At 40.7% G+C, this 288,358-nt stretch overlaps 10 protein-coding genes across 24 annotated transcripts; 4 read left to right on the top strand and 6 right to left on the bottom strand.

Moving 5' to 3' along the window:
- Window positions 1–144: 144 nt before the first annotated feature.
- On the bottom strand, window positions 145–3,370 carry LOC147321861 (uncharacterized). The gene is made up of 2 exons (XM_086305027.1): window positions 2,923–3,370; window positions 145–2,547 (listed from the first exon to the last, which is right to left on the bottom strand). The coding sequence occupies exons 1-2, from the start codon at window positions 3,368–3,370 to the stop codon at window positions 983–985; spliced, it is 2,013 nt and encodes a 670-aa protein (XP_086161153.1). The 3' UTR covers window positions 145–982.
- A 76,014-nt stretch (window positions 3,371–79,384) lies between these two features.
- tpk1 (thiamin pyrophosphokinase 1) lies at window positions 79,385–179,225 on the top strand. Of its 2 annotated transcripts, XM_086306022.1 has the most exons (9): window positions 79,495–79,532; window positions 81,110–81,270; window positions 89,530–89,604; window positions 109,380–109,449; window positions 128,196–128,268; window positions 131,536–131,631; window positions 140,546–140,692; window positions 147,476–147,584; window positions 178,137–179,225. In XM_086306022.1, the coding sequence occupies exons 2-9, from the start codon at window positions 81,162–81,164 to the stop codon at window positions 178,280–178,282; spliced, it is 825 nt and encodes a 274-aa protein (XP_086162148.1). In that variant the 5' UTR covers window positions 79,495–79,532; window positions 81,110–81,161; the 3' UTR covers window positions 178,283–179,225. The 2 variants fall into 2 exon arrangements, with proteins under 2 accessions (XP_086162149.1, XP_086162148.1); XM_086306023.1 differs by having other exon boundaries at window positions 79,385–81,270.
- sec61g (SEC61 translocon subunit gamma) lies at window positions 178,877–180,669 on the bottom strand. 2 transcript variants are annotated; one of them, XM_086306024.1, is made up of 4 exons: window positions 180,545–180,669; window positions 180,065–180,168; window positions 179,784–179,886; window positions 178,877–179,034 (listed from the first exon to the last, which is right to left on the bottom strand). In XM_086306024.1, exons 2-4 carry the CDS (start codon window positions 180,156–180,158, stop codon window positions 179,025–179,027), a joined length of 207 nt encoding a protein of 68 aa, XP_086162150.1. In that variant the 5' UTR covers window positions 180,159–180,168; window positions 180,545–180,669; the 3' UTR covers window positions 178,877–179,024. The 2 variants fall into 2 exon arrangements, with proteins under 2 accessions (XP_086162150.1, XP_086162151.1); XM_086306025.1 differs by lacking the exon at window positions 178,877–179,034 and having other exon boundaries at window positions 179,780–179,886.
- A 181-nt stretch (window positions 180,670–180,850) lies between these two features.
- Window positions 180,851–189,901, bottom strand: LOC147321858 (retinol dehydrogenase 12). The gene is made up of 7 exons (XM_086306020.1): window positions 189,552–189,901; window positions 189,046–189,161; window positions 186,964–187,119; window positions 186,609–186,713; window positions 182,951–183,160; window positions 182,134–182,326; window positions 180,851–181,944 (listed from the first exon to the last, which is right to left on the bottom strand). The coding sequence occupies exons 1-7, from the start codon at window positions 189,560–189,562 to the stop codon at window positions 181,842–181,844; spliced, it is 894 nt and encodes a 297-aa protein (XP_086162146.1). The 5' UTR covers window positions 189,563–189,901; the 3' UTR covers window positions 180,851–181,841.
- A 101-nt stretch (window positions 189,902–190,002) lies between these two features.
- Window positions 190,003–192,893, bottom strand: LOC147321857 (retinol dehydrogenase 11). The gene is made up of 7 exons (XM_086306019.1): window positions 192,762–192,893; window positions 192,545–192,660; window positions 192,005–192,160; window positions 191,797–191,901; window positions 191,411–191,620; window positions 190,813–191,005; window positions 190,003–190,185 (listed from the first exon to the last, which is right to left on the bottom strand). The coding sequence occupies exons 1-7, from the start codon at window positions 192,773–192,775 to the stop codon at window positions 190,083–190,085; spliced, it is 897 nt and encodes a 298-aa protein (XP_086162145.1). The 5' UTR covers window positions 192,776–192,893; the 3' UTR covers window positions 190,003–190,082.
- Window positions 192,894–195,557: 2,664 nt separating this feature from the next.
- tnfrsf11a (tumor necrosis factor receptor superfamily, member 11a, NFKB activator) lies at window positions 195,558–208,494 on the bottom strand. Its single transcript, XM_086306018.1, has 10 exons — window positions 208,167–208,494; window positions 204,322–204,397; window positions 203,737–203,862; window positions 202,513–202,659; window positions 202,335–202,416; window positions 201,879–201,946; window positions 201,608–201,727; window positions 201,399–201,448; window positions 200,263–201,184; window positions 195,558–197,556 (listed from the first exon to the last, which is right to left on the bottom strand). Exons 1-10 carry the CDS (start codon window positions 208,239–208,241, stop codon window positions 197,273–197,275), a joined length of 1,950 nt encoding a protein of 649 aa, XP_086162144.1. The 5' UTR covers window positions 208,242–208,494; the 3' UTR covers window positions 195,558–197,272.
- A 3,613-nt stretch (window positions 208,495–212,107) lies between these two features.
- relch (RAB11 binding and LisH domain, coiled-coil and HEAT repeat containing) lies at window positions 212,108–249,892 on the bottom strand. 9 transcript variants are annotated; one of them, XM_086306004.1, is made up of 31 exons: window positions 249,338–249,889; window positions 244,360–244,449; window positions 241,655–241,726; window positions 241,463–241,518; window positions 241,225–241,338; window positions 240,800–240,994; window positions 240,503–240,597; window positions 239,878–240,007; window positions 239,525–239,694; window positions 236,103–236,178; window positions 235,918–236,013; window positions 235,078–235,101; window positions 229,381–229,493; window positions 229,202–229,292; window positions 228,398–228,469; window positions 227,390–227,530; window positions 227,070–227,234; window positions 226,833–226,980; window positions 226,470–226,626; window positions 225,879–226,002; window positions 225,470–225,518; window positions 224,882–224,961; window positions 224,258–224,364; window positions 223,976–224,075; window positions 221,692–221,774; window positions 219,804–219,867; window positions 219,561–219,699; window positions 218,887–219,003; window positions 217,229–217,317; window positions 214,550–214,620; window positions 212,108–213,457 (listed from the first exon to the last, which is right to left on the bottom strand). In XM_086306004.1, exons 1-31 carry the CDS (start codon window positions 249,789–249,791, stop codon window positions 213,337–213,339), a joined length of 3,603 nt encoding a protein of 1,200 aa, XP_086162130.1. In that variant the 5' UTR covers window positions 249,792–249,889; the 3' UTR covers window positions 212,108–213,336. The 9 variants fall into 9 exon arrangements, with proteins under 9 accessions (XP_086162130.1, XP_086162129.1, XP_086162131.1 ...); XM_086306003.1 differs by lacking the exon at window positions 221,692–221,774 and adding an exon at window positions 222,456–222,538 and having other exon boundaries at window positions 249,338–249,888; XM_086306005.1 differs by lacking the exon at window positions 221,692–221,774 and adding an exon at window positions 222,456–222,538 and having other exon boundaries at window positions 240,503–240,594; window positions 249,338–249,888.
- pign (phosphatidylinositol glycan anchor biosynthesis, class N) lies at window positions 249,062–264,452 on the top strand. 3 transcript variants are annotated; one of them, XM_086306012.1, is made up of 29 exons: window positions 249,065–250,542; window positions 250,850–251,168; window positions 251,314–251,435; window positions 251,584–251,682; window positions 251,780–251,886; window positions 252,123–252,247; window positions 252,414–252,544; window positions 252,641–252,760; window positions 252,865–252,905; window positions 253,010–253,069; window positions 253,161–253,253; window positions 253,383–253,438; window positions 255,234–255,312; window positions 255,566–255,748; window positions 255,851–255,990; window positions 256,362–256,461; window positions 256,591–256,683; window positions 257,037–257,128; window positions 257,589–257,694; window positions 257,778–257,886; window positions 258,038–258,140; window positions 258,239–258,341; window positions 259,969–260,055; window positions 260,293–260,348; window positions 260,584–260,659; window positions 261,017–261,090; window positions 261,381–261,423; window positions 261,533–261,585; window positions 261,689–264,452. In XM_086306012.1, the coding sequence occupies exons 2-29, from the start codon at window positions 250,942–250,944 to the stop codon at window positions 261,810–261,812; spliced, it is 2,802 nt and encodes a 933-aa protein (XP_086162138.1). In that variant the 5' UTR covers window positions 249,065–250,542; window positions 250,850–250,941; the 3' UTR covers window positions 261,813–264,452. The 3 variants fall into 3 exon arrangements, 1 of the variants encoding a protein (XP_086162138.1); XR_015131029.1 differs by lacking the exon at window positions 261,689–264,452 and having other exon boundaries at window positions 249,062–250,542; window positions 258,239–258,330; window positions 260,293–261,090; window positions 261,533–261,564; XR_015131030.1 differs by lacking the exons at window positions 261,017–261,090; window positions 261,381–261,423; window positions 261,533–261,585; window positions 261,689–264,452 and having other exon boundaries at window positions 249,062–250,542; window positions 258,239–258,330.
- A 14-nt stretch (window positions 264,453–264,466) lies between these two features.
- On the top strand, window positions 264,467–266,806 carry gpr141 (G protein-coupled receptor 141). Its single transcript, XM_086306017.1, has 2 exons — window positions 264,467–264,588; window positions 265,035–266,806. Exon 2 carries the CDS (start codon window positions 265,036–265,038, stop codon window positions 265,948–265,950), a length of 915 nt encoding a protein of 304 aa, XP_086162143.1. The 5' UTR covers window positions 264,467–264,588; window position 265,035; the 3' UTR covers window positions 265,951–266,806.
- Window positions 266,807–267,004: 198 nt separating this feature from the next.
- On the top strand, window positions 267,005–283,046 carry hnf4g (hepatocyte nuclear factor 4, gamma). 3 transcript variants are annotated; one of them, XM_086306016.1, is made up of 11 exons: window positions 267,005–267,220; window positions 272,057–272,218; window positions 272,464–272,558; window positions 273,935–274,041; window positions 274,167–274,316; window positions 276,667–276,754; window positions 277,127–277,279; window positions 277,756–277,805; window positions 278,091–278,277; window positions 280,212–280,331; window positions 280,587–283,046. In XM_086306016.1, exons 2-11 carry the CDS (start codon window positions 272,058–272,060, stop codon window positions 280,706–280,708), a joined length of 1,233 nt encoding a protein of 410 aa, XP_086162142.1. In that variant the 5' UTR covers window positions 267,005–267,220; window position 272,057; the 3' UTR covers window positions 280,709–283,046. The 3 variants fall into 3 exon arrangements, with proteins under 3 accessions (XP_086162142.1, XP_086162141.1, XP_086162140.1); XM_086306015.1 differs by having other exon boundaries at window positions 272,053–272,218; XM_086306014.1 differs by lacking the exon at window positions 267,005–267,220 and adding an exon at window positions 270,287–270,482 and having other exon boundaries at window positions 272,053–272,218.
- Window positions 283,047–288,358: the final 5,312 nt, after the last annotated feature.

Genomic DNA, 288,358 nt, shown 5'->3' with positions numbered 1-288,358 from the left:
TTCACTTTTTAAAATATCAGGATATAAAAATAATTATTTACTGAATAAAAAGTAATAAAAACTGCAGAAGCAGTGCATGAAAATTGAGTACATCCTTGATGCTTCCAGCAGAGATGAAGATAATTATGTGATCATCTTTGTCTTTGTAAGTGTCAAGGCTCGGCTGTGTGGCAGGCAGGAGGAGGACCCAAAATGCAGGACTCACAGGCACGAGGGAATGAACTCAAAAAGGCAGCTTTATTGCTGAAGAGGCAGGACATAGGAAATACAAAACTAAACTGGGAAAAGTAAACTAACACTCGGAGAGAGAGACACAGGGAAATCCACGCAGCATGAGGGACGACATCACGCTGAACAGAGGGAGACGCAGACAGAAATACACAGAGGGTTAACGAGGGGAGTGGGAACACACGGGGAACACAGGTGACACTGATAATCATAACGAGACAGGGCGGGGTGAACTGAACACTGACGGGAGAGGTGAAACAGGAAGTACAGAGGAGAGAGAGCACGAGTAGAACACCAACGTAACGGGCAGGGGAGACACGGAATAAACACGAAAGGGGACGAGGGCTCATAAATACATAGAGGGCACACAGGGGGAAGAGAGAGCACGGGGAGAACTTAGACATAATGGGCAGGGGAAGCATGGAATAAAACATAAGGAGAGACGAGGGCTCACAGATACACAGAGGGGCACACAGGGAGACATGAAGGGCAAGGGATCAAAACTAGAAGCCATAGAATAAATCACACACAAGTACAATAATACGAAAATCACAAAGAACTAAAAACGCTGGGTCAGGAGACCCAGGACCGTGACAGTACCCCCCCCTCAAGGGCTGGCTCCAGACAGCCCAAACACAGAAAAACAAAACCAAACAGAAAACAACCCAGGGCGGGCGGCGGGGGCCCAGGACGGAGGGCTCGGAACAGAAAACAAAAGAAGAGCACAGCAAACACCGGAGCCCAAGAAAATAACTCAAACACAGAGCAGTTCAGGGGGCCGACCATGCGCAAGGCAACGGCGGCGACGTGGAAACAGTTCAGGAGGCCGGCCGTGCGCAAGGCAACGGCGGCGACGTGGAAACAGTTCAGGAGGCCGGCCGTGCGCAAGGCAACGGCGGCGACGTGGAAACAGTTCAGGAGGCCGGCCGTGCGCAAGGCAACGGCGGCGACGAAGGAGACGACGGAGCAGTTCAGGAGGCCGACCGCGCGGGAGGCGGCGGCGACGATGACAGCGCTGGTCCGGGGGCCGACCGTGCGGAAGGCGACGGCGGCCACTCAGGCGATGACGGTGCAGTTCAGGGGGCCGGCCGCGCGGAAGGCAGCGGCGGCGGCTCTCCAGTGTCAGGCGTACTGGCCGAGGCCCGGTGGGCACAGGACCAGTCGAGACGGGACCAGGCGAAGCACAGGCTGAGGAGGCTGCAGCAGACGAAGGCTCTGAGGAGGCTGCAGCAGACGAAGGCTCTGAGGCCGGGCCAGGCGTAGCAGAAGCACAGGCAGATGTAGCCGGGCCAGGCGTAGCAGAAGCACAGGCAGATGTAGCCGGGCCAGGCGATGACGAGGCGGTCGCAGATGGCGGCTGGATAGGCTCCTCGGGCCCTCCAGCTGATGCGGCGTGAGGCTGAACGGGCCCCTCGGACCCTCCAGCGGAGACAGGAGGCTGAACGGGCCCCTCGGACCCTCCAGCGGAGACAGGAGGCTGAACGGGCCCCTCGGACCCTCCAGCGGAGACAGGAGGCTGAACGGGCCCCTCGGACCCTCCAGCGGAGACAGGGAGGTGCTGGCCGGGCTCACTGGAACCCCCAGCGGACGAGGTAGATGGCGGCGTGGAAGCCGCGGAGTCCTGGATGAGCTCATCCGAGCTTCCAGCAGGAGCCGATGTAGAGCCAGAGAGGATTAGGACCCCGGGCTCAATGTTAAGCTGGCTGGAAAACCGCACTGCTACGGGGAACTGGGCCAAAGGTTCAGGTGCGAGCTGAGCTGCTGGACACACGGGGACCTGAGCTGCTGGACACACGGGGACCTGAGCTGCTGGACACACGGGGACCTGAGCTGCTGGACACACGGGGACCTGAGCTGCTGGACACACGGGGACCTGAGCTGCTAACGGTGGAGAAGTAAATGACTGCACAGGGGACTGAACTGATGTCTGTAGTAACGGTGGTGGTGAGAGTGGAGTAGGTGGTGGAGTTAATGACTTCACAGGGGAATGAACTAGAGGTAGTGATGGTTGTGGTGCTGGTGGTTGAGTGGGTGACTGTGCTAAAGGAGACTGCACTGGAGACTGCACTGGAGACTGCACTGAGGGTGGCTGCGAGGGAGCTAACTGAGCTGTGAAGGGCTGCGAGGGAGCTAACTGAGCTGTCGATAAGGCTGATGATTCCTCTACCAACTGAGCTATTGACTGGGCTAAGGATTGAAATAAGGTTTGTAGTAAGTCAGGCTGTGGATGTGACTGTGCTATGGGAAGCGAGGCTGAATGTGGTGGAGGTGGCGACAGAGCTTCGGGCCGGGCGGCTAACAGAGCTTCGGGCCGGGCGGCTAACAGAGCTTCGGGCCGGGCGGCTAACAGAGCTTCGGGCCGGGCGGCTAACAGAGCTTCGGGCCGGGCGGCTAACAGAGCTTGGGGCGAAAATGGTGGTGGTGGAGTTGGTGTCTGGGCTACAGGCGGCTTCTGAGCAGGAAACACAGGACACTGAGCTACAGGTGGCTGCTGAGCAGGTGACACTGGAGACTGAGCTACAGACGGCTGCTGAGCAGGGGACTGAGCTGAAAGCGGACGGGCAGCTGACTGAATAAACATAGCTCCAGAATAAACAGTTCCAGATGAAACAGTCTTAACTCCTGGGTCCGAAGGAGCATCAGAAGCACAGTCTTTTGAACCAAAGTGGAAACGATCGCTCTCAAAATAAATACTGTCATTTTCTGGAACAGGAGGAACAGAAGATCTAGAGTTCATGAAGCCGACGTTAGCGGCCTTGGGGGAAACGGTACGTTTATCCCTCGACACAGAAGGCGAATGTAGGGGGACTTTGTCACTCACCCTAGGCGGTTGGTCGAGAAGAGTCCCAGGCTCCTGCTGTGAAGTGGAAACGCTGGGTGAGTCGGGCGGCACGATAATAATCCCTAACATCTTGTAGAAGGCTTGTGCAGGCGTGAGCTGATTGCTTGCAGGCTCGTAGTAATCCTCCCGGGACCGGCTGGAGCGTTTTCTGCGAGACCTGGGCGTCCGCGGAGAGGAAGCAGGTGAGTGGACCGAAGGGTAAGCAGCTAGTGAGGAGCGGCAGCACGGAGGCCCTCCAAGCGCTAGCCGAGTCCCGTCAAAACGGGAGCTGCGCTTCCACGGTGAGTCCGCTGGATCCATTACTGGTGACGTCGTACTGTCAAGGCTCGGCTGTGTGGCAGGCAGGAGGAGGACCCAAAATGCAGGACTCACAGGCACGAGGGAATGAACTCAAAAAGGCAGCTTTATTGCTGAAGAGGCAGGACATAGGAAATACAAAACTAAACTGGGAAAAGTAAACTAACACTCGGAGAGAGAGACACAGGGAAATCCACGCAGCATGAGGGACGACATCACGCTGAACAGAGGGAGACGCAGACAGAAATACACAGAGGGTTAACGAGGGGAGTGGGAACACACGGGGAACACAGGTGACACTGATAATCATAACGAGACAGGGCGGGGTGAACTGAACACTGACGGGAGAGGTGAAACAGGAAGTACAGAGGAGAGAGAGCACGAGTAGAACACCAACGTAACGGGCAGGGGAGACACGGAATAAACACGAAAGGGGACGAGGGCTCATAAATACATAGAGGGCACACAGGGGGAAGAGAGAGCACGGGGAGAACTTAGACATAATGGGCAGGGGAAGCATGGAATAAAACATAAGGAGAGACGAGGGCTCACAGATACACAGAGGGGCACACAGGGAGACATGAAGGGCAAGGGATCAAAACTAGAAGCCATAGAATAAATCACACACAAGTACAATAATACGAAAATCACAAAGAACTAAAAACGCTGGGTCAGGAGACCCAGGACCGTGACAGTAAGTTTGCTGGGTTGTTGTTCTGGAGCATTTCAGTGTTTGTTAACACAATGCCCGGTCTTAGAGAATCTGGGAAAAGATTATAAGGCCATTTTCTAATAATCTAAAGTCTGTGATTCCACTCTGGAGTGAGAAAGACTATTCAGCTGTGGAAAACATTCAAGACATTTGCAAATCAGAAGTGAACATGTCAGCAAATTCACCCCAAGGTCAGACAAGCAAAAAACCCAAGAGCAACATCCAGACTCTAAAGGCCTCAGCAGGTTAAAGTTCATGACAGCACATTTAGAAAAAAGATTGAACAAGTAAGACTTGACTGGAATGGTTGCCAGGAAAAGTCTTTTCTATCTTAAAATAACATGGCAGCACAGTTTGTGTTTGCAGAGTTGCATCTGAACAAATCACAACACTTCTGGAACAATATCCTTTGAATATATGAGACCAAAGTAGAGATGTGTGGCCTTAATGCAAGACACCATGTTTGAGCAAAACCAAAAACAGCAAATCAGCACAAACGCCTCATCAAGGCGATCCAGGGTTGACGATGGCGGACTTAATTTATCACAAGCTGCTTTTGCATTTTGCCTTAGTTGTTGTTGAATAAATGATGACACAATGCAGTGTGTTATGAGATTGTAGTCACCTAAATGTAAGGCCTGGTTCAGAGATCATTTTTAATTTGATTATTTAGGTCAGGATATGTAAAACCTTAGAAATGGAAGAGGACATAGTTTCTTTTTACCATGTGTGTATGATACGTCCGCCTGTGTGACATTAGGCTCTAGTCTTCTAGTGTGCAAAGAGTAAATACCGTCCCTTAATGTTAACCTGGTTCGATTAGAATAACAAACTGTGTACACCAAATCCTGGGAAGTTTAAATCCTATGGGGTGCCATACTATAGCCAAGTTGAAAAAACTGAGAGCAGAACTTCTTTAGGTCAGAGAAAGCACACGTAAAAATTTAAATAAGCCTTGCAATATCGCAAAGACTCCAGAACAAGAGGATGAGGGTGCATTTTTAACACTAGGAGTCCCAGGCTTCTACCTTTCTACCTTTAAAACCCGCCACCAGCCAAATGGCTGGTAGGCTTTTAGCTAAGCTTTAGCTTCAGCCAAGTGGAAGCTAAATTGGCTAGTCATTCATATGTAAATTGGGTTGTTACCTGGGAATTCTGGAGGGAGGGGAGTGGGGGTGTGTGGATGAGGAGGTGGGGGAGCTGCTAAAAGCTGTGAACTTCCTTTTGTGTTTCATCTTGATGCATTCTCAATCATCCAGGGAAATAAATCTCCAAAAGTCACCAACTTGGAGTGTTTCAGTTTGCCGTCTTAGGGAGAAATCAACACACATGGGTGTATGTCCTTTGTTGCTGAGATTTATTGATAAAAACAGTACAAAAAATCAACCATTTGTACACATTTTTACAAATAATTATAAAAAGTGAGTGAGTACATTTCAACATTTTCAGCAATCACTCACAATCCTGGCACTGCCATGGTATCTGTAGTCTGCATTTACCTTGGCTTGGCTTCCTGATCAATTGTCCACTACCAAAAGGAAGCCAAGCCCTGTGATCACACCTTGTTTTGTTGTAATGGGTGACAGGGCTAGGCTTCCTTTTGGTAGTGGAGCATTGATCAGTCGTCCATTGTGGCATCAATGTGATCACACCTTGTTTTGTTGTAATGGGTGACAGGGCTAGGCTTCCTTTTGGTAGTGGAGCATTGATCAGTCGTCCATTGTGGCATCAATGTGATCACACCTTGTTTTGTTGTAAAGGGTGGCAGGGCTTGGCTTCCTTTTGGTAGTGGAGCATTGATCAGTCGTCCATCCAGAAATTGGCGGGTCATTCCCCTCATCCCCAGACTCTGCTTCCTCCTCGGAAGACGTGTCAGTGGTATTAAGGAGGTCCTTGAAGTATTCCTTCCACCACCTGACAATTTTCTCAGTCGACGTCAGCAGCGCTCCGCCAGCACTATACACAGTACAGGTAGAGCACCGCTTTCCCCTCCCGAGACGCCTGACGGTTTGCCAGAATCTCTTTGAGGCCGTCCGAAAGTCTTTTTCCATGGCCTTTCCGAACTCCTCCCACACCCGAGTTTTTGCTTCAGCCACTGCCCGAGCCGCATTCCGCTTGGCCTGTCGATACCTGTCGGCTGCCTCCGGAGTCCCACAGGCTAACCAAGCCTGATAGGACTCCTTCTTCAGCCTGGTGGCTCCCTTCACCTCTGGTGTTACCTACCTACCACCACGGCAGGCACCAACCTCCTTGCGGCCGCAGCTCAATGCAGCAGCTTCGGCAATGGAGATGCTGGACATGGTCCATTCGGACTCAATGTCCCCAGTCTCCCTCGGAATGCTGGGCCTCCGGCACACAATGCACCCGAACCCTATGGCGCCTCCTGCGGGTGGTGGGCCTGCGGGAGGATGGGCCCATGTCCCCTTTTTGGGCTGTGCCCGGCCGTTCCATGGACTAAGGCCTGGCCACCAGACGTTCGCCCTCGGGCACCCTCCCCGGGCCTGGCTCCAGGGCAGGGCTCCGGTAACCCTATCCCGGGCAGGGTAAACTGTTGCCTCGATGTTTTCGTCATAAGGGTCTTCTGAATCGCTCTGTGTCTGGTCCCTCACCCAGGACCAATTTGCCATTGGAGACCCTACCTGGGGGCAAAAGCCCCCAGACAACATAGCCCCTGGGATCCCTGGGACACACAAACCCCTCCACCACAATAAGGTAGCGATTCACGGAGAGGATTCTAAAATGTATTTGAAAAAGTTTGTTCAAGTAAAACTGTCACTTTTCAGGGTGGACTTTAAAAAAAGCATTTTGTAAACTGAGATTAATCTAAAATAAACACTTAGCTAAACCAAGATGAACTTCATCATTTTAGAAAAATATTGTGTGTTTACCAGTTGAATTAAAATAGATTTTAATTATTACTTTCCCTCAAAGTTTTTCTAATTATCTTGGAAACATGCAGATAACACAGAGTTTTAACAGACAAATTTGATTTATTGTATTTATGACTAATAAAATAAATAACACTAAGGTGTTTCTTGATTTTTTTCCCCGCTGTTGCATAAATAAATAGATAGAATGCATTTTTTTTAAATTAGAACATCCAACCGTCTGTTCATACTCACATCTGTCATTTTCAATGGAACAGATGTCAGGTACCTAATAGATCATACACAAATACAACTTGCTTGTGAGCGTAACAGTAAAATGCACTGGTGCATGAATGACAACGAAAAACCTAAAGACAACGGGAGAAAAAGTAAAAGTGAAAATAAATTAGACAAGTCGATGTATGCAGAAAAGAAATCGGGCCAAAAAGAACAAAAGGTAGAAGCAAAAGACGGGAAATGGGAGGGAAGCGGGGGAAGGAACTGAGAGGACAATGAATGAATAATTATGGCCTTTCTCTGTGAGGAGCTGGAGTGAGTTCAGTCTAATGTGAACAACATTACTGTGATTTCTCTCATGAGTTCTTGCTGCACTATGATTAAAATAGTGCAAAATGGGTGCATGGACCAAGTCATTGACTGAAGAATACAAACCTGAATGCAAAGAGACCCAAGGTTTCTAGACTTCAGGCAGTCAGTTACTGCAAAGGATTTTCACTGAAGTCTGCAGAGTTAATGCAATTTTTTTTATTAAACCCTTTGAATGAAAGCTGAAATTCTCCACTTCAATCACAGTGGTTTAAAATCCACTGTGGTTGTGTACACAGACAAAACTACAAAAATCTGTGTCTTTGTCCAAATAATACTGGGTCGAACTGTACACTAAGAACTAAATAGGGATTAGATACTGATACAGGTTTATGTAACCAACACAGGTGAGACAATCAGAGGAAGCCTAAGCAAGTCACAAGAGGGGAGAAAAAAATCAAAGAAAAACCGAAAATGACCATTACTGAAGCTTTTAAGACAAATAGTAAACAAGAATAAACTGAGATGGGAAACAGCAGCATAATATTAGGGAAGGAAGGGGAAATACAAAGTAAGCCAGAGAAAGCTAGATTTATAATGAGGACTAAAACTCAAAATCTCACAAAACTGAAAGCTGGGATGGTAAATAAGATTAAAAGCAACCAGAAATGACACTCATTTCCAGGATAACCATAAAAACACAATGTAGTACAAGGTCCAGACCATAATTTAGATAGTTTCACCCCTGTTTAATCTCCATGCTGTTAGTATAATTACATTTGATCCAAAACAATGAAAAATGTGTTTACAACACTGCAGTCATCTCTCAGCTTTAACTGTATAAATTTTAAATTAATGCTGGACTAACTGAGAGTGAGACACTGTTCGGCACATTTTAACACACATTGTTCAAAGATCAGGAAGTACAGTATATGTCCAACAAGAATATTTTTACTCTTTATTTAATATTTTATGGGAACCCATTGTATTGGGCTTACAGGCAGGCCTTCAGTCTATTAGCATCAGCAGACACTCTATATGATCCCCGGTGATGCGTTATCAAGCTTCACTGCAGATATCTTCTGCTTCACCTTGTCTTCAGTCTGGTCTTCAGCAATTGGAATGCTGCTCAGTCACATGGAGATCTGTTTTTCCAGCCAAGGATATTCCACCTCTTCACCCTGAAAAGCTCTTTGGTTGCTTTGCTGAAGAAATTTGATGCATTTGGTTGACTCTGAGCACTACAAACGCTCCAGTACACCTCTGCAGTGAAATCATGGATAAATGCCAGCTCGCCAGTTCAACTGAGGACAGGATACTGAAACCATAACAGAAGCACCATCATCACTGATAAATGAGATAATAGATAATAAGCTTTGGCTGATCAGATCAACCCTTTTCTTCTTCTTCCATCATTTTCATAACTTTCTGTTGGTTTATTTAATCACCACATAAAACTTGGTTGCAAGGTGTTGAAAATCCTCCTGGCTTTGTGTATGATGTTGGTCATCATGTCTACTCTTTACATACGGTCATATATGTGTTTATGGTTTCTGTCTATTATCTTGCTGTGAATTGCCGGTTTTAGGAGATTAACAACAAATCTCTCTAACTTTTTTCATTGTCATTTTCTTCTGTACTTCTATCACCTCTCCTCTTCATATCACATCCCAAGAATTACACAACTACACAATTCACTTTCACTCTCATGTGCTACAAGTACTCTCCAACCAAAAAAAAGTGGTATTTCAATTCTACTTCATTAACTATTCCTTCTGGTAAGAATGATCTTTTATTAGAGGTTAAAAACCCCTGAAAAAACAATGTATTCAGCTTAATAATAGCAAGTTGTTATATGTAACAGCAAAGATAGAACAAGACATATTTCACAGCTATTTTTTTACCAAACACAAGGCATGTGTAGAAATATTTTGGGGGAAAAACATACTGGGACCAACCAGAAGTCATACTAGCTGTATTACTTTATGCACATTCAAATTGTACAACCTTTAAGACAACATGATTACATGTATGACTGTAACATTGGATGCCAATGAAACTTATGTGAACACTGTCCACAAAAAAAATGTTGAGTTGAAAAGCAAAGGTTTACCAATACACTGATCAGAAAAAACATGAAAACTACCTACCTACACATATTTTTGTCCCGTCTATGCTGAGTGCCGGGATGTGCGGTGGGATCAGTCGTGCTCCGGTTCATCACAGAGGCTCAATCCGATTGGGATCATGGGAGCGTGGAGGACAGGCCTTGTTTGTCTGTCATTTCCTCAAGATTTTTTTTAAGTGTATATGGTGTGAAGGTGCTTCTGGGGTCCTGCTGGGGGAGGTGTGTGCATGTGTCTAGAGCAGTGGTTCTTAACCTGGGTTCGATCGAACCCTAGGGGTTCGGTGAGTCAGTCTCAGGGGTTCGGCAGAGCCTCCGCCTTGACATGCACGGCTCATTTTGTGCACCAGTAAAAAACATATCTATGTCTTGAATTTGAAAAAAAATCATATTTTATTTTTCACTAAAGAGGGGTTCAGTGACTGCACATATGAAACTGGTGGGGTTCTGTACCTCCAACAAGGTTAAGAACCACTGGTATAGAGGAACTGAGCGGCATGCTGAAACACAATGTAATTATTTACACCTTTAAGTTAAAGCCACCCTCAACCCCTCACCTCCACCCATCCATCCAAAACTATTTCAAATTTGGATGAATAAAAAAATCACATTAGCTGTTAGAGTGAAGAGCAATCGTTATGCTGTGAGCAATCATAGCCTGTAATCTAATTGTAATAATCTTAGGTGAAAAATTTTTTGAGAGCGAGAAAGTTCAAAAGTGGCAGTGAAGTCTGAATAAAATTTACTTTTGTACTCAAGCACTCCAACTATTAAAGGCTTTGTTGTTCTCCAGCATAACATTAAAGTGTTTTTTTTCCTTACAAAAAAGAAAAAAAAAAACAGGGCCCTGCTTCTTTTTCTGCAGTAGTCGTATCAGTAAATCTGACAGTTTGCCGCGCAGCTTGTATTTATCATCAATTAATGATGAGCACACTTGAGACAAAAGCGTTTCAACAATACTGGGAAAAATGTTTAGAAAATAAACAAAATTAATCATAAATAAGAAACGTTGTAATCAACTGGTCACCTCACGGTCACTTACAATCAGTCTACAGGACATACCTATATATTATTTCAAGCCTATAATTTACAAAAAGCAGAACATTTTGTCCCTACCACTTTCAACACAAAGCCTGTGCTTTAGAGTGCATCTGTCTCCCTTCATTTGCACTGTACATGTACTAAGGGAGAAGGCAGAATGCTGCTTTCACTCCCAGAAGAACCACACTGAAATTGACTTATGTTAATTAACGACCTTTGGTGTCAATCGTTCCAGGGATTATTTGCATAGTCTCAAAATAGCACTAGAAGAAAGAAATCAGCATCTGCACTTCTGAGAAACTCTCCTTGCATCTCTCCCTTCATAAACACCGTAGCACTGCAATACAAATCACCATGCATGTACTACAAATCACAGCAGCTTTATGCAGTATGTTGATTAGCATTAGCAAATTCCCTTAGTCATTCCTGCCTTCCCCTGGCATGCTTGTATTTCTTTGTGCAGCAAAAAAGGTAATAATGTACTAACGAAATAATAATAATAATAATGATAATAATAATTATGATGATGTTTAGAGTTTTTAGGATTGTACTCAATCAACATGTTTCATATTTAATTTTCATGGTCACAGTGCATGTCCATGTTGGCAGAAATGCAAAGGGTAACATCGAGGAATGCTGTCACGTGTAAAAAGTAATGCCAATAACACAATTTCTCTGTCTTCTGATATGATATTATGAAGAGAAAGTCTAAATCCAAAATTTCAATTTGTAGCCCTAAATCAACAAGAGATTGTATCAGTGGGCATGCATTGTCTGTTATCAGATGTCAGGCTCTGCTTATCCCTTATTAGAAAACGTGGACAGGAAGACTGTTGAGGTCCACCGTTGCTCCGTAAGAGTTAAGTAATAAAGTAATAAAAGAAAATGTGGAGAATAAATTAGACAAAAGAAACTGGAAGATGCTGATGCTGCGTTTCTCTCGATAAAGCCAAACCCCTCTTTTCAACAGCCGCTTAGCTCAGACAAGTTTTCTTTCTCTTGGAAGACAAGAAACAGACACAATCTGCACTTACAAGGAAGGCTGGTCTTTTAATAATGTCACAGCATAATTGGTTTCTGAAACATTCTGTGGCCTTAATTAACTAAATGAGCCTAAAGGAATCAGTGAGAGGCAGGAAAAGAGAGGACGAAGGGGAAAGAAAGAGGGAGCGCAATGAGTAATACAAGTGATAGAGATCAGATACCTTATCTCTTCAGTTCACAAGTCTGCTATTCATTGGCGGCCCTCCTCTCCACCCTTCACCCACACTCTCAATAGGTTTCCTTCTCTCAACTCAAATTAATCTGTTTCGCATTCACAGGCTGTCTCCAACACATGCTGAGTAAAAACTGCAGCTGAGTCTTTTGCACTAGTGTTTAACATTTTAAATGCTCTTCGCACACTGTATTTTACAGCAGCTGAGCCTTTGCCAAAAAGTAACATGTGGAGACAATGTAATTTCATGTCTCTGATGGATTGCCAAAGAGAGTACCTCAAGGGCTGATTTATGTTTAGTTTCACTTCAGCCTGGTCTCCAGTGAATTCTACTCATATTCAGCTATTCTGCAATATTGATGCTGAAAGAGCCCCATAGACCAGTTTTCTGTTTTGGGAGAAACCAAATTAAAATTCTTTGCTGAGAACATTAAGGAGCTTTCGCGATAGGAAAAAAAAAAAAAAAAAAAAAAAAAAAAATATATATATATATATATATATATATATATATAAATTCCTCTGAGTGTTCCGATGATTAAAAAGATTTGTTTTTATAAGCAGATGATTTCTCCTTTGGGGTCAGTGCTACTCTTACTGGACTTTTGGGTATTTTTTATGTGATTACAAGGCTGGGTGCTGGGGAAATTAATGGCATTGCTTCTGTTATATCGATGTTTCCTTTTATAATAGGTGCCATGGTCATGGTTTTTTGTATTTAATGTAACTTAATTGTTGTAGGGTCTTGGATGGATGGATGGATGGATGATGGATGGATGGATGGATGATGGATGGATCTTTTTCAGGTTCAAAATGTTCACATTTTCTTAGTGTCTCCTGTGCTTGCTTGTGTTTTACTTCCTCTGTCTTAGACATGTGTTCATTAGTTTCTTTGTGTTTCCTTTCTGTATCCTTTTGTGATTATCTGCCCTCACCTCATTAGTTTTACATCCATTCAACTGTTTGTTACCTTTGTCCAGTCAGCCTTTGTTTCTCATCGTACAACTTGGAAAGAGTTAAGATGAAAGATAATATTGTCACATAAATGGTGTTTTCTCTTCCTAAAGATCTTTGCTCAGGTTTTGTGATCAAACCTTCATTGAAGCATTATAGAAAGAAGCTATTGTGGAAAATACCAAAAAACTGCAATTACAACATGTTTACTGCCTGGCACAAAAAAGTGGTATTTGTTTTTATAAATAATTTCCCAGTTTATAGATGACTATACTGGGTTTTGTGTTCAGTTTTACTAAAAGTCAGTTCTGCGCTCACTTTTTGATGTTCAAAGCATGGATCCCTGCATCATCAGTTCAGGTGGTCACAATTACCATCTCTCAACTCACTGTGAAAGGCAGCACTGCGGTGTCTCATCCAGATGATTTCAATCATGTCTCTCACTGCGGTGTGTCTGGTTTGTCGTGCATATATTCACCTTTTCATCTGTTGTTCCCCCCCTCAGACACAGCTCTTCTGAGAAGTACCTGCCTGGGAGAACTGCAGGTAATTACTGAAATGCTACAGCTCCTAGGAAAATTATTTTTCATTTGTACCATGTGCATTTGCATTCCCATTTAGCGTCTCTTTTATAGTTGTGTATTTGTAGGAGTATTCAAGAAGTGAAGGAAACGCAGTCCCACTTCAGTCTTTACCTAGATCTGAAATTAGTCAATAATTACACATGCTGCAGTGCTGTAACATAATGGGCTACAAGACTTCCCTACTTTCTCAAGCAGACTTAGTGCTCTGGTTCTCTGCAGGTTCTCAAAAACATCTCTTGAACACGACAATGACTTAATTATACACAGACCTCCACAGTGACTAGTTCTGAGTCTAGCACAGCACCTGTGGGATGTTGTGGACGTTGTATCTATTTATAAACAAAAGGTAACATTACTTGCTGTTCCCTGCAAGAATTTTGTGGCACACTTTCTGTGCAAGAGATGCAGTGATTTCAAGACAGTGACCTAAGGGTAGTTGTGAGGCCATCACATTTATTTTGTCATGAAAAACATGGGTGGTGGTGGATGTATGAGACACAACCCATCTTTATCCATTGGTTGCAAGGTGGTATGCTGATACGGGAGGCTTTTAACCTTGCATTAGATAGGTGTTTGTTGCATGGTTGGACAGGCTTGTGCATAGAGGTGAATTTATTCAGCACGCAAAAGTAGCAAAAAGACAGTAAAAACAAAATCAGCTGGGATGCTCTTCCTGCAGGCAGGAACAGGGTCAAACAGGGTCGTGTGATGGGTAGGTAGAAAGTTATAGTCAGTCAGTGAAGTTTACTGTACTGCACACTCACCTACTCTTGCAACTTGTAAAACTAAAGGGCTACAAGGACAAAAATGGGTATTAAAAACTGTCTTATCTTCTAATGCTCATTTAAGTAATTAAATGGTATTATGAGTCATTCAGCTCATTCATGCCCATTCAGCATACCGCATAATTTTCAGGATCAGCTCTACTTGAAGTAGTGGATTTTAAACAATTTCCATTAAGATTAAGCACGTCACACTTTATAAGTGAAAGCAGTCATTCTATTACATTTACGAAGCAATATTTTTGAACATTACCTGACTGCGCTTTATGACTGAGTGGAGAAGAAAATTGAAAACACAAATTGCTTTTTTGGGGTGTCATTAAAAGAAGGACAACTGCTTGAACCAAAGACCTGTAAAGAACATTTATATATGCAAAGGAGATGAAATAATAATAAATAATGAATAATGAAAAATCAGCTCATTACATTTTTGCTTTCTCTCCTGATTTTATCTTACATTTCAGTTCTGTTCTTTCTCCCCTCCATTTTAAATGTCTTCGAGTGCATGACTTTGCATATTTAAATTGTCTAACGTTTCCTTCTTCTGTCATAAGATGGTAAAAAAAAGTCATGTTTCATGTGAGTTCCTTACTGTTAAATGCTAATGACTGATAACATTAGCCATATCCTTTATCATCTCAAGTGCCACAGCGATCCCAAACTCCTCCAGCCCCATCGCCTTATAATTAATGAGCATTTCGTAAACGATCTTATGCACATGCTCTACTGACTGATGGAATGTTTTGGGAACGTGCTGCCGGGTCACTGTGCTTATTGGGTGTCTCGTTAATGATGGAATGTTCCCCCCTAACGAGGGGGCGGGGCAGTGGTGCATGTCCAAGCAGGTGTGGTAGAAGCACCAAGAGATGGCTAATAAAAATGGAATTAGGAGGCTGGTCACCACCAGATTTGTATGAGGATATTCCTCATTGACTTTTCTCATTTAAATGCTAAAGTAATGTGAAAATTAATGCATAGAATTAAGTTGACAATAGGGTAACAAAGAGAGGTTCTGTTTTTACCATAAAAACAGAGTTTTTACAATTGAATATCAATGTTTGCCATGACCATTTTTTTATTATTTGACAAAATAAGAACTCTTGGGCAAGCTTTCTTGTAATTTCTTTAAGTAGTCCTCAGGAATATCCAGGTTTCCTGAAGGACATTAAAGACTCTTCTCTTTGGCTGCCTTTTGTTCCATTCTCTGTCACGATGATCCCACATTGCTTCAATAATGTAAAAGTCCAGGCTCATGGGATGCCAGTTCATGACTGGCAGTGGTCTATTGTCTGTTTTCCTACCCAGGTATAATTTCACTGCATTGTCAGTGTGTTTGGGATCATTGTCCTGCTGAAAAATGAAGCTGTTGCCAATCAGACGGTTCCAGATGGTACTGCATTGTGGATCAACATCTGGCGATGTCATGATGTGTGGTGATGGAAACGTGGGGCCAAATGCAGACTAAGAGAGTTTTGCAGATTAAACGAAAGCTGACCTTTATTTGATGTTTCACAACAGTCCAATAGCACAATGCAGCTGGGGTGAGCAGAGTCAAACTAATGAGAAAGAGGGGAAGCACAACAAATCAAAATTCACACAAGACAAGAGACTAGCAAAATAAAATAGGAAGTAACTAAACACCGGATACAGAGACTCGACAAGATACAGGGGAGGCAGGAATAACCAACAACCAAGATTGGAATATAAAGAATTTCAAAGAGCAGAACCCAGATACCTAAAACTAAGAAAGCCTGAGAATAAAAATACTAAACATGTGCTTCATTGAACAGTAAAATGATCAACTGAAGTACCTGAAGCATTTCTCAGGGTTTATTTTCTTTTTATATACTTTTTACTCCTGCCACTTTTCTTGTTTGCTTGTTTTTATGTTTGAATGATTTATGGGTCAATTTAAAGTGGCTTAATTGAGCATTCCAATCAAAATGGACAAGTATAAAAGATTTAAAATGAGTGAAAAAACCAGCAGTGTCCAAAGAAAAGTTTCAAAAGACCTGCAGAAAGCCTGGAAAATATTACTCAAGATAACCTTAAAAAATTACAAAATACTCCTTTTACAAAAAGTCCTTTGAAGCAAATTATAAAATAATGAGCTTGGGCTGATTAATAAGTGAAATCTTCAGAAACAAATTTAATAAGACTTTTACTCTAAGAGTGCGTCTTTCTCCAGTGACCCCAATTCTTATGAAAAAGGAAATTTTCTTTCTTTGATATTTAATTGTCACTTCACCATCTTTGGTTTTATATTTGGGGTGGTAGTTTTTGTGTGTTCTTGATGTCAGACAGGCACACCACCGCACTGAGCACATACCTCTCCTTGACCTTGTTAGATAAATAAAATTAACATATTTAGTTGAATCCATGTTTTAGAGTCCTACTGTCCTTTTGAAAAGTTGGCTCTACAATTAACATGACAGCTGCAGCTGTTGATGCCATTTTTTACCAGTCAGTGAGCCTGCTTCTAGTGACCATGTGATAAATTAAAACGATAATTAAGTCTATGGTAGTAAAAGCTGAATTACTACAAACCATCCTGTATTGTTATTATTCAAACAAACAATTGTAACTTATTTAAATATATAATATATATAAATATATAATATTATTGCTGATTTATTTTAAATCAAAGTAACTCAAATTAATCATCTGAAATCATTTTAAGTTTAATTATAATTCCACCATTCACAGCCTTCACATTTCCATAATCATTTCCACAGCTTCAGACAGCCTACATTCATAGAGTAGCTATTCAAAGACTCAGCAAGCTTCTAAGTTTTCTTGGTGTAAATATAATGTAAGTTGTGTTCTTTTTTATTGACAAATGACTGAACTTACCAGTACTGTGCAGTAAATATATTATACGACATTGTGCAAAAGTTTTGGAATGAAAAAGTGGGAAATAGTTGCAGAAATTTATTAAAATATGTTCAAACATACAAAGAAAAACAGTATATAAGGCAAAAAGTTTTTGTACAATTCTAATGAGTTTGAAAGTTAGTTTTTGGTAACACAGCATGCAGCACACTCTCTCAGGTAAGATGTCTTATAATTTATTTAAGCAGTCTTCAAGAATCATTCTCCAGGCCTCTTGAAGGGCATTCGAGTGCTCTTCTTTGGATGTTGGATGTTGTGGGTAGACACAACACTGATTCTTCATTTTAGTTAAGGTAATGGTGAATGGACTCATTCTTATATAGCATTTTTCTACTCTCCCCAAACACTTAAAGTACTTTATACAATTTGCCTCTTTCACTCATTCACACACACTAAGTGCAATCTAACATTCATGCACATTCCCACTCTAATGGCTGCATTGGAGAGCAGCTTGGGGTCAGTATCTTGCCCAAGGATATTTGCCATGCAGACTTGAGCAGCAAGGGATAGAACCACCAAGCTTCCAATTAGTAGATGACCCATTTCAGGAGGGTTGGTACCTTCAGAAGCCTGGAGAATATTCTTTAAGTCTCGCTTTAAAAAATTATACCAAGGTCTGGGTTCTTGTTGGTGTGGTTCAAGACATTTGCACGATACCATTTAGGGATAGGGAAAAATATGACTATCAACATATGACAAAGCTACTGCATAAATAGGCTCACAGTGTTAAATACCTCATCGGCTTCCAAATCATCCATTAACCATTTTGAATTTGCAGGGTGGCTGGACCCTATCGAGCTGCCATAGAGTGAGCAGCAGGGTACACACTGGACAGGTCCCCAATATGTTGCAAGGTTAACACACACAGGACTAACCATTCACATTAACTCTTAGGGCCAATTTAGAATCACCAATTAACCTAAGCCCACTAACTGCATGCCTTTGGGCTGTGCAAAAAAGCCACAGCACGAGGCATGAGGAGAACATGCAAACTCCATACTTCGCAGCCCAGCATTAAAACCAAGGACATTTCTACTCATATAATTATATAATGTGGTCTATTTTACTGTCTTATAATGCTATGACATTACCACTAGGAGTTAACGTTTTTGTTCTGATGTGATAGTATTTTCACTGTTTCGGGTAGCTGTGTGTTTATAAACCGGATGTATAGTAAAAAAAAAAAGAAAAGCTTTCTTTATCTTTTCTTCAGCTTGCCCACACTCTCAACTAATGTGAGTATGTGAGATGTTACACACCGGCCCGAAGCCGGGGTGCAACACAACAAAAAGATAAACCCGATACATAATAACGACAAAAAAAAACACACCACGGCAGAATGACGAGAGTTGGTTAATTTATTCACTGAACAGGTAGCGAGCTTCAGGGTGGGTGATGCCAAAACAACAAACAAAACACACTAGAAAGAAAAACAGAGCTAACTTACCTCCCACGATTCCAAAACAAAATACAATTCTCTAACCTGTCTCCCTACCCGAAACAGGAAAAAAGAGGGGAATAAAAGAAAACGGCTTCCCACCCCTACAGCTACCAAGCCCAGGTACAACCCTTTTCCAACATTAATATTGCAGCCCCGTGCAGTCACACACCACGACGGTCCCCAGTCACACAGCTCACGGGGAACCAGGAAAAGTCTCCTCACCGGCCCAGTCCAACCCCTTTTGTAGCTGGCCTCTTTCCTTCCTCCACCAATGGGCGGCCTCCACCTGGAAACAAGCATCGCTGAATACAAATACAAACAATAACAACCCCGTACCACAAATAATGACCCTGGGTCATAACAGAGAAAGAAAGTCTGCATGGCTGTGTGCACTTTGCAGGATTTCACTCTTGGCTGTGATGCCCCTCTAATCCATAATAATTGGCTGGCTGCTGGCTGCTTCCAAATATGGACAGCTACCCTTTTGACCTTGTGCTGCTGCAGTCTTCAGGTCTAAAAATCCCTTATCCTTCCTGTAACCTCACCCCTACCTCCAAGCTCTCATACCTATACACATCGTCTTTCTTCCTACAGACTCCTGCCAAATTTCTTCAAAAGATATTGAAAGCATGAAGTGTGCTGCATGCTTTCAATATGTAAACATATAAACACAAGTACGTAATTCTTCTAAATGCAGACAGCATTCATTCACAGCATAACATTCGGATACATTTGTAGTTTCTGTTTTAGCTTTGAAGTTAGCAAATACAGGTTTAAACAAAAATACATGTTTTTATTGATTACTGTAACTCACCTTGACTGAGAATTACTATAAAACAAAATATATTAAAGAGGCAATATTGCTTTTATCTTCTCCTTTTTTTAATAATAAGGCACTGCACTCGAAAGAGAGAGAAGTTCTGCAAAATTATCTAATTTAATTCGACATTTTGACAGCATAATATTTTTTTCTAAAGACAGTGTGGTGCTCGGTTTGTTGGAATTAAACCTGAACCCTTTTAAAGACTAACTTTCACAATGGCTACATTACTCAGCAGCATAAAAAATGTAATATTACAGCAGTATTTTTCTCTGAAACTAAGCCAAGCCATCTCATATTCTAACATATGCATAGATTTGGTGGATAGTCAGAATTACCTTTCACATTCATGTATTCACATGCCCCACCTGAAAATATTAATTCCCCTAACACCCTCATTATTTCAACCATGAACTCAAGCTCACCTCACAGCATAACTTTCAATATCATACTCTGTCCTCTCACCACCCTGCTAACACCTTTCCTGCACACCATTTTATTATTACAGTGATGACAATGTAATATTTCCACCAATGATGCTAATGTCTTGTCCCAGGTAATTCCATTCCAATGACTCATTTTAATGTGGGGCTAATGGGAAAGTGACCAGGGCTGAAGAAAGATGGAGACCTTTTCAATGACTTTGTAATGTACATATCTGCCAATCAAAAGAGGCAACAAGTCAGTACATTTAACATGTACACAAGGTTACAAAAAGAGCATCATTAAATGCGTAATGCATTAAAGTAGATGACCCTTAGCACTACTGGAGCATTGGCCTCCACAGTCAACAGTTTAATCAAATAGAGCAGTTTTGGGTTGTGGTGGAAAGAGATTTGAGAGATTTGCATCACAGTGTGCTGCCAAAAGATGATAGATAGATAAATAGATTACAGCATCTTGTTGAATTTGAATGAAATTGCCACATAATCACCACTAACCACTATATACAGTGGGGCAAAAAAGTATTTAGTCAGCCACCGATTGTGCAAGTTCCCCCACCTAAAATGATGACAGAGGTCAGTAATTTGCACCAGAGGTACACTTCAACTGTGAGAGACAGAATGTGGAAAAAAAATCCATGAATCCACATGGTAGGATTTGTAAAGAATTTTTCGTAAATCAGGGTGGAAAATAAGTATTCGGTCAATAACAAAAATACAACTCAATACTTTGAAACATAACCTTTGTTGGCAATAACAGAGGTCAAACGTTTACTATAGGTCTTTACCAGGTTTGCACACACAGTAGCTGGCATTTTGGCCCATTCCTCCATGCAGATCTTCTCGAGAGCAGTGATGTTTTGGGGCTGTCGCCGAGCAACACGGACTTTCAACTCCCGCCACAGATTTTCTATGGGGTTGAGGTCTGGAGACTGGCTAGGCCACTCCAGGACTTTCAAATGCTTCTTATGAAGCCACTCCTTTGTTGCCCGGGCGGTGTGTTTTGGATCATTGTCATGTTGGAAGACCCAGCCTCGTTTCATCTTCAAAGTTCTCACTGATGGAAGGAGGTTTTGGCTCAAAATCTCACGATACATGGCCCCATTCATTCTGTCCTTAACACGGATCAGTCGTCCTGTCCCCTTGGCAGAAAAACAGCCCCATAGCATGATGTTTCCACCCCCATGCTTCACAGTAGGTATGGTGTTCTTGGGATGCAACTCAGTATTCTTCTTCCTCCAAACACGACGAGTTGAGTTTATACCAAAAAGTTCTACTTTGGTTTCATCTGACCACATGACATTCTCCCAATCCTCTGCTGTATCATCCATGTGCTCTCTGGCAAACTTCAGACGGGCCTGGACATGCACTGGCTTCAGCAGCGGAACACGTCTGGCACTGCGGGATTTGATTCCCTGCCGTTGTAGTGTGTTACTGATGGTGACCTTTGTTACTTTGGTCCCAGCTCTCTGCAGGTCATTCACCAGGTCCCCCCGTGTGGTTCTGGGATCTTTGCTCACCGTTCTCATGCTCATTTTGACCCCACGGGATGAGATCTTGCGTGGAGCCCCAGATCGAGGGAGATTATCAGTGGTCTTGTATGTCTTCCATTTTCTGATGATTGCTCCCACAGTTGATTTTTTCACACCAAGCTGCTTGCCTATTGTAGATTCACTCTTCCCAGTCTGGTGCAGGTCTACAATACTTTTCCTGGTGTCCTTCGAAAGCTCTTTGGTCTTGGCCATGGCGGAGTTTGGAGTCTGACTGTTTGAGGCTGTGGACAGGTGTCTTTTGTACAGATGATGAGTTCAAACAGGCGTCATTCATAACGGGAAACGAGTGGGGGACAGAAAAGCTTCCTTACAGAAGACGTTACAGGTCTGTGAGAGCCAGAGATTTTCCTTGTTTGAGGTGACCAAATACTTATTTTCCACCCTGATTTACGAATAAACTCTTTACAAATCCTACCATGTGAATTCATGGATTTTTTTTTCACATTCTGTCTCTCACAGTTGAAGTGTACCTCTGGTGCAAATTACTGACCTCTGTCATCATTTTAGGTGGGGGAACTTGCACAATCGGTGGCTGACTAAATACTTTTTTGCCCCACTGTACTACTGTATGCATTAATATAAATGCTAAGCGGTAAAGCTGCGGAGATTGAATCCCCTATTGCAGGAGAATATTCATGTGTGTTTTGTACTTGAAATAGTCTTAAAAAGTGATTGGACAAAGGTCATTAAATAGAATAGATATATTTTAAATATTGTTTTATAAATATAATGCTGTGTAGACTTTTCTTTAGCATTTTTCTAATGTCAGATCATCAGTTACTGTGTAAGGTGTTGGTTTTTCAAGCTGTTGACTTCTCGTTTTAGAACAGATTTCCTCAGTTGGACTCAGCGTAGGTGGTAGCTCACTGTTGCGTAATGCTATATGATGCTTTGCTGATACCAAATCACTTTTCCACTCCAGATGTGCCTGCAGATGTCACTTGCTAGCAATTTAATGGCAGGTGGCAATGTTTTTCATGGCAACTGCGCTGAACTGATGAACCGAGGCTCCATTATTATCCCCCATGAGAATTAATACCCTTTATCCGTGTGCTGAGATTGCCATTAGTGATTAGGACAGGGAACTATTACAGGATAAGCCCAGCCAAAATTCAGCAATTTGTTTTGTGTACAAATACAGGTTAAAGGAGCAAAGTTTTACTGCTCACATATTGCTGCTCAGCATCAGTCTATTTCACATTATTCAGTTACAGACACACACTCATACATACTCAAACCTGGGAGAAAAATTTGTTCTTTACTGTCAACGACCGAACAGAAATGTTAGGGTAATATAATCAGTAAGTATCTTGTTCAAGGGATACCAGGTTATAAATACGAAAACCCACCTCAGAAACAGGTGAAAATACAGTGCAATTGGACTGAATCGTTATACTATGTAAGTTTAATAAAGAATAAATGGCACCGTCCAAATGCTTGATGAATTAGGTGCAGGAGTGAGCAGAAATACCAACAAACAAAGGTGTTATCTCAGGTCAGATAGCTCTGTTTCTGTCTGAGCCTGCTTGCCCCAATATGGCTCCATTAGCAAATACAATTTCAGCTGTTACAGACGACTGAAACCCTATCAGAAGGAATCACACATTGTGGGCAAACTGAGAAACACACACAGACACACACACATATACAGCACTGCCCAGGGCAGGTGAGTATTCAACTTCACAAAATGTACAAAGACATGGACACACACACACACACACACACACACACACACACACACACGCACACACACACACACACACACACACACACACACACACACACACACACACACACACACACACAGAGGTAGTATTCAACAGTATTGTTTTTCTCTTAAACAACTTGATCTAGTGCTAGATCTTAAAAGCTGCCTATTGAACACAACAGAAAAAGGACAAGAATGCGTTATATGAAGATTCTGCTGAAAACTATCAGGCAAGAAAAATACTTCCTAAACACTTACCTGCTTATTTTCTCCTATATATGAGGTGCTTTTGTGATTGTAAAGCAGAAATACAGGAAAAGAATGGAAATAAGGGGGAACGAGGAGTTGGAGAGAGAGCAAAAGTTAGAGAAACGTGAATATGAAAGGGTAAAAAAATCATGAGAGGAAATTGGAAAAGATAAAGAGGGGCCGATAAAGAGGGAGAGATTATGTACCTTTGGCGGATCCTGTTTCTCTACCCTCTGTTGGGCGAAATGTGTTGTGTTAGCTAAAATTCATCCCTGGCTAAGCAGAAAAGTATTTGTCTCAGTTGCTGGCAGAGGATTTGTGGTGTGGTGTGGCAGAGGCTTAAAGAAACAACCGCTATTATCATCGTGTGTTTACGGTTCACTCTTAAATATTGGCTGCAAAAATCCAAAAAAGAGAAACCTATAATTGATTTTTGACAAAAATGTCCCTTTTTTTGCTTGTGGATAATACATATATAAGAGTTCCAACTATTTGTGCACTCGAAGTAGTCAGGATGGCTTTTGGTGTGTTGACAACCGTCCCATAACAGCAAGCTACATTTTCAGTAATTGTAACTGCACTGAGTCAGCAAATACTGACCACAATCGTGCTGTTCAGTCTGCATTAACTGAGAATTTGTCCATCGATATTCGCACAAGCCGCATTAAGCAGTATTGCCAATGACAACACTGGTTGATGAACACTGAGAAAATCAGTCCTCATAGGTTTTATTTTATGCTAAAGCAACATTAACCCACTGCAGCAAAACTGGATGCCAGTGGTGTCAGCTCTGAGTGTGCTGGTGATTTAGGGATAAGGAAAACCAGTGCTAATAAACTTCAAGAAATTATCAGTGCCAGCAGAGATTAAAAAGCACTTTCAAGATTAGTGTACATTAAATGTGAGTGTACCGAGCATTGACCACATCACCAATTTTCTAAGTAAGAGAGTTTCCTTAGTTGTGCGTTTGGGATTATTTGTCTTGCTGAAACATCCATCTTTGTTTCATTTTCATCACCCTATACAGGGAGTGCAGAATTATTAGGCAAGTTGTATTTCTGAGGAATAATTTTATTATTGAACAACAACCATGTTCTCAGTGAACCCAAAAAACTCATTAATATCAAAGCTGAATGTTTTTGGAAGTAGTTTTTCGTTTGTTTTTCGTTTTAGCTATTTTAGGGGGATATCTGTGTGTGCGGGTGACTATTACTGTGCATAATTATTAGGCAACTTAACAAAAAACAAATATATACCCATTTCAATTATTTATTTTTACCAGTGAAACCAATATAACATCTCCACATTCACAAATATACATTTCTGACATTCAAAAACAAAACAAAAACAAATCAGCGACCAATATAGCCACCTTTCTTTGCAAGGACACTCAAAAGCCTGCCATTCATGGATTCTGTCAGTGTTTTGATCTGTTCACCATCAACATTGCGTGCAGCAGCAACCACAGCCTCCCAGACACTGTTCAGAGAGGTGTACTGTTTTCCCTCCTTGTAAATCTCACATTTGATGATGGACCACAGGTTCTCAATGGGGTTCAGATCAGGTGAACAAGGTGGCCATGTCATTAGTTTTTCTTCTTTTATACCCTTTCTTGCCAGCCACGCTGTGGAGTACTTGGACGCGTGTGATGGAGCATTGTCCTGCATGAAAATCATGTTTTTCTTGAAGGATGCAGACTTCTTCCTGTACCACTGCTTGAAGAAGGTGTCTTCCAGAAACTGGCAGTAGGACTGGGAGTTGAGCTTGACTCCATCCTCAACCCGAAAAGGCCCCACAAGCTCATCTTTGATGATACCAGCCCAAACCAGTACTCCACCTCCACCTTGCTGGCGTCTGAGTCGGACTGGAGCTCTCTGCCCTTTACCAATCCAGCCACGGGCCCATCCATCTGGCCCATCAAGACTCACTCTCATTTCATCAGTCCATAAAACCTTAGAAAAACCAGTCTTGAGATATTTCTTGGCCCAGTCTTGACGTTTCAGCTTGTGTGTCTTGTTCAGTGGTGGTCGTCTTTCAGCCTTTCTTACCTTGGCCATGTCTCTGAGTATTGCACACCTTGTGCTTTTGGGCACTCCAGTGATGTTGCAGCTCTGAAATATGGCCAAACTGGTGGCAAGTGGCATCTTGGCAGCTGCACGCTTGACTTTTCTCAGTTCATGGGCAGTTATTTTGCGCCTTGGTTTTTCCACACGCTTCTTGCGACCCTGTTGACTATTTTGAATCAAACGCTTGATTGTTCGATGATCACGCTTCAGAAGCTTTGCAATTTTGAGACTGCTGCATCCCTCTGCAAGATATCTCACTATTTTTGACTTTTCTGAGCCTGTCAAGTCCTTCTTTTGACCCTTTTTGCCAAAGGAAAGGATGTTGCCTAATAATTATGCACACCTGATATAGGGTGTTGATGTCATTAGACCACACCCCTTCTCATTACAGAGATGCACATCACCTAATAAGCTTAATTGGTAGTAGGCTTTCGAGCCTATACAGCTTGGAGTAAGACAACATGCATGAAGAGGATGATGTGGACAAAATACTCATTTGCCTAATAATTCTGCACTCCCTGTAGAGGTCAGCAGATTTTTATCAAGAATGTCTCGATACTTTTTTCTATTCATCCTTGCTTCAATTCAAGCCTAGTGTAGAATGCTGAAAAACAGCCCCGCATCATGATGTTCCCATCTCCAAACCACACAGTTGGTATGGTGTTTTGGGGATGATATGCTATGATGTGCCTTTTGACCTCCAAACATGGTGCCTATTATGGCACTTCTTTCCACTTCCGGGTTATGGCACCAGGCACCTTCTGTAACCAAATCCATTGCAATGTTTTTGTCTTACGAGAGTTCATTGATTTTACCCATCATGAGATGTTGTATACGAGTATTAGGGCCACATTCAGAAAAAAACTAATTATTATTCATTTTGAGGAAAAACAAAAAACTATTTTGAGAAAAAAGTCAAGATTGCATTTCAAGAAAAAAGTTGAGTGAAAGTGAAATCCTACTTCAGAATTGGTTTTAGTACCAAGGAAAGGTATGATTTCTCTTTTAGTACATGTGGTGATAAGTATAAGGACATCGAAAGAATGGTGTAGAAAGCTGCACCTTGTCAGATGGAAAAACACAAGCTTGGAAGAATGAATTTGTACAAAACGACATGGCTGGTAGTGGACAGATTCAAGGTTTCCAGTGTTTACAGCCTCATAAAGAGGATGTATCACTACATGGCTGATCGATTTATTTCATTAAGTCATGTACACAAGGCGTGTTGTAGAGGGTATCTTCAATCAACAACTAGCATCTGCACATTTCAACATAGATTTACGACTTTATTCTTGAAATTTCAATTTTATTCTCAAATTGATCAATAATATTTTATTTTCTTTATGTGGTCCTAATACTCCTTCATGACACTTGAGAATTTCATATCAATAACAAATTTAGAAATATATTTACTTGGAAAACTGATGACATGCTCAATACTTATTTTACTCACTTTGTGTTATACATGCACATAAATCCATGTTTCCCTTTTCATCCTTTCTGATTGTTTCAGTAATTTTGCATTTGGCTAAAGTTAGTGTTACTGCTGGTAGCATGAGGCAATACCTGGATGTTACCAAAGTTCCACAGGTAGTCCCACCCTTCCATGATGGCACATCAATACATGACATTGTCAGAAAGTTTGTTGTGTTTTCAGCACAGTCTCAAGAGCATTGGGGAGATTCTAGGAGACAGGTTACTCAAGGAGAGCTGAACAGGGCTGTAGAAGGTCCTTAACCCATCAGCATCTGCTCCTTTGTGCCAAGAGGAACAGGATGAGCACTGCGAGAGCCTTACAAAATTCAGCAAGCTACTGGTGTGAATAAAACAGACTTCATGAGAGTGGCCTGAGGGCTCAACTTTCTCTAATGGGCCCCATGTTCACTGCCTGGAAATGTGGAGCCCGACTGGCATTCGCCACAGAATACCAGAATTGGCGGGTTTACTACAGTCAGCTTTTGCTTTTCACAGATGCGAGCAGGCTCAATCTGAACACATGTGACCAGAGAAGCCATGGATAATGTTATGCTGCCTTTAACACTGTTCAGCATAACCGTTTGTTGGTGGGTCAGTGATGGTGTGGTAAGTAATACCCATGGCTGGGTGCACAGATCTCTAAAGGGTAGGCAATGGCACCCAGACTGCCATTAGGTTTCGGCCTGACCTGAATCCAGTAGGACACATCTGGAAGATGTTTCAGGCCATTTGATGCTACCAAGTTGGACCTCAGACTGTCGGGGAGCTTAGTGATTCCCATCTGTCATCTCATACAAACACACAGGGGCCATACAAACTACTAAATACCATTTTAAGCTGCTGCAATGACATTTTGGCAAAATAGACTATGCTGCTGCATAATTTTTTCACGTTGATATTTTTGTCTTTGATTCAGCCCTCTGCGAGATGATTCTTTTTATTTCTATCAAATGATGCGACATCCTTTCATTCCCATCACTCAGTCCATATCTGTATAGATATCCAGCAGATTCTTTTTCATTGAGATTTGATGTGTTTTCAAAGTGTCCCTGTGTACCCTTTTTTAATATACAGGGAGTGCAGAATTATTAGGCAAATGAGTATTTTGTCCACATCATCCTCTTCATGCATGTTGTCTTAATCCAAGCTGTATAGGCTCGAAAGCCTAATATCAATTAAGCATATTAGGTGATGTGCATCTCTGTAATGAGAAGGGGTGTGGTCTAATGACATCAACACCCTATATCAGGTGTGCATAATTATTAGGCAACGTCCTTTCCTTTGGCAAAATGGGTCAAAAGAAGGACTTGGCAGGCTCAGAAAAGTCAAAAATAGTGAGATATCTTGCAGAGGGATGCAGCAGTCTCAAAATTGCAAAGCTTCTGAAGCGTGATCATCGAACAATCAAGCGTTTGATTCAAAATAGTCAACAGGGTCGCAAGAAGCGTGTGGAAAAACCAAGGCACAAAATAACTGCCCATGAACTGAGAAAAGTCAAGCGTGCAGCTGCCAAGATGCCACTTGCCACCAGTTTGGCCATATTTCAGAGCTGCAACATCACTGGAGTGCCCAAAAGCACAAGGTGTGCAATACTCAGAGACATGGCCAAGGTAAGAAAGGCTGAAAGACGACCACCACTGAACAAGACACACAAGCTGAAACGTCAAGACTGGGCCAAGAAATATCTCAAGACTGGTTTTTCTAAGGTTTTATGGACTGATGAAATGAGAGTGAGTCTTGATGGGCCAGATGGATGGGCCCGTGGCTGGATTGGTAAAGGGCAGAGAGCTCCAGTCCGACTCAGACGTCAGCAAGGTGGAGGTGGAGTACTGGTTTGGGCTGGTACCATCAAAGATGAGCTTGTGGGGCCTTTTCGGGTTGAGGATGGAGTCAAGCTCAACTCCCAGTCCTACTGCCAGTTTCTGGAAGACACCTTCTTCAAGCAGGGGTACAGGAAGAAGTCTGCATCCTTCAAGAAAAACATGATTTTCATGCAGGACAATGCTCCATCACACGCGTCCAAGTACTCCACAGCGTGGCTGGCAAGAAAGGGTATAAAAGAAGGAAAACTAATGACATGGCCACCTTGTTCACCTGATCTGAACCCCATTGAGAACCTGTGGTCCATCATCAAATGTGAGATTTACAAGGAGGGAAAACAGTACACCTCTCTGAACAGTGTCTGGGAGGCTGTGGTTGCTGCTGCACGCAATGTTGATGGTGAACAGATCAAAACACTGACAGAATCCATGGATGGCAGGCTTTTGAGTGTCCTTGCAAAGAAAGGTGGCTATATTGGTCGCTGATTTGTTTTTGTTTTGTTTTTGAATGTCAGAAACGTATATTTGTGAATGTGGAGATGTTATATTGGTTTCACTGGTAAAAATAAATGATTGAAATGGGTATATATTTGTTTTTTGTTAAGTTGCCTAATAATTATGCACAGTAATAGTCACCTGCACACACAGATATCCCCCTAAAATAGCTAAAACGAAAAACAAACGAAAAACTACTTCCAAAAACATTCAGCTTTGATATTAATGAGTTTTTTGGGTTCATTGAGAACATGGTTGTTGTTCAATAATAAAATTATTCCTCAAAAATACAACTTGCCTAATAATTCTGCACTCCCTGTAGATTCCTTTAATTTGACAGTGTTGTTTTGGTTTATTTGATGGCTATTTTTGTTCACTCATTAGATGGCTGGATGTCATCATTTATTCAATTTTCAGTGAGCTATCACGAAGCCAGAAGAACATTACATTCATGGGCAGATGGAAGAAGGGAAATTTCATTAGCCTAGAAAAGTCACAAAGGAAAAGCATGAAAAAGAGGAACTGTGTTTTCTCCTTGGTTTGTTCTTGAAACTTCCTCCTCTACCAGCATCCTATCTCCAAATTAGCTTTTCCTGAGGCATTGTACATATGGTGTAATGGAGTGCTTCTGGTGGATTTGTATAGCTTATCTGTGCAGGATATACTCTGTTACAAAATGATTTGTCCCGCAGTGATGAAACACAGAAAGTCAATTCCTTTTCACTGTTGATTGTGTGCGTGCTTTCTTTGTTATTATTAATTGTGTTTGACAGCTTATATTTTACTAATTCACTCTCTAAGTGGAGACATCTGTTTTTCGTTTAAACCTCACCGCCATAGGGAACCCCTCTCAAGATACATGCACATCTGCTTACATATAAAAACACGTACACTCATAAACTCACAAACATAAGCAAATGAACAAGGAACCCATATGTTTTCTGACTTTCCATTCGGTGACATTTTCTGTCCCAAGCATGAGATTTGAAATTATCCACATACAAAATGCCATAATAGCTTTTCTAGTGTAGAAAATGTATTGCTCAAAATAATTAACCCTCTGTACCCCACAAGGGTTGGCCCTAGCCCTAGTGGGGTTTATTTTTGCACGCAATATATTTGAAAGTATCCTAACAATATTGACAGTTATCAAGAAATCAAGAATTAAAAAAGTGTCAGAATAAGTTAAAATCTTGACTCACAGAAAAAAAATATTGTTAAGCAAAACGCACAATGCTTAAACTAATGAAAATTTACCGTTTTCAGCCATGATAGTATCTCACTTCATCAGAATCAGCTACTCAAAAAATTGTTGTTGCTTAATAGCTACGTTTGTTATGTAATTGCATTTTAATAGTGTCTGAGCAGTATAATGTCGTAGTCTGCAATATTATCAGCTTTGTTATTAATATGTCAGTGATGCATTAGAGCAGCAGTCCTCAACCCCCGGGCCTCGGTACCGGTAACAGTCCGTGAGTCGTTTGGTACCGGGCCGTGAGAGTTGAGGCTCAGGTGTGAAATGTATAGTTTTCAGGGTTTTATCGGTTTTCAGCGTTATTTTGTTATCGTTTTTATCATTTACTCGGTTTCCCTTGGTCTTTTCACGTGTGTTATGAATAAATTTTCTTTTTTTCGGTACCGGTACTAGTTTTATTTTGTTGTATTTATCCGCGACACCTTAAAGGCCGGTCCGTGGCGCAAAAAAGGTTGGGGACCGCTGCATTAGAGGGCTAGTTAGCTTGGCTTAAACCAGGTAGCATGAAATGATGCACAAAAAACATAAAGACAAACATGAAAAACCTTTTTGAAAAAACGTGGTAATGCAAATTGATATTGGGGATTTGCATAGTTTTTATCAGTATACTGTTAAATTCCCTAATTCTGGAATGTACCTTTGTCACTAATAGTAGGATGGGGAGTTTTTCCAAATATTGAGGAGGTTGCATTACAATCTAATCATGAAGGCCAACAATAAAACAGTTTCTGCTCTAAGTTGCTGATGCTGGTGTTCTGGCCTGTTCCTAGATAATTAGGAGCTAATCATCAGCTCAACCGGGTCAGTACACGGGCAAATTAAAATTAGGAATACCTCCATGGCTACAGCATGTTATCTGCGATAATGGAGGTATGAATGCTGAGAATACAAAAAGCCCCACCTAACTTAACCACAGAGGGACACACACGCACCTCCTCACCGGAATACAAAATATCCCATATTCTTTATATAAAGAAAGGAAGTTGGTTTCCTCTGCCCCCTGAGAGTAGCCAAGAAAATGGGAACAATGCCACCAGATACATCCAGGTACTATTTGTGTGCTGACAAGAAAGATATCAACTTTGACGCCTGGATTTTGTTGGTATCTTCATTAGGCTCTATATTATATTAGACCCACAGTGTGGTACTTCTGGTGTCCTGGTATTTTGCATACTGGTCCATTTGTATGGTTTGTTAACAAAGTGGAACGCAGTTTGTTTCATTGATGCTTTTCCTGCTGTGACAAGGCAGAATATCTGAAAAGGATCTATTTCAGATGCATTTCAGAGTGTCACTGAATACATTACAAGGGCATAGCGTTTGCTTGCCAAAGTAAATTTCAAGCATGTGGATGTCGCTGAATTCAGTTGAAGGCAGCAGCTGCACAGATGGCCAGAAGTTTAACTAAAACACCTGGATAAACAACTTCTCAGAAATGGACACGTTTGATCATTCACTGTATGGTTTCATTGGTTAATAACTAAACATTCACAAGTGCATTTTTAATTTCTTTTGCCGATAAGGCCAGTGTCACAGAGGTAGTATGTATGCTTTTAAAAATGCAACAATATCACAGTTAAATTACAGACTTGGTGAATAATTAACTTATCTCATGTAAGGAAAACAAAACCACTAATTTTTTTTTATTTTTTTTTGGAAGTTATGCTTTCAAAGCAAATCTTACTTAAGGTTAAATAGCAAAGCAGAGTAAAACCCAAAGGCAAGTGAAAAGAAAATGGATACTTGACGTATCTCAGTTAATGGTACAGCAGGGGAAGAAAAGTCCATTATGTGATCCAGACAAACACAAACTATTTTGTCTTCGTTATTTGATTTTTAATAACGTTCGACCAAACTGTTACTGATTTCAGCATTTTTGTGTGGTTACAAATATCCTGCGAGATACAATTTTCCATACATGAGTGTGCAAAAACAGGGACCATATTAACTCAGTGTCAGAGTTTTGGGCTGAACACTTTTTGCTGTTAAATCAAGCAGCTGAGTAAGCAGTTCCAGTTTTCTCAAGCCTCGATTCAGGGTTTCCCTCTCTCGCTCTTTTCCCTCCACATAATCTCTATGCAGCATCTCTTTTATCATCCCCACACACCTCTGTTTCTTGTGCACCTCATCCTACACTCTGAACTCTTCTCTCTAATATTCAAATTCACTCTCTTGTTCCAGCTCTACAGCTCTCCTTGTTTTCTTTATTACTTCCTTTCTTCTGCTGGTACAGACAGCAAATGAATACCGTCTCAGTGGATTTAAGTTTTCAGTACTCTCAGAGAAGAAGGGGAAACATTTTGATTTGACGATAACTGAAGCTTGCTGTACATGAGCCCAACCGAGCCTTCATTATTACAATTGATAAAAACACATGGGAAGTAGAGACAATACCTAAAGCTATAGCTATACAAAATACAAATCTGATTATGAAGCTTTTACTTATTATTAGTATTATTATTATTAAGGTTTTATAAGATAAAAAATCTTTGTTAGGAAAAATTGGATTAATAGTAATACTAATATTACATTTTCTTTGATGATCTGAAACATTTAAGTGTGACCCCAATAGGCAAAAAATAAAAAATTAGGAAGGGGGCAAATATTTTTTCTAAAAAATTTTCATTTTGGTCTAAAATATTTCTAAATATAACTTTAAATATGCATAAAGCCATTTAATAGATATAGTAATGATATCTAATATGGCTCTTCAAGGTTTCTGCAAGTTTATTAATTGCCCACTACCTCATCAGACCTAGGAGTTTACAGATTTTGGTTAACAAAGTTTAAGTGAAAGTTGCAACCGTTAGTTAACGAATATGTGTTATAATATGTGTTGAGGAGTTGTATGCTGAGAGAAAGTCTTACCTGTTTTGAATGATACTGAATGACCCTGGATGTCCCTTTGAACTTGTTCTGTTATATTATGTGATGGTGTATTATCAAATTACTCCTATCACCCTCAGTTGCATTTTTCTGGCAAATGCTGGCATGTCAACAAGCATATCACAAATATTATATCTGCCATAACATTAACATATTATCATCAGTCTTGTGAGCATGTTGTTAGGCAGATTTTAGAACCGAGTCCACATCACTGCTATACCAAAGAATGGGTTGGTTTAGCTCGCATTGCAGTAGTGTATACCTTATGTTGTGTTTATTTTCGTAGGGAAAATTACTTATAAAACATTCTCGGTCAAATAGTCGTATTTGTTTTAACCTGGTATTCTTGAACCTCAAAAAGTGCTAAAAGTACCAACGGTATGAAACAGTTGTTTCAATAAATTTTTGGTTAAAATATAAAATATTTACAAACAACAATACCCGCTGGCCTACAATTTTGTTGCATCTTTAATCCCTTAACTTGAAGGTCACATCATCATTATCCACAAAGAAATAAAATTATGAAAACTGGAAAACTGACCCCACATTTTTATTAAAGGCATCTTTTAAAAGAAATTAAATTAAAAAACAGAAAAATGGATGAAAGCGACTGTCTTCACTGTGTTAAAGCTGTTTATGAAAAAAAAAATCTAGCAGCAGATTTGACACTAACATGAATAGATGGTTACAAGACATGCAAATACACAACTACCCACATTTAACAGCTTAAAGCAATGTTGGATAAGACAGATCTTTAGTGGAATGAGCGCGCACGATCGCACTGCACACACACTTTAATGATTCTTGACTTCTGCAAAGGGTGGAAGTTGCGCGTACAGAGAAATATTTTCTCCCATTATAGATCAACTAAAATTAGTTTAGAGGAAATTACTGTTGCTTATCAAAGGTACTCATATGCCTGCTGATTTGCAATAAAGCACAATAAGAGCTAGAGTGAGGATTTGGGTGGGAAAATATGGTAATAATTAGATTTGTTTGCAATAACTTCAGAAATGCCAATACAAACGTGGTTTAAAAGTGAAAAGAATATTTCATTTCACGCCAAGTTAACTATCACAGGAAAAAATAAAACGAGGTTCTTTATGTTAATCAGAATCAGAATTGGCTGACCATGTCAAGCTTTTGCAATAAAGTACTTTATAATAAGCGCTCCAAATTACATATGCTTTATTACTAATTCTGTAGTTGACAGTCCCTCATAAACTGGGAAAACTTGAAGCATTTCAAAATGACATTATAAGATTAAAACAGGGCCTTATTTTGTTTGGGACTTTCTTTGGTCTTTGAAGTTGGTTATCTTCTTAGCAGTGTTTGCAGCTGTCGCAGCTAGCTGCAAACTGTACTTAAAATTAATCCATATATTAAAAATGTCAAAGTTCTGTCTCTGTGTCTGTTGCCTGGGATGTGATATCGGAAATATTAGAGAAGAGAAGTTTTAATCCATGCGCAAATGATTAGAGAGTTTTGTTACAGAGGGATTATAATGTCTGTTCCTTCTGCACAAGTACCTTTGATCCTGTCTCACACACACACACACACACACAGTCACAAATAATACACAAAGATTTTTGACCAGCAGGCTTCTTGTGTTGACATCCAGACAGAATCCTGCAGCTCAGTGCACACCCAGAAAGGTGTCATGTCCATGTCTACACGTGCCTCTGTGCGATGGCGTTATATGTGATACGATCAAAGATACTTGTGCAGGAGGAATAAAAATTATAATCTGTTTGTAACAAAAAGCTGCAATCATTTATGCATGCATTGATACTTTGCCACAGAAGAAACAGAATACTCTAGGTACAGACAAAGAGGAAGGTAGCAGATGCAAAAACAAGAGATAAAGGCTGGAAAATCTTCATGGTGAGAAAATATTCATGTTTCTAAATATACATAACTGTGCATAAATCTTGAACCACCCATCATTTCCAGGAAAATAAGAAATGAGTGCAATAATTTATAGAAACATGCAAACATTCACAGAATTACAGTGTAGTATTAATTATTTTTACATATGTAGGGCAAAAGTTGTGCTTGCACAACTATAATGAGGGTGAAAGTCAATATTTGGTATGACCAACTATATTCTTCAACAAGCCTGAACTCTGTTAAGCAAAAAAATTTTAAGCAGTGCTCAGGAATGATTCTCCAGATTTCTTGAAAGATGTTCAAAGCTTTTCTTTGGATGTTGGCCGCCTTTTTTTTTAGTCTCTGTCTCTCATAAAAGGCTTCAATAAAGTCAAGAGCCGGGCTCTGGGGAGGCCAGTCCATGACTCATAGTGTTCCTCTGTGTGTTTTTCTATCCAGGTGTACTTTTACTGAACGCTTAAAGTGTAAAGATACAATATTTTCTTTGTCAAGTTGTTTGTTTGGTAAGAGTTGTCTGATTCATCCTTTGAGTAAGTTGCTTTTACATGTTTGAACAATTTATAGGTCAATGTTAAGTGGTTTAATGTGTTATATTAGTTTTCATAACATTCTATTACTCATACAAGAATTTATAAATCTTCTCCATATAGATTGAAACTAGTTGTTCCAAAGCTCAGCAACTTTGTTACCTGAAGCTAACATACACAATGCGTCAGCCAAGCGATCACCAAAAATTTGACAAATGATCGAGTTCAGTTCAGAGGCAGCATTTGACCCGATAGGTCTTCGAATCATTTTTTAAAATAAATTCAAAGAGTTTTACGTTTGGCTACGGTAGCTCCTTAAATCTCCTAGCAACTGCAGATTTTTCCCCCTGTTTTTCATTTTGCTTTTCCTTTCTTGCTTGGCATCTTTTTGATAATTGCCTCCATGGTGAACAACTTCAGTGTGAAGACTGTAAAGTGATCAGCAAAGAGCAGGAAAGGATAATTATGGGTCAATTTATTCTCCAAATAAGCTCCACCATGGATTTCAGTTTTTATTGGCATCCTAATAAAAGATATTTTACTGTTTTTTTCCCCCTACTGGAAGTCTGAATAGGCTCCACTGATGTCTTTGCTGAGGCAAATGTTCCACTATTACGATGTGATTGTGTTCATCAGCAGCCTTTTCAATATGATTTGGCTGCTGGACAATAAAAAGCCCAGAAATACATGACTGACATTGAGTGAATGCTTTATTCCCTTAAGAACATTTTTTACTATGATTTTAGATCAAATGTCATAATGGCACTAAACTATGTGTTACATACTTAATTAAACCTATACTGATTGTATCAAAGAAAAAAAAAAAGGAACTAGAAAAACAAACCAATAAAAGCTCTCTACCATCAAAAAGGGACTTTCATTAGTCATTGCAATAGTACAGGATACATGTAGCTTACATTTCAAATGTGCTAATTTAGACAAAACTTTCCATTTATCAGTATTAACATCTGTTTGTGTAATTACTTTAGTCAAAAGGCTAATTTCACTAACTTGTAACAGACTGGTTTGTGTATATTTGTGTGTGATCAGTAAATGTTTAAGGCAACAGCTTGTTCAGAGCTGGCATACCTCTGTTTTCGCTGAAATGGAAAAACATTATTCTGCAGTCAATATCTAATTTTCCTGTTTTGCCAGGTAGAACAAATACGAGAAAATACTCTTTTAGGCTTCCTCACAATCTACCTCTTCCTTCCTCTGTTTTTTTTTCTGTCTCGCTCTTTTTCTCTTACTTTCTTGTCTTCCGCTGTTTCCTCATGGCTAAAAACCAGCAGACAGTCCCCTCTTCCTGAGCATATTAAATGCAGCTTAGAGCTAGCAATAAATCCCTCTGGTTTCTAATTGATAAGTTGTCCTGCACTCACTAATCTTGCACTACACTTAGCAGACTCTGCTTAGGGCCACGATACGGTCGTACCAAACATGCTCTTAAGCAGGTCACACTGGCCGGGGGTTTATATAAAAAAGACAGACAAGTCAGACATTTGTACACGCACATGTACTAAAAAAGAGTGGGAGTGAAAAAAAAAATCTAAAATCAATTTTAAACTGTGTTTACTCCTTAGGCTACTGGCATTAACTTTACTAAAACAAAACTGGAAAAATGGAAGAAAAATAAAGGTATCGTAGCGACATTTTCCCAACCTGTCTCTTAATGTGCATTTGATGTCATACTCGTGCCGTGCACAGTGTTATACTGGTGTGCATGTATACGTGTGTGATGTGTCCAGACAGAGCATCCACTTATGAATTATAGAGCGCCAAAGAAAATGCGTATTGAGGTGGAATGGATCAGTGAGGCAAGACATTAGTATTTTTGCCCTACTTTCCCTCCAGCTTGTTAAAAGCAATTGTCTGAACAATCTGTCACCCTGCCTGTAACACCTCTCCGAGTGAAGCTCGGGATGCACACACACCGTGACACATTTTACTGAACAAATGATAAAGTGGAACCGATCCTTAAAGTTTTGCAAGGATAGGAGACGAACATCTTAAAGCGACGACCAAAGCAAGACGGAAAAACAACACTGTGCGTCTGCCTAAGTGTTGGGGAGAGTCTGTAAATTTGCGTGCATGTGTTTCAGCTGTTCACATTCTGCATTTGTGTGGTGTCTTTTGCTGCCATATTCCAAACACCGTAAAGGAAAAATCAAACAAGAACTGATATTCTTCTTTTTTTTCTGCCAGACAGAAAAGGAATTTCTATCAGACTGCAAGCTCCCACTTTCTCTGTCTTTCCTTTAGCTTTTAAAGAAAAATCCCACAGACAACATATCCACAGCAGAAATAAAGCCTCTTACAGAGTCCCCTTTAGCCGTCAACTGCACTGACAGGATCAGATTTAACACCCCACTTGATTTTCTCAGCCCTCCAAGAAAGGTACGAAATGACTGTCTAGCATTTCTCTGCCACCTCTTTGTCTTACTTGAGATCAAAAGTGAACAGGACAGATACTGTGTAGTTAAAAGACACCTAAAGGGCTCAGTGCTGGTAGCTACTGCTGTTCTTGAGACCCGTGTGAAGAGAGAGCAGAGAGTTGGGCTTTATGTGGCTCAGTGATATTTCTTAACTAGAGATGTGATAAGTAGAAGGCAGGTATCCTCAGTGGAGCAGGTCATTCATGGTCAATAGAAGTCTGCTCCGTCACTCCCTTTTATCTGATTAATTTAATATAACGAAATGTGAACTATTTACCGTACATGCGCCACAGGGGGACACTAAATGATTTTCCTGGTTCCACACAAACCACATATAAATATTAGACAAGACTGATGTATCCGTGTCAGAATCAGAATCCGTTACACCAAATGTGAGATTTCAAAGTCTTTATTTTAACAAAACGGCAAGAATGAAGGTTAGAAATGCTCAGAAGGTAAGGCGTTTACCATATAGGAACCAAACAGCAGGACATTGGAGAGCTGTCAGGGAGGAGACAACAGGTTAGTGCAACACTGATGGAGTTTTTGGCCAGAATAGCTTGCTCAGAGTTTGCTTGAATCCTTCCTTGTATTTCCTTGTAGGATGGATGGTGGTGAAGGCAGGCGAAGGTTCCACAAAACAGAAATGGTGGAGAGTGGTCAGGTGAGGTTGAGGAGCAGCCAGCTTAGGGTCACAGATAAGCCCTTGCATTTATAGGTGAACAACTAAGAGTATTTATTTGTACATAGGGGATTTGAAGCTTAGATTGTGATAGGACAGTGGAGAGAAGACATGAAAGATGGGAGTAAGTACAGGCGAAGACATAAAGCAAGTGGCCTTGAGGCAGATTTGAACTCTTTGCATTAGCCCTATAGCATATGACTCAGCTGCTCTACTGAGTGAACTAAACTGGCACCCCAGTCAGAGTCTTTCTTAATTTGCAGGTTTGTTTGGGCACACACCCGAGAGAGCATGATGAGATAACAGAATGCACAAGAGTGACAACAACCTGGCAAGAGTGGAGGTCTCTCCCGGTCTTTTCCTTTAGAGTTTGATGAGTTAATGGCAAGCAGATGTGCAGGCTGGCTCGAGGTCAGGGGTGGCAAGGATGAAGGCACCGAGGCCTGCCCAGCTCCACCTGAGATGGGAGAACACATTCGTGAGAGAGAGAGAGATAAAAAGGAAACAAAAAAGAGCTAGTGTACCAGGACCATGACAAAATGATTAATCTGGAAACTTGGGTAATAATAAGAACAATAAGAACAACAACATGAAATTCTTGCCAACAGCATCTATCAATTATTGATGAATTCATTTTAGCATTTTTCACAAATTTTCTCAGCTTGTTTCTATACCTTACACAAGATGAAAAGCTCAACATGTGGAATGATGTCGACAGCAGAAAAAATTATATTCTGGAATAGACGCGGTATCAGACACTGCTGCCATAACTTACACTAATACTGAGGAAAAAATGTCAGTTATGCTCTTTTCCACACAAGCTGTCTGTCATACCATGCCAGATTGCTCAGCTAAGTTTGAGATGCTAGCAATGGAGGACAACCCTTCACCCCCACACCCCAGCAGCAAGCAAGGTCAAGCTAATGAGTGCTCTTATATGCCTGAGGTGATTGGTGAAGGGGGGGGTGGCATTTGCTGATTATTGAGCTTCTCTGATGAAAACAGCCTCTGGAAAGAAGAGCTGAGTGAATCAGGGAATGGTGTGATAAAAAATGAAGATGGAAAAAGCAGGGAAAGACTGTCAATGATATTAAAGGCCTCTTCTGGTCCACTGATGAAAGACTAATCATGATAAATGCTTCTTGAGTATCTTTCATTTTGTAACGGTTGGCACGGGTGCACACACAGACACACACACACTCACGCAAGCTCGTATAGACATACAATTCGCAAACCAATCCTTCTACTCTTTTTTTTTTGAATAAAACCAAGTTAGGCCTATAGCATATGGGAAAAGTGTACATGGGAGAGATGGAAAGTGGAAACAAGTTTTGAAAGATGGCACCGCTGGGTGTTTTATTCTCCTATAAATCATTCATAATTCTACAAATCACTAATGGGACCATGTAATGAAATACATGCATCAAAACAGGGGTTACAGCAAACACAGTGACACAAATCTCATGTTATATTTTGCGAGATGTTGTTTACGCTGCTGTTTTTCTCCAATAATGCAATATCATCGGGGAGCAGATTTGAATATGAAAGTGAATGCAAATTTTTTTTGGCAAGTGTTGACATTTGCAGATTTAACCACGGTTGTGTTTATTTTATTTATTTTAAGTGCAATGGACAGACACTTGTCACGTAGATTGGGAGCCTGCGTGTCTTTATGCGCTCATCACAGTTTTGCATCGTATCACAGCGCGAAAAGAATACACCATGGCATTTAAGGTTTGAGTCACGGATTCGGTTTACCGATGCAAAATAAAGTCATTGTCTACTTCTCTTTAATGCACAAACACTCACATAGAGGCTTCTGCATATGCAGGCACTCGGAGACATTAACACACACACACACACAGTGGCGTGTGTTAATGTCACAAAAATCTGCTCACGCGCCAGCACCTTCTTATTTCGCACATTCAGCTCAGTGAGTGAGTTGAATTCTCTAACCATCTCTCCTTGTCTCTGCTGTAGTTAATGACTTCTACCTAATGTCTCCATAAGCTCTATTGGGAGGAATGAATGCCAGGTAAGACTGCAGGCCACATCACAATTTTGCCTCTCAGCTAAACCACACGACCTGCCTACAGTAATTATCCCAGCGCAGGGAAGACATTCAGCATCAGCAAGTATGTGTTTGTGTGGGGGGCAATAGCTAGAAGGCTGATATGTATGAGATTGTTCAAATTCATCTTTCCACTGTTTGTGGATGTGATTGAGCTATTCTGGATTCAGAGCCAATATGAAGGCAAGAACAACAATTGCCAGGAGGTAAGAATTAAAATCCAACACATTGCTGAAAGGAGTGATTTTCCTCCCTTATTGGCTCTCAGGAGGTAGAATATGTTAATATCTGCTATCAAATGATTGATTTTAGTATCTGAACATGTTATTCGGCTACTTATTGATTTTTTTTTCTTGTTTAACATTAAGTACATAAATATATAGGCTGAGTGGAAAGGCATAATTTATCGCTAAATATGGAGCTAGAGGCGGCAAACTTTTTATGCAAAAGGTGCAATCTGAAAGAGCTGAAAGGTGGTGTCAGGGGGAGAGTGTAGCTAGGCAGCATTGTATCGTAGTCCCTAGGATGAAGTTGTTAATCAAGAGTAAGAAGCGAATAAAGGCAGAGACAAGGATTAAATAGTGAAAGCTGAAAAAGGACCAGAGCTGAGACAGGCTCTGGGTGGAGAGACTGGGAAAGTACAGCTGTAGTGCTGAACTTACTGAGAAGGTGTTTGGTGTGCCTTCTGGACAGAGGAAAGAGAACAAGGAGACATTGTGGTGGAATGAAAAAGGAAAGAAACGTACTTAAAGGAAGAGACTGGCAAAAAAGGTGTGAGATACTCAGGGGAACGAAGAAAGCAGGCAGGAGTAATGGGAGGCTGGGTGTAAGGCAAAGGAAAAGGCTTTCAGTGGGTTGTATGTGAAGCTGGACAGCTTCGCATACAGCTTTAGTGACTTCAGAGGGATAAAGTTAATAAGCTGTACCATGAAGCTATAGGAAAGAGTTGTTGAAGCTAGGTTAAGAAGAGATGTGACCATCATTGAGCAGCACTATGGCTTCATGCTGAGAAAGTGATGTGGTGTATGTTCAACGGAGAAGTCAAGAGAAGGTCAAAAGGAGTTACACCGTGTCTTTGTGGATCTAGAGGAAGCATATGATAGGGTGCCAAGTGGGAAACTGGTACTGCATGAGGAAGTTAGGGGTGGCAGAGATGTATGTGAGGTTGGTGTAGGACATATAGGAGTGACACAGGATTCAAGGTGGGGGTCTGGATTACAGCGATCTCCCCTCAGCCCCTTTTTGCCTGCATTGATATTGGATAGATTGACAGATGAGGTCAAGCAGGAGTCTCCTTGGACTATGATGTATGCAAATGATACTGGGATCTGTAATAACAGTAGGGATTAGGTGGGGGTATGCTCTGGAGAGAGGAGGAACTAAAGTCACTAGAAGCAAGACAGAATACATCTATATACATGTATACATGAATGAGAGGGAGACAGTTATAACACTGAATAACACTGAAGCTGCAAGGAGTAGAGATAGTGAAGGCAAATGAGGTTAAATGCCTGGGGTCAAGCATCCAAGCAAAGGACAGTGCACAAGAGAGGTGAAGAAGAGAGTGCAGGACAGGTGGCGTGGTTAGAGATGAGTTTCAGGGGTGATTTGTGACAGAAGGATAGCAGCGAGAGTGAAAGAGAAGGTTTACAAGATGGCAGCAAGACCTGCTATGATGTCTGGTTTGGAGACGGTGGCACTGACAAAAAGTCAAGCTATAGGTGGCTGAGAGGCTGAGATTTTCTGGACAATTGATGTTTGATATGGAACTGTCAAGCATGAGGAAAAGAGCTAAACCACACAGAAGACTCATCAGAGCTGAAAGAAGAAGAAGAAAAAGCCAGCCAACTTAAAGTATTTCAAAGTTCAAAGACTACTGTGCAGCACCCCTGAGTTCACAATTAATCAACCACTGATTTGCACCAATATTTCACTGTATTTATTTCAAATTAAACTAATTGCCCGGTATTCTCGCAGTAGCCTCATGTTTTTTTCCTTTTCTCTCACAGACACAGAAGATTCTATTTTAACATGCCAGAGAAAAATCACTGTTTCACATAACATTACTGATTCAGATTCCGAATGCAACAGCGCAGCTTGCTGTCAGCCTACACTGTTCCAAAAAATAGTAATGTCAAAGTACCTCACTGTACATTTTACAGTTTTGTACTGTCTTTCTAGAATATCATGAAATTTACATAAGTAGACTGTGATTTTACATGTCAAAGGTAAAATAACATAACATCACTGTACATAAAACACAATATACTTGTTTTTTAAATATATTTTTTTGTACATATGCATATTTAGATTGTAAAAATACATTCACAAATGTATCATGATTTCACAAATATCTGTCCGTTATTTGAAGGATTGAACTGTTGAATTCAAATGTAATGCTATGGAAAAGTATATAACATGATTCCCATAAGCTTGTGTTACATCACATAAGTATTATTATCATTGCTACTGAGGGTGATCGTGGCTCAAGAGTTGGCAGTTCGCCTTGTGATCAGAAGGTTGCCGGTTCGAGCCCCGGCTCGGACACTCTCAGTTTTGTGTCCGTGGTTAAGACTCTTCACCTACCGCCTACTGGTAATGGCCAGAGGGGCCGATGGTGCGATATGGTAGCCTCGCCTCTGTCAGTCTGTCCCAGGGCATGCAATCCATTATTATTTAAACCAACTGTTAACTGTATATTTCTGTACATTTCCGTATTATGATTCATATTGCCGCATTCATTGACCTTGTTTATAGGTAATTTCATTGTTTGATCACGTTAAAATGTTCCTAATTTAATGTCTAAAAGCACCTGGAAAAGGCAGAATCCCATGTCAAATTAGCGCAACAAACTGTATTGTCATTACTGGAAATAACCGTATTTTTATGGCACAGTTATTTTCTGTTATTTTACGGTAGTATTTTGGCGCCCCAGCTGCCGGAATATTACCGTTTTTTTAAGATGTTTTTTGTAACAGTGTAGTAAATGAATAATTAAAGGACTATCTAGTACTTTAGTAAAGGGAATGTTAAGTTCAGAATCTGTTCAGTTTTACTGAAGTATAAATAGACAAAGAAAACAGTCTGCTTTGATGATGGACTTTTGCCTTTTGCCCCTGTTTTACGGCATTATGGACCAAACGTTGTAACTTTTGGACTGAATGACGGCCCGGTAAGAACTGAGGACTAAATAAGCCTTTTAATGATCTAAAGTTGGGCATTTAAACATGAGCGTCTGTGGTTACTGGTTCGGTTTTTGAGCCAGCTTCCACACTTCCCCATTGGCTTCATTATCACCAAACATGATCATGCCTTCATTCATGCATCCCTTCATTTATTTTATTTTATTTTATTTTATTTTTGTGGAGGGGGTGGAGTGGTTGATGGCAGCATCTCCCTCACCATTTAACCAGCAGCAAGCGTATTAATTTCCCTCAGAATGACAGGTTTAGCCAAACTAAAAGCAAGCTGTTGCCATTTCCAAGCTGCAGCTATGGCATCATTTCCTCTTAATGGGCCACCAGTATTGTAGAGCTGTGTTCACCTAACAGGTGCTTATTCAAATTCTGTTTGCTGGTGACAAACACTTATTATTACTCAGGAAAAAATTTGCATTTCACTGCGATATTGTTCTTGTCCTTTTCACCTACAAATACAACATGAGCTACATCTATTCACTGATATTAATAAGCGGCTACCGCGCAAGGACTGGAACAAAAACAAAGACCTTCACAGCCTTAGCAACTATTAACTGGTACACCATGTTTAAGTCACAACAGAAGCCTATAAGCGATATCAGTGTTTAAATGCATCGGTAATTCAGCTTTGCAGTGTGCTAAGGAACGACTCTCACTAGAATCATTTGTTTGTTTCTGTTTAAATGGATGGTTGCAAAGAAGCTGTACTGGAGGCAGTGGACAGCTTTTAAACAGAATCCGTTGTGTATTTCTCTGTGTACACATGTTTAACTGCGTGTGACAGAGAAAAAGCAAGATCTGTATCAAATCACATTTAACCTCTGCATTCATTCATCCATCTACCCACCTACTGATCCAGAGAAACGGTAACAGAGAGCACAAAACTGAGTCAGTGTGGGTTATTCGCGTGTGATTTACCGCTCATATTAAAACGGGAATATATTATATTTCAAATTCAATTTGTGAATATGGCAGTGTCAGCATTTTGCCTGTCATCTTCAGCTATGGGAAGAGACTGGGATGGATGTGAATGCCTTCTCTTATATAACTTTGTCTGATCCTCCAGTGGCATGAGCAACCACACAAAGCCACACATTCATAGAAGCAAATACATCCTTTTGACTTGACACTGACAGGAAGGTTCTCAACTTAATCCTGCTTAACATTTGGGAAATAAACTGCCCTCAAGCCTATAGTGTGGAGTGAAACGATTGGATGACGTGCAGGAGACAACACACCTGTCATGACCCTTCATTTACTCTTTAGTCTTGGTTTCATATGCAGAAATTTGCCTGGCACTATCAGGAACACACATAGAGGAAATACATACAGCATGTACAACAGGTACTCTGGATAAAATAAAGGTCAAGATACTCTATATCCTGAATCATCTATAACGTGATTCAAAACTGCTCATGAGGTAAAATAATGTTTTTTTTTCTAGGTCAGATTTAGCTGTAAATTGAAAAGGAAAAGTGAGGGTGGACATAGTCTGTAAGGGAGGAGCAGCCTGAAGTTTTCATTATACAATAAATGATAAGGAATGATTCTGCTGTGTCGTAGCTGACAGGTGGATCATTTCCCCACTGAGGACCCAGGAGGGAGAATAGTCCAAACACAGCTCAGTGATAGCCTGAACGCCACAGGGAAGCAAATACTGAACACCTATTAACTACAGAGTGCAAAGCTGGAATATAAGGTTGAACCATCGCTTGGAGGTATAGGATACAGTTCCTGTCGGATCCTTTATATTGTTGTCAACAGTAAAGGTGACTGGGAGGAAGGTGGGACTGTGAATTGCATGACACAGAAAAAAGGTGCAGAGAAAGCTGAACCAGCAGGGATTCTAGTCAGAAAATGACTGTGGCTTGGACAAGGATCGGAGCTGAATCCCTGGTGAGAAAAGGCTGGATTTGGCAGATGTTGTAAATCTTCTGAATTGTGTCGTAGCAATGTGAGGTTTAAAAGGTCGCTGGTGGTCAAACTGGAAACAGAAACAGACTGGAGTCAGCAGAGGTGTGGACTCGAGTCACATGACTTGGACTCGAGTCAGACTCGAGTCATTAATTTTATGACTTTAGACTTGACTTGAAAAAATGTTCTAAGACTTGTGACTTGACTTGGACTTTTACACCAATGACTTGGGACGTGAATTGGACTTGAACCGGTTTACTTGAAAAGACTTGATATTTTACCCCAAATATAAAATTTAACATGCATATTATATAGAGATTGAAAATGTGACGTCATTCACGGGTAGAACCGCAAAGGATTCTGGGAACTCGTGGCAAGCGGTACTAGCGCACGCAGGCTTTCAATTAAAATCAGTTATACAGCGATAAAAAGAAACACAAAAATGGCAAGAAGCTGTTGTATTATTAACTGCAATAGCCGGTCGCATGACAGCCACGGGAAGCCGACGGGTAAAGAGATCGGTTGTTATCGGATTACATCGTTGAAGAGAAATTGTTCGAGCCATGTTTCCGAAGTAACAAAGAGGCGACGGGTGGCCTGGATTGCAGCCATTCAAAGACCAAATATAACGTCCCAGAACCCTCCAGCTCACAGGTTAGTCTGCTCCAAGCATTTACACAAAGGTCAGTGTTTTTTAGTAGTTAATACGTCATTTTCATAACATAATTAGTGATATAGGTTACAAGCAAGTCTGGCGCTGAACAGAAATTGTCGCGCTATGCTCCTTTATTTATTGTGCATAAATAGTGAATTGTCCTGACACAATATTGTGTTTCGCTTCTGTTATTATGGTACATTGACAAAAACATATACTTTTATTCACAGGATAAAACAGGTTTTTTGTATCACTAATTGCCCAGTGCGATTACAGCATACAATATTATTGTCACTGCTACATTTCTGTGATGCTACCAGAAATTATTTCCACTACTAATTAATTACCGTTGAGCTCAAAGGTCCTATTAATAAACGGTTAACGAATGTGTATTTATGACGACGATTTGTGAGACTGGTAAACTTATGATACGTACGATGGTCTTTCGTTCTACACGGTGCATTTCAAGGTCCTGTACCCATCCGTCGGTAAACTGTACCTGGGCTTGTTGCAGTGACCGGAAGTTACTAAACTTCATGAGTGTATGCACTCACTCCAAGAACCGTATGATTATAAATATGCATATAAATATGCTAAGATGAGATAGCTGACTTCATCTAACTAGCAAATGTTTTCCAGGCTACGTTGGTGATGCAGTTTTTTTTAATGTGTATGATATTTTTGTCATGCGATTTTAAAGCCGGTCCTACAACCGCATCCAAGAATAACATGCAGCTTATCTCAGAACTGTCGGTGAAAATTATTCTTGGAGCTAAGTTTAATTGAGCTGCATTTTAAAGAGGTGCAATTTCACAATTTGTGTATATTTTCTACGTTCACTATTTTGTATGTGTTGAGAAAAACACAGATTTTAAAATTACATGGTCTAATATTTACATTTAGCATATAACTGCAACATTATTTTTTCGTTTGTTTTTTTTAAAGACTCGAAAGGACTTGAAATTCAAAGTTTCAGACTTGTGACTTGACTCGGACTTTTACACCAGTGACTTGAGACTCGACTCTGACTTGCCTGACATTACTTGAGACTTGACTTGAGGATAAAGACTTGAGACTTACTTGAGACTTGCAAAACAATGACTTGGTCCCACCTCTGGGAGTCAGCCTAGAGTTATTACTGAGGTTGCTGAAGTCCTGCAAAGGCCAGGGTTTGACACACACAAAAATGTACAGTCAAAGCTTACATGAAGAAATGAAACATAATAGCTGTTTTATCAAATGTGGTGGTAAAAATGTGATTCTCATGCTAATTTGATAAATGGATACTGGACCTCTGGGGATTTCAGTTGGTATCTGGAACCGATCTATTCACCAGTCACCTTTCAGTTGTTTAATGTTGTGTATGGTCGACGTATACTGGATCGCTTCCCGTCGCAATATGTTACTGAAACCGTTTTATCCAAACCTATAGGCACCAATTTGACTTATGGAGAAATGCTCACTGAGTAAATACATGAAGTAACCAATTAATTAACTTGGAGAAGAAGAAGAAAGTCGTAGAAGAGAAAGGCACACATACGCACATACGCACACACCACAATCCATATATTTTCTGAACGGCTTATCTAACACAGAGAGGAAAACAGCCACACATCTTCACATCCACAACTACAGCCCATTTATAATCACCAGTTAACCTAGCAATCACAGTTATGGACTTTGGAAGAAAAAGCCACACAGGCTATGGGAGAACATGCAAATTCCACAGTAAAAAGCTGCAGACACACTTTATCTTGTGAGGCGACACTCTGGTATCGTGCCATGCATGATGTCACCACATTGCAATGAATACATACCTGCTTTTAGCTTTTTAAAGAATATTCTTTCGTTTTCAGATGCACAGATATCATCATGTATATTATTGTCTTGCAATGTATCTATCATATCAGAATCGATGCGTTATGCTGTCATTGTTGTCTGGGCAACATGCTGTGCTGTGATAACATTGTAATCTTAGTTACTGTGTGATTCCCATCTGTATTGTACAGTGAAAATGAACCTGAGAGAGGGAGAGCTGAATCAAAAGGACAACAGATAAACTGTCGTACAGAGAAACTCTAACCTTAAAGTGTGTTAACAGCTCAAAGAAAGGCATTTACAATATGTAGACTGGCTGACTGGCTTACAAAGTAATAAGCACTATTGTGATATCAAAGAATGTTAGCAGGCAGAGGGTGTAAAAAGCCTACCTTTTTATAGAGACCACTGAGAATTCACTAAATAAATTTCAACTAGTGTGGTAGCTTTGAAGGTGATTGAGTCCTTGTCCTAAAAATGTGTCATTCTAAGTATGGGTAAAGGGCTCAGCAGGATTTGTTTGTAACTCCTTTTCATAAGCATATGCTTACTGTACAAACTTGATGATTCATCATTCTCTACCAGATTTCTGTCCGAAAACTTTGAAGTGGCTGAACTTTGTCAAACTGAAGAATATGTTATGTTGTCCTTGTTATTGCAGGATCCAAACATTAGTAGGGTAAGTTGATTTCCAAAATAAACCAAAAGGTACTGAATGTGTAGCCATAGATTGTAAAGGACAAACCTTTAGTCTAGTCCCCATTTACAAAAAATACCTGTGCACACGGGACTTCATACATAAACACTACCTAAGAAATTAACCCATCAAATTCAGGAAACCTTGTCACACATAATGGCTGTTCTAGCAGTGGTTGGTAAATCACTTTCTAAATAGTATCACCCACTCCTAACAAACTTGCATGTTCTGTGTTTCTTTCAAATGTGCTTGCAGCAAAAAGCACAGCAAAAATCACGAAAACAGCTTAGATCCATTGGTAATTAACAATTATCCTGGTAATTAGACAAACATTTAAAAAAAATGTTAAACAGCTCAATGAATACCTAACAGCGCAGTATTTGTGATAATTACCAATCCGGTTTCAGAACACATCATAGCTCTTACTTAAGTCATCAATAACCTGAAGATGAACAGTTGTGTCACAATGAGTTTCAGTCTTGGTTTCTGCTTGATCTCACTGCTGAATTTAAGACGATTGATCATGACATTTTAATTCAAAGGCCTCATGACTCATTTGGTTTGACAGGTTGGAGTCTTGATTGATCTGCATCATAGCCAAAAGTTTGAAGGTTTCAGTTAGCTGTTTTAGATCTGCACAAATAAAAAATAAATCGGGAGTTCCTCAAGGACCAGTACTTGGGCCATTACTCTTTAACCTACTTCTTGGTACTACTCTAAAGAAATATTATTATATCATATCACTCTTGTGAAAATGATACACACTTGTACTCTTTTTCCCTCTGATCTAACCTCTGTTCAGAAATTTTGATGTCTCAAAATGTTTTAGCACACAGTAACCACAGTTTTTGGTCCAAAAAAAGAAATTTTGCTCATATTTATCATCCCTTTATCTGAAATACAATGAGCTAGCCAGAAACCTTGGCATTATTTTTGGACTTTTTTGGGTTATTTTAATAAAGTCACCAGAACTGTTTTCTATCACTTATCATTTCTATCACAGATTTCAAAATTTTGAAAATTAGTATCTCTGAGACATTTTTCCACACACTCATCTCAAGCAGAGATGGGGTTAGACTACAACACTGCTCTGTGCTCTTCAAACAAATTATCAGTAAGATGACTTCAGCTTGTAAAGAGTGGGACAGCCTTACATGCACAAAGAAACATGAACATATTGTCATACTGAAGCCACTTCATTGGCTCCCGATTCAATACAGAATTAACTTTAAAATCCTTCTGTTAGTTCATAAAACTCTCAATGGTTTGCCCCCCACCCTGTACATCTCAGATTTGCTCTGTGTCTATAACCCAATTATGTCACGGTTCGGGGCAGCGGCCGTGTGAAGAGTGGAAGGAGGACTCAAATGCAGCACTTATTCAGACGTAAAGGGTGATTTATTAACAATACCAGACATAAAGTGGAGATGGCAAACAGAACTAAGGACGAACTAAACTGGGATAAACTACACAAAGGAGTGGCAAACCTGAACATGAAGGGTGAACAGCAGGGAGAGCACGCAGGGGATTTCACAAGGTATGAATACAGACGACGCGACAAGGAACAGAGGCAAACACACACTATAAGTACACAGAGAGACACTGGGAAATCACACACAGGTGGGAGACACAGCTGGACCTGATTAACCTGACGAGACAGGGGAACACTAACACCAGGGACCAATAGAGGGAGCACAAACTCAGAACCCAGTACCTAAAATCCCAAAACACAAACCATCCCAAAACAGCCCATGAATAATAAAGAGAATAACAACAATAAAGAACATAAACACAAAGTCACTGAGTCATGGCCGCAGGACCATGACAAATTACAGCTTTCAAGTCTTCAGGTGCAGAACTTTTAACTATTCTGAGAATTAGATCTGAGTGTGCTGAGGGTGCTTCAGCTACTGTGGTCCTGTTCTTTGGAAAACACTGCGTGCTGACCTATAGTCATTTAAAATTGTGCCTACATTCAGAAACAAACTCAAAGCCATTTTTATTCTTACAGGCGTGTGTGTGTGTGTGTGTGTGTGTGTGTGTGTGTGTGTGTGTGTGTGTGTGTGTGTGTGTGTGTGTAACCTTGTATTTTAATTCTTTGTATAAAGGGTGTTTTGTTGCTTTTATTGAGGCCTTATTAAGGCCTAGTAGACCTACAGAGATTTTTATATTTTTATCTGTTAGGTTAAGCACATTGAGTTTACGTTCAATCTGCTGTGGAAGTGAAACTACCTTCACCTTTGCTATTATGATGATGTCATAGACAACACCTAACATTTTATCTGACCTTATCTTTATCTTTCAGTAAAAATGAATGTTGGGGGTTGTCACTTAAGTTTATTTTTTGGCACTAGCCAACAGATGCTTGAAAACATAAGCACTTTTCCAGTAATTGCCTTGAGTCCTTCGTCTCTGTTTCACAGATCAGGTGCTCTTGAGCTTCCACTTGTTTTTTGTTTTTTGTTTGCTTTTTTCTTATTTTCTTTTGATTTTGTCTGGGATTCTTTTTTTTTCATATCAACTTTCATGTCAGGATTACCCCTTTTTTCCCCACATAGTTTCACGTAGTTTCCCTTGAGAGACTTACTCTCTCAAGGGAAACTATATTCAGTGCCTACATCATTCCCCCCAACTTTCTTTTTAAACCATTGTTACTGCTGTGGGAACACTTTGGAGAAGTGTATCTTTTCTGGATTTATCTTTAAATGTTATTATTATAATTTCAGTTTCTACGCTTGGACTTTCTGCTTGTTTTTCTTTCTTTCTTGAAAGATTTAGAATTTTCTCTTACAACATAATCAATGTGAGGTGAACAGAAACTGATCACTTTTCATGAATATGACAGTATTTTTCTTTTTTGATAAAGCTTATACTTAGGGCTAAATTAGGTAACCACAAACTCTTCCTTTGTTGTGCCACTATAAGGCTACTTTACATTTAATCATTAGTTATGATTAATCTCTTCCACACTGTGTCTTTGTCCTGTCTTCATCCACTCACTCCAAACCGCTCGCGGCAGATGGCTGCCCCTCCTTGAGTCTGGTTCTGCTGGTGGTTTCTTCCTCTTAAATGAGAGTTTTTCCTTCCCACTGTTGCCAAGTGCTTGCTCATAAGGAGCCGTCTAATTGTTGGGGTTTTCTCTGTATTATACTAGGCTCTTTACTTTACAATATAAAGCATCTTGAGGCGCGGGTTGTGATTTACTGCTACATAAACTTTGTTTTTTCAACATTATTTATTCAAATGGCTTTGTTGCTCTAAAGTGCTATAAAAGCTTCCTAGTTTGTGTTAATCCACCAAAATGCTTTGTCGGTGATGTTAGTAATGGTAGTTTAGTTTGGTTCAGTTTTCCAAGGCACAGTGGATTTTGTATTTATTTATTTATTTTTTGGTATAATACTTTCTGGATACATTTTCTTTCCCCTGACCTGCAGGAACAGCATCCTCCCTGTGTTATCATCCATCCTAGTGCTTAATTAGCCAGCATATTAAGCACTAGGTTTTCCTCTCCTGCTCAGTCAAACACACTCTTTGGCAGCATTGACCAAAAATATTACTTCTCCACGGGGGAGGTGTGAGGCAGGGACCAATTTCGTATTCATAGATCCCTGGTTATACAAATGAGGCAGAAGTATGGGTTAGCATCTAAGACGTTTTACAGCTCTGTCCATGACCTTTTTGTTCTGGCAACTAGGTATTAATTTTAAATATCTAATGAAATTAATTTTAAATCGTCTCTTTCAAAGGCTGCCTGGCATTGCCTGTTTAAAATGACATAAAAATCCATCATTTTAAAACTTTTGCAAAGTGAAACACATTTTACAAGTTTTACTTGAATGACAAAAACTCTAACTTTGCTGACAACAAGAGTGATCACCCCTATCTGAAGTTTACTAGGAAACATCTTCAATGCTCCACTTGCAACACCTCTACTGCTGATTTTAGATTTGACGTGTCCCAATTGCCATTCACTGAGGCGAGTCATAACTCTGCCTAAGAGCACTCATTGAGGGCTGAGGGATGGAAATGGGCTCATATATATGCAAAAGTTAAAGGTGTGAATAGCATTTAAATTACCAAACACATCAGATTTTGGCCTTGTAAACACAACAATCACGGGTGATTGCTAATAGAGTGAGTTTGTGGTCAGTGCTGGGAGGAGGAAGAGGCGATTTGTGGCTAAGCAGGTGTTAATCTCAGCTCTGCTCATGTTATCTGGCCCTGATTACTCAATTACAGCGGACACGGGTGCAGAAGTAACCTTTTGATGTATGTGAGGATAATCTGTTCCAAATGAGTTTGTGGGAGCGAGCACATAGCATGTAGCATCAAGATATGGCACATGCCACCTTGGTAAGTTTACAGGGCACCTCACTTCTGCTGCACTGCCTGTGTTTCCCATCATTTGATGGCAGAAGACTGCATCCTTAACTAAAGTTCAACTTCAACTCTGCTGGAAATTCCATTTTAAGCCTCACACACTTCTATGAATTTATTTTTCGTGATTAAACGCAATAATCCTAATTTGTGGTAATCAAAACTCTGCATGTTCTGTATTAGACTATTTTATCTTCATAACAATTTTGATACATGTCCACCTCCATCATGCCAGCCCCACTTTCACTAATCCCTTTCTCAGTGAAAAGCCTCAAAGATAGCTGTGCTGTATGTAAACCTTCATTTCTTATCACCTACTATTCCCCCTCTCGCTTAATACTTTTTAATACGCTGCCATTTCCTCGTGGAGGGCTACATGCTGTCTCAGCAGCGGACAGACAAAAGCATCAAGAAACATGGAAAGACATTCAAGGGCTTAGTGTCTATGGAAGGATGACCCTATATTGTTCCAAATGCATAAGGGACTAAAACAAAAACCCTTAGACTTAGTGCGTAATGCATAAAATGAATTTCTAACCCACCTCTATCAGTTTGCCATTCAGTTTAATTCCTCTGTTTTCATTGCCTCCCTCACTTCCATATGTTGTCCCTCTTCGTTTTGATTGTGCCGCTCAAAGAAAGATGAATGTCATAGCAAGATCACACGCATATGATCAAAGTAGTGATAAATTAAAAAAGGAAAAAAACTTGATTGTGAAAAAAGAGTCTAAGAGTAGAAAGAACAAATTTATAAGTGTGCATGATAGAGAGTAGGTAATTGTGTGTGTAAGGTCTTTGTGTGTGACAGAAAGAGATGGTGTCCCAGGTTTTAAAGGCAGGTATGGATGCAGAACGCTGAGCGCAGTTAGCTTTTCTCTCGGTAATTGCTCCTCGCTGTAAATGCTAATTTGGTGTCATGACTGCTTGACTGAGTCCCAGATGGGATTTTAAAAGTACCCAGCCTCTGTCTAATTTCATTCTGTTTAACCCGCCCATCCACAGGCTCTTTGTGCATACAATTTAATGTGTGTATGAGCTTCAGCTTAAACCATCCTTTCTGTTTGTGATTTAACGGTTTGTAAAACGCCCGTGGTCCCCCTAACTTTTCTCTGTTTAAATGACTCTATTGTTGTTCTTTAAAGCCAAAACTCCCCAGAGTGTACAATCTGGAATTGAAAAATAAAATCTGAAATATAAGCAATGCAGGACACCATATTTTTTCTGTAAGGCCTAAAGGCTTAAAAGAGTCTGTGTGAATGTTGGAATTATAGGGAATCTGTTGGATATCTATTTCCCCCCAGTTCTTACAGTAAAAAAGAATGTGAAGATGTGAAGCACTGTATGATTGATGCCATGTTGCTGTACTGCTACTGAGTGCCTCAAAGCCAAGCAATTTAAATGAGTTATAAGTTTGAGTTGAAAAGAGAAATAGTTTTTCTTTGCTAATACAAGAGACTGAAAGAGGTTAAAGTAGAAACTGTTATTACTGGCTTAACCTGCAAATCAGGAGTTATCATTTTTTAGATTTGTTTTGGGTGCAGTGTGCGTGTGTGTGTGTATGTGTGTGTGTGTGTGTGTGTGTGTGTGTGTGTGTGTGTGTGTGTGTGTGTGCATGATCAGACAACTTTGGAACTTTGAGTGTGTCAGAGAGATGTTTTCTTCGTTTTTTTTCTTTCATAAAGTCAGCCTAACGGCTTTACTTTTTGCTCTTTCTCTCTCTCTCTCTCGCACTCTCTGTCTTTACTCATTCATTTGCATTAAATGTGTAGGCTTGTGCATGTCTGTGGATTTTCCTACATGTTTTCCTAGCTTGAACCTATTTTCACTGGCTGGGTTTCCACCCTTAGGGCACATGCTGAGCACAGCCATGTTGTTTTGCAAATACACACCTTTGCGGTAACGGGGAAGTAATGGCATTAAGCCTAAAGAACTCCGTATGGATTAGGTTTGAAAAAACTGACAAGTGACTGGTTCATACACATCCTCTTCCCGTATCTGTTGATGTCATAAAGAGGTTATTAACACACTCATCCAATGTTATAAAAAAAAAGCAGGGTTTAAACACTCTCCCTAGATGTTAAAAGTTGTGGTGCGAAACATATTTAAGGATGTAAAGTTTGCCCCTCTTCTAAACTGTTGTTGAAAAGTCCTCATCAAATATGAATATTAGTTTTTGCCTAAATCTGAATAACTGGAGAGTTGTGTGTTTATTTTGCAAACTGTAACAAGCTCCCTCCCACCAGAATATAACTGACACATAAAAAGAAAAGGGAAACATGTTTTTATGCAAAACTAAAATCATCTAAATTACTACTGAAATGTATATGAGCACAAATTCACAAAATGACTCTGTTTCAACAACTATTTACAGTGTACTAAAATCAATTCTCAACATTAGGTTTCTACTGTCACGTGATAAATATTGTATGAATTTTCTCCTTTTTCGGATATAATAAAACATCTACACAGTAAATCTACTTAAAGAAGTCTCAATGCAGATAATCTAAATAATGATTTTAAACCCTTTAGATCTCATTTGAATCAGATTGTCTAAAGAACTGCAACATGTTCCAGTTTGAGCTTCTTTCTATATTCAACTATAACAGGCCTGTGGTTAAGGAAATGCTTGTTAACAAACAAGAGATCAGCTAACCACCTGATCACCTGAAAAACAGTCAGTCAGCAGGTGGTTATTTAAAACATCGAGTGCAATCGTGGCCTCTGAAAAACCCGAACATGAAGATGAACTTGTTTCAGATCATGCTGAATGTCAGATGGCAAAAGAGAAGAGTCCTCTGACAAAAAAGGAATCAACTGTTCTGATTCTTTCTTTTTCCATTTTCCAGAAAAATGCAGGAGGCTGTAACGCATCATTAGTTCACGGATGTACATGGATGACCCAAGTAAGCAAGTGGACTACAGAAAAGATGGAAGACTTCCCAGAGAGAGAGAGATGGTGGATTGAAAGATTAGGTTTCGGTGCATCAGTGCAGGGGGGTTTGTTGGTTTCATGTCATATACATGGTTTCTTCCTGAAACTATAGAAAACATATTGCCATAGATCTGAACATGAAGGTCAATCAAGGACACATTTTTGGATTGAAATTGCACTTTTGGAAATTGTCTTCTGATATCTATCTATCTATCTATCTATCTATCTATCTATCTATCTATCTATCTATCTATCTATCTATCTATCTATCTATCTATCTATCTATCTATCTATCTATCTATCTATCTATCTGTCTATCTGTCTGTCACCACCTTGTGTGCCACCTTGCAGGTAGACATTGTAGACTTTTCTGCAATCCTTCTGACTTCTGTCTTTGCAGTGAAGGGTATGGGTTCATATATATGTCATTCAGCAGGATGGGCTATTTTATTAAGATTGGCATTAGAGGTTTTCTATGACAAGATTTGTTTCCAGGGAGAAGGAACTGTGCACTCTGAGGGAGACTTCTCAGATCAGCTACTACTATTATCCCCGGGATCATATGCACATAGTCTGCTGAATATCACCATATCAAGTCTTGTCATTTCAGTTTTTTCTCCCTGCTTACTTACTTTCCATCTTCACTTTCTCCCACATCTCTTTTACGTCTGATAAATGGAAATCTGGCAACTGTTATCTCGTGAGTGCTTTCAAATGTTTTCTGGGGCCAATTTTTAGAGGGGAAAAAAGTCATGAAATGGTTTTGAAAAGGGCTTAAATAACTGTTGTCAGTGTTAAACATTTATATTTATACGAGAATACATTAACTTGTAGCAAGATATAGGTTTAGCGTATCCTAAATGGGGCAATGCTTTGTATTTTAAACTCTCTAAATCATGCATGCATATTGTACATTTTGCTCTATAATTGCATATTGAATTCTCCATATGTGAAGTCAGAGGAGAGCAACCATCCCGTGCTTTTATCTTTCATCTTCCAAGTATTCTAATGATCTCCCACTATTCTCGCTACTGGGCAACGATGATGATGCATATCAAGTTTAGAGCTTTGCAGAAATGCAAAAACCCCAAGTAAATTATAAGGCGCTGCAGAAATGATCATTTTGTGTGTGGGGAGTCAATATCTCAGCAGTAGGCAATGAGAAACTATACAGTTGCTGAGAGACTAGAATGATGTAGCTTCTCATGCAGAGATATTGTTCTTTTGAATTGAACCCATGGAATCTCACTATCGCTTTTTTCTGCATAATTCCCATCCCACAGCAATGATTTGTGTGCACACTAAAACAAACAGATTAACATTTACTTGCTCTCACTTACTTGTATTACGCTGTGCTGCTGCTGCCTTGCTCCTTAGCTGGAAAGAATCAATAAATGTGTTGGCTGGCAGGCAGACTTTCAGGCAGACTAGCTGAGGAATTCAGCATGATAAGGCCAAGATGTTCCACCCCAAAGGTCTTCAATAATATTTATTGACCACATGAGAGCAAGGCAGCAGCGACTTTGCACGATCAACCTGAAAAACCTCCTACATTGTTCATTTCCCTTTTCAAAAATAGATAAATGTATTTTCTTGTGAACTTTTTACAACCGCCTGTGCAAAGTTTGTGGCTCTTGGCATCCGGGTCAGGAGAAGAACAGAGTTTTTTGAGTTCTCACAGTTGATCATCAAATGACTTCTTCTTTCTGACATTTCAGATGCTCGTCTTTCTAACAGCTAGCCAGCCTTCAAACTAAACAATGATTTAACCAGCGCAGGTTGTCCAAACCTGTGTATCCCATTGGCATGTTCAGTTATTCTTTTTACACCTGCTGGCTGACTCCCATCATTCTTTTTATTCCAAAAGACTGTTGGAAGAAAAAAAATCTACCTCTACTTCATTAATGCTGGCACAGGCATCTCAGTCTCAGTACCATCTAATCCAAAGCACTGGCAAATTCTTCTCATATTTGTGGGGGGAAAGGAGCTTTTCTCTAAGAATAACCAAATAAAACAAAAACAAAAAAGAGGTGATGTTTTTAATCACATTGCAGCCACATATCAAGTTTAATAGTAGTTCTAAAATATATTCTTTATCATTAAAGTGAGCAGGGCTGTATAGCTAACGGTGCAGGTGACTGACAGATCAAACCATATCAACCTGAAACCCTGCACAGGGATGCTAGAAGGAAGATTTTAATATTTAACAAGATATCATCTGATATCTGCGCTTTCAATACAACATCAACTAATAAATTGGTTAAAGTGACATTTCTTTCTCCCACAAACAAACATGGATATGCGTCCGTGTGATTAAAACTTGACTTAATCAGATGTTACGTTTACACAAAGTGAACTAGAAATTGAAAAACAAGAGGTACTGCAATAATTCTAAAAGCAGTTACCCTCAAAATTACAGCAGGTCAGGTAATCTCACTAGCTCTGAATTCCTTCTGAATCCATATAAATGACTCTATTTTTGTTATGTCTGATACAGACTGCTGATGCAACCCCCGAAAACTGACTATTAGCCTCCGAGCTAAAGAGTACCTTAGATGGCACAGTGGTAGCTTCATAGCTTTGGGTGCCCAAGGTCATAGTTTTATGTCTGATCCCTGCTAAGTCCTTCTCTTTGACATTGCATCACTACTTTGTCATGGTGCCTCTTTTCAGGAAGATCTTTTCATTATCGCTCTCATAGTTTTTATGTTTAATTATTCTTGTAAGTGTAACATGACTCAAGAGAAGAAAGAGAAAAAAACAAATCCATACCTGTTATAATACTTTAAAACCTACCTTTTATTCACACCTCTCCATAGCTATTGATTTTTCTCCCAGTAGAGGCCATTGTAATTCTTTTGCTGCTGGCACATCGCCTCAGCAGTCAGTCGGTCAGCAATGCAGGCAAGCCTGTCAATCAAGACGATCTGCCAGCCAACGAAGCTTCCCACCTGCAAATCAGTCAATCACCAGCTATGCCATGAGTCTGAAAACCAAGCAGCCATCCGCTCAAACGCTTTCTCGCATCATTGTTTTTCTAATTAATATCATATAGCAGACATTCGACGGCATCTGTTGCACTACAGGAAAGAAAATCCGGTGTGATCTGGTGTGTTTATGTGCGCGTGTGAGAGTGTGTGATGTTGTTCTAAACACCTTCAGAGTGAAGTCATGAAATACGTACTGAAAGGATGCTGAAACAAGTAACTGTAATGCAGCATGGCATTACATTTAACTAAAAATGCCAGTTTTTCCAATTTATTTTCACAACCTGAGAGCAAATAGGAAGAAAAGAAAAACACTTTTGACATATTCCAATAGTAAGTCCAAAAAAAATGTAAATTAAATGTTGTATAAATCCTGAGTGTCCTTAGAATTCCACAGTGGACAACAAAGCAGCTGTTCGTAGCAGCCATATATTTCTCTCTAAGAAAGGACTGCAACATTATACTAACAAGGGCAAAAAGCAAAATGCAGGTGAAAAATCAATAGCTGAATATGGGGTTCAACAACATTAACAAAAAATCCATAGGTATTACATTTCCTTTATGTACAGTAGAAAAAAGATGTCAAGATGGGCTGAAAAATAGGTAAGATTTATGTGTCTTATTTGACTTGGACCAAGCTTTAGTTGGAAGCCTCTTGGGAAAATGCTTACTGACAGGGGGAATCATGGTCCTAAAATGATAGTCTTATCATGTTTGGTGCTTCAGTTTCTATTCATTCTCACAGAAAGTGCCCAGATATCACCACTGTGTTACAGTGTCAGAATTCATCCCAGTATTACTATGTTTTCAGCTCCAACAAGACAGCGATAAGCACATGTAATCATGCTGTAAACATTCGAACAGCTAAGAATGTGTTTTAACCCATAAAAACCAGCAGTGACACAACTGTCACCGCTCCTTTACACATGGAAAAAAGTTCCTGTTCAAGTTTTAAAACTGACTCCCCCAAAGATTTCCAAATGCTATTAGACAACTTTAGGCGTAAAATCCAGCAAAATGACATAGTACCAACATCTGCAAAGGCTGATTAGTCTAAATAAGTTTTTTAAAATGTTTTTTTAACTGTTTTACAAAACATCTGTCCAGTGACGTTCCTTCTAATGTAGGAACTGAAAGAGGGCAGTTCATATTATAAGATCAGAAAATAATATGTGAGCCCTAAGGTCTTATTCCACAAGATGTACTGTCTTTAAGAGAGAATGTGAGAATATGTGTAAGTGTAATATGAGAAGTTGGAAGGCAGCCGAGTGAATGAGGGTGTATGTGTGAGTTTTTGCATTTGTGAGATAGAAAGCATACAAGAGAGAAGCGAAAGACCGAGAGCAGAGACTGTGTGTGGTATGTTGTTCTGAGGGATGAAAGGCTTGCCCCAAGAGACTGCAGAGCAGCATACCACACACACACACAGAATGCAGACACTCTCCAGGAAGATTGCTTGTAGGTTAAATCTAGCCCCAACAGCAGCTCTTGAGGGATAATGTATTCCACTCTGTATCTGACAAAAGAAATCTTTTTTCTTCTCTCCTCCTGTTCCTTCCTCCCATTCTTCCATCATTTCTTAATCTCTATTTTTCCCCTCTTATCTGCTACAAAAACATGAATTAAACTAAAAGAAAATTCCAATTTTAGCTCTGAACTTCAGTGTAAAGTTCAGGACAAGCAAAACAACATCACTTCAGCTATCTTGGTTGTGTCCTTTTGCGTCTTTTCTGCATCTTTTCTACCATCTGTTTTATGCTTGACTCTTTAAACTGCCCCGATGCTTGTCTGAAAAAAGCTGATTAGTCTGAATATTGCTAGTTTTCAAATTTACTCCCCCGAGCTTTTCAAACCAGATCTTTTTTTAAAAACCTTGGATATCAACAAATCCAAGAAAATTCCTTGCGTGTTATTTCCTTTGTGCTTTACCCTGTAAATACCTGTTATTACCAGGTTAAGCGTGGATCTCGAACCAGCACAGCCAACTAAAAAGCAAATCTGAATTGCCTCCCCTACCGATGCTGACAAAGCACTGCTGAGGTGAACACACTGAATAAACCCAAGTAATCCTTTGCTCTCTGTAATGATGTCATCAAGAGTCCCGATTTAAGCCAGAGGGTCTTATTGAGTAGAGGAAGAAATAACCTTTATATCCTTTTCAAACAACGGCAGATTAAAATTTTCAGTATGTGGCTCTGTGCATCTTCCAGCTTGCACAAATGCTTTCTCTAGAGTATATGCACATCACCAAAAAGAGGCAAGCAGTTATTTAATGAGTGCATGACGGTGAAATAAATACTTTTTTCTTTTTTTTGCTTTATCATAAATACCATAGACATTGCAGACGTACTTTTTTTCCGAAAAGACAAATGTTCATTGCCTGCATCTTAAACTCTTTAAATTTAGGCTCAAAACACTTTTTTCTCTCTCTGACAGTATATTTAGTTTGCAGCAAAAGCCACATCCAACATACCACTAGTATAATATTTTACCAGCAAGAGGTGGGGTGTAGGTAAATTCGATTTAAGGCTCCATAGAAGTTGAGATTCAAACCGACGTAATCACAGGCACCTCCTACACTTAAACTAGAAAGTCTTCAAATTATACTTTGCTGAGTTTGGAGCTGAAGCTGTGTGTCCACATGCCAATTGAAGATTTAAGCCATAGCTGGAGGACATATTTTATGATGAGAAGTTATTCCATTGCTGTTCTGTCGCAAGTTCTTCCTTGCTGGGATGGCAAGAGGATTTCTCAGGTCCCCGCTCTTTTACCCTGACACTTTCTCCACATAAATTCAGGCAGCGCTAACCAAAAGATTAGAGACCTGAGCTCAGGACCACAAGATTACCCGTTCGAATCCCTGAACAAGCTGTGAAAATCTGGACAGGGAAGAGGAGAAGCATTTCTTTATTCTACCTTGAAAAATGTGTAATTTAAAGAGTCTCCTTGGGCAAGGTACTTGATCCTCATCTGTTCCACTCAGGTTTGAATAGTAAAAGTCTGTTCTAAGATAAGATAAGATAAGATAAGATAAGATAAGATAGAACTTTATTAATCCCTCGGGTGGGTTCCTCTGGGAAATTCGACTTCCAAAAAAAGCACAGCAACGACCAAAGTTACAGTTACAGAACTGTTATATATATATATACACACACACACACACACACATATATAAATACAGAGACAAATATAAATAAAATATACAAAGGGGATAAATAGAATAAATAGGAATAAAAAATAAAAAATACAAGTGAATTGCACATTTCAAGTATTGAGTCTATTGCACTGTTGACTATTTACAAAAAGTATTGCACAAGGTATTGTACAGTGAGGTGCAGAGGCACTACAGCTTAGTTGTTCCCCCCTCCTTTGTCCTCCTGTTTCCCCTCCCTCTCCCCTCCAGAGAGGAGTTAAACAGTCTGATGGCGTGTGGGACAAAGGAGTTTTTAAGTCTGTTAGTTCTTGTCTTGGGGAGAAGCAACCTGTCACTGAACAGACTCTTCTGGTTGTTTATGGCCGTGTGCAGAGGATGCCCAGCATTGTCCATAATGTCCATCAGTTTCTTTAATGTCCTTTTCTCTGCCACTGTCACCAGAGTGTCCAGCTTCATGCCGACCACAGAGCTAGCCCTCCTGATCAGTTTCTCCAGCCTGGATGAGTCCCTCTTTGCTGTGCTGCTCCCCCAGCACACCACAGCATAGAAAAGTACTCCAGCAACCACCGACTGGTAAAACATCCTCAGGAGCTTCCTGCAGATGTTAAAAGACCTCAGCCTCCTGAGGAAGTACAGTCAGCTTTGGGCTTTTTTATACAGGTGATCTGTGTTGCATGACCAGTCCAGTTTATTGTCCACCCACAGCCCGAGGTACTTGTACTTGTTGACCACCTCCACCTCCTCCCCCTCTATCTGAACTGGCAGTGGACCTTCTCTGGACCTCCCGAAGTCCACAACCAGTTCCTTAGTCTTTGAGGTGTTGAGTTGCAGGTGGTTTGTGTGACTCCATGCGACAAAGTTCCTCACCAGACTTCTGTACTCCTCTTCTTGATCATCCCAGATACACCCCATGATGGCCGTGTCATCTGCAAACTTCTGAATATGGCATAATTCAGAGTTGTAGCAGAAGTCAGAGGTGTACAGGGTGAAGAGAAGAGGGGACAGCACAGTTCCCTGTGGTGCTCCTGTGCTGCTGACCACTGTGTCAGACGTGATGTGTGTATACTTAACACCCTCTTGTATGCAAAGTTTCACACACTGTGAAAACCTTCTATCAGGTAATAAAGCCTTGAAAAAGTAGGATTTTCAGAGTTTCAGCGAACAGACTCAGAGATCTGTCTATCCCGTGCTCTGAAATGTAATCCAGACCTGCTGTTGGAAAATCTTTTAATTAACTTTTACTTAAGGTTTCCTGGTGCGCAACTGTGACTGAGGATTTGGTTTTAGGGAAATCAAATGGTTCCATTATGCCACAGAAAATCATCTTGCTTTGGGAACCCAGCTAATAAGAACAGTGTAACCCAGATCCAACCCAGAATAGATACCAATATGAGAGTGAAGAACGCAACATCTCAGTAAACTGAGACAAAAAGTTGATAGGTCAGCGTTTTATTTTATGTGTCTCGCTTTCACACGAGGTCTACATTTCTTTAGTCCTCTCTTTCTTTTGTCTTTTTAGTGATTTTATTGTACATCTACAGCGACTATGTTATGAGATCTGAAAGGGAAGCAACATGTAAGTGTCTTTTTTCTCTCTCTCTCTCAAATACTTGTGAATTTCCCACAGAGCATTAATACAAACGCATACAAATAACAAAAAAGCAGCCTCTCCTGAGATTATAGTGCTTCACTCAGTGTGACAGGAAAGAAATAATGATCTTTTATGCTCCCTTCACCCATGAAAGAGGGCGGAAAAGTTAAGAAAAATAAGAAACTCATCCTCCCTGGAGGACAGAAGCATGGTGTCCGGAGGTTTGTTGTCACAGTTTTGTTTGATTATTTGAATACTTGATAACGAAGATGCCAAAGCGATACACTCCACGGTGATTATCCATCACTCAAGGTTTGACTAAGATGACAAATTTAGTTCAATAGTCATAAGCAGACAGGCAACAGTGAGTAATTTCATGGCTTTGAAAGTAAAAACTTTTTTCCTTTTCCAGGCTGCCGGGGAAATAGAGCCGTCAAAGATGGGCCAAACCATGTGTTGTTGATGAAGTCAATTGTTGCTAATAACCAAATAATGTTGATGGCTAAATTTAACCAGACAGTCAGTGACAAGAAAACATCAGTCAGTGTGTAAAAATAATGGTCCAGCGATGAACCGGGCTTGCATCGCTGCCACCTCCTCCTCCTCCTAGGGTGGACTCTGTGACTCAAACTAGAAGCCCTACAGTTCGTGTCCATGAACACAACTAGATTTAACTTTACGAATATTTAACAAACTGCCATGAGGTTGTATTGCAGATGCATTTTGTGACTGTGTAAATAAAAAAAGGAAAACTAGTCTCCCTAGAGATCAATCAGTTTATTAAATGTCCTCAGAATTTCACGAACTTTGTTGACTCTGTTGGCATTCACTTCAAATGTTGTCATCTAACCTCCAGCTGAGTTTGTGCTGTCAGCAACAATCTCTAATGTCAGGGTATACCCTTTATGTGTATGTTCACCATCCCACAAATGCACCCTCCTACGGGGACACAAACTGTATAGTTTCCCATAGTCTTCCTCGATACCTTGCTGTGGTACACTCAGTGCTTTCCAGTGAAATCACTGAGGATTTCTAAAGTGGATCTTTCTCACACTTTTAGACATGACCTCCATCTGAAGTCTGGGCTTATAGTTTGCATTTTGTATTTCTTATTTGTTTTACATGACCATACTAGAGCTCCCGAGTATAAATGCAGTAAAGAACTGCTTAACATCCTCTAATAACTAGTAAATCATCAGAATTCACACAAATCTTTAAATAACTTTATACATTTACATTTATACATGAAAAACAAACAATGTGGTCTTCTTCTTTTTTTCCTGCATGGCAGCTCCATCTTTAGCATCCTTTTCCTAGTATATCCGCTAACCCTTTTCTGTCATGGTCGGACGGTCCTTCCCGGAGCGACCTGTCTGTGTGTGTATGTGTGTGCTTCTCTCTCTCTCCTCCTCCACCCAGTGGCTGACACACCTGCACCTAATTTGCCATCCAGCTGTCACTGATCATCCTCGTTGTGGACTGAGGTACTTAACTATGTGTCTGGATGGCAGTCGACGCTGGATTGTACTGGAGGCTCGGTAGTAAAGAGTGTTTTCTTACTTTTAACATAGCCTTAGCCGGCTACCCTTCTCACCTGTAGCTGTCGTCACTTGTTTATAGGAGGAAGTGATACGGAGCAGAAGGTTGGAGAGAAGGAGTCCGCTGGATTAAGCCCTCGGAGGAGAAACACACTCAGATAATCACTTGGGAGACTCACCTGCACACCACTGGGAATTTGGAGATGATCACCGTTGGATTTTTGTACTTCGCTTTGTGACTGTTTTGAGCACTGTAAATAAACGCACTGTTTGCTTCGCATCCAGAGCTCCGCGACTGAGTCTGTATTTCCCCCATTACCCGTGACAGAACAATCCAGCCAGCTATGGACTCAGCGGACTCAACCCCCGTCCAGCGCGAGCTCGCGCTTCAAGCTGAATGGTTGGAGCGGCATGAACAGATGCTGCAGCATGTTGCCAAGGAGCAGTCCGCGCTACTACAGGTGGTATCTGAACTGAAAGGTATGTTGCTTGCTACACCTAGGGCACCCATTCAACCACCAGAGCCCAGTACACCACCACAACCACCAGTGGAGCTTCTAAATATAGCGGCGGCCTGTCCCCTTCCCCCATCTCCGCCTCCGCCTCAGCGAGAACACACGTTCCCTATACCTGAAAAATTCAGTGGAGAGTTGGACAAGAGCCGGGGGTTTTTGGCTCAATGCTCTCTGATTTTTAGGCAGCAGACTCGAGCTTATGCCTCTGATATCGCCAAGATCACCCTCATGGTGGAGCTCATGACTGGACGAGCGCTACTCTGGGCTCAAGCAGTCCTGAGCGCCCAATCCTCCATCTCATATAGTGATTTTTTGAGCAAATTTCGGTGTGTGTTTGACAAAGGCTCTAACCCTGACAGTGCTGCTCATCGCATGTTTACTTTAAAGCAGGGCCGGCGAAGCGTGGCAGACTTCTCCGTGGACTTTTGGATCCTGGCCGAGGAGACGGGTTGGGAGGAAAAGGCGCTCCGAGGAGCATTCCTAAACAGCTTAAACGAGAATGTCAAACGTGAGTTGGCCACTAAAGAGCTTCCTAAATCGTTAAGTGCCCTGGTTAACATGTGTATCAGTCTAGACGACCATATGCGGGAGTTTGGCAGGCGGACTGGAGATGGGCGACGGTCAGTAGGGGTCGTAGGAGTTTCGACTGGACTCCCCTCTCTCGAGTGGAGAGAGGAGGGAACGGACTCACCTGCTGACGAGGAGCAACCCATGCAGCTCGGACGGACTAAATTCACCCGGAGCAGAAGACAACTGGTGGGTGAGTGTTTTGTGTGCGGGAAGAAGGGGCATTTCGCGGACTCCTGTCCCTCACGGCTAAAAGACTCAGCCCGTCAGTAAAGGTGGGGATACTGACGGGTGCGCCGGTGAATACATTCCTCCACCTCAGCTGCCCTGCTAAATTATGGTTTCTTTCCCGCACCCATTCTTGTGATGCACTAATAGACTCAGGAGCTGAACAAAGTTTTTTGGATGAGGCTTTGGCCCACAAGATGGGTTTGCCTGTTGTTCCTCTCCCGGAAACACTCCAGGTGTCAGCGCTTAATGGCAGGCCTTTAGCCGCTGTCACTCACCGCACTCAAGAAATCACACTCACTCTCTCCGGCAACCACACTGAACAGATGTTCCTGTTTCTCTTCAAGGCACCTGACACACCCTTAGTTTTGGGATTCCCCTGGCTCCAGCGACACAATCCACAGATTGATTGGGCCAAGGGATGTATCGTAGGGTGGAGCACCCGTTGCCATGAGCAGTGTTTACGCTCTGCTGTGCCGGGTTGCATGTCAGACGATCTTGCGGGGCCGCCCTCTCGCCTCGACTTGTCAACCGTGCCAGCCGAATATCATGATCTAGGTCGAGTCTTTAGCAAAGACAGGGCCCAATCGCTGCCCCCCCATCGTCCGTACGACTGCGGGATTGATTTGCTCTCAGGCGCCCCCTTGCCCACTAGCCGACTCTACAGTATCTCGAAACCTGAGCGCGAGTCTATGGAGCGCTACATCACAGACTCCCTGGCAGCAGGCATCATCCGTCCCTCCACCTCTCCCTTGGGTGCAGGCTTCTTTTTTGTTAAAAAGAAAGATGCGTCCCTACGCCCCTGCATTGACTATCGGGGACTGAACAAGATCACTATCAAAAACAAATATCCTCTACCTCTGCTCACCTCAGCTTTTGAACTCCTTCAAGGAGCCACCCATTTCACCAAACTTGATCTCCGCAATGCTTATCACCTGGTCCGCATCCGCGAGGGGGACGAGTGGAAGACGGCCTTCAACACCCATCTGGGCCACTTCGAGTACCTGGTAATGCCGTTCGGACTCACTAACACCCCTGCCATTTTCCAAGCCCTGGTAAATGACGTCCTACGAGATTTTTTAAACCACTTCGTGTTCGTCTACCTTGATGACATTCTGATTTTCTCCAGGTCCGGAGCTGAGCATGTTAAGCATGTGAGACTGGTGTTGCACCGCCTGCTGGAGAATCGGCTGTTTTGTAAAGCGGAGAAATGTGAGTTTCATGCCTCAACTGTCTCTTTTCTGGGTTTCATCATTGAACAGGGCCGGTTGCGAGCAAGGTCAAAGCTGTGTTGGAGTGGCCTGTGCCCGGCACTCGGAAGAAGTTGCAAAGTTTTCTGGGATTCAGCAACTTCTACAGACTCTTCATCCGGGACTTCGGTAAGGTGGCATTGCCTCTTACCCAACTCACGTCGCCCAAACAGCCGTACCAGTGGTCTCCAGCGGCTCAGCAAGCATTCGACCGTCTCAAGAGCTTGTTTGCCTCGGCCCCCATCCTGGCCCAGGCTGACCTCGCCCTGCCGTTTGTGGTGGAGGTGGACGCTTCTGATTCTGGAGTTGGGGCGGTTCTCTCTCAGCGCAAGGCAGGTAAATTACACCCCTGTGCCTTTTTCTCCCGTCGGCTCACTCAGGCTGAAAGGAATTATGACGTGGGCGACCGGGAGCTTCTTGCCATCAAGTTGGCGCTGGAGGAGTGGCGGCACTGGTTGGAGGGGAGCGAACATCCTGTTATCGTGTGGACGGACCACAAGAACCTCGCCTACCTCCAAGCGGCTAAGCGCCTGAATGCCCGACAGGCCAGGTGGGCACTGTTTTTTGCACGGTTTAACCTAACCATCACCTACAGGCCCGGGTCCCGGAATACGAAGCCAGACGCCTTGTCGCGCCAGTTCGCGCCAGACACGGACCCTGAGGAGAAGGAGAAACCCATTCTGCCAGCCTCATGCATCGTGGGGACCCTCACCTGGGAGATAGAAAGGGTGGTCCAAGATGCTCAGCGACAAGAACCCGACCCCGGCACCGGTCCAGCAGGTAGATTGTACGTTCCCTCAGCGGTCAGGGGTAAGGTCATCCACTGGGCACACACCGCACGGTTTACCTGCCATCCGGGCAGGAACCGAACTGTCACCTTCTTACAAAGGCTGTTTTGGTGGCCCTCTCTCTCTCAGGACGTCCGGGAGTATGTGGCCGCATGTCCTGTGTGCGCCCGAAATAAGACGTCCAACTCCCCTCCATCGGGACTCCTCAGACCACTGCCTGTCCCCAGCCGGCCGTGGTCGCACGTCGCTCTGGACTTCATCACTGGCCTCCCTCCGTCCTCTGGTAAAACTGTTATACTCACCATCGTTGACCGTTTTTCTAAGGCTGCCCATTTTGTTGCCCTTACCAAACTTCCCACCGCTCTAGAGACTGCCCAGCTCTTGACCCAACATGTTTTCCGCCTTCACGGCATTCCTCTGGACATTGTTTCTGACCGTGGGCCCCAGTTCACCTCGCGGGTATGGAAGATGTTTTGTACCGAGCTGGGGGTCCAGGTCAGCCTGTCCTCTGGGTTCCACCCGCAGACTAATGGGCAGACTGAGCGAGCGAACCAGGAGCTGGAGGCCATGCTGCGCTGCGTCGTTTCCTCCAACCAGTCGTCATGGAGTGAGCAGTTGGCGTGGGCCGAATACGCCCATAACTCTAGCACGTCGGCCGCTACGGGTGTCTCTCCCTTCGAGGCGTCCCTGGGGTATCAACTCCCGCTCCTCTGCATCACGGAGGGAGAGGTGGCCGTGCCTTCCGTGCAACATCACATGAGGCGCTGTCGACGGATCTGGCGGGCAACTCGAGCGGCACTGCTGCGTACGAGCGCTCAAAACAAGAGACTGGCTGACCGCCGCCGCGTCCCTACACCGGCCTATCGGGTGGGCCAGCAGGTGTGGCTTTCCTCTAAGAACATCACTCTGCGGACTGAGTCCAAGAAGCTGGCTCCCCGGTTCCTTGGACCCTTTTCTGTGCAAGCCATCCTGAATCCAGTGACTGTCCGACTGGTCCTCCCGCGCAACATGAAGGTACACGACGTGTTTCATGTTTCTCAAATTAGGCCGGTCCGGACCAGCCCGTTGTGCCCGCCTCCCGGGCCCCCGCCACCCGCCCTGGATATCGCTGGCGCTCCGGCGTATTCCATTACTCGCATAATGGATGCCAGGCGCCGTGGTAGGGGCTTCCAGTTTTTTGGTGGATTGGGCGGGGTACGGTCCGGAAGAGCGTTCCTGGGTGCCGCGGTCTGCGGTTCTCGACCACGCTATGGTGAGAGAGTTCCGCCGTCGGCACCCTGACAAGTTTCGTGGGTCGCCCGGGGGCTCCCGTTAGAGGGGGGGTACTGTCATGGTCGGACGGTCCTTCCCGGAGCGACCTGTCTGTGTGTGTATGTGTGTGCTTCTCTCTCTCTCCTCCTCCACCCAGTGGCTGACACACCTGCACCTAATTTGCCATCCAGCTGTCACTGATCATCCTCGTTGTGGACTGAGGTACTTAACTATGTGTCTGGATGGCAGTCGACGCTGGATTGTACTGGAGGCTCGGTAGTAAAGAGTGTTTTCTTACTTTTAACATAGCCTTAGCCGGCTACCCTTCTCACCTGTAGCTGTCGTCACTTGTTTATAGGAGGAAGTGATACGGAGCAGAAGGTTGGAGAGAAGGAGTCCGCTGGATTAAGCCCTCGGAGGAGAAACACACTCAGATAATCACTTGGGAGACTCACCTGCACACCACTGGGAATTTGGAGATGATCACCGTTGGATTTTTGTACTTCGCTTTGTGACTGTTTTGAGCACTGTAAATAAACGCACTGTTTGCTTCGCATCCAGAGCTCCGCGACTGAGTCTGTATTTCCCCCATTACCCGTGACATTTTCTGCACATGTCCAAACTGTTTCATCCCTGCCTCTCTGACTTTGTCTCCAAACCGCTCAACCTGTCCGTCTAATATACACATTTCAAATCCTGTCCCTCCTGGCACTCCCAAAGAAAACCTTAGATTCTTCAACTCTGCCACCTCCAGCTCAGCCTCCTGTCAATTTGTAACTGCCACTGTCTTCAATTTATAAATTACAGCAGGTCTTGCTACCATGCTGTATACCTTCCTTTTCACTCTTGCTGCTATCCTTCTGTTGGAAATCACCCAACACTTGTCTCCATCCACTCATTTGTGCACTGATCATTGCTTTGGATAGGCGGCCCAAGGTTTTTGAACTCATCCACCTTCATTACCTCTGCTCCTCGCATCTTCATCTTTCCACTTGCCCCCTCTAATTCACTCACATGTAATCTTTCTTGCTTCTACTGACTTTCTTCTTTCCTCCCTCCAACTCTCCAGGGTTTCTGTTACCTTCTCCCTACTCTCAATACAGATCACAGTGTCATCTGCAAATATTGTTCATAGAGATTCCTGCCTGACTTCAACCATTTGCCAGTGCACCAAAAAACATTTCCTATGATTGCTGATGATTGCAACTAGCAGGTTGCCATGGCCACACATAATTTGCATGAAGGATGCTGACTTCTTTGAAAAGACTGTGGAGAATGGCCGTGTTCAAAGTAAAAATTGTGTCTGGTCAACACACATTTTGAAGGATGTAACTTTTACTTTGAAAGAAAACAATCTCCTTTCCCACTGCTAGCAGAGTAGCTGGCAAAAGTCTGCAAACAAGTCAGCATCTTTCATACAGACTACAAGTAGCTGTAGGAATCGGCTAGCAACCAAAGCAATCACGAGGTTTTCAGTCCAGAAATGTATATCTTTTTGTGACCAGTTTCACTGGCAATATTCTTAAGCAACCACTTGGCAAACACTCAGGAAATGCATGATTTGTTCCCTAGAGACCGGTGGTTGCCGACTGCTCTTGATGGCCTAATTTTCTACCTTCACTTACTGAACCCATAAGGTAAGTGGGCATTAGCAGTAAAAAAAAAAAAATACTGTAGACCTACTTCAATATTTTCGTACCACTTGTGGAGGTTAGTGTTGGTGAGAAATGTGCTCAAGGACAGGTGGTCTTTTCTCCTTAAAAATTGCATTTGTCTGAGGTAGTTTTGGATCGGTTTGAAGAGAAGGTTGAAAATTAAGAAGGACAATGCCAGAGCAAGAAGGGTTGTGCAAATAGTCCTTCAGAAGAATGGCAAGAGAGAGACGAGGACAGTTCATTCATTAAACTGATTGATTCATTGTCAGAGTTTAAGTTGGTCTGTGTGTTTAGACAACACAGAACCCAAGAGACTGGGCAGGCAAGAGAGAGAAAGATCAATTGTGCTTTAGAGAAAGAATGAAGTAGGAAGGGGAAAAGAGAAAGCACTACGGACATAAGATAAATAGAGTGTGTGAGGGAAAGTGATATGGGTGGAAGCTTTTGGTGAAATATACAGCAAGAAGACAATGAAACGAGTACACTTTGCATCAACTCAAAAATGCCTGTACAAATGTAAATCACACGGAGGGAAAAAACAGTTTAACCAGATTAATCAAGCAAAATGCAAACACACACACAGAAAATGCCACAAATCCACAATGTTAGAGGAAGCAGCACTGGCAATGAAATGTAGAAATGTTGGACCTTGTCTCGGTATATATTATACATGAATTCATTTCACAACCTGCAAAAGTATTCTCCCTGTGACAGTATAATTTTAAGTGTAAAAAATATATCTTCACCCTTAGGCAAGCTGAGACCATCTCTTTGAGCACAGCCCCAGACCTAAACACTCATCCTTATCGTGTGCATCACCCAAGGGGGCAACTTGGCCTAGCAACAGAAAATTCAATAGAAGATTTTGGTCTTTTTACATGGAGAACACAGTACATGTGCCTGATGACGCCTACAAAGTTTACCTCCAGCCTATCACACTAAGCACTGAGCAAGTACAAATACATGTAACCTGTAGGCAGTCAAGCTACACAGTTAAACTGTGCAACACTTTTCAGCTATTTTCTGAAATTACAGCCATGTGCAGGTTTTTTGACCTCCGAAGGAGAGCTGGTGCCCTCCTGCCACTGGTGGTCCATGCAAGGTGTTTAACTTATGACATATTGACAAACATTAACTTTACTTTCAGTAAATAGGGAAAATAATAAAGAAATGTCAATATTAGATATTTTGTATGTGTAGCAATTTTGACACAGTACTAAAAGGTGTTTGTTGCAAATACAGGTTATGCTATGAACTTTTCATCAACACCAATGTGCCTTCACGACCCTAACACATGCTGTGGAGAAACCCTGTCCTCGGCATCTGTCTAAAATAACCCATACACTCAGAGTTTGCCTCCATTACCCTGTGCCAAACCCCAGTTTCAACTGGTATTTGCACTGCAGGGAAATTAGAAATCTCCTCCCCCGTGGCATCGCCAGGCACCATCTGCATCATTTCTCACAGCACCTGGCAAAGCCCTCAGAAGCTCCCCTGTGAGCACCTCCAGAAGTTTCTGGGAGGTCAGTCCAAACGTGGTCATCTCTGTTTTTTGTTTGTTTTCTAACCCTTAGGCGACAGATGATGTGCTCTGACTGTGATACCGACCTTTGCAGAAGTCTGTCTCAGTCTGTATAAGTGAAAATATAAATTTTTCAGATGATAGACTTCTACTGCCCTTTTCCTCTTTAAACCTCACTGTACATATTACACCACGAGCTAATGTATACCTCGGTGGGTACCAGCCCCTCAGGGCAGATGTGTAGAATCAGAGGCATGAGTTATTAATAACTCAGGGCGGTCATTTTTGGCTTTACATGTGGAAAAGAAAATGTCCACACTCAGACGTCAGTCCCAGTACTCACTAAGAGCACACATATTGGCTTGCTCAAAACATATGAGTTTATAGCTGCTGGAATGATGCCACCTCATGCTTGGTCTTTATCCGTGCTGCTTCTGAACAGGCAGGTGAGAGACACCAGCCCTTAGGCAATGATATTGTGACAAAAAAGGGGGAAAAAAGTCCTCCTCTGGATATATGAGAGGAAGCCTCTGTGGGATGAAGTACAGCAAGGTGATGCCAGAGGGAAGAAGCTGCCAAGTAGTCGATAATACCCACCCTGCCCATGTAAGAGCAGCCAGTCACCTGTAATATGCCCTCCTTGTTCTCAGTGACCCATTCCTCAGAGCTCGGGTGTACCTCAAGTAATTTAGACTCAGTCTTTTTCCACTAGGGGATATTTATTAGCTTTAGGAGAGTAATTCATCCAAGAGAGATGCAGTGAACTGTGTTGTTTTTTCACCTTTGTTGACCATGGCATCAGATTCCACAATAGGCACAAGCGGAAGAAAAAGTCTGTCCTGCATCACTCTCCTATCTTGTTCATTTCTAACAAAAAAAAATGGGTCATCATAATTGGCAGATAAAGATGAAATATGGCCTACTTAGCCCTAATTCAGATGCACATTTCTCCTACCACTTCATCAACAGTAGCCAGTATGTGAGGAGTTGACCCCAAACTGAGCAAAGCTGTAATATCCCTTGAGTAACCCGAACTTTCTTGTTTGAGTTGTTATCTGCCATAAAAAAGAAATCATTATAGGTGAAGTAAAATGTCGCACGAGTACAAAACCCCACAGCAAGACAGAAAAGGAGCAGATAGGCACAATGAAGGGAAGTAAAGCTGAAAGCAAAGGAAGAGACAAAAGAGAGCCGGCAAAGGAAAAAGGCAGCTGGGATATGAGGTTAAGACAGATAAAAAGGAATAAAAGAGAGACAAAGAGAAAGCATATTACTGAAGAAAAAAGAACAAGCGAAAGAAAAATGACAGAAAGAAGTAAAGGTAATGATAGGGAATATTAAAGGAAGAGAGAGTGCCTGCAAGGGGGAGAGAGTCTGGATTTGCATGTCAGTTAGTGTCTCTCCTTTTCAGTTTCATTATCTGCTAGAATAACAGGTGTTTTCTGCCGAGGGGCAAAGGGGCATTATTATGACCCATGTATCCACTGATAAGAGATATTAAATTGAACTAAAGACAAACACAGTCTCTTCAGCATGATGTGACCTCGAGGAGAAAATGAAATCAGAAAGTCCACAGCAGTTCCTCACCATAATATCTGAAAGCAGGTAATAATTTGAGAAAAGAATGACAGAGCATGCTTGTTTCTGCTTCGGCAGCCATCACGGGCGTTTTACAACCAAACGTTGCCTCGCTCGGTTTTGCAGGTGAGAAACTGTCAACAGCGCTCTTTGGAAGAAAACCATTATCTTGTAAAAAGAAACGTGATGATTAAAATGCATGTGACACAAGATTTTGATATTCGCCTGCCTTGCAAAGTAGCAGAAAGAAAATCACAGGGATTCTTAGAAAAGGTGTTTTTTTTCTGAGGTTACATGATGTGCCAGCTGTGAGCTTCATGCTGTAAATGAATCAGTTATATCTTCATCTACAGCTAAAGGACTCTGTGATGTCACATGTCAACATATAGAAAACTACAGATTACTTAATCTGCATCCTTCTCCTGTTTCCTACCCCTCCCCAGAAATGGTGTAACATTTTGCTAAATTCATTCAGAAATCATTCATGTAATTTAAGTAAATAAATAAGATGTCCTCACATTTGATAATAATGATACTCAGAGGAGTTCATTGTTGACTCAATCACTATAAAGGTCCAAAACATGTTCAGATAATCAGCCCTCCACCAGCCTGCTTGACACTTGGCACATGGTGTTTATGCTGATATGAAGTTTTTGGTCTCTAAGTGTGGGACTGTGCATTACATCCAAACATCTCCACTATATGGTCTCATTTGTCCAAAAGACATTGCTCCACAAGTCTTGTGGTTTGTTCGGATGCAAATTTGCCATCTTCCTTTAGAGCGAAGAGGCTTCTTGGCAACAGTCCCAAAAACACCATACTTGTTCAGTCTTTTCCTAATTTTACTGTCATGAACTTTAACATTTAACACGCTAACTGAGGCCTTTAGAGAGTGAAATGTAGCTCTTGGGTTTTTTTACTAATTCTCTGAGCATTGCTCAGAGAAAAGTCTGACTTTGGTGTGAATGTGCTGGGGCATCCACTCCTGAGAAGATTAGCAACTGTCTTGAATGTTGTCCATTTGCGAATAAACTTTCCTACTATAGAATGATGAACTTCAAATGTGTGGACATGGTCTTATAACACTCCCCAGACTGATGGAGAGTAACAATCGCTTCTCTACGATCTGTCTTTCCTCCTAAACACATTCAAACAAGCAATATAGTTAATCTGCGATTGTATTAACCTAACTTCAAGATCTGTGAAGGACTGGGTTATTATTATTTTTGAGTGATGTTTTGATGTGTAAAATCTCAGAATAGCAGGGACATCGGTCGGGAGCTGCATGTGAAATCTGTCTTACTCAAGTCATTCTCTTAAGTATTGAAAATTGGTTGCCATCATGCCAAGAGCTAAATAACCCTCTGGGACAAGTAAGAGATTTCAAAAGATATTTTTCTACAATAAAAAAAAAAAGATCTACAAGAGCTCTCAATTTTAAGCAAATGCCAATTTGCCAAAGAATGGCTGTCCCAGCAAATTAACTCAAAGAGCTTCCTGTCAGACGCAACATAATTCTCCAAGAAACCCAAATTTTCATTACAGGATCTTTAGGTCAGTTGTGCAGCTGTAGCCATTAAACTACTGGGGAATGGTAAATGGCCTGTATTTGTATAGCGCCTTACTAGTCCCTAAGGACCCCAAAGCGCTTTACACATCCAGTCATCCACCCATTCACACACTGGTGATGGCAAGCTATTGTAGCCACAGCCACCCTGGGGCGAACTGACAGAGGCGAGGCTGCTGGACACTGGCGCCACTGGGCCCTCTGACCACCACCAGTAGGCAACAGGTGAAGTGTCTTGCCCAAGGACACAACGACCGAGACTGCAACCTTCCGATTACAAGGCGAACTCCCAACTCTTGAGCCACGATCGCCCAATGCAGTTAGCTTGCTAATGAACAAAAGCAGGGTCTTTGGAATAATGTGCTCTAAACAGTGTGTTTAGCCACACTAACAACAGAAAAGTGTGTTGCAAGCCAAATATAGCTTACACCAACTGTTAAGCATGGTGGTGGAAATTTTATGTTTCAGGGTTGCATTACTGCCTCGGGGACTGGGCAGCTTGCTGTTATTGGCTCAATAAGGAATTTTTCATTGTATCAAAAAGTGTCTGAAGATAATGTGAGGCCATCTGTCCAAGAGCTGATGCTGAGCTGGAAGGAGACCTACAAGCGTTGGCACATTTACCAAGGAATGCTTTAAAAAGAAGAAATTGAGGGTTACAGAATGGACTGGTCGAAGTCTAGATTAAAAATCGTATTAAATATTGTATATGAAACAAGACGTGCAAGGAAACCAAGAGATAAAATAATGAGGGTACTCAGAAGAATAGATCTGTTCATATTTCTGTTGTATAAATTATAGATGGAGCTAATTTTCTTTGTGCTTTTTAAATATGTCGTTTTAAACTGTAGTCACTGACTGGTGTGTTTGCTCATTTAAAAATGTTTCATGAATTTTCTTACAATGCAGGTGGAGCTTCTCAATATATATGTACAATATAAAGGAGGCCATTGCATTAAACGTTTCTTCCAAATCCAGAAAAAAACAGATTTATTTGCCATCACTGGAAATCCTGAGATTGGCAGTCAACTCTGAAATAAACTTTAAAGAATGCAATCCCTGCCTTCTTTACAACCTGAGCTAAGAGTGCCGGGTTGGTGACATGCTGAGTTTCTAATGACTGACAGAAAAGTTGTCAGTGTAGCGTCAGCTGTTAAATATTCAGCGTCCATCAATCACCTGTTTCATTATAGCCGCACACCTCAACTGCTCATGAGAAAGTGGCTCCATTGTCATCTTTATCTAGTTCACCACTGACCCACTTTTTGTTACTACCTACAAATAGTCAAGCTTAAAAAAATATCAGGGAATTCTAAGCAGTAAAAGTGTTTCAGAGGGGGAAGTGTAGGGTAAAAAAAAAGTTTAAACAGGAAAAAAAAATGCTAAACGAGGAAGGAAGGGAAATAGTAGTAAATATTGGAAAGACTGATGTCCAAGAACGAGGCGGATTGGTTGGATGGATGCACTGTGAAAGAGAAATCTGATCAAACATTCAGTGGGTGTAGGCTTGTAAAAGAAATCCTTTCCAATGAAGAATGCACTGAGCCAGGAATTTATTCATAGATGCATTTATAATGCATGCCCACAGAATGAATGACTTCCCGTAGCACATGTGTGCACGTGCGTGTGACTTACACATACATGTTTGTGCAAAACTGCGAGTGTGTACATTGCATGTGCGGTGTGTCAGGGAGACAGAACAACTGCTGATTGATGAGACAACGTTTGTTTTAACGAGCCTCTGGAGTGGCTTCACCTTGAGAAAGATTTGGTTGCTCACTTTACAGTGCTTCTACTGCTGTCTGGAGATATCTGAGGCATACACCATCAGTCTATTGCTCGCATTCGTGTGTGTATGTGTGCTTGTTTTGTGTGTTTACCTTTCTGTGTTTTGCTTGTGCATTTTTCTTTTTGTATAGCAAGTGTGAGATTTGGTGCCCCTGTCTACGAGAACAGCAGAGGGAAAGCTAAGTGATAGGGTGTGGGTGTAACTGGTTGCTATAAATTAATGTTGAAGCATTATTTCAATTATCCTGACCTACTTAACCACTAAACCAATAAATCTACATGTCTAAGAAACCTTAACAGCCAGAAAAACAACCGAAAAAACAGAAATGTTTTATCATATCTTGCTATACATCTCATACAGACATGAGAACTGATGTAGATGTTTCAAATTTTCAAAATCATTCATGTCTACCTTTGAATGGCAGCATGATAAAGACACTGGGATACGGGTTAATCCACCACAATTCTGTACTTTCTTAAAGCAGGACTACACCTGCTAAATCAATGAAGCATGTAAATGTCAGACTATTAATGCTTCATTAAACTAAAGCACGGGTCGTTGACAATAGTGCAGATTTGCTTCAGGGGTCCCCGACATTTTAACATTTTTAAATTTTACATATAACGCCACATGTAAACACAATATGACAGCACAGCAAGCTTTTGAATGTGATTTGTTTTGCCATCTTTAATGAAAAACACAGCTGTTCTGTTGCGTAGTTATTAAATTTGACATCTTTTCGCTGTCCTTATAGCATGGATAGTGCAGGTAAACTTAAAGGAGAGAGAACAGCAGTTATTTCCTCTTATATAGTAAAAAAAATGAAAAAAGAAATAAATCAAACTGTCAGGTTAAATTATTTATAATTGTTCAGGTTTCCTTAAGAAACCCTGGGACTACCTTGGAGAATTCCCATTTGAGAGCACAAAGAAGCGCCATTTCCACGCTTGGCCTCTAGGGGTCACCATAACAATCACGAGCCGCTGTTCATTCCCCTCTCTGCACGCATCCTTCCCTCTCGTTGACTGTTTACTCCATCAATGGCGGAAGCGGATTAAGTCTGTGAGTGTATAAAGGATTTCTTTTAAAGTAAAGCACTGATAGCTTCACAGTGTGAAGTCAGAGTGTTTATGTGTCGCTTTTGTTGAAGTCGGACTGTTGTGTCTGTGACGGGAGGACTTCTCTTCGTCACGTGTTGCACGTGAAGTGGGAGAAATGCTTGTGGAAATGAATGAACGATCTTTAGGTCGAGCACTTAAGAGAAGGGCTGTGTTAATATGTGACAAGAGCTAATTTTCTTTGTCGGTTAGTATTAAAGAGGTAACGAGACGATGCAATGTACTTTCATTGAGTCCAGAGTGTGTATGGAGTATTAAAGAGAGAGAGAAATGAGGGAGAAAGACAGGAAAACTGCCCACTATTAAACAATAAATCCATTTTAGAAAGAGAAAATAAAAAACTGCCTGCACTATATCTTTGAGAGTCCACCGTGAGGGGAGGGTCTGATCGTTATCGAGGGCTAGCTGTTAAAGGTTCAGCTGAGTTCAGAGTACTATAATGATCATTAAACCCTGCTGCACTTGGTTTTCTTTCGTAGTTTGCTCTGCTTTGGTTGCTAAAGCTGGAAGGTGAGCAGATCCAGGTGAAGTATACATTTGTTTTAGTGCTGTCATCAGCTGGTTCGTGAGGTTTTAGGCGTATTTAGCCTTTTTGGTCGTTTATATGCCCTGGTTATCTACAGGGTTGTTGCTTTCTTTTTTCATATAAAGTACAGTTTACAGAGTCACAGCTTTTAATTTTCCTTTAATGAATCTGTCATATATTATGACCTTCAAACATTCCAACCTGCCCAAAAGATATTCAGTTTGCTGTCACATCAGATATGCAAGAGCCACACATTTGAGAAAAAGGGTTGGGTGTTAAGATTTCTGTTAATAGATTAGTCAATCATTAACTACCTGGGCTCCATTTTTAACTTTAGTTCCTCTTTAGTATACAGATGGTGTTATATTTTTCACAGGTATTGTGTTTGATTCATTGATTAATTTAATCAGCAAGAAAATTTAAAAAAAAATCATCACATCAGTTTGTCATTGTTGTTAAACCAGAAGATTATTGACATGAACAAGAAGACTGAGGCAAATTTGCTGACAATTTTGACAGTAGGTTTTTACATTTTCAGCCAAGTCCACATGACCCATCAGTCAAAGAAGACAGATATATTAGCAAAGAAAAATAGTTATTAGTTGCAACCCTGTTGTGTCGGTATTGTGTCTTGAAACATGCATGTAAACCTTGAAGTTGCATAGCTTGTGGTGGTCAGAGGGCCCGGTGGCGCCAGTGTCCGGCAGCCTCGCCTCTGTCAGTGCGCCCCAGGGCAGCTGTGGCTACAATGTAGCTAGCCATCGCCAGTGTGTGAATGGGTGAATGACTGAATGTAGTGTGAAGCGCTTTGGGGTCCTTAGGGACTAGAAAAGCGCTACACAAATGCAGGCCATTTACCATTTTACAAATGCAGCTTCCATGTGGATGTTTGTATTTTTAATCAGTTTTCTTGTTTTAGGGAGAATTAATAGTTCAGTACAAGCCCGGTCAGAGGTAGACATTTAAATGACTTTCTTTCTTTGTCGGCTTACAAGCAAAGAATAAAAGTAGAAAACAGACGGACAAAAGGAAGAATAGCAGCAACATATGCCCTGTTCTCCTCAAGTCCAAGTGAGTCGACTGATTGAAGACAGGCTGCTGTGGATCCTAGCCATGGATGAAAAGATGACACCTTTGGACTGCCTGCTGCCCTCAGGTACTGCCTTTCAAACTCACATTCCCTCACCAGAAAAACACATGCACACAATCAATCAAATCTGAAGGTTCATGCACAGATGCATATGTCTTCTTTTTTTCAGTTGTTGTTGTTGTTTTGTCATACACAAACTATACTCTTGCGTGGGGCACCCACCCACACACAGACGATCTCAATGCATCTGATCAAAATTCACGCTTACTCGCATCACTGTCACGCTTGTCTTCCTCCCTCTGCTTCTCCCACTCACTCCGACACACGGTCTTTGGGGAATTAGAACTCAAAAACAAATCACTTGCACTTTCATGACAACAGTGTACATATGTATGAGACATGCCTTCCCTTCTCTTTTGCTGAAAGGGGTTTTTGATGTTTTTGCTTTAAAGGGGTGGTTTAATTAAGTTTGATCTTTCTAAAATCTAATCATCTTTTTTGCATCTGAATGAAATGCCTGACATCACATAAATTCTCCTTGTTCCAACAAAACATTTTAGATCCATATTAAATGTGTCTAAGTTCAGTACATAGCACATTTATTATCTCATTTCCAAAGGCAAGCTAACACGTTACAATAGAATTCATTACCCTAACGATAATCTGACATGTCCTGTACCCAGTGATGCTCCTAAAAAAGAAACTCTCCAGATGGCTGGCTGCCCTACAGACCTGAGAAGGAAGCTGGTTATATCTGCCTTTAGCCACTGCTCTCAGGTCAAGGTTTATGTGAGCTCTCTGGTGGTATGAGCTTCGAGGAAGGAAAGCTGATGTGAGCCGAAGGGCAGGTTATTACCAGACCTGTAAAGGTCAACGGGATCGTACAACAGTTTGGCCTGTAGAACAGACAGCAGACACTTGTACTTTCCTCAGGCTCGAGTTACATTTATTAGTTCCATGTAATTCCTGACAACTGTACTCATTTTATTAGCTAAAATCTAATGCAGTCAGCTGCAACAGCTCTTCTGTGAATTCCACTATTAATACCGTGCTTTGACCTAACCAGGAACACAAAGTAGAATAATCCACCTTACTGACCACATGAACAGAAATGGAAAAGAAGCTTTGCAAAAGTTGGGTACTGTGCAAAAGTCTCGAGGGTTCCCCTCATTTCTTCATGTTTTGCATCCAAGGAGCCAGCCATTTTTTTTTACCTACCTAAAGAATGAATCAGTGTTGTGTCTACACATAACACACACATTTGTTTCCATTTGTTTAGTTCAGTCCATGGAAAATGCCAAAGATAACTCAGTTTGACAGACATAAAATAATATTTTTGCCTTAACAAGGTGAATTCCAAAAAGCTATTATACATAAACTTGGCATATTACAGCATGGTGTGCGGTTTGCTCTTAAAAAGTTTAAGGAAACTCAACAACTGAAAGCCAAAATTAAGAATTGTCATGGCTCTGTCATGGTTTGAGCTGCCTTTCATTCAGTAGTGTTTAAGATCTTGTCGAAACTGATGGAAATAGGGATGTACAGTCAGATAACATACAATACCCAATGGAAAATATGTTATGTAGAAGCCGGGACCTCAAAATTATTGGAGCAGTGTGGGATCACCTTGACAAAGCAGAATAAAAGCCTTTTGAAACGACCTTCAAGAAGCCGGGAGAAAGATTCACGAAGACTACTTAAAGAAGAAAGCTTGCCTAAGAGAGTTCAGGCTGTTTTGAAGAATAAAAGTCATCATGGCAAATATCAACTTTCAAGTTAGTTTGAGTTGTATTCACCTTATACTGTGTTTCGATAAATGTTTGCTGCATCTGTTTCAGTGAACCACGGATTACTTTATAAAGCAACGTATAACATAATGGAGTAGAAGAGTATATTTCGGGTCATTGGTGGTGAGTTAATACATTTTATGAAAATTTGACCCAGGTTAGAAATATTATTCTTCCACAGAAAGATATGAAAGATATGATAAAATGTTATATCCACGGTATGCTGAGCACTGTCTGAGGTCTGGCTTTTCTCATTCTTTCTGGATTCCTTGGCATCTAACTATCACAGGCACACACTGTGTGTAGTTTTACTGATAAGATGAATCTGAGGTCTGAGTCCTAGAAAAATCGTCCTTTTAATCAGTCTTGGTGCTCTGTGGCATTTGTTGCATTCTTGGAGTCATTTCTTGAAATGTTGTCTTTTTTTTTTTTAACCACTCTACTCCAACCTGCTACTGTTTGGATAGCTATACTGCTGGTCTCTCTTCTTGTGTATGCCTCACAGTTCATAGAGTGGAATGTAAAAAATGCATTACCAAATAAGAACGTGGACTAAGAAAAACAAGCTGGGATGTCAAGAACTGTTTTCAAAAAAGCGCTACTGGGTTTATTTTGTATGAACGTGAAATTCTTAGCAATAAGGTAAGAAACAGAAGGAAATGAAGGTTTAACTGAACATGGGAACATTTTGGGAACAGTTTGCTATAAATGAGTTGATATTAATTGAATAAAGCAACAACAACAACAAAAACCTGTTTGCTTGCCTCTGTTCATCAGTTACTGTGTTGGCTCTAGGCTGAGCATTTATTAATGCTAATGTTACGATTAAGCTGCATGCTTATAGTTTGTCTCGCAGTTATATTGAGAGTGGGCTAAATATAGGGATTTAAATCAGATCATAAAATATAATCACAATCTCAAGCTTGTACTCAATTGAGCTAAAGTAATTAGTAAGTTAACTTTAATTGACTTGCGTATGACTGAAAACAACAATTATGATATTTACAGAAGTTGTTTTAAAAGTGTCTTATGATAAAGAGCTGTGCACTCACAAGCCACTTCATTAGGTACACCTCACTAGTACCAGATTGGACCCCCGTTTGGATTCAGAAATGCTTTAATTTTTCAGATTTGTCATCCATGATGTCAATCTCCCGTTCCACCACATCCCTTCGGTGCTCTATTCGACTGAGATCTGATGATTGTGGAGGCCATTTGAGTAGAGTTGAGTTTTGTGACAGGATGTCTTATTCTGTTGGAAGCATCCATCAGAAGATTGGTATACACTGGTTATTAAGGGATGGACTTGGTTGGCAACAATACGAGTCTGTGGTGTTTAAACAATGTTCGCTTGATACTAAGTAGTGATCAGGCGTCTCATCAGACCCAGACCAGGCAGTGTTTTTATGAACTTCTACTGTCTAAACTCCCTTCAGTCACATTTCTTCTTCATTCTGATGTTCAGTTTGAACTTCAGCAGGTCATCTCGAATGCCTGACTTGATTAGCTGATTCGATATTCATGTTAAGAAGCTAATATAGTGGGCAATGAGTGCATATTCGCAGCTTTCTGCCTTTCAGCACGTACTCGCTGTTTCTCTCCATTAAACTGACCCAGTTTGTAGTTTTGCCATTGACATACGAAATAAATAATTTGAAGGCACTCTTTCAACTTGCGATGGTCTCCAATGAATTATCTAGCATATTTGATCAAAATATTTATTACATTAAAGCACATTTGAGTCACATCTCATTTATTGTTGTCTAAAGCACTACAATCATCTTGTTCAACTGCAGAGGCGTACTTTTGCTGCATGCTTGTGTGCACAGGGTATGTTTGTATATACTTGACATTCTCACACACGTGCATTATTTGTGCAACGCAGGAAGACGGAACTGCTGTTGATTTTCTATTTGTGTACAGCTTGAAAATCAGTACCACACGGAGACCGACATCAGTCAAGAGACACTCACTCATGTCAGGAAGCTATCAGCAGTTTTGAAGCATTCATTGAAACAAATGTTTACTCAAGCATGTTAGATAAGCGTTACAGGCTGCAATGTTGCATTTGCTCACTGTACAAATCCAAGATTTAGGCTAGAGATTTCTCTGGGTGTGCAAATAATCCGCAGAATGATGCAGAAGCAACAAATCACATACACCCCCGGTGTTATAATTTTGTGGATAAATTTGTCACTTGCTATTAAAGGTGAAAGATGTGCCTGAGATTCCCAGCATCATACATTTTTTTTATTTATTTATTTATTTTTTACCCAAGTGCACAGTATAGCGATACACTTTTAGGATATATTTATATGGCTTCCTTAGTTTAATCTCTTGGAGGAAATGCTTATCTAGACTCTCTGAGGAGGATATAAGAACAGCCCCTGGATGTCTGCATTTTAAAATCCCTAGTGTGCACAGTTAGCCTTTTAAATTTCATCATTTTAATTATAAATACTTATTTCTGGAATATCTTTGTGCTAGCTTATGTGTTTTGGATACTCTGTACGTGTGCGCGCGCGTGTGCACGCGTGTTTGTAGTATTTATGCTGTCTGGCACTTTTAAGAGAATCCCAAGGTGACATTTCTTTGAAACGGAGTGCAGGAAAGGCCACGCGCCTCCTCTTGTGTGTGTCTGTTTGTGTGTGGGGGGTGGGGTGGGAAGGTGAGTGTTTGTGTGTCGAAGGTAGGGTTGCCAACCGTCCCTTAAAAAAACGGAATCGTCCCGTATTTCGAAACAAAAGTACACGTCCCGTATTGAGCTAATAAGGGACGCACTTTGTCCCGTAATACAGTGAGAATCAAAAGTAGTCTATAAATGTTAATGGAATTAACGCTTTGTTTGAAAACATAATTCCCAGCCCCTCTCCTGCTTTGTGACCAATGAGCTGACAGCACACTTATGACAATTCGAGTATGACAATTCAGATTACCGCTCATCTCATTGGTCGAGGAAAGGTCGCTTACGGAGAAAATACCGGAAGACAACAGATGACCACAACAAGAAGCATGACCAACAGGGAAACAAACGCCGACACTGCGGTGCAAGTCTCGGACGACAGTACACCTAAAGCTGGGCAGACACTGTGTGATTTTTTTCAGTCACGTTATTCAGCTCCTGCTCAAACTGCACAATTGACTCGCAGGGGTTAAAAGTTGGTAGGTCACGATGCAGGTCTCACACTATACGGCCCGATGCTCTGATGCGACCTGAGTACTCACACTGTGCCTCCATAAAATGAAGGTTATAACAGAAAATCTGTCGCGCTCTCCCTCTGTCTTTCACTCACACAGACACACACCACCACCATCAACTTTGCTAAATTGCTAATGAAAAACATTGATCAGGCAGCTGTGATTGAGCAGCAATGTAAATCCAACTATTTTCATGGTTGTTGTGGTCGTGATAATTTTGTGAGGCCACATCGAAAGGGCTCGGATGGTTCTACAGGTTGTGCCTCCATCGCTTGTGTCCAGATCACACGCTGCACAGCCGTGCTGCTCCGTCTTTTTCGCTGACATTTGTGTTTGCGCGTGCGCAGTGTGACAAACTGCGGTGACACCCTCACGACCAAGCGATTGATGATCGGGAGCTGGTCGTGAGGTGTTAATCGCGTCTCGTTACCCCACGTATACTACACGACGCACGATGAAGGCCAAAATCGGGCCGATCGCCAAATCGGTCGCACGACTCAAAAATCGGCTCAAAATGGGCCAAAAATCGCACAGTGTAAGCCCAGCATTACACTCACACAGACACACACACCACCACCATCAACTTTGCTAAATTGCTAATGAAAAACATTGATCGGGCAGCTGTGACTGAGCAGCAATGTAAATCCCACTATTTTCACGGTTGTTGTGGTCGTGATAATTTTGTGATGCCACATCGAAAAGGCTCGGATGAGCTTTGAAAAGTTCTACAAGTTGTGCCTCCATCGCTTGTGTCCAGATCACACGCTGCACAGCCGCGCTGCTCCGTCTTTTACACCAACGTTTACGTGTTTGCGCGCGAGCAGTGTGAGCGGCTGTGATGAGACCCTCACGAGCGATTGATGATCGGGAGCTGGTCGTGAGGTGTTAATCGCTTCTCGTTACCCCACGTATACTACACGATGCACGATGAAGATCACTCAAAAATCGGCTCAAAATGGGCCTAAAACCGCACAGTGTAAGCCCAGCATTAGAGCAGCAATGTTTGTTCCCCTCAGAGAAAGGGAAGAATGGGAAAAGGAAAACACCTGGCTGGAAAAAGTTAATATGGGCATGTGCAGTGAATATCAGCGCTATGTGGCCAGAAGTGTGATAATATAATTTATTTTGTGTAATAAACAACTGCAAGGATAGATGATTACAAATAGATGACTAATACATAAAAGTAATACATAGATGAATAATGATGATGAGTTAAGATGCGTAATCATGGGAACAAGCGGGTTTACAAACAGGAGCAGCTGATTAGCATTAGAAAAGCTGAAATAATACCTCAACTGAAGCCAATTGTACTAAATGCACTAAATGTGCACTGTTACAAGAATGTTTTTCTTTCTATTGTTTTCTATTATTTTAAGTTAAGCAGGACAGAGTTCTTTTAAAGAAAGATTTACTTATATTCTCAAAAGTTAAGCATGACAGGCTTCTGTTTAAGAAGGAGACCTGTTTTATTGTGTTAATGTTGTCATTTTGAGCTAAAAATAAATGGCTAAATGATCATTTGTTTCACATGTGTTCATATCACAAAGAATACACATCTACTTAAATCAAATTCAAGTCAAAGGGTTAAAAAAATAATTTCACACACAAAAAAAGAGCTAGAAAATTCACCACACTGGGAAGGGTGAAGACAACTGGGTCGCCCGGCCCTGGCCACGAGGTGTCCCTTATTTATTTTTCAGGGAGTTGGCAACCCTAGTCGAAGGGTTATCTGAAAAGTCACGGCTGGTTGAGTTTGCCTTTTGTTCTCTGTATACCTCCAGCCAATTAAGAGACAAGACTGACAAATCTTCTCCTCCTCTTTCTCCCCCTCACCTACCCCCGCCCGTGCATCGTCCTCTCTTTCCCCCCTCCTTTGTGTCGCCTCTTTATCCTCTCTTCCTTTCCTCGACTTTTTACCATAGCCGGCTGGGGTTTGGCTTTTGGATTGGAAATGACCTTCTAGTGATGTGAACTTTTTAACAACATCAAGCCCACTGCTGCAACAAAGTCACAAACCCAAAGGACGTTTTATTTCTCCACACTTTCTCAGCCAAGCCTAAATGCACTTTTTACACCTGAGGGTCCAAAATCCCCCCCAAAAAAGAGCTTTTTTTCCCAGGTGATGCACATTTTGCTGTGAGAAATTGATGATGAAACCTGAAGTGTATATATATATATTTTCTTTCTATGCTTTTGCATTTTTCCTCCATACTGGGGAAACTGGGGATACAGGCTTTACTGGATATTTCTTGTTTTGCAGTTATGGAATTTACATAAATTCGCTTTAGGAGAGAGTAATCATAAGGTGGTGTTTCAAGTTGCAGATAGCATTTTGGCTTTGTTATAAAAGAAAGCCTTAAACATTGATGGGAAAGCATTTATAAGAGCAGACATGAGAGCGAAAGATAAATGAGCATGAAAAGTGCGATGGTGAGGAGAAGAAAGGTTGTGCTTTAGTCTTTGGTCCATTAAAGCTTTTCTAGCAGCTCTGTTTTTACTTTGTCAATGAATGTTTCCATTTTTTCCCCATTTCCTGCAGATAGATAAATGACAATTCTAAAGTATTAGTCAGGGGATCTGCATTAGCAGCAGAGCAAAGAAAAGCTAAAAGCGAGATTGATGGGAGCTTCAGGGAAGAAATGGGTTTATGAAAAGCAACACCACGAGAGAGACTTTAACAAAGAAACGTAGAGGTACACTGATAAGAAAGAGAGATGAGGATGACAGAAAAGGTTTAGCTTTGTTTTCATGTATGATATGCAACTAAGGTTAAAGATTTTAAATGGCAAAAAATGAAATGCGTGCAAGTGTGGGTACTGATTTTCTTTATTTTTCTTTAACAAATGGTAGGTATCCAGACATTGATTGTGACCCTGATTAAAGAGATTAAAGGCAGTATAATCAAGGGAAATCACTGTCTGAGCTGGATGCACACTGTCCGTAGTGGTGTTAGGTTTTGTTATCTTCTGCTGTTGCAAACAAACCCTTTGCAGCTTAATTGGATCGAGTGGGAACCAATTTTGATCTCTCAAGAAACCAAGACTTGCTTGAAATGAATTCATTTTTTAATCTTCTCTCTTATTTTCTTCTTTCCTTTGTGGAGCCTTATAATAACCTTGTTATTGCTGCTTTATTATTATTTTTAAATATATTCAATAACACAAACAGTATTCTCCAGTCTGGATTTAAAGGTATTAATTTGAACATGCAAGTAATGACATGTTCTAGCGTTGCCATTTTGCTACGTGTTACTGATTATGCTCCATCAGTCGTCTGTGTTTTCTATCTGATTGTTTATTATTTACACATTTCCCCTTTTCCTTGTGTCTGTTCTTTTCAGGCAAACAGAGGATCTGTCTGATCATACTGAACCAGCCGCTGGATAAGGACCACCTACATATCCTCTGGAGTAAAGGTACATTTCTCACACATCACAAATATAGATCAGACAACAGACAAGACCCTTTTACAGCACTTATATCACATTTGCATTGATTTGCACCGAACATGTATTCCCCAGTTGTTTTTTGTCATACTGTGCTCTCTAGTCTGTGTAGCCTTCACTCTGCCATGTCACTGAAAGTGTTCCTTCCCCACTCTCTGCCTTTTCCTTTTCCTTTCTGCTTTCTGCATTGGTACCGTTTTATTTATTTTTTTGATTACTTCTTTAGCTGAATTAGTTAAACAGTTATTACAATCAAAACAAAATTTGCTTTTTAAAAAGGGCATTTCCATTATGAATGAACTGGTGGACAGTAAATTATTCAAAAATAAATTAAACTATTGTTAATTTCAGTAATGGAATTTCTGGCAGTAATTATGTCTGATAGTAAGGAGCACGGATACAGGCAAGGGATGTCACTTGTAACCCAGTTGTGAGTGTTGATTTGTGTCTGACTGCTTTTCTGTTCCGTTCTCTCCTCTCTTTGTCACTGTCTGTTTGCATGAGAGTGGGGCTGTGCTCTTCAGACACACAGAGGGTAACTTGAGAGCAGAAAAGCAATACAGACTTTAGTGCAAAACTTAGTTGAGCTGAAGACTATTATGCTCACTATCGCTAAGTAATACAATGGCTGTCATTTCTTAAATACCTGTGATCAAACAAGAACATATGCACATCAGCCACAACACCTGCCTAACCTTGTGAAGGTGTCTAGCTTGGTCTGGTGGAGCCCTCACATTTGGTGGCTGGTTTGATAGTGCCTTGGATTCTGGCATGGATGTTTGTCTGGCGCTCCATGCAGGATCTTGCATGAGGTTTGATCAAGTGAGGTTGATTTAAGAGAAAGGTGGTGGATCAGCCCAAAACTACACAGGCCAAGCTTGTTAATGACCTGAAAGCAGTTGGGACCAGAGTCACCAAGAACATTACTGATGATACACTATGCTAATGGATTGAAACTTACAGTGCCTGCAAGTCCCCCCTGCTCAAGAAGCCTTTGGAGCACTAGAAATGCCAAGTATGACCCAAAGAGCACCATCCCCAAAGTCAAGCATGGAGGAGGAAACACTATGCATCTGGGCTTTTGGCTTAATTGGATCGAGTGACCAATGGATAAAAACATCTTTTCCTCAGCCAGAAAATGAATGTTGTAATTTACAGCATAACCGGAATCCAACTGCATGCTCCAACCTTCTACGTAACCTGAAGTGCACCTGCGATAAAATGTAACTACATGTCAGGTCAACGGATACCTTGTCTTGAATGGGGTGGAAGATTGCAGTGTAGGGATGGCAGGAGTTTCTCGTTACTATGCAAGTCTGGATGTATATTTCCCTTAGAAGTCTAAATCAAGCTTTACAATGACCCAAAAGCAATTCCTTTGTTGCCAAGCCAGCAAAGGAGTGACTAAAGAAGAAGTGCAATTAGATCATAGAGTGGCCTAGCCAGTCTCGAGACATCAGTCCTATAGAAAACCTGTGGAGATACCAGGATCTTCAAATTGCCAAGCAGCAGCCAAGAAACCTAAAAGATTTAGAGAAATTCTGCAAAGTGCCTAAATCCATCGTGAGATTGAGACAGTGACCAACTGCAAGAAACATCTCATATCTGTTTGCCAACAAAGGCTTTTCCACCAAGTACTAAGTCTTGTTTTTCTTGAGGATAAAATGCTTTTTTCATAAAAAATCAATGTATAACTTATATGTAATGTATTTTTTCCCCTGGATTCTCGATTGATATTCCATATGTCTCCATTAAAATTAAACTACAATAAAAATTAGAGATTGTGTCTTTGGAAGTGAGCAAACATGCAAAGTCAGCAGAGGAATAAATAAGTATTTCTCAATTACACTCAACAAAAATATAAACGCAACACCTTTGTTACTGCTCCCATTCCCCATGGGATGGACGTAGAGACCTAAAATTCATTCCAGATACACAATATAACCATCCCTCCCAAACAGTGGTCACAAATCAGTCCAAATGTGTGGTAGTGGGCACATCTGCTATATTGAGATAATCCATCCCACCTCACAGGTGTGCCACATCAGGATGCTGATCTGACATCATGAGTAGTGCACAGGTGTACCTCAGACTGCCCACAACAAAAGGCCACCCTGGAATGTGCAGTTTTGTCTCACAGCAAAATGCCACAGATGCCACAAGCAATGAGGGAGCGTGCAATTGGCATGCTGACAGCAGGAATGTCAACCAGATCTGTCGCCCGTGCATTGAATGTTCATTTCTCAACCATAAGCTGTCTCCACAGGCGTTTCAGAGAATATGGCAGCACATCCAACCGGCCTCACAACCGCAGACCTCGTGTAACCACACCAGCCCAGGACCTCCACATCCAGCAGGTTCACCTCCAAGATCGTCTGAGACCAGCCACCCAGACAGCTGCTGGAACAATTGGTTTGCACAACCAAACAATTTCTGCACAAACTGTCAGAAACTCAGGGACGCTCAACTGCATGCCCGTCGTCCTCATCGGGGTCTTGACCTGACTCCAGCTCGTCGCCGTAACAGACTTGTGTGGGCAAATGCTCACATTCGATGGCGTCTGGCACGTTGGAGAGGTGTGCACTTCACGGATGAATCATGGTTCACATTGTTCAGGGCAGATGGCAGCTGAGAATGTCCCAGTTCTTGCATGGCCAGCATACTCACCGGACATGTCACCCATTGAGCATGTTCGGGATGTGCTTGACCGGCGTATACGACAGCGTGTACCAGTTCCCACGAATATCCAACAACCTCGCACAGCCATTGAAGTGGAGTGGACCAACATTCCACAGGCCACAATTGACAATTTGATAGACTCCATGCGACGATGTGTTGCACTGCATGAGGCAAATGGTGGTCACACCAGATACTGACCGGTTCTGGGTCCCCAGACCCCCAATAGCGCAAAAAACTGCACATTCCAGGGTGGCCTTTTGTTGTGGGCAGTCTGAGGTACACCTGTGCACTACTCATGATGTCAGATCAGCATCCTGATGTGGCACACCTGTGAGGTGGGATGGATTATCTCAATATAGCAAATGTGCCCACTACCACACATTTGGACTGATTTGTGACCACTGTTTGGGAGGGATGGTTATATTGTGTATCTGGAATGAATTTTAGGTCTCTACGTCCATCCCATGGGGAATGGGAGCAGTAACAAAGGTGTTGCGTTTACATTTTTGTTGAGTGTATATACTCATAACCAAAGACCAGGATACCACTTGGAGATTCCAAGTAGGCTAGATACTCTGAAGTGTTGCTTGGTGCATGCGTGCACACAAAGTCAGAGCCTTACCCTGTAGGATATATATGCTTATTAAAAGGCAAGTAAGGTCTGGTTATTTGTCTGTACAGTCCAGACTGTAAATTACAAAGAAATGGGTGAAAGGCAGGTACACCCTGGACTGGTCGCCAGTCTATCACTAGGCCTGCAATGTGAGTACGTGAATCCTGTGGTGTTTTTCATCAATGACAAGATGTTAGTATGAGTACAGAGCATTGTCAAATGTGAAATTCTAAAAGGCCATTCATTTAGGGAACTGCCATTCTATATCACCCTAAAGGTTTTCTCACTCCTGTGAAAATCTTGCTTACACATATAATATTTGCAAATAACTCAAACTTCTGTGAAAAGGGCAGAAAATTTAATGCAGAATGGGCTGTACAATCCTATTCAAACACAGAGTAGTTGCACAGTACAAGCTCACTGAATGGCTCCACTTTAGCACACTCAGAAAAGCAGTTATGGCCAAGGGCATTTTGATCGTTGTTGTTGAAGATGAGTAGAATTGTGCTCAGTCACTTTCACATCAGCAACCTGCTGGTCACAAGTTTGCTGGTAGTTTATGGACCAAGGAAATCTCTTAGATTCCAGCCACTTCCTTGTGGTAACTAGGGGACATGCGAGGACTCCATGAATAGTCTGAGTCACTTTATCAGAGTATAAAACAAAAAGAAACTCAGAAAATATGTGTGTAAGACTAGTCGTTAAAAGATTAAAAATAGATTAAAAATAGATTTTTGAACAAAAGTAGAGCTTCAGACTCCCTAAGGTGTTGTTTATTAGATGCATTGATGCATAGAGTTATGCTAGCTGACTGTGATGTATTAAATATATAAACCAGGCAGTGTCATGATAACCTACATCCTATAGCTTTGTTTATTTATTTTTCTTTTTAATCACTGATCAAAAACAGCACCGCTCTGAACTAGAATAACTTTAAAATTCTCATTTATTTGAGCTGGATCACTAGTTTTCCCTCAGTTTTGATGATCACCTGAAAATACAATAAAACTGTACGCTAATATATGAAATAATGTAATTAGCAAACTTACGCAGTCATGGAGGAATGTTAGTAAACAAAATAACTTTGAAGGCAAACGTGTGATTGAAACCACTTCAGGTGGAATTTTAATGAACGTGGCTTTGATATTCTTATCAACTTAGCAAAAACCCAAGAGGCACCTCCGCTTTATCCATCGCACAGCAGCTGTATAGTAAGAAATATGTTGCTCGCTTGATTTTTGCTTTTGCATAAGAGAACCTGTGAAAAGTGTTTAATAACACAAGACAAACCAATCTTCCTGATGAGATTTCACACCAAAACCTGCCTGCTACCCAACATGATGAAGATTGCTTTTCTTTTCTTTTTGTTTCTTTTTTTTTTTTGGGTGGGTGGGGGTCTTGAGGGAGAAGATAAGATGATTAGGTAAATGCATAACAAAACAACATTAGAAACAATATTTGTATATGTCTATAGTTCTATATAATTGTATAAAGAAAAAATATACATATGAGTGCATATATACCCAAAAAGCTGTCTATCCCATTAAATTTTCATTAATCTGTTGAATGTCTTGAGAGAATTTTCTTCACACTTCTGATTACATTTTGATGGCCAGAGATTTTTAATTACTTGAAAATGTAACACAAATAGAGGGATTAAAAGCATAGCAATGAAAGCATCTTCACTGCACTCTGTTTTCCTGTAACCTAGGAGAACATGCTGACACTAATCTTTGGTGTCCATCTAATAGGTAGGTTCAGGGTCTTGACTATGTAAGTCATTAGACTGACTGACATGTGTTTAAACTGCAGCCTCACCTGGTGGGGCACACAGCTGCAAGGTGACAATTTTGTTAGTTATCACGTTCAATTCTCTGCTGTATGACGGGCGCAAGAATCATAAAAATCATCAAACAGAGCAAGTGCACCATTTGGCAGCAGCTGAAAACATGATGCGGCTTGATTGTGTCATGCAATGATTTGTGCATTTGGTTGTGCTAAGACAATGTTACTTTGATGAAAAAAGTGATTTTGGGTGCTTTCTGAAGTGCCAAAACCAATGCTGTGGTTTTGATGTCAAATTGTGAGGCTCTCTTGAACACAAAAGGAGTTTTGATCAGTTTTGGTCTTGGCAGCAGTGCACACTGGGACTTCAAGAAGTTTTGACAAGATGATGATTGTGTGTGAGTGGCGTTTCTCAGATCTCTCATGGTTCAATGGTAAACACAGTTGTGGCAAGTTTATCATTCCCATGCTTGATGTGCGATGCATTTTTAATTTTGTTTTTGGCTAAGCAGATGCCTGCGTGTGCATGAGCGTGTCTGAGTGTGAGCCACTCTCCAAATGGTTGTTCACCTAGAGGCATCATAGCCAAGTCTCCACCCTTACATACACAAACATCTGGTGTATCTCACAAACATGTACACACTTTCAGGTCCTCTGATCTGGTGCCCCTGGGCCCCCCCACCCCTCATTACCTGTGGGAGAGGTAGAGCAGCAGGGAGCACAGCGGCAATGGAGGCTACAAGAGCGCAAAGCTGATCAAAGGGGAAACTCATTTACTGGTGCCAAGTGTAATGTTGTGAAGTGAGATCAACCTGCTTATCTCACCAACCCAACCTTTCACTCATCATCAGTCACCCGCTCACTCATTCACTCAGTCACGCATTTACTTGCTTTGAGATCCCTCACTTGCTCATTGAACAGCAACACAAATAAGCAGTTTAGCAAATCAAGGTGATTCAGTGAAGGTGACCCTGTCTGCAAAACAAAACTGACCTGAGTTGGCTACAAGTGCATCAATCAATCATTTGATGACATTGAGCAGCTTGCTAAAGTTGAAGGTTGCAAACATCACCCATCAGGAATATCAGCCTTGCCAGTAAGAAGCATTTATGAACACATCAGATGGAGCTAATAGGTATGTGGAGAATTCAAAGAGAGAAGCCATTAGCAAGGTTGGAGCTCCAAATATTCCAACAAGACTTTCAAAGACGGATGGGCATAAAAAGATTTGAAAATTTACCACCTAGAGTAATAAAGGGAAGGCTAGAGTAGTGTAAGAAGTATCAGAGTTGAGTTATAGAAAATGAGATGGTTGTGCAGGGAATCAATCATATTTGAGGAAAGGTGTGGGGTGCGTACTGGATCTGAGGACAGGGTGAAATATGGAGGGGGGAGGTGGTATGATAGATGAAGTGAGGGTGTCGAGGCATCATAATAAGGATAATAATCTTTTCACCACTCGTCGTGACCGTTTGCCCTCTCCTGTACAGAGCTAAAGTCCCAACCTGACAGGTATTAATCTTCCTAGCAAAAACCCATCAATACAGGCTTGCTGTATGTACAATATAACAATATATAAATATACATTTATAGCACAGTCACACATGAGCGTATGTGGGTGTTTCCACATCATACCTAAAGCAGCATCACAGTTTGTCAAAAACCTAGTAAAATTACAGGTTTAGTTATGTGTGTGTGGAAGTGCAGAGTGAATGACAAGTCAGGATGGCTTGGAAGCCTGCAGGGAGGGATTAGAGTCAGTAGTTTATTTACAAGGTCATCTCCTCTTCATTTCTTCTGCTGTCCCCACTCAGCTCACATCATATTGCCATCAGGAATGATGAGAGATCTACAGTGGCATCCAGACGTTTGGGTCCCTAGCATTTTTCTTACTGTGAGTCTGAGCGAGTCAAAGGTGGCCTGATTTCCAAATTGAATTCTTTAATATTTTAATTGTTCTTATTTTTTTCTCCATATTTTTTTTTATTTCTGGCTTTCACAGTTTGAAAAAAAAAATACAAAGACCCCCCCCCCCCCCCCCCCCCAAAAAAAAAAAACAAAAACAAAAAACAAACAAACCTTAAGGCAAACGTTTTTTCACAGCACATTGCGAGTATACAATAACTTCCTTTTTGGTAAGCTTGTAAGCACTTTTTGTAGAGATAAGAGTCTTTTGATTCCTTTTTGAAGGATTTTCTATTATTATTCACTACAAAGGGCTTCTAGTTGTGTGTCATGCTTGTTCCCCGGATGCCCTGCTTTTTGGATGTCTATCCACAGACTTTCAGTCATGTCTTACCTAAAGAGTCGCTATACTTTAGATAGTCGATTGGAGGGCTTTAGAGGATGATTTTCCTGTTATAGAAGCCATCCTCTTCATCCTTTTTTCAGCATTTTTAGACAATATGAAGTTTGATTACAAAATTTGCTGATTTTGAATGAATCCATTCTTCGCTCTGCCAATAAATTCTTTCCTGTGCCACTGACTGGACTAAACACAAGCTCAAAGGATGATGGATGAATTTATCCATATGTCTGTGAAGGTTCTCAGTCATCCAGGTCATCGTAGTCTAGGGAGCTTGGAAAGAAAAGCGTCTGGACTTGTTTAAGTTGCTTGAAGACGTTTCACCTCTCATCAAGGAAGCTTCAGTTCTAAGGGTCAAATGGTGGAGAGTCCCAGATTTAAACCCAGTGGGAGTTTCCCCCCAAAGAGGGACAAAGGACCCCCTGATGATCCTCTACCTAATCACATGAGCCAAGGTGTAAAAATGGGTGTGGGTCACAATCAGCCAGGGTGAGCTCATTGTGAAACCTGGCCCCTCCCTATCATGTGATTTCCTGAGGTCAGGTGGCCCAGTATGTGAGTGGGTGTTAAGGGGTCTGGGAAGGGTTCTCAAAACTGGATTATAGATGGCAGACAGTTGGTGTCGTAAACCACCAACTCTGTTTAAAGATGGTCGCTCACACTGGACATAAATGGCTTCTTTCACTCCTCTTTCAAACCATCTGTCCTCTCTGTCCAAAATGTGAACACTCACTCCTTGGTCTGAACCTACACAACTCGGAGAAGAACACACACCTGAGGACAGTCAGTAAAAATGGGTGAAGAACCTTTCAGACCGGAATCTCACTGAACCTGAAAAGAGAGTATTAGCCAAAGGACTCAATTTTGCCATTTCTTCACAACAGTTTCCTATAGTGGACCTCATCACAGCCACAGAAACCGCCATACAGATTAATAAATTATCACTGACAGAAGCAGAGCAAATCAGGATGAAAGTCTCAGCCACCCTCTCCAGTGCAAAAGTTTCGCCGTCTAACCTCGCATTACAAGAAAAGAAGGCCGTCGCTTCCCTTACAAAAAGACCACAACATCACTATTTTACCAGCTGATAAGGGAAGGTGCGCCGTGGTCCTGAGCATAACGGATTACCACAAAGATCACTACTCTCCTCAGTGACAACAATACATACGAAGCGAGACCCCACAAGCAGCTACAAGAAGAAAGCTATAGCTTGCCTTCAAGACCTTGAAAAGGACAAAATCATTGACCGCCTCACATATCACCGGCTTTACCCAGGGAATGCCATACCGTGCATTTACGGACTTCCTAAGATCGACAAAGAAGGTGTCCCACTCAGACCCATTGTCAGTAACATAAACTCAGCCACTTACAACATTTCGAAACACCTTGCTACCATCCTGGCACCTCTTGTGGGAAACACCCCACATTACATCAAGAACTCCACCAACTTCACTGATAAGGTCCAGAAACTTACCCTGGATCCAGATGAAACCATGGTGTCCTTTGATGTAGTCTCTCTTCACTTGCATACCCACCACGGAGGCAGTGGAGACTGTCAGAAAACGACTACAAGAAGACAGCTCCTTGGAAGACAGGACAGACTTCACACCCGATCAGATTTGCACACTGTTAGACCTCTGCCTCACCACTACATATTTCAAATACAACGAGGGCTTCTACAGACAAAAACATGGCTGTGCCATGGGCTCCCCCGTGTCACCTATTGTAGCCAACCTTTACATGGAAGAAGTGGAAAGGGAAGGCTCTTGGCTCTTTCAAAGGGAGAGTACCCAGCCACTGGTACAGATATGTAGACGACACCTGGGTCAAAATCAAAACACAAGTGGAATCCTTAATTGCGCACATTAACGCCGTGGATAAAAACATCAAGTTCACCAGGGAAGACACAAAGGACAACTGTTTGCCTTTCCTGGACTGCGCTGTGCACATTGAAGAGAATGGCAACCTCAACATTGAAGTTTACCGGAAGCCCACACACACAGACCAGTTTCTCCTCTTTGACTCCCATCACCCTCTGGAACACAAACTTGGAGTAATTAGGACCCTACACCACCGGGCAGAACATGTTCCCTCTAAGCCTGAAGGGAAAAAGAAGGAACACACACATGTAAAGTGTTACGGCCCTAGCAGGGCCTCTCTCTCTCCTGAGGGTGCCTGTGTGGGCGTGTCCCACTACCTCCTGCCTGAGGTGCCACCTTTCCCTCCTGTACAGCTGACTCCCATCAGCAATTAAGGTATTTAAGCCCAGAGCAGGGTGAGCTCTGGGCCAGAGTACCATTTTGTGTGGGTACAGCTAGTGAGCTGAGTGTTTGCGGTGGTTTCCAGCTAGTGAGCTGTGTATTGTGGTTTCCAGCTAGTGAGCTGTGTATTGTGGTTTCCAGCTAGTGAGCTGTGTATTGTGGTGCAGGGACAGTCCTATCTTGACTTCGTCAGGGAGAAGGCGAGGCTCTTTGATAGGTGGAGTGCGGCAAGCCAGGTTAATGATGTGGGGTCCATACGTGAGCTTATGCTGGTGGAGGATTTTAAAAACTCTGTTCCTAAGTCTGTGGCCCTTTATTTAAGTGAACAGAGGGTTACAACTCTACAGCAAGCTGCCACCCTGGCAGATGAGTTTAAGCTGACTCATACAGCAAGTGCGGTAGGACAGGATATCCCTCTGCACTATAGCGCAGCCTGGACAGGTAAAAGTGGGCCAGCTAAGATGGAAAATGCAGTTATGGTGTTAAGACCTAGGCCCAAACTGTGTTTTTTCTGTCACAAGCCTGGCCATGTGGTTGCCAATTGTGTCAGACTGGCACTCAAACAGAAAGCCCACTCAACACGAAAGGGGCCTGTTTTGAGTAAAGTCAGTCGTGGCTCTCAAACTGACAAGCCTGCCAGGCCTACTAAAAGGCTAAACCTGGAGCACAGTTGCTCAGTAGCACCCCGTAATCAGTGTACGAGGCCAACTAACCCTGAGCTGCCGCTGGTTGACCCTTTCTCCAGTTCATGTTTAAAACCACCATTCAGACCTGCACCCCTTGCTAACAGTCATGTCTGTGTTTCAGTGAAGCCTGCTAGCTGCCTGCTGGGTTCTCCACACGTGAAGGTTCGAAGCCCTGGCTATCCCATGGGACACTGTTTCGAGGGTCTGGGGCCACTCTCTGGCAATGTTGTGAACCCACTGAGATGGGATTGGCAGTTTCCGCAGGAAATGCCTAACCGTTGTTATGGGGTTTGGTAGGTGGAAAGCCTGCAATATTCGTCATGAAACAGTTATGGACTCATTTTTGGTTATGGTAATTTGACAAACCATGGGTTTGCATTTATGGGAGGGGGTGTTACGGCCCTAGCAGGGCCTCTCTCTCTCCTGAGGGTGCCTGTGTGGGCGTGTCCCACTACCTCCTGCCTGAGGTCCCCTCACCGCCTAGACCCCCCCCCCCCCCCCCCCCCCCAGGGGAACGTAACAAAAGGAAGCACTCAAAACATGCGGTTATCCTAATTGGGCGTTTATAAAGTCAGCAAAGATGCACAGAAAAGAAGACCAGACACCAGCGAGGGAGGATAAGAAAGACAGACGCAACAAAATTGTTATCCCCTATGTAGCCGGTGTATCAGAGAAACTCAGGAGAGTTTTCTCCAAGCACGACATCCCGGTGCATTTCAGACCCAGCAACATGCTCAGACAAAAACTGGTTCATCCCAAAGACAAAACTCCAAAACACAGACTTAACAATGTGGTGTATGCTGTGTAGTGCAGCGAGGAATGCCCAGAACTCTACATCGGAGAGACCAAACAGCCACTTCACAAGCGTATGGCAAAACATAGAAGAGCCACCTCCACAGGACAAGACTCAGCAGTCCATCTGCATCTTAAGGATAAAGGACACTCTTTCGAGGATGTCAATGTTCACATTTTGGACAGAGAGTACAGATGGTTTGAAAGAGGAGTGAAAGAAGCCATTCATGTCCACTGTGAGATCTTTGAACAGAGGTGGTGGTTTACAACACCAACTGTCTGCCATCTATAATCCAGTTTTGAGAACCCTTCCCAGACGCCTTAACACCCACTCACATCCTGGGCCATCTGACCTCAGGAAATCACATGATAGGGACGGGCCAGGTTTCACAATGAGCTCACCCGAAACCCTGGCTGATTGTGACCCACACCCAGTTTCACACCTCGGCTCATGTGATTAGGTAGAGGATCATCAGGGGGTCCTTTGTCCCTCTTTGGGGGGAAACTCCCACTGGGTTTAAATCTGGGACTCTCCACCATTTGACCCTCAGAACTGAAGAAGCTTCTCGGATGAGAGATGAAACATCTTCAAGCAACTTAAACAAGTCCAGTCGCTTTTCTTTCCAAGCTCCTTAGACAATTTATCCATATGCTTCCACCAAACTTATTCAGCCTTTTTTTAAAATCCAAATGGGTTTCTGCTTCAAAAATATAGAAAAAACACAACTGTTATAACTTTATCAGTCCACAGACCCTGTTTCCAAGATACATTAGGATTGTTACACCACCACTACAGAGGCTTCAAAATCTTCTTCAAGGCCTCTTTTGGAGAAATAAGTGATTTGCCATTCTGCTCACCCTGTGAACAATTTTCTTGGAAAGTTCTCTTATAGATCTTAGCATGACCTCCACATACTTGTTAATTTCTATTTCTTAACTGGATTATTAAATGAGCAAGTGGCTACCCCAAAACCATTTTTCGTCTGTTCTCTATGGGCATCAATTATTTTCAGAATGCTAGGCAGCTGCTTAGAGGAACCCATGACTGCTGATTGATAGGACAAGGTCTAAGCACTATGTATAACTTTGAAATTTGCATCCTATGTCCTTTTAGCTTTTGAACAAGGTAAAAGGACACTCTGTTAAGCCATAGCCTTAACAGAGTAATAAAGGTCTGAGACCTTGGTAAAAGTTATGAAAGCTTGAACTCTGCCCGAACTTTAGCATAGCACTCCTTCACTCTTTCCTTTGAAATTATACAAAATAAAAATAATAATGTAGAAAGTAATATTTAATATTTAACATCATGCCTTTTGGACATCAGTTTAACAGTGACATAAATTCTGGGTTCCCAAAACCTTTATGCTGCTGTGTTTGTATGTATGTGAATGAGCTTGTTAGGCTCAAATGCCCTGATGTGAAGGAGAAGATGAGTTAATTGTTGTATTTGTGGTCTTCTTCAAACAACAGAATAACAGTAATTAGATTTTACTGCCTGCGGATAGAGTACAGATGGAGAGATAATCTTTCTCAAGTTCGGTTTACCCACTTGAGCCATTTACTGTGATGAAGACAAATGGGACATTGAGAAATCTGTTGTATGCACATTTCTGACTCTAAAGGATTTGTGTCAAGAATAGCAGTGTTAAAACGGGAGAACTCACTTTCTGAGTATTTGACATGCAGAAATGAATCAAAGGCCTTCACAGTGACAATTTAGAGGGAAAAAAATACAAGTAACCATAGAAAATTAGCCAGTGAGTCACAGGCATTTGGTCCAACCTGGTCCTAAGGGCTGATGCTAATTCAGTTTACTTCAGCATGGCCACACCGTATCATGTATAAAATGTCTTTAAATGGGGATTATCAGGCACGTGTCAGCTGACTGTCTGACCAAATAAATGCTTCTCAAGCAATTTTCTGACCACTGGCAAAGCTATGGAGGAATATATTTCAGGCCTCTACATCAGTTGATGTTACGCCCCACTTAAAAACGAAGTGTTGACTGGAGTGAGGGGTAACACAAAGTGAAAGAGAACACATGAACTACTGGAGAATAGAGGTCATTTAAACGTGATTTATTGCCCAAAACTACTACAGTAAAAATGAACACAGGGAAGCTCTTTTCTTCAGGGTCTCCAAGGCCAAAACAACAAACAAAACACCCCCTTTAGCTAAAAATCAAACAAAGTACTCACTAACCAAAACAAAATACAATGGCTGAGCTCCCTGTCTAACCAAAAACAGGAGAAAACAGTTGAAACAAAAATGGCAGAGAACCCCTACCTGCTTCCACAAGGATGAACTAATTAACACAATAAGGGCACACCTTTGCTTACAATAAAAGAAAGAAAACCAAAGTTCACAGAGTTTAAGTTCTCACACCCATACACACTAAGGCCCGCTGCCCAAAACACTACAGCTCACAGCTCTGGCAAAAATGGGGAAAGTGGCAGGGCTGTGGCAGTTTAGGATGGCAGACTATATGCCGTGGCTGACGAGCTGGAACACACCTCAGCTGTGGCTCATGAGGCAGACCTGCAACACAAGAAAAGGACCGTAACAGTTGACATTTAACATGCAAAAATTCTCACTATAATACACCAAATCACTGTCTGTGTGTCTGCAAACACCTCTTGCAAGATGATCATTCACCAAGAAATCATTGTATTTGCAGCAAAATGTTAATTCTTAACCCATTTACTCGAAATAAACTGTAAATATAACAAATTAATTGGTCGCCTATTGAGCAGAGTCATGCTAACACTTGTTAAGAACAGGTAGTTTCTTGCTTGCTTAACAAATACATAGCTTTTGGTTTTGTGCTGTTACACCACTGCTCAATTATTATTATTTTATGAGATTGCTTTTTTTTTTTAACTCATCGCTGTAAACTGTCCTTATTTTAAGTCAGGCAGGAGGTTGTAAAAACAATCTTTTATAAGATTTTCTATTTGCATTTTAAAGTCATGTAAAGCCCCTCCTTGAATCGCTACCTTATCGTGGTGGAGGGGTTTGTGTGTCACAGGGATCCCAGGGGCTATGTTGTCTGGGGGCTTTTGCCCCCTGGTAGGGTCTCCCATGGCAAATTGGCCCTGGGTGAGGGACCAGACAAAGAGCGATTCATAAGACCCTTATGAAAAGCACACCGAGGGAACAGTTTACCCTGCCCGGGATAGGGTTACCGGGGCCCCGCCCTGGAGCCAGGCCCGGGGAGGGTGCCCGAGGGCGAGCGTCTGGTGGCTGGGCCTTAGTCCATGGGGCCTGGCTGGGCACAGCCCGAAGAGGAGACATGGGCCCATCCTCCTGCAGGCCCACCACCCGCAGGAGGCGCCATAGGGGTCGGGTGCATTGTGTGCCGGGTGGCGGCCAGGAGCGGAGGCCCTGGAGGACTGACCCCCGGCTGCCAAGACTAGCAATAGGGACATGGAATGTCACCTCTCTGGTGGGGAAGGAGCCTGAGTTAGTGCGTGAGGTTGAGAGGTACCGGCTAGATATAGTCGGGCTCACCTCTACACATGGCTTGGGCTCTGGAACCAGTCTCCTGGAGAGGGGCTGGACTCTGTCTCAGTCTGGAGTTGCCCCTGGTGAGAGGCGGCGGGCTGGGGTGGGTATCCTAATATCCCCTCGGCTTGCTGCCGGTACGTTGGGGTTTTTCCCGGTGGACGAGAGGGTTTGTTCCCTGCGCCTTAGGGTCGGGGAACGGGTCCTGACTGTCATCTGCGCTTATGCGCCGAGTGGCAGTTCAGAGTACCCAGCCTTCTTAGAGTCCCTGGGGGGGTGCTGGAGGGTGCTCCACCTGGAGACTCTGTTGTCCTGCTGGGAGACTTCAATGCTCACGTGGGTAACGACAGCGAGACCTGGAGGGGCGTGATTGGGAGGAACGGCCTCCCTGATCTGAACCCGAGCGGTGCTCTGTTATTGGACTTCTGTGCTAATCACAGTTTGGCCATAACGAACACCCTGTTCGAACATAAGAGTGTCCATAAGTGCACGTGGCACCAGGACGCTCTAGGCCGTAGGTCGATGATCGATTTTGTAATCGTATCAGCAGATCTGCGACCATATGTTCTGGACACTCGGGTAAAGAGAGGGGCTGAGCTGTCAACTGATCACCACCTGGTGGTGAGTTGGATCAGGTGGCGGGGGAAGACGCTGGACAGACCTGGTGCACCTAAACGCGTAGTGAGGGTGTGCTGGGAACGTCTAGCAGAGGCCCCAGTCCGCGAGATCTTCAACGCACACCTCTGGCAGAGCTTCAACAGCATTCCGAGGGAGACTGGGGACATTGAGTCCGAATGGACCATGTTCAGCGTCTCCATTGCCGAAGCTGCTGCATTGAGCTGCGGCCGCAAGGTGGTTGGTGCCTGCCGTGGTGGTAATCCCCGAACCAAATGGTGGACACCAGAGGTGAAGGGAGCCACCAGGCTGAAGAAGGAGTCCTATCGGGCTTGGTTAGCCTGTGGGACTCCGGAGGCAGCCGACAGGTATTGACAGGCCAAGCGGAATGCGGCTCGGGCAGTGGCTGAAGCAAAAACTCGGGTGTGGGAGGAGTTCGGAGAGGCCATGGAAAAAGACTTTCGGACTGCCTCGAAGAGATTCTGGCAAACCGTCAGACGTCTCAGGAGGGGAAAGCGGTGCTCTACCTGCACTGTGTATAGTGCTGGCGGAGCGCTGCTGACGTCGACTGAGAAAATTGTCAGGCGGTGGAAGGAATACTTCGAGGACCTCCTTAATCCCACTGACACGTCTTCCGAGGAGGAAGCAGAGTCTGGGGATGAGGGGAATGACCCGCCAATTTCCGGGGGCGAGGTCACTGAGGCAGTTAAACAACTCCTTGGTGGCAGAGCCCCTGGTGTTGATGAGGTCCGCCCCGAGATCCTGAAGGCTCTGGACGTTGTAGGGCTGTCCTGGTTGACACGCCTCTGCAATGTTGCGTGGAGATCAGGGGCAGTACCTGTGGACTGGCAGACCGGGGTGGTGGTCCCCATCTTTAAGAAAGGGGACCGGAGGGGGTGTTCCAACTACAGGGGGATCACACTCCTCAGCCTCCCTGGGAAAGTCTATGCCAGGGTGCTGGAAAGGAGAGTGCGTCCGTTAGTCGAACCTCGGATACAGGAGGAACAATGCGGTTTTCGTCCTGGTCGCGGAACACTGGACCAGCTCTTTATCCTCTCCAGGATACTTGAGGGTGCATGGGAGTTTGCCCAACCAGTCTACATGTGTTTTGTGGACTTGGAGAAGGCATTCGACCGTGTCCCTCGGGGTGTCCTGTGGGAGGTGTTGCGGGAATATGGGGTGTCTGGCCCATTGCTACGGGCCATTCGATCCCTATACAACCGTTGCAAGAGCTTGGTTCGCATTGCCGGCAATAAGTCGGACTCGTTCCTGGTGGGTGATGGGCTCCGCCAGGGCTGCCCTTTGTCTCCGGTTCTGTTCATAATTTTTATGGACAGGATTTCTAGGCGCAGCCAAGTGGCGGAGGGCTTTCGCTTTGGTGGCCTCAGAATCTCATCTCTGATTTTTGCAGATGATGTGGTTCTGTTGGCTTCATCGGGTGAGGGCCTCCAGCTCGCACTGGAACGGTTCGCAGCCGAGTGTGAAGCAGCGGGAATGAGGATCAGCACCTCCAAATCTGAGGCCATGGTTCTCAGCCGGAAAAGGGTGGAGTGCCCACTCCGGGTCGGGGATGAGTTCCTGCCCCAAGTGGAGGAGTTCAAGTATCTCGGGGTCTTGTTCGCGAGTGATGGGAGAAGGGAGCCGGAGATCGACAGACGGATTGGGGCTGCAGCTGCAGTAATGCGGACGCTGCACCGGTCCGTCGTGGTGAAGGGGGAGCTGAGTGTAAAAGCGAAGCTCTCAATTTACCAGTCGATCTACATCCCTACCCTCACCTATGGCCACGAGCTGTGGGTAGTGACCGAAAGAATGAGATCGCGGATACAAGCGGCAGAAATGAGCTTCCTCCGAAGGGTGGCTGGCCTCTCCCTTAGAGATAGGGTGAGAAGTTCGGCCATCCGGGAGGGGCTCAGAGTAGAGCAGCTGCTGCTCCACATCGAAAGGAGCCAGCTGAGGTGGTTCGGGCATCTGACAAGGATGCCCCCTGGGTGCCTCCTGGGTGAGGTGTTCCAGGCATGTCCCACCGGGAGGAGGCCCCTGGGCAGACCCAGGACACGCTGGAGAGATTATATCTCTCGGCTGGCCTGGGAACGCCTTGGTATTCCCCCGGATAAGCTGGAGGAGGTGGCTGGGGAGAGGGAGGTCTGGGCCTCTTTGCTTAGGCTGCTGCCCCCGCGACCCGGCCCTGGACAAAGCGGATGAAGATGGATGGATGGAAGTCATGTAAAGTTAAAATGGACTTTTAGACAGTACTGGAAGTACTGCACATCTAAACAAGCATTGTCTAGGAGAAGTCTCCGGCTCTAAAGTGTTACTGAGTGACTACTGGCAGCTCTTTTTCTTACAACTTAGAAAGAATGTGTCGAGATTACCGGATCACTACAAGTAAAATAAATATAGCCACGCTATTGCATGTAATAATCATTGCTACAAATGACAATACATCATTTTGAAACATTTTTCTGCTGTTGGTAAGGCTTTTAGATTTATTGTAACCACATGTGTTTGTACGCTTAAATGGAGCGCAATATAGACAGAGCTGCAAAAAAAAAACAACTGACAGACAGAAGTTACTGTTCTCAAATTTGTGTGAAGTCTGAAAATTATTCAGTGTCTGTGTGTGTATGCACACACTTATACACAGATAATGACTGATAGCTTTACAGTCTGTCACCGGTCTTAAAGGAAAGTTTCTGTTTTTCAAGGAGTTGTCATTTGAAAAGTTTCTCAGCCTTTGCTCTCTGTCAGAGATAATGAGTCATTTACATTCCAATCATTTCTTGACGTGAAACATCGGCAGCAGGTGGTGGAGGTTATGAATAAAAGCAGTACCTTCAGTATAAGCGTCTTATTTACATCAGTGCAAATGCATCTGCGTTGTCGCTTTTTAAGAGCTAAGGGTGAGGAGAGTTAGACTCAGAATGTGAGAATAATCATTCTTCTCCTTTTTTCTCGCTAATTGCGTCCAATTTAGCATACGTTTAAATGTGATTTACAGTATGTAGGTGTGATGTACATTGTTAAGTCCTTCACGTATTTTTAGAGGCCACGGTGCTGCTGATGTGTTAAAAGTTGTGCCATATGTAAAAGTAATGGAAGTCGGTTTTAGCACCTATTTCAAGTTGACACTGTTGCACATCTGTTGTATTTCTTGTCACAGTTCACTCAGTATGTGCATGTATGATGTGTGAAAATCAGTGCGTCTTTCCCCAGGAGTGTGAGTTTTTTTCCTTTTTTTTTTATACCACAGCCAAACATCTTTTCAGCATTATTTAGTTAATAATGAAACACCTAGGAATGCAAAGTAATATTCAAACGCTAAATACCACTTTATTTAGACTAATGTCTTCTTTTCTAAGTTCACATTAAATGAGAAGTAAACTTTGGGGGGGTTCCGTGTTCCAAACACAACACAGAGTTATATCAAGCGTATGAAAAGTACTGGGTTGGGGGAATGGACACAGTTCTTGAAAAGAAAGCTTTAGAGACATAAAAATGCACGAGTGTTGCCCGTCTCTGTGGTGCAGGCTTTAGTTAGTTTTAAACAAGGTGAAAGTAAAACTTTGGCTGATCCTTTGAAGTTTTCCCTTGTGTGAACACGGCAGCCCTAAACAGAAAAGGGCTCTTAAAAAATAGGTTGCGTGTTAAATTTGAATAGAATAGAAGCAGAGAGAGAGAGAGCATACATTTGCAAATGGTTTGCATCTAATTTAGTGCAACTTGAATAATATTTTAAGAATGGCAAATAATCCCATCATTTGAGTGTTACTTAAAGCTAAAAAGATAAGTGCTCTTTCGCTGCCTTTCCCTTTTAAAGGGTCAAATAGCTTTAACCATAATGCTTTGCTGGCACTGTGGAATGCGCCGCTTGTAATGTTTTCATTGGGAGAAAGTGGTTTCTTTCTAAAAAATTTGGACCTTATTCAAACTTTGTACATTTCTGCAATGATTGAAGTAAATCCATTTATCAAAAAACCTTGGGAATGCTGATGTTGGCGTTCAAAGTACTTTCTTAAAAATAACACATTGTTAATGTTATATAAGTCCCTTTTTGTATAAATGTGTTTTTTGAAAAAAAAAACAAAACACTTGACACGTTTTGAAAGGAAACTTTTCGGGGATAAAAAGAGCGAGTGTGAATTACATTTATTAGAAGTGACAGTGGAAAGATGTCGCGTGTGAGCTGGTTCCTAATGATAGCGTATCTAAATATACAAGCTCCTTAATTATTTTATTTTTCGCACTCATAATGGCACATTTCTTAATTATGGTAATGAGGCGTATGGAAAAAAATTAAAGTTATGGTATATGGTAAAATAAAAATTGACTCAAGAAATCCTGAAGTGACTGTATCCAGGTTACTGATCCATAAGAGACTTTACGAACACACATGTAGTGTTGATCAAGGTTTGAAGAGAATCTTGTTTCACCTTTAGAGGAAATTTTAGAAATATGCACCATATATTTCAAACAAACTGGATAAATATGCATCTTTCTTTCTATAGCTCTCTTGAGGGCATGTGCTGATGGAGCTGCTAATCACCTTCATAACATCACAGCTGGGGATCGCGACAGGTGAGGCGACCTCGTGTCACATTTGCATTAGTTAATATGTGCTTTCTCTAAAGTGCCTTTGTTTTTGTGCTTACTTGTATGATTTGGAGAATTTTAATTACACAAAGGAATTGTTTAGATATTTTTCTCCAAGTGCTATGTTTTGGGTTCAGCAGCTGTACGTCTGGTTTCTGTGACTTCTGTGCATGACTTTACCCCTACTCTCCAGCTCAGATGTATCCTGTATGTGTGCCACATGTGTGTTTCTGACAGAGTATTTTAGGAGTGCATTCTGTTGCGGCATTTGTGTGCGCGTGTGCGTGTGAGGCTAATGGAGGACTGCTGTCAGGTCAGAGATGGATCTGGGGATCACTGGGTCCCTGAAGTGTTCAGGCTTTCACATTAACACCCAGCATGTGAGCACGAGCCTGTGTTTTGTAAGGGTGTGAATGGGATGTTGTGTGTGTTTGTCTGTCGACGTGCATGTTCTTTCTCTTCTTTCAATGTAACAAACTTTCAAGTTGTAGACATCTCTTTAATGTCTTTGAGGCCCATTAACTTCCTCACAAGAAAAACTTATATTAGTCCTTAAAAAGAGAAAATACATCAATCTTTTTTTTTTTTTTTTAATTTTCAAGCTAAAATATTATTGCCTGAAAGTATGTAGTTATGCTGGGCATATTGTTTATTTATCTTTATTTACTTTTGTTCGATCAAATATGAGTTAAAGCATGAGCTCATGAATTGTACACTTTTCAGCCACCTTATTAGTTACACGTTATTAGTACCAGTTTGGATTATTTTTTGCTTTCAGAGCTGAATGTTTCATCAGAAATTGAGACTCATGAGACCAGGAGATGTTTTTTCAATGTTCTGTTTATCTTTTTTGGTGAACCCATACAAGTTTTAGCCACCCAAAACACAAGTGCAACACACTATCACACACACACTCACACTAATAAACTAAACAAGGCAGGTGTGTACACTCAAGGGATCCCACCACCAAGGCACCCTAGTCTCCTCCACGTCGGCACTCCGCATCTGAATAAAAAGAAACAAAGAAAATTTTAATATATTACAACAAACTAATGTGTAGCACCGGGGGATAACCCAACTGCAAGACCACACTGGTGATCCACAGCTAGAAAAAGGGCCTCCCACCAGTGGTGTAACAGAGAATCCAAACTACAAATCAAAAAGCAATAAAACAACATACAATCTGAATAAAACTCTAAAATCTGGAGCAAACGGAATCGCCGTACTGCTCCAACTTGCCGTCCACACGACGATAAGTTAACAGTCAATCAATATGCATGCCAGCTGACTCCGATAACCGGCATGCATATGGCCGTTGTCCACGCCGACGTCCACTGTAAAAGCTGACAGCAGCAGGGAAAGAATTCTCACAACGGGAACAGACGATAAAAGCACAGCAAGGCAAAACAGCAGCACTTCAGTTCACGTAGCTTGGCGCAAAAGGCCCACACTTCCTGCGAAACATAATAAATAATTACTATAAAAGAACAATAGAAGGCAGAGAGCGTAACAAAAGTTGATTACGTACCAAGTAAGCCGTGTCACAGAACGTAAGCAGAATAGCTCAGAGGAGGCTTCTATAGCTACGACCAGCCGCGATGGAGACTTTAGAGGAGTAACCCACAAACGATCTCCACCACACCGAGGAAGTCAGGTGACCAAAAAGGAGATCACAGGCAAGCAATGCAGAGACACTCAAATGGCCACTATTTATACCAGCGCCCCCTAATGGGCCAGGCTGAAAGTGGGTTGGACCGAGGGATAACATTCATCCTGCCACATTCTACCCCTCCTTCTTGCATCGTCGCCCCGACGATGAATTACAAAGACACCCAGATTAGTCCCAAGGCCTAAAAAATGCAGAGACAGCATGTACCCTAGGCTCAGAAATAGAGTTAGCAGCCCCTTGTGCCACCTCCCCTGTTGGTCTTGGGAGATGATGGATGTTTGAATGCTGGCCAGCTGTGGACCGGGTTGTTTTTCGCACCACCACATTTCTTGTATCAGAACTCGTAGAGGGAGCAGGAAGAGAGCTAGATGGAACTGGTGCTACACTCGGAGTAACTGTACAAGTGGCTGGAACATCGGAAGTTCGGTCTTCTGGTGGAAGCAACAACTCAGGGCTACTTGGAATCACTGCCACTGGGCTGTAAGATGGTGAAACATTTACTTGAGGAGCTCCTATGCTCAGGAATAACAGGTCACTGTCACGTGATGAGTCATGTCCTGGTTCTGGGGAGGATATTTCTGGGCCATGTGAGCTACTGCTTGGAGCAGGCCCTTCTGATGGTGTAGCTGCCGTTACCACAGCCTTCAACAAGGTACGATGAACATGCTTCACACTGCTGGGATCATCTGCAGGTGCAATGGTATATACTGCCCCACCTCCTTTAGGTGCCTTCAGGATTCTATATACCACGGGTTTCCATCGATCTTGGATTTTACATCTCCCTCTTCCACTCAGATCGCGCAGGAACACCAACTGGCCATTGTTCAATGGTGCCTCTTTCACCTTTTTATCGTGGTGCCTCTTTCTGCGGTCGGCAGCCAATTGCAATCGTTCCTTGGCTCCTTCATGTACAACCTGTAGCCGGGCTTGATGCTCCTGAATCCACTCGTGCACATCTCCACTGATGGGGTCCGGTACTCTGCCCAACAGAAAGTCCACTGGCAACCTGGGTTCTTGCCCAAACATCAATAAGAATGGGGTTTCCCCAGTAGCCTGATGGGGAGTGGTATTATAACAGTAGAGTAACTGGGGCAAACATACATTCCAGTCTCTTTTTCTGGATACTGGCAGGGTCCGCAACAAATTGTGCAAAGTCCTATTAAAACGTTCACACTGACCATTTCCAGCCGGATGATAAGGAGTAGTGTGGGACTTCTCGATACCATAAAACCTGCAGAGCTGCTGGATCAGGGAGCTTTCAAAGTTACGACCCTGATCGGAATGGATACGCGCTGGTACACCAAACTTCGAAAACCACTCAGTCACGAGAACCTGGGCCACTGTAGCAGCACATTGGTCACGAGTGGGGACAGCCAATGTATACTTGCTGAAAACATCAGTCATCACCAAAACGTTCTCCAGCCCATTCCGGGAAGGTTCGAGCAAGGTGTAATCAATGGCCAAGATTTCATTTGGTCGAGAAGCCAACAAATGTCCCATGAAACTTTGAGCTGCTGGTTGGGTGTCTTTTGCAACTTGGCAACGTTCGCATCTCTGACACCAACGAGCTACCTCAGCAGACATACCTGGCCAATAGCACCGTGAGCGGAGAAGCGCTAGGGTCCTTTCCACACCTTGATGGCCGTGCTCCTGATGAACATGAGTCAACACCTGCTCAATTAGTGCACTAGGCAGCAAAAGCTGAAGTACCACCTCGGCACCGTCAGGGCGATGAACCTGACGATACAGAACTCCTTCCCTTTCAATCAGACGATCCCATTGTCGTAGCAGCACCAGAGCAAGTGGAGCAAGCTGCTGCCGCTCCTCAAAGCTGGGTCGCTGCTTCCGTCTCCAGAACACCAAGATCTCCTTTATCACTGGGTCGACCTGTTGGAGGGCATGAAGATCAGGAGTAGTGAGATGGGGCAAAACCGTAATGGCAGCTTGTGATACCTCAGCTGGTCCCAGCCGCAAGGCTTGTTGAAGAGGTCCAGGCAAGGCTGTACCAGGAACCATGGCTTTAATCTCCTGAGGATCAGGTGGATGCTGGCGAGATAAAGCGTCTGCGTTCTTATTACTCCTTCCTGACCTGTACTTTAAGTCGAAGTCGAACGAAGCGAGCTGAGCTGCCCAGCGCTGTTCAGTAGCCCCAAGTTTAGCAGAAGACAAGTGACTAAGAGGATTGTTGTCGGTGTAAACAATACACTTATGGCCCAACAAGTACTCTCTAAATTTCTCAGTCATGGCCCACTTAAGTGCCAAAAACTCCAGCTTCATTGAGCTATAATTTAGCATATTGCGCTCAGTGGGCCTCAAACCCCGACTGGCATAGGCTATTGGCCTCACCTTACCTCCCTGCTCCTGGGAAAGCACTGCCCCTAGGCCGGCATGGCTGGCATCCACTTCTAAAATAAAAGGCAAAGAGAAATCTGCATAAGCGAGCACTGGTGCTGTTGTCAGTTTAGTCTTTAATGCCTCAAAACTTTGAGCACACTCTGCAGTCCAGTTCTCCACGACACCATGCTCTGACCTCTTCTTTGATTTTCTGCCTCCCCACTCTGCCACCAGTCTATGCAGAGGTGCCGCCAACTTGGCAAAACCCTCCACAAAACGGCGATAATAGCTGGCAAACCCAAGGAAGGAGCGTAGTTCCGAAACAGTCTTAGGAGGCTGCCAGTTAGCCACCACTTCCACCTTGCTAGGGTCCGTAGAGACACCTTGATCGGAGATGACATGGCCTAGGTAGCGAACCTCCCGCTGGAAAAAGGCACATTTGGCAAGCTTGGCTTTTAAACCTTCCTGCTGAAGCCGACCTAGCACCACATCCAGCCGCTCAAGATGTTGCGATACTGTTGATGAAAAGATTACAATGTCATCAAGATAGAGAAGCAGAGACTGGCACTGTTGATCACCGAAAAGGCGTTGCATTAGTCTCTGGAAGGTGCTAGGGGCATTACAGAGCCCAAATGGCATTCGGTTCCATTCAAATAGGCCGAAAGGAGTACAGAAGGCAGTCTTGGGCCTATCCTCTTCCGTAACTGGGACCTGATTATAGCCACTTGCTAAATCCATGGTGGAAAACCAACGGGCACCAGTCAGCGCATCTAAGGATTCTTCAATGCGTGGCAGGGGGAATGCATCTTTCCTTGTCTTGTTGTTCAGTTGCCGATAATCAACACACATGCGCGGGCTGCCATCCTTCTTCTTAACGAGCACAATGGGAGAAGCATAGGGGCTGCTACTCTCTCTAATCACCTTGGCCCCTAACAACTGGTTAATATGCTCTTTCACAACCTCGTACTCTGAAGGGGGGATGCGCCTGTAACGCTGCCGCACGGGGATATCGTCTAAGAGTGGAATGTCATGGGAGATCAAGTTAGTGCAACCCAAATCAGTGTCATGAGCAGAAAAGACCGAGCTGTATTTCTTAAGGAGAGACCTCACCTGTCCCTGTTCCTCTGCTGACAGTTTAGACAAATCAATCCCTTCCATCTGACCCTGCACAGTAGGAGTGGCGGTGTGAGATGCCATTGTGGCTACGTTAGGGGGTATTTCTGTCACACCAGCGGGCAAACTGACCACATGAACATCTTCCAGGGTCCCTATAACGGTCCTAGGGTAAAGCAAGACCGCCGTAGTCCCTACATTAACAACTGGTATGTATGCAGTACCTCTAACCACTCGAACCAATGCAGGGGACGCTAAAAGTCCAGCAGGCAAGTTAACATCAGTAGGTTCAAATAACACAGTGGCACCTGAATATTGCTCCGAACAGGTGGCGGCCACTACTTTCATTACACCACCCGGAATGCAACATGCTCGCTTACCCCTCACTCTCACATGGCCAGACAAATCCAGTGGGGCTCTTATACTAACGTCATGGCACTTTTGCAGCGCCTGCACAAGGGGTTTAGGGGCCTCTGTGACAAAGCCCAAACTAAACAATGCTTCACCGTGTTGCCCAAAAAGCTCGTGGTAACACTTCCGAATGACATTCATCCCCAATACACCCGGAACCGTGGAAGGTCCTGCACCTGGAGGATCTTTAACGACCAACACGCCACACTGTGGAAGAAACTTGTCACAGAGCTCTACACTTAGCTCGATATAGCCAAGGTAAGGAATGGACAACCCATTAGCCGCTTTAAGCTGCAACCAATGACAAGCTTGGAGACGCTCTTGACCCCAGGACTCAAAATACTGGCGGAAAAAACTTTCAGTAATGGTAGAGACCATGGACCCTGTATCAACCAAACAAGGTACTTTTATACCGCCCATGTCCACATCTATATGAGGACAGGATGAAATTAATTTCGAGACTGCCTCTGGACCATTAGAAACAACCCTTGAGCCAATAGACACCCCACCCGAACTGTGGCTCGGCAATACGGAGGGTGCTAGTTTTCCGAAGCCGTATTTAAAGGAGAGTGCCTGCGATTATGCAGAGGGGCCTGCGAAGGAGGCCGGGAACGAGGAACGCGTTCCCCATCACACTCCCGAGCAAAATGTCCAGGTTGCTGACAACGACGGCATATAATGGAATCGCCCCGTCCTGAGCGAGGCATTCGATGGGGGCCCTGCAATCGAGCAATGCTCTGAGTGAGCTGATTAAGTTGCTCCTGCTGGCACTTTAACAATTCCTTCATCTCGCTCATCTCAGACAATTGGGTAGACTGGGCTATTCCTGAAGGACCGCTATGGACCCCATACTGAATGCCATAAACGGAAGGGACAGAACTGCTTCTATGCCTAACGCCACTAGGCAACCCTTCACGTTCCCACCTAATAGCTTCCCCTCTAATCTCCAGCAATGTCAGTGTTGGCTGCCTCCTTACTAGCTGCTTTAACTCCCGCCGCAAGGTACTATCTAAGACCTGTTCAACAAATTGATCTCTTAATAAAACGTCAGCATTGGGCATGCCATTGGGGGCACTCGATTTAACTTTTTCCATAAGACCCAAGAGAGCGAGGGAAAACTCTTGCAGTGTCTCACTTTCCTGCTGTTTTCTAGAGAAGAAAGCTTCCTGCAATGCTACATAGGATTCTGAACAGCCATAAAGTTCTTGCAATATAGTGATTATCTTAGCAGGATCAGTCCTCTCTGCACTAGAGCGATATTTAATCTCCTCACGTGCTTCTCCTTCTAGGTGGTCAAACAGGAAAAATGCTTTATCAGCCAAAGACAAATGACGTGCTCTAGCACAACCTTCTATTTCCTCCAACCATTCATTCAACCCTATACCTGATTTTCCTCTAAACATAGGGCACTTTCTGTCACGGGGCACAAAAACTAGTCTCTCTGCTACAGAGACACCAGCCGTTGGGGGGTTAACAGATGATGCAGTTGAAGTAGAAGGTGTAGCACTAGTACCTGACCCAACAGCCCTCTCCTGACGCAGCCTCTCATTGTCTGCTTTCAGCTGCGCGATCAAGTCCCTGAGTTCCTGTAACTCTTCCTCCATCTCTGTAACACAGCTGTGAAATCCCACACCAAAGTAGCTGCTGCTTTGCCTTTATTCTGTACAAAATAATATAAAAAAAACAATTTACGTTACACCAAACAAAAAAAGAAGAACACACGTCTCTGTTTTAAAGAGTATATCCTGTCGACAACAACGCCAAGTTTGTGGCGAGACGAGGATGGGATATAAAGTAAATACTCTTTGCAGTTTTAAAAAGACAACGCCACCCTGGGAATTTCACCCAGAGAATACTGAAAGTAACACTAAATCACCAGAAAGGCACTTAGGTTCGCTATACTCAGTCCAGAGACGAGGTTCAATGATCAACAAATTCACAATTTATTAATAATTATCTAAAACACCATATAAAAGCACAATCATAAATATTCAAGTACAAATATGCTTAAAAAGGTATTCAGAGCTGAGGCTTACCAGTGGAGGGGCAGGGATGCCACACACAAACTAAAGAAAGAAAACACACCCAAAACACAAGTGCAACACACTATCACACACACACTCACACTAATAAACTAAACAAGGCAGGTGTGTACACTCAAGGGATCCCACCACCAAGGCACCCTAGTCTCCTCCACGTCGGCACTCCGCATCTGAATAAAAAGAAACAAAGAAAATTTTAATATATTACAACAAACTAATGTGTAGCACCGGGGGATAACCCAACTGCAAGACCACACTGGTGATCCACAGCTAGAAAAAGGGCCTCCCACCAGTGGTGTAACAGAGAATCCAAACTACAAATCAAAAAGCAATAAAACAACATACAATCTGAATAAAACTCTAAAATCTGGAGCAAACGGAATCGCCGTACTGCTCCAACTTGCCGTCCACACGACGATAAGTTAACAGTCAATCAATATGCATGCCAGCTGACTCCGATAACCGGCATGCATATGGCCGTTGTCCACGCCGACGTCCACTGTAAAAGCTGACAGCAGCAGGGAAAGAATTCTCACAACGGGAACAGACGATAAAAGCACAGCAAGGCAAAACAGCAGCACTTCAGTTCACGTAGCTTGGCGCAAAAGGCCCACACTTCCTGCGAAACATAATAAATAATTACTATAAAAGAACAATAGAAGGCAGAGAGCGTAACAAAAGTTGATTACGTACCAAGTAAGCCGTGTCACAGAACGTAAGCAGAATAGCTCAGAGGAGGCTTCTATAGCTACGACCAGCCGCGATGGAGACTTTAGAGGAGTAACCCACAAACGATCTCCACCACACCGAGGAAGTCAGGTGACCAAAAAGGAGATCACAGGCAAGCAATGCAGAGACACTCAAATGGCCACTATTTATACCAGCGCCCCCTAATGGGCCAGGCTGAAAGTGGGTTGGACCGAGGGATAACATTCATCCTGCCACATAATGAAGTGGCTGTGTGTAGTGTTGTAAATTTTAGCAATTTTTTCAAAAATAACAGCTTACCTGTATTATCTGTAACTCTGCAAAACAGACTAAGAACAAGAAAAATATGAGTGAAATAAAAGAAGAGTAAAAGTATAATTGGATTGATTAAAAATGTTAATTTATGGCCAGTGCACTGTTGCATGATCAGGACAAATGTAAGCAGAAAACCAATAAAATGTTATTTTCCAGCCACAGTAATAGCTAAAAAATTATAGTTACAAATGACTGCTGCAAATATGAAACAACAAAACTGCCATTTCAGTTCAGTGTTATAACAAAGTGTTTTGAGTAAGACAGTTTCATCTGATCAATACTATAAACATGGTGAGTTAAGACCTGCATGCTGCAGGTTGACTGCAGTGCATTTTACCATATATTATGACAATGCTCAAACAGCAACTATCATTTCTAATAAGCTAGTAAGACTGTCTTTTGTGTGTTTTTTGCTCTGCTTTAGAAATAAAGCAAGCTATATATATAGATATATAGATCTATGTTGTGTGTCTGTCACATACGCCATGTGAGTCTTGATGGCAGAAGCATTGCACTTAGTTCTGTGTAGTTGTGTGACACAGCAGATTCATCATCTGACCCCTCAGCTCGAGCTCTGTCAGCAGGCTGTACAGTGGAGCTGTCAGCTATGCCCGCCTTTTAGCCTGAGTGCTCCAAACACCAACACCATCTGTCCTCAAAAGTTATGCATTACAGTGCTGGGAGGGTGCCGGAAAGGAGGGAAGAAAGGGAGGGATGCTTATGGGTGTGGAAGTGTAAATCAATCACCAGCAAGTTAAGATGTATTTAACCCAACATTACCATAACTAATGGACTACAGAGAGGGATAGAAAAGGAGGAAGGGATAAAGAAATGCAGGTAATCAATCAAAGCCAAATTTTATGAGAGCATAACGGTGCTGGAACACAGACAAGAGCAGCAACTTTCCCATGAATCAAATAAGATTCAGCAGTGTGAGGTATGAGGGAGATAAATAGGAAGAGAAAAGCAGAAGAAATGTATTGAAAACAAAGAGAAGTTGAAGATAAAGATGTAGTACATACAGTGGGCATGCTCGTCTATAGTAATGTGGGAGTGCACGTTGAGCTTTCCCCAAATTATGTGTAAACACATTACAGAATTTCTTTTCTTTTCTTTTTTTAATATTCATTTACATACAGAGCAAATTGCACTCAAAAATAAAAAAAGCTGTTAGTTCAGTGTTATAAACTCTCACTTGGAGATCAGCAGACTCATAAAACGATTAATCCCTTCAAATTCCTGCAAGTAATCCAGAAAAATTGCACTGCTTCACTATGGGGGCACATTCATACTCGTGCCCCCATAGTGAAGAACGATAGGACTAGGACTGCACAGTCGAATTTGAATCTTGATCATAATTTTGTTTTCCTACAATTAAATGAACATTATTAAGTAATATTAAAAAAAATGCCTGCTGAGCCAATTAAAATGCAAAGCAAAAGAAACCCTAAAACTATGCCTGATGATGTGCCTGCATGTGCCAGTCAAAACTGTGCACTGTAACTATGCTGCTTGATGTTTCCTGGATGAGTAACACTATATCATAAGACAAATCCATCCATTCATCAATCCATCCTCTTCCACTTATGCATTTCACAGTCGGGCATACAACAATCATCGATTCCAATGTCTGTAACAGCAGAAGGTAAAGAGCTTTTTTCTCAAAGCAAATACTTCCGATCAACCAAAGATATGTTATCCCCTCACGCAATGATTTACTCTAACTGGCAATACCTCCACTGTACAATATGCAAAACATCACATGGAAGGGAAAAACGGATCTCACAGATGTTGAATACTTTTCTCTGGATTTTTTCTTCACATCCATAATTATGCAGGTACGAAGTGAAACACTTTCTATTTTGTGAGGGACTTAATAAACGGGAATGTAGAACAAGGTTAATGGGAAAGCTGAGCGATTTTTCTTTTTCTTTATTTTTTAGAGATGCACTGAATTTAGGTGAATTTGGAGGACCAATTTTATTTTGCTGTAGTAAGAATGTAGAACAACATGGATGTGAAAGCAGCAGTCAAATGACAGTCCATTAAAAACAGTTTTGTCACTAAAATCAAGGTAAGGTTGTGAGAAACAGTAGTGATCTCAATATTGATTAAAATAATTGTGAGTATCCTTTTGGCCATAATTAGTGTCTGGTGGTGGGATGTGGGGGGTAAATCTTTGAGTTGCAGAATGGGGTTTTCATGGATTTTCTTGTCCTTCAGTTTGACCATATTTTCTGCTTTGTTTGCCAGTGAAGACAAGAGACATTCGAAATTGAAATTTTCCAGCAATGCGATTTTATTAATGCCTTCTTCAAAATGTGGACGATGTCAAACCATAAAAAGTGAAGTGAGACTTTGCAGGGTTTTTTCCACATATGTGGCTGTGACTATGATTTCCATCAAAGAATAATGAGAATAATGTTTCTGGTCAACCTTCACATTCTTCTGTACTGCCACAAGAGCAGAGTGGGTGGACGGCCTCCTACAGTTAAAAGAAAGGCGCCACGTAATCTTCTGTCAAAACAGGCTTAATGGTAGACATTAGGGATGTAGAGAGGAGGGGGTGCTTCAGGCTAAGGCTCTCTGCCTCTCATGATGAGTCAAACGACAATGATTCTACTCGGTGAGAGAAGGCAAACGGTGCATATTTTTGATTTCTCCATGAAGCATGCATCTATATATATATATATTTTTCAATCTTATTTTAAAGTGTTCACTCCAAGCTTATGTAAGACATAGAAACATTCTAATATCATGCATTATTGAGTTTCTATTAGCTAGTTTCCAGCTGAAGTTTATATATTTCTCGAACTCTGTTTTCAAACCTAAATACATTTCTTTCTGATGTGCACGCCCTGAATCATACTATTTAACCAACTGCTAATTTCTTAGAAATTTGGGTCAGCTGTTTGTTCTTTTCTTGGTATTGCATCTCCAATTCTCCTTTTACATATTTAAGTGCAGCATGCTTAGATCTCCTAAATATTCCCGACAGTGTTGTTTATGCATATGTGCTTTTTACTCTGTCCATGTTACGTTTTTAAGTTGTCCTCTATCTTGCTCCACCTTAGGTTGGGATTATACTCTCCAAGTCTCTTAGTCTGTTGGGGCCACTCCTGAGAATGTAAATAATCTTGTTTATTGTAACAACAAGTTGTGGATTACTGCTATGCGCTCAGCCCTGCTCTGCTTAAATCAAAAGAACCTTTTGTATTAGTACCTAGTTGGATCAACTCACCATGGATCACCACGACTTAACAGGGTTTACTACCTAATGTACATTGTTGTTGTCCCGTGATGTAATTAGTATGTAAAACAAACCCTACAACAAAGGTAGATGTCAAGGCAACGCGATACCTGCTGCTATGTCTCTGGTTGAAAAATGGCAATTCTGAATTTTATAAACGAGATGCTCTCATGACTCATCGAGTAACCTTACTGACCAGCCAATTGGTGGCGTGCAGTCTGACAACGTCATATTTTAGTACCTGCTTGGATCACTTGGAACACTGGGCAAGTAGGTACTGAAAAAGTACCTGGTACCAGGTTCTATTACCTAAGGGAAAACCCTGAAAACTATGGCTACTTAAATATATGCATACTATGTATAAGAAATATATATTCATATATATAACAAAACACTGCACTTACTTATAAGGCAGTGCTGTTTAGACAGCTGTAATGAGTTATAATCCCAATTCCCAAAAAGCTAGGACAGTGTGTATAATGTGAATAAAAACAGAATGCAATGATTTGCAAATCTCATACACCTGTATTTTATTCACAGTACAGTGGAAAAAACTCAATGTAAAGCAAAGGCGGAGAAACAGGAAAAAAGGTCATTTTCTACTATGAAGCCATGCTATTGTAATAGATGCAGGTATCTACTGTATGTATGTGGTCATGTGTTTGGTTGTTTGCGTATTTGCGTATTCTGAAAGTTTTTTCAGGCAAGAATTTGCCTCAAAAAACACGTCATCTAGTATATGTTGCTATATGTACCTTTCAGCATTGATGGTGCCAATTTCATAGGCAGTAATGCACCCAGATACCATCAGAGATGCATGCTTTTTTAACTGAGGACTGATATTGTAAAAAACCTGGTCCCTCTCCTCTTTCATCTGGTGGATGCAGTTTTCCAAAAGAAAGAAAACTAATTTTTATTAATCTGATCACAGAACAGTTTCTGCTTTGCCTCAGTCCATTTTACATGAGCTTTCTCCAAGTGAAGCTAGAACTTTAGGCTACACTTGTAGATGTCATGGCAAACAGTGATTCACAGACAATGACTTCTGAGCCCATGCAGTTATTTCCAGGACATAACTATGCCTGTTTTTTTTATATTATTATCCTATTGATTATTGGTCTTGTCCACTGCACAGAGATTTCTCCAGATTCTTTTAATTCTGTACTGTAGATGAAATATTCACTTCACAATTTTACAGTGACCAACAATTTTTATTTTTTCCTGCGATTTTTCTTTCTAAGAAGCTCTGCCTCTCTACTGGGTATAAAAAGAGCATTTTAATGTTACTCACCTGTTGCCAATTAATCTAATTAGATGCTAAATGTTCAAAGTGTCCCTCCAGCCGTTTCTTTTTAGTACCACTTACTTTTCCAGCCTTCCACAGATGTGCTGCAGCCATCAAATTCAAAATGAGATAATATTTTTCCCTCCAGTTTAGAATTGGGATTGTGCAATTAAAATATCGATCACAATAATTATAATATTTGAGGCTTTAGTTATATCATCCTGCATTATGATATTGTGTACTATAATATTGTTAATGATATTGTTAATTGTCTTTGGGCACTAACACTAACTATTAAGCATCTGACTTCATATAAATAAACTTCATGGGTATTCATGGGTTTTTTGCCTTTCCATCAGGTCTGACACTGATGGTTGGATTTTCTTGCATAATAATAAATAATAAATAAATAAATTGCCTCTTTCAAATAAATTGACTTTGTTTATAATGTCTGCATCAAATCTAACACTGTGAGACAGGATGATGCCAAGAGCTGTATGAACAGCTTGAGGAGTATGGCTAAATGTGGATGGAGGTAATTGAACACAAGCAGTTTATAACATTTGCAGCTAGTGGTGTATGTGATGTTAATAAAATATGAGAACATATGCTTGTGTTATTGTGTCTCTGTTTGACTAGTCTGTATGTAAAAGTGAATTTTATAGCGTAGTTATATCACCATATCAAGGTCTATTCATTTTGGTTTGTTGAAGATAATGCTGTCCGCCTCAGCAAATGAAGTTGTCAAAAGCAGAAGTACTTTTTTATAAGCCTGAGTGTTGGATAGATATCTTTGACAGCCTTTCATTTTATTTCTCTCATTTTCATATATTCTACATTCCACTGACGCCTCACGATTTTTATTCTTTATGTGTGCCTGACAGGAAAGTACCTGCATGTGTGATGTAGACAAAACCACATGTTGGTTGAATTCTAATACAGATGTGATCAGAAAGGATTTAAAAGACAAATATGTTGATATTATATAGTCCCTTTACTGTTTTTTTTAATGTAGGTTGTATTCATACATTTGGAAACTGTTTAGTTGAGTTTCAGGTATTCTTTGACCAAATCAGGGTCAAATACCAGCAATTTATTTAGCAGGACTACGTATAACTCGTAACGCAAAACTGGCTCTGTCTTCACCTGCGATTCTGCTACACTCCTGATGGAGTTTGTCTATTACAGACTGATTGAAAATCCTCCCCAGTGTTTATTGCTCTGTGTTGGAAATTGACATGCTGAGTCGAGTTGATGAGCACAGGGAACTGGGCTTTGCCTTTTAATATGAGAGCTTTGCACTTCTGTTTCTACATAATGCGGTGTGCTACATTTTGTTAAGTTTATTGTATTAGAATTGTAGCAATTAAGGATAATTAAAATTACAACTGTCCTTTTTTATACTACAGCTAGTAGCCCTAAGAGTAATACAGAGAGTTAATAAACCTAGAAGATGTGGTTTGGGTATGACAGGTATGTGGTTATTAGAAGCCTGCAGATATTTAACTTATTAACTTTGGGATCAGACACAATTGAATCACATAAAGAAATCTAATTTTTCAGATGTACACATGTATGCTTTCAGCATCATGCCACGTCGAGACAGGAGGGTTTGCGGTGTGTCGATATAGACATGCGTAGACGTGTTAGACACACACGTATACCAACATGCAAGTAAGATCACACTCGCGTGCTTTGAGGTTTTGATAATTAGAATCTTTGCTGCAGTGGGATAATAAGAACTCTATTAACACTGATTGATTTTTTTTAAGGCCTGTGCTTGCATAACTACCCATTATGAAACCAGATAGTTATCGACCACATAAAGATGAATTATGTAACTGGTCTTTACTAACTAATAATTTATATCTTCACAATTAACCCATCTTTGTTTATGCACTTAGGTATATACACAAAAAACTAGTTCATGATGATTTAAACTTTGTGACATGGTGCATTATCCTGCCGGAAGCAGCCAATCAAATATGTGGTCATAAAGGGATGAACGTAGTCAGCATCAGTACTATTGTAGGTAGTATAATGTATTTATAGGTAGGTTGTGGTATTTAAAAGATGCTCAGCTATATTCAGTTGATATTAGGAGGCCCAACTGTGCCAAGAAAATTTTCCACCATGCCATTATACCACCAGCACCCTGAGCCTTTGGTACAAGGCAGGATGGATCCATGCTTTATGTTGTTTACATCAAATTCTGACCCAGCAATCCAAATGTTGCAATAGAGACAGTCTCATCAGATCAGGCAACATTTTTATGATCTTCTATTTTCCAGTTTCCAATTTTGAGCTCATGCAAACTGTAAGGTGCCCCTCCTGCTAGCTTTTAGCTGACAGGCGTGGCACCTGGTGTGGTCTTCTGCTGCTATCACCCATCTACTTCAAGGTTTAACATGTGTTCAGAGATGCTCTTCTGTATACCTTGCCTTTCCTAGGTTGTTGCTTTTCTGTCGCCACAAGGCAGTGCATCTTAACAAATATTATAAGATATTATATCATATCATAGTAAAAATAGCCTTTTAGCAGTCTGGTTAAGGTAATTAAAACAATACAAAAAACCTGTTGTCATATTTAAAAGCACCGTGCCTATATCGTCCACTATCTGTCCCTCCTATCTTCTAAGCAAAGAGTCATTTTTGAGGTTCCATTTTAACACTTGACCAAAAAATGTCATGTGATTTGTTGTCAAATGTTTTTTGTCATGTGTCCACATTTGTATGCAAGTGTGTGTGTGTAAGAGAGTGTACTGATCACATCAGCTATTGTGAGTCTATCTAGTGCTATGCATGTCATACCGCTTTGGTTTTGGTTGTTTATGTATACGGCATGTAATGATGTCATCCAAAGCAATTCCTCCACCTCTTCATCATCTCTTCTACTCTGATTGGGAGATGCGATAGATGAGAGGAGTAATCAGAGCCACATCTCCTCAAGTGATGAAAAGGACCTGAAAAAGGGAGAAGAGTGTTTATCATGTTGTGATTCACGAGAGGGTGAAAGCTACAAGAAAATAAAATAACATATACAACATTTGGTTGTAATTAAGTGGTCATATGGAAGCAGTGAGACCCAATTTGAAGAAAACAAAGACAGAAAAAGAAAGGTGGAAAATATAACACATCTATCCAAAAAGAAGGTGTTTCTTCTGTCCTTAGATGTTGATTCTAAGGACAGTGTTTAGATTGAAGAGTCGCTTTAATTATGCAGAAAAGTTAGAACTGCAGTGCAAAAGTGTGAGATGATTTGAAGAGACCGTGAAGAGAAGAGCATTATGTGAGAACTTGTTCATGATAAAAAAAAAAAAACAGGCAGACGATGCAGAGAGAGAGGGACGCACAAGCTGCCTGACAGACAAAGAGATACACACAAACACAGGCAAAGGTCACACAGCCAGTCCTGCCACTCGGTGCTCAGACAAACTGGTGGTAAAATGCTCTATTTCCCATCCAAATTAAAGTGTCAGTTAACATTAATGTGGAAGTGAAGACTGTCAGGCGCACAACATGCAGACACACAAACACGCAAACAGCATTTACCCTCATGTGCACAGACACAAATACAGAATTTAGAATCTTGGCTGGTCAATTACTCTCCGCCGATGGTGTCATGCACACAGGTCACAAAGGAATGTGCGTGTGGTTGTGTGTGCATGTGTGTGTATGCGTTTGTGTAAAGCTCTGATCAGACCCAGTGTCACAGCTCATTCCATCTGTCACATGAAGGTTATTTCTGAATGAAGATGCAATTGTGGCGTTCTGTATAATAAGAAGGAGGCGAAATAGCCTTTGGTTGTGTGTACCTGCATATTTGCTGCTATTTATGCATATTTTGTGTGTTTATCTCAAGATGAAAAATTTGTTCCTTGATCATATTTTTTTTTGTCTTATTCAGTTGGAATTGTGCTTGTTTGTCTTTAAACCTGTGTGTGTGTGTGTGTGTGTGTGTGTGTGTGTGTGTGTGTGTGTGTGTGTGTGTGTGTGTGTGTGTGTGTGTGTGTGTGCGCGCACATGTATGTGGCAGCAGATTGCAAACATTTCCTGTGTTTGTCTTCCTGTATCTTGTTGGTGTAAATGGGAATCCTGAGGAGGGAGGGAATAATCCTTATGTATCTCTTTCTTCAACCAACTGGAACATCGCTCTCGCCTCTTGCTAGAGGAGCACATGCACACAAACAAACACAAACACGCTACCCAACCAACCATGAAATCGTAATGTCAGACCTGTTAATGCCTCTAGATAGCAGCCACTGCATCCCTGCGTGGTTTTGCCCGATACACATAAACACACACATACACACAAATGAATAAACAGAGAGCTATCTGTTACTCTCCGGCAGGAATCTTCTATTCAGCAGTGGCTGGTTGTTAATTCCTACACTCTGGGGATTGCAGGTTGCCTCAGAAAACAGTTCAATTCATATGAATGAAATACATATAAAAGTTTACTTTGAGCACGCTCGTATTTCCCCAAAACTCCTGACCAGTTTTATTTGCACTAATCATTTTAATTGCATGCATCAACATGCTATTTCTGCATCCTGTTAGTTCAGAGTTATTGTGCCTGTTTGTGCATTTGTGACATGTATCCACATTTATAAGCGGCTATATAGAAAGTGCTCTTCTTTAACCAAACCATAAACTTTCAAGAATAAAATTGACAAAAGTAGCTCAGGTTTATTTTCATTCTTTTTACATTTGTTTCATGCATAATAATAAGCTGTCAGCATTAATACAAGTTGGAAGTCGAGGTGATTATTCTTCAAGCTTAATTGAAAAATTTTAAAACGAAGCTTAACTTATGGTTCAATTCATTCATTCAGTGCTTTTTTTGTTGATACTTTCCTTTAAAGATAGAAACTCAACTAGACTTAAATGATTTACAAGGGAAGTTTAGTTGAAAGCAACTATCGTGCAATTTATTTGTGTGCTCTGTCAGATTCCTATCATTATTCCACATACCTTTCTAAAACATAACTGATGTCAGTTCAGAGCAACATAGTCTTTACTTGATCCTATGCGTCAAAACATCCAATCACACTGTGACCTCTGTTTATTAAAACTGATGCACAGTTCTAATGGAGAATCTACTCATCCCGTGTGCTGGAATATTTCAAGATCTGAACACCATGTACATGATGCTCTGTTTGCTTGCGCGTGTGAGAAGGACACCAACTCAGTGATCTGTTTATTAGATGTGACTAATGAGTAATTTGCATCCAATCTGTTGTTGATGCGTTTGCATTTATGCACCTAACTATCACAGTATCAACATGAACTTTTGCTTCTGTATTCTGCCACGTTTGTTTGGGTGTACTTTCCCATCAATCTATGTATATCTTCTGTCAGCCGTGTGTGTGTGTGACAGGGCCAGGCTCGGTGCCACAGAGATTCACCCTGTCAGTTTCCATGTCTCTTCGTCTGTCCCGGTGGCGTCACTCTTCTCCCTCGCTGCACAGATCAAAGAGCTGACACATGCCCCAGTGTCCTTTCTCTTTTCCATCTCTAACTCTCACTTCTTGGCTCTGTCATTCTTGCAATCTTAACCCGCTGTCTTTTTCACTAACCCCCATCTTTCTGTCCTTATATCCAGCTTTCTCCCCGACTATATCAGTGGGGATTTTGATTCCATTACAGCAGAGGTCAAAGCTTTCTATGCAGACAAGGTAAGTGGAACAAAACTTGCACGCACTCTTATACCTACAGGTGTTCATACAGAAGAAGTAGGATTGTAGGGAGAGTCCATAACACATGTTGTAGCATCTGGATGTACAAAGAAAAAAAGGTAGTTGCTTAGAAATTATAGTGGATTAGTCCAAGAAACAAAGGGTAGCCTAGTTCAACATCTGGAGCAGCTGGTTTGTCTAAAAAGCCTAGTACGGTAATTTGTATATGGTAAATGTTAAATGCATTTTTCTTCTTACTGACCACTCAAATCACCACACCCAGCCATTAACACACAGGGAGACATTCAGCAGTTTATTCTGTATTTTAAGCATTGTATCTGTCACTTCTGAAAAGAGGCTTGTAGAAGTGAAGATAGAAAGAAATTTATCACTCTGTGAAAAAAACTAATGTTCTTAAGAGTAAGAAAAAGAGAAACAAAATCATTTTTCAAGAGTAATGCAAAATTACATAGGCTGTGAAGATGCTCAGCTTAACTACATGATAGTAATCTATTCAGAGAATCTTGAGATCATGCAGGAGACGAGGTCACTGAATGGCTGCGCTTTTGGGCCTGGCATTAGATGTGACAGACGTGATTCTGTAGTGAAAATATCCGATAGGGTTCAGGAACAGCTTCAAAGCCAATTTTCACTGAACACAGTTCGTGCCTGCATCAGATAAACTGAGGCAAAGTGGAAAACCATCCTGTCACCTGGCAAGTCAAAATTTAGAATTCTGCTTGTGCCCCCTGGGCTAAAGAGAGGATCAACCTCCTGGCTTAGTGCACAGCTGAAAGTCTACTCTCTGTGATGATATAGGTGTGCACGACACAGGTGACCTATATTTGAAGGAAAATGTAATCATTTCTATGAGCACTTGCCTCTTAGCATTTATAAATACAAATTTATCTTTGGGTTGAATCTCACACACTCGCATTTACTAAATATTTTCGGAGTCATACATCACATCCCACACAAATGTTTTCAAAATTAACCAGTAGGTGTTCCACACCTCTTGCCCAGTCTCAGTAGCGATAGTCTCCAGTCCCTTCACGACCCTGAATTTGATAACGTTTGGGTCACACAAGCTTGGAGAATGATTTCAGCAATGTCCTGTCTCATGGGAAAAATGTGTATTCCCTGAATGCTTGGAAAGTGACTCTTGGAGATTGTCGACTGTTGCTAGTTGAAATCAGTTGCAAATAGGGTGCTTGTATTTGTTTGGGTCGCTAGCACAATGCCACGGTTAGCCGTAGTCTGCATGGAAAATGCCAACTTATCTGCAAATACTTAAAAACTTAGCACTGAGCAATAGTGAAACTCGAAGAAATGCAACACAAACGTGAAATAGAGCCCGTTTGCCTTCAGAGTAAATATTAGATCTTTTGAAACATGTTGGTTTCAGCAGTAAAAAAAACAATCTAAACTACCAGTTTTCAGTCTTCACTGTTTCACAACCACCTAGCAAATAGTTGCCAAATGTTTGCAGACACATTGGCATCTTTCCAACAGGCTACAGCTGTGCAGGTTTTTAGTGCAGCACCGTACACCTCTTTGTTATTAATTCCACGTAGTGACAGCAAACAACTTACTCACCATCCAGTCAGGTAATATACATTTTTCCCTAGCAACCGGTGGTTACCAGGGTCACTGACTGGCCTTTGAGCCTGGATGTGTGGGGCTTATCAAGTGATTTCACTGCAACTACCAGCAACCACTCACAACCATTCAGGGGAACACTCAAGTAACCGGTGATTGCAAGGCAGCCAATCAGTCCTAACTGAGGCCTTAACAGTTAAGAGGATGGATTCTTAGATGGAGGAGCATCTTCTTCACTTTTTCAAATTAATCATTGCTAAAAATCAACACTATATTTTAAAAAGTCTTCATTAATCAGTGATCATGAAATATTATAATACTAATGATAAAAAAATCCATACAAAACTACTAGAAACGGGATAAATGCACAAAAATAACATTTGAAAAGGGTTAGCTACACATAAAGATTAAACTTTGGATGAGGATATTGGAAATGGACAAAGCAATCTGCATTTTTTGTAGGTGACTAAGTTTGCAGATTTAACATAACACGGTCCAGGTACAAGAAAGTGCTTCTCCAGAGTCCCCCTTTGACATTCTTCGTTGTAGCCTTTACTCCCTGTGTACCTCACTGTGCAAGAAATTTGTACATGTAGATTCAACTATTCAAGGTCATAAAAATAAAATGCAAATGATTTCATGAAGGGGACTTTCCATTGTTTATAGCAAGCAAAATGTCAACCCACAAGCGCTGTTCAATAAATAATTAATACAGGGCAAGTCAGACATGCATACACACACCCACACCTTAGAGAAAACAAAATACAGTGCCTGTGCGATCTTTGTGCTGTGTCACTTTGATCAGATGCTACTGATGCACACTGTTTACAGTTTGAAATGCAGATTCGGTATCATCACACGTACACACATGATTAGGCACCCATCACAGATTATTTGATGTCTTCAGCTGTTTCTCTCTCCTTTTTTCTCTTCTCACGATTCCCCCGGCTCTCTCTGTAGCTATCTGTAATATTAGACCCTTTTCACAAAAATCACACAGGTTGTCTGGAAAAAAAAGAGAGAAATGCCTTTTTTTGAGGGGGGTGAGAGAAAAACAGTCTGTTATGGTAATGCCTTTGAAGCAGAAATATGGGAAAATGCGAGCTGTTCCTTCAGAGATTTCTGGCAAACGGTGAATAATTCTGCATAAATGGGAGGGAGAAAACAGAAAAGCATCAGCAAGGGAGGGAGGGAGAGATGGGGGGTGGAGGGTTGGTGGAAGAGGAGGGGAGGAGAGGGAGGATGGATGGGATCAAACAGAGCACAGCGAACAAGTTTGATATGACTGCGTGTGTGTGTGTGTGTGTGTGTGTGTGTGTCAGTGAAGTAGCAAAGTCGCTGTGTTTTGGAGGAAAGTGACACTGTGGAGAGAGAGAAAGAGACAGAAGGAAAGTAAGCCGGAGCATGGTTGTTGTAGTTTAGGGCCACTGACTGGAACCTCTACATTATTCAGCAACACAAGCCAAAGACAGCCAGACAACAGTAAAACACTGATTTATACCTCTCTCCATCTCCCTATCGCTTTCAGTTTTTCTGTTATCCCCCTATCCCTTATCTTAGGTATTTGTTACACTATCTATGTTTATGTACATCTGTTGGATTGTGTTTTGTTGCCTGCTTGTTTTTTTGTGATTTGTTTTTAATATATTGATATTTGTGCGTGTGTAGGGGTGCAAGCTGATAGAAACAGCTGACCAGGATCTTACGGACTACACCAAATGTCTTGCAATCATGGTGGAGGAGATTCAGAAGCGACAGCTACAGGTAAATGCCACACAGCTCATATATGGTTCTGACTTACTTCTGATATTTATGGTTTATATTTTAAAGGAATTCTTTGACATTTTGGAAAACACTTTCTTCTGAATTTATCAAAATGACTGTTAAACTCCAGTCCTATAAGACAGCATAAAGTCCTGGATGCAGGTGGCAAAAGCTTATCCAAATATCCCTAATGCCAAGGTCAAAGTCCATGTTGGGCAGATGTATTGGGCAGTATTACGGACATAAAATCCTAATCTGTTGTTTGCACTGATCAGATTAGCAAACTATAGTATTATTTGGTGATTATTTGGCGATAATTGGGCTTGATAGGTACCCCTGTGCTAAAAATGTTCATATGAGCATAATGCATATGCTTTAGTCCATATTGCTTTATTAAAGTCACATTTCATCTACATATCACTTTCAGAAACAATTGTTTTTTTTATTTCATTTCACTAACAGTTTTTATGACATTAACTGGCTGCAGATGTAGCACCGGGTAAAAGAAATAAGCAAGGCTCACGTCTCCCTCAGTTTTGTGCCCTTAAGTAAGACATTCAGTCTTCAGGTACTTAAGATCAGGTGCTCAGAGGTCAGTAGTGTTTTACTGTCGGTTTTCTTGTGGCAAATCCCTGTAGTGAATGCGTGTGGGTGTATGGATATGAAACAATCTCTTTGCCTGAAAAGACCATCCATGCTCACTCAACGTCCCCCGAAGAAATAGCTGCTGAAAAATATCATTGGAATAGCATTACACCTACACAGAAAATGCAAAGTGAGATTTGGCTGTCTTAAAATATGAAATACTTCACTTTTGTTGTGATCTTTTTCAAAGTGTAAAAACATTTCCCAACAAGCTGATATGCACTACTCTGAAATGAGCTAAACAGGCTGCTCAGCGCCTCATGCCCAGTTTGCTGCTGCAGAGCCAGACACGCAGACAATAACACGATCCAGAGATTCATTCAGTTTCCAGCCTGACTCCCAAAATGCCAACAGAATGTCCATAATGTTAGTAATTTAGTAAACAGCACAGTTTTTAATTTAAAAATGCTAATAGTGATGATTGTTAAGACGAGCACTGTCCTAGAACATTATCTTTTGACGCTGCCTTCCTCTTGACCTTTCTCTGTTTCTTTTTGTCCTTTTAGTAGAATTTTTAACAGCATAATAAGTGTTGCTCCAATCACACACTAGCGCCCCAATCACTTCACATTGCTAAGCTACAGAAACCCATTCATCTCATATTCACATGTTGCCACATTTTTACTCTGTTGCTCACTGCCAGGCTTTAAGAGGAGCTATACTTTTGTCCTTCCTTTCCGTGGGCTCTTTTTTTTCTCCCCCAGCTAATATGTAATCTGCCTTTGAACCGGCACACACTGTTTGTCCGTCTGTTTGCCTGCAAGAGATAGGAGCCTGGCAATCAGTTTTTGGCTCTCTGTAAGAGTTGCTGGTGATGACTTTTTCTGTTTGTTTCCCAAGGCTTTTCCATCTTTCTTTACCCACTATAACTCTTACTTGACCTTTTGTTCTTTTCAGCACTTAGAATAGGCATGGGTTATATAAAATACTTTTTTATGATAGTTTTACACGTATTCTTTTGTTTTCAGATTCACTGATTTTCATTTAATGAATTATAAATGTAGATGAAGTAATAACATATGCAGATTACTGGGCATTGTGATGTTTGGGCTTTGAAGAGTCGCCCTATCAGCCCCCGTATGTTTTTCCTCCATACAGCTTAGCACTCAATTGATCTCATATTGTGTTGGTTGAAATCCTCCCTAAAAAAATGTTACCATGGGATTATGCTGGGTAGATTAGTGTTTGTTTACATACATATATATATATTTATATATGTGTAGTTATGTTTGTGTGTTAGTGCTTTGAAAAGTGTGTATCTCTGTGAATGTGTTTGTGGGCAGCTAGTTCTTCTGTGTGTGAATTCAATTGCTGTTTACATGTGTTTTCCTCTCTAAGAAGCGCACATGTGTATGTGTGTCCCCAAGTCTGATAGGTCTGCTGGTCTGTTTATCCTCTCACAGCTCTGTTTAGTTAGCTCATTTCTTCTCAATCCCCTATTTCTACTTTCTTTAGTCTTTCTTTGGTTGTTATCCTTAATAAATGGAAGTGGGGGTTTTTTTGTGTTTGTTTCTTTTTTTGCTTACTCCTCGTCTCCTAGCCAACCAGTAAAGAGAAGTGACCAAATGTATAAAATCAGCTTGTGAAGTTTTCTTCATTGAGCCATGAGAGTTTCCTTGCTCCGCTTACTGGTTTGTTTTTAGTAAACAAACATGAAATATGAACAAATAAAAATTCATACAGTTGTGTAGTCTTTGATATGCGTAGCTGCCACAACAGAAGTGATGATGGAAAGCGAAGATTGAGCAAGCCGGTGTGTCATTGGACGTTGAAACACAATACAGTGTTTTGTTTTGTTTCTTTCATCCTCTTCTCATTGTTCTGCATTCTTTTTTCAGTATTTGTTATTTTTTTAAGATTCCGTGTCCTGTATTTTTGTCACAGTGTCAAGAATTTAGAACTAAGCTATAATACGGGTATGGAGGACATCACAGATGAATTTGGGGCTTTACTGTTGCAGGTAAGAGGTCACACTTAAATAAGAAAATACATAAGTGTTCTGTGGATTTATTATTGAATAATAATTTGCACTAAAAGTGACAGGTGGTAATGACAGATTGTCTCACATCTCCAAATCCCCTTACTTTGTCCTGAAGACCTCCACTGTTGTTCAAAAACACACGTGCTCTTTGGCCACCTTGTCAGATACACCTAATTACACATTGCAGAAACTCTATGCATTTAGGTCAAGACTAAAGTTGCTGAAGTTGAAACCGAGCATCAGAATGGGGAGGAAACAGGCTGGTCTGCGTATTTCATAGAAACTGCTGATCTACTGGGATTTTGCAGAGAATAGGGTGAAAGAGAGAAAATATCCAGTGAGCAGCAGTTCTCTGAGTGAAAATGCCTTATTGATGCCAGAGGTCAGAGGAGAATATCCAGACTGCTAGAAGTTGATATTAAGGCAACAGTAACTCAAATAACCACTTTCTAAAAGATATGCAGAAGCACATCTACGAATGCAAAACACATCTAACTTTGAAGGAAATCAGCTACAACAGCAGGTACCATTCTAAAACCCTGAATTAAGGCAGTTCTACAGGCAAAAGCGGGCCTAACCCGGTACTACCATGGTATACCTTGGTCATTGAGTGTAGATGATCCACTCTGACACACAGGTTGACACGGGCATAGTGCTATAAAACATTAAATGTGTAGGCTATTGGTATGTAGATAAAAACAGCCCTTTTTTGACTCTGGTTTGAGTAACGGTTGCTAAAAGCTAACTTGCTCAGCAGTTTCATTCTTGCGATATGTTAACACAAAGAAAAATCACAGAGTAACAATATCTGTATCATGTTAAGAGTGGAGTTTGTTTACCAAGTGTTGTTAACAGTTAGGTGATGTCTCTGCATGTGGGGGCGTCTGCCAGATGTTGAAATAACCTCAATCTCAGCACTTTGTTTTGTTTTAACTGCAACTCCTGAGGGAGAAAGTCAGTTATGACATATTTGGTTTGGCAATTTGTGCTCCTGTTATGAACTAAAGCACAAGTTATGGCTTAGTTCCTTTAAGTGATGAAGAACATTGAATACACTGAAGTAATAGTGCACTGTTGTCAAGTAAACAAGGTAATAAAAAAGGCCTTTTTGGCTGACAAAGGCACACTGCAGTAGTTTTCTGCAGTGTAATTACAAATGGGCAAAGCATGCACGCACATAGGGCTGTGCGATATGACCAAAATCTCATATCCCGATATAAAACATCTATCGTCCCGATAACGATATAAATCACAAAAATGTAACATTTTCTGTAAATTCTGTGAATCTCGGGCAGTTCGACTTGCGTGAAGTTTTTCCAGCTGCGCGTCATGTAGCTGGAGTCGAGTGTTTTAACCGATGCATGAAACGATACATTTTTAGACATAAGTTGTAACGGCCGCCATTTTCTTTGTGAGTATTTATTACACGGCATGCTGCGGGGAAAAGCCTGTTCTAACGTTTGAGTCTAAGGTTTATTTTTTAGCACCTGGCGGCTCTTTTTTGCTTCTCATCCGTAAACACTCTGCATACTCTTTCACGTGATTCAGTTTATTTTGAAAAGTCTCAACAGGATCTTGATTGATTGATCATACTTTATTCATCCCAAGGGAAATTGGGTTAAGGCTGCCAGCCGTGCCAGCGCCATCTTACCCTTCCGACCATACATACATTACACAAACATCACACGGGGAAGACAGGTCAGAGGGGTATAACATGGAAAATGCACAACATGAGGAAAGATAAGGAGAAAAAAATAACTCCCCCCAGACTGAGCTCCAACAGGGAGATCAGTTTGATCTGCTTGACACATATGCACACTTATACAAGGCCTTCAGAAAAAATGGTTATGTATGTATGGAGCCGGAGAAATTAAGCATTCCACTTTGAGGAATATCATCTAAAAGTAGCATAGATTTCAAATGTCCCAATTTGTGCAGCATTAGTTGCTTTAGCAACTTCAGCCCAGGAGCAAACTTTCTGATGCAAGAAGGAGTCTCCAAGAACATGAAAAATGTATCACAGGATCTGCAGGTACATTAATTCCTGCAAAGTTGGTCTCAAATGTGCGTGTTTCTGCAACTGGGAAAAGACTATAAAAAAATTAACCTGCATTTATAAAAATTATATTAGAAAAAATAAAATGGTTAGGAAATTAAAACAAAGCCAAAGAGCTTTGAAATAATAACCTGTGGATAGATCAATCCAAGCTATAATGGCAGTTGATACTTGGGCACAAACCAAAGGCAGCCTTTTAGGATAATTTCATGGCAGTTGGGACACATGGTGGTGGAAATGCTGTAGTTTGGGCTTGTTTCACCGCCTCAGGGACTGGTCTTTGATCATCTATGAATTCTGCTTCATATCCAAAACTACTTGAAGATAATAGGCCATCTGTCTCCATGCTGAAGTTGAACAAGAAGTGGATAGGATAATGATTCTAAGCACACTTTCATATCCGCTAAGGAATAGTTTGAAAAGAAAAAAAGAAAGAAGGTTTATGGAACAGCCTAGTTAAAGCCCGAATTTGAATTTAAAATAAATATTGCAGGGAATATAAGGGACAGCTGAAGCTGAAAGCCGACAGCTCGCTGATTCTAATGTTTCAGCGGGTCAGTGCTTCGTGTTTATGCCCTTTTTGTGCTTATTCTGAAGCTGCAGGTTTTATCTCTCTCCAAACAATATTGAATGAACCAGCAGCAAAAGAAGATCCAAAATTCACTTCACATAAACATCGTCATGAATTCCCTCTTACTTTTGCTCTTTTGCGTCCACCACGATAAAATCACATTTCATGCAGAGGTAGCTGTCTCTCTCTCTGTACTTCAAGAACAGTTTCCCGTCTAAAAATCTGTTTTCTGCATTATTTGCTTGCTTATTACACACAAGTTGTTTACAGCGCTGTCGACCGCTGTGTTTTTTCCTTTTACTTGCTTCCGAAAAGAAAGCCTCATTTCTGCTGTTCAATAGGCTACTGAACAAATGTAAACTTTTTAAAATTATGCAAACTTGCAAAACGCTTAGCTGTGTCTCTAATAAAACCGCTGTAACTTTGCTCTGCTTCACTTCAGCAGCATAATGTTCATATGTTGATTAATGGTTTTCTTTCGTTTTTGATCTACTGCAGAATATTTTTTATAAAATCCCAGGCCAAGAAAGTTGCCTTCATGTTTTTCTGTGTTTTATCCTCAGTTACTTTGACACAAAGGCATCTGCTGTGATGCTTACACCTTTGATAAAGTCTCGAAAGTCTCAGCTTTCTTTTTATAGAAATAAAAATATGGAAATGCACTGATACGTGATCAGAATTATAATATTTCTGACTGTCTGAGGCTAAATTTACCAGATTCAAATCGAATAGAATCGGATTGAATCAAATCGTGGATCAAATCGATTCTAGAAATCAGTGACGATACCCAGCCCTACATTTAAGGCGACCATTAATCATCTTGAAGCTGAACATATTTTGTATGGAAAAGTGGCCAAATATTTCAACATGACTTTGCCTGACACTGGTGGACAGTTATGCAACTGTGTATGTATATATATATATATATATATATATATATATATATATATATATATATATATATATATATATATATATATATATATATATACACACTCAACAAAAATATAAACGCAACACCTTTGTTACTGCTCCCATTCCCCATGGGATGGACGTAGAGACCTAAAATTCATTCCAGATACACAATATAACCATCCCTCCCAAACAGTGGTCACAAATCAGTCCAAATGTGTGGTAGTGGGCACATCTGCCATATTGAGATAATCCATCCCACCTCACAGGTGTGCCACATCAGGATGCTGATCTGACATCATGAGTAGTGCACAGGTGTACCTCAGACTGCCCACAACAAAAGGCCACCCTGGAATGTGCAGTTTTGTCTCACAGCAAAATGCCACAGATGCCACAAGCAATGAGGGAGCGTGCAACTGGCATGCTGACAGCAGGAATGTCAACCAGATCTGTCGCCCGTGCATTGAATGTTCATTTCTCAACCATAAGCCGTCTCCACAGGCGTTTCAGAGAATATGGCAGCACATCCAACCGGCCTCACAACCGCAGACCTCGTGTAACCACACCAGCCCAGGACCTCCACATCCAGCAGGTTCACCTCCAAGATCGTCTGAGACCAGCCACCCAGACAGCTGCTGGAACAATTGGTTTGCACAACCAAACAATTTCTGCACAAACTGTCAGAAACCGTCTCAGGGACGCTCAACTGCATGCCCGTCGTCCTCATCGGGGTCTTGACCTGACTCCAGCTCGTCGCCGTAACAGACTTGTGTGGGCAAATGCTCACATTCGATGGCGTCTGGCACGTTGGAGAGGTGTGCGCTTCACGGATGAATCATGGTTCACATTGTTCAGGGCAGATGGCAGCTGAGAATGTCCCAGTTCTTGCATGGCCAGCATACTCACCGGACATGTCACCCATTGAGCATGTTCGGGATGTGCTTGACCGGCGTATACGACAGCGTGTACCAGTTCCCACGAATATCCAACAACCTCGCACAGCCATTGAAGTGGAGTGGACCAACATTCCACAGGCCACAATTGACAATCTGATAGACTCCATGCGACGATGTGTTGCACTGCATGAGGCAAATGGTGGTCACACCAGATACTGACCGGTTCTGGGTCCCCAGACCCCCAATAGCGCAAAAAACTGCACATTCCAGGGTGGCCTTTTGTTGTGGGCAGTCTGAGGTACACCTGTGCACTACTCATGATGTCAGAGCAGCATCCTGATGTGGCCCACCTGTGAGGTGGGATGGATTATCTCAATATGGCAGATGTGCCCACTACCACACATTTGGACTGATTTGTGACCACTGTTTAGGAGGGATGGTTATATTGTGTATCTGGAATGAATTTTAGGTCTCTACGTCCATCCCATGGGGAATGGGAGCAGTAACAAAGGTGTTGCGTTTATATTTTTGTTGAGTGTATATATATATATATATATATATATATATATTTATTTTTCTCTTGTTAAACAAATGTGCTTAATGTACCTTGTTAAGGCTAAAGGTGCGAAGTGTTTGCTTGTTCGAAGGTGTTGAAAAGTTTTCTTTTCACTTCACTGTAAATTCTTAAAGTCAGAAATTGTTAAACAGAGAAATAACCTTTACATTATTCGGTTTTGGATGTCACAACTGTTCTGCAGCCCAAGCTATCCACTGGTGGTGAAAAATGAAAATAGTAATAGCTCGTATTACCTAGTATTTCTATGCTGTATGTGGCTGAAGTGCAAACATCAAAGAGTGTATGATTGATGGTTCATTGGAACATTTTTTATGTTGGTGTAACGGTCAGTCAGGATGTGACAGCGCCTTTGCCCCTTAGACTGTCTGATGTTAAGGCTGGCAGCACTGGTGCTTGACTGCTTGGAGACTTTGTATGAGGATATAGCTGCTCAGAGCCGTATAGGTTGTTCTATAGCAAAGTCCTGCCCCAAAGTTAAGAAAAGCCTTTTTTGAAGTTACTTTGAAATTCCAGGAAATAGCAATTTATTTGCTTTTAACAAGTTCCTGATAATAATTTTGTCCACCTTTGGTTTAATTCTTCACATTTCTACACAGATAGTGCAGCTCAGTTGTTTTTTTTTTATCTGTTCTCCATCTTATTTCTTTTTCTGAGTTCCCTGGTGTTTGTTTCTCTGCCAAAATGAAAGCCTTGTTGTTCTCTTTATTGTTTGTGTGTCTCTCTATCAGTAGAATTATATAAAGCCAAGATAGGGCACTGGCCTTGTTAAAGTGTTTTGCTCTCCAAATCCCCTCCTTTTTTTCTTTGACTTAACGTATACTGCTTGAAAATTTTAATGGCATTTGTTGGGAAAGTAGAATATGTGTAGAACCAGAGGGAAGACGAGTCCTTCCAGTTTTCTTTCTTGTTCCCATAGTTCATTCTTGAAAATAGCTGGGTATTACTCATTTTACTAAGAAGTTCTTTGAAATGTGTTGGTTAGCAGACAAATTACAGTCATTCTAACTAACATGATTTACAAACCCCTAAATTTCATAATATTTTCATGATTCATATCTTTTCCCCAAATCACATAGCAGTCAGGAAGTGTGATTTATTTTGATCAAAATGCATGCACTGTAGTTGTTTTTAATCATATTTTGTTTTCTACAGCTACATCTGTCGTTTTGCTGATGGCATGTTAATTGAAGCAAAGAAAACACTAACATAATGCCACAGACTGCTTTATCAAACACTAACATTTTTCAGTTTTCTTAACCTCTCGTCGCTCTTCCAGGTGGATACAATAGTGACACTGGGTGGTCTGGCGGGCAGATTTGACCAGGCCATGGCATCTGTGGAAACTCTCTACCACGCTCTGTCAATGACACAACTCCCACTGTTGATCATACAGGGAAAAAGCTTGGCATATCTACTCAGACCTGTGAGTATATACAAACCCACAAAACACCCACAATGCGTTTAGGTATTGTAGGTAAATAAAGTTACCGGTCCAGCTACTTGCCCTTAACATCCACATGCTAATGTAAAATTTCCCCTCCACTTTTTCTATTTTTTTTCCTTTCTTTTTTTTTGCATTTTTGAGCTACAAAGCACATTTTCCTTTCATTTTTCATAAAGCTGAAGGATGGACTCTAGCTTTTCTTAAGCTGCATTATAAACACTACACACACAAGGAGACCTCTAGTATTTTACCCACACTATGCTAGCAGGGGAGCACAATGTCTCCCAGTTATTCTAATCACCCCTCGCCCAGCCCTTCATTTTCTGTTCTTTCTCAAAAATGTTCTTTTCGTTGGTCTACTTCCACCTTGATTGGAGTGTTGAACACTTTGTTTCTTTGTTAAGTAATCACTTCAAGAGAACACACACACACACACACACACACACACACACACACACACACACACACACACACACTTCTCTGCTCTTATGGTGCCCCAATTTGCTGTTGTGAATGAGAGTGAGCGAATCTCTTTTGATGCTCCTAAATTGTTTTCCCTCAATGCTAACCACTTTCTCACACTCTTCTCACATGATTGAGTTTACAAGTAGGCTGAATGACCGCCATTTGGGACATGTGTTAGCCCCCTCCCCCACTCTCTCCATAGTCCCCAGTGTTGTTTATTTGAGAGGTCCTCGGGACAAACAACTAACAGTCACTCACTTCCTGATGACACCTTGTAACACCTTAAGTAAACCTCTCTCTCATACACACTCTCCCTACTTCTTGTCATTATTCCAAAGGCGTGTTGTCATTTGCTGCTTCATACCTCGACACCTCCAATTAATCTTACTTCAGTGAAGGTAAATTAAGCTCGTTTGTCAACGCAGCTCCAATTCGCCAGCGACTGATGAACGCAGACGCCTGTACATGAAGGTGAACGCAACCTTCGAAAAGCCCAGTTCTATTTGTTCAAGTTACATCTGTAATTGAAGTGTTTACAACTTTTGCCAAATATCCTCACCACACATATTTCGTGCAATCGCAGGTTCGTTAAGTGCTTCGTTTCAGCGTTTGGCACAATCAGCACATATGGAGTTCACGTTTTGTATGCAAGCTACACACCAAAAACAAATGATGACCAGAACTAAATTACATTTTTTTCTGTTTCACAAATTTGGGGATTATGTCACCAGAGCCAGCACATACCATTCAAGCTGCTCATAACTGCAGTATCCCATTAAACGTGCACACTGTATGAAATGTATGAGGCATGCCTCTTCGTCTTGATTAAATCAGTGTATATCTGTGACTCAGGGATGAACTGATTTAATCAGGGTTGTGTCTGTTTGTTTTACTTTTTGTCTCCCAAATGAAGTGTCAAAGTTTTATTATGCTGTCTTTGGGAAATGTGCACAAGTCATGTGGTTTCTATAGCTGGCTCAGGGTGTCGCATAATTATGGTGTCTTTTATTAAGTTATGGATAGGGACACTGTGAGGGCTGCTTACAAGCTTGTGATTCTGTGTCCCTAAACACTAAGAGGATGTTTTAATCAGTCTAGGTCCCAATGTAGAGCTAAATTTACTCAGTTTCCATCTTTAAAAAAAAAAAAAGAGGAAAGTTGCATTGACTGCGTCTGCTTTATTTGTTTTTCTCTTAGTATCTGCTTTATTGAATCTCAGTTGGAGGACCAACCAGAGCCACATTTACTCAAATTAGCATCCCAGCCTATGAAGATGCTTGAGAAATCTGGCTCTCTGTGTTGTGGGACATTCAATGCACAACACTGTGTCAGCCAAATTCATGCTATAAATCATTCTAGCTTCTAGCACACACACTCGAGGTCAGAACTACAGGCCTGTTTACCTGATGCCCTTTCAAGGAGTGAAACTTGTCAGTGCAGTAGCTGATTTAAATGATAAAGTGTGATACCTGAGGTACCTTGTCTACCTTCTGTGCCAGAGCAAGTTCTGTACTGATATTAATAATTTAGTTTAATAAATATGAGACAGAAAATGGCTTCAAATGTTCATTGAAGTAATGCAGGGAGGGTAAGAAAGGTCCTTAAATAAATCTAATAGTATACTTATTACTAATTTTCCCTCATGAGCATTTTCCTTCTGCTTCAACAGCTTTGTAATTTCCTGACCTTATACATCTGTAGAGTAGCTAACAAGTGGGAGGTGGGAGACTGCAAAGAAAACAGGCATCTAATATCTCTCAATCAGCTGTTAAATCTCAGAGCTAATGTGCAGACACAATTGAGTAATACTTAACCCTTGTGTGGTGTTCATATTTTTGTTACTCAGCCAGTGTTCATGGGTCTGGTGGACCCGCTAGAGTTTTGTCTTTCCAAATTAACACTATCAAACAATTTTATGTTAAATTACTCAACAGATGTTTACTTCATCCCAATTACAAGCCATATGAACAGCAAACATGTTTAATTTTTTTCCTTTACCTTTGTTAGATCACATTTATGAATCAATGTGCTTCTCGGTTTTTGTTTTTTTTTTATAAAATGTTATAAAAAAAAAATCAGTTATAATCAAGTGGAGTGAGTGGAAATACACAACACATTTACACGTGAAGCAATATGTTTCACAAGTAAATGGGATCAGCTGCTCATCAATGGTGACATTAGGCCCAGGGCTGCAAAACAGGGGGAGGTGGTGCACACACTTATCCCACACTGTCCTAATGGCAGCTAGCTTGTCTCTCTGCCGTCGAGCTGGTCTGTTGTCTCGGTTATCAAAACGGATAATCCTGGAAATTTTGTGGAAGTTTTCCAGAGACACTGATGCACGGAAAGGTTCGTGCCGGTTTCTGCATCCCACAGGGATTCTGTGGATTCCCCTTTGGACCCGAAAACTCCTGCAAGGATAAGAACCCCAAAGTAGGCCTTTGGAGTTCTTAGATGAATTTGGTCTCCTTCCACCTCTCTCCAAAAACACACCTTCCTTCTAGATCTGCAATCCAGAATAATTTTCTGGATGGAATCTGGGATGAAAAGCTCAAATGAAGACTTGATGTCCTGCACATGAGTAACTGTCAGCCGTGTTGGCCCTGGCTTATCACAGTAGCAGCTCTGCAGGGTGGCTCATTTCTTGGGCAAGAAGACCATTCAATTTCACCAGTTATTGACATCCATATTTCTTCACTTGCTGTCTGGTGGGCTTGTTCTGGTCCTGGAGCTGGCTGCAGATGGGGTACCTGTCTTTGTTTTGTTACTAAATGGTGCTCAACCTCATCCTCTTCTTCAAAGTCACTGTCAGACTCTGAATTTTCAGAAATGTGAAATATTCTGAAACCTCTTTGTCAACATCATCATCCGAAGCCACTCTCTCTTCCAAAATCAATTGGATGGCCCTCGCAGCAGATAATCGTTTGCCATCTTGATCAGTTGTGATAAGGAACCACACTGGCAAAGTCTTATTTATAGTATTATGCCCCTAATTTGCAGGTGGGACATGGTATGAGAAAATAAAATTTGGATCCCTCAAGAAAGAGGGTAAATTGTGTGGGAATGTAAGAGCAGACGGTGTTGATAGTTGAATTTTCAACAATGTTGCAACTTTGTGCGGGAGCGGAAGAAAACACTATCAGCAGCACCAGAAAGGAGGAAGACAGAGTGTGGGAACACAGGACCTACACTTTCAACACTTTTATTAGGCCTGGGTCCAGTGGACCCGAACACCTTGTATGTAATGTAAATGCGTGGGGGGAGGTACAGTATGAGGTCATTGAAAATTAGTTCGGATTTATGTTCTTCACAGAAAATAAGCCAAAGCCAATGAATTTCAGGTTGAAAAAATAATTAATTGTTTAATTTTTCTTTTGAGAAAAACTGAAAATGGGTCTCACAGACCCGAACACCATACAAGGGTTAAAATAGTAAATTATTTTAATTGATGACTTTACCCAGTCATTAGATGTACTCACCAGCCGCTTTCTTAAGTCTACCTGCTCAACTCCTTGTTTAACGCATATATCTAATTAGCAAATGGCATGGCAGGAACTCCATGCATTTAAGGATGCAGACATGGTCAGGACAACCTGCTGAAATTCAAGCCAAGCATTAGAAACGGAAAGAAAGGTGATTTAAGTATTTCAGAGACTGTTGATCTACTGGGATTTTCCCACACAACCACTACAAAGAACGGTCCAAAAAAAGAGAAGAAAAAAATATCCACTAAGCAGCAGTTCTCTAGATTAATGTCTTGTTGATGCCAGAGGTCAGAGCAGAATGGCCACTTATCATAAATAACCACTTGTTTCAACCAAAGTACTGAATACAGAAGATGATTTCTGAACATGCAGCATGTTGAACATTGAAGCAGATGGTCTACAGCAGCAGAAGAACATACCGGGTGCCACTGCTGTTAGGTAGGAATAGAAAACTGAGGCGTAGACTCACCGAAAGTGAACAATAGATGATGTGAAACACATTGACTACAATGAAGTTTTTTTTTTTCTTCTGTGATGTGGCATAAAGAACATGGACGCATGGATCCATCCCACCTTCTACTGAAGGTTTGCACAGATAGCCATGATCTGATGGCTGCTTCCAGCAGGGTACCAGACCACATTGTCAAATCATCTCAAACTGGTTTCTTGAACATGACGATGACACTCAAAAGGCTTCTGCAGTCACTTTTGGATGTGGCGGAATTGCAGATTCATATGGATGTGCAGCTCACAAATTTGCAGCTGCTGTGTGATGCTGTCATGTCAATATAGACCAAAATCTCTGACTAGTGTTTCCAGCATGTTGTTGAATATATTCCTTGAAGAATTAAGGCTGTTCTGAAGGTGTAAGGGGTTCCAACCTGGTACCAGCAAGTAAAGTCTAAAGTAAAAAAAAAATAGGCCATGTTGTTATACCAAAAAATAAAAATTATTTTATTTGAAGCAGAGATGTTGGTTGGAATTAGAAAACAAATTAGTAAGTGTTTTGGTCAAAAAATCTATCTTGTAGTTTGTACAGAACGTCACAGTTTCTTTGTACTGCGTGGAAAGCTTCTCTTTCTTTTCATGAAATTCAAGCAGCATCAGAAAATATGCACCATCTGATTTAAAAAAAGCACCATGCAAAATTACAGTACCATTATACACGGCCGACCACTGTGTTTATCTTTATTGAATTATGTGAAAATTACACCAGGCTGCTAAAAAGTAAGCTCAATCAATACCACACAATTCAGCCTGAGTAAACAATACAAGCGTTGTACCTACATGGTTTTTACATGCTTTTGTTGAGTGTTAATTATATATATTTAATACATTGGAATAAGAATGCCCTTACATAGTAGTTAAGTCACAAGTAACTTAACTCTAAAAATTAAGCTTGCCCCCTGACAGAGTTTGACTCCATGTTGTCTGTTTGTATCTTCACAAACAGAAAGGGCTACATTCTTATTCTACGTCAAGCCTCTCTTCTATATGTGTGTGCGTGTTCATGTGCAAGTGCACATGCGTTTGCCTTGCTTTGATTTATTTACTGTGTCACTTTGACACGTTTAAGTATAGAAAACATCCTCGGGGTTGTTTCCTAAACACCAAAAGCTCCAAAGCTCAGAATTTCCGCATCGTTCCTTCCCTCTGGCTCTGCAACTCCAGGAAGCCAAGCAAAGAAAACTTTAAACACGTCAAAAGAAGGATTTCAAACTCTTAATTGAATATCATGCTGTCTTTGCCTGCGTGATACTTCTATCTTTTAGACGACTGGTGCAAGCTGTAGCTGTCAACACTTTTTTTGTTGGCATTAAACATACCAACTCAAGTGTTACGAGTGGATGGTGAATTCAACGTACACGGCAACGGTAGCCCCGAAACGTATCGCGTTGATGGCACGTAATTGCTCACTCTGAGGCTTGTTATACTTTCCTGCAGCCACAGAATTGTTTATCAAATATGTATCTGTGTGCTAGAATGAAACTAGGGTATTTCTTTTTATATTTGGTGTACACCGTGGATGTGAGAAACTTTGTCTTGACCTTTTGTGTCCCAGCACCAGGCTTTAATATAACCAGTGCACTGAGACCAAAGTCATTATTTAGCCTGAAAAGTTGGAAACTAGCTTGCACCTACACTGTGCGACTCCCTTGCTTTTTTTGTCACCCAGCCCGAGTTTTTCAAAGGGATACTGTGACATTTCAGAATTTTGTTTATGTTCGTTGGCTTTGTAAAGCGCTACATGAAATGTCACCGTGGCTCAGAAAAAATTCTTTATCCATCTTTTAGACACAATTGGGAAATAGAAAATTTACATTAGATTCTCTGCTTTCAAAGGCATTAAGACACATTACAGCAGAAAGAACCTTTTTTTCTTGCTTCAAGTGAGGTATCTGTAACTCTGTAATTATTTTTGACTTTAAAGTTGCTTGTGAGTACAGTTATAGGTGTGATTAACAAAAATTCCGTGCCCCCCTGCAATGCAAAGTAAAGAAGATTATAATTCAAAATGGCTAGGTCTCTCTTTTTTTTTTTTTTTCCTCTAGAGTAAGAACCAACAATTGGTTACAGCTTTGACAAGAGCAATAATTTATTTTAATGAGTCTTGGTGAAGAAGTTTCTCTGTTGGGGCTCAAAATCTTTAAGAAGTCTTTCTCCAAATTTAATTTCCGCTTTCATGTTTGTTTGTCTCAGTGATTTTGCACACACACACACACACACACACACACACACACACACACACACACACACACACAGAGTCACATAGACACTAATTCATGTTCACACTAATGCTGTGTGCCATCAGGGCAGCCACAGACTGGAGGTGAATACAGGTCTGGAGGGGGACTGGTGCAGCCTGATTCCAGTAGGTGGACCCTGCCAGACACTCACCACTGGGCTCAAATGGAACCTGAGTGAGTCCCTTGTTGTCTATTTTTTTTTGTATTATTTTGATGATTATTATTATAATTGCTGGCATTTGAATAGCAATCAGTCTTCCACTTTTATTGCTGCCAAACTTTTAGGGCTCCGTACAATCTACAGTATGTTTGTATAATGTGTTTTATTACTAAATGAGAATACAAACTTAATTTATTTATTGCTTGCAGAGAATTTAAATTTAATTTGAAGTTTGAAATGTTAAGTGCAATTGTGTTTATGTAGAGCCAATTCGCTACAAACCCATCCCCATGACTTCCATATAAGGCACTTGTATTCATACACACTATGAAGTAGGGCTGCTCAATTAATCGAATTTTAATCACGATTACGATCTGGGCTTTCAACGATCATTAAAAATGACTGAGCCAATTATTAGCCCCTCCCTCGTGCTTTACTCTCGCGCTGCTCCGTGTGGCAAATCGAGCGCACCTCTCTGCTTTTCGAACACGTGTCACAACAATTAAGAGGACCCGAGGGAAGCTCGGAAAGCTAAGCAGAAGTTATTTGGAGAGGAGAGTGACTGCTGTTGGTTGAAAAGAGAGGTAAAAAAACTTCAGTGGTGTGGAAACATTATGGGTTCGCGGAGTCAGACGTGGATCAAGTAGACATAGTGTGTAAACTTTGCTACAGTGTCGTAGCTGCACCACAGAGCAACACTGCAAAGTTCACTAAACATAGATGTTTACATTTTTCATTTATTTCTTATATTGCAAACATTTGCACTGTTATCAGTATTTGCACACTATTTTATATAATTTTTTAAAGTCATTATTCAATACATTGTTATTGTTAACCCTTTAAAGCCGGTCAGAGCAGCACGCTCTGTTTTGCTAACTATTTTTAAATCCCTGTAGAACCGGAACCGCGTAAGCTAGCGCAATAAAAAAATTTTGCATATGAAACCAGAGGAGTTGTACTTACATCTCATGCCATCAGCTCGTCCTCGGTCACGGTTTCCTTCCACATATAGCTTTGCAAAAATTGCATAAAAAGCGCTTGCAGCAACAAAAACATAATATTCCGATCCGATCAGCTGCTTGTAACACTTCCCACATTGAAACAGACGTCAGCGCGAACTATCGCATGTACGTCATTTCCTGCCCGAAACCGGAAGTGACGTCATTTTCGCGGAAAATGTAGTTTTTTACTTCCAGGTGGCTGTCGTTAAGTCCTTAAGTACCGGAGGTGGTCCATCAATTATCCACACAGGATCCACACAGGACAGGCAGAGACTCCACCCGGATACCCAGCAGCCACGCCCAGGTTTCCACCTCCTAGGAGAGAAAAAGGGGAAAGATACCCACAGCCATCCCCCCCGTGGGAGGCATAACACAACACACACATCACTGGGTCGTAACATAGGCCTTAAAAACCTATACTGGTGTTTTTATAAGTCATGTTTGACTTTTCTGAATAGTTTCTGGGATGCTTAGAACTCGAATTGCACAGCTGGAAATTGTTTATTTTGATGCACATGCTGTTTTCTTTCCAAATTTGCATCATAGGATTGTTTTTTGTTTTTCCTGCAGTATATAAAAATTGCTGTATCTCCAAAATAAAACTATGAAGACACTCAAAATAAATTTCCTGTGGTGAGAAACCATTTTTTGCAATTAATGTAGTTACTATGCACTTAATGCATACATATTATTAAAATATGGGCTATAACAGTTTTATAGCAACTTGAAATGCTCCCACAAATGGCACTACAACATGTAAAAACATAATATAAGCTCTGGCGGACTTGGTTCTATCGTAGGTCTTAAAGGGTTAAATAAATATCGTCAAATAATTGAGATCTCAATTTCAGTGAAAATAATCGTGATTATCATTTTTGCCATAATCGAGCAGCCCTACTATGAAGTACAGATGCTTAATTTGCTTCAGTCAAATCAAGCTGCGGTTTTACCTACTTTTAAGTGTTACACGTATGTTCTAATATGTGACAGAGAGCCTTTTATATTCTTAAATATTTTGTTGAAATCCAATCAGACACTCATCTGAGGACCCATGTGGTCTTACCCCACTCCAACTCTTTTGGCCAGCTGTGTACTTAATGAGTTGGCACAAAACAAACAGCCACCCGTAGGAGGGAAACCTGAACCTTCTGTCAGCGGGGTTGCGTAATATGTCTGCAACTCGGTTGATGTCCACTCTCGTTGTTTCCGTGTCCATGTGTATGTTTCTGGGAGTCTATACACTCGAGTGAGCAGGCGCATGTGTCTCCACTTGTTTTAAAATGTCCCTGTGTTTGAATATGCGAGCGTGAATGCGGACCGTGTGTAAACTTGTTGTTTGTTTGCAAGTGTGTGCATGTGTGTGCGCGTGTTTTTTTTTTAATCAGCTACTGTGTGTTGTATATTTACTCAGCACACCTGTGAGATGGCCTTCTGAATGGTAATGAGAGGGACTTTAAACATGAGAGTATGCAGATTAGCCAGTGATAACAAGATGCATAATTAACAACATGCATATTTAGAAGGATAGAAGTAATGATTTCCCTGTGGGGTCGGAAGGAAGGACCTGAATATGAAACAAAAAATTATGTTTTTTTTTCCCCCGTCCTCACATGTTTTCCTTTTGCATGTATGAGCTACTTTGAAATCATAGCTTTGGAACCTTCCAATTGCTTCACTTGAAGACACTGAACTTCAGCAAAGCTACTCTAGGGAGATGTCTGCTTTGGTTATCTAAAGCTACTTGGAAAAAGTAGTTCAAACTGTTTTGTAAAGAAATAAATACTCTTTGCAGTAGAGACTATATTTACTCTTGGTTAGTAAAAATGGATGTGATTAAGCGTGGATATCTTTTTCAGGCTTAGATCAGGGATCTTGATCTTTGATGACATTGGGGATGTATGCTTGTTCTTTTCTGGGTGGCTGTAGCTCAGAAGCTAGAGCAGGCCATCTACTGATTGGAAGTTTTGTGATTCGGTCCCTTGCAGTTCCAGTCTGCACGCCCAAGTATCTTTGGGCAAGATACTGAACCCCAAGTCGCTCCTGATGTGTTCATTGGAGTGTTAATGTGTGTGAATGTTAGATAGAAAGCATTTTGGCATAGAGTGCTTGTATGAATATGTTTGAATGGGTGAATGAAGCTCATAGTGTAGAGGACTTGTGCTACTTGAATAACTGCTGTATGGAAATGTGAATGCAGCTAAATGCTGCTTCTTAACACTGGCAACAGTGAGTCTTATATTACCCTTTTCTTTCAGTTTGTGTGTTTGTATTTTCTGTGTAAATTTGTGCACAATTTTCATTGCAACTTGCTCGGGGAAGTCCAAGCCACCACATTGCCAGCCTCTGGTGACACTATGACTCTTTAGAAGTCCATTGAAATGATACTCCACACTTTGGTTCAAAGCATTTCTATGATGAAAAATATATGATCATTCAATAAAGACAGAGTTTTAGGCTGTCAGCCACTGCAGCTTTGCTGGCCCAAAAGAGACTCTTTTTTTTTTCTTTTTCTTTGCATCCAGGGGTTATTTTTTCTGTTTCTTTAAAGAATCCAATTGTTATCAATGTTATGTTGTAGAGAGAAACATTTGAATAACCATCCAATTATTCTGCAAACATATTTCTGGTTATTGTACTCCATGGCCAGGAACGGATTGAGCCGAAATAGCCTTGGCCCAAATTAATATGATCGCATGCTAGTTTATCAATAATTGGTATTGTTCTGATGTCAGATAAGACACAGTACATGTGCAATCTCATATAATTGGGGGGCAGATATCTTGAAACACCAAGAAAATACATGAATAGATACCAGACAGGGTTAAGAAAGAAGCTGTACTTCTGTTGTTTTCCTCAGCTGACCCTTTAAGATACAAAGGTCAGCTGACACCAGACTGTCAACAGTGGAACTTAGGAGCACATGGGTCAGTGCCCCATGGTGCAAGCAGGAGGGAGATACTGATGGCAGCAAAGTCAGCATCTGAAGGTCATGCAGAAGCGTTGTGTTTTGAGATTTCTGCAGGCAGTTTGCAGATAATCAGTGATCAACCTATAGCTTATCAGCTTACCCACACTTATTCAGGCATTTTAAAGGAAAGTAAAAAGTAGTGGTTAGTAAATGTTGATGAGGTGCTTGTCTGCAGACTTCAAACTATCATACAGAGTAAGTTCCATTGAGAAAACATACGCTATATGGACAAAAAGTCTCATTGCCGTAAGCATTTAAAATCGTGCACCTAGCCATGCAAGTCTGCCTTTTACAAACATTTGTAAAAGAATTGGTCTTACTGTAATAGGATCCATGTTCCAGCAAGTCAGTTTGTGGAATTTCTTTCCCTCCAGGTACTGACATTAACATCAGCAGAAAAGTGCACACAGGGAGCTTCGTGGCATGGGTAGTGCTGGTGGCCCACTTTCATTTTATGTAATTTCTTGCTATAATTTGACATTTTGTACACTGAATTGATTTTCCGCATATTTAAAATAGAATATTTTTACACTGATCATATCACATATACACTGAAGGGTAAGATGGCGCTGGCACGGCTGGCAGCCTTAACCCAATTTCCCTCGGGATGAATAAAGTATTATCAATCAATCAATCAATCAATAAGGCAGACTTTTACTATAGATGTCTGAGAACTTAAAACTAGTATTACCACTTTGCAGTTGTATGCCTCTATGACCAAATTCCCATCATTTCTATCTTGGGTTTAAGAGGACTCTTTTTTTTGTTTTTTGTTTTTTTGAGAAATTTGATAAAATTCCCATTTTTTTCAACCGTTACTGAGATATCATGTTCACAAGATTGGAATGGAGGGAACCTGAAAATATAATAATTTCAGCCATGACTGTGGTCAGCACGGAAGAGTAAAAATGCTCATTTCGAGCTTACCGTATAAATTTTATACATGTCCATTCATTCAGCTTTTCATAGTGTAGCTTTTGAAGTGTGGAATGGCAGAAGATTAACTGTGTCCTCTGAGGCAGTTAATGTCTTTTGCCACTGTTGTGATATAAACTTTTAGTCCCATCAACTAGAATTTCAATAGAAAGAGTTTGAATGCACAAGCTTTCCATAAAGTTTCTCTGAGCCTGTTGCACAAGGAGGGGAAAAGGAGAAAGGTGAAACAACTATCTGCAATATCACTAGGCAGAGGAAAAAGCCTTCAGATTTCTGTGGCTCGGAGAATGATACTAAAGGAGGGTTTTGGCTGCTAAATAATCAAGTGACTGCAGTGTACTAAATCTAACAATATAGGGCCAAGTGTACAATTTTATAATGAATTAAATTAATTCATTATAAAATGTACTTTGGCATGAATATATAAAATATGAAGAGAATGGAAACGAGAGATAGATGAGATGACTGTTGTAGTGCATATTGGCTCTCGTTTACCTATTCGCTACTTTCCTCCCCTTCACCTTCCAGCTTGCTCTCATTCTCCTCTTTTCAGACCCTCTCACACTCCTAGTATCTATTTCCCCTCATTACTAGATACTCTGACAGCTGAGCTTCTCATCACCTTCTGTATGTTACATTAATTTTCAATCATCAACTCTAAAATCCCCCCAGGGAAACTGTCAGTAAATACCATCAGTGTGTGTGCGCAAATATGCTGTCGTATTGCTGGCTGTGTCTGTGCATCACGCCGTACGAGCTTGTATTCGTGCTTATGTGTGTACATTAAGATGGGTTGTGGGATTTAGATGATGGCTAGAGGCAATATTCTGTAATGATACCGTTTCTCCTGAATTATTTTTAAAATTCATGTTCATATGTCACATGCTCCGACACAGTTATACAACGCACCCATAGAGTCTGATGTGATAGACAGGATTCCTGTGCGTGTTCATCTAGCCGGGCAAAAAACGTGGAACGAAAACATCTTTTTATTATGACATGTATTTTTAGTTAAATGTGATTTTTATCACCTCATAAAGGGGAAGCTATTATTGATGTATACATATACATAAACACTTAGGTCAACAAATATTTGACACACTATTGTCTCTGTACACCATCGAGCTATAATTGAAGTCCAGGGGTTTGGCCTGAATTTAAGGGGTTTGATAGAGGTATTGCATTGTAATTGTTTAGGAATTACAGCAATTTTATTAAAAGTCTCCCATTTTTATTGATTCAAAGATATTTAGACAAACTACATAGGAGAGGTTTTTTCATACTTTGATGAACATCCAAGGTCTAAGGCCTTTACTGCAGCTGCCTCCAGCTGCTGCTTGTTTGCTGGTCTCTGTCCACAGTTTTGACCTTTAGTAACCTAAAAGAAGGTTTGGCTGGGTTGAAATCAGATGATTGTCCGGTCTTGATTTAATCTGTCCAGAGATTTTTTTTTTCCCAGAACTGTACAGGCTCTTTTACATAACTTCTAACAAAGTCTAAGCATGGCTTTCCTGTGATTATGGACAATGCTGACAATTATATGACTGCCTTCTTAAGAAATTTCTGTAACTGGCTAGTTTTGAAAAGCGATTTTCTTAATCAAGGAAGGAATTCTGTAGTTAACTGCTTTGATTGCTGTCTGTGGTCTTTCAGGCCTTTTGGTGTCGCTGAGCTGGTCAGTGCATTCCCTGCCTTTAACTACGTTTCTCTCTGATAGGTTTATTTTGTTTTTTCAATCTAATGATGACCTCCTTCACTTTCTTCAGACCTCATATTGAAAGTTCCAGTGAACAAATTCAAGTTCAGCACTTTGAAGGAGGAAACAGGACCATTTTTGACTAAAAATGAATAAAATGACTTCTTAATAAGTTGTAAAACTTTTTTGAATCACTGTTGCAATGCATAAAAGTGATTGCAACAGTTAATGTAATACTTCAACAAATTCACATTTTATTTTTTGGTTTAAAATATGCTGCAGTGGTTTACAAGGTAAAATTATGAAAACTGCGTAATTGTCCATATACCTATATATCCAACTTTATGGTGCTTAGTGAGTTTCTTTATGGAAGGTGTTTACAGTGCTGAGAAAAATTACATGGGTAAAGGTATTGCAGTAATAAAGGTTATGTATATTACACCGACTATTTCCACATATTAAAAATACATTTGTTTTAGAAATATATATAAACATAAACATATTTGGTCACAAACAGCCCTGTTGTGGTTTGTGTCTTTCTTCCACTCTTGCTTGTCTGCTCATCTTCTGTAGAAATGCTGTTCTCACCGCTACATTTGTCCAACTCTGGCTGTTTGCTTTATTTGTTCAGTGTTTAGAAAAATACTCCTTGCATATGTTTTACATTACAAGCCTCTCAGGAGATGAAATGGTATTGTATATTTGAAGATGAGGGGAAAGAAATAAGGATTTAGTGTACTTCTATCTGGTGGGTTTACATACAGCCAAGGGATGAGTGAAAAAACAACAAAATTATACTGTAAAACTCTTAGTAAGGTGTTGTGCCACCATGTGCTGCTAAAACACCTTACTGGCACTGGCACCAACACTCATGGAGGTCGAGCACAAAAAGAATTCTTATAAATCTTCTGATGGTGTTGAAATGCATCCAACCTGAATCTAATGGCAGTAGTTGAGCATGCTCAAAACTCTCTTGCTGTTAAATTTATGTTAAATGATTATGACACATTGTGTCTAATAATCAAGTTAAGGCTCCATTAACATAGATTATGCCTGTGCTTATTTTCATTCATAAAAGTGCAGCTATCAGAATGATCTGCTGAGGGGAAATGTGAAGAGGCTGTGGTAGGAAGAGAGACAAAGAGGGTTACGGTAGAGTAAGAGTGGCTGAGTCAGAAGAAATGCAAAGAGATGAAAGTGAAATTTTGGGAAAGAAGCAAAGGCGATGAGGAGATGACATATGAGAGGAAGAGAAGGAGACCTGTCAAACATCTCATTCGTTTGATGTTTTAGGACGCTGATGCAGCAGAAAATGTCAGATTATGGAAACTGTAGGGAAGCTTAACAGGAGCTTGCAACTGTGCAGCCACTTATACGTACACACACACACACATACATTTTCAACCCCACTTCCAAAACTGTTGGGACGGTGTGTGAAATGTAATTTAAAAACAGAATGCAATGATTTGCAATGATTAAACTGAGAAAATGCAGCATATTAACAAAAATATTAGCTCATTTTGAATTTGATGGTAGCAGTGCATTATAGTGTTTATCTAGCAGCCCCTCTTCTTTTAATGACAGTCCAAAATCATCTCCTCTTGTAACTGAGGAGATTAATATTGGGAGTTTTTAGGAGAGGAATGTTGTGCCATGTTGTACAATTCTTTTCTAGGATTCTAGCTTCACAATAGTCCCAGGTGTTCTTACAAGGTTTTTAGTCTCCGGATGTATTGAAGGTTTACAGTTGTGAATAGGTCTGAACTGCAGGCAGGCCACTTCAGCACCCGGGCTCTTCAGCTTTAAAGCCACGTGTTTGTAATGCTGCAGTATGTGGTTGAACATTGCCTCGCTGAAATATGCAAGGACTTTCCTGAAAAGGTGGATGAGAGCATGTGTTGCTCTAAAGCTTTCAGCATTGATGGTGCCTTTTCAGCCAATTCTACAGGCACTAATGCAACCCCCATACCATCAGAGATGCAGGCTTTTGAACTGAGTGCTGATAACATGATGGATGTTTCCTCTCCTCTAAAGTTCAGACGATTCCACGCCTGCATTTACCAAAAAGAATTTAAAACTTTGATTCATCTGACCACACAACATTTTTCCGCTTTCCCTCGGTGCATTTGAAATGAGCTTTGGCCACAAGAAGACAGCTGTGTTTCTGGATCATGTTCACATATGGCTTCTTTTTTGCATAAAAGAGCTTCAACCTGCATTTATGAATGTTATAATGAACTATTAAATTGAGACATCCTGAAGATTAGAGACATCCAACACTGATTTTTAGTCTTGTTCCTTGCACACAGAGATTTCTCCAGAATCTCCTGAGTGATGATATTATGTACTGTAGAGGATGAGATATTTAAAGTCCTTGCAATTTTTTATTGAGGAACGTTACTCTGGAATTGTCCCACAATTTGTAGATGCAGTTTTTTGCAGATTGGTGAACCTGTGCCCATCTTTACTTCTGAAAAGCTTTTTATACCCAGTCGTGTTACTGACCTGATGCCAGCTAAGCTAATTAATTACAAAATATTACCTCCGGCTGTTTATTACCACTACCTTTTCAGCCGTTTCTTCCCCTTGCCCCAATTTTGAGATGTGTTGCTGCCAAAAAATTATGGAATAGTAAAATGTCTCAGTTTTAACATTTGATACATTTTTGATGTTCTCCTGTGAATAAAATCTGGGTTTGTGAGATTTGTATTTATTTACATTTCCCCAGCATCCCAATGTTTTAAAATTTGTGTTTGTTGTTAATTTGCAAAGAAAAAGCGCTCTTGCCCTTTTTTTCTTATTTTTTTGCTCCGATCCATTTTGTGCATCTTCTTTTATTGTTTCAGTTATTTGATATCAGATTACAAAAGATATCGCAGATTGTGCACTAGAGTAAGCTTGCACAGCAGAATTGTGTTCTTTTCTTCAGGACATTTCATCACAGCAGATGCTTGCCAATATGGTGAATAACCCGCCTGTGTATTTACCAGTTTTCTTGTTGGACTTTTGACAAGCTTCTGAGTAAACCGTATCACCAAATGTGTACGTCTCTACACAGTCACAGCCCCTGCCTAACTTACGTTTGTGCTTTTGTGTTGTCCTGGATGACATTTTTGTCATACACACGGCAACCTTTCCAAATTAAGCAACCCATTTGTCACATGAAGTGATTCCTTTTGTGCAGAATGTGCAGCAGCAGTCTTTATTGCAATCTGCCCGGCTTACAATTCTTCAGGCAATCCAGACAATAAGACAAAGGATACATAGAGGATATAAAGATGCAAGGAAATAATCAAAGCAGATGCCTGATCATTTGAGAATATAATTAGAACTCTTCATCCAAGATAACTGTAATTATTGCCATGTCCCAGTATTGACTTTTCCAGCTATGTTATGAACGACATTAACAACAATATTAGCCCTGATGTCGCTTAGATTGTGTTCAGCAGTGCAGTGATAATTATCAAAAGAAAATCCTAAATCTCTTTTACAAACACATTTTATGAGATACAATAATTTCAGTTCATAATTTAAGTCTTTTTTTGGGAATGTCCCAAGTGTCCACCTTCTTGGAAATAAGACATTTGAAACAACTGATACAAATGAAATGATTGCTTTCCTTTTCTGCCTATGGCAGCCATTTCCTCATATGCCTGTACACGCTTAAGGGCTAAAGCTTTGCTGCTTTGTAGCCTTCTGCAGATAGTATGCAATAATTTTAACCTGGAGGTGGGAAGTGAGACATTTTCCTCTCTTCTACTGATGACTACTTTCCTGCTGAGAAAATATGCAAATCATAGTTCAGACAGGCCAGCAGTTTGAATATGCTAATTCTACTTCTTCATCTTCTTCACTGTAGTGTTTTTTCTATTATTGGACCCCAACAGGAAGTTGAAGGTTTTCTTTGAATGTGCTCTACTCCCCTTGCTCGTTTTAACTCTTCTGATCCGCTGCTGTTCTGCAAGCTTGTACGCCGTGTCTAATTTTGTTTGTCCAAATTGTCCTACTTCTAAATGTCAAGCAGTACATCTGTTCCTTCATGGACCAAATACTTTAGCAACCATCTGTGGAAGCTGTCCTGATGCTTGTTTTTAATGTCATATGTTTTTTTTTTCCACCTGCACAAAATGCAGTCTTAAGATTTATTACTGTAGATGAGGTGGATTGGGGCCCTTGACGTACACATTGCTCAGTGCCGTTGAGACTTAAAAATGAACCTAAGTATAAGTTATGCTTGTTTCAAAGGCATAGTGCAGCATTTTGCTTGATCATATATACATACAGAATTGTTTAGCTCTAATGAGAGGTTGAAATGTGTGAAACCTGAAACATAAAGCTTTTTAAATATTTTGCTCCACTTTGTATAAAAAGTGTCTGAATTCAGTGTGATGTCAGCCACTGGTTTGCTTCTTAGGAGGGAATCACCATCGTGATTTTTTTGGCACCAGCAGTCCCTATATTTGAACGAGAGGGTTGACTATCAAGATATCAGCTAAAACTAACATTCCTGGTGAACACAAACACACACATACACGTGATTTTCCTGTGAACAGGCAACATGTGGTCAAATGAGCTCTCCATGCAGGTGAAACAAGTCATCCTTAAGCTGCAAAAACAGAAAAAACCCATGCGAGAAATTGCTACGACATTAGGAGTGGCAAAGTCTACAGTTTGGTACATCATGAGAAAAAAAGAAAGAAAGAAAGCACTGGTGAAGTCAGGAATGCAAAAAGACCTGGATATCCACGGAAGACAACAGTGGTGCATGATTGCAGAATAATTTCCATGGTGAAGAGAAACCTCTTTATAGCAACCAACCAAGTGAACAACACTCTCCAGGAGGTAGGCGTATCAAAGTCTACCATAAAGAGAAGACTGCATGAAAATAAATACAGAGGGTTCACTGCAAGGTGCAAACCACTCATAAGCCTCAAGAATAGAAAGGCTTAGGACTTTGCTAAAAAAAAGCCAGCATAAAGGTATTGTGTTTTTAAAAAAATGCTTTCATTCCTCACATCTTTATGCAGTCTTTTCGTTCAACCCATTGAACTAAAATTTGCACTTCAACTACATCTGACTTGTTTGTTTTAAAATTCATTGTGGTAACGTACAGAACCAAAACTAGAAAAAAGTTGTCTCTGTCCAAATATTTATTGAGCTAAATGTATCTGTTCGACCAAAGATTTGGTACATGGTGAGTGGATAGCGCTTCACAGTACACATGATCCAAAGCACAGTGTGAACACAGCCCAGGAGTTTCCACTGGTCAAGCTGTGGAATATGGCCAAGTATCAATCTAATTAAGAAAGCATTTCACTTCCTGAATAGAAAACTGAAGGCAGACCTATGAGCATCCATCTACTGAAGACAGCAGCAGCTGCAACTAAAAAGTATCAGAAGGGTGATACCCATGGGTCCCAGATTTTAGACGGCTATTGCCTATATGACAAATGATTCTCAACAGAGTGTTAAAAATGAAATGATTATGATTTCTTAAATGGAACCAATGCCATATGAGCCCCTGAAAATAAGTGACTATGAGTAATAGTTGCAGTTTTTAAAGTTTTCTTATGATGATTTATTTTCAGTTAATAATGCATTACTAAGTCTTGCAATATGTTGCACTTTGTTACAGGCTTAAATATTTCTCACATAAGGAACAGTATACATAGAGTGGAGACCATTTTTTCTTATATCCTTTGCAAACCTCAAGCTGGGTTGCTGATACCAGCGATTATGCAAAATAAGGGTGAGTGCTTTGCACTCTTTATTGGTCATGCCCAGACACATAAATACAGACCAACTTCTTGCTGGCCAACCTCTGATTGTTGATGATGTTGCCTGCAGTAATACTTTAAGCTCCCACCAATTTGTTTGCATTAAGTAGCCCCACATTCTACATTTCTTGCTTATTTTCTTTGCTGCAGTGCATTCCTTTGCCCTTGCTCTACCCTACTGAAAATGAGTGGCATTGGACCGCCCATAGCAAATAACTGCTGTAACATTAATTTGACATAGAGGGGTGTCATTGAGGCCCCACAGCTAAGAAAGCGGGATAGCAGTTACCGAACGAAAACCACCGCCATCCTCTGCTCAAGCACAGCAACCTGGAGATCACACTGTGCTTGTGTGTGTGTGTGTGTGTGTGTGTGTGTGTGTGTGTGTGTGTGTGTGTGTGTGTGTGTGTGCAAATGTTGAAACATATTAATTCCCACAGTTATTTGGTGTATGCTTTGCACTCTGTGGATTTATTTACACTGATTATAATCTTTAGCAGTGTTTGGCATTAAACCTTGCAGAGCTGGAAGCATATTCAGCTTGCCAAGCCTCATACACATACTGATATTGCATACTGAAGTCATTGAGTACTATTGTTGGGATGTTAATAGCCTGCTTTGTTTTCTACATTTCTCAACCCTGTTTAGTTATCATTGGAAAAAAGTTTGTCAAATACACAAAAATCAAGGTAATACGAGTACTTTTGTTGCTTCCTTTGTTCTCTTTGCGGCCCGCGCATCATCATGTGGACACCTGGTCAACAGGCTGTGCAGGTGTTCTAAATATGCAGAAAATATCATTTGTTTTCAAATAATGACACATTATCCTCCTGTCAAAATATGCAAATATACACTGATGAGCCTCAACATTAATGCCACTGACAAGTATCACTGATTGATCGTTCCATTACAACAAAATGTTCTTCTGGGAAACTTTCGATCATGGCATGTCATGTGGCTGGTACAAATAGCACTCACCTACGTCACTGTAAACACAACAGAGCACTGATGGTAGCTGCCTCCCTCAGCAGGACCGTTTGCTTTGGAATGGCTCAGTGACACAAAGCCCAAGGCATTGATTCAACATCCATTTTCCCCAGATCCCATACGATGTGAGTGTACTATAGTGGCTCAAAAACACAACCCACAAAACACAAAGCAACCATCTGGTGCCGTACACCAACTTTACTCCAGAAGTGTTCTACTGGCCTGACAAGACCTAACACAATATGCTTTTAATGTTTTGTCGAACACTAAAGCTAAATCTTGCAAAATAACATTTTTAAATGCATAATGAACTTGTGTGTAATTAACCCACCAACACCTTAATGTAGCTAAAGCCAGCTGATGTGTGTTTATGCACTGTTAGTTTTTAAAACTGTATTAGAGGAAGATATATATATATTTGTGTTTCAAAGTTGCAAGTTGACATTACCCTGCCATATGAGGGAAGCTGAGCTGGCATGCTGTGACTGCACTTTAGTGAAAAACCTTATGGAGAAATAATGGGTTTTATATAAGGGTTGTTTGCCTTAATAATGCAGTGACTGAAAAGCATGGATATAAGAACGCAATTTGCACAATAACTATTTATTGATGAGATGTACTAAAATTCTTAAATATTTTAAAACCCAGAAGATCTGAAAAGGTTACGTATTGGCTTAATTTTTCATTTTCTACTTTACCTTTGCTTTTCGGATATTGCTTTTGTTCAGTGCATTTACATTAATCATAAGATATGAAGGCTACTTTGACCTTTCCTTGGCAGCCATTAAAATGATAAAATTTTCATGCATTCATTTACTAAAATACTCAAGCCGAAACAGACTTATGAACTGTGAACAAAATTTAGGATAAAAACTGTGTAGATGTGAGAAGACGACCGAGTCTCTTTAAATAACGCACACGGTTTTAATGTGTGACACATTAAATCTGTTGCCTTTAGCTTAAGATTGCGTCTTTGAGAAGAGCTGTCTTCCACAGCTTTTTGGGCCTGTGTATATTTAAAGTAAAAATGAGATTTTTGAAGTCACTACAGTCATATGATCTTTGACATATAAGTAAATAAAGCTCCTCTCACCTGGGGATTGCCACCAGGGGACATGTTTGTTTTTTTGTGACGTTAAGGTATGATGTTTTATATCGAAATAAGGCAGGCAACTATCTACGGATATGGCAATATCAAGCTTAATTCTGACTTTCATCTGCATCTCCATGTTACCCATGTGATCAGCTGGCAAACAGAGTGTACTACTACTACTACTCTTATATGTAGACAGTAATCAATATGAACCATAAATGATCTAATAGAACTAACAGATTTCTATCATTTAAGACTTTCTAATAGAAATGGCATTTATATACAATTTTAAAGCAAAGGTTTAAGGTTTGGTTTGGAGTTGTGTAGTGTTCAGAACTGGAAATAAACAAGCTCTTTGTCTAAATACATGCACACAGTTTTCGAAATACAATGTAGAGGTTTGTCAGAAATGCTGCTGTGGTTTTGACAAAGTTCTATACAGTCATGCCTCTGGGTTTGAAGCATTTCCCATTATGCTTCTCACTGGTTGCCATCTATTATGCTTCTTTACAAGCAAATAGAGAGGTCAAAGGTTACTACTGCCTGTAGATGAAACTCCACCAAAGGTGACTTTTTAACCTCCTTTAAATCACACAAAAAAAATTAGTAAATCCTCCACAGATAATTATAGTTACGAAGGTCAGCGAGACATTGAGTCTGAATCTATGACTGACTTACTGTTATACTGTATGTGTGCGTGTTTCTGAATATGCATGTTATGTACTGGTGTGCAGAAAACCTCCTTAGTCATTTCTTTGTGACTCAGCCCTCTCCCATCTGACAGCTTAATATTAAAAAGCTTTCATGCCGCAGCAACACGGTCTGAGTTATGGCTTTTGGCACGGTGTGATTGTGTGTATTAAAACCTGCTTGGTCATGATGTTTTTGGCTTAGCTTGGATCATAATGAACAGCAAATTTGAATAGCTGTCATCCACAAACCAACTCTTCCCTGCGTAGTGTGTGGGTGGGTGGATATGAATGTGTCTTTTCTATGCTTGTGTTTTGTATTAGGAGGTATGCATGTGCTTGTGAGCACACCTTATTGTGCTACTGGTTGTGTTTCCCTGCACACTGGACTTCTTTTTATCTTTGGGTATGTAAATATATATATGTATGAGTGTATGAGTGTGTGTGTGTGTGTGTGTGTCTGTGTGTGTGTCTGTGTTATGCAGGCGAGAGAAACTTTCATGGACAATAAACAATAGCTGTCAGCCCAATGATGACAGACTGGCTGAGGTGGCTTTTTACTGTAAGGTTTCCATTCAAGTTGATATGCAAATAAGCTCCTCGTACTCCACCATACTACTTCTTTAGAACTCCTCATCAGCTCATGCATGCACACACAGCATACCAGAGCTGGGTATTAAATCAATATAAAATCTCTGTTGCGGCAGAAAATTTACTAGAATTGAATTTGATTCTTATAATATTGAGATGTATAATACTTTATAAGATTTATCTCCTACATTATGCTGGTTCTTCAAGGTCTTCAAAGTTCTAAATGTCACATCTGTGGGCACATAAACCCACTATCACTGTAGTTATGTGTATTAAAGGGAAGAAAATACTGCATTCTTAAAATGGCATGGTGGGGCAATAGTTAGTACTTTTGCATCTCTGTGCATTAGCAATTCTGAAACAATTTTACCTGTTTTGGTTTAAATGAAAGCACCAAAAGAGGTGAAATTTCACATATTTCAGACCAAAAAAAAGTTAGTGTACCTGTCTCTACCGATATAATAGGATAGCACGTTCAGCCCATTCAGGTTCCACGGGTACCCACATGTTGGCACATCCATAAATACGAAGTTTGAAGTGCGTCCCTGCACAGACTCTTTTGGTCTTTTATCTTATCTCATGATCTTCGCATTAGTAAAGGACCATTGATAATCTCATCTCCCGCACAGGTACTGGTTTTTAAATGACAGTCATAGCTGAATAGTTTTATCTGTATTCATTTTATTTAAAGGAGCTTTTGTCAAATTAGATTTCAGAAAATGCTCAATGTCACAGTATTTTACAGTCATAGTAAAAACAAAATACACCTGCTATTAATTTAAAGCTTTTACTTATCGGGACATAAGATGTTTTTATATATATTTCTATTTATAAGATGTCTTTCTTTTTTTTCATAAGCTGATGTCTTTGCTTCTCGACGTTAGTGTTAAAACACGAGGACGTGAACTACCAAAATTTCTGCTTTAAGTCAAATGCATTTGATTAGCAGTTCCTGGCTGCTGCCTATCCTCTTAATTCCAGTGAAAGGAGTGAGGATGTACTTTTTTCCCCCACATACTGGTTCTCCATTTTAGCCTAATTTAGGGTAAACAAATAATGAAAAAGTGTAATATGTGTTGTTCATCTGAGGTTGTATTTACCTTATTTTAATACCATCTAAGCACCTGATATACCATGACTACGTGTATTGTATACCATAGTATTACATGCAGTGTATATACTGTAAATAGGACTTCGTGTGATGTATTTACAGAATATAGCTATCATTTGCTATGATTAAATGCACTGTGACTTGTTAGCTCAGCTGGCCAAAGGACTGATGAGTTTGTGCCATGGTGAGGGATGCGTTGTCCATGCTTCCATCCACTGTTCACAGGAATAGCTGCTCCTCCAAAATTATCAGTCTGATTTTAGTGAAACTTACACTCAATGATCACCTAATGAGACCCAACTTGTGCTCAATGTTTTAACCTCTTATGAATATTTAAAAAAAAAAAAAGATTTATTGAGATTTAAAAGGGGATTCTGCTCATCTGGATGTAGTGTTTTCAGTGGGAGAAACATTTTGTCACTCATCCAGAAAAGTCATTTGGATGAGTGACAAAACGTTTCTCCCACTGAAAACACTACATCCAGATGAGCAGAATCCCCTTTTTGGGATTTCCTTACCTGGATGATTGAGCATGCATCAAGATGTTATTGAGATTTATATCCAGTGTACATGTCATTAAAAATCCATGAATGACTTAAAACGTGTAAATATGTTGACTTGTTAAAATAGCTTTGAATGAATTAAATAAGATCAGGTCCTTAATAGTCAAGTCAATTTTCTCCCAGAAACAGGGAGCATCATATTACACTTTCTCCTCCCAGTTCAGTATGAGCTCTGGGAGTAGCAGCAAATCCTGGGAAGGAAAACAATAACTTCTCATACCTTTTTGAAGCACATCGATCCGTAGTCACGATGGAAGCAGACCAAACATGGTTAGATTAGAAATCTTAATCGAGCACATAGCAGGTAATGGTGCTATTTAAAATTTGCATTGATCAGTAATTTGTCTCCCATAAAATAGAAAAGTAAATTTGAGTTTACACAAACCTCACCCCTCAACAAAACCACCCAACACGAGACACATGAACACACGTTCAAGACAGACAGGTGGTGAGTTTGATAAAAAACAAACACATGAACACAGATGGAGTTCAGTGGCAAAGTCTCTCAGAGAGCTGGAGCAATTGAGAAAACTTAATTAAAAGTAAACTTTGGGCAAGATTAGAAAGCTTGCCCTCACTGTTAATGAGAGCATGCTGTTTATGAAATGTACGCCTTCAAAAACACATTGGAATGCAAATGAGACAGTTTTAATAAGGATTTCACTACATGCCCCATATTTTTTGTTGTTACACTGTGAACATGAAGAATAGTATTTTGACCATTTAGACATGCAGAATGAGTTGCATGTAGACTAATTAATATCCGCTGCCATGGATTTGGTTCCGTGTGAGCATAATTAATCATACCTTCAGCACTTTATGGGGACTTTTCAACAATGACTTTTGATTTACATGAGACATTGGTGATGAGGACAGACTTACACAGCCTTCCTGCTGCACAGTTTGCCTGAAGAGAGGAAAACAGACTTCACTAATACTCCATTGATAAAAGCAGCGGGGATTTTTGTTGTGTCGAGGTTTTAAGTGAGGATTTGAAATGCGGTGTCTGGCTCAGACTCGTCAAAAACATTCAGCAACGTTATTAAAAGAAAAAGAAAAAGCAGGAAGGCATTTGGTTCCCTGATAAAATGTGTGAAACAGCAGGAGGGGGATATTTTGGTATGAATTCAGAAACAATAAATCTACGGATAGTATGTTGACAGGACTGTCTTTAAAGTTTTGCTTGACTGGCTAAGATGAAGTCATGCAGCTTAAGCCTTTGGCATTTTGTGTAGCCGGAGATATCAGTATTCAGGAAGCATTCTAAATACTGGGAAGGATTGTTTTCAAAGAAGGGCAAAGCAATGTACTTTATCTTGTAGCCGAACAGATAGATATGTCTGACAAACTTGGTTCAGCAAGGTCTGACCCAGTGTCCCTGCCAGAGGCAAACATCTTTACTGTAACATTGTTCCTTTTCCTTTTGTTTCTCAAGATGCAAACATGCACCCTGACCTTCTTCTATTCTTTTATCTCTTTTTTTTTCCCTCTCGTCGCTGTCTGTGTTTTTCTGCTTGTACTCGCCGCGTGCTTTTGTCTCGCTTTCAGGGATTCAGTCTAAAGAAATTCATCTGGTCTCCCTTTATCTTTCCGTGTTTCTTTTTTATTCGTATGCATTTTCCTCTCTTACATTGCTACACCTTCCTACATAATGGCGTCTCCTCTGTTTGCCCTTCTACTTCCCCATCCCACTTCAAACTTATTCCCTTCCCTCGCATTTCTTCCCCCTCTCATCCACGCCGGCTCACCCAGCGCTAGACAGAGGAAATGAAAAGTGTATGTATTCTGTAGCAGCAGCACAGTGTGGCAGCAGGAGGGAAAACTGCTGTTTTATGGTTTTATTTATGGATCTGTAGATTTCTGACGCTCTGCACATCACACACAGGGGCAGAAATGAAGAGCAGCCTGATCTGAACTGCTGCTAGTACCCCCAGTGGAGCTGCAGACTAGCAAAGGAGGCAGGGGAGTAAAGAGGCTCACTTTTCACATATTTTAGACCAAATATCCATTAGCTACACCCCACTGTGTAGACAAACACACAGGTACGCTCATACGCAATATGGAAATGCTTATGCTCAACTATTCATGGCAGCATATTAATTTACACAAACGCATGGGCCCTATTAATTCATCTGCTCAACTTCCCCATCAGGCAAAACACATAGCCAGTGACTTATCCCCCACAATCACATTCTAATAACAAAATATATAATTTGCTCCTCTTTCCGTGGGTTTTTTTCTGTCGACTGATTGCTTATACATTCTCAGCGGAGATGAGTTTTCTTATCTGAAGGTCAACTGAAGCCATAACAGTGTTTGTCACCTCACACTCTTAAAACCCAGCAACATTTAATAGAAGCGGCTATCATTGCACAGCAGATGGTGCTAAGAGTGCTAGTGCACATATTTGCTCATGTCACGGCCAATAAATAACCTTAAATGTAAGGAGAATTTTCAGGTGGATAGAACGAACGGCAGCGCTGCAATGAAATCAAGGCTTGATGTAATGTGCGGTGCCTAAACCCAATGCAGTCACGTTTTTCATGTCAGTGATTTTTGAAATCCTGTCTTATTGATGGCGTGAGCTTGCTACCACTGGCAAAACTGAAACGACTTGCACTTTTTTAGTTTTCTGATTATTTTTTTTCCCCGCTCTTTCATGCAGAGTGATCATTGCTCACACTCCAAAGGATTTGAATCAACTGTACAAACAAAACTGAGAAGCTCTTGTGTAGTTTTGCATCTGAATGGTTTTCTTCCAGTAAACCTGAAAAGTTGTTCTCTCCGAGAAAATAAAATAGAGAAAATACAAATCCGGATTTTCTTGTATTCTGTTTGAGTAAGATACAGCTTTCTTCTTCTCTTTGCCTCAACGATCTCCAGACTTTAGTTACTGTGCAAAAATATTTAGCCTCTTGCAATTTTTACCCCTCAGCCATAAAAGTCTGATGGGGTGTTGCCATCACCCTGCCGGGCAGGCTGGCAGGCTGGACACCCAAATTTGAACTTGATAACTCGAGAATGAGGCAGTGTAGAATTTTGAAATTCATGCTATAGGTTGTATCTACTGAAAATCTCAAACGAGTTTGAGTCTCAGTGACCTCAAAATCAAGGTCAAGGTCAGAGGTCAAATTTTCTGAAAATCTTGGTAAATGCAATAACTGAAGAAGGAAGTCACCTAGGACTTTCAGATTCTTATCATCTGCTAAAAATCTCAGATGAGTTCCAGTGACCTTGACCTCAAGACGCATTAATCCAAATGTAAAGCCAATCCATCCGTCAATTGTGTACCTCCATTATGAGGTCTGGAGAGGAGGTACAACTTTGTCTACAGCTATTTCTAAAACATGGTGGGGGCTCTGTCATGGTTTTTCAGCTCAATTTCATCCAGTGGTGTTGGAGATCTAATCCAAATTGCTGGGGTCACAAACCCAAAAAAGTACCCTCAGATTTTTTTAATCAACAGCTTCATTTTTCAGCACGGCAATGATCCTAAACACACTACCAATGAAATAAAAGTATAGATGGATAGAAAAAAATTCCGGGGAACATTATCATGTCATGGATTTGCTTCCATAGAGCCTGAACCTCAACATCTTGACAGATCACAACAAAAGGCAGCTAACATCCAAAGAAGAGCTTTGAATTTCCTTTAAGAAGCCTTGAGACTTGAGGACTAATTAAAGAAACTACAAGAAAGCTTCAATAATACGGTTCAGCCTGTGTTGAAGAATAAAGGTGGTCATAGCAGATATTTTCTAAAAAGCTTATATTAATGTATCTATCTCTTTGGTTTCACCTTAAACAGGTAAAGCATCTTCACAGTCAAATGCAATGACATATTGTATGATGCTGTTCTCAGTGTGGTGAGTGAGCTGCAGCATTGTGTGAAACGCGGTCATACATTGACCTCATTTTAGTAATTTGGACAGCTCAGTATCGGGTAAACATAATTTATACAAAATGACTTTCTCTCGCGCCGTGAAGCGCGAGGAAATTTGATAGCACACTGTTCTGAGGGAGTGGAGGATCTGCCCCCCCGAGAGAATGAGTTTAATTTGCCTCGCGCTGACGTTTCATGTTAAAAAGGGGACACCCGTGCATCGCTAAATGCATTTATACGTAATGGGCGGGAAAAAACAACCAGTTTCTGTTTGTGTCGAGCTCGGCGTTGCTCTGCACATGTGTGCTGCGTTCCATTTTTTCTGCCAGTGACAAATCCTGCTCTTTATCATGAGCGATTAGAAAAATGATCATGAATAAACACAATCATTAATGATAAGACTCACCCTGACACTGATCAGCATCTCCGTTGTTCAAAATGATGATGAAGTGTTTTCTTTCCTGCTCACAATGACTGAAAATTAAAAATGATTTCTAACAAGTGCTGCACCTGCAGTAAAAAGACTCAAATTTGAGTATAATCTTCTAGTTTTTATATAAATTGCAGCTTTAGATAGAGGGCGGTAACCTTGACCACTGCGCTGTCTGTGGTTAGTTTGCATCAAACGTAATTCGTTTCCATATTTTAGCGTTTCTAAGCCTGTTTTATAGAAAAGACTACAGAGAAGAAAAAAATATAAACCAGCAACAGTCTCTCCTCTCACACCCTCTATCGCTCTCAAAAATGGCCCCCAAACACAAAAATGGCCCCAGAAACGTCTGGGAATCTCTCCTCTCCTCTCGCCCAGCCTCTCTCTAAGGCAATTTGTTGTGTAAATACGGTCTACTTACAGCTGACGGGTCCTTTCAGCTGTGGCGCTGGAAATGCAATTACAGGCAGCAAACATCTCCATTGTTATCACTGGAGGATGCAACGCTCATTTCGGTCCCCTCTGCAAAGGGGGCCGTTATTGATCGGTATCAGCTTTGAGGAGGGGATTACTAATGAAGCCATCTGAAAGCTTTTTGTGCTCAGTAAAGTTTGCACGCGCATAAGAGTATCTGTAAGTGTGTGTATGTGTGTAGGTCTGTGAATGGATGTGTGTAGGAGACACAAAAAATAGATAATGTGTGTCAGTAGATGTAGGTGCCACTCTGACATCCTGTTGGTAATGACTCCTAATTCTTCCTCATGTGGTGCTCTGGTGCCTCTGGTGGTACTTTTCTTAATTACTTCCACGATTATTTCCCCCAGAAAAACACTTCACATTGACTGTAGTCCAATGGCAGTGCGCTGAGGTAGAAATATTGTGATAATTGCATATTTGTAAAGCTTTGCAAGCCTGTTTTTGAGCAGTGCCTCATGCCATTTTTATTTATCAAAGTGTTGGCATATTTCATAGATGTAGTGCACATTTTTTTGCAGCCTTACGCCAAAGTTTTAGAGAAAGCCATAGAGCCCCTAAAAATTGCCTTTTTTTTACATTATGTAATAAACAAATTCAAATTTCAAATATTTTATAAAAACTGTTCCCTCTTTGGGAGTAACCCCCATATTCATTTACTGTCACATCACTGTTAATGCCTTTTATGCTCAGTGAAGTTCACATGAGCATAAGTGTGTCTGTAAGTAAGTGTGTGTGGGTGTAGGTCTGTAAATGGATGTGTGTTGGAGAGGAAAAACAGAGATAATGTGTGTCAGTAGATGCAGGTGCCACTCTGACATCCTGTTTGGTAATGACTCCTAATTCTTGTGGTGCTCTGCTGCCTCTAGTGGTACTTTTAAGAACAGCTTCCACTTTTATTTACAACAGAAAAAGGCTTCACAGTGACTTTAGTTTAATGGCAGTATGCAGAGGTAGATGTTTTATGATCATTGCATTTGGATGATGATTGATAATTATGATAATTGGTCTTGGAACCCTGTTGGGTTAAGGCCATTACGATTTATCAAAGTTCAAATCAAACCAAATCACTTTTATTGTCACATCACATTACCGGTACACTGGTATAAATCTTGTTTCATTGATTTAGTGCACACTTTTTGTAACCCTGCTCCAAAATTTACTCAAAGCCTCTAACATTTAGATGTAAACACTCCATATTCTTGTACATGTAATAAATAAATAAATGTTATAAAAGCAAACAAGATAGTTAGAGAAATCTGAAATGTAAAGTAAGAGAACTGTTCCTCCCGTGGCAGTAACCCCCCTCATGTGCATTAATAAGAATGTGAGAAAAGTATTTTTAAAGCCTTTTGATTTCACATTTTTAAGAGAGTCCAGAACTCATAATCCGACAGTATCTGCCTTGACTTCACCCTCTTTTCCCAGTTGCTAAGAACATGGTGGAAACACATTATCCTACAGAGAGTAACCTTAAAGCCGGCACTTAAACGCAGTCAGACATTGTTCTCGTACACCCAGGGTATAGCGAGCCTGACTCTGTGCTCGCTCAATTATTAAGTAACGCAACTTCACATACAACTCATTTCCCCACCACCCTTATTCTGAGTCAAGCTGCTCTAAAACCATGCTTGTTTGGCAGTCTTTGAAGCAGAATAGGATTTTTCTTTGTCCCTGTTTGATGTGCGTGCAGGCGCCTGTGGACAAATGATTTGCTTCATTCTCTGCTGGCTTTGTTCTTTTGTGTTCATTTTTTTTTACCCTTGTGTGATGTGATTGCACCAAAACCATTTTTGCATATTTATAAAATTCTTAATATCTAATGCTATTCACATTTTGCATCTTCACATGTGTGCCAAGGCAACGCAAGGTGGTGCTTTGAGGTTACTACTGTGCAATAGTAGTATGACTAATGTGTGTGCGTGCGTGCGTGCGTGTGTGTGTGTGTGTGTATATACATATAAAATATAAAGCTACTTCACATTTATAAGATTCCAAGTATGCGTGTCTAAGTGTCGACCATTAAAGACGTATCGAAATGCAAAAAGCCTCAAAAAAAGAGAAAAAGAAAAAGCCCAGATTATATAAGATATTTTTGCACTAATGATGCATAGTAGTTGTCCTGGCACCCAATTTACTGAGGCTGGAGGAAAAATGTCCCTTAAAATATTCAGAGACTTGCAGCCTAATGATTAATTTAGACTTTTGCTAAAGTTATGCTTTTGAAATATGATTCGTTTATTAAAACTAACTATATTCTGTTTATGTAAGAAACACGACACGCACATATTTTTTTAAAAAGTTAATGACGTACGATGTTTTTGTTCTTTGCTTTGCATGACTGCACACTTGATTTCATACATTATTAATTAACTATATTCTGTTAAGATTTTACATATAAAGATGTAGTACTCGGCTCTACCCACCTGTGTACAAAACAGCTTTTTGCTGTTGTGAGCTCTGGGGGGAAGCATGTGCTCTTTGAACACTTTATTAGGAGCACCATGCTACATACTGAGCAGGACCTCCCTTTGCTGCGCAGCTTCTACAAAATGTTAACATGATTGCATCAGTTAATGTCTGCAGAATGTTTTATTTCTTATTTTGTTTTGTAGCTGCACTTTAATCGTGCAAATCGTCCACTCTTCCGCCTTCCAGATGTTTGATGTTGGATCCAGATGTTAGCCTCTGTGGCCATTTGCTTTAGGATACGGAGCATTATCATCCTGAAAGTAGCCATTAGACAATAGGTTGTAAATTGTGGGTGTAAAGGGATAGACTGCACTTAGCCAGCTGCAGTGGGGTGGAATTTAATCCTTGATTGACTGGTGTTGCCATGAAAACATTCCCACACCATTACAGCTCCACCACCAGCCTGGACTGTTGACACAGGGCACTTTGGTGCTGATGTGAATTTCTGACCCTACCATCTGCGTCACTCTGCAGGCTGTGTTTTTCTGTTCTTCGGTTTCTTGTGAGCTTGTGCCAGCTGCCGCTCCATATTTCTATTTATGTGCGCTCCCGCTGTTGCAGCTCACCCGCTTCGAGGTTGGATGTTTGTGAACTCTGAGATCCTTTTTGTGCTCACAATAGTCATAAAGATTTGTTATCCGAGTTACCTCAGCCCTTCTGTCAGCTCCAGCCAGTCTGACCATTCTCTGACCTCTCATCAACAAGACATTTTCTTCAGCAAAACTATTGCTCACTGGATGTTACTTTTTTTTGTCGTGGTTTCATACTTTTCACACAATTCTAAGCAAAGACTGCTGTACTTGGAAATCCAAGGAGAGGAACAGTACTCCAGTACATCTGGTATCAACAATATCATTATCATCAAAGTCATCGATGTTCAGTTTGTCCCTCTTTCTGATGTTTCCTGTGAACATTAACTGAGATTCCCTATGCACATCACTGCTGCCACACGATTGGTTAACTGGATAATTGATAAATTGATGACTGGTTGAATGCACAGGTGCCTGCAGCCCCCAGTAATTGTAATATTGGCCTCCTTTAAATTCAAATGTGGTAGAAAATCTTAAATAACATATTTTGGCTACTTAAACTTATCAATGTGGTTTGCCCCTCCCTTCCTTCCCTCCCCATCTCCAGCTGCCTCCCTCTTCCTGCTCCACCACAACCACCCACACATGCAGGACCTTGGAGTAGGGGTATGTCACCAGGGTGCAGAGGAGGCTACCCCCCCCTCTGTCCCCTTCTGGCTGCCTGTGCCTCAATTTTATCCCACAACTTAGACATTCACATTACTCACACTCTCATTACACATATAGGATCTTGGGGGTGGGCACGATACACGGAATCCAAAGTACCATCAGGGTGTACACCTCACCCCTGGCGTCGTCGCCCACCTCTCAATTTTGAATACACGTAGACATTGAGGGCTAGCAGGAGGGACCATGCGCTTACCTGCTGCTCTCTGGCAGGTAGCTCCATGCCCTCCTGGGTTTTAATTGCACCTTAGAACACACATGCATCAACACTACAATGAGCGGGTGGAGGGAGGTTTGGAGTCTTCTCTCACCCCCATTCTCTGCGGCCTGCTGGAGCGGGGGGGCTGGAAGGAGGAGTTGGCCGTCCGACTGCAGTCTGGAGTGTGGGGCCTCCTTGCTGCTGCGGAGTCGGGGCGGTCTGCCTCCCCCCACCGCAGGGAAAAGGGTAACACCACCTGGGTCTGGGTGCAGTTCCCCCCTCCAGGGGCAAGGGTACCTAGACCCGGTTTGTAGAGTACGCTTGGGGAGTGTGATCGTGTGTACAGCGTCTCTTTATGTCTGTCTCCACGTTGGTTGAGTGTGGAGTAAGTGCATATGAGAGCATGAGGGTGGGAATGGATGTTTGTGTCTGTGTGTGCCTGTATGTCTGTGTCTATATGTCAGGTTGGGTGTCAGGCGCCACCTCTCTGGGGATATCTCAGGCCCTCCAAGGTTTGGAGGCCTATCTCCCCCTACCACCACTTCCCCTGCCAGTGGCGGACTCCCTCAGACGTCGGTGCGTTGGTGGTTCTTTGTGTCCGGGGGTGGGCGTCCAGGTACACACCGGCTCACTCCTTGGCGGCCGCTTATCGGGGCCTGGAGCCTGGGGCTCGCTCGGGCCACTTCGGAGGTGGGGTGACCCCGGCCTCTCGGCCTGGGGCTCGGTCACTCAGGCGCGGCTGGCTGCCGGCGGAGCTCACGGGCGCGTCACTGCAACTCCCCCTGGCTTCTGCTCCGCGGCTGCTGAGTGAGCCCTCATCTGGGACTCTCCTCAGCTCTTTCTGGGACAGTGGCGCGGCTGCCCCTCTGTTGGTCTTCCTTGGTCTCTTGTGTTCTGGGGGCCTCTGGATGTCTGGAGTTTTGATCTCCTCCATACCTGCTTCATGCCCTGGAGGACGGGGCTGTGGCCCCCCCACACCCTCTAGCAGATTATTACATGAAGGAACCTTTTAAAAAACAAAAAACAAGCGCGTCCATGCTCACAGGTGTACACACGGGTGATCACACCCACAAACTACACCCTTTTTGGCTCCTACCTCAAAGCACACTGTGTTCTGTTGATCTTATGTGCTGCACAATAATGTTTAATATTTAGTATTTACTGTCATATTCCCATATATCATTGTGATGTTGTTTATTCTATTACTCTTGTTCTCTTCTGCTTGTTTTCTTTTTTCTTTCTCAGCAGGTGATCCAGGTGATTGATATATGCTTTTTTTTTTTTTTTTTGCTGCCCATTCTGTTGGTTTTTGTTTTTTGCCCTTCTCCCCCGTCCCTCTTCTCAGCTGTTTCTCTTTCCCTCTTTCTTTCTCCCCTTCTTTCCTCCAGTCAAGTCTGTCCCGTATTCAGCAAGTGAAAATAAAATAAACAATAAAAGGTGAATCAAATGGGATGGCTGGGATGGTCAATTTGGTAAAGTAAATCCGTTGGGCATCTTTCTTTGCCTTTAGACAACAATTCTGATGGCAAAAGAGCCAAACGGGACAGGCAAAAAAAAAATAAAAATCAATGTGGTTTGCAAGGTGCTGTTTAGCTCTTTCACTTAAGTATATCATGTTTGCATGTTTTCTTGTCAGCGAGACTTTGGAGGTTGCTGCTTTTTGAAGTTAAGGCAGTTTTGCTTCCACAAAATTCTAAAATTGATATTTTAATAGAGCAGAAATAATTTCCCAAGGAAAAAAGAAAGACCTGCTTGCAGTGTGATTTATAGTACTAATGAGAACTCATCCTCCAACTTACTCTTAAACACTGATCATAGCACACTTGACACCAAGCAGGCAAACCAGAGAATTAAATAAAGATGGATTTAAGAAACCAAAAACAAATGGAAATTTAAAAAAAAAGAGAGGCTGCTGTGTCTTGCTTTGTGAAAGTGTTCAGACATGAACGGGTCAAAGCTTTCCAAAAGGAAAAAAAAACCTTCCTCCATTCAGATCTTAAAACCACATTAACTGTTTTTCCTTCATTAACACAACTGAAGTAAATTTTTGCAAATTTACTAAACTGAAGGTTCAGAAATTTCTTAAGTAGTTAATTTGCTGCAGATGTTAAGGACACAGTACCAGCTAAAAGTAAGGAAATAACAAAAAGCCCCAGGTGTAAATCTCCTACCGTGAGCGTAGCCTTTTCATATTAGACACGACTGAATAGCTCCATTCCCTCAGTGTTTGTCAGCTCAGCTTGTTCAGAGCTAATGCAGCGTAAATAAATGTAACGCTTAATGGAAAAAGTGACGTGCAAATTCACATTTTTTGCCATTCGGGGCTATTGAAGCATGATCAGTGATTTGTTATTTTGCCTAGATTAATATTCACAGTACTGTGCAAAAGTCTTGAGCCACCCCTCACATTTTCCTTCCAGTGAGACAGACTGTTGTTATTTATTCATTTATTGTGAAAGCAGTCTGGATCCAGTAGTTATCCAGGCTTTCTTGGGGTCTTTCAAATGTTTTTTTGTTTTGTTTTTTGACATCGGCTACTTTTTCTCTCATTTTCAGTCCAGTCCTTTTACCTGACCATTTTCGAAGGAGTGCTTCTCATTTAAACCTAAGAAAAGCACCTAACTCTATTTAATAACCAGTTTTATGTTTACATGTAACAGACGAGTGAGCAAAGAATCAATTTAAACATTTATCTTTAGACATTTTATTACTAGCCTGCTTAAACACACAATTTGTTTGGATTTCTGTAGCTGAATCTGTGAAAAAAATACCAAAGATGACAGTTTGATAAGCATAAAATAATTTTTTTGCACTAGCCAGGTGATTCACAAAGAGCCCTTAGCAGAAAACCTTTATATATCTCATGGTGGTGTGCAGTACATTCTTTAAAAAAAAAGAGGTAAAAATCTGGACAAGCGGAGGACAAAAGAAGAATTGGCAAGACTAAAAAACTATGTACAGCAGATGATCAGTGTCTGACAGCCATGTCCTTAAGAGACAGGAAATTATCCAGCAAAGATCTGACACAGGACCTGAAAGACCCATCAGGACCTTCTACTGTTTGTCAAAAACATCATTAGACATGGTCTCAGGGGAAGGGTGGCTGTCAAGAAGCCATTCTTAATTAATTGAAACACAGAGAGAAGGCTGAGGTATGCCAAATTACACAAGAATTGGACTGAAAATCATGGCATGATGATTTGTTTGGCTCAAATCATTGGCAGCATGTGGAGGAGGTCACGAGAGAGGTGAACAGTGAGTGTTTACGGCCATCAGTAAAACACAGAGGCAGCATTGTCATGGTTTGGTGCTGCATTTCATACAGTGGTGTTGGAGATCTTGTTAAAACTGATGGAGTTAACACACCATTCAGTACCATTTGAAAAGTATCTGCTTCATTTTTCAGCATAATAATGTTGAAAAAATGACAATCCCAAACCAACCTGGAGAGAAAACCACAGTGGACCGCTATCACTGATTAAATGGCCTCCTCAGAGCCCAGGCCGCAAAATGTTTAAAGCACTGTGGGATCATCTCCACAGAAAAATAAACAAAAGTCAGCAGACATCCAAGGAAGAGCTTCCAATGCCATTTAAGAAGTACGTAAACAAAGCAAGAAAGGTGGTCCTAGCAGATGGTGACTTTGAAGCTTGTCAGTTTTTGCCTTATGTATTGTATTTCCATCTATGTTTGTCATGTTTCAGTGAATTACTGTATGTATTATTTTAAAGCAAAATATAAAGATGTAAAAAGCGGTATTATGTTCTTAACAATGTGATTGGTTTTGCACCAGTCCTCTTCATACCCTGCTGTGTTCTTAAGATCAGGTCTAAAGCTTAGTGGGAGTCAGTGTAAGGAGGCTGAAATGAATTTAGTTCTCTACAGCAAAAGGCTAAATAAGTTCCCAATAAAGGACCAGCAGATGGCAAAATTTGTCTTACAGTGGGTTGCATGGATACTGAGTTTCCTAATTTGACCACTTGAGGACACTGTTGGACAGCTGCTTTAGTCAAATCATTTGTCGTTTTTGGGAAAGTACTGAAGGCTTGTTGTGTATAAAATCACAAAACAAAAGAAAATGTGGTATGTGACTTGTATACCCTAGTGGTTACCTTCCCTGCTACTGGCAATTAAAATGAGGACATAACTGTAATGACTGTGATTACTGCAGTAATCACAAAGTAGGGATATTCAAGACCCTTTGTGGATTTGGCTGTAAAACCACGTGTGGCCTCACACGGCTTTACACAATCCAAAGTCATGCGGACCACCCTGCCTCACAATTGTTATCCAAGACCATGTTGATCCAGACCACTTCTCAAAAAGAAAAAGACTCTGGCATGCAGCAATATAATGAACAGCCAAAGAGCATTAAGTGTGGTGTCACTTGGTCTGCCATTAGTATTGTGTGTAATTGTTATTTCTGTCTCCTCTGTCCAGATAATGACGTCCTGCAGTTTGGCAAGCTAGTAAGCACCTCCAACACTTATGAGCCCACTGACCCCGGAAAGCCCAGGAAGGCCGTAACCGTGACCACAGACCAGCCTCTTCTTTGGAGCATGGGCATCGGTAAAAACGGGGAATGACAAAGAAGAGAAATCTTTCTTAATGGAAGTGAAAAATGTGGAATTGTGACCTAGTTTCTCCAGATCAGCTACGGGAAAAAAAAACTCAGGTTTTACACATTTGAACAGGCTTTTTAATTTTTGTTCGCTCAGATATAAATGAAAAATCTAATGCTGAAAAGCTAATTTCTTTGCTGTAACCATGGTGACCACTGTCTTTTGAATAACATACTCAAACCACAATAGTCGTGAATGCCAAATTATTACTACTCTGATGGTAACGTGAAGTGGCACTATACAGTTAAACTCTATTCCTACCTTGAGCTTCTACACTGCAGTGTTAAATTCAAAATGAACAATTCTGTTTTAATATCTGCACATTATTGCCTACGTGTGTCCAGATATCCTTTGCATAGCAGCATCCTGCGTGTGCCTTTGAGGTCAAGACGATGGGCCTGCCTTCTGTGGCTGTTAGCAATCTCTATGGATTAAATCAAATTGAGAATGCCTAATTAAAAGTGCCTTTTGATTGCAGATTTACAAAAGGTAAAAACCAAGCTACTGCAAAAAGGTGCTGTGTTGATAGAGTAGACGGGACATATCAGATTTCCAATTATTTTTATTTACACAGTGACATATAAATGTTGAGCACAGAATGTAAAAATGCCATCCCGACAATCCCCCCTCCCCCCCAATCACACCAGCTGTTAACACTGCACCACCATCTCCTGTCCCCACGAGATGAAGTCTGAGTGATCAGGACCTAACCGCCACTAGAAGGAAAAACAGAGAAGGGGATGTTAAGTTGGAGAACACAAATGCACCTTATTTTTCACATATTCTCACTTTTTATAACAGCCTAAGCAGTATTATTATGCTGTCTTCTACTGTACACAAACAACTGCCAACAGTACTGGTGTGACTTTTTAAATCCTGTGTTTTGTGTAATAAAAATGATTAATCACTGGAAGAGTTTGTGTCATTTTATCATCCATTTCATGAAATTTACATACAAGAGAAACTTGATCAGAGACTTAAATAAAAGATGCAATCATGTTAAATTTGTCTGTGGAAATATAGTATTAGTACCAGCTATAACATATGACTGTAACAATTAATGGTAGAGCCATAGTGATTCACAAGATTCAAGGGTGATGGCAGAAATTCTGGATCAAAGTGCAGTATTTTTTCATTATAAAATTAAGACATTACAGGAGTTTTAAAATAAAAATACATATATATTGTACTGAGTGAAATTGAGGATGAACTTAGATAACAACAAGTAAAGGCAGATGATAATGAGAAGTGGGTCTGGATCAGTAAGTTACCCTCATTGTCTGTAGAGTCATCACTGACTTTAATTTTGAATGACCAGCTGTACTCAGATTGAGAGGAATACAAAGGAAAACCCTAACCCCCCAATTATCAGTGAGCCAGATGAGAGCACGTTTTAGACGATATTATCTAAAAATTGTTCGGAGACGGTCTGCGTGATGCTGTTTATCATAAATTGTTTACTTACACAATGATGTTGTTGATGGGGATGTGAATGAGCTTGACAAAGAAACCAATGAATCCCATGATGGCAAACCCAATCGCTGTGGCCATTGCAATCTTCTGAAATTCTGGGTGAGGGCAAAAGTAATCATTGTTAAAAATACTGGAAATAATACAATGTCCCTATTAAAGAATTGAGCTCTTTGGATCCGGAAATTGCTAGTCAATTGGTTCAAATTTATATATTCATTTTCGTTTCCAGCAAACAAAGGCTAGCCGACATAAATAAAAAGAAACAACACCCACCTTTTCTGTCGGGTTTTGTGCACCTCTTAACGAGCCTGATGGAGTCTTTCACGAACTGCCGGCCGGGCTCAACAAACTGCATAACCTGATCCATGGTGCTTAGTCTGAAACAACACAAGTCAATCTTAAAGCTGGGACTGGTTTCAGTGCTGACGTTGCCTTAAGCTGTCCGAGCTTTAACAACTTTGTTATTATAAATATACTGTATATATTCTCATTTTCTAAGAAAGAAACAAAAAACACGATAAAAACAAGCATGCGAAGCTGATTTTAAGTCAGTTATGTTACGTTAATTTAATTAAAACTCGACTTTAGCTAACGCTATCCTAAGATATGCTAACTATTATGGCGACGTAGCGTTATGTTGGCAATAAACCTCGACATGTAAAATAAAATCAAAAGGTTCCAACCCAACTATAGTTGGTTACATTTATCTGATGAAAAATACACATGTGTATTTAAAAGCGGCAGTTAGCTTACCTATTTCCTACGTGATGTTTAGTAAGAAAGTCGGAGAAGTGAGAGCCACGTAGCTACGACACAAATCACCCCCTTGTACAGAAAGAGCTGACGTAGACTTTAGGAGCGCATGCGTATTGTATTCTATGCGCTGTTATCATTCTCTGCACCGCCCCCTGCAGGCGGGGAGGTGTTCTTAACGATTACACTTTCTGGAGTCGACAGGCAGAAGGAAGAGAGGAAGACCTCAAAGAAGATCCATGAATGTAATGGAGCTGGCTATAAAGAGGATTGGTGTGATACTGTAAGATCATATATCCCATCGAAGTTGTGCTTTATTTACATATTTGGGCAAGCAAACATTTGTAGCCATCATCCCAGAAACACATTAATAGCAATAGACTGAAAAATGAAAAACAATCAAGATAATAAACAAGTCTTTAGTCGAGGACTAGAATTAGGTATAGAAAAACAAGTTTATCCCCTTTAATAAAGATAAAACACTCTAGCAGACAGCAAACTGGCAATGATTTAGTCACTTTCACAATTAAAATAAATAAGAAAACTAAATAGTTACAAAGGAATTAGGGCCCCTAAATTTATCACATATTTAAATCCATAAAATTACAATCAGGGGTTCTAGATCCTTTTTTTCAGAGACTGTATATCTAAATCAGAATGCACACATTGTTCAGACAGATTACTGGTCATGGGCTTATCTTATTCCACATTCCTTAGGCACTAAATCCTCCCTCATGTGATGCAGATTAAGATGTGATTTCTAAACAGCATTCTGGCATTTGCTTTATAATGACTTTTCTTTCCTTTCTTCATTATACTTAGCGTACTCATCTCAGTGTCATAGTGTCAAAGCACACATGTCACATCACATAACATGTCTATAGGTTACAAACGAGCAAAATTTTGCAATGTAGTTGTTACTCTTACATGCTGACACTTACAACCATATGTGTCCATGCTGTAAATAGTTCTTTCTACTGTTAGGAGGAAAGGTAGAACTGCAAGCATTTATAATGATCTGAGTTTTACTGATCAGAACCAGATCCACACTTTGCTCTATCTCGCTGTTCAAGACTGGAATGAACAAGATATGCCCTCACAGAAATAAGCATCATGCACTTTTTAATAACACTTTTTCCCACCAAAACATACAATGTACAGCTTTTTTAGATCATTTACAAAATAAAATGGTCTTTGGAGCAATCCTGTTACTTTTCTTTTAAACAGTAACATTAATACATGTATAAAAGTGCTTAGCAGTGCTGTTTAAAGTATGATGTTTTCACACACAGTGTCTTCACTGCCAGGTGATGCCGAGCATGTTACAGCTGACCTCCCACAGTTTCTGCGCCAAGTCATCATCAGAGGCGGTTCTTGAGCACCTTGCAGGGGCGCAGTCACTGCACACACAAAGAAACAGAAAATGAGAATTACACACTATGCACTGCATTTATGTAACTTATAAAAAATGGGGAAAAAACATTACATCAAGTGTAACTTTTCCTTTATTACCAGGTAGAAACACTGGGCACGGTAACACCGGCACTCTAAAAGCTCTTGCGGTTAACTGAAATACTGGGACTGTGTACCTGAAGTACCCTCCACTCAGGCTCTCTAGACCTGGCTCTGCAGCACAGTAAATGGTAGTCTGCGCTCCCTCCACTGTGGTCTTGGTAAAAACCTTGAAGATCTTCACCGCCACTTGGATACATTGGTGCTGGTGCCTCCACAGGTCAGACTGAACCACCCCTGGGTGCAGAGAGAAGACGCTCACCCCTGTACCTGCAACACAAATGCAAGCACATACAAATGCTGCCAAATAACATGTGCTAACAATTGTCACCTGCTATTTATATGTGCATGTTGGGATTTTAAGCGAGGTTTGTAACATTTTTTTCAACCAGTCCCTACAGTGAATATAGTTTTTTTATTTTTAATGAAAACAACAACAGACAAGTTAGCCTTTGTTAAAACACCTTCAGTTTATTTCTGAGTTAATGGACTGAGCTCTACTCCTGGAGGATTAAAGAGAGCATTCAAGTGGAAGTGGGACCCTGTTGGCAGATGAGTAGGTACGAAGGCAGACAGGTACTGACATAGGCAAGTATTTCTGCAAGTTACTCAGGGTGACGTTAATAGAAAGTTTAAGCTTGTTGCTGCCAGACTGTTGTTATGTAAAAATGTAAAAAAAAAAAAAAATCTACTTCCTTGACTCAACAGCACAACTTCATCCCATTAGTCAGATTCCATGACTCTGAGTCTCTCAGCAAAACCCGCCTACACGATGTCTGCACATGCTCCACTTTTACACATTTCTGTGGCCATATCATGGCTGTAAGATACCCATGTGTTATAGCCTTCATTCCTCATGATGCACATTTGGATATTCCTTTTCTAAAAGCTCACCTTGCAACCTTTTTGCGAGTGAGCGTGCAAAGAGGACGTTAGCCAGTTTGCTCTGTCCGTAGGCCTTCATGGCATCGTAACTCTTCTCACTGTTGATATCATCCAGTCGAAGCCCAGTCCAAGTATGGGCCACCGATGCCACCACGACAATACGGGCCGGAGCAGAACGCTTGATGAGGTCCAAGAGTAAGTAAGTCAGCAGGACGTGACCTGATGAAAACAATTAGAACACCTTTTCTTGTTAATTTATTAACAAAGCAAACCCAGCAGTTAATGTGTAGTGTATGCATAATAACCCTTTTAACAAATATAATTAGTTTTACTATTTTGCAAAAAAGACACACAAGGAAACTGTGCCAATCACATCAGTGACTAGCTGTGCTTCTTGTATACCTGTTGCTGGAATTTGTGTGGTTGTTTCTCATATGCAACATAAAGTAGCTCTTCCTGTGGAGTTTATAAAAAAGCCAGCCACCTGACTGAGAACAATCTAAAATCTGACTCCATTTAGACGACCAAACCTGGCCACCCTCGTTTTCAATTTAAATGGCACTCTACAACCGCAGGAGTCGCAATCTCAAGCAAATCTCGTGGTTTTTTTCCTACTCCTTCTTCCTTGCTGTGAGCTTTCTGCTTCATTAGAAGTCGAGCCGCCTGGGGGGCTCTTCAACTGGTGGGGGGGATGGTCACATCTTGCAGGAGCTTTCTTCTCTTCAGGAACTCTCTGCAGGAGGGGGAGATACAGGAGAGGTGGAGGAAGATCTCAGCCTGGGCGTTTACCGTCTTATGTAGTCTGGAAGATGTGTGGATGGTGGGGTGGGTGCAGTTTTCTCTGTGGTGGGGTTGGGTGGACTGTCCAGGGCTCTGTGGAGCCGGAGGGCGCTACTGCACCCAGGGAAGGGGGGCCCAGGCCCATCAGACCGGGGTCTGATGGGCCTGGGCCCCCCTTCCCTGGCGGGTCGCGGAGGGTGGGAGTGCCTACTGGGGTCAGCGGGGGAGCTGGCCCCAGGGAGGGGTTACCTGCCCCTCCCTTCCTTCCCTCCCCATCTCCAGCTGCCTCCCTCTTCCCGCTCCTCCACAACCACCCACACATGCAGGGCCTTGGAGTGGGGGTATGTCACCAGGGTGCAGAGGAGGCTACCCCCCCCCCCCCCCCCCCTGTCCCCTTCTGGCTGCCTCTGCCTCAATTTTATCCCACAACTTAGACATTCACATTATTCACACTCTCATTACACATACATATAGGATCTTGGGGGTGGGCACAATCACGGAGTCCAAATTACCATCAGGGTGTACACCTCACCCCTGGCATCGTTGCCCACCTCTCAATTTTAAATACACGTAGTCATTGAGGGCTAGCAGGAGGGACCATGCGCTTACCTGCTGCTCCTTGGCAGGTAGCTCCATGCCCTCCTGGGTTTTAATTACACCTTAGAACACATATGCATCAACACTACAATGAGTGGGTGGAGGGAGGTTTGGAGTCTTCTCCCACTCCCATTCTCTGCGGCCTGCTGGAGCGGGAGGGCTAGTAGGAGGAGTTGGCCGTCCGACTGCAGTCTGGAGTGTGGGGCCTCCCTGCTGCTGCGGAGTCGGGGTGGTCTGCCTCTCCCCACCGCAGGGAAAAGGGTAACACCACCTGGGTCTGGGTGCAATTCCCCCCTCCAGGGGCAAGGGTACCTAGACCCGGTTTGTAGAGTACGCTTGGGGAGTGTGATTGTGTGTACAGCGTCTCTTTATGTCTGTCTCCACGTTGGTTGAGTGTGGAGTGAGTGCATATGAGAGCATGAGGGTGGGAATGGATGTTTGTGTCTGTGGGTGCCTGTATGTCTGTGTCTATATGTCAGGTTGGGTATCAGACGCCACCTCTCTGGGGACACCTCAGGCCCTCCAAGGTTTGGAGGCCTATCTCCACCCACCACCACTTCCCCTGCCGGTGGCGGACTCCCTCAGGTGTCGGTGTGTTGGTGGTTCTTTGTGTCTGGGGGTGGGCGTCCGGGTACACACCGGCTCACTCCTTGGCGGCCGCTTGTCGGGGCCTGGGGCCTGGGGCTCGCTCGGGCCCCTTTGGAGGTGGGGTGCCCCCGGCCTCTCGGCCTGGGGCTCGGTCACTCAGGCACAGCTGGGGGCCGGCGGAGCTCACGGGCGCGTCACTGCAACTCCCCCTGACTTCTGCTCCGCGGCTGCTGGGCGAGCCCTCATCTGGGACTCTCCTCAGCTCTTACTGGAACAGTGGCGCGGCTGCCCCTCTGTTGGTCTTCCATGGTCTCTTGTGTTCTGGGGGCCTCTGGATGTCTGGAGTTTTGATCTCCTCCATACACGCTTCACACCCTGGAGGACGGGGCTGTGGCCCCCCCACACTCCCTAGCAGATCATTACATGGAGAAACCTTTGGAATGCAAGCATGCTGATCCACACAGGTATGCACACATGGGTATTCACAGACGCGGACTAAAGCTTTCTTGGCTGCTGCCTCAAAGCACACTGTGCGCTGTCTATCTTGCGTGCTGCACAATATCGTTTATTATTTAGTAAATATTGATATCTATGACTAGCTAGTTTATTGTGATGGTGCTTTGTTTTCTCTATTATTATGTTGCTCTTTGTTGTTTGCTGTCTCCTCTGTTTGTTTTTTTTGTTTGTGTTTTTTTTTTTTCTCCATACAGGTGACCCAGGAGTTCTTTTTTTTTTTCTCTCTCTTCCCCCCCCTTCTCACCGTCTCTTCTCCCCTTTGGTTTTCTTTCTTTCTCTCCCCCTCTTTCTCTCATTCATTCCCCCTGTCCTATTTATAAAAAAAAAAAAAAAAAAAAAAAAAAAAAAAATGACAAAGGATGAACTGAAGCTCTGCCATCACGTAATGTCGCATACTGCTGTTTCTGATGTCATTTTTTTAAAAAAAAAAAAAAAAAAAAAGAAGTCAGAAAGTTTACATTATCACCGGATATTATTCCTGCTGATGTGGTAAACAGTGTGTCACCCAATACAATGCATGCCAAGAAGTTTTCTTTTTCTTTTTTTGTTTGCAAAACGTTGAGGGACTCTTCTTGATCTTAATAAGAGCATTTTTCTTTACTGTTTTTTCATTAATTCCCATTTTGCGTAACAATATCACTGTTTAAAAGAGCATGTGAACACATAAAGAATGTGCCAAAGTGCACAGGTTTATTTCTGGATATTTGTACATGTCTGTGTGTTTGCATATGTGTGTGGGAGACCATGCTGGAGCACAGAGTGTTCCCGCTCCGTCAGCCTGAGACAAAAATAACATGGAGGAAAACATCACCTAGGAAGAATCCATGGTCCAATAAAGGAGGAAACACCGGCAGCAGCAACTCTAGTTCATTGTCCTAGCTTGGTGAGACAGTCAGATTGGCGTATGTGTTATTAATGCCAGATTTAAAATGACCTTTTTCACTATGAAAATATGCCTGTCACCAGGCAAACTTAGCATAAATTCAGTCAGAGGCACAGTGTAACTGTCAGCTGTTCACGTTAAAGTAAACTGGCAAATCTAAGCTGTCAGAAAAAGTTGTAGCCAAGCAAACTGTGTAAACATATTTAATGACTGCTTCTAAATATGAAACATGAGCCTTAATTTCAAAACAAAAAAGAAGCGTAAAAATGCAGAGAGAACAATACAAAACTGAGAGTAACTTACCCAAGTGATTGACACCTAGCTGCATTTCAAACCCATCAACTGTCTTGGAGTAGGGACACATCATAATGCCTGCGTTGTTTATCAGGATATTCACTTGTTTTTCCTCTGGAGAAAAAAACAAAAAAAACCCACACAAACTGCATATCTGATAAAACAACTGGTTTTAAATTCAAATGCTTTTACAGTATGCCTCTAATTATCTGCAGCAGAGGCAGTGGAGGGGCTGAACAAACAGGGATTTATACATCAGCCCTGCAATTAGTGAGCCCTGTTTGCTTGAAGAGTCCATTACTCCTTAAGAGGCATACAAGTATGCTCTTGAAAGGAAAAGTGGATTTAAAAAAAAAGCATATACCATTGATAACAACTTCAGCAAAGGCCCTGATGGACTTGGTGTCAGACAGATCAAGTTTCCTGATGACCACGTTCTCATTTCCTGTGTCTTCCAAAATGTCCGTCCGTGCCTCCTCCGCCCTCTCGAGGTCTCTGCACGCCATGATGATGCGTGCACCTACAAAGTAAGATCCACAGAGCACAAGCTAGTGACAAATAGTATAATAAAATACAGTCCCTCACTACAGAGTATCAGTTTAGGTGAGCACAGGGACCTTAAATCACCCCAAGTTTCATTAGGAAAGACTTGACCCACATCATATTCTTGAAAGTGTGAAATTTCACTCTGAGCTCACATCCTGTTTTTGGCAGCAAATGATTTTTATACACCCCATAACAGCCATTTTCACAGCAGTTGTATTGTACTACCCTAATACTTGAACAGTAGAGTTCAAAAGATTCCCAAACTTAAAACTACAAAAAAAGCTTTGCTCATTTGGTGGGATACAAAAGCTCCCAGCATTAAATGAAGAACCTTAATCTTTCAGGGTTCTTCAGATTGTCCTGTAATGTTTTCTAAGCTCTTACTCAGCATCTCATTTAGCCAACTGCTCCACTCGAACAAACACAAGACCCTCTCGACTGTGTCGTTCTCATTCGCTTCTGACACAAATTACCATGCATTCTTCTTAATGAGCACAGAAGGGGGGGTTTGAGGACACATGCACCCACCCTTTCTTTCACCCATATGCAGGCACAAATATGCACACACACATACACACACGCTCTCCTGCAAACACACTCACACATATGCAAAATAGCTGCAGCGCCCAGTAATTACAGAAGATGGGAGCCATTAACTAGTTGTAATATAGCATCTCCATCCTATTGCTGCCGTCTTTGTTTCCATCCTGAGGACCAAACTATTCCCACATCAACAGGGATGCCGAGTTCATACAATTAAATAAAATAGTAAACAAACAGTGAGAGTCAAGTCCAAGAGGCGTGTACTGAGTCACGTCCAAGATCTTTCAGCAGATGATTTTTTTTTCACATGCGCAAATCATCTGAGTATGTAATAAAAAGCAAAAATGGCTTGAGTCAGTTTTGATCATAGACTGATTATTCACACTCAGTATGATATGTAATTGTAACAGTCTTTCCTGATTTCACTTCATAAACATTAAATTTCACATGGACAGCTTCCTTTGACAACTCATTACGTGGACCAAAAAGTAAAATAAATTAGTAAATGATAATAATAATAAAATAAATTTCGATCAAAATCATAACAAACGATTAACAATGTTGAGATGCAGTGCCTGAAGGAATCGCTTCTCGTTATCAATCTTTCCAAATCCAATCATGTTGTCATCACATTGTTGCATAATCCAGTTTACTGAAAGATGATGCTGTGCCTCCTTCTACTTTGTTTTAAGGCTGGGAATCTAGTTGTATTATTATTACTATGGGTTATTTTATACTGGTGCCAGTGTAAATTAAAAAAAAAAAAATTACATGTTGGTTGTTCTTAAACTGAGGAAGGTGTATGTGGCATGCTGTGTCCGTCATGATGCAGATGGCTGAACAAACTGAGTCTTGTATGCAGAACCAGCTTTCATATTACTCACTCTGTGTGCATGTGTGTGTGTGTGCATGTGTGTGTGTGTGTGCATGTGTGTGCACGACTGCTAGATGCACTGTCTTTGTTTCATGTCTGGCCCTGCAGGGGACCCTCACAATGCTCCCTCTGTCCCTGCGACGCCTCATCTGTCTTCAATTTCTGACAGTCGTCTGGAATCATTGAAACATTAACCAAGATGCTCATTTAAAAAATATATATATTAAAAAACAAAACAAAACAAAAAACCCACAAATTTTTATCTATATTTTTATTCAGATTCATGATAGACTTGGGTATGCCAAGCAAGTTGGACCTAGCCCAATCACATAAGTGTTCTTAGTGCTTAAATCACGAGGTCAGAGTGGGATATGCACTGTAAGTCACAGCCTGCCAGTTAGTGTAAATTAAAGAGGCAGGCACACGTCTGAAAACCTGATAGACAGAGGCAGATGGAGAAAGACCCGCAGCTGGGCACAGTACCTCTTCTTGCCAGGTCCTTGGCAGTTTCTTTGCCTATACCAGTGTTGGCTCCAGTGATGACCACTGTTTTCCCATCTAACCTCTCCTCAGAAGACCAGTGGTTACAGCACACACCCCTGAACAAGAGGCAAGTAAAAGCATTGATTATATATTTTTCCTTAAAGTTTTAAAGACCTGATCTTTATTTGGACACAAAAGAGTCTATAAATCAGCACATGCTCTCATACTAACTATTCAACATCAGACTTACACATACTGCATCTGTAACAGAGTATATTACATCAGTTGGTTTCCAGAATAATTGCGCAAGTCGTCTAAACAGATTCATGCTCAAAGCTCTTTTTTCCGTTTTCAAAATTTGCATAAAAACACCAATAAAACCACGACGCAAATCACTCTGCAAAATCTGGTGACACAGTGGATAATCTTCAAATATCTCACACTGCTGCCAGCTACCTAACCTTTAACGTTTTCTGCAGGCTCTATTTTATGTATTTTTCTCCTACCTGCAGTACATTCTTCCTCAAAGAGCAACAGGTTTCCACCTTAGGACCTCTGCGACAATACAGCTCCTTTCTCCGCCACAACACTTTATCAGCGGGTTCCGTGCTTTTCATCTGTCAGCCACCTCTCCTCGTTTTCTTTTGCGTATAGGTGCCGGGGCCAATCAGGGGCGGGCTGACGCATAATTGATTCACAAGTTACAGGCTGTGGGAGCAGCCGGCTCTCCTGCCGCCTCCTGCTGTCGGAGAGACTCGAGTTATGGGGTTAGCTGAGGCGAGAGTGTGATAATTCACCACTGCAGTGTGTGATACCACCGAGAACGTGGAAAACCCAAAGTTAAAACGTGCCTCACTTCACTATGTAGCAGCATGCCAGAGCTAAAATCCTAATGATGTAAGAGTCTAATAAAAATGGGAAGTCTGTTTTTTTTTTCACTCACAAACGGACACACAAGGACACACAATGCTATATCAGGGATGTTTCTTTATTGGAAGCTGTTACATTTGTCTTAGCCTTCAGATCAAAGGTGAAGTTTATCTCCAGCGGATGCCCAACAGGTGGCAGCTCACAACCCACAGCTTCAGGGCTGTGCCGTCATCCTGGCCGGCATTGGAGCTCTCTGCTCTGGAGCAGTTACTGTGGGGAAAGGGGTGAATGGACAATACATAAGCACATCGTTTAAGTGAGCTATACATTTCCATCGCTGTAACATAAAGTGCACTAAAACATGTGATAATTAAAATGTAACCAGCTGATAGTTAGAAGATAGTAGATAAAATGGAGACACAATTGGATAGCTGTAAGGTAATATTTGGTGCATTACGTGTAAATTAATCAAACTCCACACTTTCTTCATTGATCATTACATTTCTAATTTATTCTTTTTCGTTACTTCAGGTAGTTACTCATTGCTTCAGGGCTGCATGACCATCAACAGACTCGGTTTAAAATGTATCAAATGTGAGTTATAGCCATGGGTGGAGATACAGTATTTTCCGGTCGTGCTGAGCGATTTGGAGACTGAACAGATAACGCTGTTCTTTCTAAGAAAGGTGCATATTATAAAATATTTATTATCTAACGAATCACTTATACAGAATGACTCATAGATCTTTAGTAATTACCCATTAATTAGTGTATTAAGAATTATTCGGATGATATCGATGAATGGCTCCTCTCGTCTTTCATGATTCTTTAATCACACCTGTTTTATAGCGATTAAGCAAGTTTTTGTCTGTAATTGTAAATAGTTTTCACGCTGACCTGTAGTATCCTCCAGTGACCAGCTGATTCTCAGGAGTGACGGTACAGTAGATGGTGGTGTAGGCTCCCTCTGCTGGGGTCCTGATCAGAAACCCGAAGTTCTTGACTATATCCAGAAGAGGGCGCCTTATATACCTTAAAATGTCAGTGTTCACGAAGCCGGGGTCAACTGAGTAGGCTGTGATACCTAGAACTGGAGGGATTGGTATAAATATTATTTATCCAACCTGAAATGAAGCAGATCCTTGATAACAGCTTGTAGTCACACATGAGTGGACACATCAGTAAAGTAAAACACCCAGAATATATAGTTTCACTTGATTTAGAAAAAAAAAAGATACAGAAAGCCTTGACTCATATCTGGGAAGAAATGACAGCATTATTAGTGAATGAGGAGTGATTTGCTGGGCAACAATTAAGTCTTTAACACAACTTATTTCCCTGTGCTCTGATGTCGCCCAGAGCAGTTGTGGTTGAGGCATGGGACTCTCACACTGTTGAGATAAGATCCGTTTTCTCCTTGCATAAGGAAGGCGAGGTAGACAGGCAAAAGACGACACATAATGACTAGATAATATTTCAGTCTCTGCGTCCCTACCCTCTGTCCTTTTGGCCAGCTCTCTGGTGAACAGGACATTAGCCAGCTTGCTCTGTGCGTAGGCCCTGAAGTGATGGTAATCCTTCTCCCCTTTCAGATCATCAAAATGGATCTTGCCAAAGATGTGAGCTGCTGATGACAGGTTGATGACCCGAGATGGGGCCGAGTGCTTCAGCAAGTCCAGCAGCAGAAAAGTCAAGAAGAAATGACCTAAATGGGTGGTAGGAGAGAAAAAGGCGAGGAGTTTTAAGCCACCACTGATCACTGATCACATATTTAGCAGTAACAACAGGAGCTGACTGACAACTCATCTGCTCTTTTGCTAAAGTCTGTTTCAATCTAACATGTTTGTCATTAACTAAACCTTGTGTGTTTTTTCCTCCTACCCAAGTGATTGACTCCAAACTGCATCTCAATTCCATCCACTGTCCTGGCAAAAGGACACACAGCCACGCCTGCATTGTTGATCAGATAGTGAAGAGCTTTCTCAGCTGTGAAAACAGGACAATTGTTACCACCATCACAGTATTTAGAAGGAAAAAAGAATGCACGCACTACTCCGAAGTCCGCGTGTGTGTTGCGTGTGCCACCCACTGTTGTAGATATTCTCAGCAAACTGGCATATTGATTTGGTGTCAGCCAGATCCAGTTGCCTGGTGACTACCTTCGCTCCCTTCACCTCCCTCATGACGTCGCAAGCAGCTTGCTCTCCCTTCGCCATGTCTCTGCACGCCAAGATCACCCGGGCGCCTACGGGAGATTAATTCCTCTTGTTTGCGTGTACATGCATGTTTGACATTTGAACAAGATAGCACGATTTCAACACATATGTCTGGGCCAGTTTGGCAGTCTTTGTGTCGTGGCAGTATGCTCTGAACTTAATCCCTCTGCCTGCCTTTGATTAACCAGTACCGATACATGAGTTCATTAGAATTATGCGTTATCATAAAGACAGTTTATGTTTGAGTAACCTGATTGTATTTATTATATTTGCGGGAACAGGAAGCTTCAAGTGCACAAGTTCACAAGTACACTGAGTCACGCAGACGAGAAAGAATATGACAACAATTGTAAAGAAATTTGTTACTCATCATTGCATTTGCTGTCTTTACATGTGCAGCGCTGTTTGCTTGCCTCTGCTAGCCAGGTCTTTAACTGTCTCTTTTCCTATTCCAGTGTTGCCCCCCGTCACTATAGCTGTCTTCCCATCTAGACGTGTATCTGAAGACCATGTGGGGATGAAGAGAGACCTGTGGAGTGAGACACCTAAAGCCTTTATCTCAGATGGATGAATGAAAAGCTACCGTCAGACTTTTCCCCCCCTTTCTGGTGATGATGTACAAAAACTTACCTGATTGCTTGCATTTCCAAAGTAAAATAAAACTGTGATATCCCTACTCAAAAATTGTTTTCGCTGATGTTGAAAAGTCCCAGAGCTGTGGAGGCACAGGGCTGAGAGAGAAAGCAAACATGACCGCCTTTTAAATGGTAAGCTGTTGTCAGAAAGAAATACCCCTCTGTTGGAACTCATCACTGGTGCTAATCAATTAAGGCGGAATTTCAAGATAAGCGTCATATGATTGGTGATGCAGTATTTTAAAGAATCAAAGAAACAGAGAAGTATTTGTTTAAGAGGTTTCAGCTCTGCGTACCAAACTAAGTATTTGAAATGACTCAGCAAACTAGATTTAAGACACTGAATCTTTATTTACTGTAAAAGGAAAGTAAACCCTTTTCAATTCTAAGGCTTTATAAATCAGGGATCAATAAAAATCCCTGGTCCTTAGCATGTCTTAATATAAGGCTGTTTAACGAGAACTAGCACTATCCCCTCACAGCAACAACATCCGGGGTTCGAATCCAGGCAGGACTCAGTGGAGTTTGCATTCACCATCCAAAGACAAGAATGGGGTTAGTTTAATTGGTGATTCTAAACTGGCCGTAGGTGAGATTGTGAGTGTGAACGGTTTTCCGCCTCTCTCTGTGTTATCCCTGTGACAGACACAGAAAAAAAGACTCATCACAACCCCAGCAGGATGCCGAGGTCCTGCAAAACAAGGCCAAATAATCGCTCCTCCACCACCATGCGTAACACTTGGTATGAGGCATTTGTGCTGATATGCTGTGTTTGGTTTTCAAGAAATGTGGCATTGTGGATTAAGGCCAAACACTCTACTTTGGTTTCATCTGGTCAAAGGACGTTGCTTCAGAAGTTTGTGGTTTGTTCAGATGCAGCCGTGCCAACCTAAGCTGTTCTGCTTTGTTCATTTTAGAGAAAAGAGCGTTTGTCCTGCAACCCTTCCAAAAAAGTCATACTTTCCTTTTGAACAATAATGGCCCGATCTGAGTGCGTTTGCTCTCAGCAAGATTGGCAACTGTCTAGAATGTTTTGCAGTTGCCAATCTAGCTCACTGTGCTCAGTGATGGCCTTATAACCCTTTCCAGACTGATAGACAGCCTCTTTTAATCATTCGTAATATCTTTCCGCTATGGCATTGTGCTTCCACACAAACAAACAGCCAAAAGCCCTGCTTTTAGAGTTGCTCGCACTTACTGTGTGATGCTGATGTATTAATTACAAGCACTTGATCAGCATCACCTGGCTGCTACTTACACTCTTAATTCCTATGGAAGCATTAAAAGGGTGTGTTTAGCGTTTCACACACTATTTCTGCATTTTGCCTTAGTTTTCGTTGACACAGCGTATGCTCATATTTGTAGTTCTTCGCGGTTGTATTTGTCTGATTTTTTCACATGACTGTATGTAGCTGTATTTACCTTTTCTCTGAAAATTTTCTTCCTTTTCTGCATTAGAATTATTATTATTATTACTGTCTATTATTACTGTGTCGTAGATGTAACAAAATCACAAGAGCAAATTTTTCAATTAAATTTGTAAGACACTCATTAAAAAGATTCTTATGTATAAAAATGTAAAAGTTCCACACAGTTTCATTCATTCATTATGTATTTATCAGCTACCATCTGCTGCTTCCATTCAAAGCAGTTCATCATATTTACATCCTCTCAAAAGCAAAATCATTATCTTTGAAGAAACTAGAAACTCCATCTGCTGTCAGTGCTGAGTAACGAATCTCAGCTGTAATGATCTTTTGCGAGTCTGCAGCTGGAATCCAAAACTTGCTTCCACAGGTGAGATGACTGTAATTTCAGCACATAAGCACTGTGGATTTTCTGGTGCTTTCCACAGGTCTGCGCTGTCACCTGGTTACACCGACTGTCAGGTTATTAAACCAACAGCTGATTGGGCTTTTTCTCATGCCTCGAAAGTGCTCCAGTATGAAAGACAAACCCTTTCTCAAGAGCCCATTTCCTCTTTTCCAGTGATCTCGATTCCTCTTTTAAAATTGCAAGCAAATAAATAAGGTGGTACACAATAATATGTCTGTATGTCTGTTTAGAAATGCCTATACAAATGCAACAAACAGATGCATCTCGTTTCTTGTGTTGCTGAAACTGTAAACATGAACATGAACATTTATCCATGATTTGTTGTCTTGTTTATCATCTTAACCTGCACTTACCACTAGGAGGCACACTATAGCAACACAAGGTGGTTGCTACCCTACATATAAGTCAAATGAAAGGCTGTTCTCTCACACATGAAAAGAAAAGAAAAAGCTGAAATCATTTAAATGTGCAGTCGGGCTCTGTGTTGGCCAGCCAGCCAGTTCTCATGTAAACCATGTGAAAGCTAGTCATAACTTCCTGTTTTCACGAACAACCATAAAATAAGCTGAGACAAGACGCACTCTTACACACATGCACACACACATATAAACATACTCCTGCTGACCCAAACCAGGCCCAAATGAGTGCTGTCAGTTCCTCTCATGTGGTCTCTCTGTGACGCTAGCTGGTCTGACTGCTAGATTAGTTTCTCCTCACAGCTGCTTGCCATCCCCAGGCCTGATGAAAGGCTGCCTGTCTGTCAACACAGGGACAAAGGCACAGAGGCCTTGCCACATGTGTAATTAGCATTGCTTCACAAAGATTATAGATCATCTTGTGGAGATAAATGAAGCCTTGGTTGTGTTTTGTCAATCTCCCCCCCCCTAAAATAGGAAAGTTGACCAAGAGTAACCACAGAATGCAGGATGGCAGCCATCCGTGAAAAAAATTAGATGCAAAACATTTAATTTCGATCAAAATAGTCTTTCAGTAATTCATTGCAATAGATTTGATTTATATGTACATTTTTTGTTTGTTTGTTTTTTGCAAAGCTGCATACATATGGCAGGGCTATAAATTAACAGTTCATTGAAACTCCTGTGTGCGCTTCGCTGTTAATGGCACCACTCGACTTCACAAAATCCACACAATAAATCAATTGACAGCATATTCATTCGTCTTTGAGAAACAGATGAAATATATACACACACTGATCACATCTGAAACTTCTGAAATACACACAAACAATCTGCCTCGTAAAATCTTTCTTTTTTTTCCTTTTTTTTTTTTTAAACAAAACCGTTATTATTAACAAGCATCGGAAGGCCTGGGCATTAAAATCGAATAAAAGAAATCACTAATAGAATAGCTTATCAAATGCATAGCATTTTGTTTCGAAGACAAAAACTGCACTTGTGTTGCAGTAGGGAGAAAATAAAGTCTACAAACAAGCATCGTACCAAAACTGGACGTGTCTCTTAAAAAATAAACAGATCCTGCAGGCAAGAAAGAAGAATTCACTCATTGATATGTTTAAAATTCTGTCCAGCCAGATCTTATTGTGGCTTGCATATTCAAAGTTCTATGATACAACAACTAAAACGCATGTTCCACACGGTGGATATTCCGTTACGCAAGTATCAAAATCATCCAGACTTACAAAAGTTAAAAACTAAGAGCTTACAGATGTTACCTAAAGCAAGTAATCAATAGAAATGTGTGGGACATTAAATATTTTGTAACTTCTTTGTATCGAGACCAAGCTGTAAGTTCAATGCAACGATAAAAATATTATGCACCTGCAGTATGAACTCTACTTCCACATCCATTTCACAACAAAATTCCCCATCACTGTCTGGAATGGAGGGAGTTTCCATCTGAAAAGGACTGCAGCTTTTCTTCTTTTTTTTTCTGGGAATAGATTCCCGTGGCAAGATTCAGTGACTAATGTCTGAAATAGGCCAGGTTATAGATGGTTCATTAGTAAGACAACTGTGGAGACACAGAGTCAGATTCCCAAAAGACTGATCTCCCAGTTATCTGACTGATCACTTTAAAATGACTTTACACCATCCTTTCCTTGTTTTTATCTGGAAAACAGACATGACAAGACACATTTGTTTTTCATTATTACTATAACTTATTTGATGTACACCTCTTAGCCATAACACTAAACCCACCATTCTGCCAAAAAAAAAAAAAACCTCTGCTGTGCATGCACATGAGCCCACTGAGGGTGTCCTGTGGTGTCTGGCCAGTGGGTCCTTTGGGTCCTGTGCGCCTCTGCAGATCAGGCTTGTTCTTGCTAACTCAGCAGATGTTTGATTGGACTGCCATGTGTTATGCCAAGTTGTCGAGCAGTTTTTTTGTTGTGACAGGACACTCTGTCCCGTTGGAGAGAATTCTGTTGTCAGGGGATGCCGTTGCCATGGAGGGATGTGACTGATCTTTAACGATGTTTAGGTGGGTGGTATGAGTCAATGGAAGAGGACCCAAGATTTCCCAGCAGAACATTGCATTGTAACAATATAATCAACATGATTCATTTCAGCTGACAGCAGTTTTAATGTTGTGGCTGATTGGTGTAATCAAAAGATAACATAGGCACCCGGACTATGGCGATGATCTCTGAAGTGACATAAAACATAAAGCAAAGCCACCGGCCGCTTTTCACTTTCCCAGTGATTGCTCCTCCATCGCTTCCTGGACTGGCAGTGTTTCATCTTGCAAAGTACAGTGGGAAATGTAGTCCCCTTGTGATCTCAAGCTGGTCTGAAAAAACGGAGCAGTCTCAGTGGCTTCTTCCTGGACAGGGTTGCCGAAGCCATCATCCCGCTCCACCTCGTCGCTGCCGTGAGACGTCTGGCTGACGCAGACAACAATGACGTCACCGCTAAAGTTCATCACTTGACCGCTGGAGATGAAGGTGGTGTTGTGGTTCCCAGACACCTGACCTAAATAGAAAAGTAACACAGAGGAGGCGTAAATGGTTAGGAGGCTATTTATAGACGATGTCTGAGAAAATCTTTAGTTTCACGTGAAAATCATAAACACTGTATCCCCAGACTGGTATAGAAAATGCCGATGCAATAACAGCCTATTGTGAAATTCAACGAGATGTGTTGCTATAATTGTAGGGTTGTGTAGGACTTTCATTTTTCCTGTACAAACAGGCTTCCAGAGCCCTATTTCATGACACAAGTGAAGAAGGGACTAACTGTTGGCTAACCTCATGTGACAAATGGACAGTGGGTGTAATGACTTTGCAGGATGACCACAAAAAGGCAACGGCTACAGAGACCACCATATCATATCCTTCTCGACATAGCTCCGTCAGTATCCAGCACTTCTAACTAAGTGAAACTCAAGACCACTAAAGGGAAGCAATTTGTCACAGGTTTTGGGGTTTTAAGGATTCAACTGAACAATTTTTTTTTTAAATGTGCCGCTCCATCCACAAACATCTCAGTGTCTAATCTCCATCCTACAGTTGCTTTCCTGCCAAACACAAACTTGCATCAATACCCTTTGTGCCAGTGCCTGTATATTGTTCACCTACAGAGTTAAACCAGCAGGTGAATTAGGAAATAAACAGTTTTGTTTTGTAAATCGCATTACACCGCATCAAACCTCTGGTTCCTATTTTCTCCAGCCTCCTGTCTGACTTTCCAGGCGACAGAGGAGGCCAAACCTCCATGACTCACAGCTTATGTTCCATCTGTTCACACATATGCACACGCACACACATACAGTAAATGTAAGAAAATGCACTAACAGGCATTTTCACACCTACACATACACGTATGCGCTCAAAAGCACATGCAGCCAAAGGCAAACGCTACCACAGACTCTCAAAATGTGTGTGTCTCTGTTTCAGTATCCAATCGCATTTCCCGGAATACCAGTCTGAGAGGGCAAGCTTGAAAATATGCCATTTCACCACAGCTCTGAAAACAATGCTCTGAGGAATCTGCTTGGGTCTTCTGTTTATCCTCTCTCAGTACCACGTTGATCTTTTTGGATACCCAAAAACTGCGCTGACAGGGGTAAAACTGACTTGTGCATATTCTCTATCAGAATCTGCCAATTTTTCATGGATAGGTGTCAGCTTAAGTCTTTGATTGTCAGACTAAATGTGGGTCATTAGCCCTATTGAGCTGACGCTCAACAAAGGCAGCCCCAAAATTGCCCTGAGCCGGTCAGTAGCTAATAAATAAAGCTAATGTGCACTGGGACGGCTACTGTGGGTGAGACAAGGGAAACCTCTGAACCTTGCCTAACCTTTAAATAGTATAGGCGGGAAGCCCTTGTAACAATTTTCATTACTGCATGATGGGGAACTGTGTTCACTTCAAGCCAGCAGATGTGTAATTAAAGTAACCAGTCATCAGTGAGAGTCAAAAAAAAAAAAAAAGGCTTCACAAGTTGGTGTGTGTGTGTTTTTGTTGGGTTTGCGAGGTTATAAAAGCATTACTCAAGCTGAGCACATCTTGGTTCAATTAAAGCTGCGGTCACTTTGCGCAACCCTATGGAACTCTGGGTAAACAGGAGTTTTGTACTGTAGATGGCATACTCGACACTGGTGCACACATACACAAAGAGCAGTGTTTGTTAAGAGTGCGGTTCTGGTGGCTCACTAGCACATCACACACACACACACACACACACACACATATCTTTTTCCTGCTCCCTGTGTGGCCCCGCCAAAATCCAGGCTCAGATTATCAATACTGGCTTTAATAAAAGCTATTTCTTGGAAACAATCACACAAACGCCATATTTTTACGCTGAGACCAATCCTCTGTCTATTCTGTGTTCGGCTAATAACGTTTGAGCTCGAGCTGACCACCGTCTCTATCAGACTGCTCAGATATTACTGCTTTTATAACTAACCATAACCACTAGGAGCTCGAGGCACAGAGAATAAATGTTTCCCGTAGATTTTTCTCTTTGGCACAACCATAAGGTCTGTGTGAGAACAATGCATGCTCAACCCCGTGACTGTAAAACTTTCCATTAAAACCAATCTAAATTTCATTCTGTTATTCTTGGTGGCTAGTCCCACCTATGCTGTGGAAAGAGAACACTGCTATGTGGTGTATCCAATCATGTATGGGTATGACCCTGTGGCAACACAATGGCAACTGCCTACACAAACAGCGAACACAGAAATCCACCTGGCAAACACAACTGTGGTCCTGCAAACTTTGTAATGAGCCATTATCCCCATAACGCTCAACCACTGTGTTTTTAGTTTTTATTGACGCTGCTGAGCGGTCACAGCAAAAAAATAGCCAGGAAATAGCCAGCTCCAAATCAGCTTTTCATTACCCCAAGAGGAGTAAAAATAGATTTGTGACTGTGCGACTCAACTGCTTGGGGAAAAAAAGTATATAATATAATATAATATAATATAGTATAATATAGTATAATATAATATAATATAATATAATATAATATAATAGACAAAAGTGTACATTAATTTTAAAAGCCATAATTCTGTCCTGTCAACACTTGATGATTACTATTAAGTTACTATTATTACTTAATATTTTACCTCCCCCACTAGTTTGGAGCTAGTACCTTATCACTTCTCTTTTTCCTTATCATTAACATTTTTTGGGGCTTCTCATATGATCAGTTTTTGAAATTTCATGTACCTGAGGTAAGATTTGGATCAGCCAGCTGACTCTGAAGGCTCTCCGGTGAGCACTCCAATTCTGACTCCTGTGATGAGAGCTTGTTGTCTCTGCTGTCCCCACAGGGAACTCCCTGGTCTTGCTCTGGGGCTGTGGCCTCAGGGGGCTTGTCCATGTAGAGCTCTCCAACAGATGGGGATGGCAACAAGGGGGTGACCGAGGTCATCGCAGAGGTCGTGCTATGTTCTGTTGATGTGGAGTCTGTGCTCATCAGTCTGTACAACCCCTCCCATTTTGTTGGCGATCTCTCTTTCAGGTGAAATTTGAACTCCGGCGACATCTGGGACAATGGCAGGTAGAGTTCAGGAAGCGGACTGGTTGACTGGACGGCGGTGGAGGTGTGGAGGAGAGGAGGAGAAAGAGAAACAAGCGGTGCGACACCCGACTGACTCGTGGACACTTTCTTGAGATTTCCATCTTTAGCCTCTTTCCCACTTCCACCTCCATCCCTCTCTCCATCTAGCCCTCCACATGAACACGATCCCGGTGTTCCAGGGCTGACAGCCTGGCTACAGTCCTCATTCTCCCCTACTTCCAGGGGCTCGTGGACAGGAATGACACACATGCAAGAACCTGTCAAAAGCCGGGACACGCTCATGACCTCTTCTTCCGACACCTCTTCTGGTTCTCCAGATCTTTTGCTCTGATCCTCCATTGGTGTTTTCCTCTCAGTCCCTCCTTCCTCTGTCATCTCTTTTATGAAGGGCAGAGAGACCTTTCCATCAGGAACAGAGATGGGCAAGGTGCACGAGGGGTTGTCAGTGGGGCTGGAGGGTGCTTGGTCGATAAGTTTGGTCACCTCACATGGCGTGCATTTTGAGGCACCAGAACCACCTCCTATTCCTCCTCCTGCTCCGCTGTGGTAAAGAGGAGCCAGTGTCTCCTAGAGTGAAGAAAACGATAAAAGAAGAGTTGTAAATTATTGCAAGTATGCACGTAAGATGATGTTAGATATATACAGGCTCTTTGCTTCAATGGAAAAAAAAAATTGTCACAAACAATAGAAAAAGTAGATGAAACAGCTTGCAACAAGTTTAGTTTCTATATGTATTCGGTTTTGTTTGAGGTTTTTTATTCTAACAGAAATTCCACCTTACCTGTTGTATCCGGGTCCTCTTCAGATTCTGGACACAGGATCGCAGATTTACTGAGAAATGAAACAACAAGATGTAAGTACTGAAAAAAATGCAGGAAAAAAAAAAATCACAGTATTTATGAAAGTTCACGTTTTTGTGCCAACGTCTACATGTATGTTAAAGCAGTCGTACAGGCAGAAGAGAAAGGTTCATAGAGAATTTCGACCTACCAGAGAGTAACTTCATTTTGTCCTTGTAGCAGAAGAGAAGCAGAATGAGGGGACACAGAATGATAATGATTGACAGGACTGAAACCATCACCCAGAAGGACATAGGAATGACCGGGTCACCTGTAAGACAGACAATTATTGAGCTTGCTTTTAGTCTACTGTTTTTTCCCTCTCCACATTTAGTGTGACATTTAAGCCTCCAATTAACAGAAACGATTTTGTCATATGGAAAAAAATGACATTGTATATGTCCGTGTCTTTCCAAACTCACGTGGTCCACACCCTGCATCGGCTTCAGCACTGCCTTGCTTGATCTCCTTGCTGCCATCAGCCTTGCAACTGGGAAAGAGGAAGAAGAAGAGGAATATTTAGACAATGAGAATGTAGTTCGTTTTTTTTAGTTCTCCCTTCTACTCCACATTTTCCTACCAACGTGCTCAACTCGCAGTTCTGCAAAGATAACACCAGAAAGGCAGATGGATAGAGAGGAAAACAAAATTCTTTCTCTCTCCACCGTCATCATCATCGCCGATGATCTGTCAGGTCTGGCTGGCAGTGGAAGCTGATGTCTGCTCCAGCCAGGGTTCCAGAGGAAGTGGTGAATATATTACTCATAACCACTGCTGGCTGCCGGTAGGGACGGCTGCCCAACTGCATTTTCCCTTCACAATATGTCAAAAGATTCCAGGCTAAAAACACGTGTGTGCACGTGTGTGTAAGCGCTTACTTTGTCCACGGTTTGCACGGTTCGTCATCGTCCTTATCAGAGAAGAATCCTTTTGGACACGGCTCACACACCTTCCTCTGATCTATAATTAACAACACAAATCGTAATCTCGGATTTACAACTCGTTTGTAGGGACTTGTTATAAATGGGGGATGTTCTGCGTTGTGGACTTTCTCACCATGCTTTGTCTCAAGTCCCTGTCCGGGTCGGCAGGTGGGTATCTTCTCACAGAACTCACAGTTGATGGGGTAACACTGGAAGCCTTCAACACAGCGACATGGCTCCTCTTCTATCGAGTTTTCATTATTTCTCATAAAACCCAATCCTGTAGATTTAAAAGAAAAAGACAAAGGTACAAATGAAGTGAATGATTAAGTGTGTTAAATGCAAATTCCCATTCCACAGCTCAATACAAAGGAAAAATAATTCCATGATCTGAGCATTCTTGGCTACCACAACCCCGTTTGTATGAATATGGAGGTGTTGTGTAAAGAGTAAACAAAAAACTGAAGTGAAAATCATTTATTTGATTGAAAATAGCACACAAATAATGTATAAAAGTATGGAAAAGGTGGAAAATGTATTTATTGTGTTTCAAAAAACATTCGGAGAGGAGGGCAAGGAGATGTCTGTACACAAGCTTGTAAAAAAACAAAAAACAAAGGAGTCAGTGGATGGGCTCAGAAGCACTTCCAAACATCACTGTCAGGAGACACAGGAGAGGGTGATATCTACAAAGGCCATATTAAAGTTGAATGATAAAAGTTTTCGCCCTTTTTGGAGGAAGGCCTTCATTATTTCAGCAGGACAATACCAAACGACATGGGGGGAAAAAATCTGACCTACTGAAAATATCTGACCCATTATTAAACGAGGCAAACAAAGACCTTAACTGCTGAACAGCTTAAAACTTTATTGAGAATGAATTTAGCAAAAACGTTCAGATTTTTTTCACCAATATGCTCCCCGAGTCCCCAAAGACGTATGGGGAGTTTTAAAAAGATGAGGCGATCCAACGTGGCAGTAAACCGTCTCAATCTCAACTTTTTAGAAATGGGACGGTGGCAAATGGTCTGCACTTCGTTAATGTTTACACAGCTTCATGATTTTTTGGGAAAGGGGTTGCAAAAGAGAAACTAAAACATTAAAAACATGAGTATAAAATTAAATACTGTTGACTGGAGAGTATTCTTTTATGGTGTAGCTGTGACTGTAGAGTATGTTTGGAAAGGTTGTTTGATCTTTGTCATTCAAGTAACCAGAGATTGCCAAATTAATAAGCAAAACGTTTTATAATTAATTGATTAACTTTTTAGAATTGAAATGAATGGTATTTGTCACAAGTAAGAAGTGAAAAATGGATTTAAATGTATGGAATTGATAAATAAATGAAGGTACTCACTCTCATCACAAAACTTCTGCTTAAGACAGCGATAGGCATTGTTCAAGCTGGGTTGATATTCTCCGTAACTGCATTTACGACATATAGTCTGAGCGGTATCAGTGCAGTCTTTAAACACATAATAGCCTAGTGGCAAAAAGAAGAGACAGTGGGTGTTAGGCAGAGGATTTAAGAACCCAGCATACATAATTACAATAACACAGAAAAGCCTAATTAAATAGAAGAAAACAAAAGAGAGACTGATAAAACTGGAGCTCCCTTCTTCTTTTTAAGCAGTTGATATATTTAGCAGTTTAAGTGTGTGTGTGTGTGTGTGTGTGTGTGTGTGTGTGTGTGTGTGTCTCACGCATTTGTGGAAACACACGCACATGTCTGTGCCACTTTAAGCCAAAAAGATCTGCTTTTAAACATCCTTCCTCTTTTACTTTAGAATATTTGTGAATGGAAAGCTATTTTTACTTTATGCTGACTCCACAGAGGAAACCAGATATGCATCCACTATCTCTATGTGTGTGTGTGTGTGTGTGTGTGTGTGTGTGTGTGTGTGTGTGTGTGTGTGTGTGTGTGTGTGTGTGTGTTAGTTACCTGGTTGACACTTGTTGCAGCATTTGGAGTCTTTTAGGTATTGTGTTTCTTTACATTGAGGTCTGGAATCTGCGTTCTGTAATTAATGAAGACAAAAGATAAGTTTGTAACAGTTAGTAAGAGGTATAATGTTTGAGTCAGGACCAGGATGGTAAAAACATTTTCAAGACGTGCCCAGAAATTCTTTCCATGCTCTCAGAACACCTGAGCGCAGCTCTGAAGCCTCCAGACCAGGAAAAACAAAGTCCACAAGTACACAACAGGGAAGTAACAGGAATCATACAATATCCATTCTGGCTGACTTTGAATAATTAATCACATGCAAATATTTTCCCAGCCATCAGTGCTGTGCTGTAAAATAAAAAAAACAAAAAACAAATCTTGTGCAGTTGTTACACTAGATTTCTAAAGGCCTTCTGCTCTAAAAAAACCACTATGCAAAGTTTCCTGATGTCACGCAGCTAAACACAGCTCTCGTTAGAAAGCATGGAAACAAACTATGAAACATCTTTGCATCTCTTCACAAACAATAAACGCTTTATTGAAAAGGTTACTTACTGTACTGACCTTCCAGCCGCTCTAAATGAAGGGCTGGAGAAGTCCTGGCCACACTGCTGAATTAGACAGTTTGGCTGTTATAACAGAAATGATGCCAAAACCACAGTGTCTATATATAAATGTAGAAAAATAAAACCTATAGGCCTGCTTTGACTCCGACCTTGAATTGACCACCAACATTTTGCCATTCAGTCTAAGCTTCATCTTCCTTACTACTAAATACTGTAATTTGTACTGTAATTGAATTGCTGGTGTTGCAGAGGTTCAGAAAAGCTTCCCCGAAGTTTTCCTTTGGGAAGCATATTCACAATTTCTTTTTGTTCATTTGATTTTTAATGGAAAAATCCCTGAGCTTACCCCAGCAGTTCAAGTATACAATACTGGACTCAACACTGTTTTCACACCCTTCTCATCCTCCCCTGTCTTCTTTCTCACACCTCTGATTAGACTGTGTCAGTCTTTCCAACTTCAGACCACGACAGCGCAGCATGAACACTCTCAAGCTTTTAATTACCTCCACTCAGACTCACACATCAGCCAATCTTTGTTTTATAATCTAACCAGAGGGATAATCATACACAGTGCTCATAGCTCAGACCGCAGCACTAATGGACACCATATGCTGCAGGAGACAGAAGTGACAGAAGTAGGAAAGATTCCCATGCTATTAAAAGGCTTGAGTATAGATAGATAGGTAGATATGGCTTTTAATATGCACAGCTGGACCAGAGCGCACAGGAAGCCAAAGGAATGCCGGGAATTGTGTTTTTGTTACCGCCACATCTAAACATTGGGTCTGAGTTACGTGAAACAATGTGTTTTGATTTACTAAATATATAATGGATGCAAAAGAAAAACAAGTGACCCACCCTATATGATTATAGGTTAACATAATGGTAAACATAGCACATCCGACCTCAGAGCTAACTTGATGTGCTGCATGTACTCAGATATGAAGTTATAGAATTGCTTGAAAAAGAAGATGTAGGGAAGTGGAAAGTATATGGATGGACAGAGCGGGCAGGACTTGGTGAAGCTTAAGAACAAAGAGGTATTAAGAGTTCCAGCCCTTCAGCGACATGTCACAACTGCCCCCTAGCTGGTTTCCGAGCTGTTTTGTTTAACTTACAGAAACATTCACCGCCGTGTGTGACCTTATCAAATGCAGAGCACATTCCATAAGCTTTCAGCGGACAAGGGAATTTGCATAACGGCCACAGCAGCAACAGGCTCAAAGCCAAGAGAAGCACACTGCACCTCATAGGCCTCTAGGGATTTTACTGGTTCACGATAAGATGCTGTAAAAGCATATTGCACAACAACTGGATCTTTGTATAATGTTTGCACCTGTGATTAGTTTGTTTCTTAACAGCCATAAAAGCAAATCCCCTTAATGCCACCTGCATAAATCAAGACCTGATATCTCATACCTTTAATTATAATTCTTCAAAACAGAAAAAAGAAGGGACTAAGTTGTCTTAAAAATTCATTTACAAGTAACAGAAGAAAACCCCCCCACAAAGAACGGCTGTTAAATTGGTGGAAATTGGTGACAGTCAATGATGTGTGAATAGAAAAAAAAATGCATATAATAGAAACAACCCAAAAATCAAGGAAGAGCAGGTGCTGCAAAAAGTTAAAAGAATATGTGCTAATTGCTTTAATGAAACCTGATCCAGAGCTCATAGGCAGTGCACTGCTTTTTAAACCGGAGGTAGTCATAAATCTGATCTGGTACTTGACGGAACTTGAAGAGGTAAATAATTACTGGTCAAATATTCAATGAAAAAAGTCAGGGAAGAGGCAGCAAGATGTTGCTAATAGATAACAGGACAACACGAGTGCATACAAGCAGGGATGAATGCATGACTGACTTGAAAATCTGGCAAATAAAAAGTTCAGGAGCCTTGTTTGTGGGCAGGCGAGCAATAAACCCAACAAAGCACAGTTCTTCATGATATATTGACTTTTAAGCTCTGAACATCTTGAAGCAATTGTGCATTGCTCAATGTCACAAAGACAGTTTGAAATGAACTCGGAATGTATTGGATGAAGTGGTTGCAAACCAAGAAAAAGAAGGGGAATTCTTTGGGAATAGTGTGAGTCAGTAATGGCAAGACCATGGTGAGAACAAACCAAAGCCAAGGGTTTGCAATGTCACCTTAAAACGTAGTTGAAAAATATTCCATCCCTCCTATCCAGACAACTGTCTGTATCACGTGTTTGCTTTCTATTGCCACTGCTGCTGGTAAAACTTTGACTTATTTCATAGACTTTTTGGGGGAAAGGAACAACTATATATTTCTTGTGCGCAATTGCCTCTCTGGATCACTGCATTGACAAGTAAAATGCCCCCACAAGCATTTTCTCTTGCAACACACCTCAGGAAAGAAGAGCGTGCGTTCCAGTCAAAGTTATGCCAATGCTGGCTTACGGTAATGCAGGCACACAAGCAATGATAGATCACTGGTGCCCAACAGTCCCACCACTTCAACCACATCTCATAAACTTCTCCACCTGGACAGCGTTAGCTGGTTGGACTAAACAACGGCGTGGACAACAACATGCCATCGACTATATTCACTCTCCCCTTCAAATTAACTGTGGCAGTGTATCAGCTGCGACATTAAGTCATTTTTAATCTCTGTAAATCTACTTAATAGGGTTTTTTAGTATGCGCTTCTTAGGTATATTACGAACTACGATAAAAAAAGGAAACCACAAAAAAAAAAAGTTTGTAAAAGTTGGTTGTGATATGCAAAATAGAGATCCTGCTGTGGCCCCTGCACCACCTTTTTAAACCTCGCCTCTGGCTGACCCAATGAGGTTCCTGATGAGCAACTTGGACGTGGAAAGAATACTTGGTGGAGGGAGAAGAACGTCCAGTTGCCAGCGGCTTTTCTGTGGTCAGAGCAGGGGAGAAATGGCTTCGGCCCAAATACAGCTGTTTCTAGTCAGTGTCTGTGCGTAAAAAACAAAAAACAAAAAAAAACACTGTTCCCCAAATTTCCCTCGTCCCTCATCTGACCAGCTCATGCAAATGCTGGTGTGTTGACACATACTCGGGTTTACGGTTACATATCTTTTGCCTAAAACAACTGAACAACTGTTAATCTCAGCACTTTTGCATTAACTTTCTCATTTAAAGGGACCCCGATAACCCAAGGGAAGCAGTAAACAAGAGACCCACAGGCTTCAAAGGTGACCGTCAACTCATTTGATATCAACCTCTTAGCTAATTAATGGGGTAAATGTTTATCATTAATAGTGGGGAAAACGCGTTTTACCTGTGCGTAAAAGGTGACAAGGACACACGTAATCCAGCCGCGGAAAATCCAGCTTGTAGAAAAGTTTAATCTCATCTCTACTGATTTACAAAGACGACTTCTGAGGCAAACTTTTATTAGCCAATAAACAAAGATCCGATCCCCGGACTCTTTAAATGTCCTCACTGCAAATCAATTCTTCTTGAGTGCGTAAATGTGGTTGAACCTCCAAACATCTCACAGGACATCGCGCCTTCATTCCCGATTAGACAGCTTCAGTTCCCATCTGCCCTCTCATCTTCCTTCTGCTTTTCACCCACGCGTAGTGAAGGGAGCTGCAATGCAACAGCTTGTAAAAAATGAGTGACTTACCGAGAGTGGACTCCTCCCACGTTCATACGCAAAGAACGGTTCCACGCCTCCATCGCAGCCCTCCCGATCAAGCCGGAGAAATTATGTGTGTGACATTTAGTGCGCCCGACTATGAACCACCCCTTATTTCTCAGGTGGATAGATTTATTTAAACATGTGCAAACCAAAATCTACATTCAGTGCCGGCAAAAACAGAGTTTGTAGAAGTCTAACGAGCTCGAAAGTCAATATTTGGTATGACCAGCTTTATTCTTCAACACAGCCTGAACTCTCATAGACAAGCCTTCTTCTGACGTCTTTAGGCAATCTTCCGGATTAGTTCTCCAGGCTTCATGAAGGACATTCAGAGCTCTTCTTTGTATGTTGGCTGCCTTTTGTTTCTTTTTCTGCTGCTTCAATGATCCATGACACCATTGTGTGTTTTTCTCTGAGGTATGCTTTAACTGCACTTTAACTGCATTGGCAGTATGTCTGTGATCACCGTCATGCAGAAAAATGAAGCTATTGCCAAATGGATGTCTTCCACATGGTTTAGCATGGTGGATAAAAATGTGACAGTACTTTTCTGTACTCAAGTCCATCAGTTTTGGCAAGATCCCTAACAGCACCAAATGAAAGGCAGCCCAAAATCATAACAGAGCCTCCACCGTGCTTTACAGATGGCTGAAGACACTATTTATTTCAACCAGATGTTTAAAGTTTGTGTTCATCACTCCATAAGATCTGCTTTTGCTTTCCAGTCCAGTTCCTTTATATTTTGTCACATTTCAGCCTTTTTTCCCCCACTTTTTCTCTTCATGAAAAAAACGCTTATTGTCATTTACCCTTTCACCAAGACCATGTCTGATTCGATTTTGGGCCAGATGCATCTCTCAGGTCCTGTATTTGATTTTCGCAGGATATTTTTCCTATGTCTTAATAAAATGATTTTCAGATACTGTTCATCTGCTGCCCTGCTACTTGTTCTTATGATCTCCACTTCTCCAGTTTCATCATCTTGGGGAATCATGTTTGGGGAACATGTAAAAATACTGTTTTGCGGTTGTTAAGCTGCGTCTTTCTGTCTAAAGAACACAAATAGTGTTTTTTTTTTGTAACAGACTGCTAGTAACAAAGTGCCTAAAGATGCATCTTAAAATTGGATCTTTGCTAAGTTTTTTGTTACATCTAGAGTTAGCACTTTTTTATGCCCGAATGATTCATAGGTCAGTCTCAAGTAGCTTAACAAAGTTGAGAAAAGAAAAACATTCCTCTGAAATGGTCAGATAAAAAGACTCGACTGAAAATGCGTAAAAAAATAAATAAATAAATAAAAAATTAAAAAGAGAATTCTAAAGCCAGGAGAACTATTGCTCAATGCCACTTTAAACAAAAGTCTGTCTCCTTGGAAATAAAATGTAGTTTTGCACAGTACTGTAGGTTGTCAGATGATACTTCCCACATCATTGGTCAGACAGGATGAGCTATGACCTCATGGCAGAGATGAATTCATATATCATACACTGGAGCAGGAGTCAAAGCATGTGGTCACTTCTGTACACTTTGCTTCCTGCAGGAGCCATTCATCACTACACATGAGTAGGCTGCGCTCAACATAGTTCCTGGAGCGTGGGTCCTGGAACAACCATGATGGTGTCTTCTCTACAAAAACAAAAGTATAGCGATTGCTTCCAGGAAACACTGCAGCAGTTGTCTTTGCCCAGGAAAGAATGAGAAAAAGCTGGAGTTGTTATTTTCCTGGGAATTTGCATGGCAGATCAGTTCAAGCCTACATTGGCAGGTCTAGCAAGGAAATGTTTTGGAGAAAAAAAAAAAAAAAAGAACATGTTCTCACAACGACAGTTATGCAAATATTAAATCAAATGTTTATGCCTTGGATGAATAGGGCAAAGGCTGGAGAGAAGAGAAGTAAACAGAAGAAGAGAGAACACCCAGAGGGGGAAAAATGACTGAGAAATTTTTAAAAAGAAACATAAATTACTCATTTATCTATGTGAATGTACAGCACATATTGTCTACAAACAAACAAAAAATGGAGAAAGAAACATGCTGAGAGAAGCTGTTTTGTGGTAGGGCCTCTGCAGCTGTTACAGTAGCAATTAAGATTGGGCTCTTAGCAATCAAAGGCCTAAACTTGACTTTTAAAGCATCAAACATCCACATTAGGTTGACCCCGACAACAAAACTACATTATTATCACAGAAGTCCTTGTTAGTCCCCCCACTTCAAAAACACTTGCATTGTGGCTTGTTTTGATGTATAAAAATGGAGCTCTGCTTGCAGGCAAACACCACGCTGGTTTACAAGCATTATACTTCTAATGACCTGGGTCAGAGCACAGACTGTTCTGCAAGCATGTGGGCTGCGTTGCTTAGCATCACTTATAACAAGTCAAAGTTCACCGAGCAGAACTATTTTAGATGGCACAAAAAATAAAAATGCATCCTTAAACTCACATAAGTCACTGAAAGGTTTTGTTTAATGTAACACACACACACACACACACACACACACACACACACACACACGTTCCACAGAACAAAACAGCCAGTCTTGTTTGAAACCAGGATTTTGGAGGAATCTTCATGGGTTAGGCATGGTCTCACTTGAAAACGGTGAAAAGTGCAACGGGCAAAAAAGGAAGTCAGTTTTAAAACCTAAAGCAATCGTGTTCCAGTGGTTTTAGGACTGGATCTACATCGCTTCATCTGCCTTTGGAAACAGATGTGATCCGTGAGTAAGAGCTCCTCTCAGACAATTCCTACAAATACCAGGAGATTTTTCATGAACAGAAAATACTCGGCTGTGTGTAAGACTACACCTGTCTGGATACACGAGTTGTTTGGACAACACTATTCACTATGAATGCAAATTATAAATACCACAGCATGCACTTACCCACACACGTAGAACAACAGGCACGCCCACAAAGCCACGATGCCATGCCTTAACAGTGTGTAACAATTATTTATCCACCTGGCGAGTTATCAGTGATGGTGGTTGAATATTAGCTTGAATATGCAAATGCTCTTTATCAGAGTGTTGGCCAACTCGCTTTATGTTCGACCGCTAAATAAGATCTTGCAATCACAAATCAATGTACTGGACTCCACTACAGGCCAGTCAGGGATGTCAAAAACCCATTTGAAAGTTAGAGTCCACACTTTGAGTTCAATCGTGTTCTTTTATAGATTAAGGCCAAAGTTGACCATATCATTACAAAGTCATTTTTCCAAAACATGCAGGGATTGAGAGATAGTGTAATCTAGATGGCAGATCTGGGCTTTTATTACTGTTTTTTGGGGGGTGTTAAGTTGTTGGGAATGTCCCATAAGATGGACTTTGGTTTGTTGTACTAAGGAGACAATAGGAGACTTGAAACGTTTGAAGTTGAAGCACACGGGCAGGAGCGGTGTGCGTTTCTCCTGTTAAATGACTTTGTTTTACAGCCTTCTAACACCTGCAGACACTTTGAGCCACAGTGAGAGCTCCTTAATCACTGCGGCGGACAAAAAAAAAAAAAAAAAGAAAAAGTCCCGGTACATGCAGGCATTCAATGAACCTTCCAGAAGTAAATTTAAGTACACAACTGATCTCCATCTTTTATTACACCAAGACACGAATTTCAAATATACACAATGAGTACCGTGTTCTTCAGTTCAGTGTATGATACATTTATTTACGGTTTCTCTTAGAGCATGTCCAAATTGAACGAACGACAAAGAAAAAAAAGAACCAAATCCCCACGTTAGAAAAAAACAAAGTACAGTTATCAGAGACACTGCAACACTGAGAGACAAGATGCAACAGACAGAGAAGGAATAATTATGATCAGTGTTCTCTTCAACTTCACATTGCCATAATGGATAAAAAAAATTAAAAAAAAAAGATCATTAACAATAGTGATAATCTCCGTGTGTAAGACTGAATTAAACAAAAGCAATATAGATAATAAAGAACGTAATAGTAAAGTGAAGTGCAAATTTCTTTGGAAGTTGGGATAAAGTATGTTTTTCTTCATTAAGACATAAATAAGTTATAAAATAGAAGCTATCAAAACAAAAACCAGAAACTGAAGAAATAAAGGCAAGACACTTTTCTTTTTAATAGTTTCAAGTAGGCGATACTTCAGAGCCGTACAGAGACACTGTACAAGGCATTCTAAATAATCCGCGCAGCCTTTTGGTGGTTCAGACCTTCAGTGTAATTAATGAGACTTCTTTCGAACCTTTTGATCCAAAATGGCGCCCATTAACATCGTAAATGAAACCCCCGCAGGCTGCGCTCAGAGTTCTGCTTCTCAAAAACGAGTGAGGCTCTTCTGATACAAGAAGTACTGCACTAAAACTTAAAACAAACTCAGTGATACCTTTCAAGTCCGGAAATGTCCAGGTAACGAGTTCCTCGTTATAGCTGTGGGTTAGTCTCGATACTGTAGAGTTTCTTCTCGTCTCTCCTCTCTTTCTGTTGTGACATGATAATTCTAACACTGACTAATGAAAGAAAATCCTAGTCCTTGATGATGCATCTGTCGTGATTAATAGTTGAGGAGAGGAAAATACGAGCAGAGGAAAACCTCAGAAGCTTTCGCTGCGAAAACCATCCCTGTTTAACAAGTAGTCCTGCTGCACAGATTTTAAAATCAATACAACTTCAAGCAAAATTGCTCGAAATCAACTCAACTATACACTTGACTTCCGTCTGCTCGAAGCTGAACATATGCTTTTTTTTTTTTGCTTACTCCCAGTAAAACGAAATGCTCCCAATGAGTGCAGCGTTTGGTCAGTTATTCGAGATGATGAATCGGTCAGTGTTGGGATTACTTTTTTCTCTGGAAGACGTTGGCCAGCATGGCGCCAGAGGTAGTCAGCTGACCCATCTTACTTAGAAACTTGGTCTTGGCATCCTCACCCACCAAACTGGATGCAATTGACATGGAGCTATGCAAAAAAACAAAAGACAACGTTAGAACGTGGACATGACGCAGCAGTGAACTTTAGCCATTTTCGATATGAATGTATTAAAATCAAATCAAAACTATGCCAAAAATCCCTCTGCAATCTGTCTGAGCTCACATCACCCTCTACTCCACTTCTTTAGAAAGGAAATACTGTTTGCCAATTCAGCCCCTCCTGATTTTTTACAGTCTAACGGCTCCTCAAGTTCCTCTTTTGAGTTTGTTCGGACTCAGAATGATACAGAGAACAAGTTGGTGCCAAAGAGCTGCATTGCTCAATACCAGCACAAACATAACACCAACTCAAAGCACTTTATGACCTGCGAACCATTTTAGTCCATGCTTTTGTGTACCACCTGTAGTTCATGAGCATTTAATATCACATCAAACTTCATAGACTTGACTTAGAAACTCTAATATGTAATCTCAGTGGTAAGGAATTGGATCCATGTTAGGCGATCCTACTTCAATAATTATTTTGGTAAAGAATTCACTGAGCGCAGAATCACATGGTTTTTACAGTAAAATTAAATTAAATGGGGCTTAAAAATGTACAAAACTTTCCAAACCTCTTTTCTCAGAGGTCAGATCTCCTTAAAAAGTAACAATCCATGTTACCAGTTATGGGGAGAGAAGTTGAAGCCAGACTTGGGAGAACAAAATGAAAAGGTAAGAAAAATCTCTCAGCGTGAGCGCAGAGACTTTAACGGCTGTAACCTCGGGGGAACACACTTTTACACAATCTACTCGCACAGACTTATACACACTTCCTGCATCTACATGCTCACAAACATACACTTTTTATCGCCCCTCTTTTTAATAAGCTCCAAATACACATGATCAAAAATCTTCCTTTCGTGTGGCTTTGACACTTAAAAATACTCGTAACGGGGGATACAGAAAAACCCAAAACTCCCACTATATGGGCTCTGTCTTTCACGCTTGCCACGTGGTAAGGATCCTTCACTACTTCATTCTGTCTTCATTTGTCAGAGTCTTATGCAATAAAAGCCCATATTTTGACATTCCTTTCAGAGCAAAGTAATGGTATGAATGGGGGTGCGTTGAGCCTTACCCTTGTGGGTCTGACATCGCTCTGTTTTCCACCTTGATTTCACACTCTTTGATCATTGAGCTAAGAATCACCTGCGAATGAAAGAAACAGATTCAGCTAAAAAAAGAACCCCAAATGTTTCTCCATGTTTCCGTTTTGTTCAGGTGATTTGTACCTTTACATTAATTCACATCACTGTGTTTTACCCAACCAATCCCAACCACTTTATTTTGGCATGCTGGTTTTTAGTGCGTCTTTTCTTCTACATTTCTCTATGTGTGTCTTGAGTGTTGAAAGGACTTGGCTGTCATTCATTGGCTGTTTTATGGGATTAACTTTCATGTCTTTTGCTTAATCAAAGCCAGGCTAACAACAGAAACGACTGCTTCTATTCAACAGATTGATAGAAAACAGAAGAACTTGCAAAATGGAAACATAATAATTATTTAATAGTGAAGTAAATTAACACAGACGCAAATAAAAGGAAATTATTTTGTCAAATTTTTGAAACTAGTTCCTGTTATTTTCGTGTATTTATTTGGGCTGGGTTAGTCCTATAAAGGCCTTTAGAGTTCATATGTTTCACAGCGTGAAACCTTTTTTATCTGTTAATCTGGTATGCACAGCTTACAGTCAAGAGTCGATGTCTTATGAATGAAAGAGTCAGCTGATCATTAGTCACCTTGGCTAAATGTTCACATGAAACGGATCGCGTGAGATTCCAAGACACAAATATATATGAGAGGTGTGTGTATGAGTGTGTCTGAGAAAGCTCGAGATCACAGATCAGTAGCAAAAAAACAAAAAAAACAAAAAAACAAAAAAAAAAGGTAGACGATGTGGCTCATCAATAAAAACAGCTTTCAGCTGTTCACTTATTCCCAAGCAGTCAGCACATTGGATAGGTCCACATGTTTGAATTAGCAACCCCAAAGGAACATAAAAGCATGCAAACACATGTGTATGCACGCACGAATATGATGTGTAGAGTTTAGAGGCCAAACAATATAGAATTTTAAAGACTGACACCACTATTTGTTTATGTAAATCTTTCACATAGGCCAATATGTCTTTCCTTTCAGGCTTCAGATCTCCTTAACATTTATTAATTACGAGTCCTGCATCACAATGCATCTTAAAAACAATCTTGTTTGATCATCACAAAAAAGCAAGATTAATGGTTTACCAAGCAACGCTGGGCTTGAAGTCAGAGTTTTCTGTAACACGAAAGCTGCTCTCCATTTAACTGGCTAAATCACCATGGTAACTATTGCTGAACACATAACCTGGTCAGGAGGAGTTTATCTTGACCATGTTTTCAATGATTTTTGTATTTACAGCATGCATTACAGACCATGGAGTGTAGGAAAGATTCTCTGCTGGGGTATATGTTTTCTATGTGCAAGCTGTTAATCCCTGCCACCGTACAAATTATAGCAGCACAAACTGTGCATCACATTGTTGCTGGAATGTGTATGTTTGATAATGAAGAAAATTTATACGTGTTTTTATAATTTACTGGAACTGCAGCTACTAAAACACAGGACTAGAGTTAAACAGCAGATTTCACATCTGCTGTATTTGGCTGCAGAACATTTACCTTTAATGTTTAAATGAATGAACTTAAAATTTCAGAGCACTAATATGCTGCTGTCTTATTTAAAATAAACAGCAGCACTGAGAACTCAAATTAAAATGTTTATTTTACCGATCTCTTTGCCAGACCACCCGATTACTGGACTTTCTGAACCACTAATCTAATCAAAATGCAACAATGTTGAATCTTTTTTTTTTTTTAATCATCATCATCTGATGTCTGACTGGACTAGGCTGTACTTACAGGAGCACTCGATTTTATGTGATCACACACAGAGCCTGAAGCAGAAAGCCCGGCATAACAGTCGATAACCATCCCCATGATACACCCTCTCTCACTGGGATTGTAGATTTTTACAAGCAAGCAAATGTAAAGAAATCCTGCTGGTGTTACAATTCCGTTATAGTACAGTGGTCCCTCGTTTATCGCGGTAGTTACATTCTAAAAATAGCAGGTGATAGGTGAAATTCGCAGAGTAGCTAACTTGATTTTTATTGTTATGATGTTTTATGGCTGTAAAACCCCTCATTACACACTTTATACACTTTTCTCCGACATGCTCGAACATTTCCACACTTTTCTCTCTTGCCTATGGCGGTGCAAAATGTTTCATCGACATTTTTGTGTTTGTTGGACAAAACTTACAAACATACAGTACAGCACTTCAGAGTCACACTGCTAGCAATCGAAGATTTATGCAAATTTGAAAAGCTGAACGCATTCTGTACTGGACAAGAGATGGGGCACAAGATTGATTGACAATAGTCTACAGCCAATCAGAAAGCAGAACACAGCGCGCACCTAAAAAAAACAAACAAAAAAAACAAAAAAACAAAAAAACAAAACGCATGCAAAATTGCACCCAAAAAAAAAAAAAAAAAAAATTACGTGAAACAGCGACACCTCAAAAGGTGAACCGCATTATAGCGAGGGACCACTGTATACTCCTCTAATGGCTAAGCTATGCTACATCTACATTCATGGTTCAAGGCTGTCTTCTTTAATTTTTTCATTTTAACTTATTGGTTGTTATGAATGCCAATATCAATATATCAGTCAGGCTTATATGAATGTGCAAGCATGTCTTTGTGTTTTCTCCTGACCTCATGCTCTGGAGAGAGTTGCTCCATGTCAGCACGCAGACACCTGAGACCAGGCAGGAAATGGTTGACCATCACCTCCTCGGAAATGACTGGACTGAAAGTTAAGGGCTTAACCAGAAACTCAAATGCAAGTGTTCAGTTTAAAGTCCTTTTAAAACTACTTGGTTCTCCACAAATCACAACTACTAAATTAGATCAAATACAGTAAAACAGAAAAGAAAGGGAAAAAAAGAATAAATGCAATCTATTTCTTAAAACAATACATGCAATTTGAACTTTTAAACTTAATACAGTAAACAAATTTGAAAGATTTTTGCTTTTTTCATTAAAAAGAAAAGTTGCAAAATGCACTTAGTCTGGAAGGATGAATATTGGGATATAATAACATAGGAGGATTTTTACAATTTACTATCTTGTTCTTGTTGCTACTTGTATAGACATGTAAACTAAAGAACTGGTGATTCCAAGGTCAGACAGTTAGTAATACTACTGAGCAATAACAGTGTTTCCGGGAATCACCAGATGGGAGGGGTTTACTTCAGGACAATTTAAAATATTTTGCTGCTGATGAAATCAATAGTAATTACAATTAAAAATTCACTTCATTACTTTATAGCTACAGGGCACACTCCACCCATCTGAGAATGAAAATAGGTTCACACAAACTTTACTCCATGTTCCTTCATCCTAGACTGCATGTGTTTTGCCACCCATCAAACCCAGTGAAACTATATGGGACCAGCGGTGAGCACGTCTTTATTTTTAGGGATGGAAATGTACACTTTCAGAGCTTGTCGCACTGATTACAGGAGAAAGAAGTGCAGTGGGAGGTAGAGGCTCTGAGGTCAGGGCTATACCTCCTGGACACTACTGCACTATAAAATCACAGCCTGACAAAAATCCACAGGAATGAACCTCAACAGCTGCCGTGTGTGTGTGTGTGTGTGTGTGTGTGTGTGTGTGTTGGACCTGGGTGGGGTTGGGTTGTCAGTAAAGATGAAAAAGAGAAGAGGGGAAAAAAAAAAAAAAAAGAAGAGTAAAAGAGAAATAGAGGAAAAAGAATCAGAGAAAAGAGGGATGACAGAAACGGCAGAGATGATATAAACGTGAGTTCTGTCCTGGGAACTGTTCCTAAGGATTGGAGCTGATGTTCAGTCCTTTCCCTCCACTCACACACTTTCTCCCTCTCTCATCCTTTCCTCTGCTTAACCAACCCTGTAATTACATCTGGCCCCAAAATGGAGGCAGCTTATTTTTCCTTTCTCCTTCTGCCAAATGATAGTTAAATCCTGCCAATACACACAGTGATCCATACACAGAGGCACCGAGACCACACTGATACATACCAGCACATCTCACAAGGATAGCTAGGAAATAACTGGTAACGCTTAGGTTCTTCTTACTGACTTACAGTTACAACATCTAACCCTGAACCCTAACCAAACTTGACACTGACTTCTGGTAAATCATTTGGAAACACATAAGTACAGGAGTATTAAAAGGACGAGTGGACTCATATTTCCTCTTGGAGTAAGTTAGTTTTAAGCTATTAGGTCTTATCACGTAGAGTGACAGTTAAATTGCTTTTTCATTTAAGAATGGAAATCCATTTCTAAACAGCTTACATGGACTGTGAACCATGACCTTTAAAAGGATACAGCAGCAGGAGAGGGCGCTGTAGGCCTCAAACAGCTGAGTGGCAATGTCAATCCTCTTGTTTTCAACGCTCTGGCTGTTGTTAGCTAGAGCAAGCTTGTGAAGGTGTGGAAGCACAACTAGGAGAATAGCAAAGACAGGGGCAAATGGTTAGAGCACAGAAAAAGCAGAATTAAACAAAACAATGAAGAGATTAAAAAGCATATTTAAAAAAAATGAGATGTCCTTATTTTTTGGTATTTTTTGGAGCATGCTCATATCAAACATGGCCAAGGTTTGGCATAGGTGAGATAGCAAAATGAAATAAGTGGTCAGTTTCAGAAGCTTTTTCCTACGCGTAGCTCTCAATGATGACAGTAGGAGCGGATACCCACTATATGGTAATCCCAGACAACAAAGCTCAATCCACCAGTTGTTCAAATATTTTGATTGTGAGGGGAAGCCAACCAGAAAAAAGTTGGCTTAAAGGAAGTGTGGCCTTTAAGGGAAAGAAACTTAAAACGCCTCGTTACAGAGCATGAGCTGAGAGTCTGCACTCAAGCCCAGTTTAAGGTAAACAGGAATTTTCTTAAGCAGTGAATCCTGCAAAGCTCCTCAATTGGAGTCCAAGAACAAACACATTGAGCTGGAAATTTGAGCATAAAGTCCCCTTTTAAACAGTTAGTCATTTTCATACACTCGTCTCTGAAGCGTGGCTCTGCGTTGGGCCCAACCCTTCCGAATGTCCTGATGATCTCCATGTGCAAAGAGTGCTGGTCTTGGTACTGAGGGTCTTCCAGGAATGACGCCAGCTGCATCTTTACACGCTCCAGCAGCTAAACACACGCAAGCAAAAGTATTTTTAGACATTTTAGAATGATGATGAATTTAAAAATGCTTTCAATTAATTTCATCACTGTGTATTTTGACAGTTCCCCACCTCTTTTTGAGTGACAGTCTCCATTATGGTACCAAAGGCAGGAATAGTAGAGATCCTCACTGAGCTACAAACAGCAAGAATGCAAGAAAATGCTTTGACCATAGATAGTCAGTTAATCACTATTTCAGGCATTCTAACACTCTATTAGCGTGCCATTATGGCAGAATTAGAATGAGTCAAACATTATCTGGAAAAAGGTTTTCAGATTCATTTCATAATGTGGGAAACACCAGATTATTGGGTTAACCACATTAAAAGAAGTGAGATGTGTTCAGGGTATGTCATAAGATGAAAGGCATGTAAGGGATTTTTTTAAACAGTGCAGCTAACGGATTCCAGAATTGACTTAAAATTTTTCATTTGTGTAAATTTTGTTATTACAGTGCCATATCCAGTGTCAAGCAAGCATTTATACTAAAACCCACAACAAGTCAAAGAATTAGGACTACTGTGGCTAACACATGTTCTAGGTTTTGCATAAATATAGTGATTACAGTGTAATGACACACTGGTCACCACAATGATGACTGAGATGGTTACTGTAGTGCCAGATCAGGCTCTACATTATGCTCAAGTTATTACATGTCCATAAACAGTGAAATTTACATGTGTCAAGTAAAGTGTCAAGTGCATGACCCATCAGTGCTTTGAGTACTTGAATGACAGAGCTGCTATATAGAGAGTTTGTGTTTGGACTGAGCATCTGAAATGGTGATCATCTGAGCAGTAATGATCAATTTAGCCAAGATCTGGGAGCTCATCTGACTTTACAGAGCACCAAAATGCTAAGTCTTTGTGAATATTATTTGACCCACATCTATATTTAGAAATCAGTGGACTATAAGATAAGGTACAGTTATATATATTTATATCTTTCTTGAAGAAAATCCAACTACAAATGAAAATCTTAAATCTGCTGTAAAAATACAAAACAATAATAAGAATATCTGACATTAATCACTTGAATTAATGACTGCGATGAATGGAAGTAAGCAAGGTTAATGGGGAGGGGGCGTTAGAGTGATGTTAAATAATCATTTCACAGTCAGTAGGACTAGAAAAGCCAGAGGTCATCTGAGAGATCATTGGAGGAAAAAAGAACGTTTCTCATCATTTCTCTTAACATTAATTTTAAATTTATAAACTGCTAATTGTAGATACGGCAAAACATGTGAAGCCAATTTTTTAAGGCGACAAAGAAAAAGGAAAAAAAAAAACATGCATTAAAAGTTAAATCAATTTGTGTTCACAGTACAATTTGGGGACAAGCATATGCACCCAAAAATGTATTTCATTACAGAGACGTGAGATGAATGGGGCTGCATTCCAGCAGTGATGCCACAAATTTCATTAGTGTCGAGTTTGATAGATCCATGCCAAAAAAACCCTTTGAATTATTGTCACGACATGGCTCAGAAGACAGGCTGTTGTTTATAGTGTGCTATGTGTTTACCAGCTTATAGCGTGACACAGGGCTGAATCAAATTTGTTTGCTAATTAATCTAAAGATCACCAAAATGAATATGCATAAACATTTTCCTGTTGGACTAGAGAGTGGAGACTTAACTATTTATCCAAGCACAGATGTTGTTAGTCAGTGTGAGTCACTGGGTTGACATCAGTGGTTATTGAAAACGGGAGGTAAGAAAGAGAGGCCAGCGAACTCAGGCTCTTACTTCCTCGTTCACTGGATTTTGTTGTGGTTAGAAAAACTGCTGTGTTAGCGAAATAAGACTTAGACTTCTGGCATCATATTGATGCCAGCTCAGCAAGACAGATTCAAGAAATTTCTTCTTCTTCTTCTTTTTATACGAACGCACCACTGCAAGGATGCAGCCCACAAAAGGACAGTGTTTACAGAGAGATTTTTCTGTGTTGATTGACTCACAATTCAGGCCCACTGCACAGAGTTATAAGGGCTGGAGCCGCCCGGCGATCTACTAATGCTTCACTCATGCCTCGGAGAATCAACTGCAAACCCACCACACAGCAGGATGAGAGAGAGGGAGGGGTGCCATGGGAGGGGACAGAGACAGCAGGAAGGAGGGAAATGTATAAAGAAGAAAGCGAGGTGAAAGAAAGAGGTAAAGGTAGAATATATAAAATGGAAGAGAAAGAAAGAAAAAAAAAAAAAAAAAAAAAAAAGGATTGCCAACCACTATTTGGAGTCAATCAGAAGGGGCCCTGCTCTCACAGAGTGGGATAGAGAGGAAGAGGAGGAGGTGGGGCAGGTTACACGCAGGCATGCAGGGATTGTGCTGTTGACACATGGGAAATATGCAACCACATTTCTGGCAAAGGACTTATTAGTTGTAGACTGATGAGGCAATGAGAGCTGGCATGAGTTAGTGATGCAGACTGATGATGTGTACATGCATAAAAGAGTTCACCGTGGTTATGCTGAAGAATTACCCCATGGCACAGCCTAAACCTAAACAGGAGCCGCTCTAAACTAATGCACATGAGTGAGTTATATTTGAAGAATGAATGAAAATGTATTGGACAAATAGGTTATTTCAATGTTCATACTGTCTTATTTTCTGCTGAATTTGCTCCTGGCAGGTAAAGACTGGTCCAAATGTGATAGTTCTCAGGCAGCAAAGAGAAGGGGGAGAGAGACGCGGCGCAGTTTGCTGTTGTTGTTTCACTTACATTTCAGGGTCAGAAGACAGTGTGATGAGAGCCGGCACCACTCTCTGAGCTACCAGCGTCTCATTCACCCCCTTCACCAGCAGCTGATCGGATTGGACAGAGCCAGCCGTGATGTCACAGAGGTGGGCGGGGCATTTGGGACAAGAGCGAGCAACACCGGCAATAAATAGAGAAAGAAAAAAAAAAAAAAAAAAAAAGGGAAAAGCAAAATAAAGAAGGAAGGGAAAAGAAAAACACAAAAAGATAGGAAGAAAGTGATATACAATGACAAGAACAATAGCTGCAAGACACGGAACAGCACTGTATGTTTCAAGCAAGTGTGTACACACACTCGTTCACACACGCACGCACACACATGCAATCTCAGGTATGCACACATGGCAAAGCCAACATAGCTAAAATTGCACAAGTATTGTTACAATACAGTGAGCATAAAACAGCGGGCTCTTTCCACACACGCCAGATTATAAAATAGCTGAGAGTAATTTGATCTGGCATCTGTGGTAAAGGGCCACTTTTTGATCCACAGTTTTGGTAATGGTGGACAGCTACACACTATGAAATGGTGACAGTGAGGTGTTCTGGGAAAGAACGAGTCGTTCACAAAACAGGGGGGAATGAATACGGCCTACCACTCCTCCTCCCCCAGTTCAGATCAACAAAGGCCAGGTTCCAATGCTATGCCTAGAGTCTCATCCCAGTATTTGACCTAAAGTGTGGACAAACGAGATCTCATGTCTCTTATGGCTTTGGCCAGGACTTTTGCCTTGGGAGGCTGGTTTAATATGGATCCAATCAGCTGAAGAAAACAGAGAAGGTATTGTCTCCCTTTACAAAATAACAGCAGTATTATGTTTCCACAGGATCTGAAATTCTGAAAACATAAAAAAAAAAAAAAAAAATTCACAAAAGAACATTTCTGATTAAATTATACTTTCCAACAACACTGAAAGGGAACAGGCCTTCAGCTCCTTCAACTATGCCGTACTTTCAGGGTACTGACCTCAGGTTTTTTCTGACATGTAGCAGATATTTATGTTGTCGCTACTGGGATGAGTGTGCAGTCAAAGGTCTGAGGGTCTAGTCATAAGGTTGGAACCAGAGCACTGATAAGCTAAATGCTACAGTCTTTACTCACATTTAAAGGGCAGAACAGCTTAATAACAAATGTTCAAGAGCAGCAACAGCAAGCAAAGCTAGCACAAGTATAGCAAATATGGAAATGTGAATATTGAGTCTATATTGTTTATAACTCCACAACTGACCATTTTTAGCTCAGTGAAACTATACATGTATTGATAATCATTATCTACCAACTTAGATTCTTTAACACAATACAACAACAATAACTACATAATAAAAATGTCTACAATGCATTAAAAATTATTAGGATTTTATCCATAATTGTGCAGCTTCATTGGTCTATATTTTACTAAAATACATTTTAGTGCAATGTTTCAACTGTGGTACAGTTTTTTTTTTTCCTTCCAAAAAAACCTTTTGTGCTTGTGTGTTTGTACCTCAAACATCCGTGCTGCCGTACACCGGACAAGAGCAGACGTGTGGACCACCCCATACCACAGAACAGTTAGCAGCAGCTCATGGTACACTGGGTTGGCACTGAAAAAACACAAAACAACCCGATTAAGTAATCATTAACTTTCAAACTGTCAAGTTAAAACAACAAACGAGTAACTGTATAAAAGAACCTGCCACATTCTTATAAATGGGTGCGCACGCACACACACACACACACACACACACACACACACACACACACACACACACACACTTCAGCTTACCCCAGCTCTACAAAGGAGGCTTTCAGGCTGTCAAGAGGTGCATGGGACAGAGACAGGGTTGTCATAACATCTTCTAGGAAACCCACCAACAGCTTGCGATCCTCCTCCTTTTGAGAGATGACAGCATACTTGTGACAATTTCATGTATTTCACTGTAACACCTGTATATAATTTATAAGAGTGCGGTTAATTTTATTCTCTTTTTAGTCTGGCCGCTCTGAACATTGACACTGTGTTAAAAGTTGATGCAAAACACTGCACTTAGACAGACAGCTAACCTCAGGCATTAGGAGTGAATTTTATACATGTATTTGAACTTGCAAACACATGTATTTGCAAATTGTGGCTGCTGGATCCAGTTCCAACTTGCAAATACGTGTATATTTAGATTGCATAGACCAGATTTGTAAAATAAAGTGATTCTGTCACAAATTGTCTAATTAATCAAAAAATTGTCTCCCTGGAAAACTCAAACCAACCAAGATAAAGACTTAGCTATTTTTTTTAATAAAATGGTAGTATAACATTTATTCCATCATTCAGATTACCTAAATCTTGAAGAAATCTACAAACTATCAAAAAGTCTGATCACGATTGTTAGTTTCTGAGCAGCTGTTAATTTACCTGGTTATAACATGTCAGCACTCCAGTGGCATAAATAGGAACTGTGGCTTTGGTGAGAATACCATTCCCTGCTGAAGCATCTGACAGGAGAACAAAAGCCGATCATAACAATGAACGCAATAAATTCAGTTAATCAAGAAGATTAGAAATGAGCCGAGACACAAACAAATATGACATGACGAGGTCATTTTCAACCCAATGTACTGGGTTCACATTTGTTAACATGAGTATATGTGTGACACTGTGGCCTCACCATGCATGTTATACTGTTGTGGTTTTATAAAAATGTCAGAAAAGGTCCCGATGACCTCAACACAGCCTGGGTCTCCATACAAAACACATTTCATCAGTGGCCACAATACCAAAACTAAAACACTTGGCAGCCACATAAGACCAAGCACCTCTTTATAATTAAATAAACATGTTTGGAATTTATAAAAAAGGAGATGGAAACACCCATAACAGACTCCAAATAGCTTGTTTACATCAACAGTGTCAGCGTCTGAACTCCACCTATCAACAGTTTCTTGAGAGAGCTGAGAAAACCTTACACTTGCACATCTGCGTCTAGGCTAAAGCTGCCCTTACCAACGTTCTCTTCAGACAGTCGGAGAATCTCCTGGAACTGTGGTTTAACCTGCAAAAGTCACAATGATAAAATGCCAGCATAATACTTATAAATATTGGCATTTACTGTACACACACACACACACACACACACACACACCATATGAACTTTAAAGATATCTTTAAATATCAAACTAAGAATGAACGTATACACAGTAAACTGACACATTTATTGTAGTTGCACTATGTATATGACATGACAGAATAGATTTTTTTAGTGGCCTCAGCTCTAAACACCATTCAGTATTCTAAAAACAAGTGTGCCTGTTCAGGTAAACAAGGTGGGTTGAAATGAGCTAAACTGGAGGAAACTTTAAGAATGCTTATTAAGACTAAACTGTCATGGTTTACTCAGTTATCACAGGTTTACCTTAGTGTTGGTGAAGATCTTGCCAAAGGTGCGGCAGAATCTCCAGAAAAAGCGAGAAAATTCATGAACACAAGTTGATGATGTCACATTTATGCGACCCACAATCTCTATGAGCTGCGGTAGGCTGTTTAAAAAAAACAGAAGAAAGGAAAAAAAATAGAAATTAGTAGTCTGAGTCCATGTTGTTAATGACAATGGGCATTCTTTCATACATCTTTTTTTTTTTTTTTTTTAAAGTATGTTGAGAGAGATGAGATAGCCTTTATTTGTCAGTTGCAGGTCTTTTGCCCACAACCGAGATGACAGACCTTGCCGACCGATGTTAGTAGACATGTGCCGATTACACTTGTGTTACTTGTGTTGTGAGGAAATCTAGAATGTCTTTAATGTGTTTAACCTCCCATTATAAGGTCCCTCTTCCCTCTGAGGATAACAACCACATCCTCATAACATTAGTCACTGCATTTTACCACGATAGCTTAAGGTTATAGTAAGCCTTGGTTTAGGTTACGATGAGTTATTTTAAGTCACTGAAGTGATCAAAACCAAGCTTCATGGGTTTGAGTGTATGTGTGTGCGTGCTTTTCTTACAGCTGGTTGACCACCCATAGCAGGCTCTCCCATCCAGTGGTTCCTTCATGCTCCAGCTGGTGGTCATAGAGTTGCAGCAGGGCACTCAGCATCTCCCTGCTGCCGATGATGGTTGCCACATCTTGGAGGGGAGAAGCTGGCCGGGGAAATCGAGTCACTGCAAATCCAAAGATAGAGGACCAAGGCAGAAACTGAATAATAAATGTCAAAGGCTTAAAGGCCACACTAGCACCAGTAGACTATATGTGAATGAAAAATGTTTGAAAGTTGCATTTTAGTCACACTAAAATACAAACCTCTACTTCTGCTTAGGTTTCTGCATTTCTTTTACAATTGACCTGTGTGTGTTTGTAAACATCCTACCTTCAATTGCAGGTATGTCACCATGGAGTTTGACTCTGCTGGTGAAGGGTGCATTCTGCAGCACCACAGCGAACAGAGGAGGGATAAGAGACTGAAGGGCTGACAGGAAAACATGTAGCTTGTGTTCATCTAGACCATGTTCTCCTTGCTAGAGAAAGAAGCAGCACATATTATGGAAAGTGAGACAGTGCAATTTTATATATGCACTATGCCAAGACTGAAATGAAAGACACTTACTGTATGTAGTTTCTCTATACGTGCCAGTAGAGAAGGAATGAGTGAAGTGTGCAGGGTGCCCAGCTCTGTGGTCCAGGCAGCAAAGGCAGGGATGAAGACCTGGTGGACCGCATTGACCACCCGCTCTGATGGGTCTCCAAGAGACAGCAGCATCAGCTCAAAACCCTGGAATAAAAACAGACAAACAATAGAGCAACACTCAGTCTCACCCACAAAAGCAGTTGTAAAATCCTGGCGTAATACATACAATGCAGAATAGCAGTTGTGGACATCATTAAAACAAATCACTCTCATACATGTTCATCTACAAAGATACACACCTGGGAATACTTATCTGGGTCATCTATGTAACCCATAATTATACCCAGGCTCTTGACCACAGCCTCCCTGACCATGTCCGCCTTATCCTCAGCAAGCATCTGTTGCAACATGGACAGCACCAGGGAGCTGCGAATCTCCTTCTACAGAGACAAACAGTGACAGCAAAAAAAAAAAAAAGACCGACTGAGAATTCATTCAGGTCATATTTTATAATTCTACATTTAGTACATGATGAGTATGGGCTTAAATGGATTATTTCCGAATTGTGGGTGAGCAAAGATATTTATTAACTCTCAAGAAATTTCACTCATTGTTTTTATACAGTCTATATTTAGAAGAATCTTTTGTAGGCAACGACTGCCTGATGTCTGGAACTGATGAACATCACTAAACAATGGGTTTCCTCTATTGTGATGCTTTGCCAGGTCTTTAAAACAGCTGTTTTCAGTTGTTCTTGTTTGAAATTGGAAAAAGATTTATGATCGGGTTGACATTAGGCAACTGATTTGCCATTTTTGCTTTCAAGAACTCCCACGTTGCTTTTAAAATTTGTCCTGGATCATTCTTCTTCTTATACTTCTTCTCTTTAAAGCACCATCCAATCAACGTAGCTGCACCTGGCTCAGTCCGAGCACACCGTGAATCCCCGTGCTCTTCAGATTTAATTGGTAAAACCACTTCCACTGGAAGCAGGAAGCTATACCGTGGTGTGGGTTGCATTTGGATTATGAGCCCTTCTGATAGTTTACTTTCCTCGCAACCCCTTCCAAATGAAAATGCCACACCTGGAATTAACTCACAGCCCACTCAATTGATGAAGAAATAATAAGGAGTGTCCAATTACACTTAAGCCCTTGAAAATAGGGGATTGTCTATAAAGTATAAACATTTCTCAACAGTTATTGCAATAGATTAATGCTTCACAAATGAAAGCTTAGTCTGCACTTTAGGCCCATATTCATCATATACTGTAACTTGAATATGTTGCATTCATAATGTGTTCTTACAGGCAGGTAAGGTGCTAAGGCTCCACAGGACTCTGCCACCAACAATCTCCTCTCTGGATATTTGTGGTTAATCTGGAGAAGACAAGTTTAGAGGAATTGAAGTGTTTAAAGAAAGAGCAATAGAAATTGAAAGAAAAGGAGAGGCAGACGGGAGTGCAGCCACCATGGAATGGAAACAACTCGAGTATCAGCAACATCCTGACCCTGTGGAAACCACTATTTGTCTTTCTGCGCAGATTCTCAGACTCCAAACTGGTGGCAGCGGCCGTTGTCATGGGAGCAGATTTTGTTTATCACACATGTGTTGCATGTGGTGACACAGGTGGCAATGAAGACCAAACCGCTAACCCATTTAACTCAAGGACGCCTATGGAGGTATTGCTAACAGATTCCCAAATCAGAAAGATCTGACATGTTTGCATTTCTAACCTTTGAGTGTTTTTATGAGAGAAAAAGTGGGAAAACAACAAAAAGCAAAACAAAAATACAGAGAAAACGCAAATCATTCATACGTATACTTCCCATCTTTGAACTGAAATTAAAAAACAAAAACAGAGACGGGTCTTATAAATTCAAGTGCTACAGAAAGGTTCACATCACAATGCCAAGCAAACAGACTGTATGCTAATTAAATCTAAATATTTACACACCTGATCACTTTAGCATTATTCATGAATTTCAAATAAACTTCAGATGTTTAAAAAGAAAACAGATTAGAGACCATTTATAAATCAGTAATATGATCTCAAAGCTGTGAAATTCAGTAGGAGTATATTTAATAACCCCTGTAGGCATGTACTCTACCTGTTCCCAGCACTGAGGGAGTAGCTCAGCCTCGACACGTGTGGGCCCCACATGCCTCGCAAACGCAACGCAGCCCGTCAAAATCATTTGTCTTTGGAGACAAAAACACACATTTGAGAAAATACTGGAGGCAGGCAGAGTTTTTTTAACCACAGGCTGTTGACACAAAGTGTTAGCACCTCTGCTCATCATCCGGTCGCTTGATTAGGTTAAAGAGGATGTGGAGAAGCTGGTCTCTCTCTTTAGGCTCTGGGTGAAGGCAGGCAGTACATAAGATGAGTGGAATCAACTCCTGAATTAAAGAAGACACAGAGACAGAAAAGGCTAGGATCAGTTTAGATTACTCTGCAAATACATTTTTAAAAAAGTGTGTGGTTATGGTTACAACACACAGGGATGGAAAGGATGGTTTGTAGCACTCAAGCAGGCCCGTAATTCTATGGAGTAGCAGGAACAGCAACCGGGAAGAGGGGGCTTATTATGAAGACAGAAAATGGGAAAGTCACAAGGAGAAAAATACACAGGGGGTCACTCTTAAAAACCAACAGCAGATTTTCAACACTCCTGCAAACATGCTTACGGTAAATCCCTTGCTGGTTTCATATCTACTCTTCTTTGGACTTTGAGGCACAGAAAGTTATGGCCACATACTGTAGAAGCTTAGTAGTGCATGCACACGGCGGCATATAGACAGATAAACACAAACCTAATGCACTAGTTCTCCTCATATAAATGATTCCTACTTCAGAGTTCAGACAAAGTTCATGGGCCTTCCAGCCAGAGGGGAGAGCACTCAGCTGCCCTTGATACAGGGCCTCCATGGCCAAACTGTGGTCAGCCCTGCATTCCCGCCACACACACCGAAATTAGAGAGTGCACACAAAGTTAAAAATATATTTTTTTTCAAAGTCTGTTTTTTTTCCAGGAAGATATGATGTTTTCCTGCCAAGTACTGGAAGAACAAGCTAAACCCCAATGCTGGATGGACAAAAGGACCTAACAGAGAAACTTGGGTAAAGATAGACTGTGATGAGTCACTCGTTCAATGCTGGACCAACCCTCTGAAGTCACTGCCATGTTGGCTATATTTTAGAAAAGCAAAAATATAACATTTGACTATCAAAAGGGTCATTTTAAGTGGTTACATGACTAGTCCAATAAAGTTGAAGTCAATTTCAGCATTAGAAGAAGAAAAAAAAAAAAAAACAGCTTAAAATGACAAATTAAACAAATTCAGCCAACTTTAACAGTCACATTGAATAATCTTCTCCTGCAGTCTATTACAAGGCTACACATTTTCACAGGACACATTTTGGAGAGTCAACAGCACTGGGCTGATAAAGCAAATAGAGGAATTCATAAACAGCACACATCTAAAAAGCCAGAAACCACGCTGACCCTGTTCTATTTCAGTGTGGACTCCTATGATGTGAAATCTCCTTCATAACTGACCAGTCCTGTGTAAACACTGTGGGCAGGTAGAGTGGACAGAATGACGCCAGGGACCATGGACCAGGGGCCAGATTCAGGGCAACTACTCCTTTTAATTTAAGGACCAATGTAGAAGAGCCTGCATTCAGTAAAGGAAAGCAACAACTCCCTTCCATGTGACTATTCCTTTCAGTCTTTTCGGTTATTTTAACTATGAGGCTATGGAAAGACCAATGTCTGCTTTACCACTCACATGATGGCTTACAACTTTCATCTGAGATGTTGCATGCAACATCTCAGCAGCTCTCAATGACAGACTGCCTTATGTAGTTTCTTGACCCAGATGCTCATTATTGGGTATACCTGTAATGTGTCTTATCTCCAACAAAAACAGTAATGAACATATCTCTCTTAATACTACACACCAACTCATCCATAGTTTCCAGAAGATGCACACTCATTTAAACCACTAACAGGTGACGTGAACACGTGAACAACACTGCACTTCTTTCTCCAGGCATTTCCTGATGGCAGCAGGATAAAGTTGTGTGCCAAACTGCATAAACTGCTCAGGAATGCCTCCAGGACTACAAGGCCAAATCAAAGCATCGACCCAGCCTCTAAACCTCACAGAAGTTGTTTGAAGAACAGCGCGTTGAAATAATTCCAATCCAAAAAGGCCCCACCTAATTCACAGAAACTGAAGACCCAGTGCCAACGTGTTGGTGCCAGACACCACAGGATACCCTTACTGCACAAACTACACATATTATGCACGTGGTTTAAATGTTAAGGCTGTCTCAATACTTTAAGATGACTGGACTTGTTAGTTTTGTTTTTTCCTCGCTTTGTGGTTAGGTTTAGGCATCAGAAGAATTTAAAGTAACTTATTGCTCTTTCCACTAGTTTTTAATGTTGTCAGCATCTACAAACTGGATTATCTGATCACTTGGTATAGATGGCTTTTTAAATTGCCCTGACCTTTTCTTTGGCACCTGAACGTGGTATGCATGCACATCACAATGTGAAGTCTAATCATTTTAGTAGCTCCCTGAGCAATCATCAAACACCAACATCAGGCCAAAATAAAAATAAATAAATTAAAAAAAAAAAAAAGAAATTCCAGCACTTTGGTTGATGCACAACTACTGAAAATTACATCAGCCAAAAGTGGAGTTTAGGCATAATGTCTTAGGTATGAAATATTCCAACACAGAATTCCTGACACAGGTCTGTTTTGAATTCAAACACATGCATTCAATAGTACATTACCAGAAATTGTCTGTCAAAGAAACAGTTCCAGTAAAACTATCAACCTTCTGTGTCATGTCTAGGTCCGTTAAAGATTACAGATAATCTACCCACTAAAAACAGGAAGTCTATAATTGCAGTTTTTAGATACCATCTTTGCCTTAATGATGCCTGGAAAGTCTATATAAAAATAGTACTGTAGCAAATTACTACAAAATAATGTTTTTGACCAAAAAAAAAAAAAAAAAGAAAAAAAAAGAAAAAAAAAGTGTTGCAATGCAATCCTTTAAATTTAAGAAAAACACAGGGTTTGATGATTTACAGCATCTGCTAATACAGCCAGGTGGCAGGCAGTGTTTCAGTGTGTCATACTATCGTTTTAAGTCAAACACCTTTTGTCCTTAAGAGGGTTTCACATTCAAACAAGTAAAGGCGTGTCTCCAGGGTCGTGCTGGTTAGAAGGGTCAAGCCTGCAATACGGAAGCACGGGCAGCTTTATCTGTGTGGGTGTGAGTATGTGTGTACACACACACACACAGTCATGGTCTGTGAATCTAACGGATATTGTACAAAGTCCAACTATTCAAGAAGTCTTAATGCGCTGCTGCATTTACTTTTTTTTTTTCTTCCTGCCAGCCTTTTCTCCCTTCAGTTTGTTTTTCTTGATTTTTAAAAGAGATTAAGTTCTCCATAACTGCCTGGGGGTTGATTAAAACCTCATAACCATGGTGATATGCAAAGCAGCCCGACCAAAGACTACTCCAACTAGATTTACCTCTTTCAGTATATCCATTTGGTTTCCGATCAAGTTTCAGTTCCTTGTATAAAATTTCATGCGCTGCACTTATGTTACGCATGGACACACATAGAACACCTGTGCAGGTGTCAGCTTTTAAAGAGTAATTTCTTGCTAATGCAACATTTTTTGTTTTATTGTTTTTTCAAATCTCCTTTCCTACTCTTCTCAGTAAAAAACAAAAAACAAAACAAAAAAACACTTTTGTTTGTGGAAACAAAAGCACTTAAAACCAATCAGTTGCAGGAAGAAAGCTGGCTGCATTTCGTTAAGTCACCTAATCATCAAGATTTGGGATTTTAAAACCTTTTTTCTCCAGGTTTTCAGATTTAAAAATAGAGCATAACCCCATTTATCAAACAGTTGCTAAACTGATATTTATCAAAACAGTTTCAAAATCTTTGGCATTTAGACACTTAAAGAGATTAGACTGATTGGGCCCATGTCTGATGAGCTTAATAAATCAAAGGTGAGCGAATTGAAGAGACATATCGTACAGCATGGCATATTAAGACTAAGGGCCTGATTTACTAAACAGGGCAAATCAGTGTGAGGTTGCAACTGCAAGAATGTGCTGTAAGGAGCTGAAACAGCAGCTGATCTACTAACAACACACTAATGTACAAACAGATGTAGGCGGCTCATTTCTATAAGAGACCAACCCAATTTAATGGAAAAAACAAAACAACCAAACAAACAAATAAGAAAAAAAACAAAAAAACCCAAAACAAAACAAGCAGATCAGATAAGCGAGTGATCGTTCTGCTACTTTCTGCTAAATGGAAAAAAAAATAAAAAAAATAGAGAAATTACAGTATAAACACTTTCTCTTCAGAAACAGTATGGTAATTCAGACTCAGGCAGCTGAAGGGGAATTCAACTCATACTGATTGAGACTTTGTGGGGTCTAAGAGGTTCAGGCAGCAATTCTCAGGATAAATAACACTATTATTTATCCCTATTTATCCAGAGAAGGGCTTCTTTAATCAAGACTGCTATATAAACATAAAATGTATGGGTCCTGCAGGACATATAGAACACTAAACGTTATATAAGATCAGACGTTGAGAGATTTGCATGTTACTGAAGTTACTCCAGCTGTGTGTAAATGGAGTCATTGTTCTTTTGCACAAAGACAGACATTAATTTAGTACACTGCAGATGTGTCTTAGTCACATAAATTTAATTTTGACAGCGAGACATTTTAATATGATATGTAACAGAATCGGTACTGGACACATTTAAAATCAAACAAAACCATAAAAGAAACCAAATTAAAGTGGAGTGAAAAAGTATTTGCCCCCTTATTAATTTCTTATATTTTTGCATATTTGTCACACAAATGACGAAGCTGCATTTTGTATTTACTTGGGTTATCTTTGATTAATATTGAAATTTGTTTAATGATCAAACCAGCCACACATCTGAAAGCAAATTGATTTGCTCTCCTGATATTTAGACTGTAGTATTGATATTTTAACCTTTTTTTCCCCCAAATTTGCATGTAACTGATGCAAATATGCAAAAAAAATGAGGACTCGGGTAGGGCGGCAAATACTTTTTCACAGCAGTGTTCGTAATGTTACATTGCTCTGTGTGATGTGCACACTGCTGAGAAAAAGACGAGCAGGCGCTCTTAGTTTTTTCATGACCAAATCTCTGTTTAGAAACATGAATAAAAATGAAACTGCGCAAATCATTTAAGGTCTGCTCTATATAGGGCGAGGACACAGTGAACAGCTATAGCTCATAGCTATGGCACTGTGCTCAGCTCTAAACCGTTCACCTGTGTTAATTACACACTCATTCTGACAAAAACCTCCCCCTGGCATTTCAAATAAAGAACACTCCTAGTGAGAATGACAGCCACATTAGCCAAACAACAGCCACACCTCACAGTTACAAAACTGCCATTATACCTCTTAACGAGTAGATAGCAACCCCCAAGGAGTGTGATTTGCTCTGGAATGTTCTGTTAATAAATTTGGCCCCAAAACTGCAACGCAACTTACTTTTTGGTACACACTATTTTTCAGTGTCACCGTTACAGGATTGCAGACTGTATTTGCAAAAAATAATAAATATGGAAAATCAGAGCTTATAGTTGGATTTCAAACAACTTCAAGAGCGTTATGCCAGGATATTTTCCCACTGTTGTCTGTTCTCACAGGAAATAATTCCACTTCACCTGTGCTTAAGTGAAGCTATTGTCCGATCCAACTGAGTTGGACATTTGTTATCTCATGCATTTCTCTCAGGTAAGAAAAAGTTCAGGGCTGCAGCGCATGTGTGAAAATATATTTAGTGACAGCGGTTTTGCAGCAGAAGGAATTGGCATTAGTTACACTTTTCTGATCTACATGTGAGAATCATGCAAATGAGTGCGTGAAAGACTCACCTGGCAAAGATGCGCAACCATTCTCTAGAAGAGAGGCATGCATGAGAGTGAGAGAATGAGTGAGACGAAAAGAGAAGAAAAAAACCGTGAAGGCAAAAGGACAGCAAATATGAGAGGAAAAAAATGCAGAGGAAAAATGATGAGGACTTCTGAAAAACAAATGCCATGACAAAAGAAGGTGACCCGACATATCAATAGATAAGACACAAGTCAGCAGGATCTGGCAGGTAAAAATGTCTCCAACTCTATATTCGTATCGCTTGGGGAACGACAAAAAGGCAACACAAGGACAAAGGCGCTTTGTGCATCATCAAGTTTGAGACATTGATTTAATTATCTCAAAAAACAGAAATCACACAAATCCCACTATTGCCAAGAAAACAGCCTTTGCACAATGTGTAACTCTACAGTTCATATTCATATTGTGAGAACAGTTTAGGCACAAAAGGGAGAAAAAAAAGGGGGTAATGTTCCTTTAAAGCAGTAATATTTCAGTAATATAGCAGCAATATTTCACATAACAGCAGATGGTGAAGTGGACGAATCACCAATGGAATAATATGTTTGCAAAGTTGTCAAATTGGCACCATTACTACCAAAACTACTGACAATAACCACATTAAGCTGTTTAGAGTCATTTCCCCTCTACATTATAAATACACAGTTTAGAGGAAACTTTAGTAGTTGTGAATGACCAACTACTTTTTTTAACCTATTCTCATCCTTGCTGCTCTGTGTGTATCTATTGGTTATTAAAACAAGAAGCCTGTGATGGTGACAATGAATGGGGAAACAGGGAGGAGAAGAAGAGGGCAGGATGACCAGCACAAGCAGGTTTACCTCTCGTTTAGCAAGAAGGACATTAGGGACGATGTGAGGGAGACAGCGACCCAGCATTAGCATCACACTCTCCTCGCTGTCTGCTATACGAGACACCTGGGAACAGGAGGGACATTATATTCCATTTTTCCTAAATTTACTTCTTTTCTTTTTTTTAATCTGTATATGAAATGTGTGCTCCTGACCTCTGCTCCTAGGCGGCTGTCGGAGCACATTCTGCAGAAGGACAACAAGGCTTGCTGGAAGGCCGGAGATAACTTCCTGAGACACCACAAAAAACAAAAGACCAAAAACAGTCACTACAGTCTGCAACACTTAATCTGTACACCACAAGTGCTCTGGAGAATGTCCTGACCGTTGAATGATTGAGGACTGGAATAGATTACCCTGCCACTGAGGTTAGTGCTGCCACTCTCCCATGTAACGTGACATTACCACAGTACTAAGAATAGCAGGTGGCTGACTAACAGTAACGCACCACTCACTTTTTTCTTTTAGCACCACATAAATCAGATTTTGTTTTTTTAAGGGAACACATATTTAAATGATAAAAATAATGAAACATCAAAAAATATCATTAAAAATAATACATCATAGGTGGGACACAAATAAGAAAAAAAAAAAAAATTAAATGAATGAAAGCTCAGTTTCAGTGATGACTAGTTTAAAGCACAATACACTTTCTTACTCAAGAGGGCAGCCACACAACCTAATACCTGGTTTTAGACAAAGACGAATAACTACCTCCATCTAGTGGCTACATTTAGTGACTACACAAAAATGGCCAACGTGGCTGTAGTAGACACGGTTGGTTCTAATAATTTTTACAACTATATATTTTTTTCTTTTTGGCCTTCAAACCCCCACAGAGAATTTTACATTTTAAATTAAATAAATAAACAAAAAAATCTAACCGTAAAAGTGCAGAATTTTTAGCTTTTATTCAGCTTTAGCTTTTAACAGATATTACATTAACTGCTTAGAATTTACAGCCACTTTTAAGTTTAGTCCCCCCATTTTCAAAAGCGCCAGGTCACTGGACAATTGACTGATGAGCAGTTCATGCCCAGTGAGGCCTCTTCATTTGTTATTCCATTAAAATTTAAGCAGACAAAATATCTGGAGTTGATTCCAAGTATTGAGCGTCTAATTTGATAGCTGGAACTTCACTGGAACTTTCCAATGACGTCCAAAGAGATGTCAATGTAAATGAAAGAGGCCAATCTTAGGCTGAAAAACTAAAACATACCTCTCAGGCAAACGGCAAAAACTTTAGGAGTGGCCAAATTAACAATCTGAGTCAATAACACTGTCTTAAGTAGTTCTATCACTGTCAAAGTCTACAATCAAGACACGCCTTTTATGAAGGCAAATGCAGGGCTTAGAGGAAGGCACACTCTGAAGAACAGATGGCTATATTGGACTTTGCCAGACTAAAAGAGCATGCACCTATCTGAACAAATGAAACCAGGTTTATCTTGTATCAAAATGGTGAGAAAAGTTTTGAGACCTCACAGTCTGAAGCATACCACATTATCTGTCTAACATGGCGGAGGCAGCGTGAACACACATCTACAGGGTGGGACATTTAAATGGATGCACCGTAATAACATGGGAATGGTTGGTGATATTAAAGTCCTGTTTGTGGCACATTAGTATATGTGAGGGGGAAAACTCCTCAAGATCGGTGGTGACCATGGTGGCCATTTAGAAGTCGGCCATCTTGGATACAACTTTTGTTTTTTTCAATATGAAGAGGGCCATGTGACACATCAAACTTATTGGTAATGTCACAAGAAAAACAATGGTGTGCTTGGTTTCAACGTAACTTTATTCTTTCATGAGTTATTTACAAGTTTCTCTTTGTTCACAGCCATTGACATGTCAAAGAGGTTAACACGTGAGGAGCGGATCGAAATTGTGTTGATATCTGGTGAACGCAGTAACCGGGTCATTGCAGCAGATTTTAATGCAAGACACCCTACGAGACCACCCATCTCCCATGCTACAGTTAGCAAACTGCTTGCTAAGTTTCGTGAAACTGGTTCAGTGTTGGATTTGCCAAAATGTGGACGCAAGAAAACTGTCACTAATGAAGAAACATCAGTGGCTGTCCTAGCTTCATTCAGCCAGAGCCCACAGTGTAGCACTCGCCACATGTCACTGGAGAGTGGCATTAGTCGAACATCCCTTCGGCGGATATTAGCTACTCACAAATGGCTCCCTTACAAACTCCAGCTACTGCAGCATCTTAACGAGGATGACCCAGATCGGCGCACAGAATTTGCAGAATGGGCAAAACAAAAATTGGAACAGGACCCTCAGTTCACGGAGAAGATTTTGTTCAGTGATGAGGCAAACTTTTATGTGAATGGTGAAGTTAACCAACAAAACCACCGCTATTGGTCTGACACTAACCCACATTGGATGGATCCCTCCAAGACTGTTGGAACAACAAAAGTGATGGTTTGGTGTGGTATATGGGGTACAACGATAGTGGGTCCATTCTTCATCAATGGAAACCTCAAGGCCACTGGATATTTGAAATTGCTACATGATGATCTGTTTCCCTCTTTATGTACTGAAGCTGGCACGTTCCCTGAGTTTTTCCAGCAAGATGGTGCACCACCACATTATGGGTGCCAGGTCCGAGCATTCCTAGATGAACAGTTTCCTGGAAAGTGGATTGGTCGTCGTGGGCCAGTTGAATGGCCCCCTTAAGGTCTCCCGATCTGACCCCCTTAGACTTTTACCTTTGGGGTCATTTGAAGGCAATTGTCTATGGTGTGAAGATACGAGATGTGCAGCACCTGAAACTACGGATACCGGATGCCTGTGCTGGCATTTCTCCTGCGGTGTTGCTATCAGTGTGTGAAGAGTGGGAGACGAGGGTTGCATTGACAATCCAACACAATGGGCAGCACACTGAACACATTTTATAAGTGGTCAGAAACTTATAAATAACTCATGAAAGAATAAAGTTACGTTGAAACCAAGCACACCATTGTTTTTCTTGTGACATTACCAATAAGTTTGATGTGTCACATGGCCCTCTTCCTATTGAAAAGACAAAAGTTGTATCCAAGATGGCCGACTTCTAATTGGCCACCTTGGTCACCACCCATCTTGAGGAGTTTGCCCCCTCACATATACTAATGTGCCACAAACAGGACTTTAATATCACCAACCATTCCCATGTTATTACGGTGCATCCATATAAATGGCCCACCCTGTAGTTTCAATTATTGATGTGACTGTTGATAACAGTAACACGATGAACTGTGAACTGTACAGGGCTATACCCTGTCATATTCAGACAAATGTTGCAAAGCTGCTGTTACTGAAGATAAAACTGAAAGCACAAAGATACACAATCAGCAACTGAATTTGGCTGCACTAAAGGCCTGGCAGGACATCTCAAGGGATGTCCACAGGTTTTAGACTCAGGCAGTTAGTGGATTTACATATGTCACACGGGTATTGAAAAAAGCCCTATATTTTTTGTTTACATTTGAGCATCATATTTGCATTCCTTGATACAGGAAATGTTAGGAAAGTTGGGTCTTTGTTTTGCAAGTTTTTTTTTCATGCCTGAATTTTCACTCACCTGTTTGGCTGATCAAACTGGACAGGTGGCTTATTCTTCAGCTTGCTGTGAGTCTGTGGGTGGAATTGTGATGTGTTCTGAGTAGAGAGGTTGTCTGCGTTATTGTCAGGCTCTGAAACCCCTCGGATGTCCAGATACTTGCCATTATCCATGGGAGGCTGAGGATAAGACTACAAGATGTTAGCATTATAGGGTCAAATATTTGGGCTTGTAACAAACTACAGAGAAACCGTCATACAGACTGAATGATTTTCCTTTCTTCTTGCTTTTTTTAAAAATTTACTATAGAAAACTGTGTGACTGGTAGACATTTAAATAAGCCTGTGCTTTACATATTCAAAATGACCACATACCACAGAAAGAGGGTCAGCGGAGCAAGCAGTGGTAGCAGAAGAGGAAGAAGTGTTAGGTGTATTCTGAGAGCCCAGGTCCAAAGTGGTTGGAGGCGGGGAGGAAACTGTCCTCTTCAGTGTTTGAATCTCACTGTGGGGCAGAGGTAACATAACATAAGTCAAAAAATACTACATACTTAATCAAGCAGCAAGTGAACGAGACAATCGACTGTTTCACCCCTACCATCAAAGTCATGCTTGAACTGTTCAGTAAAATTGGTCAGAATCCTGATGGTGTCAATTAAAGACTTCACATGACAAGAAAATTAAGTTCCACTTTTTCATCAGACCAAAGTTTCCTCTGTAATTTCATGCAGCTGTGGTGCTTGGGAGAAATTTCCAATCTGGTTTTACACCATGGCCAGTTTTGGTCACGGTTATAGAAACTGAAAACTTCTGAGACTTTTTTTTTTTTTAATGAATACTTCTGCTGACTCTTTGCTCAGCAGTAGAAGGGGTAAATGTTCTTGCTGAAATGACATGCAGTGAAAGAGCTATGAATGTTGGAAACCTTGTCAGGATCAAAGACTTCAGAGTTTTTCAAAAAGAATAGTATACGAGCACAGACATGCACTCAAGCACACACCATTGCAGTTTCTTTATCTGCTCTGCTAGGTTCTGCTTCTCATTATTGAGGAGGCTTATCTGGTACTCCAACTCTTGCACGACTTCTGTCTGCTGCTAAAGAGAAGAAAAAAAACATAATGCAGACAAATTACAAACTCAGCTCAAGAGCCGGAGCTCTGAAGTCACAACTTCTTCAGATTTAACTGAAAGAGAAAAATCACTTTGCGTTTAGTTTCACAGCCTTTTCTCAATGAATCTCTCTGGTACTAGAAGGAATACAAAGCAATAAAACAGGTTCAACTCAGCGTACACACACCTGTTGTGAAAGGTCAGGCTTCTTTAGTGGATCTTGGGCAATGCAGTTTCCAGGAAGATCGACAAAATCCACTCCAACTGACACATCAGCTGTGTCCCGAGGAGAAGGGAGGGGGGTGCCACAGCTTCTGTAGAGCTGCAACAGGTCGGGGGGTTTGGGGATGTTGAGGCCAACATCATCCCACAACTCAAAGTCCTGGGAAGAAACATAAAGCAAAACAGTTTAGTAATTGTCATTTGTGTCAGGCATGGGCTCTTCCTTTGCATTACACAATTATGTGCAAGTACAAGTTTAAATTATTCATACTACCTTCAGTACTTTCTTATGAATTAGGATGTTTTTTGTTTTTTTTTTTGTTGAAAAGGAGACAGACCTAATTTTAAAAATAAAAGACTAACTCCAGTTAGGCATTTACCATCCTTTACCTGATCATCATTTTCATCAGAGAAGGTGATGGATGAGAGTTTGTATTCATTTTTCAATAAATACTCATTCACAAGGAAGTTTAAGGCTCTTTTCTCCAGTGGGCGGATAGGCTCCTGAGGCAGAGAAGAACAAGGTCGATCACGGCAATGTTCTCACAAAGGTTTAAAGGGACACATTCGTTCATTCTTCACTCATTTCACCACAAAGGAAAAATTAGAAAGCTTGTAAATCCCCCACCTGAATTTCAGGGCTTGACTTGTAGTTTTTTCTCTCCTGAGAGGGCACTTCGCTCTCTGAGAAATTGAGAATATATGAGATAAATTTGAAAGGATGCTGAGCATCACTCACCAAAAGGAATTCTCTGACAAAAAGAGAGAAAGCTGTAACAAAAAGGGTTCAGGTGGAGAAGAAGTTAAAAGTGCGCCACACCTGCTGCCTGAGTCAAGTTGGCGCGCAGAGCCTGAATGGTCTCCTTTGCTTTCCGTAGCTCAAACTCCAGCACTGGACAGGAAGTGACAACACACACAGGAAGTGCATCCAACCAAAGACAGGGAACAAACAAATAAAACAGATGGGTATGAAAAACCAAACAATGACACAAAAGATTAAAAAGTCATAAAAACAAAACAAAAAAGGATGCATGCAAATCATGGGTCTAAGGAACGCATGCAGCAGAGGACTATGGTAAAGCTGGCAAGATGTTTCTTGGACAGGTGTGTTTTCTGCATTGAGACGCAGCTCAATGATAGAATTTCCTGCCCTTGTTTTCCTCTCATTAATACTTAACAAATGGAAGTCCAAATTTACCTACATTGTAGCTGAGAGGCAAATAAATCCATTCAGGCTACTAAAATGTATCCTTGATAAACTAGGAGCTGTCTGACACAGGTTTTTATAAGTAATAAGTAATTTACACATTTTAATTCAAGCCACTCAAGGGACAGCCAATGCTCAAATGTTTTGTTCTTAAGAGATAAGACCATCACACTATGAACACCACAACATAAAGCTATTTCAGCTAACAGACAAAACGTGAGTTTGGCATTCTTTGCTAGGTTACCGATTTAGACTCGTCTTTCTTGACTTTGACTTTGCAAAACAAATAAAAAAAACAAAAAAAAACATAACACGATCAAGCCAATCATAGAAACTCGAGGAAGCTGTTTCTGGCATCTTATATACTATCAGAAGGAGCAGAAGGTATTATTTATAAAAATGTTTATTTTTAATCTGTAAGTAAAAATGGTAAATGCTAGATTCATACTGATTTCTTCTTTAAAGAACACACAAGGTCTTAAGACATGTTAGATTAAAAACACACGCAAAAAGTAATAAGCAATGGAGCAGGAAAACTATGTTGCATAGCTGTGCACTGAAAAATCTGCAATTTGGTCCGTCTCTTGTTTCCCCAACATGTGTCACTTAAGGTTTAAGGCTGCTGTTGGTTTCACACTTCTTTATAGCGTGAAACCAGGTTTCACGCTATAAAGAAGAGCTTAAAAAAAAAAAAAAAAAAAACAACAAAAAGCCGAAAAACATTTTCAGGAAACAGTCTGAATTTCCATATAAAGGTCAAAGCCAATTTCTGAGCATTAAAAAATAGTAAATTTCTGCCAGAGGAAACCGAGTTACCATTCAGACCTTCCTAGCAGATCAAGTGCACAGGATGCAAACGCAACAAAATGGAAAACCAAGAACTGAATAACGGGAAGAGAAGGAAAAATAAATAAATAAAAAGCAAAAAGCTAGACTGGATGGAGTGACTTGTCCAGTATTTTACTGGGGTTTGATCAACGTCAACGGAGAAAGCCAGAAAACCCAGAGTCAGACAGCTGGGGGCAGGGCTCTTACAAGAAGAACAAGTTGAGCGGAATGAGAGTGGGGATGTTTCAAAAGTAAAGAGAGAGGAAGGGAAACATGGCAATTTGGTAGAAAGGGCAGTGTGTGAATAGTCATTTTTAAAAATGATGCATAATTTGGAGGTGTGAGGTGGAACCAACATCTCTGCTGCATGGTTTTAACTGGGCCCTTACTTCATGTCATCGTTTTTCTCAACTGATAAAAGCCCCAAACCAGAAGCAAGCGTTTCCCGCATTTACATTATTGGTGCATTAACTGGCGTTACCCAAGACTTTACCATCAGAATGCAACATACACATTTAAATTAAATGACATTTATATTCATAGGACAATCTATATGCCATCCCCCATCCCATCATGCTCTACAATCTATTTCTCACCCTTAATATTCATGTACAGTGGAAGGGAAAACAAATTTAATGTAAAAAAACAAAAACAAAAAAAACAAACAAAAATACACAACATAATCCACCACTTTAACAGTTTAGGCACAGTTTTGGGACACACACTTACTTTTAAAATGTGTGGATGGCTGCAGAAAACTGTTACTAGCTTTAACCCTTATAATCTAGCAGACTTCTCATGGCTAAACATTAATGTCTTCATCTTGAGGATTGTGAAACTACAAAATTAAAACCAGAAGGGGATTTGGTTAATACACATAGTCCCTGCCTGATCCCATTTTGCGTTCGGCATTCTACATAAATATCAAAGGCTTACTCATTTATTTTTTCCTTTAGTCCACGGCATAAAAATGCTCACCACACAACACCTGAAAAAAGGCAATATGCCAGTAAATGAACACCTGTTCTTAAACCCAATGGTGTGATGACACATCATTGGCGTCAGGAGGAGCTGTTAATGTGTTTAGCTAAAACTATCAGACTGTGTGTCACGAATGAGCCATTGAGAGGGGAGGGCGGGGGAGAGTGCGCTTTTTAAATAATGCTGATACATGTTTGGTACCAAAAATACCACAGACTGGTTTTGCTATGTGACGGTTCGTGAGAGGAGGCACAAAGACCTCAATGAACTTAAAAAGAGAAAAATGTGACTAATTTATCCCTAATAAAGCAGGACTGACAGAAACACATTTGTGTTATTAAGCAGAGTTTATTTATTACTGGTCATCGTTGTTATTAAAGCAGCTTTTAGATTTCATTTTGCCATATTCCACGGCGCTCCCATTCAGTCATTGTCTACTCTCCCGATCTTTTATCCCCAGTGTAAGCTAGGCCTCTTGTTTTGAGCCCTGACCGTATGGTTCATCTTACCTGCCACCCGTTCGTCTGTCTCTCGGTTACCGTCATCTGAGTAACGAGCAAAGTCCAGAGAGTCTAAGGTGCTGATGCTGCCTGCTCGATCTGAACAAAAACACAGACACAGAGACAGAAGTGAGACAAGTATACACCTGCATAACCATACAGCTAAATGATTGCACTCCCCAAGAGCTCACAGTTGAAAAATTTAACTGTGCAGCCTACATGGTGCTCTATAGATTCTTCTCTATGAAATAATAGGATCAGCTTCAGTGTGGTAAAACCCACTTCCAAACTATTAATTCCACCAACTATACACAAGGGTAGGCAGGTGCTAAGAGAAGGAACATAAAGGTGATAAATAAGCACACTCTTTGCTCATATTTCACTGGGCTAGGCTGCTCTGATAGCTAAGACAATGGTGTTGGCTTTCTTTCCACAGCAACGCAAGTGTGAGATTGGCCTGTTTGTTCTCTGATATCAAGATACAGTACAATGTCAAGTCATATGTGACCTTGTTGGCCTGAAAGACCAAAAAAAAAAAAAAAAAAAAAAAAAAAAAAAAAGCTGTGTGAGTAATTTAACTGAATTAGCAAATCATTTCCACTCATTAAGTTATAACTTGTATTATAAACTTTGATCATATTACTACTTTGGATTGTTAAAATCCTCTAGAGTTTAAAAAAAAAAAAAAAAAAAAAAGACTGAGGAAAACTTAGATATCAAAGGAAAAAAAAAAAACAGCATGTATTTCCCTTTGTAGACAAGTAATGTATTTCACTAATATTTCTTTTTCTGTTACATATAAGGTTTGTCTATATAAGCGTATACAATATTTTATGTCATGTTCAAATTCACGACCATGCAACTTTATGATATAGTGACAGTGTTTCTCCAATGTCTGTCTACACAAGTGTCATTGTTCTGCCAAGTTGATGTCAGGCAAACTAATTTTCCTGCATAGAAAGCTTCCAAACATGTTTACTTCCTGATGATGTGTGAGGACATTTGTTGTTAGTAGCTGCAATCCATCTGGCAAAACAGTGAGTAATAGAGTTTGCAGGTGTGCGTGCATGAACGGAGCAAAAGAAAAAACAAAAAAGTAATTTGATAATGTGAGGGGGCATTTGCAGATGTCCTTTGTGTACATGTCTGATGTGCGCAAAAAAAAAAAAAAAAAAAAACAAGCCTGGTTGACCTTTCATTTCCTTGACAGATTTGACACTTCAGTCTGTCACCACCTCCCTTTATTCAACCCCAGCTGATTATACAACACCTAAGCGCACACAGATGATTGTCTTTCTACTTGCCAAAACAGAAAACGCTAAAAGATATAAACTGAAAGCTAAGGTACACGAGTTTACATCAGGGCCTAGGAGCTGATATTGATGAATGGTCAGGAGGAAGCCAACAGGCACTTTTAATTTAATGGGAAGGTTTTTGGCAAGACTGATTTAAACTGTGGTTATAAATATGGGATGAAAAAGTGGAGCACAAATTATAAGTGAATCACAGACAAGCACACAAACCTACACAAGATCAAATATCTTAGGTCTTAAGAAAATAAGCCTTTTTTGTCTGGCAGCAGATCATTTTATTTACGTCAGTGTGTATGTATGTCTGTATGCATGTATGTGAATAAATGATGATGATTTCTTATTGAGATTTTACCACTGATTCTGTTTATCTTAATATTTTCAACTCAAACTAACAGAATAAAGCCATTTGAGGCACAGTTTCCAGTACAAAATTACTATGTCAAGTCAGGATTTCCTATTCCTAAGCATGTTATCATTTCAATCGCTTTGCATAGTATTAGAAAAAAAAATCAAATATATGTTCATGTTTACTGTGTGAATTCATACAATACAGCAATATACTCCTATTGACAGGTTACATTAGAGTGCAGCACACTGAAAATGTAGTTTGGCGATTTCAGACTAGGACAGCACATAAATTGTGGTCACAAATGATCTAGAACTGATAATGTGAAGCTTCTATTTAACCTATTTAAAGAATACAAAAGTTCCTGCAACGATTACAAATAAACAGTTGCCTGTCTAGCAAGAGGTGAAGAGAGAATCCTGCAAAATTCATTGCAGCAAATTAGCAAGGTGGTGGGAGATGGCATGCTGTGTCATGTGCCCTAGAGCAACAGCTGCAGATGCAGCTTGTATCACAGTCATTATCCACACACATGCTCACTGCTGATTCACAGTCACAAGTTTTTTTTTTTTATTTGCAATCACCACACCAATTACATTTCAGATTCATCAGAGATTTGTTACTTCGTCAGAGAGATTTTGTTTTAAATTCTAGCCTGTATCACATATCTTAAAAAAAAAAAAAAATATATATATATATATATATATATATATATATATATATATATATATATATATATATATATATATATATATATATATATATATATAATAGCACTATATGGATGAAACCTATCCAAGGAAACTATCACACTCTCTACTGTATGCTGCAGGTACAATATCCATCTTTTCATTAACTTCAGACTTGATAACAGGCATCAGCATCTATGGACCAAATTTATTTCAACACAATAAGTCATCATAAACTAGACATTATTTTATTTATAGTGTTTACAATCATAAGGATCACAAAGTCAGAAACCACTGAAGGGGATTTGTTTAAAAACAAACAACAACAAAACAAACAAAACACACACGAGAAATTGGCTGTTGAAATAGCAAGCTGTTCTGTCAATGTAGAAAAATAAAGCAGACATCCAAACAGTATCCCTCCTTCTTTAGCAACAAGAGCAACTTAAGTAAATCCTAATGTTGCAATGTGGCAGAGAAATTCTCCCACATGAAAAGAAAGATAATTGCAGAGATCACATGAGGTCTGGACTATCAGCTATGCTAGGATGAAAAATGACATGGCCTTCAGCAAAGTCTGTCCCTCATATCAACTCATTGTTACAGGCTACAGGCTTGTAGATTACACCACTTCTCTATGATGTTCCTGTCACAAGCACAACAGGGGAGGTGTCAGGTCCTTTCAAACTCATGGTCTTACCGTGTTCCAAACCTTTTGGGAAATAGGAGATACTAAAAGACACACATCCTATAGTGGTTTGTGTTTACTGCTGTAGCCTTAAGGCATAGATACAGGGGCAGAATTTAATTATAAAGGTTGAACAGATTGAAAAAAAAAAAGACAAGGAATATGACTAGCTGCCGTTTGCAATCTGGAAAAGCCAGACTGAGGCCAGCTACCAAGACACACGCCTAAAACTATACTCCGGTTTTCTGAGATCTTAGGCAATGTTCATTGCCACTGCATACAAAATAGTTGTGTCTGGTTTTAACATTTATTTATATGAATCCCTCAGCTGGAAAACTGCCAAATGCTTCTACAGTAAAAATACATAATTTAGCCTTGTTCCATAATTTGAAAAAGTCAAAATTACATTTGCAGTGCAGCTTCAATGACATGCTGCAAAAAGCCATAGCCATTCAGTCTGGCACACTGATAAAAATCCTTTCATTCGTGAGGGCAATGTCTCGAATGAATGACTAAACTCACCCTACAAAAACATCTTAAAACCGTGATATAAAATCAGTCAGCCTTGATTTTGAGTGCATGTTTCACTGCCAAATAGATATTGGAAGAAGACTTTTTTTTCTCTCCCCCCCTGCTAATTTCAAACAGTCAAGTAGACAAACACACCCACTGGTGTGACATGGCACTTTCTATTCAAGATACAATCTGTTTTCACCAAAACACACTAACAGAAAAAAAAGCACCTCATTTTCAGTGGAAGGGAGATTTATTTCTGTTAAATTAGTGTGGTGAACAATGAATGTAGGTGTAACATAATTCAATTTACTACCTATAAGCTTCCTAATCTATCACACATCTAAAATTATAGAATTATAAGATTATAAATTCTATTAATGAAGTCTACAATGAATTCATGAAGTAAATACAATAATAAATGTTGAGTCAACACATTTCTAAATGTTAGACCAATATATTTTCATCTGGTCATTTTTTAATGCTAATGGTCTATCATTGTAGCCAATTTGCTAATCCTTTAATGTCAAGACATTATGCTGAGTGCAAATACATTCACTTGACTCACTGGTATGAAGTGGGGCCACAACAAATGTTTTTGCTGCTATTTAACAAGATTTAACTCTTTAGTTACTGCTTCTACTATAGCAGGTGCTGTTTATTTGTGGATGAGGCTGTGACCATGGGTACCATTTGCATAGCAGGTCTGCCTAAGGTCCTTGCTGCCAGACTCTTCAACTGCTGTGTTGGTGCATGGTGATTAATGAAAATGAGTCTTGTAAATGGATTAGGGTGCAACAGATGTACACATTTTACATAATAACATTTTATCTCCCTAGCTGGGTAGACGCAACCTGTGTAGAGCAACACAACCATTTACAAGACACTTTGCTCCTGGACCAGATGATACAGCTTCAAACTAATTCAGGAAGCCTGAAGCCTGTTTTATCATTATTACAAGACTGTAGAATTCTCCTTCGTTCAAATGTGCTATTTGAGCAATACTGTGGTTCAGGGAAAGGCAAAAGCTGTTCGTACAGGCACCCGCTTCTTCTCCTTCCTCTCTTTTGTTTTCTATAGCCGATATTGACCTCTGACGGGTGTTTTCCTACAGGGCTAAATTACACTTGGGCGATCACTACAGGTCACCAGCATTATTACGCTACCAGTATTTATCTTTCAGTGAGTAGTTAATGTTTAATGCCTTGTCACAACTCTGTGTTAGTCTGTCATCTCACGACTGACCCACAAAACCCAATAGCTGGCTGCGGCCCTGGAGCTGAAGAGCAGGTGCAGCAAACAGATCTCAAGCTATCGTAGCCAATGATTAAAGCTAACGTTAGCCAGCTGATGGGCTAACTCTGTTTCATACAACATCAATACAGAGCTAGCGAACAGCTACATATGTAGCACTAAGAGAGCAGCTAACGACACTTACTCAGTGGTCCTCCAGGTCCGAGTACCTGGTCTTTGGCAGGTGGAGTACCGCTCTGTCGTTCGAAGTTGCCAGGGTTGGAGAAATAATCCCTCAGCCGGGGGAGCTCTCTGCCTGCTTCCAGCAGTTCGGTGTGAAACTCCAAGGCCGTGAGGATGTATTGGTCCCGCAATAACTGGGCAGCGATGACATCTACAGATACCCGCGTCTCGGCGCTGCCTGCCATAGCGGAGGTGGCGGCGGCCGACGCCGAGATGCCCTCACCGCTGGGGCTCGTCCGGTTGCTAGACAGCAGGAGCGACGGAGGCTCTGCGTCTGCAGGCGGAGAGAAAGGATTGCCTGGCGGTGGTCCTGGCGCCCCGTCACTCGGACTCCGCTCTGTGTCAACTGTTTCGTTAGGGCGCCGTTCGGCCTCTTCTTCAGAATCACTGAGATTAAATGGGTTCACCGACGCCATTTTTGCCCTAAAGAGATTTTTTTTTTAAAGCTAGCTAAGCTAATCACACCCGCTGCTTCCTGAATGGATATTAGGTTAGCTAAGGTTTGGTAGGTGGAAGAGGAGGAAGAAGAAGAAATGCGAAGCTACGATTGGTCAAATGTAAGAGACGCTACTCCCAAAGCCCGCCCCTTTTATGGAATACTGGAAAAGTATTGGGTACATTTGATGTAGAGAGGAAAACTAGGCAGGGCACATTTGACAGCTGATAGCAATTGCTAGCTACTATGCTGTCAAAAAAAAGCTGCGCTCAAACCATTTCTATTAAAAATGCACTTCACTGCAAACAAAACAAATAAATAAGGGCTGCTTATTTTTTATTACATTTCGTAATAGGTAAACTTGAAGTGAATCGTTTAATTTAAACTACACTACCCACAATGCAGCTACAAACCACTACGTCAACACACAACGTCAAAAACGAGTGACAACAAGGAAGTGAATGCTCATGCTGCCTGAATTTCTTGTAGTAATCTTCTTAAACAGGGAGACATTTGGTTTTAGGTCGATCTTTTTTTAGGTTGATCTGTCTGGTTCTCTGAGCATGTTCTTGGCGATCTACGAAGTGACAATGGAAGCTAAAGCAGTGTGAATCTATGAACTTGTAGTAGTAGTAATAGTAGTAGTAGATAGGTTGGTCACTCACTCATTCATTCTTTAACGGAACATTATTCCCGTTTTTATGATCAAAATCCGCAGACGTTACATGCAGGTAAGACTCTTTTCATGGCCTGTTTTTCTAAGTTACTTTCTTGTTACCAGTGGTAAGTTGGCTGGACCATTAAAATATTCCGAATTAAACATTAAAGCCTTTTTTTTAACGTTGCTTAATGGCATATGGTGAATGAAGGATTAAGCTGCTCTTAAGACCGCATACTTTGGCTTAACAAGCCTATATTATTCTGAAACCTTCTAATGCCCCTTCTATTGGCTTTAACTTCTTAATCCCGATTGCAAATGCAGGCTGTGAGTTGTCTTCATTCTATTCCATTTTTTTTTTTAATTTTTCCTTCTTCTAGTCACCTCTTTTCACTTCCAAGTGAATTAAATCTACCCTGCTTGTCCTCAAGTAAACCCTCAGTTGTTCCTCGGTGTGGCTTTGGCACCCAAAATGAGGATGATCACCTTCTTTGTGATTGGGCTGACAGTCCACGTGGTCTTCTTCATCTCTATCTTTGATATCTACTTCACCTCTCCTCTGGTCCATGGCATGACACCCCACTCCACACCCCTGGAACCCCCTGCTTCCAGACTGGTGTTAGTGGTGGCCGATGGTCTCAGAGCAGACAGTCTCTTCACCCTGCTCCCTAATGGCTCATCCAGGACACCATACCTGAGGTCAGGAAACCAATACAAAGAAATAAATTTTGATGTGGAGTTTGGGTCTGTTTAATTATTCTTGTAAGGTGATGCCATTTTTACAGCATGTCTTTTCATTCCCCCTGTTTGCATAAGCATATGTGCTTCTGTTTCCATATTTCAGGAGTATAATAGAGGACAAGGGGACCTGGGGTGTGTCACACACACGTGTGCCTACCGAGTCTCGGCCCGGTCACGTTGCTCTCATTGCTGGCTTCTATGAGGATGTTAGTGCAGTTGCTAAAGGTGTGTGCATGATGGTTTTTGTTTTTTGTTTTTTTGTTGTTTTTTACATGGTAGGAAGAGAAATGCTCAGCGACTTGGAGAGATTACTCTCTATTGTATGTGTTTCTCTGTGGCATTCTACTGTGACCATTTATGTGCTTGTTTTCAGGCTGGAAGGAAAATCCTGTAGAATTTGACTCTGTGTTTAATGAGAGCAGACACACCTGGTGCTGGGGCAGCCCTGATATCCTACCTATGTTTGCCAAAGGTACACAAGCATCACAAACAGAACCATTAATCTACACAATAGAAAAAAAACATTAAATCACATATCTGAGCAAACATGTTTCCTTTGGTTATTTCAGGCGCTAGTGGGGACCATGTGTATACCCACACATACCCGGCAGTGGAGGAGGACTTTGCCTCCACAGATGCATCCAAGCTAGACAGCTGGGTGTTCACTCAAGTCAAAGTATGTAGTGGAAGTATTAGCATAAAAAAATATTTTATGATTGATCTATTGATATTAACTACAGGTTTACCCACAAAAACACATTTTATAAAGACTGTGTTTTATGTGTATTATGTGTGTCATGTGTCATGCAGTGAAATATAACCCAACTTGGAGTCATTGCAGAATTTCATTTACAGAATTGATCCACATGGATTTCCTGAATAAGCCTAAAATTATTTAATATTTTTCAACAGTCCTTCTTTAAGTCTGCACAGTCTAACTCCACTCTGAAGGCCAGCCTATGGGAGGATAAAAATGTCTTCTTCCTGCATCTGCTTGGAATTGACACTAATGGACATGCTCACAGACCAATGTCGCAGTAAGTAGTTAACCTTGTATTAAGAGCTGCTGATTTTTAATTTTTTTTATTTTTTAACCTTTGGGCAGTTGTGCAGTGGTTCTTAGTCGTGTTAACAAATTCATCCAAATAAGCATTCTCTCATCCAGCTGCATCTTTGTCTTCTATTTTGTCTTTTTTCCCCCAGAGAATACCTAGACAATATTGGTCTAGTAGATGCAGGTGTAGCTGAAGTGGTGTCTATAATAGAGGACTTCTTCGACAATGATGGCAGAACAGCCTATGTGTTTACCTCTGACCACGGCATGACAAACTGGGGTAAACTTGTTTGTGTATCTAAATGTTTTGCTGCCTGCTAGCGAGTTTTCTATTACAGTTTTCTATTTTGGCATGTTTGTGTGCGTTTGTCTCCAGGTTCCCACGGTGCGGGCCATCCTTCTGAAACGCTAACCCCTTTAGTGGCGTGGGGAGCTGGGGTTCAGAAAGCCAAGGGAGCCACAGAACCCCAACCATACAATGATGGGTTCCTACAAGGTACGTTCAAACACTTTTTTTTTAAGATTTAAATTTACAACCGATACCCTCCAGTTTGTCTGTTTTACTTTGTCTAAATGATTGTCCTGGTTTGTTTCTTTTAGACTGGAAACTGGAGCATCTTCGTAGAGTCGACGTCAGTCAGGTAAAGCTCATGGAAATTTAAACTTTTTAACAATTTCCTGTCATCAGTTGTATTAAAGTGTAATATTTGTGTGTCTTCGTTGTTTGTTTGGGTTTTTTTGGCAGGCTGACATTGCTCCGCTCATGGCTTCCCTCGTTGGTGTGCCTATTCCTGTTAACTCTGTTGTAAGTCAGAGACAAAATCAGCCATTTAATGGGAAATGTTCAATAATTTTTCAAGTCTTTGTTACATGTTTTGTCTGTATTTGTTTTTCAGGGCGTGTTACCTCTTCTCTACCTCAACAACAGTGAGCGGTTCATGGCTGAGAGCATGTACACTAATGCTATTCAAGTACTGGAGCAGTTCAAGGTATAACAGCATCTGCTTTGGCTAACAAAATGCTTATCAACTATCTGTCATGTCTTTTATTATTCTATATGACACTGTGATCTAAACTGATGGTAAAGCTGTGTTTTTACTGTGTGTGTTTATTTGTAGATGAAAATGATGCAGAAAAAGGAGACAACCTTATCTTTTCTCTTCACCCCATACCAGTACGTACAGTAACTAACTGATGTTTTTCTAACAAAAATCCAATCAGAAGAACATGAATTTGCTTTTCACCGTGGCCTGTTGTGTTTACTGTGACCTCATAGATAGTGTAAAGAGAATAGATTAAAAGAGTCATTTGCAAAGAATTAATTGGCAGAAACAAAAGTATTTGTAACGTAAATGCTGTGTTTTTATATCAATCCCATTTCCAGAAAAGTTGGGATATGTTCTAAAATGTTTTTAACCTCCAAACTCTTTCATGGCATGCATTTTTAATTTCTCTTAGCTATTTGTGCTGTTTGGGACCTGATGAATGTAAAAACAAAGAATTACCAATCTATTTTTTTTTTTTTTTTACTGATTTTTGTTTCTGAGAAAAATTAGATCCACATATGAAGACATTTGTTTTAAATTTTGATAGAACAGTAGCAGTATAACGTCCTCGTAAGTGGATATCAGGCCCTTGTAGAGCAAAATTTAGTATTTTTGTCTAGACAACCCAAAATGTGATGTCCACATATGTGGATGCCAGGTCCTAGGAAGTTAAAAAATACAAATCTGTGATATGTTAATTCACGTGAACATATATTCAAGTGACCAAAGTACAAAGATGTTGGAAGATTTCCTGACCTACTTAATTGTTTTTTGTAAATGTACCAAAATTTGAATTTGACAGGTGCAACACAGTAAACACAAAAGTTGGGATTGAGACATATTTACTGTTGTTTTTTTTTAACTGAGTGTTGTAGTTTTCCAGTTAGAAATTTTGTTCATTTTTACTTGGTTTAACCTGCGGTCATGTTGTCTGTAGGAAATAGATCCTAACAGGCAGCGCTCTGTGCCTCAGTCAGTGGTATCTACAGATGCAGCTCGCCCTGCTGTGGTCACTGATGCTCCTCTGTATCATCACAGATCCTTTTGCATTTTTCGCTGATAGCAATCTGGATAGTTGTTTTCATCATTGGCAAAGAGAACTCAGCGCTGTTTTCCAAAAACACAGAAATGTGGATTTATCTGTGCATAGCGCACAATGACACAGTCTTTCTGTCCTTCTGAGGTGAACCCTGACATAGAGAGCTCTATGCAACTGACATTTGACTTCCTCCTTCAATCATAATACAGTTTCAAGTTGCATTAGTGGATGTGGGTCTATGTTAAGTGACAGTGGTTTTCTGAAGTACTTCTGAGCCCCGGTGGCTATATTTATATTTATATATTTATATCACTGCAGCGTGACTGTTTCTAAGGCGGTGTAGCCTGAGGGCTCAAGCTGGTTTCAGTCTTGACCTTAGTGTGAGAAATGGTTTGAATTCTCTTAATCTTTTCATAGTGGTACATACTATAGATGTCTGAAGAAATTTCTTTGCAATAGTGCACTGAGAAATCTTTTCTTTTGAAATCTGGAGCAATTCTCTCATGAATAACACATAAGGAAATAAGGGATGAACCACAACCCACAAAGACCGAGTTTGTGGTGATTTCTAAATTTACCTTTACCCAATCAGTTACCCTGCTTAATCTGGTTCCTCTGAAGATATAAAGTTTTGGGGGGTTTTATTGCATTTTGGAAAAAATCCCAACGTTTCTGGAGACGGGGTTTGTACTTTCACAGTAAATTCTTTTGCTGACCCATTAAAAATCAGTCAATGTGACATTTAGATTAACTTCTGAGGTTATGCAGCACGAAGGCCAAGAATGTGTCCACTAACCAAACCACATATTCATGGCCGTATTTAAATTGCACACTTTCACACACTTCATCTGTTTTGCACCATCTTGCACCCTCTTTCTTCCCAGACTCCTGACTGAGTCAAAACAAGCAGAATTCACCCAGAAGGCCCGAATACTCATTCAGCTGGAGAAGTACGAGGATGCTGTGAGTATGGGGGGGTCTGTGGCTTTTAAATCTAATCATACTTTTACAATACGTGCAAAGCCAATTTCTAGATTTATTTTGATACTTTGATGAATTATTTAAACATTTACTGAACCTGTGTTCATAAACTAAAGTCTAACTTAAATGAACTACAGTAAATGCATTCTACATTATCGCTACTTTCTCCATCGTATGTTTTCTTCCGCTTAAGCAACAAATTAGGTTTTTGTCCCCCTATTTTGTCTCTTGTCAGATCTCTTTGTGCCAGTCTCTGATATCTCGCTCTCTGGAAGGCTTGGTTTACTACCACACCTACGACCGATTCTTCCTCGGTTGCAGTGTGGTGCTGGGATTTGTAGGCTGGACCTCATATGTCGTCTTAGTCATACTGAAGACTCACGCGAGTCTCAACAGACATCCTAATCTCACTAAACAGGTTAGGATACAGTAGATTGTAATCCCTCAAGATGCCTTCCACCCAAACAAGTCTGCACAACCCGAATGTCTTGTTAAGTTGGTATTTTTCTCCTGTGTGCAGATTCCTGGCCGTAACTTGGCAAGGCTGTGCACGTGTGTGGCAGTGGTGATCACACTCTTCCTGCTTATTCAAAGAAGCCCCATAACCTACTATATTTACTGCCTGCTGCCTATCCCTGTGTGGTATTCTGTTCTGAAAGAGTAAGTAAAAGACACATTCAAAATAATGCAAACTGGATTTAAAAAATGTACAAAACAAGTTTGTTCAGATGCATTCAGTCAATTTACAATAATTTGTATATTTACTATAGTCACAGAACCCTGATATTAAAACACACGCAAAAGGATCACATCAGTCAGTGAATACAGCAGCTTTTCACTGGATCTAATTAGCCTCACACAGGCTTGTATGCACATCTGGCTCAGGTGGAGTGAAGTGCTAATTAGATCCTTTGAACTGGCGTTTTATGCATTCATGGTTCTCCTATGTAAAAGGGATAAAGAGATGTTTTATTCTTCATCTCATCCTTTTATGACAGGAAAAAGTAATCCCCTCAATGATCTATTTTTAGGTCTGGAACTCTGAGAGATTTGATTCAGACAGCCCCTTCTCTCCCACTGTGGAAATGTCTGGGCTATTTTGTGCTGGTGGCGTTTGGGATTGAGCTGCTGGTAGGTGTCTTTAAATCTGCTGTGTTAAAGGCATCCTTCTGCATAAGTGCACAAAATTTCACTTGTGTATCATTAACTGTAAGAAATAAACCTGGATGCTGCATGGCTGTTTATTTTTGCTGCCCCCAGGTGGTGAGCTTCTTCCATCGCGCCATGCTGACTGTAGGGCTGGCTGTTCTCTCTCTCTGGCCCTTCTTGTCGGGGCTTTTTGGCAAGGCTAAGGTAATTTACAGATTAGCCAGATAAAAGCAGGAAAATGTGTGTTATAGCTGTTTTTAATATCCATCCCTGTTTTGGTTATGGACAGCACTGTTTCTCCAATAATATATATATCTACATATATATATTTATAGATATATATATTATGAGTAAAAAGAGTTACAAAAAATGCCTAATCATTAATAAGAAATGTCTAGCCATTCTAATTCTTCTTATGTGTCTATAACTAGAGTGTTATTGGTACTGCTTGCCTAAAACAGTAGATAATTATAAAGGTAATTATTAAATATAGATACACAATGGTAAATGTGTCAAAGTGGAAGACAGCATTTCTTTTTGTCTCTGTTTCGGTGCAGTCACGCTCACTGAGCTGGCTTGTGGGCTGTCTGTGTCTAGCTGCTTTCCCCCTCATGCCTGTTGTGGGTAGAGAACCTAACATACATCTGGTGTGAGTACTTCCTTTATTTGTATATATTTATCTGAATATTTACCGCAATATCCTATCACGGAAAAAACTGAGAGCCCAATTCATGCCAGGTTAGGTAGGTGAGTTTCAGTAAATTAGAACATCTGCAAAACAGATCAGGAAGATAAAATGTGACTGGAATCTGCATCATATTAGTGATGCAAATATCCATCACAATATTCAAATATAAAACCCCCAAAAACTGTGGAGCCACGAGCATCCACCCCCAGTTAAAGGAAACTGAATAGACTTACTGTTAAAAGTTAAAGTCCCACGATGGTTACTTTCTCTATATATAAACAGACGGGAAATTTGAAAGTGGTACATTTGAAAACGAGGAATGATTAAACTGCTACACAATACCGTCTTTCCACAACGAGCTGTGTGTACAAACTATCCATGTTTTTGAAAGTACAGTAACACATCCTGTTTGTCAACTCAGTACCTGTGCAGGTCTGCTCGCTCTTTTCACCTCAGCTTGCTACCTCTGGTCATCTCGACGGAGGACACCGCTGCACCTCGGTGACAGACCACAGTTTGTCATACAGGTACATGTCACTGTGGGCATATGTGTTTTTGTGTGTGTTACTGCATTTGCTAATACTGATTAATTACCTGTCAAACCCGGCAGATGCTCCTTGTTGCTGTGTGTGCATACGTGCCATCCCTCACACACTCCAGCCTGCAACAGAAACAGGGCCTACCCCTTCTTAATCAGATCATAAGTTGGAGCACATTAGGTGGGTTGGTTGCAAGTGGCCACAAGATACTTGGGATCTAGAATGGTTTACTTTTTAAATATTGATCGCATACGTAAGCTATACCTCAAAAGATGTTAAAACATCATATCGCTGACACCCAAGTAACCTCTGACAACTCTTCTCTCTACAGCATCTTCTATATTTGTTCCTTTGCTGAGCTCAACACGACTTTTTCATCGACTCCTCAGCATATTCTTGTCTCTCACTTCCACCTACCTGCTGCTTAGCACTGGGTAGGACAACACATTGATGCTTTAGTTGTGTCTTGTGCAGAGTTGCACCACCGCAGCAAAGCTGTAAAATGATATTTCTATTTTTGTCTCCCTCACAGGTCAGAGGCTTTGTTCCCCCCTGTGTTATCCTGGTTAATGTTTGTGTGGATTAACATCGAACAGGAAGCCTTGCTTGCTCAGGGCATGTCTGGTAGGCAAGAGGTAGAGCCATTGTTTTTCCCTTTGTAATAGAAAACTTTTGCAAACCAAAAGCTTTGGGAAGCTATCATTTATGTATGTATTTAATTGTGAAGGTCATATTTTCCATTTTACTGATATAACTCCAATTCACAACGACAGCCACTTCACAGAGCTTTATATTGTAAGGTAAAAACCATACAATCTCAGAAAGAAAACCTCAGCAGTCAACTGACATGAGGAAGCACTCAGTAATCGTGGAAAGCAAGAACCCCCTTTTAACAGGAAGAGATGTCTGGCAGAACCAGGCTAAGGGAGAGGCTGTTTGCTATGAGCAGTTTGAGGATGAGGGGAAAGAGATGAGAATGAACAGAGCTTAGAGAGAACACAGAAAATTCAAATTGCAGGAAAGAAAAGACACAGGTCTTAAAGTCCATGTCTCATTGTGGCCGGGTTTACAGTAGAGGTGATCCGAAATCCGAACTGATCCCACTCCACGGTTCGGTACGCACGTGATCCAAAGATTCGAAAAAGAAAAAAAAAGTATGTGTATGGTGCGCGTGGTCAGTCTGTCAAGCGGTAGTTATGGCCAGCGCTAGCGGTCCAAGTGGCAGAGCAAAGGAGTTTGCGGCATTTAAGCAGCCCTTTGCTGACCAATCCGACCGGGCTAAAGCTATTACAAAAGCTACTGGGGTGTTTAGTTGTGCAAAACAAGGGGTTTAAACTGTGATGAACGTGCTTGAGCCACGCTATGATATCTCGTTGCGCGTCCACTTCAGTGTGACAAGATCGTTCCAAGCATGTATGAGCAGGAGAAGTTTAAAGTTATGGCTGAACTGTCCCAGGCATCTTCTGTTGCTCAAACTACAAATGGGTGGACCTCCAGGGCAACGGAAAGCCACGTGACCATGACCGCTCGTTATATCACAGCGGAGTGGCCCTGTACTGCCCTATAGATCACATTAGATTAGATGAAACTTTATCCCTCGGGTGGGTTCCTCCGGGAAATTCAGTTTCCAGTAGCACAGCACCCACAGAAGTTGCAGAATGTGAGCAGAAATATACCAGATATATAAACACAGAGAATACAAAAGGGATAAAAAGAATAAATAGGAATAAGAATACAAGGGAACGGCACATTTCAAGTATTGTGAGTCTATTACACCGTTGGTTATTAACAAAAACTATTGCACAGTGAAAAGGCACTACAGCTTACTTGTTCGCCCCTCCTTTGTCCCCGTTTCCCCTCCCTCTCCCCTCCAGCGAGGAGTTAAACAGTTTGTTGGCGTGTGGGACAAAGGACTTTTTAAGTCTGCTGGTCCTTGACTTTGGGAGAAGCAACCTGTCACTGAACAGACTCCTCTGGTTGTTTATGGCCGTGTGCAGAGGATGCCCAGCATGGTCCATAATGTCCATATTGCACCTTAATTTGTTTTTATATAAGTGCGTGGAATGAGTCTTCAGTTGAATGTTTTTTAATAGGCAAAGTAAATGGCGAGTTGAATTTTTGTCTTTTTTTTTTTTCTATTTTTGCTGATCCGAAAATTGATCCGATCCGTGACTTAAAACCGATCTGATCCGAACCGTGAGATTTTTGATCCGTTGCACCACTAGTTTACAGACATGCATGTTTTTTTTCTTTTTCCTCCAGTTATCCACCATCGATTTCTCTGCAAACATCGACATCACCAAGATTCGACAGCTGAAGCTGGATGACATCCGAAGGTCCTATTTTTTTGTATCCTTGTTAAGACCAGTCGCAAGTTCGCAACAATGTTAGTTCGCCGAAGCACAGAAGCGCATTGGGCTCATTAGAGTCTGTGGGTGATGTTCAGGCTGGATTTGATCAAATAAGATGTAGTATTAAAAATGTAATATAAAAGTTTTTTATGTTTAAAGTGTACAATCGGACAAAAAAAAATCAACTTGGTTCATTCTCACATTGGGCATTACCTTGACTTCACCTTTTCTTCAGGTATTTTTTATAATAACAGCATTTTTTGGCACAGGAAACATTGCGTCCATAAACAGGTATATGCATTATAGTATTTTTGTGTGAGTGTAAGAGTGTCATACAGGAAGGGGATAAGAAAAAAAAGTCAGTTCTGACAAATTTCTTTTCTATGCACTATATGTTTTGCACCAAACATAGAGTACGTTAGTGTGTATATTCTACAACACGAGGTCCATTTTCTTCTCTGAAAAGTTAAAGATTCTAGTCTGGTGTCTGTAGTCACTTTGTGTACTTCTGTTTCCCTTTGCCTAGTTTTGACCCAGCATCTGTTTATTGTTTCCTCACTGTTTTCAACCCTTTCATAATGGGAGGGTTGATGATGTGGAAGGTACTGTACTCTTAAACATTTCCTTTTTGTGATATGTATTGTGCTTCCCCAAAAGGGGAAGGAGTCTTGCACATTATGACAAGTCATGATCTATTCATATTCTGCTTGAGAAGTAAGCTTAAATACGGTTTAACCTGCCTTTCTTTTTCGCTCATGTTAATTTGTTTTAACAGCCATGACCTAGCCCATTAATTTCTGTATCTTTTTTTACATTTATTGTACGGAGAATTTAGGCAGACAGATTTGTAATAGAAATTTTTAGCATCATACGTCTAAACGAGTTTATATAATAATGTGTTTATTTCGAGTCATTTAATAGAATCCTGCATTTCCTTAAATTGTCATCTGTTCTTCCAGGTTATCATTCCATTCATCATAGTTATGTGTACATTTGAGACCATCCAAGTTGCAACACAGCTATCATCAAGGAGGTAACGCTTCGCTTCCTCATCTAAAATTATAAATTTAGTCTTTTAATTCTTGAATTAACTCTTTGAATTTGTTGGAAACGTTGAATCACTGATCTGATTCTGTCTGTAGAGTTAAAGTACGTTCTGTTTGCTTTGTTAGACATGACTCTTAAACCTTGAGGCATCTAAAATAACTATAGTAAATGGCCCAGGATCTTCTAGTTCCTCCTTCATTGTGCATGAAAAGGTTTAAATGCACTGACCAATGTGTGCTCCTTAATGTTTAAATCTCTCTTATTTTTATTTTGCAGTTTGTTCCTCATCGTCCTGGTTATCTCTGACTTGATGGCTCTGGTAATGCAGGTTTAATGTTGATCTTTTATAAAAGACTTTCTCTCGTCCACTGTTAAGCAAACTGCACATGAGGCTCAAATAGATTTTAACTCACTCTTGCTCTCCTCAGCATTTTTTCTTCATGGTGCAGGACTATGGCAGCTGGTTGGATATTGGCACAAGGTAATGAAACTTGGACATGCATTTAAAACCATGTCTTATCAATCTCTTGTTTGGGTGTCTGCGATGCATCGAAAACATGCTAAGCTTCCTCTGTCTTTTACAGCATTAGTCACTATGTGATAGTGATGTCAATGACGATCTTTCTCATGTTGCTGAGTGTGGTTACACATGTTCTCACTTCACAAAGACTCGTCCTGTGGAGGCAACGCAAGATGCACTTCCCCTAGTAAATGTTACCATGTGTCTTAAACACGATATTTATCAGTGTACCTATTTAACTGTCTTATTTCAGATATGTTTTATGTTTTGTCATATTGTTTTAATTTTTTTAATAGACAAAATGGAAAATAATCTTAGGAACCTAAATAATGCGATACTTTTTTTGCAGAGTGGCCTAAGACCTTTGCACAGTACTGTGTTGTGTTCTTTGGTACAAATGCACTCAGTCTTAGTTTCATTTGTGAATTTGTAATAGGCTGCTGCAAATATGACTGTGAACTGGGTTTTTGATGAGGGTGTTGATTTGCAACATAATACAATGGGACTGTACCTCAGTAAGAAAAAACTTTGGCCACATGTTGCTTGTCACATTTAAATATTTTACTCTGTACATGTTTCTCTGAAAGGGTTAAATCGTGTAAACAAATGAGGAAAAGCATTAATAATGATAATTGATTTATGAAACGCATGCAAAAAGCAAACAAATGCTTTTGTGTGTGTTATTCTGCTTTTTCATGATTTCATGCTGCTACGATAAATGGTCTGGTGAAAGTATGTAACATGAGACTTCATAACGCTGCCTAAAATGTATGTTTCTTTAGTGTGAAAAGGGATGTTTTAACTTATTTTGACTACGTGTGTATCAATAAAACTGAAGGATTGGCGTGCAAACGTGTGTTTAAGAGAATTTAATTGTCGCGTGAAAACTTGAGTTGCAAATTGTTGACTTTTTCCATCATTTTAGACGTTTGGTTGTCTTCGCAACAGTGCATATTAGTAAAGATGACCTATTTAAACAAAATCAAAAATCAAACTGACAGGGAATTCTTAAGGAGTGACGAGAGGTTCTTTAACATCTAATGGAGTGTGGTGTCAACATCTCTGGCAGAATCAGGGCCAGGAAGGTGCAGAAGTTGGTGGGTAATTGTGCAAAAAGGCTGGGGCAACAGTTTTTAGGACAAGGGTTCTTTTTGCAATGAAAACAAACGATTGAACACTTTAATATTTGGCCCTCTATGCACTAGTAGTGCAGTAGAGCTACATTTGTTCAAAAATAGACATCAGTTGGACTTAAAGCTAACTAGAAAAAAATAAAAGATGAGGTAAATGTTCTTAAAATAAGCGCAAACCTAAATCAGAATATAACAGTATTAATTGTGGCAAAAGTGTAACTGAACAAATTCTATGTTTACTGTGTGCGGTTATACGCAGGATCAAATAAACCAACCTTTAAAAAACCATCGATGTTGAACAGCGTTGGTAGGTAAATGTTTGCAGCATGCACACTAAGCTTGTGGTCGGAGTGATGCGAAGGTGTTTTCCTGTTTAGTAAAGTGGACTGTGGTGTTAATTGGATCTTTTATGTTGACATCTTTGCAACTGTGGTGCAAAGTCAAAAGCTTATAAATTCCTATGATATTAGTTGGAATCACAATATACAATGTGCTGTATATGTCATATGACTTGTAACTTGTCTTTGCACTTTGTTGTTACTAAATAAATCTGTCAACATCACAGCTAGCATTACCACATCCTGACTAACTTCTCTTTTGAATAAGCAAGTAGATGACTTTGTCTAGCAAGTGCAAAAGCAAATGTTTCAAAGTTGTAACCAGGTTCAAAAGTATTTGGATGATGCCAAATACTGCCTCTCTACAGCAGAGTGGTGTTAGGATGTGAGTGCAGACTTTCAGCTTTGTTTAATAACTGGTTTCAAAAAATAATTATTTACAAACCATTAACTGTTCTGAACTCTAGAACACCCCCCCACCACCCAGACATTGCCACATGCCATCACCCCTCCCTTGAGATTTTGCAGTCACCTTCAGCTTCTGCTTGTTTTGTGTTTTCACCCTTGTGAAAGTTTTGTATAAAAATGGCTGTAATTCCTAAAATATTAATGTAATACTTTGGCTAAACTTTTCTGGAAAAAAGCTGAAAGTCTGCACTATAATCACATCTTGATTGTTTGATATAAAATCCACTATGTTAGTGTACAGAGGCAGAATTTAGAAAAAAAACAAAACACAAACTGTGCCACACTCCAAATACTAGTGGACTTAACTGTGTTCTTCCAATCGACAACAAGTTGTTATCTTCTTAAGGTGTAAGAGATGCAAGAACATTAAAGTGAAAAAGTATAAACTTTTTTGTTTGACATGCATGCCTAATATGTTGCATTAATCTGTTGCTTTTGCGAATACTCTAATCATTTCACAGTGCTTTTAACTGTCTTTATCTACGGTCATCTGGTAAACCACACACAATTTTTTATACAGGACACAAGCACTACATTCCCCAAATTACTGAATTTCTTAATTTATTCGAAGTGGCATCCTACTACAACAACTTCTTATCGTCTATATTTCACTTTAAATGTCAAAGTGAAGAGTGCATTTAGAGAAAAATGAGGAAGTAAGCAACCCTGTGTTCCTGTGTGCTGACATGTGTTTACAGCAACCTCCTGTTTCTGACACAGTATGCAAAGTAGATGGTGGTTTTTTACAACACTCACACGCAGGCTCACAAAGTCTTCATTTTCAGAACCTTAACTTCCACCGAACGTTGGCAAACTTCCACTCTTACTCTCTCTCTCACACACATGCGCGCATTCAAAGGCATATGCGCAAATGCACTCAACCAGAATCCGTTTTTTCTCAGCTTTTCTCTTCCTCTGCGACACTGTGAACATACCGCTGCTGGATATAATGTGATCTACTCCAGAGGACACACGCACACACAGAAGAGTACTCGGCATACAGTTCTTCACTGACCGAAGCGCAAGTAAGTTCACTGATAAACGATAGTATCTCTGGCTTGGACTTTGTGTTTTCTCATCATGTTCTTTCCAGTGTTGTGGTGCTCCTTTAATGGTTAATGTGGACCATATGGTGTCCTTCAGTGGTTCCATTATTGGTTAAATGGTCTATCTGTATTTCTTAATTCTTGAGATACCTTTTTTAGTTAGTCTTACTAACATGTTTGGTGTGTGACATAGCCACATGTTTTTAGTCTTGTTTCATCACCCGAAGACAAACAAGCCCTTAAAATACATTAAATCAGTCATTCTTATTTTTTTTCAATACAGCCTTGTGTTTTCTTTCTCTTTTTATAACACCCGTTTTTAATCATTTTTGGATACACTTCATTTCCACTAACTCTTCACACCTGCCTGTCTTCCTGTTCTAATGTCTCTTACTCTTTCTTACTCAATTTCCTCTTCTGTTTAGGATGACTTCGACATTAAATGGGACCACACTATCTCCAAACCAAAGTTCAACAATGACCACACCCTCAGTTTCAGAGAAAGATGAACTAGAAGAGTACCACACAGCCCTCTTGGTCATCTACACTGTGGTCCTGATCAGTGGTACAATTAGCCTTACCATGATGATGCGCATCATGAAATCCACCACAACTTCCACCACGTCAATTGCCGTACTCAACCTGATCTTCACTCACTTCATCTTCCTGCTAACGGTTCCCTTCAGAATCTACTATTACGCAGTTCATGAATGGGAGTTGAGCTATGAATGGTGTAAAATAACCAGCAGCATGATCCACATCCACATGTACATGTCTTTTGTCCTGTATGTGATTATCCTCATCACCCGTCTGTTGACGTTCTACAAGAAAGCTTGCCAGGTGGCGTCCTTTCACAGGATGCATGCATGTATTATCAGTTTTCTGGTGTGGATTATTGTGCTGATCACTGTCCCTTGCATCATCCATTTTAATTATGGCAAAGACCATGACAAAAATGCCACTCGTTGCTTCCAGTTTGGAAAATCTATAGAATCTGTTCTGATTTTGAACTACCTGACAAGCATATTGATTATAGTCATTGCCATTGTGTTGACAGCCTTCCAGGCCAATGTCCTATGGGTTTTATACAAGAAGCATCGGGAGGGATGCACCTTTCAGCAGGAGTTCGGAGCTCAGCTGAAGAGCCTGTGCTTTGCGCTAATCATGGTCATCTGCTTCATTCCCTACCACATTTTTCGACTGTCCTACTTAAACAATATAAAAGAATTAGAGGGTACAAATGAAATATTTCTGAGCATAACCACTTTTAACTGTTTGGACATGCTTACTTTCCTGGGGAGGAGGTCCTGTAACATGTGCTTTGTAGGAAAAGCTGCTTAAAAGCGGCTGGTACTGTGTTTGCTTCACTTTTTTTTATGCCTGTCAGGGTTCTGGTACAGTTCCATAAATTTAAACAATTTAATCTTATTGCTTTTGAAGTGTTTGAAATAGCATAAAAAATTATTAAAAAACAAATTTTATCATAAAAATTGCACATGAAAAAAAAAAAGACTGTGCAGACAACTGCGAATGACGCATAAACACTGGTTCTGATTATAAGCTTAGGTTCGACTTTCAGTTTCTAACAATAAATATTGACCTTAGTCAGACAAAACATTCCCTTAGTGGCTTATTTGGCTTCAAGTCTTTCAGATCACTTTACATTTGAACATAATTTAATATATACAGAGTTTCAAAAAATAAAACTGACAGACCCCTGACGATGTCCTTAGTTATGCTTTTGCACTTTTACAATTTTTGTACCATTGACTGACACACACACACACACACACACACACACACACACACACACACACACACACACACACACACACACACACACACACACTTTTCAAGCTGTGCTTTTTTTTAACTATTACTGTTGTTATTACTATATATGTGTACTGTGTCACAGCAAGCCGTGTTTTTATTCATGAGAACATTTAAGGACTTTAAAACTGTCTTTTGATTTTATTTCCTAATGCAGGCGCTCTTGCAATTTGCTGGTTTGTGCTTATAATAGAAAGGCTTCATACTTGGAATTTATAATGTTAGACTATGAAATTGGAGATCTCAGGATATTGTTTCTGTAAATCTGTGTACAAGGACTCTAAGTGGAAGTGAATACTTTTTAACTGTATTTGCACTTAACAGTTAAATCCTGTGTACATAGCCGATGTGAAGAAGAGAAATAAATACTGTAAATTGTTATGTCTCCCCCATTATTTTGTGAAACATTATCTCAAACCTTTTTTGGGTCTCAGAGGGCACACACACCTACACACACACACAGACTCACACCTGGTGATCTTTTCCTTTTCAGTTTTATGGTCCTGGGTTACTGTTTAACATCCCCACCCTAGTTTGAGTTTGTTTAGTAAATCGATCTAATGACAGGGCTATGGTGGCGCCATCCAATGTGTCGCTTTCTGAATTATAGGCCGCTCAGCTCTCCAACCTTCCCTTTTAACGTGGTTGAACACCTTTACTATTTTCCCATGCTCAGTGTGACTTAGTCCAATGACACACTGAGGGGCTCAGGGCTGCTAGCTGTCGGAGAACAACGGTACACCTGGATAAATGCACATCCCGGACAGAAACAGAAACACAGGTAAGCCAAACATTTCTTTTTAAGTACACTGTCGCTGAAATTCAAATGGTTCACATCAGACTAAGAAGAGTAGAAGAAGTGTTGTTTTTGCTGTAGTGGGAGTGAAGGTTACCTTTGGTAGTTTTTCAAGGAAGTTTGTGAATGCGATCCCTTAAATCACGTGGTTTCTGTATTATGGTGGCAATGGTTGGACTCCTTGTTCGCACAAACGGCACCTGCTGCTATGTCCTGTAGCCAGTACTCTGTATCTGCAGGCATTTTGTAAAAAGCAGATAAGAAATACTAACTTTGCAACATGGGCTTGCGCTGATCGGGCGATAACCCATTTCATCTGCAGAAAGATGGTAATCTGTTCATGTGGTGTTTTTCTTCTACTATCACTGCATTTAATGTCCAATAGGACGATTCCATTTCTATAATGCAGTTCTATAATGAATTGATCTGAAGGAGGCAGAAGTTTTGCTCTTTATTTTTTTACTATTTACAAGAACATGCAACGCCTGTGTGAACAAAACTACTTTTTTTTTGCACAAACCTTGACAATACATGAAGTATACACATATTGAGAAAAAAGAAACAACCCTTAGTTAATTTTTTAGCCCAGATTGCAATGGGATTGTTTTGCTGAGGCATTCCCAGAGTTGTTGATTGACTTTTGAGGCTGTGCATATCGGTCTGCCCTTTACTGTTCTGCTGTTCTGTTAGACTTAAACTTAACTATAATGTCTAAACCCACAGGACGCACTTCAGCTGAATTATTGATTTGTATTTTTTTAACATTTTTTTTTCAGCTTGCATATACAGTAACGCTAACTTTTCACTGTGAAGAGTGAGAGTTGCAAAACCATAGTTAACTATTTATTTCATGCATCTAGTCTCTTGCATGTTCTCTTCCTCTCTTTTGCAACACATAAAAAAGAAATACTGTATTAAAGACGTACAGTTTTAGGAGTGAATACTACTGAACTGCGTACTTAACTGTTTCCAGAGTATCAGGAAGTAAGGGTTTACTAGAGTCAGTAATCGAGGCTGATTGTCATCTGTGACTATTAAAACCTAGTCTAAATAGAAGCGACAGTATTATGGCCAGTTCACACAGATATAGCCTCTTAGCTATGGGTTTTATGGCCACAAAAGGCTTTTGGTTGCTAGGCAGATGCAAGCTTTCTCAGACATGTCCTGCAACAAGCCACAATACCTTTTTAGTATTACAACTGTTTCTATGAATGTGATTCTCATACATTAAAATCTTTTTAATTTAAATTTACGTCTAGGCTGAACTGCTTCTATATTATATTTTCTTTTTTTGCCAGGTGGCAGAATAGACTTTCAATGTATCTGAGAGATCAACAAAATTAACAACCTACTGTAAAACAACACAAGCAGCTGATCACCCTTGCTGTTCCAAATGTTGTAGCTTCCTTAGTGCAAATCAGAAAGTGCTTTCTTATGTATTCAAAATGAAAAAGAGGGGAAAGATCAAAGGCACTCATCATTACAGAAATAAAGACCTCAATTGCTGTGCTTTCTGTCCTTGCTCTTAAGAGTGGAAGGTGAAGCTTTAAAAAAGCCTTTTAGAGCGTTTAGGCTGTTCTGGATTAAAGATTTTTTTACTTTTGAGTGAACATTGATTTTTCTTTCTATCTACAAGCCTAAAAGCACGATTCTTTGTTGTCTATTAAACTGTAATCACATAAGAACCTTTATTAGAAACTAACATGGAGCATCTGCATTTACCCTCATGCCTTTATACAGACTAAATGTGACGGTAAGGATGCAATTCTTCATCTTCCCTTTCCACAAATGTGATGAGTCAGGAGTCCTAACGTTACTACCTGGTTAAAATGTAATCTCTCTATAATCTCTCTATCACATCGCTCTCTCTCTCTATCGCCTCTGTCTCTTAGTCCCTACGCTTCCAATATTATAGAATATATCTGTTATTACCATGCAGCCAAGTGCTAATAGCGTTTTCTGTCATGTGTGCAATATTGTTGCCTAAACTGACCACACCATACCTGCACATATATGACGAACCCCTCAGACTGGGCCATTCACTGCTGATTTAGGGCATCAAATCTCCTATGACACTGCCTCTTATCATTTACAGTCTTCACAGCACAATGCCTCAAGCTGATTACCTTTAACCCACACGATAAGAGTTAGTGTAATGAAACCCCTGATTTAAATGGGTGGGTTAGGCACATGTTGATGGATTCATGCAAAGGTGGTCATATTATGTTTTTAACTTCCCTGACTGAAAATAGGAGGGTAACACCTGTTCCAATTTGCACTTTAGAGTCAATTTGTACTTACTAATCTTGTTTGGGTTTTTTTTGTTTGTTTGGTTTTTTTGCAAATAATTATTCTAACTGATATGAAACCATAGACATTGATGACTGAGCTAAAAAACTATGAAAGAAGAAGAAATTAAAAGCAGTGTTGTTGGTGATGTTTAAAGTAGCAGTCAGATTATTTAGAAACTTGTAGTAGAAAAAGAGTAAATAAAGAGTTAAAAACAGTGGGTTGGGTGAACCCATGGTGTGTATGTGGATGCCTTAATGGGAGTTATCAGTGTTTTCTACTTCACTGCGTGTCCTTATAGATTATATCTGCTGAGGTGGTAGTGCTATTACTTCACCATTGATTAGATTAGGAAACCTGGGAAGGACACGCACAGTCACTCACACACACACACACACACACACACACACACACACACACACACACACACACATACGTCAGATGCACATTCATACATGCTACTCTCTGTAAGAACAAACGCCTAAATTGTGCACATAGTGTGCAAGCGTTCTCCAAATAAATAAATAAAAGAGCAATGAAAGACAGAGGAGGGAAAGGAAATGTCTCTTTTCTCACTATCTATTCATCCCTGTGATAAGTGTATGAGAGAAGGGTAGATAAGTGAAGTGTAATAAGGTGAGAAGAACCCCAGCTCCTCCCCTCCTTATTGTTCAAGGCCCAATCAGATCAGATTATGGGTCTTTTATGACAGGGATCTCCCTTGTTATTTCTGAAAGAAATAGATGAAACAGAGGCAGGACTATAGGAAAAAAGAAGAGAAGAGAAGAGAAGAGAAGAGAAGAGAGAGAAAACCAGGCTCAAACAGGAATGAAGTATCCTCCTACTCCTCAGAGTAAAACTCTGTTAGATATGGAAGTAGCCAACTACTGTGAAGGCCTGGATCCTTCGTACAACACGCTGGGCTTTGAGCATGCAGAGGTACTCTATGTAGGACGAGGTAAGTGTGTGCAAACACAGACAGATTCACACCAAAACACAAACAAGTCAAGCACACAGAAAGACATACATTGAAAGATAGGCCACTCTCTCACATACTTATCAGGGCCTTTAGAATGATCTGATTGGGTCATCAGCCAGAGTACTGGATGAGGAGTTGTGGCTGTTTGTTAAATAAGACAGTCACTGATGAAGTTTAGTGACAGCAGCTGAACGCAAATGAGTTGCTATTTGCAGAAAGAGGGGAAATGTGTTTGATGTGTTTGATATGCTCAAGTGCACTGCTTGGGAAACTCTGACTGATGTTTTAATACTGACTGCCAGTGTGTATGTGTGTCTTGCTTGACACCATTATGTATAGTAAATCCCACTTGCCTGTTGTTGCCTGTGTATGTGTGTATGCATCATGAAAGGAAGTGTGTGTTGTGAAGGAAATAAAAGGGCTGTGTCAAAGTTTGAGGGGGACTAAATGAATGATAACCAAACAGTTTAGGCAGAAACTGCAGGAATGTGTCATAAAGATATTTTACTGGACAGCAAGCACAAATCTCTGTGATACACGGGCGTTACCTCAGCATGGAAGGAAAATTAGTCAAACATTTACTGTAGACACTCATTGACTCATTTAACAATGGCACTGGCCCGTGTGAGACCAAATGAGTTGTGCGCAGTAGAAATTTAAACATGTATGTGTTCGATGCATCTTGAGTTTTTACTCGATTGACAGCAGGTTCCATTTAGTAGACTTTAGACTTTAGTAGACAGAACAACTTAGATGGAGGCAGCGATGATGGTGATGGTTTCTATTACAGTGACGATGCTGGTGCTGGTATAATGGTAGAGATTATGTTGATGATGACAATAAAGACATAAAAATAGAAATAAAGACAATGACAATCATGTTTTGTCATTAACAGCAATGTCTGGTAATACCAGACATCCTCCAACACAATGCACAACACATTTACCAGAGAAGTATCAGCAGTGTTATGGGTTTCCTTCAGTGATACATGGTTTGGGGGGGGGGGGGGGGGGGGGGGGGACGACGACATTTTGATATTTGTTATTTCTGGAGTAAGGCTTCACACAGTGACTAATTAACTAAACATTTTATACCTTAATTGCTCCCACGGAGGCAATACACTGAGAAGTTAAAGGAAAAAATCTAACCCCACAGAGGATGTAGCGGGTTTAATGGTGAAGGGGCATTTTGCTGACCTACCGAGTGGGACTTTTGAGTTCCTTTGGAGATAAAAGTCATTACAAAATCACCTTTAATCCGATGATCATTTCCTGATCAGAGTGGCCTCTTTCGTGATCCAAAAGCCCCCACCCACAGGGCTTTAGGGGTCACTGAATAGCTTGAAATGTGTGAAAGTAATGTGAACTGTATGCTACGGTCTTTCATATCACCACATGGTTATTGGAGATTGGGGACCAAAGTGTCAAAATCTCCATCATCATCATAAAATGCACAAAGTGAATCACTTTTGAAAGAATGACGTGTGCATAATGCATATGCATTTGTATTTACCTGTGTGTGTTTTATTTTGTTTTTTTTGGTGCTCCAGACAGCATGCCGACAGAGCCAAGCCTGCCTGGTCCAGATGGGATCATTAGTAACTGTGCAATCTGTGGAGATAAAGCCACAGGGAAACACTATGGAGCCTCCAGCTGTGATGGCTGCAAAGGCTTCTTCAGACGCTCGATACGCAAGAGCCACGTCTATACCTGCAGGTACAGTTTGCAAAGATACACTGTGCAAGCATGAAATGCATAATGTGTGTATGCATGTGGGAAATATAAGAAATAGTTCATGCAATTGTCATAAATATCATCACAAATGTGCTTTTATACTCATGCACCCTTAAGATAATTTGCCAAAAATAGTGATAATTTGCTTTTTGTTTCAGGGTTGCATACTTTATTGTCGAATGATATGTCACAATTTTCTTGCTCTGATAACTTTGCATGTTCTGAAGGTTCAGCAGACAGTGCGTCGTGGATAAAGATAAGAGGAACCAGTGTCGTTTCTGCAGACTCAACAAATGCTTCAGAGCTGGCATGAAAAAAGAAGGTAGTGAAACCTCTTTTGAATGAGACGCGAAGTGAAATTGTTACACCTACATGCAGAGAATAGAGATAGAGTCTTCCTGATCTTTTACGTTTCTGCATATATGTCGCACAAAATTGTCAAACAAATTTTAATATTAGACAAAGATAACCTGAGTAAATACAAAATGCATTTTTTAAACAATGATTTCATTCATCTGTCAGATCAGATAAATCAAGAAAGTGAGAAGTGAAGTAGGCTGAAAGGTCACTTGCCTCAATTACGGTCAGAGTTCATGATTCAACAATAAGAAAGCGACTTGGCAATGATGATCTGGTCCTGCTCTGCTACTTCAGGACTTGAATGACTTGCCATAACTGATGGAACCATGAATTCTGCTCTTTACATAAAGAAGACCATCCGTTATCAGTCAAGCTTAAGTATTCTCAAGTTATGCAGCAGAACAATGATCCAAAACACTCCGGAAGTGTTTGGAGTGGTCTAGTCGAAGTCTGGACTCAAATTCTACTGAGATGCTTCGGCGTGATCTTAAAGAGGCTGTTCATGCTCAAAATGAAATGGAATAAAAATAGTTTTCCAAAGTGGGCCAAAGTTTTTCCACCGCGATGTGAATGACTCATTGCACAACTAGTTATTAAGTTTAGGGGCCATTTACTTTTCCACGTAGGGCCAAGTGGGTTTAGATAACTGTCAACCAGTATTTACCCGAGTTATCTTTGTCTAATATTAAAATTGGTTCCATCATCTGAAACATGTAAATGTGGCAAATATGCAAAAAGATAAGGCATCATGAAGAGGGCCAATCCCTCACAGCACTGTATGTACATTATATACACACTATGAAGGAGAAGTACCTTTCTTAGTGAAGTTTAATGACAAAGTGGAAAATTGAAATGAGAGAAGAAATTACTTCTGTCAGAGAAACCGACAACTGCTTCAAGATGGATGAAATGGGCTCTGCCATAAAACAGGTGTTTACTTGGTGTGTGTTTGTATTTATGAGGGGTATAACCTTGGTACAGAGTTTTACAACCCCTAATCATGTGTTATTTAAACATGTTGTTCTGGATTGTATCAGGTTAACGTTTGACTCCCTTTGTTGATGAGAGTCTGTAGTGCTATTTTTCCTAATTATTAACTGTCGTAGTGTATGCAGGCATCTCTTAACACTCATAAATTACTTAAAATTTAAAGCCTCAAAACTGGAAAACCAGGAATAAAGCTTCATTATTGTTACTTTGTTACTCTTTTTTTGGGGGGGGGGGGCGGCTATTTGACTGGTAAAGTGTTGGAGATGTTGCTTCTTCACTGTTCCCTTTTTTAGATTGCTTCCTCTTTCATGCATACACACAGCCATAATTATGTTTGTGATATATTAGCTGTGCAGAATGAGAGGGATCGGATCAGTTCCCGAAGAAGTATCTCCGACTCCCAAGACCTTCCAACTATTACTATTTTGGCCCAAGCAGAATCATTGTCCCACCAGGTGATAATCCCTTTATAAATTTCTTATTTTAAATCTCTTTTATGTTTGTATGTTAGTTGATGAACTTTATCAGTAATATGAGTGACCTGTAACCTGCAAGCTGTTCAATTCCTCTTCTCCGGCAGAGCACTACTCCGGTTGGAATAGCAGACTTGTCAGAGCAGAAGTCAGCCACTGTAGGGGACATATGTGATTCTATGAGACAGCAGTTATTGGTGTTGGTGGAATGGGCCAAATATATTCCTACTTTTGGAGAACTTCCACTGGATGACCAGGTAACTGGCTGTTCTGCCTGATTTGCAATCTGTGACTGTGACATTTCTTCTTTGCATGTAATGAGTGTCATGCATACAGTACTGCGCAAAAGTCTTGAGCTGCCCCTCACTTCCTAATATATGATAGCAAATGGCTATAGCAATGTACTGTAACATCTAAAAACATACATGGAAAGACTTTGTACAGAGTTTGGACAATCCTAAGGAACTTGAAGTTTGGTATGACTGCCTTTAATATCCAATTCAACCTAAAATTTCTTGCCATTTCTTGAGGTAGTCTTAAAGGCCATTCTAAAGCTATTCTTTGAATGTTATGTTCTCAGTCCCAATTAAGTCACACTGCTTCAATAATGTTAAGGTCCAGGCTCTTGCAAGGCCAGTCCATGTTTGACAAGATTCACAGCACCACTGGCTGAGAGCCTCCACCGTAATTTACAGGTTTCTGTGGACATTCACTGCTGTGCCTCTCTCCTGATCTCCTTTGTATATATTGATGACACAGTCCAGTTCTTGCCCATGGCTTCTTGACAGCCACCTTTGCACTGAGGCTATTTCTACTAAGACTTGGTGAACAGCTGAAGGGCCAGATGTAGGGATGGGTATCGTTTAGGTTTTATCCAATACCAGTACCAAACCGGTACTTTTGAAACGGTGCCGGTGCTTAAATGGTGCTCGAACCGGTGCTTAAAGAATGGAGAACACAAAATTGGTCCAAAAAGCTCTCATGTTCAGCTGTTTTTTTGTAAAAAGATAACAATGTTAGCCTTTTCTGCAGCTATAGGGGATTTATGGTATCACTCTTGGATGGAAGCAGTGCTTAAACAATGCAAAAAACAAACTTTGTCCAAAAACCTCTCATGTTTAGCTGTTCTCCACTTTTTCTTTGGTCATTTTAGCCTTTTTGGCCAGGGTGAAGGGAGCATCTGCCATCAAACAAGAAGACAGCCGCATGTAACTAGATGGTGTTTGCTAGTTCACCTTACATGCATTAATTCAATAACGTGGTTAGCTTACACACGAACAACATTAAGCTACTCACGCAGAGAAGAACGGCTGCTGCTGCCATCATCATCCCTCATCATTTCTGCTACACTGGCCGGGCTACGGGCCAGGACTCTACTCTTCGGGTTCTTGGGGGATGTTACTAAATCCTAGTCCGATAACAGGCAACCCACCCGCAGTAGATGTGCACGGTGTGAAGTCTCGCAGCAAGCTATCAAATACGGCGCATTTCTCGGCTTTTAACAAAATGCTATACGTCGCCAGGTGTTTCATCAGATTCGAGGTGTTACCTCCTTTGCACAGTATCACCTTAAAGCACATGTTGCAGGCTGCTGAGTTTGCATCTTTTGCTGTGAAGTACAGCCAGAATTTGACCGCTTCGCCTTGGGCATTTTTAATCTGTAGCTCTGCTCTAAAAGAATGTAGGTACCTGGGCCCGCCTACTACGCTTGCAAAGGTAAAATGATTGGCTAGAATCCAAAGTGTATGACATCTCAGGAAAAAAAAAGCACCGAAATAAAGCACCGAAATGTGCGCACCGGATACCGGTACCCATCCCTAGCCAGATGCACATTTTAGTTGCTGAGGTCCTTGCTGGAGTTTTCCTATTTCTTAATGACGTCACTTCAGTTACTCTTCATCTTCTGCACATACTGTTTAGGCTTGCCGCATCGTCTTTTGTCCTCCACCTGTACAGATTCTCTATGTTTTTACACACATCGCTGAGATATGCCAAATTTTCAAGTAACAGCTTTTTGAGAATCCCCTTGCAGGTGCAAAAAATTATATATTTTATGCCTGTGAAACTGTGTTATCTTTGGCATTTGCCATAAATTCAACTAAGGAAAGGGGAAGAAATTGTGGGGGGTTTTAGGTTGCTAGCAACAAAGTGCTCAAAGATACAATTTAAAAGGGTTTCTTTTCCAGAGTTGTTATGTGTAGACAGAACATTGGTTAATCCCTTGAGTTACACTCCTTTTTTATGCTTGAATGATTCATAGGTCCGTTTGAAATAGCTTAACAAAAAGCAGAGCGAAACAAAACAAATAAACATTCCTCTGAAAACAGTCAGGTACAAAGCCCTTCAGACATCCTGGAGAACTATTGATTAAGACCACTTTAAAAAATTAGAAGCAAGCACTTGGAACCAAAATATAGAGAAATGAGGGTGGACTCGGGACATTTGTACAATACTGTACTTATTATCTCATGTCTGGTTTTGGAAACTAATTTTCAGCACTTGTTGATGTGCGAGGTTTGAAAACAGAATATTTGAAGGTAATGATTAAATTTGAGGCATTGTTACATTGTTTCTGTTCTTTGTTTACCTGTGTGTGTTTGTCCATAGGTGAGCTTGCTTCGGGCTCATGCTGGTGAACACCTCTTGCTTGGGGTTGCCAAAAGGTCAATGCCATTCAAGGACTTCCTGCTTTTAGGTAGAAACCAATGACTAGAAAGGCCTCTTCCTTATGTGTGGTGAAGTCATGTGGACTTAGAATGATTAACTAAAGCTTTCTGTTTCTCTGTGACTTCAAAAGTTTTTCTTGTAAATTACATTATTCATTATCGATACATCATACTGTAAGCAACTACAAACAATCAGGCACTTTTATACTTCTTAAGATCTCCACACCTATTTTCCATAGCCCATTGCCCTGCCTAAAAGAGAGTCTACAAGTTTCTCTGAAGGAAACAAAAATCCACCTGGCTCCAAAAGCACATACCACAGCGCTCCACCTCATACACACCCATGTTCAGTACCTACTTCATCTCAACACTGCCGCTAACTTTACTCACTGTCCCTGCAGGTAATGGCTGTGTGATCCACAGAGACAGTCCTGAACCAGAGATCTGTAGGGTAGCCAACAGAGTCCTGGATGAGCTGGTGCGGCCCTTCCAGGAAATACAAATAGATGACAACGAGTTTGCAGCACTCAAGGCTATTGTCTTTTTTGACCCAGGTAATGAATAAAAAGTGGCATTTAACCCCAGAACCAGTAAAAATAGTAAACCACAGATGATGACAGACATCACAATCAATTTGAACAGACGATTTTATCTTGTCTGCATTGCCTTTTCTGCTCATATCCATCTTTCCCGACATGTCCCGGCTAGATTTCCCCTCAAAGTTAGGTCCCAATCCCTCTCTTGCCTCTTTACGTTACCCTAGTGTGACCACAATCCCTGCCCCCATGTTTTGTTACTCCCTCCCTTTTCTATCCCCTTCACTAAATCCTTCATTTTGCACTTCATGCCAAAGTTTGACCATAATCATTCCATCAATTCCACTCATATCCGCAATTCCATCCATGATCTTTCCATTTTTATATATTTATTTATTTATTTATCCTGTGCTGCCCCGTCCCTCAATCCTGTCCTATATCCCTTCCCCGCCTTAACGCAACCCCCCTTCCTTGCTTTGCCTTCCATTCTGCAGATGCAAAGTCTTTGCGGGATCCTTCGAAGATTAAGACCATGCGACTGCAGGTAGGTCAAGCATTTGACCTTTCTAGATTGTTGCGGGACATCTGGTCGTTCTAGGATATTTTTTTCTTTTTTCTTTTTTTTTTTTAAATTTTCAATCATGTAAATGATTTTGATTTCAAAAGCAACCATCCTGTCAATGTCAACCTCAATGTCATCATGTATTTTTCTTTTAATTTATGCACATCTTCTTTCAATATGTCAGCAAAATTAAAGAAAAATGGATTTTGCTTATAATGACAGTGACATGTGACCACATAGGGACTCTGTGTTTGTGCGTGCGCACAGGTTCAGATGAGTCTGGAAGACTACATTAATGATCGTCAGTATGACTCCAGAGGTCGTTTTGGAGAGCTGTTACTCCTGCTGCCCACCCTGCAGAGCATCACCTGGCAGATGATCGAACAGCTCCAGTTCATTAAGTTTTGCGGCCTGGCCAAGATAGACAACCTGTTGCATGAAATGCTTCTAGGAGGTGAGATTGGCTGATGTCTGTGCTTGTAAATGTGCAGAAAAAACAAATTTGACCTTGAGCACTACCACCAAATCCTCTGCTGAAATTTCTCAGTGCAGAATTATGAAGCACTGCGGAAAACGAAAAGAATACTTGCTTGAAAGTTTTCTAGTTTATATACAGGAGGCAAAAAGTTTTACACAATAACTTTGTACAATACGCATTTATATTTATATTACGTTAAGCTGAAATAGAATAAACCGGGTACATAAGATGCTGCTAGGGACATCTGCAAACACATCTAAATGTATATAAATACGGGAAATCTGAAGTTAAAGCTACAGTGCATCAAATATATTCTCAGGAGGGCCATGACAGACAATTGAAGCTTGAAACATAAACTAAAAAGTCATCTCCAAAAATGTTTTCCAGTTTTCACCATATATGCTTAAAAAAACCCTCCATGATATGACAACCCGACTTAAAAGAAAGAGCACAGAAATAGCTGCACTTGTTGCATTTGCCAGCATCTTGTCAGAACGTAGAACGAAACCACACACAAAACGCAGTAATAAAAACTCTCAGGCTATTCAAATTCTGTTAAGATGACATTATATTTAGCAATGAGTATGATCAAGCAAAACTGAAAGACAAAAGGAAAGATCCTGTATAGCTTATAAACATCTATAAAAAACAATGTGTCTTCTCATATCAAGTAATTTTTTTAGCTTTACTCATGAATGGCACAGACATATATGTATATATAAACTTGTTTAAACAGAAAGAAAGACGGCTTACAGGTTATGTTAGTATGTCTGGTAATAATCACCAAAAACAGACAAAAATGTAACCTGTAATTTTTAAAAAAAAGTGCTTTAGGGGATTTTTTCTACAATAATTTAAGATCACAATTGTAGCCTCATGGTTTCACATCCTGCCTTTGGTCTTTTAACTTCAAACTGCTGCCTTCATAGTAATTCATTTATATTTTAAAGAAATGTTGTATATATAATACAGGAATCATTAACAACACCCACATAACCAATATGAAAAATTAAGTCTTACATAAAAACCTTTTGCAGTACTTACAGCTTCTTTAGCTTTACTTGAATGAAATGTCACCTGTTAAGTTCTACGGCTGTGATATTTATGGACCATATTTCTTATTCTTTAATCTGTATTCAGTGGTGACTCGAACAGAACATTGATTCAAATTTTCGTGACCGTGAAATCATGTACGGGCGACATACACATATCGGAGAACATAACATGGCATCCTCTGGGGAATGATGAAGTGAACATGATACACCAAAATCAAAAGAACTGGGACTTACTGTATATGTGACAATGTCTGTGCAAAGGTTCATTCAGGTTGGCCCATCTTTTTAAAAGGAAATAGGATATCTACACACATACAAACAAACTAGCTGAAAAATCAGTGAGTTAATATATTTTAATGTGAACAGACCTCTCACCTGTAGAAACACTCAAAAACCTAACTGCTTTGCAACTGTAATATGGTAAAAGCTGAATAAAAGTTAGTCTGGTTACAACAGCATATATGTTTAATTTTACTGAGTGGTATACATAAATGACATAGTCTCTACATTTACAGGGGATGGTAGGCAGTAGCCCAGACTACTGAGGTCGATGAGAGGGGGTCCAACTTTCAAAATTTTATCACTGCATTTAACTTATTTAGCAGTACGTAATTATACATTTATTATTACATTTAATTATACATTTATCTGACATGGCAACACAGTTTAAAGGGGGCAACAAGGAGTGGCAATCAAATTTCAGGGAGGTAGTGCCACCCCGGGTGCCCCCTTTATCCACACCCCTGAACATAAAGTAGCGCATGAAACAAAGTAGGAAGAAATCTGCAAAATTACTCTGGTTACAACTTCATCACTGTGTGTTGAAGTTTATTTGCACCTGTGTTATATTTTAAGGGCTTGCAACAGAACCCACACACCTGCACCATTCAGCACACACCCAGCTGGCCCAGGACCCTGTGACTGGACACACATTGGTCATCAGTACCATGCCTGTCAATCACACTCCACAAATAGGTAAGTTTCTGGATGCTATCAGTTAACACACACACAAACAAAAATGCATGCAGTCATGTAAAGTGCATTCAGTAACACTGGAGCAAACGTGACATACCCACAAACAAACACACACTTTATCTTATCTAAAGAGTGTGTCCAAAAACTTTTTTTTTAAAATTATGCTTCAACAAAGTAATTAAAATCTGTAATATATATGTATGTATATCACACAATCCTACAAATGTTGCTTTGTCCCTGTCTCTTTTCCTGCAGCCTCTCCAGACACTCCCATCCCATCGCCCCCGCAGGGTCCTGCACCGGAAATGTACAAACATTTTCCCCAGCCTGTTTGTCCTCCAGCGAGCCCTTCACCTTCTGCACAGACAGACCCCTGACTCTTTCCTGCATTATGTCAACGAATCTGACAGCAGATCAGTTTCCTTGCCCCCTGTTCATTATCCAGGCATGGTATGAAAATTATGACAGAAATCTCTGTTCAGTGTCAACAGTTAGACTTTCCTACCCCATGACTCCTGGAGCTCCTGATACAATATCCTAACCGGTTATGTGCACCACATTTCAAGGTTTTATTTTCTTACAGTGGCAAAACTCACAAAAGAAAAGCACAATGTTTATGCAGTCTTTTTCAGGTACAACCCTGTCTGTGTGTGTCTGCGTGTGTGTCTATGCTTATTTGCTTATTTCCTGGCACCAGAGTGTTTGGCAGCGCAGACTCTGGGTATCCTGATCAGGCGGCGCAGTCAAACATTGGTGCTCATTTTAGCACAAAATTGTATTTGCCTTAAAACACGCTCAGACCATGTCTTACCCATAGTCATCACACCGCAGCAAGAATGATACGTGTGCTTCCACTGTAGTCACTGATATGAAAGAGGGATTGTATTTAAGTTGCGATGATGGCACAGCAGCAACTTTATTATTCATTTAAATCTCCAGACTTGGCAGCAGGATCCGTCAACTAAAGGCATGTTCTCTGTTTTTCTGAGCATCACACTAGAAAGCTATTTCTCAGAGATTTAACAGTGAAATCATCTGGAGTAATGCAGCTGTCCCCAGGATGAGTTCCGAGCTCCATCAAAATACGTTCGCACACACACACACACACACACACACACACACACACACATATATTATGTGTAATACAAAGTCCAGACTCTATCTAAACTTATATATATTCACATTACATTCGTATAATATTTCATTTTGACCACTGGAATCATATTCATAAATATTTGCTCACATGACTTTCATCCAACCTGAATGTTAAACAAGTAAACATGTTGGTGAAAACATTTTAAAACAAGCTCAAATGCATGCCTTCCAAATTTATTTTTAAATATCAGGGATAGACTCCCGCAGGGGTCCAGTAGCCTTTAATTTCGCTGTGCTGAGTAAGGAAGATAAAAGCTTGCAGCACACCGGAAGAAAAAAAAAAGTCCAGATGGTGGCGGCAGGAGCTCTCTTCATGGTTTCGCTGAATTTCAGTCTGACCGTTTGTTTAACAAAATTATCTCTAAGTGACCTGAAGACTGTTTATTTTGTTTGATGAGTATTTTAAACTGGTATTTTGCAGAGACACTCTTTTATATTTAGAATGCTGACTTTACTTTTAAGACATAAATGGGTCTGTTTAAATAGGCACTGCTGACAGCCTATTTAAGGTGATGTAGCTTGATTTTTATTTTGAAATTCGTGTGCTTTCTGTTTCACCTGTTGCTGCTTTTGTGTCTGAGCCTCCATCTGTGTTCGGTCTCAAGAAAATTGAGCCCTCAGAGTTTAATATTCTGCTGCAAAACTGGGATTAATGAAGGAAGTTGTGCATCTATGTGGTCACTTAAAACCATTAACTGACTGATGGTATTCAAGTCAGTAAGGCACCCTTCTTGCTTAGTGAAATGAAAATGGTTTTTTTTTAACTTTCTTTCTTGTCTTAAATTTCTTACTTGATTGGTTATACATATATATAAAACATATATCTACTGTAGATCAATCCTAATGTACTAAACGGTACAGTTTATAACTTATCTGAAAATATGTGAATGTACAAAAATTGCTTTTATTCATTATAGGAAAAAAAGCTATTGCAAAAAAATAAATATAAAAAAAATTAAAGATACTCAGGAAAAAAAGCTGGCTATCACAAAAATAATACTGTTCTTTTGGGCCTAATACATCTAAAACTGTGCTCACCTCTAAACTAAAGTATGTACACAGGAAGTAAATGACAGTTATGCAACAAAATTATATATATATTTAAATTTGTAGTTAATATTTGATACTGAGTTATAATACACATAGCTTACACAATGAGACTTGCCTGATATACATACATATATTAATATAATAAAGATCAGCATTGCAGTAATGAAATTCATGATAAATGCAGAAAGGAATGTGGATAATATTTAACTTGCTGTATATATTCAAAATTACAGAAAATATAAATCCATTCAGTTTCTTGAATCAGCTGTATATTTTGGTTGGTTTGTACTGATGATGTGTACATTTCTGAATTTATATGTTGATTAAAAGACAATCTTTAAGAAGTGCTTGTGAATGAATTTGTCAATTTGGATTAACTGTAATGACCTTGCCATTCAGTACATTATGCTGTAGCACAGTACTACCCTCTAGCTGTGAAGAGGTGAAATACAACAGCGTGCCAGGTGTACTACTTGTTGTATATGTAATATATGAAATATTATATGTCTATGCATTCATTCATTTTTGTGTTTTATAAAACAAATAAAAAAATGTCTGGAAAAAAAGATGATTCATTTCCAATTTATCTGTTTCTACAACCATAAAAAGTAATTTCAGTATAGGGTTTTTTTGCTATATGGAAAAAAGGTAAAATTGACTTTTTTTCCATATTTGGAAAGGAAGACAATATAGACACAGATAATGACAAATTGGCAGAAATATATTTCAATATGGTTTACCCACATTCAGTAATAGTGAGTGTGGCTTGTCTATTACTTCCCTCATGGAAGTCATCACACTCCCCCATAGTTCCACTGGTCAGGGGTATACAGTTTGTATCCAAAGCTTTATTGGCAAGCTATTGAGACCACAGCGCCGGACGACGCTGCTCATCTAAAAGCAAACCAGCTTCCCCCCGTGGTCCATCTGAGGAAAACACATTTTTGAGACAAACATTGAAGCCAAACTCGAATGCAAAGCTGTAATTTACAATAAAACTAAGCTGAGGGGCCAACTGTACTTTTAAATCGGTGATTCTGCTTACGTCCGTCCACATGCAATCATTTTATGGAGGTTTATGTGTATGTGTGATTGTTTGCGTGCAGTGGATGCAACCCAGGGATAAAGCCGAGAGCTCTTATTGTCTATATATTGTGGTGTGACTCAGAGAAAACATTCAGGTTATTTATGGCGGAGGAGATGATGTTGTCTAGAATCAACATGGCCAAATCCTCCTATCAACTCCATAATGGACAAGCTACCTGGCTTAGGTCAGAACAACACCACCTGCAACGGAAAGATGTGTGTATGTGCATATACAGTAGGTGTGTGTGTGTGTGTGTGTGTGTGTGTTCTCCCAGCTGCAATTTATTTAGAATCCGAGCGGGTGAGTGGGTGTACACTCCTGTGTGTGTTATTGGAATTGTGAGTATGTGTGCGTACCTGGGGAGCTTTAATCAAAGGCCTATAGTGAGGAGATATGGGGGCCCTGTCTCTCTCTCTTTTTGCTCAGATAAAACTGCGTGTTAGCATGCCAGTCACATATCTCATCTGAGACGCACTGCTCTCCTCCCCACACCTCACCTCACAGCGGCCCACACTGACAGCACGCTATTACAAACCAGTATGATACTCACTCCACCTGAGGAAGGTGAAACAAAGGGATGAGGAGACAGACAGAAGGAGGAACAAAAGAAGGATGCAACTGTGAAATGTTTTGGTCTTCCTTAGCTGGATCTTAGGTTTGCATGTTTTAATTTTACACTTAAGATTGAGAAGTTCTAAAGTGGCCATTGCTTCTAGAGTGGCTAAGCTGATAGGGCATCGATTAACTTGCTTTGGAGAAAAACTGATTTCAAACTGCAATATTATTATTTGTTGTATAAGTGCTGAGAGCTGGGCTGCAAAAAGTTAATCCCCCTTTTCTGATCTGTTCATCAAATAACAATCCACACTGCCTTTTTCTGTCATGACCACTAGATGGCTGTACAGTACTGTTGTTTCCACAGGGACGTGTTGCATTTTATTGGTTGCGTGTATATATATTTCCTTCTTCTTCTGCCATCCTAAGCCAAATAAAAGATTAAAATAATCACAATTTCAATAATAAAAGAATCAAAAAATCTGAACCAGATTAACAAATGCAACAAGCCACCTTCATTTAGCTGCAACATTTAAGATGTCACAGTGCCTATATCAGTCATTTTATTTAACGTGTTTAAAGCGTGAAACACACTGACATGTTTCTTTTTACCATTTATTCTTCATCTGTGGTTTTCCCAAACTAATTAAAGATCAAAGCTTAAGGATTAGTTAAGCAATAAAGATTTTTAAAGAGAGGGGTTTTCAGCGTTTCTTTCTTTCTTTTTTTAAATGTAACTTTGCATTTGTGATTTAAAACTGTGATTTATTTTTTTTATGGAAAATGGCTAAAAAAAATTGCAAAGTCACACACTTTGGCTCCAGACCACGCAGGAGAATATTGGTACAGTCTGAAATGAATGGCATGTGTCAGCGATCCGAGATTACAGCCGGAGATTGCAGACTATCATTCCTCACCAGTGCATTTACCCATAATTCCCCTCTGTCTCTAACATATCCGATGATTTCTCCTCTAGGAGACAAGGTGAGGCGGTATGAATCTCTGCCTCTAACTCTGGAATGAATTTAAAACCTCTCCTGAGTGATTTTCTGTGTCTCTGTCCTGCAACTGTGTATATGTGTATGTGTGTGTGTGTGTGTGTGTGTGTGTGTGTGTGTGTGTGTTGAATGCATGTGTGGTTTCTGATTATACCACAGGATGGGTGAAGGGAAGAAAAATACAGAGACAGCTTCATTTCCAAAGCTGAGTTCACATAAATGAGGGATTAAAGCAAGCATGAGGGTGAGGGTTCACCTCGGCCTTCGGTGACAGTTTTCCCTCCTTGAAATCACTCTTTTCCTCTTTGTCTGTCCCTCCCAGTCTCACCCTCCTTTCGTCACCTTCATATTTATTTTTGTCTCACAATTTTTTCACCCCTTTACATCTTCTTCCTTCTTTAAGTTATCTGCTTTGTCCTGTTGCTGTTCATTTTGACCTGCAGAGATAATCCACACGCAGATTTAAAATAGTGCACTGCTGGCTACACACACACACACACACACACACACACACACACACACACACACACACACACACACACACACACACACACACACACACAGTCAATTACATAGTTATAGGGAGCGGGGTCCACCACATTGCAATGATGGGGGAACAGGTTACGGTGATGAAATTAAGGGTTAGGGCCACACAGTGCTGTGTGTATGTGTGTGCAAGTGTGGGGTTACATTAGGGAAATGAAAAGGGGTGGACTATTGATGGGTTCTCAGATGCAGACTTGTTAGAATAAAGGAATATAAAAAAGGACAGCAGACAGAGGAGGTGACAGGGTGGATGATAAGATGAGTAGAGCAGGAATGAAAATGGTCCTCTGTAGCCTGAGATTACATAGGAAATGAGATTGGAGAGAGAGAGAGAATGAGAGTGCAGGGGGTGTACTGTAGAGGGAGAAAAAAAGGCAGCAGGGATTATGAAGAGAATGAAAGAATAGAGAAATATGGAGACTTGTTTATGATGAACCATGGTAAATGTCAAATGGGACAGACATGGCAAAGAGAAGAAGAGAAGAGAAGAGAAGAGAAGAGAAGAGAAGAGAAGAGAAGAGAAGAGAAGAGAAGAGAAGAGAAGAGAAGAGAAGAGAAGAGGTATTACAACTCGGGACGAAGCAGCCCCACTCTGAATGATAAGTGTCTCACACACTGCGGGTTATGGGAAGTTCACACAAACAAATGACTCCCATTTGCCAGAGGCGAGGGACACAATTGAGAAAGAAGGGGCGAGAGAGAAAAAGGAGGAGAAAAGGGAGGAGGAGGGGAGAGGACTGAATACTAGAGCCATGATTTCAGATAACTCCATATGCATTTAGGAAATTCTTACCTTTTTACCCATCTAATGTTGTCCCGGGCTTGGAGCGGAAACTAAAGCGCCTTCAATCCAAAGGATATTAGGGACCCTGTAGTGAAGCGCAGCAGAAGTCTGCGCTTGGTATCTTAAATTATAGGGGCCTATGGACCTTGGTCAATAATACTAAATGTACTGCAAATTGTAGCATGTAGGTGGGCTATGTTTTGCACAATAAGAGGTAATATGAAACAGTAATAAAGGTGCAGGAATACTGTCCTTATTTATACACAATGTGGCATGGAACCAAAGCCAAGTATGGCTCTCTTTGATGTCATCACTGACATATGTTTTAACCTTGCAGGCCAACGAATCTGCACATTTTCATTCTGACCAAACAAGCAGATGATTTTGCTTTCCACTTTTTCATTAGGTGCTTTCAGTTAAATGAGATGATTTTGGGACCAATAGAAGCCCTTCTAAGAACACTGCCTTGCAGAACCAACGGTTTTAATGTGGCAGGCCTGAATATTAAGAGACCATGTTTCTCACATATTAGCTTAGAGAAATCATTCTCCTCACACACAAGGTCTTGAATAATCAGGCCCCATCTTATCTAGTACTATATCACCTCAGTAGAGCACTTTGCTCTCAGACTGCTGGTTTACTTGTGGTTTGTAGGACATTTAAAAGTAGAATGTGAGGCAGAGCCTTCAGCTTTCCCTCTTCTATGAAATCAGTTCTTAGTTTGGATTCAGGAGATAGATACCATCTTTACCTTTAAGATTACGCTTAAAACTTTCCTTTTTGATGAAGCATATAGTTAGTGCTACATCAGACCCTGAACCCTCCTTTAGTTACCCTGCAACAGGCCTAGGCGGATGGGTGTTTCTTCTTCAGTCACCTTTTTCACCCACTATGTGTTTGTACACCACTCTGAATTTAATTGTTAGTTATTTTTAATCTCCCCCTCTCTTCCACAGGCTCTTTTGCCATGTCTTCCTCCCCTCACCCCAACCTGATGCAGGAGATGGCTGCCTGAGCCTGGTTTTCCCACAAGTTTCTTCCTGTTAAAAGGGAGTTTTTCCTTCCTATTGTTACCAAATGCTTGCTTATATGGAGTCTTATGATTTTTGGAGATTTCCCCTAGATTATTATAGCATCTTTCTAATATAAAGCTGAATTAAAACTGAATTAAACTGAATTAATTTGAATTTAATATAACACAGAGTGTTGGCATTAGCAGTTGTAGTAATTAACAAGTTTTTAACATGTTTATTTCTAATTATGTTAGAGCTTCAGCACAAAGTTTCCTCCCAGCAATCCAGTGTTGGGTACATGCTATAAATGCAAACCTTTAAAATAAATAAGTAAGTAAATAAGTGAGAAAGAAAGAAAGAAAGAAAGAAAGAAAGAAAGAAAGAAAGAAAGAAAGAAAGAAAGAAAGAGAGAAAGAAAGAAAGAAAGAAAGAAAGAAAGAAAGAAAGAAAGAAAGAAAGAAAGAAAGAAAGAAAGAAAGAAAGAAAGAAAAAAGAAATTTCAGGTAACTTCATCTATACTGCATCTATATCTAAAATATCTGCGGCTCTTAGATGGTTGTTTCCGCCTCTGAGAACCAAGCAGCATAGGATTTTAACCAATTTTATGTTCGGCAGTATGGGAAAATTCCATTCCAAGAGATGGCAATTTCTCCTGTGACGCTTGCATCAATAGTCCATAATGTGATATTGCTGTCATAAGACAAGTTGTGTCTTGATTAATTGTGACCCTCGCTTTCTCTCTCCTGGGAAAGCTTACTCACTTGGTTGGCATTTTCACTGCTCCCTACTCCCAAAACAGCTGACAAGTTTAAGTACGTTTTCTGGATGTTTTCAGGAGG

Source organism: Aulonocara sp. 'chitande type north' Nkhata Bay, linkage group LG9 (assembly GCF_057382095.1).
Source record: "Aulonocara sp. 'chitande type north' Nkhata Bay isolate Kocher_YH1m ecotype deep benthic linkage group LG9, A_spYH_male_GT1.1, whole genome shotgun sequence".
Taxonomy (NCBI): Eukaryota; Metazoa; Chordata; class Actinopteri; order Cichliformes; family Cichlidae; genus Aulonocara; species Aulonocara sp. 'chitande type north' Nkhata Bay.
This window is presented reverse-complemented; position numbering and strand designations above follow the sequence as displayed.

Bases quoted from the DNA above. Each gene is read 5' to 3' on its own strand.
- LOC147321861 (XM_086305027.1), bottom strand. From the start codon at position 3,370: ATGGATCCAGCGGACTCACCGTGGAAGCGCAGCTCCCGTTTTGACGGG. The intron at 2,548-2,922 runs GTATTTATTTTG...AAGCTCTGTTAG, and splicing joins TCCTGTTCCAGAAAATGACA to CCGCCCGGCCCGAAGCTCTG.
- tpk1 (XM_086306023.1), top strand. From the start codon at position 81,162: ATGCCCTGTTCTCCTCAAGTCCAAGTGAGTCGACTGATTGAAGACAGG. The intron at 81,271-89,529 runs GTACTGCCTTTC...TGTTCTTTTCAG, and splicing joins GGACTGCCTGCTGCCCTCAG to GCAAACAGAGGATCTGTCTG. The intron at 128,269-131,535 runs GTAAGTGGAACA...GTGCGTGTGTAG, and splicing joins AAGCTTTCTATGCAGACAAG to GGGTGCAAGCTGATAGAAAC.
- sec61g (XM_086306024.1), bottom strand. From the start codon at position 180,158: ATGGATCAGGTTATGCAGTTTGTTGAGCCCGGCCGGCAGTTCGTGAAA. The intron at 179,887-180,064 runs GTGGGTGTTGTT...GCCCTCACCCAG, and splicing joins CACAAAACCCGACAGAAAAG to AATTTCAGAAGATTGCAATG.
- LOC147321858 (XM_086306020.1), bottom strand. The intron at 183,161-186,608 runs GTAAGTTACTCT...TGTTTTCATCAG, and splicing joins GCTAGGTGTCAATCACTTGG to GTCACGTCCTGCTGACTTAC. The intron at 182,327-182,950 runs GTGAGCTTTTAG...TTTGTGTTGCAG, and splicing joins ACTCGCAAAAAGGTTGCAAG to GTACAGGGGTGAGCGTCTTC.
- LOC147321857 (XM_086306019.1), bottom strand. The intron at 191,621-191,796 runs GTAGGAGGAAAA...CCACCCATTTAG, and splicing joins GTTTGGAGTCAATCACTTGG to GTCATTTCTTCTTGACTTTT. The intron at 190,186-190,812 runs GTCAGCGTGAAA...CTTTCCCCACAG, and splicing joins GTCACTGGAGGATACTACAG to TAACTGCTCCAGAGCAGAGA.
- tnfrsf11a (XM_086306018.1), bottom strand. From the start codon at position 208,241: ATGAGATTAAACTTTTCTACAAGCTGGATTTTCCGCGGCTGGATTACG. The intron at 203,863-204,321 runs GTAACTAACACA...TTTTGCCACTAG, and splicing joins CTGCAACAAGTGTCAACCAG to GCTATTATGTGTTTAAAGAC. The intron at 202,417-202,512 runs GTGAGAAAGTCC...TGTTAATTATAG, and splicing joins GGGACTTGAGACAAAGCATG to ATCAGAGGAAGGTGTGTGAG.
- relch (XM_086306004.1), bottom strand. From the start codon at position 249,791: ATGGCGTCGGTGAACCCATTTAATCTCAGTGATTCTGAAGAAGAGGCC. The intron at 240,598-240,799 runs GTGTGTGTACGC...TCTTCTCTTTAG, and splicing joins AGCCTGACCTTTCACAACAG to CAGCAGACAGAAGTCGTGCA. The intron at 224,076-224,257 runs GTAAGCTGAAGT...GTGTTTTTTCAG, and splicing joins GCCTCCTTTGTAGAGCTGGG to TGCCAACCCAGTGTACCATG.
- pign (XM_086306012.1), top strand. From the start codon at position 250,942: ATGAGGATGATCACCTTCTTTGTGATTGGGCTGACAGTCCACGTGGTC. The intron at 257,887-258,037 runs GTGGGTTGGTTG...TTCTCTCTACAG, and splicing joins CATAAGTTGGAGCACATTAG to CATCTTCTATATTTGTTCCT. The intron at 258,342-259,968 runs GTAGAGCCATTG...TTTTTCCTCCAG, and splicing joins GCATGTCTGGTAGGCAAGAG to TTATCCACCATCGATTTCTC.
- gpr141 (XM_086306017.1), top strand. From the start codon at position 265,036: ATGACTTCGACATTAAATGGGACCACACTATCTCCAAACCAAAGTTCA.
- hnf4g (XM_086306014.1), top strand. From the start codon at position 270,353: ATGAAGTATCCTCCTACTCCTCAGAGTAAAACTCTGTTAGATATGGAA. The intron at 272,219-272,463 runs GTACAGTTTGCA...CATGTTCTGAAG, and splicing joins AGCCACGTCTATACCTGCAG to GTTCAGCAGACAGTGCGTCG. The intron at 274,317-276,666 runs GTAACTGGCTGT...GTTTGTCCATAG, and splicing joins AACTTCCACTGGATGACCAG to GTGAGCTTGCTTCGGGCTCA.